The sequence below is a fragment of the Gobio gobio genome (genome assembly GCF_949357685.1).
Source record: "Gobio gobio genome assembly, chromosome: 10".
NCBI classification, from domain to species: domain Eukaryota; kingdom Metazoa; phylum Chordata; class Actinopteri; order Cypriniformes; family Gobionidae; genus Gobio; species Gobio gobio.
The window spans coordinates 30590889-30879246 of record NC_137116.1 but is presented as its reverse complement, the minus strand read 5'-3'; the positions used below and the strand labels follow the sequence as shown (position 1 = coordinate 30879246).

At 41.7% G+C, this 288358-nt stretch overlaps 1 protein-coding gene across 3 annotated transcripts; it reads left to right on the top strand.

Annotated features, from left to right (window-relative positions):
• Positions 1–119629: 119629 nt before the first annotated feature.
• Positions 119630–239107, top strand: gfra2a (GDNF family receptor alpha 2a). 3 transcript variants are annotated; one of them, XM_079827057.1, is made up of 9 exons: positions 119630–120174; positions 121850–122155; positions 156283–156369; positions 180564–180975; positions 215583–215692; positions 216691–216831; positions 221296–221459; positions 237088–237135; positions 237940–239107. In XM_079827057.1, exons 1-9 carry the CDS (start codon positions 120081–120083, stop codon positions 238060–238062), a joined length of 1485 nt encoding a protein of 494 aa, XP_079683183.1. In that variant the 5' UTR covers positions 119630–120080; the 3' UTR covers positions 238063–239107. The 3 variants fall into 3 exon arrangements, with proteins under 3 accessions (XP_079683183.1, XP_079683182.1, XP_079683184.1); XM_079827056.1 differs by having other exon boundaries at positions 237088–237168; XM_079827058.1 differs by lacking the exon at positions 237088–237135.
• Positions 239108–288358: the final 49251 nt, after the last annotated feature.

The window sequence follows — 288358 nt, the reverse complement described above, 5'->3', positions numbered from 1 at the left end:
AGGTTTGGTGATATTGACAGTAGAATAAGTTGACATGTTCTTGCAAAGTTACTTATAATCAATATAATATCTGTTGGGAGAGCATCAAAATTAAGTGTTGGCAAATATTAAGCAGACAGTCTATTAATACTCTATTAACTGGTAGTTGACATGTAGTTGAAATGTTACTCATAGTTAGTAGAATGTCTAAAGTTGTCTGTGTTGTCCTTGTTTAATGTTTCTATGCTTGTGTTGTGTCTAAGCACATGGCTCTGTCTTTGTTTGAGTTTGCCATGTGTTCCTCTTGTCCCGCCTCCTTGTTTCCAGTTACCATGCCCCCTTGTTTAGTCCTTGTCTAGTCCTCGTTTTACTAATTGTGCTCACCTGATCCGCATGTGCTAATCCCTTTATATTGAGCTCCTTTCCCTCTTGTCTTTGCTGGTTTGTTTTATGTATGTATTCAGTGTTTGCTCACATATCTTGTCATGTCCTTTGAAGATTTAGTGTCTCTGTCAGTTCTAGATTTGTATTTCATTATTTTCATTAAAGGACGATTTGGTATCGGTTCAGTAATAGACCATAACCGATTATAATATACTGATTCTTTTCTGACGTAATTTGTCATGCACGTGCTTTGTCACGGTAGCATACAATGGCAGAGGGAGGCAAGACGCGAGTGCGAGTTATTAAAATGCTCCAACTACTTTAAAAGCCGGTATCTGGGCACATTTTGGCTTTTTATGAACAACCTGGTAAGCACGACCTGGAGAACACGCACGCTGTGTGTAAATCAAAGCTATCTGATTTATCAAAACGATTTCATTTACACTTGGGCATATAAATGTATCTCCGCAAAACGGATATAAATCCGATCTTCATTTGCCGCACTATATGTAGTTCATGTCACTGAAAACAACAGATATGAGCTGTATTTTATTGATCACCAGCTACTTTCAAAATCAAAGACCGCAATAGGAGAGCATGCTGCAACAACACTGGTAAGATCATTTAGTTTCTTTACTTTTAATGAAGATGATCATGTTGAGCACCTGCGACATACTTTCGGTTTAATTTGCAGTAGTTTGTGCGTTGGCTGAATGAAGAGATAACATTGCTCTGCTGCTCGTCTGTGGCGATGCGTACTGTGCATAGCGCTGTCATATCTGGCTATAACATGTCATATAGCCTAGCCCATAACACTCACACGTTTATTCTTTAGCATTGTTGGGAGGAGTAAAATTCACATATGTGGTTTCAACAACCAGATGCATTTAGACCTGTTCAGTTTCATCTGAAATGCGGCCCAGACCACCTCCTGAAGTGGCTTTTAGTATTTTGTGTATTTGTTAAATGCTCCTGTTGTCTTCTGTGCCCAGACTTGAGTTTTGTTTGATACTTTCAAGAAGCGTGTTTTCTTTGAGCAAGTAAAATTAAAGGTTCAGTTCATATATCTGACTGACAAAATTGTATACATGAGGATGCAGTGCATTGTCAATGCATTGTGATATTCGTAATCGAACCGAACCATGAGACCAGTATAGGTTCACACCCTTAATTTTTAGTCTAGTCTAGTCTTTCTTTATTTTGCTCTTCATTTATTTCTTCTTATTTGTTAGCTACTCTTTTATGTTTCCCCTTTTCTAGCTTCAGTTATTCAGTTTCTTATTTATTTTCTAGTTTTGCCAGTTTTTTGTGTTTTGCTTTTCTCTCTTTGTCTTGAGTGTAGTCTTGTGTTGGTTCCTGCTTACTCCCTGGAATTCTCTGTCTGCTGGTTCCGTCTGCCTGGCAGCTAGATTGGGCCTGAGTCTGTGAGCAGCAAACTCCTGACCTCTGCTTCATTGCGCCCGGCCCTGTTTTCACCACTACCATATGCCTGGCCTGGTCAAGTCCTCAGTGGTTCTTCGCCCCGGAAGTTTCCTGGAGCTGGTTCCCCTTCCGTTTGGACTGTCACTCCTCCACTACCTTCTTGTGCCTTGTTAACTGTCATGTCAATAAAAGTGTCTTGTTCACTCTGCTTGTTCCTCCGTTTCAGAAGTCCTGACAGAACGAACCAGCCATCAACAGACCCAGCAGAATGAGCTTCTGCATTGTTCCTCCTTCGACTGCTCAGGAGAGGTTGATGCTGCAGCGGGGGTGGCATCTCTTCGCCAACAGGGCCGGGAGGTGCGGTTCTTCTGGACTATGGCTAAGGGCCTTGAGTATGATGATGTAGCCCTCAAGGATGTTTTTAACATCTGTCTGGATGAGCCCCTGCCACAGTGGGAGATGGAACAAATTAGGGTCCAGGAATTCTGGAACTTCTCCGATTACCTTCATCACCGCAGGGATTGGCAAATCCTGACACCATCAGAGCCTGTCTGTAGTGACCACCTCACCCTTCCTCCTTCATCGAGTCAAGCTATCAATCCTCCTTTGAATCCTATTGAGAAACGAAGGTTGAGAAGGAGGAGGACCGGTTCAGATTGCTGCATCAGTCTCTGTTTCCACTAAGTCAGTTCCAGTTGTTCCTGCCAGTCCAGAGCCTGTCAAGCCCGCTCCTGCCAGTCCAGAGCCAGTCAAGTCCACTCCTGCCAGTCAAGTCCGCTCTTGCCAATCCAGAGCCAGACGAGCACAAATTGTCATGCCCTTGGAAGCAGAGGAAAAAGAGGGCTCTTATTGGCAAGTCAGATGCCCTTCTAGAGGCCCCTAGCCCGTTGGTCTGGGAGGGCCTGAATCAAGAGGCTCCAGCCCCTGAGCGCAGTCCAGTGTTGGCTCCGTCTCCTGTTCCAAGTCCAGAGAGGGCTTAGTCTCTTGTCCCAGAATCCGTTTCAGAGGAAGCTCAGAGTTATGTCCAGTGTCTATCCCTGCAGCCACGGAGCACGGTTCTGAGTCAGTGCCTAAGACTGTCCATGTCTCTCCCAAACTGATTCTCCTGACACACACCCTTCCTGCCAGTATGGCCATGGCCCCTGAGTTCATTCCCAAGTCCTTTCCCAATCAAAGATTCGTCCCCAAGACTGTTCCTGACACCAAGGCCATTTTCAAGCCCCGATAATTGGAGCAAACCTATGTTCCCAAGAAGGCCCCTAATTTGGTCCCTACCCCTCCCATCCCTCCCCTCCCTGTTACCTGGTTCTTGTGGCTTCCCGAAGTTGCCACCTCTCTGTTCAGCCCCTAACTACTCCCCTGGATTTTCCTCCCTCCCAGTTCTGCCCCCCATGTTTCTTGGCTGCCCTGGAACTCCCAGTTGTGTTCCCCACCCTCCCATTTGTTGCCGCCTCTGTTTCCTTTGCCCAGTTTGGACGCCAGGAGGCATCTGTTGGGGGGAGGGTACCGTCAGGGTTCTGCCCTGGCAGCCTTGTCTGTGTTGTCCTTGTTTAATGTTTCTATGTTTGTGTTGTGTCTAAGCACATGGCTCTGTCTTTGTTTGTGTTTGCCATGTGTTCCTCTTGTCCCGCCTCCTTGTTTCCTGTTACCACACCTCCTTTTTTAGTTCTTGTCTAGTCCTCGTTTCACGGAACACATTTTTTTTTAAAACAAGAGCCAGAGCAAACTATTGACATTGTATTGTAATCAATTAAATGCAAAGAAACTAGGTCGGTGGCACCTACATTTTCTGTGGAGGAGTTACGGAGTTGTTTGCCTCCACACAAGATGGTTGTAGTCATCAAAGACAGCACTACCTTTTCTTGGCTTAGCTCTGGGGCTTGAACAGCCTCCTGGCCAAGCTCTGGGGCTGGAGCGGACTCCAGTGCAGTCTCATGGACTGGAGCTGACTCTGGGGTGTGCGTCAGAAGAAATGTGTGTGGTCTAGATACACATAGTAGCGGCTGAATTTCAGCCTCTGGAACAGGCTCGGGAATTTCACTCACTGGAACAGTTTCAGAGATTTCACTCACTGGAATGGACTCAGGAATTTCACCCACTGGAATGGACTCAGTATTTCACTCACTGGAACAGACTCTGTGATTTCACGCTCCTGGAACAGACTCAGGAATATCACTCACTGGAACCGTGGAGGTCCGTGGAGGATCAGGGTTAGCTGAAGTGCCCAAATGTTTTTGGGATGGGACTGGATTACGTCAGGTAATGTCCTCATTAATTTCCTCAATAATGAAATCTGAACCATTCAACCAGAGGACATAGTAATAATCAACCAAGGAAGTACTGCATTTACAGGGAGAAAGAAACTGATATAATTCATCATCCAGTCCCTCCCGAAAGCAGGCCTTGTGCATTTGAGTACTCCAGCTCACCAGATGGTAACATTGCACAAATTCCTCTACACTACTGCTCCAGAGGCCGACCATCTCTATGACGCAGGATAGTATAACAAAACCGTCTTTAATTATTAATCCATTAAGGATAACGCAGAAGAAAACAGAAATCCACTAGGAAACATAACCACGTCACACTTAGATGATACAGGACAATGAACTAACTCAAACTGAGGGCTTAAGAACACAGCAGCAAACAAAGGAACTAATAAGTTAATCAACAAGATGACAGGTTAATGGGATGAATCAATTAAACACAAGGAAACTAGGTAAAAGAGGAAAACTTTATAAAAGTGTACTTAAAGGTAGGTGTACTTGCTTTGTCTACACTATTGATACAGAAATAAATCTGAAGATGTCAGGTGGTACAAGTAAGAGCTTTGTATGCAATTTGTATGAATTTGTTTATGTTCATTATTATTCTAATGTTATGTGCTAATGTGGTAATTTAACGCTGTCTCGTGTGATGCTTTGCAGACTCTGCTGTGCATGTTCATGTGTTTTGAAGGAGGCGTGGCTTTTGGACAGCGCTTTCAAAGCTAGCTTGCTATTGCTAGCCTCTCCAAAACTGCCATGAAAGTGTATTTTCTTTAAGTACATTTAAGTGGACTTTCAATTAAAAATAAATTATATCCAAGTATATTTAAAAAATAGACTTAAGATTTGAAGTAAAATACAAGTGCACATTTACAATACAATTAAGCACACTTTTTTTTCAAGGGTATGTTCTTGTATTCACATTTCTGACATGTCTATATTATGATCAATTAGAGGGATCTGAAGGTTAGAAGGTCTGTCTAATGGGTTTTGGTCAAAGGAACTTAGTAAAAGTATTTGAAGGAAAAAATTATGGTTTACTTTTGCACATACACCATCTCTGGGGAACTCAAAAGTAAAGTCGCAGTACAGTCACTCTCAACAGAACATGAGGTTTAGCACAGCCGCGAATTTGGAAAACAGCACAGTTTGTAGTTGATAGACAAGTGTGAGTTCTGTTTAACAAAATGTATGTATAACAAAATATGATGTTTTTATAAACCCAGTAGCTTGGCAAAAGATAATTTGGGTCATGGAGCAATGCCACATTTGTTTGGCTGATGACAATCGGTGCACTTCAGATTGCATCACCAGCATAGTTCAATATGTAATTAATCCCCAGGCTATATATTACCACACTGAATTGGGTTCATGTACCCTGTGAGGACACAACGACATAACAACAACCCCCTCCAAACATGGTAGAAGGATAAAATGGAAAGAAAACACATTCAAGGCAATGTTTACAGTAATGTGTTTGGACGGGATAAACAGTATCCCTTGCAGTAGATTACAGTGGCATTTCCCAGGGCTAACTCACTCTACACCCGTTCCCCCTGTTTCTTCCTACAAACTAATTTCCATTTAGAAGATAACATGCTCAGTATGTGTGTACATGTCAGTGTTAGTAAGTCTGAATGTTCACATATGTTGTGTATGTGTGTGAAGAGTTGTGTAATGTCTAAAATATTTTTATTATTGCTTTATTTTACATGTCACTTGCCAAGGAACCAATGAACTAATTAATCAATGCCATTGATGGAGGGAATATAAACCCAATATGAAACTATGAACCAAACTGAATGAAGCGATGTCAGCATGTATTTCTCACAGGAAAGACAAGATATTAAGCAAAACAAAAGCTGAAATATTTACAACGTAATTTTAAAGAAGTTGTATCACACACACACACACACACACACACACACACACACACACACACACACACACACACACACACACACACACACACACACACACACACACACACACACACACACACACACACACACACACACACACACACACACACACACACACACACACACACACACACACACACACACACACACACACACACACACACACACACACACACACAGAGTTTAGCTGTTTGTTTGATTGAATGTAGTCATTTGGTGGGCTATGTTAGCCTGACTTCGTCATACTCAGATTCTAGTCAGAATATGAGTCTGATACTGTTCCATTGAGCAGTGATTATGGGGCGTGTTTCAACCGAACATGGAAAGAAAATCAATTGGATAGACCTACAACCAATCAGAGCAACAGAGTAAGTGACGTATGTTGAGCGACGCATAGTTGTCAATAACTCAACTGCATGCACGCTGGAAGAAGTAGAAGGAGAAGATGAGTGTAAACGATCTTTGCCGGTATTGTAGTAAGAGTTTAGGGATACACAGGGTACTTACCAACATGATCATAATTTTTGAGAGAAATAGTAAAGGTGAATACACATACGAACAAGTTCTCCGTTTAGGATTAGAACAAATTCAACCCAAGCGCTCTTTGGTGACGTGGATGATTACATTACGTTATCTGTCCATCATCGTATAAAGGCCGCCCTGACAATTTGATTGGTCCGAACAGATTTGGTTCGAGCATAGTTGCTCCACAGCGGATTAAGTCCAGACCGAAATTCCTGACCTCAAATGTTGTGGGTGGGACTAAGTTCGGCTGGCATTCAGGTTAGGGCTATAGTCTTTAAGTTGGATTTAGGGCAGTGTAACCTTGGACACCTGTTTTTCAAGATAAAAATATAATTAGATAAAATATGTACAATATATTCTTAAATGAAAAGGTAAGTACAGCCTTTGCTCACAGACATTGACTGGGCTATAACAAAATTTAATTAGGCTTCATCGTTGATACTTTTGGCTTTTGGATAATTGAAGTCCCCATTAGTGCCTCATTTTATAATCATGTTAAAAACTTCCCCAGTGGCACCATTAAAATGAAAGAGGAAAGGCAAAAAGCTGTATTTAGAACTCTTCAAATGTACAAAAAAAATCTGTCATTTACTTCGACGTGGTGTTGATGAATGACACTAGAGGTACCTCGGGAAAAACGTCACAACAGCTGAACCACTTTATGAGGTTTTGGCTGTGCAGTTGTCAGCAAGCCCCGCATGCTGGGTAACAAGTTCACTCTCAACACTGTATCCTGCAAAAACACAGGTTTACCGTAGAGAAACCGTATCATGGACAATACATCATATGGGATTACCATCAGTGAATCATTACATATGGAGGCTGGAGCACCTAGCAAAATTATACGGGCTGACCTGAAAAGGGTATGCATCACGAGGATGGTCGAAGTATAAGTCTGGACGCATCAGAGGTGCTCACGCTCTTTGAAACTCATAATAAATCAGCAAATGATCTATCCAAAAATGACGCTGATCGACAGAACAAGTTTGTTTTTAGAATACATTACATTCACTCCAAAATAGATGATGGCAACTCACTTATGGAGGCCCTAGGCATCCATGGGCATGCCCAAGGCCCTAGGCATTTGCCTACTCTGCCTATAGGTAGTGCGGGCTCAGCATGGAGGTATGTATCCTTCAGGTTTATCGGCACAAACAAATCCTGTTGACGCATGTCAATGCATTTCTGTGCTAACCCATTGAGGTCGAGGATCACGCCGGTGCAATGGCCTAAATTTTTTTTCTTATCAGTGCCAAAGAGACTCAAACAACTCGATTCAACTAAAAAAAAAAATAGATTTGTATCATTCAGGCAAGTCTTATACATCATTATAATCTGTTAAGTGTCTACTTTTATTTGTGTTCACTCACAATAAAAACAAAATGTTGTGCTTTTTGCTAAATAAAGAAAACAAACTAAAGAAACATTGAAATGTCAGGTTTTAAATAATGTAAATCAAATCGAAAACAAATTCTATGTTTATGTAATCTGTTTGAAATCTGCGTTTTTTTCAAATACTTTAATACAAAAGTCAAATACTGACGCAATCCATGCGAACAGAGTCAACACCCACATCAACTCAAATAAACACATCAAGATTATTGCATGTACTATACCTCGTTTTGAGACGCGGTGAGGAATAATCCTGGAATAATTTACCTCAGAAGAAAACCTGTTTATTTCTAAGAGCAACTGATCCAGTCGATGATTGTGAGGTACGTTTATTCTGTTAGGGTGGGTTGCACCAACAAGGATTAAATTAAACTCAGTTTAGAGCTAATCTAGGATTTGTTGATCTAGGCTTTATTTTAAATCGAGTTGTGTTGCACCACTTAATTTTAAACCCAGATTAACAAATCAGGGATTAGAATTTAACCTGCGATTAAAACCTCCATTTACAATTCATTTTCGCCGCCATGATGGATTCGCCATTGACAGCAACATTACTAATATTCAATTTCCTTCTTTATTGACCTCCAGAAACTCTCCCTCTCTCTCTAACATAAGTATACAGCACTTGTCAATAAATTAAATAAACTTGTGGCAGCGTGCTGATTTCATAAGCCTGGAAATATATTTATAGTATCAATTAATGGAGTATATTGTGGCAGTGTAACTTATGACAAAACAACTGTCATGATTGGCGGAGTGACTATCACCGCTCTTGACAGCGCCGCCTTGTCCGTTTGATCGCCGCCCATTCCGTTTGATCGAGTGGAGCGGGCATGAGAATTGTGAGGCGTGGCCGCGATCACTGGCGCTCACCTCATCATTCCCGCTGCTGATAAATGCTAAATATTCTCCTCTTCTATTCTTTGTCCGACACCGAGGCGAGATGTACCAAGATGAGTGACGGATCTGCAATGTCACAATATTACAGACTTATTTCAAAAACAAATTTAAAATATAAAAGGCCTTAGTATTGTGCCTTTGGCTCTCACTTTATATTGTTAACTATATTCTAAATAAACTACAACAAAATATATTTCTCTTGTCTTGTTTCTTAGCTCCCTCTCAGTCACATACCTGACTCAAAGGCTCATTCATTATGCGGCTGATTATATGGTTCTTTGTCCTCTCAGGTGTAAATCACAGTATTATTCATGATCATTCACACCCCTTCGCATACGGCCTTTGTAAAGAAAATGGTCTTACAAAATTTAAATCAATATATTGTTTTATGTGAATGAGTAGGCACAATGATTCTCACATCAGTTTGAAGCAAAAACTCAAGGCAACACCACCCATTTGACAAAAGTCTTGTGGACATATATCTATTTCAAAAACCATGCACAAACGTTATTCTCTCAAAAATACAAGCATGTACATACATTTTGCTAACATTTTATGGTAGCCCAGTTTGTGCTGAATACAGTGTAATGACATTTTTGCCAATAATATGTTTATAAGCAACTGAAAAAAGCACAAATGTCAGAGCATGTCAAAACTTCTAAAGGGCCCCAAAACTGTGCAGACTTCTAGGGGTTAACATCTTGTACGGGAGCTTGTGCATGGCCTGATTCAAAAGCCGCAGGTCTAAGGTTGTTTGCAACCCACCACTTTTTTTTGGTTTCTTTGGGCTGTAAAAACCCTTCTTCATATCAGCTGGAGGGACAGGCTCTATTGTGTCCTTCACCAATAGGATTGCAATATACACACGCAGGACAGGGGCGTCTTTGCCTGCCACCAAGGTAAGGCGAACACCCCTGAACTTGGGCGGGCGCCTGGTGAACTGAATTGCATAGACAAGTCTGACTGTCCTGATGAGCCAGCGCGACAGGTTGGGAAGTAGTTACCAGGCCTTCAAACTCTGCATGAGTGGCACTAAAGGAACAACAGTTTTTTTTATATACCTGCGGTGGGGCAATGAAACGGAGCGCATCGGGTGAAGGTTCACCACCTGGGAAAGAGCAGCTCCTCTCATCCCTGGGTTGCCTCAAAGCCTTCTTGGGGTTACCTCGAGCAGGTTGGGTCGCCTTCCTGCATCAATCAATACCGGCTCAGAACTACCTCTTTTAGAGCTTTGGCCTGATAGACCTGCAGGATGACCATGGCATGCAAGGCAGAGATGGCCTGTCCAGCAGCACTGTATGCCTTCGCCATTAGAGACAAAGTGAACTTACAGGCCCTGAATGGGAGTCTGGGACAATTCCACCAGGTGGCTGCATTTTGTGGGCATAAATGCATCGCAGCCACAAGCTCCATCTGTGGGATGTCCGTATACCCTCTGGCCATCCCACCCCAAGGGTAGTGAGGGTGAAAGAGCTTGCTTGTGAAGTGGGACTTGGAAGTGAAAGGTGCCCTCCATGACTTTGTCAGCTCTTCATGCACTTCTGGAAAGAAAGGCAGTGTGGCTGTGAGTCGTGTTCTAAGCCTAGTTACCAATCATCTAGCCGCGAATGCTCGGGACAGGGTGGAAGATTCCATTCCAGCCCTATGTTCGCTGCAGCCTGGGCAAGCATGGCTGCCAACTACCACACCCGAGGGTAGGAGTCCAGCCGAGTCCTCAGCGTTGGAGGCATAAGCCCTGTCGATAGGTTGTCCTCATCCAGAGCCTTGAATGATAAAATCATGTGCGTCATGTGACGCACATTCAAAGTCATCTGGAAACTCCACTGTGCAATATATTCAAATAAAGATATTTAAAGCAATATATTGTATAAAGTGCTATATAAATAAACATGGCATGACTGGAGTGCCAAATTGCAGAGCTGATGCAAAAATATCCAAGCCTCTATGATCAGATACTTTCTTATCTGCTGTTTTCTCAGCGCTGTCATTTTTTCTATGTATTTATGTTGTTATTGAGAGTGTTGTTATTAAGGTATGTTCATCTAAAAGTCGCTCCCAGCAGTGTAGGTGGCATCGTGTATTTGCTAACAGTATACTCGCAACAAGGGTATTTCAAACAACTTTTTACCTCTAATCGAAAAACAAAAAAGAACTTGTGAGTATATCAGGCCTGTACTCCATATATACATCAAACAACACTCTTCTGGTCTTTAAAATAGAGGTGAGTAGAGATCAAAATTACTTTAAAAGGCCTAAGAAACACTGCTGTTGATGTTCTTTAAAACCATTTCAAGCAACCTGTAGTCAATCATGCTGATTATTCACAAGTGGGGAGAATTTGAAACTGCTCGCAATATGCAGGTCAAGTCATCTCAGCAACTGTAGCCGAAGAGCTGACTGAATATAGCTGTAGGAAGTCTCCCCAGGATAACATCATAACATCAAAAGGATTTACACGCAACGATTGCCTCAGTGTCATTGAATATGAGTTAACAGTGGAGAAGTAACTGCATAACTCTGCAATACAGTCAGGAAGAAGCATCTACTCTCAAAAAGGAACATAACCTGCAATTTGTTATCTCAAAGATTTATTTCTACTTGATCTAAGCAAAAATACAACAAAAGTACTTTTGTTGGTGTAGCTAAAATTGTCAGGTTAATTTTTGTTAAATAAAATGTTATGCTTTAATTAAAATACATAGATGTTACCATATTAAGCACATCTTTTAGGTTACCTGAAAAAAATGTTTTACAGTCTAAATGCAATTCTGCATGAAATAAAGTTGTGATGAATATCTGAGTGAAACAAGTTCTGTTCTGTATCTGTTTATGAAACAAGAAAAATGTTGGGCAGGACTTGATTTTGTCCATCGAGAATTGATTAGATCATGATGTGAGTGACAGGTTGTCCCATCTTGTTTTTCAACATATAGACAAGATAAGTGCTGTAATGCAATGCAAGAAATCATGTTGAAATTGATAAAGTTTTCATACCAATTGTTATGTATTGTGCAAGCGTTATGGTTTGGGTCTGCTTTTCTGCCTCAGGGTCTGCCCTGCCATCATGGAGTCAATCATGAATTTCACATTGTACCACTTGAGGAGAATGTGAGGTAGCTGAGGCTGAATTATAAGTAGACCCTTCAATAACACAATGCCTCAAAACACTGAAGGACACTATAGGAATGATCAAAACATGCAATGAATCAATGCAGCATGCTAATAAACATTTTGATTTAGGGAGAACAAAAGCTAAAGCTGTAGGCTGGAGTTATTTTTGTAAATTTGCTGGCAGTTTTTATATCATTATTATCAATTATGTAACATTTTAAATATCTCTCTCTCTCTCTCTCTCTCTCTCTCTCTCTCTCTCTCTCTATCTATCTATCTAAATATCTATCTATCTATCTATACACACACACACACACACACACACACTATTTTTACCCATCGAAATTCAATTAAATGCTTTATTTTATGCATGAGAAAATGAAGTGTGCCAATACACACCTAGTGCACTTAATTTCAAATCACTTTATGTTACTGTTTGTGTTGCTTAGAGACAAATAAAAGCTTTAAAGTGCTAGCTAAACAAGGACAGTGTTCTCACATTATAAGAAAAAATTAGAAAATCATTGGAAAAGAAAAGTTTAAGGGCCTTGAACATAAAAAGGCTTCTACTTCTTATTGTCCTTCTTTGGGGCTCAGAGTAACTATCTTGTTTCTCACTTTCATGTTTCCCCCAGACAGCTCCGGGATTTTCTGTCTCCAATTAAAAACATTCAGAATAAATAATAGTGTGAACTTACCCAGCCTGGTGTTCAAACATTAAAGCAGGACTGATGGAAAATTATGTCAACGGCAGCACAATGGCAATGTAATTATGATTGAATAGTAATAGTAATTAATTTTTTTAGAGACTTTTGATGTTTTAATGAATTTGAGTATGGAAGTGTTGTGGGAAATTCGTATTTAATTTGATAAACATGCAGAGGATTTGAGGAGACGTCATTGTTAAAGGTGTGATAGTGTGTGTGTGTGCGCCTACAACTGCAGGAAACACTTTTTGACAAGACCTGGCAGCTGCATTGTTGGAGTACTGCAAGTATTCCCAACCATTTCATATGGATGTATTACTATCGTGCGTCATACCTATTAACATATTGACTGGATTTGAATAAGAACGTTTCCGTCCGAGCAGAAAATCCCCATCTGCTGAGATTATATCTGCAATGAAAACCACAGATACAGAATCAGTTTACAGTGCAGTGCTGTTCGGTCTAAAGTAATTAACAACAGCTGATGGATCTTGTATTGGGATCAGGCAGCAGGAGCTGATGCAGCATGAAAAAAGCAGACAAAATGTATTGTGCCAAATGCTACTGCTAATGTTATCATTCTTTAAAAAATATATGAATTATTTTGTTATTTGTATTATATTATATTATATTATATTATATTATATTATATTATATTATATTATATTATATTATATTATATTAATTATATTATATTATATTATATTATATTATATTATATTATATTATATTATATTATATTATATCACACCAATCAGGCATAACATTATGAATAACACTGATTATCTCTTCATCATGACACCTGTTAGTGGGTGGGATATATTAGACAGCAAGTGTTAGAAGTTGGAAAAATGGGCAAGCAATGGGATTTGAGCAAGTTTGACAAGAGCTAAATTGTGATGGCTAGACGACTGGGTCAGAGCATCTTCAAAACTGCAGCTCTTGTGGGGTGTTCCCGTTCTGCAGTGGTCAGTATTTATCAAAAGTGGTCCAAGGAAGGAACAGTGGTGAACTGGCGACAGGGTCATGGGCGGCCAAGGCTCATTGATGCACTTGGGGAGTGAAGGCTGGCTCGTGTGGTCCGATCAAACAGACAATGCACTATGGGAAGAAGGCAAGCCGGCGGAGGTAGTGTGATGCTTTGGGCAATGTTCTGCTGGGAAACCTTGGGTCCTGCCATCCATGTGGATGTTACTTTGACACGTACCACCTACCTAAGCTTTGTTGCATACCATGTAAACCCTTCCATAGAAACAGTATTCCCTGGTGGCCGTGGCCTCTTTCAGCAGGATAATGCGCACTGCCACAAAGCAAAAATGGTGCAGGAATGGTTTGAGGAGCACAACTACAAGTTTGAGGTGTTGACTTGGCCTCCAAATTCCCCAGATCTCAATCAATCGAGCATCTGTGGGATGTGCTGAACAAACAAGTCCGATCCATGGAGGACCCAACTCGTAACTTACAGGACATAAAGGATCTGCTGCTAACATATTGGTGCCAGATACCACAGCACACCTTCAGGGGTCTAGTGGAGTCCATGCCTTGATGGGTCAGGGCTGTTTTGGCAGCAAAGAGGGGACCAACACAATATTAGGCAGTGGTCAAAATGTTATGCCTGATCGGAGTATAACTACCATTACAAGATTAGTTAGGTGTCTTAATTTTTCCAATTTAAAGAAACACTATTTGTTTAAAATATTTTGGGTAAATTTTGTCAATCTGGGTCTTTTTTTCTCTACCAAACATTATTTTAAATTGAGTGCCCCAAACTATTACCAAGAAACTTAATTATTTTATAGAAGATTTTGCCATTGTAGTATTCATAACATTCTATATTTACAGAAACCCTTTCCATCCATCCATCCATTCATCCATCCACTGTTTTTGTTTTTTGTTTTGCTTGTATACTCCAATTAATCTCTTTGCGGACTTTTACACTTTAGAGAGGTTTAATGCTTGATGTGCCTTTTCTAAACATTTTCACCTATGACTTCTACCTTGTTTGGTGTCAGTGCAATGAAATAATCACTGTGAAATGTCCCTCCATCATGGTCAGAGTGTTTCTTTCCTCTGCGTTCATATGTTTAATTGCCAGCATTTAGGAGAGTGAGCTCTTGAGATTCTCTTGGTGATTTAATATGATCAATAGCGTCAAAGAGGATAAAGGGAAATCCAATGAAACAGTCATTACCTTTATCTCATTATTCATCCCTTCTCTGCCCATCGTTAGTCATTTAAGCTCATGCACAGAGGCGTCCTGACTTAATGAAAGCTGTGAATCTCTTCTTTTCCAGAAGCAAACTGAATAAAATAAATAAATAAAAAAAACATACTGTGGGGGTTTATTTTACCATCTGTGCATGTACTTCAAGTTGAAGAGCAATTTAAATGTGTCCTTTAGGTGTTTTCTGTCATGAGGACATTATGTTTATAAAATAAAATCAGTAACATATGGCTAAATATACGATATTTTTCTATGGAATGCAAATACATTTTTTGGGTCTGTGAAATGTGCACAAGGGTGTTTCACCAACTACTGCCACTTTTATATCTCAGAGGTTGATTTATATTTAAATATATTTGCCATGACTTATGATTGCCATGATTTCGACATTCTAACTATAAGTAGGTTTTATGAGTAACTTTGAAAATACATGTCAACTAACTCTCATTAGACTATTAGTTAGCTGTTAGGGTTAGTATAATAAGTTGACATGTACTTGCAAAGTTACTTATATGTTAACAGATACAGTCTACTCACTCTAATGATTATGAGAATGTCTAATGTTAGTAGAATGTCTAAAGTGGACCATCAAAATAAAGTGTAACCTGACTTGCCAGTGCCGGTCCTAGACTTCTGGGGGCCCTAAGCAAAATTTTGTAAGAGTAGTCAACGCAATCATTAAAAACTCCCAAAATGATCCCCATCCCCTTAATCTGTTCTTTCAGAGCAGTTTCACAGTCAACAAACAACAGTGAGTTGAAACAATCAGTATAATACCCTAAAAAATGTAATGACAAATAATAGGACAAATATAATCAAATAAAGATACAAATTAAATAAACATTTTAGCATATAATAATAGCCTACTATACAGGAATTGAAAAAAAGTAATCAAAGGTAAAAAATAAATAATTAAATAAATAAAGTCTTAATTGTATATATATATACATATATATACATGGATTCTTATCAATAAGATAAGCGATAAGTGAGTTCTATTAAAAACATCCAAAATCTTACTTTTGGACGATAGTGTTAGACTATATAAACCATTGAGAGCTTGGAGGAAAAATGTGTTTTAAGAGAGTTAATTTCATAAACGCTGAAACAAAAGTGCCTATAGTCAAATAAACACCCATGTCCACCTGCAGATAGAAATAAATGAATTACATGCACAGCTGCTGAATAAATAAACCGTGGATGAGTTAGAAGGGCCTGGTTTCATTTAAATGCCATTACAATGGATCTGTACACGATCTTATCATTAAACAGAAAGCACATATTAAATACAATTGGTTCAATATGCCCTTTGCAGAGGACCGTGAGCTATTCGATTCCTGTCCTCTGATGCTCTGCTGATACTGCTGCTCCTCACAGAGCATTCAATACCTGCCAATCATTTTGTCCAATACAGTAGGTGCTGATTCGTGGCATCAGACAATCAGGGGTGCGTTTCCCGAAAGCATCGTTGGCCAACTATGGTCGCAAGTTCCGTCGTTATCAGCATAGTTCAACGATTTGGTGTTTCCCGAAACCATCGTTCCAACGAACGTTCGCAAACTGCATCGCAAACTTGTGTGGTTGGAACGACAGCTCTTGACCTGTGGTTAGAAGTATATATATTTTTTTTTATTTTTTTTTTTTTTTATTGCAAGACAAAATTTTACAAAACATAACAAATTACAAAGACAATATAACATAAAAGTAACAAACACTAGGGGGAAGGTTTAAACAAGACCTACAAAAAGACATTGAAAAGTTTGCAAACTTTTAACATTTTAACTGCTTTTTGCTTGATAGAAAATTGGATTGATTCAATATAATGCTCCATTTCTTTCTTGAATGATATAAAACAGGGTTTTTTACATGAAAATTTACATTTGTGAACATGGAATTTTGCCATTAAAATAATAAAATTTATTATATAGACCTGAGTGCGCTTGTCTTTATAGTTCTCCAAAAGCCCAAATAATAAATGTCTCCAGAATAACACAAATTTGTTATCAATGTTCTTTGTGATAAAATCACAAACATTTTGCCAAAACTGTCTCACATATGGGCAGTGCCAAAATAAATGAACCACAGTTTCAGGGCTACTGTCACAAAAGGTGCAATTAAAATCAATATCACCTTTAAATTTTACAAAGTAATGTTTCACTGGGTAAATTCTATGTATAATTTTAAATGATACCTCTTTGACTTTGTTTGTAATTAAATATTGATTAGGTATAAGCCAGACCTTTTTCCATACAATAGAGTCTATAAAGCGATTCCAATGTGAGTAAATATAAGGCAAAGACACAATGTTTCTTTGAAATAACTCTCTTATGGATCTGTTTTGTGAGTTAAAGGAAAAACAAATATTACCTACATAAGAACTCACTATAGTAGGTGGGGACCATTGTTGAATGTTAAGTCTTTCTTTATATCTAAACAACATACATATTTTAGGGGATATAGCACCAAAAACTTTTGCATAGTCCCCTGGTGTTACAGGAATCTTATAATGTGCCAAAAACTCATTGTAAGTGAAAAGAAAGCCATTTGTATTAAATAACTGATCCACCAATATAATGCCATTATCAAACCAATGTTTCAAAAATAATGATTTGCGTTTATATAATATATCCCTATTGTTCCATATATAATACTTATGTGGTGAAAAATTATGTTTGTAGATCAAGGACCATGATAAAAAGGCCTGACGATGAAATTCAGATAGTTTCATAGGTATTTTGTCAATACTATAATTACATCCAAGAAGAAAATCGATATTACCAAAGTATGAAAAAATATGGGAGGGGATAAAATTCCAAATAGAATTAGGATTTCTAACAATTTGACTAAGCCAATTAACTTTAAATGTATTATTCAACGTTTCAAAATCCAAAACATTTAGGCCGCCATTTTCATATGAATTCATAATAACTGTTTTTTTTATGTAATGAATTTTGTTTTTCCATATAAAGTCAAACAGTATTTTATCGATCTCTTTACATATTTTTTTATTAAGATGTAAAGCCATTGCTGCATAAGTTAGTCTAGAGATACCCTCAGCTTTTGTAATTAAAATTCTGCCCCTTAAAGAAAGATCTCTCATAAGCCATTGATTTAATTTCCTTTTAGTTTTTTCAACAATAGGATTAAAATTTAGTAAACATCTTGTGTGCTGATCTTTTGTAATGGTTATTCCCAAATACTGAACCTCATTTTTTAATTTAATGCCGTAGTAAGATGAAACGAAACTTTCCTTAATGGCCATAAGATCACATTTAGCCAAATTTAAATATACACCAGATGCCTTTGAAAATTCACTAATTAATTCAATAGCCACAGAAATTTGATTTTCATTCTGTATGAAGAGGGTTGTGTCATCGGCTAACTGGGTTATTTTTACCTCTCTATCAACAATAGTGATTCCTTTCATTGGACTTGATTTGATATGAGAAGAAAGAAGCTGACTCACTAATAAAAAGAGGTATGGAGAGACAGGACACCCCTGCCTAATTCCTCTAGTAATATTGAATCTAGGGGAAGTTCCATTTAATAACTTAATAGAACAGTTGCCATTTTTATAGAGTGTTTTAATTGCTGCAGAAAAATAAAACCCAAAATCAAATTTCTTAAGTGTGTCAAAGATGAACTGATGCTCTACTGAATCGAAAGCTTTATAAAAGTCTAGAAACAGTATAAACCCACTATCCCTAATCAATTCTGAGTAATCTAGGACATCTAAAACTAATCTTATATTATTTGTTATATGCCGATTTTTCATGAATCCGGATTGTGATTCATCAATTATGTCATCCAGTACTGTTTTCAATCTTCTAGCTAAAATTAGGGCCAGCAATTTATAATCATTGTTTAATAAACAGATAGGGCGCCAATTATCAATATACAATGTATCTTTTTTTGGTTTGGGAAGCAATGTAATTAAACCTTGTGTTAAAGTGGGTGGAAGATACTGTCTCTCAATGCTTTCATCAAATACCTTAACAAGAAAAGGAGCCAATTCTTTAGAAAATAACTTGTAGAATTCTGATGTCAAACCATCAGTACCTGGTGACTTCAGATTTTTAAGATGGTTAATTGCCTCCGTCAATTCAGAAATTGTAATAGGTTTATCACAAGTGTCCTTTTCAGGTTTATCAATGGGTTTAATTTGCAACGAATTCAAAAAGGCATCAGCTGTCACCTGAGAGTAACTAGAGGTATACAATTTTTTATAAAATTCACTACAATACTGAGAAATTATTGTATGATCATCTGTCATAACCCCATCAATGTTTAACTTATTAATGGTGTTACTAACAAAATTACGCCTTTCTAAATTGAAAAAATAATGCGAGTTTTGTTCCCCTTCCTCAAGCCACTTCCTTTTTGAACGAATAAAAGCACCTTCAACTTTTTTCTTATACATATCATCTAATTTACTCATTAACTCAATCATTTCCAATTTTTCATCCTCTAGGAGAGAGTCTGGATTTTTCTGAGACAAATTTGTTATTCTTATTATTATTTTTGTTTCTTCAGCTCTTTTACTTTTGGCCATAGAGGAACCGTATTTTCTCATATATTTGCCAATTTCAAACTTTAGTAGTTCCCAATTTGTACTAAATGCATTTTCCATATTGGCTTTAATCCAATAACTAGAAATCAAATCTTTAACTTTCTTTTGGACCTCCTTATGCAGCAGAAGGGAATTGTTGAGTTTCCAATATGAAGATTGCACATTGTTTTTTTTGTGGAACAGCTTCACATTTATATAAATAGCTCTGTGATCTGTTAAGGGAGTGGGTAAAATATCTACCTCAATCCCATCTTTGTCAAGACTTTCCGAAATTAACCAATAGTCTATTCTAGACATATTTGAGCCTGATTTGTTACTCCATGTAAAGACTGTACTATTTGGACATTTAGTTCTCCATATATCTATAAGATTAAATTTATCCATAAAATTTTTGAGATTAGTGTTTGTCGAGTTTATTCTACCTGGTGGCCATTTATCTACAGCATAGTCCTGAACCATATTAAAATCCCCTCCCATTATAATATAAGCATTTGGATATTTGTCTAACCAACCTTTAAATGCATTTTCCATGATCCCCAAAAAATTGTCATTTTCTGATTTCCTATTGTACCCGTAAACATTAGCTGTAATAATAAACATATCATTATAATTTAGTAGTAAACAAACAAAGTGACCTTCAGTATCACATAAAGATTGCACAACTTCACCACTAAACCTATTCTTAAGTGTCATTACCCCCGCTGAATGTTCAGAACCATGGGAGAACCATATTGAAGTCCCCCATTGAGAATTCCAGAATTTGGCATCATCATTAACTGAATGTGCTTCTTGTATATAACAGAAATCAGCCCTGAATTGTCTAGCAAATAGAAATAATGCTTTCCTTTTAATATTATTACGCAACCCCCTAGCGTTAAAAGATATAAGAGATAAATCCAGCAGGTTTAACAGAACAAATTGAACATACAACGTATTTAAAGAAAACCTTTAGATGAATATAATGAATTAAGAATCAAGATCAGCACCCATTATAAACAAATAAAACTAGGATAATTGCCCATTATCCATTCTGTTAGGCCAATTCTTCACTTTCATAAAAGCATAACTAGTGGCCATTTCTCTAAGATGCAGACCAAGTCTCAAATTGCAACACAAATCCATTGCTTATGTGATTTCCACGCCATCGACAAAGCCTCGACCGCCCACAAAGTATGCAGATTTTCCCTCTTCTCTTGCCTTTTTAATCACTGGCCACAATTTCTGCCTTGATTCCCTGTCCTCCTTTGTTAAATCTTCAGTAAAGTGCAAGCCATGATCTCGAAGGAACGGGTTGTTTTTTGCAGCTTTCCACACAGTTTCCCTGTATCGCCTCACAACGAAGCGAATGATGACAGCTCGAGGCCTCGACTCGTTCGGACGCTTGGTTCCCACGCGGTGCGCGACATCTATCACCGCTGGCAGCTGATCTCTTTCTTGCGGTAACACTTCTTGACAGATGCGAATCACCTCTTCACGAACATTCTCCTTCGCTGCTTCTGGGATACCGTGTAGTTTCAGGTTCCATCTTCTGCCATAACGCTCCAAATCAGTCACACGATTCATGCAAGTCAGAGTAGATTGTTCACTTTTGTCTACACGTCGTTCAATACCGCTCATTTTTTCTTTCAGATCCTTGATTTCTGCGCGCGTAGCTTTGACCATCTCTTCTAGGGCGTCACTTCTGTTGTTAATGAGATTAGCCAGTTTGGCAACAATCTCGTCAGACTTCAAGTTTTCGGTACTGGTTTGGGAGAGCGTAGGTTTTTTTGCTATTGGAGGCTTACTGGGTGTTATGGGAAGTGGGGGAAATTCTTCTTCGTTCCCCAGGTCGTGAATTCCGTCTTCATACTCATGGTCAATGTTAACCGGCATGCCATCACTGTTCACTGTTTTGCTAACAGAATTTGGACGTTTTTGCGCAGATTTGGGCATTTTACATCGATTTTATAATGCAAATAATTGCGCCAAAATGCTTTAAACTTTTGCTAAAATCGATAGATCTTTCAAAATTCTATTTTATCCTACTTAACTGAGTTTGGTGCTGAGAGCTCGAAAATTCTGTCCGTTCACACCGCCATCTTGGTCGGCTCCCCTGGTTAGAAGTATAGTTCCTTGTTAGTTTGTCGTATCGACGTCATTGATTTCGCAGCAGCTGGGATGTGTTCTATTCAGAGCTATCGACCCTATAGCCTATTTCTTTCGAAGGTTTTACCATCTACTTTAAGTAATTTGGATGACTTAAAGTCGAGGTGCCTAGGTTTTACACAATTTGCTTTCTTCATTACAAATTATTTGAAACGATATAATAGCGTGACGATTGCAATTATTCTCCCTTCGATGTGCCCTCCGAAAGGATAATTTATGCTGGTTGGGACGCAGTCTTGGTTTTGTTTGTGCGAAAAAACGTGTGCAAGTGAGTAACTTTGTTAAATTCCCAAAGACAAATTGTCATATAACAATATTTTACAAAAAGGGGTTTACCCTTAAATATTAAATTGTATATGTAGGCTACTGTAGCATTACACATATATGCAACACATGCAGTGCTTAGCGCTAAGGAAACGTAGGCAGATTCAGATTTGTTTTATTCTGACATTTAAACATTTAACAAATGATGACATAAATCAACATAAAGTCTGAAAAGGAATAGGCAGAAGCATTTATTTTTTGGGTGATTTCTGCCCAGGATTTTTTTTTATCAGCATTTGTTACACAATTTTTCAGCTTTGAAAATAGCAGTTTTTTTTAATTCTCCACCTCCTCCAAAAGAACTGTAACTTCATTTTTTGAAAATGGTGGTTTTCGCGTCATTTTCATAGGTCATATGAACACATAGCTGTATGGCAAGGGGACTTAAATAGGTAGGCTAATGATCTTAAGCAAAATATGCAACAGGTGTACACAATAGTATAACAATCACAGTGATCATTGATCAACAGTAAAACCCATCATTTATTTTCATTTTAATTGTGCTGATCTATCAATATTCAATAAGTAATTAATAAATATGAAATTGTGAAATTAATAGTTATAGATTTTTGGGATCAGAGAAGACAACATTGTGTTTATATTTTATTGTGCAAAGAATGAATGTTGAGTTGTTAACGTAATTACTCCACATCGTCACTAAGAAAGCGCAGTCGAAAAGAGAAAAGAACCAAATTTACAGCAGGTGGCGATATGTGCTCATAGCACCAGTCCGCCATTAGATCGAAGAAGAAGAAGAAGAACGTCATAACGACAGCTCCAACCAATGTGGTTCAAATCATGGTTTTGCGACACAGGTACCATGGTTTCGGGAAACAGTAGTGACTAGCTAGTTGATTTCTTTAAAGATGCATCGTACTATGGTAGTTAAACCAGCGAGTTGCATCGTTGTACGGGAAACGCACCCCAGATCAGAGGTATGCTGAACACGTTACATGATGAAATATTCTTTAAAATGCATATTATAAAACGTTTAGTTCCAGTCCTTGATTCTGATTGGTCAATAGCTGTGTTTTATTCATGATAAAACATGGCTATGACCGCTTCACCCAACTGTTCTCTGTATCACTGCACAACACCCTTAGCAACCACTCTTAGCAATGTAAACGTTTGTTCTCATTGATTTTGTTCATTGAAGCTTCTATTATTGTGTGAGAGAGATTGAGTGACTGAGTGTATTACCTGCATTCAGATTGATAATATTCCTTAAAGGGTTACTTCAGTGATTTAGCATTAAGCTTTGTATTTAAACTGGGTCATTTATGCAGTAGAAATGTGAAATTATTTTTGAATTTGGTGCCTTCTAGACAGAGAAAAGACAGAAAATGTATTTTTGTCTCATGTGGATGAAAGACAACAACTCCCAGAATGCACTTGCTTTGCTGCCCTACGAGGCCACTCTGTACACCGTCGTTTTGATCTTCATAGTAATACAAAAATTCCGTTCAGTTAGTGAATAAACGCTACAATTAAAAACTGAATGTGTCTTTTCAATAAAGTGTGAGTGAGCCGAACGAAAGTCACGGCACAGACGCAGCAGTGTCAGATTTCATTCGAGCTGAGCAGAGCTGAGGTAACGTTAAGCACCAGTCTGGCACGTTTTCAGATCACATATAGAAGCTAAACTATCACAGGAATTCACTGAAAAGTTGAAACACTCAGTTTACTCTGCACCGCACTCCGTTATAATTGCCCGTGCGGCCGTCTGTGTCTTACATTCTGTGCGTGAGATCTCTCCCCTATGGGCGGGTTGATAACATGCGGAACAGCTCTATCTAGTGGCTGTAGTCTTTAGCCTCTGGCCAAAAAATCCTCAGATGACGCAAAATGAAGATATTTGCGTCATCTGAGAATTTTTTCCAGAAATAAATGCATAATTCTCTCATCTCAGGGGGATATAAGGGGGGAAAGTACCATAATTTGAATATACTACCAGGTTTCTACACTGTAAAAAATGTATAATCTTCCCAACTCAAAATTTTCTAGTGACTGGTCACATCTAAAATTTTCAATTGGCCAAATTGAATTTCTGTGAATTGAATTTTATCCATTGTGGCAACAGCCAGTTAACATGGGCTCAATTAGAAATAATATGTTGAGCCAATGGAAAAATGTAATTTACCAACACTGTAAAAAATGTAAGGCCTCTCCAATTTAAAATTTTCTAGTGACCGATCACATCTAAATGTTTCAATTTGGCCAACTAAAACATTTAGATGTGATCAGTCACTAGAAAATTTTGAATTGGAGAAATGTTTTACAGTGAAACTGTGTGGTTGGTCCAATTAAATATTTAAAATTGTAGTAACAATTATTTATTTCTCACTGTCCCAAAAGACAAAAATGACTAAAAACAATATGAGAACTACAGAATACAAAAAAATACAGAACACAGACAACAGGGTTGACATTTTATCACATTACTTTATTAACAAGTAAATTCCAACACAGGATATTTGGGTGAAAATACCTTATTTTCAATAAGGAAAAACTCTGAATACATTCAAGAAGTCTTCTGCATAACAGGATGCCTTAAAGTGGTGAAGAAAACACGGCACTGCAAGCTAAAAACCTGCAAATAAAAATAAAAACTAACATTAATGACAAAGCTCCCCTGCATCACATCTGGCAAGAGACAGAACAGAAGTTTCTTCATTATATAATGAGGATGAGACGAATGAAAGGACATAAGAAAATCACAAGCTTGACGTGTTTGATATTAAAAGGCAATAACTCAAGCCCTGAAAGAGGCCGACGCCAAACGCACCGTGTTCAACAGTCGCATGCCGCACATATCACACAAATGACTTAATTTCCTTTTTACCTATTGTTTTAGACATATAAGACATGAGGAAAATAAAACTATTGGCTACAGGCTACCATTAGATAATATGTGGTAAACGAGAACACGTGCATGAAAACAATGAATGCATGAACTCGTGATTCTACAAAATGTCTTTTAAACTTCATACCCGGTCATAAAGCAAAACTCTGGAGAATAATTTCAGTGCTAAATACTCACCAACGTCTTTGTGAGATGAATATCTCTATTCTCTTGGGAATGTCTGTTTCGGTCTTCAGCACCTGCTGGTTCGGCTCCGCTCGCGCTGCCGCTCCCGCGATCCGCATTTGAAATCTCCACACAAACGGTTTTCTTCAAGTGCATTTTGCGCATGCGTATACCGTTTTTCGGACATAGGACTTGTTCAGCCAACATGGATTTTTCACTTCGACTTCATAGATTGACTGAGCACAATTAAATATGTTCGGTGAATATACAATTTTAATTTTGAGTGAAGACCTTAAGCTATGATTAGTACAATGCATCTTTTTGCATGGCGATAATTATTTGGAAGTCATTTATTGGGCCAATATGTAATGATCAATTTGCACAAATTTTCCCCCTAATTTTTTTTTACAGTGTACTGATACAAAGCCTAATGCTAAATTACTGAAGTTACCCTTTAAGGTCAGTCCTTAAAGTCCTGTTCATGATAAAAAAAATCAGTTGAATGTCGTTGCGATATCTTGTCCTTTTAACAGTAAAGGGGTTTTCCCGTGTCCTGTGAGAGTACTCATTTGTCAGTTGCGTGTTCACACAACAAGTTTTAGTCATTTCAATATAAAAGTCTTCGCTATTAAGTGACTCACTCATTAAGACTTTGCCGCCATCTAATGGCGTAATAATGAAAATTCTTTTGCTGTCACTGATCTACACTATTGCCAAAAGTATTGGGACACCCCACCAAATAATTGAATTCAGGTGTTCCAATCACTTCCATGTGTATAAAATCAAGCACCTAGGCATGCAGACTGCTTCTACAAACATTTGTGAAAGAATGGGTCGCTCTCAGCTCTCAATTATAGTGTGGGGTTGTTTTTCAAGGGTTGGGCTTGGCCCCTTAGTTCCAGTGAAAGGAACTCTTAATGCTTCAGCATACCTAGACATTTTGGACAATTTCATGCTCCCAAATTTGTTCCAACATGACTGCACACAAGTGCAAAAAGCAAGGTCCATAAAAACATGGATGAGCGAGTTTGGTGTGGAGGAACTTGACTGGCCTGCACAGAGTCCTGACCTCAACCCGATAGAACACCTTTGGGAAGAATTAGAGCGGAGACGACGAGCCAGGCCTTCTCGTCCCAACATCAGTGCCTGATCTCACAAATGTGCTTTTAGAATAATGGTAAAAATTCCCATTAACACACTTCTAAACCTTGTGGAAAGCCTTCCCAGAAGACTTGAAGCTGTTGTAGCTGCAAAGGGTGGGACAACCCCAAAATAAACCCTACGGATTAAGAATGGGATGTCATTAAAGTTTAAGTGCATATAAAGGCAGGTGTCCCAAAACTTTTGGGAATATAGTGTATATAGAGAAAATGTATATAGATCAGTGGTTGCTGTTCACGGTCAGGGACAATTTTTTCCAGCGGAAGGAAGGCTTTTAGTTATTTTACTTCATGGAAGTTGCATTGATATATATATAATATTTGTATTGTGTGGTAACCATTTTATAAAAGCCCTGTGAAGCCGTGGTTTACAGTGAATTTATACCAGCTAAGGGGGGTTTAGGCACTCTGTTCTGTAAACGACGGCTTAATGGAGCTTATTGCTTTATCACACCACCCTGTCTGAGAAACTTTTGAGAACTTTTGCAAAAGTGAAAAATTGTACAGAGTGACGGGGACTTTTACATAAACACAAGTGTTTTGTAAGCCTCTGTATTGAGTGTGACAGAAGTGCAAAGCAGTGCTTTTTGTTGATGTTTTGATAATGTGGCTCTATGTCATTTATGATGCTTTTATCCTACTTAGGAAAGCATAACACATCTATTATCATATTTAATACATGCTCTCATGTTGACGTTACGAGTCCAATTTTGAACGAGCTCTAAAATATTATATATAATTTATACGTTAAAAACGCAGACCCAGTAAAAACTCTTCAAACAGCTTGTCCTCGGCTCCGTCCAAGCAATCATTCATGGCCTGGATCCATAGTGTCAGATGTTCACACATTGTCTTACTGTTGCCCAGCACTGTCCTTCAAATCGATGCCTTGCTGACAGTTTAATGGCCCTCTGGCATGTATAGTCTCAATGGTGTTCTAGTGTTTCAGAACGAGATTTGATTATGCTGACCACAAGTGTAAGCATTAATGCCCTCACCTTCTCATAAGTGCTGGTCACGAGCTGGCCATCCTTTCACCATCCATTAGCGCTTTTTCTGAGAAGACCAGCAGATGCCACGGTGGACGTGTTATTGCACGGTATTGGATAAAAGTCATTTGAAGGCAGCAGGGAATGATTTGTGGGAAATGCAGTACACTTTACGCACTAATGTGAGTAATTCAGAAGCAGGAATTGATCTGCAATGACAATGCAAATCATTGTGCTTTTTCTCCCCCCACAGCAGAAGACTTTATCAAAAGGATATCCATCTCTAAGTTAGAGTTTTGAAAGTCGGAAAGCATTGTAGAGATGGTGTTAACGTTTACTCAGACAAGCTCTGATCTTTTCAGCATCTGCGTTTAGTTTAAACTGATCAAATTCACGTGAAAAAGCCATTTGAAGTGCAGGTGAGGTGGAGAGAATTGCAACATCCAAAATGAAAGCAAATGCCTTTGAGAAGAATTCGGCTGCATAGCAAACTACATACTAACTACTCAGAGGAGAAAGAAAACCACTGTGATGCTCATGCTGTGCTTGGGGGATACTATGCCCCGTGGCTCTGTTTCTATTTCTCAGAATCATTTCTGTGCCTAGAAAGATCTCATGCACTGTTTTTCACAACAGAATCGAGACCAGAGATGACTTTTTATGATGGAATCATTCAGCACATTGCCAGAATATAAATTATTTTTTTCACCACCTAAAAAGAAGAGAGGAAATTAGCTCCATCAAAAGACCCACTGCTATTTTTTTTAGGTTTATCCGTGCTGGAAAATCCAGCTTCAGCTTAACATAGTTCAATTGAGAAAAGCTGTGGGCACTTTTGGCCCTGTGAACTTTGAGAAAATAAACTCCCTCAAACACACTTCACACTCTCATCGGTTTATTTAACTTCTCCACTAGAATCCATTATGCAGATAAACATAAATCACTGGAAAATTCTTCAACCACCATAAAACGGTGTCATTTCCACCACATCTCAAATGATTATGTGGAGGGAATGACATTTGTTAAATTTTGGGTTAAACTGTCATACGAGCATTCACGCAGGTGTAGCGTAAGTTCCCGTGACGAACGCAGAAGAGTAGAGGATAAAGCAAAACCAAACTTGGTTCTCGCGAGAACTACATATTCCCACCAGAGCGTCCTACATCATACGCTGAAACGCCAGTCTCTCTCGTGAACATGCGTACGACAGTTAGCGGAAGATTACAGTTTGTACATGGATTAAATATGGATATTTCTCTCAAACAAACGCACTGCTTCACTTCAGAAGGCCTTTATTAACCCCCAGAGCCGTGTGGAAAACTTTTAGGATGGATAGATGCACTTTTATGGACTTCAAAACAGAAACAGCCATTCACTGCCATTATAAAGGTTGGATTAATATAACTCCGATTGTATTTGTCTGAAAGAAGAATGTCATATAGACAATTTCAAGGACGTAAACAATAACAAACACGTTGGAATGTTACTGCGCATGTCTGGGGCCCGTTTCAATAAGGAGGTTCAACCAACTCTGAGTTTAAACCTGAACTCTGAGTTGACTTAAGCCCTATTCGCACGGGATTAGTATTATCTGGGGACCTTGTGTGATTTAGAAATTACCCACCCACATCTGAATTTTGCATGGCGCATTCGCACGGGATAAGCAAGCCTATGATTTTACTTGAATTTACTGACTCATCTGGGGCCCGTTTCAGTAAGGAGGTTCAACCAACTCTGAGTTTAAACCTGAACTCTGAGTTGACTTACTCTGAGATGGGAAACTCTGAGTTTTGGGTTTCAGAACAGCTGAATTGAGGTAGTTCAATCAACTCTGAGTAGACTGACTGAGTTAAGCACATGCACTCCAACTATGAAAAGCCACGATCAGTTGAGCTCAGAAATTACGATTCACGATGGCAACAGCACCCAACAAAAAGATGTCTGCATACTTCCGGGTCAATACGTAAGTTTAATTCTTAATTATTTTAATTAAGTTTAATTTTCATGGTATCCAAAAGGCAAAAAAAGATTGTGGCAGCAGCTAAAAATGAAAAATAAAAACTTAATTCAATCAGGTAAAGCTTTAAGCATAAAATGTTCATGGGTGTAGGTTTAATGACTTTACAAACATTTGACATATTAAATAAATATCATTCAGTGTCCAATGTGCAGCAGCTTTTCCCACATAGACCCTTTTCACAGACTGCGATGACCGGTTATCAATATCGTAAATCCTGCAACATTTTTTTTTTATTTTTTTTTTATGTATGTACATTTATAACACTAATACTTTGTATTATATTACTTTTGCATCAAATTACAAAAAACAAGTGACCACTTCTGTGAGGGTGTTTCTAATAAAGCGTCTATGGTAGTGATGGTGAAAAATATCTTTCTCTCTTTTCACTTCCGTTATCAATCTCACTCTATTTTCCCCTCTTTTTGAAAGTTGTGAAATCACTATTGTTGAGTTTTTATTTTGCTGTTTGAGCAAATGGGGACACAAATATATATTTAATGTATTCTCTCATTCACTGCTATAAAAGTTAACCCAACTATGACGACTTCAGCTTCAAAGAAACCCGGAAACGTGAAAAGGGTCTATGCTCTTTACACATAATGAAATGTTCTCTAATCCCACCTGTTACATTTATTAATTAGGGTAATGACATTAACATTTGACTTCTACTCAGGCCAGCCAAACACCAGCACCACTGACAGATGAAGAGGAGATGGAGGAAGAATATTAACATCCAACAGGAAAAAGAATAAAGTATTTGTAGGAAAAAAAGATGACCATAAAAATTTTAAATAAATGTATTTAACTGCTGGGGTGGTGGTTATAGCATATTTCTCATACTACCATCTGGCAGCATCCTTCCATCCCATACAGTAATCCGTTTTCAGAAAGTGTGATGATGGGAATATGAGTGTTATCTATGCGTCCAACCACTGGAAATCCTAAAGGAAATTCTAATTATTAGGTTACTTCTAGGTTCATCAAGTGAACGTCAGGATCCTGTATAAAAGGACATTTTTTTCACTTTGACAGTGTCCTCATGATGAAAATATGAGCAATGAATGAATGTTCCTGCACTGCAAAAAATGCTGTTCTTACTATGTATTTTTGTCAAGTGGCAGATAATTAAATTTGTATTAAGTGAACTTCGCTTACTTTAGATTTAGATTAAAATTATAATTTTTTGATATTTGTACTTGAAATACGATCAAAATACTCAGTATGAAAAGCATTTGTGGCGTTTTAATGAATGAATTAATTATTTAAACACCGCTGGCGCTTTAAAAAGGGGAGGAGACTGAAAGAAACTCTGGGTTTACCAAAGAAAACCTGCTCCTGACCAGGTTAGGTTCACAGAGTAAGTTACCCTGGTAACTGACACTGAGTATAAGTTACCTCTCTTTTAGAAACAGGCTTGACTTATCCTGCTTTCTCAGGTTTGACATACCTCCCATTCTGAAACAGAAAACCCAGAGTTTCCCTTATTTCAGGGTTAACATACTCAAAGTTTTCACTTAACCTCCTTTCTGAAACAGGCCCCTGGGGTCTCATTTATAAAGCGTGCGTACGCACAAAACGGGGCTGGAAACGTACGTACGCCAGTTTTCACGCAAAGGTTGTGGTCTATAAAAAACAAACTTGACGGGAGAATGTGCGCACCTTTAAGCAAACTTTGAGCCGTGCGTACGCACATTCTGAAGACAAAGAGGAATTGGCGACACAAATGGTTAGGTCGTAAACTGAAGTTAGATTGTAGAAAATAAATGTGAGAAGAACGATTAAGAATTAAAGACATTTAATTTTCACTCCATTTCATACGTTTTATCCACATTATCATGACGATTAAATCCAACAGTGTTATTTGTGCCTATTGTTCCCTTTCGTTCAGTCACTACGACGTAACGTTAGTGACTAACGAATGGGGGTTTCGCTTAGAAGCCTATCAACTTCGAGTTTTGAGAAAACGCCCAATGGCGTGCCAATGCCATGGGCATGCGGAATTTGCATACGTAACTCCGCCTCACTGCGTGAGTATATAAGGAAGTACGAGGCAATATCGCATTATGTTCTGCTTTCGGAGCCAAGAGTACCTACCTCTTCACTCCTACAGCCTTCTGAGACTCTGTCAGCTTCTTCGAGACGAGCAGCTTTCCAGTCGGTGTTGGTGTGACGGCGCGTTCCAGTGATCGCATACTTCCTGCCTGCTGATCTGCGCAGTGGTCCGTTTGACAGCTGGTGTGTGTTTCCCTGGGCGCTTCGGCATCGACTGCGAGGCTTTCCTCTCACAAAAAGAGCTTGCGCGTGGCACGTCTTTTTCAAGACGGCTCGCCCGTGCACTTCCGGGTGCGATCGATTTTCCGCTGCTGTCTGTGGACGCATTCACTGCTCGAGCGTGTTTGGGCTTCAGCACGTTCGGGCAGTGTTTGCGGATGTGTCACGTTTCCATTGCGGGGGCGTGACCATCGCGATGTCGCGGTCGAGACTCAATGATCTCCGTGAGGAGAGAGAGTCCCCTCTGCCACACCCCAATCTACCGTCCCCGAGTGAGATGGTACTTTGGCTGGTGGCCAGGGTGACCTGAGGGCGGTGCTGTGGTATTAAGAACCCCGACGTTCATTCCTCGGGCCACGCCCCCTTCTTATACATCGCTTCCGTGAGTGTTGGATTGAATCTACGGCCCGTCTCTGACGCCCCGTTCGTTCAGTTCACGCTCCGGATAGCAGTGAGATGTCGATCGCCGCATCCCAAGGTGGGCTGGAGTCCTTTGGGGATGACGATTAGGTTGTGCTCCGCCTCCGGGTGTGTTAGCACTGCCTGATCTGACCTAAAGTTGACAGCCATGTTATCTCGGGCAGCCGCGGGTCTCGCGCTGGTGTGGAACTCCGCCCAGTCGCGGGTGCTCGTGGTTGCGCGATTGGTTTTTGGGGGCGGCACCCGACAGCTGTTGGGCCCCGCCCCCAATGCCTTTCGCTCCCGAGGTGCATGAGGAGATCACGCGGTCCCGGAAGTCCCCGTGCTTCCCGTGACCGTTTGGTGGCCTCCTCCGCCTTCTCTGCCCTTGATGGGGCCGCGGCCTAGGGTACACTGGGGCCCCCTCCCCCCCACTGTTGAACTCTCTGTTGCGCACTACGGTGTCCACAGAGGGCTTTGACGTGGCGTGGTGTGGCTGTCCTAAGCACCCCCCCCCCAAAGCCTGTGGGCTCGTCTACTTCGGTGGCGTGGTCCCGCAGAGCTACGGGCAGGCCGCCGCCCCTTTGCACATGCACAAGGGTGGAGCCGACCCAGGGCTCTTCATTGAGCTGCGTGCCGCAACTGACCCCGCCCCCGGGCGGTGAAGGTGGCCACACGCTCCCTGGGTCGGGCGATGTCCACAGCTGTGGTCCGGGAGAACACCGGGCCTTACCTGGTGATGTGGAGGACGTTGAGCGGGCCCGCCTCCTCAACTCACCCATATCCCAGGCTGGCCTCTTCGGCGGCGCGGCTGAGAACTGCGCCCAACAGTTCTCGGCCGCCCCAGAGCAGACTGAGGCTGTAACACGTACTGCCCCGGCGGCCAGCTGCTGCACCAGCCGCCGGCCCAGTCGCCTCAGTCCGCTCGCCGCCGAGGGCGCCCTCCCTCTTCCCGCCCGGCCCCAGCAGCAGCCTTCACCTGGGCCGCGCCGTGGAGGTGGTTGAGGATGTCGCCCAGTCCGCTCCCCAGACTGGTTAAACGCCAGGATGGAGGTGGACAACTCAGAGATGGGTTCCAGTTCTTCCCAGGGGATGGTAGCAGGGCCTCTCCTTCCCCCGGTGGAGGGCCAGGGGAAAATCCTTCCGCTGCTGGCCCCCGGGCTAGCAGCGCTTGGGAAGAACTCATGTTCCTGTCTCTGAGCACCCAGAGACCGGTGATGACAGTGCGCGCCACCCTCGGGTCTCGCCACTCGCATCCCTCTCTGTCGCCAGCCCCCTGGCAGAGCAGACCCCAGTGGAACGCGAGTCCTTCCCTGGTCTCCTCTGTCAGGGCGCAGCCGTTAACCGTGCTCCGACCCCGGGACGCCCAACAGCCTCCCTTGTCCGCGCCGGTAACGCTGCCTCGCTGCCCCACCCAGGGTACGTCTGTCGTCCGTATGACCCCGTTGGTGCAGTCTCTGGAAGCCTGGCTTCAGCTTCCGGGGCTGTCCCGCTGGGTTGCCCGGACCGTCAGGCTCGGCTACGCGATTCAGTTCGCGCAGGCTCCTCCCCGTTACTGGGGAGTCCGCTATACCGTGACCGGGGCCCATGCCCCCGTCATGCGTGCGGAGATTGCCACTCTACTGGCGAAGGGTGCGTTCGAGCCTGTCCCTCCAGCCGAAATGAGGTCGGGGTTCTACAGCCCCTACTTCATTGTACCCAAGAAAACCGGTGGGTTACGACCAATCCTGGACCTTCGCATCTTGAACCGATCCCTTCACCGGCTTCCGTTCAAGATATTGACTGCGAAACGCCTTTTCGAATGCGTTCGTCCGTACGATTGGTTTGCAGCGATCGACCTGAAGGACGCCTACTTCCATGTCTCCATCCTTCCTCGACACAGACCGTTCCTACGGTTTGCTTTCGAGGGGCGGGCATACCAGTACGCGGTTCTCCCATTCGGGTTATCTCTGTCCCCTCGCATCTTCACGAAGATCGCCGAGGCAGCCCTTGCGCCCCTTCGGCAGCACGGGGTCCGCATCCTGAACTACCTCGACGACTGGCTTATACTAGGCCACTCTCGAGAGAAGGTTTGCGGACACAGAGATCTGGTTCTCCACCACTTAGCCCGTCTGGGCCTTCGGGTCAACTTGGAGAAGAGCAAACTTTGCCCCGTGCAGAGGATCTCTTTTCTCGGTATGGAGATCGACTCGGTCGCCATGTACGCGCAGCTTTCGAGCGAGCGCGCGCAGTCTCTGCTGACTTGCCTCCGACAAATCGAGAGCAAGAGTGCGGTTCCACTGAAACTATTTCAGAGGCTCCTGGGGCATATGGCATCTGCAGCCGCGGTAACGCCGCTCGGATTGCTTCATATGAGACCGCTTCAGCACTGGCTTCGCGATCGAGTCCCGAGATGGGCATGGCAGTCTGGCACGCTCCGGGTCCAAGTGACTCGGGCCTGCTTACAGACGCTCACCCCATGGTCGAACCTCAGTTTTCTACGGGCCGGTGTGCCCTTAGAACGAGTTTCCAGGCATGTTGTCGTATCGACGGATGCCTCTGCCACGGGCTGGGGTGCCATGTGCAATGGACAAGCAGCCGCGGGCTCCGTGACAGGACCCCAGCGCCTCCTGCATGTCTATTGCCTCGAGTTGCTGGCAGTACGGTTCGCCCTGCACCGCTTCCGAGCGCTGCTGAAGGGTCAACATGTGCTTGTCCGGACAGACAACACGGCCGTAGTAGCGTACATCAACCACCAGGGCGGTCTACGCTCCCGCCGTATGTCTCAGCTCGCCCGCCATCTCATCCTATGGAGTCAGAAGCGCCTGAGGTCCCTTCGTGCTGTCCATATTCCGGGAGTCCTGAACCACGCAGCCGATGAGCTCTCGCGGTTTCAGCCTCTCCCGGGAGAATGGAGACTCCATCCCCGGACGGTTCAGCTGATTTGGGAACAGTTCGGCGACGCACAGGTAGATCTGTTTGCCTCCCACGACTCTTCCCACTGCAGCCTGTATTATTCCCTGACCGAGGGCACGCTCGGCACGGATGCACTGGCGCACAGCTGGCCGCGGGGCCTACGCAAATATGCGTTCCCCCCAGTGAGCCTACTCGCACAGCTCCTGTGCAAGATCAGGGAGGGCAAGGAGCAGGTCCTTTTGGTCGCCCCGTACTGGCACGGCCGGACCTGGTTCCCCGAACTCATACTCCTTGCGACAGCCCCTCCCTGGCCTATTCCTCTGAGACCGGACCTCCTTACTCAGAGACGGGGCACCCTTTGGCACCCGCGTCCCGACCTCTGGAGCCTCCACGTGTGGCTCCTAGACGGGACGCGGCAGGTTTGAGTGGCCTACCACCTACGGTGGTCGCTACCATCACTTCCGCTAGGGCAGAGTCCACTCGGCATGCCTATGCGTTGAAGTGGAACCTCTTCGTCACCTGGTGCTCTTCCCGCCAAGAAGACCCCTGGAAATGCCCGATCAGGTCCGTGCTTGAGTTTGTCCAAGAGGGGCTGGAGCGAAGGCTGTCTCCCTCCACCCTCAAAGTATATGTGGCCGCAATATCTGCCCACCACGATCTCTTGGAGAACAAGAAGGTAAGTCAGCACGACCTGGTCATCAGGTTTCTGAGGGGAGCCAGGAGACTGAATCCTCCTCGCTCTCCTCTCGTACCCTCTTGGGACCTCGCAGTAGTGTTAACTGCTCTGCAGAGACCTCCCTTTGAGCCTTTGCGGTCGGTTGATATTAAGTTTCTGTCTATGAAGACGGCTCTGCTGACCGCATTGGCCTCAGTCTAGAGGGTCGGGGACCTGCAGGCATTTTCGGTTGACGAAGCGTGCCTGGAATTCGGGCCGGCTAACTCTCACGTGATCCTGAGACCCCGGCTTGGATATGTGCCCAAGGTTCCCACCACTCCGTTTAAGGACCAGGTGGTGAACCTGCAAGCGCTGCCTTTGGAGGAGGCAGACCCAGCCTTGGCATTGCTCTGTCCAGTACGCGCCCTCCGCGCCTACGTAGACATGACGCAGTGTTTCAGGACCTCAGACCAGCTCTTTGTCTGTTATGGTGGAGAGCGGAAGGGAAGTGCTCTCTCAAAGCAAAGGCTGTCTCACTGGATAGTGGACACCATTGCTTTGGCTTACCAGCAGCAAGGCCGACCATGTCCCCTTGGTGTGAGGGCACACTTCCGGAGTGTGGCCTCCTCTCGGGCTCTAGGCATGGCGCCTCGCTAGCAGACATCTGCAGAGCTGCAGGCTGGGCGACACCCAACACATTCGCCAGATTCTACAATCTCCGAGTGGAGCCAGTGTCCGACTATGTACTCGCCCCCCCGAGGGGCCGGTGATGGGCCAGGCTCAGGTGTCTTCGCTTGCTCGCCACTCCACTCCACGGACTGGATACGTGCGATATTTTCCTCAGGTGAGCTCCCCGAGAGCCCTGAGCTCCTCCAGCACTGTCGACGCCGACATCAGTTCAGTCTGCCCTTTCGAGCCCAGACCCTCATGTCCGGCCAGGTGCCCCATGTGCATGGTTCCCTCCGGCGACCCCCACATGTGTATTTCACCGTAAGTCTCCGCAGTGAGCGGGTTTCTTCCCTTGGCGTGTCCCCGCCACCCCTAGGGTTAAAAATCCACCTTCGGCTGGTACCCTAGAGATCTTCCATATGCAACCCTCAGCGGGTCATATGTGTCTCTTAAGTCCTCCCCACGGGTAGGCATTTTTGGCATTCCCTCACTGGGATATGCTTCCCAGTGTACCTTGGTATTCCTGTGTTAAGTGGGAGTCCTTCGTCCGTACTAGTCTTACGACAGGGTACTCACACTTACGCAGGGCGCTGGAAGACAGCTGAGTGGCGGGATTATATTGGGACCCCCATTCGTTAGTCACTAACGTTACGTCGTAGTGACTGAACGAAAGGGAACGTCTCGGTTACGGATGTAACCCTCGTTCCCTGAGGAGGGAACGGAGACGTAACGTCCCCTTGCCACATCAGCTGTGCTACCTGGAACGCAGGAGTTCAGTCTTGGCTCCTCAAGCAGGTAACATAATGCGATATTGCCTCGTACTTCCTTATATACTCACGCAGTGAGGCGGAGTTACGTATGCAAATTCCGCATGCCCATGGCATTGGCACGCCATTGGGCGTTTTCTCAAAACTCGAAGTTGATAGGCTTCTAAGCGAAACCCCCATTCGTTAGTCACTAACGTTACGTCTCCGTTCCCTCCTCAGGGAACGAGGGTTACATCCGTAACCGAGACGTTTTAGGCTATATCTAGTAAAATCCAAACGTAATTCAAAATGTATTAAAAAAAATGCGCACAAACTCTTTTACTAGAGTGAGAAAAGTAATGAAGTAAGAACAGTTTAAAACTGTTTTCATATTGATATACACATTTACATTAATGTTCGTTTCATTAATGGCGATATGCACTGAAATTACATAAAGTCAATACTCAGAATTTAAACAAAAATTATATGAATTTAGATAGACATGTGCGACTTTTGATCACTATTCCTGTGACACACTGTTTTAATGACAGCAAGGATTAAATATAGGCTAATTCCAATAATTCGTCTTTAAACTAAACTGCAGATCTCATGTTATGACAAAATATGTTTTAGCGAGAACGATGATCAGCAGTGTTGGGCACGTTACTTTAAAAAAGTAATTAGTTATAGTTACTAGTTACTTCTTACAAATAGTAACTGAGTTAGTAACTGAGTTACATCATTATAAAAGTAACTAATTACCAGGGAAAGTAATTACTGCGTTACTTTTTTTTTTTCCCCAAATGTTCAAATATGTCAAATAACTTGGATGCCCCCAATATTAGATATGTTAAATGAATGAATTGGACACTAAATAGAATAAATTATTATTATAAAACATTGTACATTAATGTACACTATTGTAATGTTGCTGTGGGACAATGTGAGAGACACCTATCAAATTCAATACATTATTGTAAATATTATCAGTAGGCCTACTATAGTGTAAATATTGTGTAAATATTATCAGTACTATACTTTCCTTTGGTGGTGGAGCTCACGTTATCACCTGGGTTTTTAGCCACTAATTTTCTGGCATATGATGATGTGAGGCGCTTCAGAATCACTTGCCACCGGCGTGGAGAGACTCTTTCTTCCTGGGCATAAGTTGCACGTTACATAAATATTCTGACCTTTCACCTCAATGAGGGGAAAGTAGCGTTTATACTTCCAGTTTGCGAAAGCTACCTTTGAAGTCGTTGGACCATCGCTGAATGTGCATATGCGTGTGCGTCATAGGTGTGTGTGTGAACCATAGACCGTGAAAAAAATAGGTGTAAACCAGTGTTGCCAACTCTCGCGAGACAAATAAGCAACCGCAGCTTCAAAAACAAGCCCAAAACAAGCCCAATATTATTATATTATTTAATTGATTATTTTTTTTATCAATAAATGAGCAACATATGAAACTGAAACCTCTCAGAGTGTGAAAAGCAAAAACAGATGTGATTTTACAAAAATCATCAAATTGCAATAAAGGACACACAATATCCTCTGATCAGATGTGAACAGAAGAGGTTTGGAGATGGAAAAAGAGAAAAAGTGACATGAAGGCCAATTATGGTAACCCATAGTCGGAGTTAGTGCACACATATTAGGGGCAGTAATGTGAACACACACACTGCAAACCGTGAAAAAGACAAGCCCTGCGTCTCATTGTGCACACTATCTGCCCTAAATAGTAGGCTACTGAAAATTACTAATGTCACACTATTTAGGATGGATAGTACATTGGGACACAAGCACTAAGGGAGCGCTGCAATATAGCCACATATTTAAAATAAAATAAATTCGAACCATACCTACTGTTATTATTAGTAGACTTGTTTTTTTATAATAGCCTGTAATTTTAAATACATTACAAAAATATTTGTTTAATTAAATTATAGGTGCCTCTCCTCCCTGTTTCCTCTCCATCTCTGTACACTGCTGGTGGTATTGTTTGTAAAAATGTATACGTCTATTTAAGTCTACTAACTATCATTACGTGCATTTATAACATCACATACCTGCACGTTGAATGTAATTTTTCTTCAATGAAGGGGAGAAGGAAGCGGGATATTTGAGGACGGATTATTACAGCACTTGTATCGTTGCACTGAATGCCTATTAGCTGTGAGAAGACAGTGTCAGTCAATGTATTGGACAAAACAGCGACCATAAATGTAAAGAAACGAAGTTGCTTATTATATTTTCCTAACAAGCAACCACATTTTTTAAATAAGCCCAAAAAACCGCAACCCGCGACTCGTGATTTCTTAACGCGACTTGCCAAAAAAAGAAGCCCAAAGTCGCGTGTTATACGCGGACTTGGCAACTATGGTGTAAACTCAACCTATCAACTTCAACCTTGTCTCCCACCCACCAATCATCATCAGTTATGTGCACCACCGCACCCACCCCCAACACGCATGGCTGGTGCGCGCACACACACACACACACACACACACACACGTTACAGGTCCGACTGACAGAGAGCCTGTTCGGATGAAAACCGCTTCAGTGAACTCAATAGTAACGCGACTAACGCCGCATTTTTTTACCTCAGTAACGCTAACGGCATTGTAACGGGAGAAACAGTAATTCGTTTGATTACTCGTTACTGAAAAAAATAATTCCGTTAGTAACGCCGTTTATCTGTAACGCCGTTATTCCCATCAGTGATGATCAGTGACGCACACTTAATTCAATATCACAGACACTGCAGGATTCGGTGGTTGAACGGTCCATTATCCGGTTTGAATAGGGCTCGGGCGTATGACGTCATTACTTTGCGTGGCGGCCATGTTGATGGCCTCATTTGCTGCTACTCGGACTACTGCGCACTGTTTATAGACGTGCTCCCTCTCAGTCGTGTGTCTTAATTTGGCGTTATTATTGGAAACCATGGTAAACCGTTGCTGCATTGTGGGGTGTAACACTAGATCACATAATCGCCATGGGAAAAAGTTCGAAAATGGATTAACTTTCCACCGCTTTCCTGCTTGGAGACGCAACCACGGAGACCAAGTAACGTTATCCGAGGTAACAAAGAGTCGTCGGCTCGCTTGGATCGCGCTTGTAAGACAAACTGTTACCTGGGGATATGGTGTTGGCTGATCGCGGCTTTGACATAAAGGACAGTGTGGGACTTATGTGTGCCGAGGTAAAGATCCCTGCTTTCACAAAAGAACGCTGTCAGCTGGATGCAAGAGATGTGGGGAGCACAAGAAAAAATGCCCACCTCCGAATTCACGTGGAAAGGGTGATTGTAACCGTCCGCAACAAGTACACTATTTTGTCAGATAAAGTACCGATTCACATGGTGTTGCCAAGCAAGGACGAAGACATGACATTCCTCTATAAGATTGTGTATGTATGTTGTGCTCTGACAAACATGAGCCCTAGCGTTGAAATAAAATAAATGTGCATTAAATACAGCCATAAGTGTCTGTTGCATCCATACCCACAATCTTCAAAATAAATATACTTAAATCAATATAATGTGCAAAAGCAAGAAGTGTCACACAATCGCAATAACCGTATAATGTGCAAAAGCAAGAAGTGTCACACAATCAGATATTTTTCAGTGTTTATTTGCAAGTAGTGCAACCCGAGAACACAGAACGGTGCAGAATGCTTCAAGGTAAAAGGTTAACGTTACATAGGCTTCATGGTCTGCAGCTCCTGAACCCATCCATTTGTGAACTGCTAATTTCATATGAATCCAAACCGTTAATAGTTCCAATTTTGTCCATATACCGGTCCCTGGCTTCCCTATTTAACGTATCCCGGTAAATTCCACATCCTTTTCGGGATTTTAACATAGTTTTTCTTTCTCCCAACTCTGCTTCTCCTCGTTCGATTTGCTGTTTGTTTACATTCGCGAGGCCATCAACATGGCCGCCACGTCCCAGAATGCAACGCAGCGCAGCGCCCGAGCCCTATAGGTCCAATGATAACAGCTTTAATCTACAACCACAGCTGTACGGACACGGAGTGTAAAGACATCTTCACACAATTATGAAAAATACCACTGTATTTGAAGGATACAACTTGAAGAAAAAATTCAAATTTGCATGTTTCCTTTTTTTAAATACATTGTCAGTGACGCCAGAAGATGTCAAAAGATTGTATTAACGCTGCAATAAATAAGTAGGCCTATCTGTTTAAATTAAAATAGCCTAAACATCCTATGTTCACATTATCAGCAAAACTGCATGAATTTGAGTTGAAGGGTTTAAAATTAACATAATATTTAAAATTAAAAGAACAGTTGGCCCGTGAAAATTAATGAATAAACGTTATTAAAAAAATATATATATATATCTGAGAAGTATTTTATAAAATTTAGTTTTTATGGATATTTTGATATTTATTCTAAAACATAAAAAAGATATTGGATGATTGTCAGCAATGTACTGTGTAAGGCACAAATGGCATTTATAGGCTAGTCCATATCTAATATTTGTCTATGTCTTGTTCCTTTGACAGTGTTAAACATGGGCTGTGTTCATCCCCGACAAAACGTTGCAAAACGTTTTTTAAACGGAAACGGTGCTGCGTTGAACACCCTGTTCTGATGACGCAAGAGTTGTAACTACGGCAGCTGAGAAGGCCATTCTTTGTCTTCTTTTTGAGGAATTTTCGGATCCTGATGAAATCGATATAATACGTGTTTAATACTGCAAAATACATGCAATCACTGCCCTTGCTGTCCAGAATAAAAGAAAATATCCCAAATCCCATTTATTTAACTTTATTATCTCCTGGTAATCAATTCTAATTTAAATCATTTTATTTCTAGTTCTTACTTTTTTAATAGCTTGTATTTTCTTTCTCACTTTATGTCAAGCAATTACCATATTTGAAATTTGGTATATAAATAAACGTCTCGGGTTATGACTATAACCCTTGTTCCCCGAGAAGGGAACGAGACACTGCGTCGTCGAGTGACGACACTCTGGGAACGCCCACAGCGTTACGCATCTGAAGTATGAATGAAATCAAGCCAATCTGATTGGTGGTGCGTCGTGACGTAGTAGATGACGCCATACCCGGAAGATACAAAAAGGAAGCTGATGCAAACACACACTAGCTCTTTTGCGATGAAGCAAGCGCTCTAGCCGTGATAGGTGTGGCGACGAAACGCAGTGTCTCGTTCCCTTCTCGGGGAACAAGGGTTATAGTCATAACCCGAGACGTTCCCCTTCGAGGGAACTCGCACTGCGTCGTCGAGTGACGACACTCTGGGAACGTTAATACCCACTAGGCCACACCGAAATCACCCCACGTCCCAGTGTGAAGCTGGAAACCCAGGCACACTTAGGACGCAAGAACTCGAGCACCAGGCGTCACCGGGAGGTGCAGACTGTAAAAACGTATGAAGGTGTGCGGGGTGGCCCACCCGGCCGCCTCGCATACCTCTTGAAGCGAGACGCCAGAAAGGAGGGCCACTGAGGAAACCATGCTCCTGGTGTAATGGGCCCTCACGGCCATGGGTGAAGGCAAATTGCGCACCCTATAAGCCGTGGCTATAGCCTGGACGATCCAGTTACTGATCGTCTGAGTTAACGCAGGCAGCCCCTTCTTGGGTGAGCCAAAGCACACCAACAATTGGTCTGACCTTCTCCAATGGGAAGACTTCTCTAGATAAATACTCAGAGCTCTGACCGGGCAGAGCAGATGAAGTCTCCCCTCTTCCACCGTCAGGTGGGGAGGGGGATGGAAAGCCTGAAGAACCAGAGACCGGGCTCCCCCGGGAATGTAACCCGGTCTAGGGTGAAGGATGGCCCCTACTCTGCCGGGGGCAAACTCCAGGCAGGTTGGCGTGACCGCCAAGGCCTGGAGATCTCCCACTCTCCTCAGAGAGGTAATGGCGAGGAGAAAGGCCACCTTCAGGGTCAGGTTCTTAGGCTCAGCCAGCTCCAGTGGCTCGAAGGGGGCCTCAGCCAGCCCTTCCAGAACCACCGCCAGGTCCCAGGTTGGGACTCTGGAGCGAGCTACCGGACTCATCCTCCGAGCCCCACAGAGGAACTGTACAACCAGGTGGTGCTTCCTCAAAGGTCCATCACCTAGAGGTGCGTGGAAATCCCCAAGGGCAGCCACGTACACCTTCAGGGTGGACGGGGTAAGACCAGCGGAGAAGCGATCTTGGAGGAACTCCAGCACTGAAGCCACTGGGCAGTTAACTGGATCCACCTCATGCTCTCTACACCAAGTGGAAAATACATTCCACTTGAGGCTGTACAGTCTCCTGGTAGAAGGAGCCCTGGAGCTGAGTAAGGTCTCGACCACCTCTGCTGACAGGCCCGCCTCTAGGTACCGAGCCCCCTCAGGGGCCAGACCCAGAGGCTCCACAACTCTGGCCGGGGGTGAAATATTGTGGCCCCTGCCTGAGAGAGCAGATCCCTCCTCAGAGGAACCTGCCACGGAGAGCCGTCTAGCAGAGCTATGATGTCCGAGAACCATACTCGAGTGGGCCACCGGGGTGCTACTAAGAGCAGGCTGATGCCCTCCCGGCGGACCCGCTCCAGAACTCCCGGGAGCAGAGCGATCGGGGGAAATGCGTACAGACGCAGCCTCGGCCACGTCTGCATCATGGCGTCCAGCCCCAATGGAGGGAGGCATCCAGTGAGGGAGGCATCTGTTGAAACGGCTCTCTGGCAACATGATGCTCCCAGCACTGGCCCCTGGGACAGGAACCAAGGTTTCCGCCATATGACGAGGGAACGAAGGCATCTGCGCGTTACCCTGATCATACGAAACGGATTTCCCCGCGGGGAAAACCCCCCGGCTCTCAGCAACCACTGTAGGGGTCTCATGTGCAGCAGGCCTAAAGGTATCACGTTGGACGCTGCTGCCATGAGCCCCAGCAGTCTCTGGAACTGCTTCACAGTGAGGCTACGGCCTGGCTTCACTCTGGAGACCGTCGCCAGTATGGATTCCACGCGCGCGGGAGACATACGTGCCCGCATCGACGTGGAATCCCATATGACTCCCAGGAACGTGGTCCTCTGGGAGGGCGTCAACACGCTCTTCTTCGTGTTGAGTCTCAGCCCCAAGCACCTTATGTGAGCCAGAACGACATCTCGATGCCGAACCGCCACCTCGCGCGACTTGGCCAGAATGAGCCAGTCGTCGATGTAATTTAGTATACGGATGCCCTGGAGTCTCAGCGGAGCCAGTGCTGCATCCATACACTTGGTGAAGGTGCGAGGGGAGAGTGCCAGGCCGAAGGGAAGAACCCGATATTGGTACGCTTCGCCCCTGAAAGCGAACCTCAGGAACTTCCTGTGGGTTGGAAGGATGGAAATACGGAAGTATGCGTCCTTTAGATCTATCGTGACGAACCAGTCCTCGGACTGGATCTGACTCACGATGGCTGGAATTGTGAGCATCCTGAACCTGAATCTCCTCAGAGACCGATTCAGGAGCCTGAGATCTATTATCGGACGCAACCCACCATCCTTCTTGGGAACTATGAAGTACCGGCTGTAGAACCCGGAGTCCCTGTCCGCCAACGTAACCCGCTCTATGGCTTCCTTGGCTAACAGGGCCTGTACTTCTTGTTCCATAACCCGAACCTGCTCTGGGCCGACCACAGTCCGGACCACCCCGTTGAACTTCGGGGGAGGAGAACCGAACTGCAGTCTGTAACCCAGCTCTACAGTCTGCAGGACCCATGTAGATACACTCGGAAGGCATGTCCATGCGCCAAGATAATCTACTAAGAGAACCAGCCTCTCGAGGCTGGCCTCGGGTGTCAACCGAGCCTCGTTCGGTGGGTGCACACGTTTGCTGTCCAGCCGCAAGTCCTGTTGGAGGCGACGAAGACAGCACGCGTGTGTGGGAGATCAGTGAGGCCCGAAGCGTCTCTGACCGCAGGAACACAGCACTGATCTCCCGAGAGCTCCGGGGGGAAAACGACCTCGGTCGTTCCGTCCCGGGGGGGGGGGCAGCTCTCAGCGATCCAGCCGCAGCTAGGACCGCTTGGTGGCAGCCTTCTTCGCCTGAAGGACGGTCCTCAGATCGACCTTAGGCTCGGAAGGCTTGCCACCTCGCCGCCTCTTTTGCCAAGCTCCCTCAGGAGGGGCACGAGAAGCAACGCTCTCTTTCTGCACCTGCCGGTGCGAGGAGCTAGTAGACGGCCGAGGCTGTCCCTTTGAGACAGCCTTCCCCGAGGAGCTGGATCGACGAGGGAGATACTGTTGGAAGGCTGCCGCCTGCTTTCTCACCTCCTGGAACCTCTCGACGACGGTGTTAACCGCGCCGCCGAAAAGCCCAGAAGGCGAGACCGGGGAATCTAGGAGAAAGTGTTTCTCTCTCTCCTTCATCCCCGACAGGTTTAACCACAAATGTCTCTCCACACACACCATGCCCGCCATGGAGCGGCCGATGGAACGGGCCGTCTCCTTGGCGATGCGGAGAGACAAATCGGTGGCCTTCCTAAGCTCGAGGACATCGTCCGGAGACGGGCCCCCGCCCTCGTCGAGCTCCTTGAGGAGGTCGGCCTGGTAGGCCTGCAACACCGCCATAGTGTGCAGGCAACTACCAGCCCGCCCAGCCACCATATATGCCCTACCTACCAGCGCTGATGTATCGCGCGCTGGTTTGGTGGGCAATACCGGGGCCTTAAGGGACGAAGCGGCCTCGGGAGAGAGGTAGCTCGCGAGAGCTTCCTCTACCCTCGGCAGTGTCCCATAACCCTGTTCGGCCGCCCCCAGTACGTTCCCGAAGTTGAGTACTGGAGGGCTGGTGAGTCTGGCCGAATAGGGTTTATCCCAGGACCTACACAACTCATTGTGTAGGTCCGGGAAAAAAGGCAGACCCCGGCGTGGAGGTTGAGGCCTGCGCCTGAAGAACCGTTCATCCAGCTTACTGGGCGGCTGGATTTCCGGTTCTTCCTGTGGCCAATCGATGTTCAACTTGGCCACGGCGCGGGTCAAAACCTCCACTAGCTCCTCTGGAGCGTGTGCGTGAAGCGATGGCTCAGGCTCCATCACACCCGCCTCGACACTCAGCACATCCGTCTCCTCGGAGCCAGATAGCTGAAATGTCGGGTACTCCGCCCCGCGGGAAAAAGCCGCATCGCGGGCTTCCACACGGGCCGGGAGAACATCGGACTCCTCGGACGAGGATAGGGAAAGTGCCTCAGCAGTCCCATATCCTGTCACGAGGTCCCGCTGCGAGCCCCATGATCTACGGTGCCGCTGTGCCTCAGCAACAGCAGGCCCAGAACCCTGGGGCTCGCGGGCTTGGCCGGCCTCATTGAACACGGCCAGCCGTGAGCGCAATACCTTGAGCGGCAGCTTTTCACACTCGCTACAGGCGGCTCCCTCGAGAGCCGCCCTAGCGTGCTGCACGCCCAGACATTGCACACACAAAAGGTGTGTATCCGTGCCCGAAAGGAATCGCGGACACGGGTGCACACACCTCGTGAACTGTTGCTCACTAGCCATCTTTTTGGATATAATATATATAGACAAACAACACCAAATAGACAGACAATTTCACATATAGCGCTTCACTGAAGAGCAAAAAAGCTAGTGTGTGTTTGCATCAGCTTCCTTTTTGTATCTTCCGGGTATGCCGTCATCTACTACGTCACGACGCACCACCAATCAGATTGGCTTGATTTCATTCATACTTCAGATGCGTAACGCTGTGGGCGTTCCCAGAGTGTGGTCACTCGACGACGCAGTGTCTCGTTCCCTCGAAGGGGAACTTGCCTTGCAATGAAGCTAAAGATATAAATAGATACATCATCATGTTGATTATATATATATATATATTATATTACATTTACATTTACATTTACATTTATGCATTTAGCAGACGCTTTTATCCAAAGCGACTTACAACTTGGGGGAACAATAAGCGATTGGTCGTGAAGAGTCGAGTGAGCGCAACAAGTGCCTGAAATACTTGGTCCGTGTACATTTCTCAGTGTAGCACAGGTTAGAGTAGGGAGGGAAAGAGGAGGAAAAGAGGAAAGGAATTTTTTTTTTTTTTTTTTTTTTTTTTTAGGAGGTTAAGTGCTCACGGAAGAGATGAGTTTTTAGTTGACTTTTGAATGTTGTCAATGAATCCGCATTTCGGATGGCGGTGGGCAGATCGTTCCACCAGCTGGGAACGTTGAATGAAAATGTTCTGGAGAGAGGGATTTTTTGCCTCTCTGTGATGGTACCACAAGCCTTCGCTCCTTAGCTGAACGAAGGCTTCTGGTGGGGGTGTGGCGACGTAGAATCGAGTCAAAGTATGCAGGAGCTGAGCGCGTGGTGGCTCTGTAGGCAAGCGTCAGCGACTTAAACTTGATGCGAGCAGCGAGTGGTAGCCAGTGCAGAGAGATGAAGAGTGGTGTGACGTGGGTCCTTTTGGGCTCGTTGAAGACCAGACGTGCCGCTGCATTCTGGATCATTCGAAGTGTTTGGATCGCACAAGAGGGGAGTCCAGCCAGAAGCGCATTGCAGTAGTCAAGTCTAGAAATAACCAGGGCCTGGACAAGAAGCTGTGTTGCGTGTTCTGTTAGGAACGGTCTGATCTTCCTGATGTTGTAGAGCGTAAACCTGCAAGAGCGAGCTGTCTTAGCAATGTATATTATATATATATGAGTTTTATACTAATATATATATATATATATATATATATATATATATATATATATATATATATATATATATATATATATATATATATATATATATATATATATATATATATATATATATATATATATATATATATATATACACAGGCCTATATATATATATATATGTATGTATATGTATTACTATAAAACTCTTACAACAATCATGTCTTCTAATACCTTCAATTGTTGTGTATACCGAGCTGCAGCAGACACATTTGTAAACATCTTTACTTGGACCCATTGTGTGAGCTGTCTCTTTAATACCGCGTGGTTTATATACATGTTGCTGCTGATTGGGCTGACATATTTGACACACCCACCAAACGAGAAAAAATGCATCTCAAACCCGTTGCACATCGTTACACACCGTTTCCAGGAAACATGACGTTCAACCGGAAACCGTAGCAAAACATTGCGCACCGGTTTGAGCTTTGAACGTGCCCATGGTGTCATGTGCATGGGAATATGCATGCAAATTATATGCAAATGAGGTCATGCATAGTAAAACTAGGCATTGTAAGCTCCATATATGGTGATTTCAGGGAGGAGACAGGGTGGAGATGCACTTACGCACAATCTTCTGCTGGCTGTGATTTATAAAGGGATTTTTACGCAGCGTACGTACACTTTTAGTAAGTTTTATACACAAAGTTTTATAAATGAGACCCCTGGTCCTGAAGCATTTCCGGTGGCACCATTGTTGCAATACATATCTGTATCTGAACAATATATATACACTTGTAAGGGTGGTTCGCCAGCCGGTTCAGGCGACAATCACGCTATCTTGGTTTTATCTTTTGGAGTTTTAATACATCATGATCAAGGTAAGTTGATTCTTTTTTAATATCTCAACTAGATTTTAGTCTGTAATCTACAGCGCAGTAGCCTACTAGATTGGCTTTTTGTGTGTGCAGTTACTATGGTTGGATTTTATTTGTTTTAATGTTAGAGGTGCTAGAATTATTCTCAGCCCCCATTTACAGTGCTTAATGGAAAATATGTTGTCTTACAGTGAGCGAAGTAACACAAGAAAAACGGCTGTTAAAAGAGTTTGAATCTTTGGAAAAAGATATTATTTCTCAGCATGAAAACTAGCCCAAGATAGCCCAAGATGGCGTTGAAGCAAGTACTAGTGTTGATTGTTTTAGTGTTTTGACTTAATAGTGATGGCATGTTTTTAGAATATTTCCGGTACTTAAACTGGGATAGCTGGGTGGACACGGTCTGGCGAATTATGAAGCAAGCCATCAAAAATGACTTTGCCAAAGTGGCGAACTGGAGAGGTGTACACGGGAAAGTACCGTGCAGCTTAAAAAAAAACAAATTGTTATTTTTAAGTGCATTTTTATTGTGTCTCAGTCTTTCTGGAACTTCATGACTATTCCCTCATGTCATGAATGAATGTTGAAAGTTTTAAGTATTAGACTTAATGTCTTGTAATACAAATGCTTTATGTCTCTATTGTTCATTTTATTTAAATGTATTTTTAACTCTGTATTTGTATGCTCCTATTCTAGAGGCTGTATGAAGAAATCCTGTGTGTGCACAGACAACTGAGCTGGAGGTCAAAAAGATTATTAAAATGTGGTTTCATCTACACTCTAAAAAAAAGTTTCTATATGGCACCAAAAATGGTTCTTTGCTCGTAATCATAGGGGAACCTTTTTTGTGCTATATAGCACCAATTTTGGTGCTTCAGTGGTTCTTCACCGGTTCTTCACCGGTTCTTTGATTAAGGTGCTATATAGCACCTCTGAAGAACCGCTGAAGAACCACTGAAGCACCAAAATTGGTGCTATATAGAACCTTTTTTTTTAAGAGTGTAGCTGGGGACCGTGAGGGTGACAGAAAAACAACCACACCTTTGCAAAATGTTAATGTGAACCACACATTTGTAGCTTTTTTGCACATCTGTAAATGAAAATTTTATTTTATTTAGTCTTTTATAACCAGATTTAATATTTATGCATGAGACACAGTTTTGCTTTTACACTTGCTTTTTTTGTTTGTATCAAATGAATGTATTGCTTTGTTTCTGTTGCTTTTTGGTACGGTGGCTGAGAGGGCTCAACACGCTGCAACAGAAGAAAATGCATGCAAATAGAAAAAACACCAGCAAATTAAGAAAACATCTTCATCAGTTTGACAGCACATGTGCTGCAAATACGCAAAACACAACCAAATACAGAAATGCGCTGCAAATGGAACAACAATGCAAATATCTACTCGACAGTGGTGTTTTTATTATTATTATTATTATTATTATTATTATTATTATTATTATTATTATTATTTATTGGTTGCATTGTATTGGCAGCATGTGTGTTGTGAAACTAATGTTTTCTTCACTTGCTGGTGGATTTGCATGTGTTTTCTTCTGTTGCAGGACGGCAAGTCTCTTGCCGTTTGCAGAGAGTTTCTGTATTTGTTTGTGTTGTGACTTGTCAGTATTTGCAGCATGTGTTGTCAAACTGATGAAGATGTTTTTTTTTTTAATTTACTGGTATTTTTTTCTGTTTGCATGTGTTTTCTTCTGTTTCAGTGCATTGAGATCCCTTGGCCACTGTATTTTGATCTCTTTCTGTATTTCATTATTTAAGCATGACATACTTTTTTTAATTGCATAATTGGATTGTTTTGTAACATACATTTTAATTTATTGCTCTTTTTACTATTCTTGTATAGTGATTATTTGTTGCTTTTGTTTTGCTTTCTACTATTGGTTTATCTTTTTCACATTTTTTCCTTGTTTCTGGCTGAGATTTTCTTCCCTTCTTAATAAAATGCTGTACTTTACATTTGTGTAGTGTCATTCTTTTATTATTCCTTGCACAATATAATTATTACACAGGGATAATTTCTGGTTCAGTTTTGGGGACTCAGGCATAATATTGTCTCAGTTATGGCTGTTTTCTGGAGCTTCTGGATAAGTTGTGGCTGAGTTCTGGGGTAAAGGTGGTGGCAGTTTGGCTCTTGTTTGGCTTACATCTGGGATTACAGTGTTGTTGTGGGCCAGTTCTGGATTATTATGACTTCCGGCAAACAATTAACTTGGACCAACCTTGGACCGTAATTCCATGCGGTATGTGGGTCAAAATCTCAGCAGAAATTTAGCCAGATCCGGCCCAAAGCCATTTTGCTATCTGGGATGATATCTGAGAACCATACTCGGGCCAGCCAGTACAGGGCTACTAGGAGTAAACTGACCCCGTCCTGCCAGACCCTCTCCAGAACTCCCGGGAACAGAGCTATCGGGGGAAATGCATACATATCCAGCCTCAGCCACGTGTGCACCATGGTATCCAACCCCAGTGGGGAACCCGATATTGAAACCCTTCACCCCCGAAGGCGAACCTCAAGAACTTCCTGTGAGAAGGACTGATGGAAACATGGAAGTATGCGTCCTTTAGATCTATAGTGACAAACCAACTGCCCACCATCGCAGATGTATATCTACATGGCTTGGTGGGCAGCACCGGGGTTTTTTAGGGAAGACACAGCATCAGAAGAGAGGTAGCTGGCTAAAGCCTCCTAGCCATTCTCTCCCACCCCCAAAATATTGCTATAATCCAACACTGTTGGATTAGAGAGGCGGGAAGAGTGTGGTTTATTCCATGATTTGCTCAACTCATTGTGCAAATCAGGAAAAAAAGACAAACCCCGGTGTTGAGGTCGAGACCTGTACTGCAGGATGCGCTCATCAAGTTTTTTATACTGTCGCTTCCTGCACTTGCGATGGCCAGCTGATGTTTAGTCTGGCCACCGCATGAGTCACAACCTCCACAAGCTCCTCATAAGCGGGCACGTGAGGTGATGAGTGAGCCTCGACGTCACCCGCCTCGATGCTGAGTGCATCCGCATCCTCAGATGCAGACAGCTCAAACACCGGACCCTCTCCACGAGTAGAATAAGCCGCATCGCGGGCTTCTGCACGGGGAGGAAGGGCATCATAACTGTCTGATGATGACTGGGAAAGTGCCTCGGCAGTCGCAATCCCATCAGCCAGCTCTCTTTGCAATCCCCACAATCTAAGTCTTGGTAGACGCCGGACCTGAACCGCGGGGAGCGCGAGCCTGGCTGGCCTCCTCAAACACGGCCAAGCGGGAGCGCAGCACACTTATTGACAGTGTTTCACAGTGCTCGCAGTCAGCTCCCTCGAGAGCTGACCAAGCATAATCCGCTCCCAAGCAGCTCACACACAACAAATGCGTGTCGCCACCCGTGCATACATTTTCTGAACTGCTCACTCATCATCTGTTCACTCTTTCACGCAGATTTAACTTAAACACAGTCTTTCACACAAACACACAGCGCATTTCTGAAGAGCGAAAAAGCTAGTGCTGTTGTGAACCGGGGTCCCTTTATACTTCCTGGTATGCCGTCACATACTACGTCATGACGTAGCACCAATCAAGATCGGTCTTAGTTTCATTCATGTTTCAGATGCGCAACGCTAAAGGAGTGTCCCCAAAGAGTCGTTCTTACGACGCAGTGAGAGCTCCCTTGAAAGAGAACTGTACATTTCTCGTCTATTACCATCCACTGCAACTTATACTAACGACGGAAATAAGCGCAGTTACAATAGCAAAATATGTGTGAGAGTGTTGCTATAATGTGACAATATTATATTGCAATAGGTAGCACTTCAAAGTCAATACTGAATCAAAACTAGTTAGCACAGTATTTGTAATAGAAATAATTTAATGATCAAATCTGGTTATGGTTACACGTAAAATAGTTATAAAATAGATGTATGAGATGATTAAACTTATACCATTAATCGTACCCAGCATGTATAAAATGTTACCTGAGGGATATATATATATATATATATATATATATATATATATATATATATATATATATAGAGAGAGAGAGAGAGAGAGAGAGAGAGAGAGAGAGAGAGAGAGAGAGAGAGAGAGAGAGAGAAGAAGAGCAAAGATATTTTTATACAACAAATATTGAAATGATTTTACATTGCATGTTCATTTCACTTCTTGTTTAGACTGTTGTCGTTTTAAATGTAATAATTCATATATTGTATGATGGATTTTCATACAGTAGCTTAAGACTGAAAGTCTCAGGTAAGGGTACAACAATGCAATCTACATAAAGACCCAGACATTACATTTGAAAAGAAGCAAAAATAAATTATAAAAGTATTGTAAAAAGTTTTAAAGACCATTTTTATGTGACCTTGACACAACAAAAAGAAACATTTTCTGTAGTAAAAAGATTTAAAAATAAACCCCTGGGACATGAAAGTGCCTCTAAAACTATTAAAGAAACTATTAATTCCATTAATTACACTTAAGTCCATTAATGACATTTTGTGTAATTAAACATTTTAATAAAATGACAGCCCCAGTATAAACATGTTGTGACCAAGTAGAAACATTTTAGGACTGTTGATGGAGATTGTGGATTCAACAGAAGAGTGATACAATAATGGTTATTGTTGAAATGTCTCTCAATGTACAGCTAAAGTATCAATTACCATGGTATTGAAACCAGACTTTAGGTTGGCTAAAATGTTTTAAATTTGATTTATCCACTTGGACAAAACGATTTGTTTTGTCCAAAACCCATTAGCCTTCCTTCAAATAAAAACAAGCAATAACATGGCAAACTTTTCCATTTTTCTGCCTTTCCAAGCCCAGCATTAAGTGGTGGGTGGATGAGTATGGAGTTTGCTGTGTATTAATTCTTCTCAGACTTTGAGGCATTTCAAAAATACGCCCTATTTCAGCTGATGGTGATGGTCTGTTTTTTCCATGTGCATCAGTGGTGACAACTGGTGGGTTGCAACTAAAAATGGGTCACAGATAAGGTCATGCACACAAGAAAAAATACACTTCAACTAACCATACAATACTTTGTTTGACTCTTATTTGATTAACCATATAATTGTTGATAAAAAAAAAATTGTATTTGCTGTGAATGAGTTTGCTGTTTTTTGTTTAAATTTATAGTCAGCAATGACAACATTCAAGTTCCTAGTGGACAAATAAGTTCACAGTTATAGCAAAAGAAATGTCAAAATATATTTAAATATAAACTTTTAAAATGGAGGTGAAAACATCTCGGTTACGTATGTAACCCTCGTTCCCTGAAGGAGGGAACGGAGACGTACGCCGTAACTGATCGACAAATTGGAATCTGATCTCAGAGACCAATCTACTTCGAGTGTGTTAAAAACGAGCCAGTGGAGATTGGCATGCGATCCACGCATTCCACGCTCCGCCCCGCGGTGCGGGTATAAATAAGGAAGTGGAAGGCTTGATCATTGCTTTTTTTTGCTGAGGAGCTGAACTTGTGACTAGCGGAAGTTAGGGAACGAGGGTTACATACGTAACTGAGACGTTCCCTTTCAGTCGGTCACGTTCGACGTACGTAGGAACTGACCGACGAATTGGGATCCCTACCAAAACGCCAGGAGGCTGGCCCTTCCAGCGTCCTGCTTGAGCGCACTGGACCATCTTAGATTGTATGGAAGTCAGGGCTCCAAGCAGGGAGGTCAGTCACTGCTGTTTCTGCAAGACCCACTCAGTGTGACTATTGGATAACGCTGGGAAAGCGTGCCCGTCTCGGGAGATGGTACGCTGCGGAGCCACGTCCTACAGTGGAAGGATTGGTGGCGGAATACACATAAGGACTAACCTGGCAGGGTAATGCAACATATGGCAGTCTCTGGGGTGGTTCCAGCCTGGTTCCAGGGGGGAAAGAATACGCCCAGAGACGACAGACCGGGCTCTGTCAAGGGAAACATACGGGGCTAGTCAAGTAGGACAGCAGGTACTGTGGAAGAATACACATATAGGGTTGCCGTGAGGGAACCGCTACATATGGAACCCAGCCTACACACACATTTCACAAGCATACGGGTGCAGGCCTGGCGTCAGACGGCCGCAACGTCTGGCACCGAAGGGGTGACGGAGGAGCTCAACAGGGTTAGCCGTTTCAGGGGAACACAAGTGGAGACAATAGACGCACGTATCCAGCCCAGAGGGCGGGAGTGGCGTTGCAAGCCGACACTTAGAACGGGCACTTATCGCTCCTGGCCCCTGGGGCCGAAGATGCGGGAAGATACCGGCTCTACTCGGAGGCTGTAGAATCTAGCGAACGTGTTAGGTGTCGTCCAGCCTGCAGCTCTTCATATTTCTGTCAGCGAGGCGCCTTGAGCCAGCGCCTAGGAAGAAGCAACACTCCTTGTTGAGTGTGCTCGCAACCCGAAAGGGCAAGGCACGTCTTGGGACTGGTAAGCCAAGACGATAGCATCCACTATCCAGTGGGCTAACCTCTGCTTGGAGACAGCCTTTCCCTTCTTCTGGCCTCCGTAACAGACGAAGAGTTGCTCTGAGGTCCAAAAGCTTTGAGTCCAGTCAACATAAGCGCGAAGAACGCGGACAGGACATAACAAAGTTAGGGTTGGGTCTGCCTCCTCCGAAGGCAGCGCTTGCAGGTTCACTACCTGGTCCCGGAAGGGAGTGGTAGGAACCTTGGGCACGTATCCAGGCTGGGGTCTCAGGACAACGTGAGAGTTGTCCGGCCTTAATTCTAGGCACGATTCGTTGACCGAAAGTGCATGCAGGTCCCCTACTCTCTTGATGGAGGCCAATGCCGTCAGAAGCACTGTCTTCATTGACATGATTTTAAGCTCCACAGACTGCAAAGGCTCAAAGGGAGGGCTCTGAAGTGCTCTGAGCACTAGAGCCAAGTCCCAAGAGGGTAACGAGTTTGGACGAGGAGGATTTAGCCTCCTCGCACCTCTGAGGAACCTGACGATTAGGTCATTCTTCCCCAAGGACTTACCTTCGACTGCGTCGTGATACACCGCTATTGCTGCGACGTACACTTTGAGGGTGGAGGGAGACAGCCTTCGCTCCAGCCCATCTTGCAGGAAGAAAGCACGACACTAACGGAACACCTTCGGGGGTCTTCCCGGTGGGAAGAGCACCATTCAACGAACAGGTTCCACTTCAAAGCGTAGAGGTGCCTCGTAGAGAGGGCTCTAACAGAAGAGATGGTGTCTACCACTGCCTGTGGTAGCCCACCTAGAACCTCCGCGTCCCATCCAGGGACCAGACATGGAGTTTCCAGAGGTCTGGACGTGGGTGCCATAGAGTTCCCCGTCCCTGAGAAAGAAGGTCCCTCCTAAGGGGAATCGGCTAAGGAGGGGCTGACGCGAGGAGAGTTAGTTCTGATAACCAGGTCTGGTTGGGCCAGTAGGGCGCAACTAACAAGACCTGCTCCTCGTCCTCCCTGACCTTGCACAGGGTCTGTGCAAGAAGGCTCACTGGGGGAAACGCATATTTGCGCAGGTCCTGGGGCCAGCTGTGCACCAGTGTATCCGTGCCGAGGGTGCCCTGGTCAGGGAATAGTACCACTGGCAATAGATCGAGTCCGGAGAGGCAAACAGGTCTACCTGTGCGGCTCCGAAGAGGTCCCATATCAGCTGGACCGCCTGGGGATGGAGTCGCCACTCTCCTGGAGGTGTCGGCTGCCGTGAGAGCTCGTCGGCTGTCCGGTTGAGCGCACCTGGGATGTGAATGGCACAAAGCAACCTCAGATGCTTCTGACTCCAAAGGATGAGGTGGCGGGCGAGTTGGAACATGCAACGGGAGCGTAGACCACCCTGACGGTTGATGTATGCAACGGCCGCAATGTTGTCCGTACGGACCAGTACATGCTTGCCCCGTAGCGGCCCCTTGAGGCGGCGCAGTGCCAAGTGTACTGCTAACAACTCGAGGCAATTGATATGCCAATGCAATTGAGGTCCCGTCCACAGACCTGAAACTGCATGCCCATTGTACGTGGCCCCCCAGCCCGTGGAGGAGGCATCCGTGAAGAGCACAGCATGCCTGGACACTTGTTCTAAGGGCGCCCGGCCCGGAGAAACGAAGCGTTGGACCACGGGCTGAAAGTTTGGCGGCAGTAAGGAGTCACTGGGACCCAGTACTGGCCGCTCTGCCATGCCCACCTCGGGACTCGGCCATGAAGCCAGTGTTGAAGCGGTCTCATATGTAGCAATCCGAGCAGCGTTACGTGGCTGCAGATGCCATATGCCCCAGGAGCCTCTGAAAAAAATTCAGTGGGACCGCTGTCCTGCCTTTGAACGAATTCAAGCAGTTCAACACCGACCGAACCCGCTCTTCCATGAGGCACGCAGTCTGGCTGACTGAATCCAGCTCCATACCGAGATAAGAGATCCTCACCATGTCCCTGTGTTCGCACAACTACTCCCGAGACTGGGTGAATATGAGCCAGTTGTCAAGATAGTTGAGGATGCGGACGCCGCGTTCTATGAGTGGAACAATGGCTGCCCCTGCGACTTTCGTGAAGACGCGAGGCAACAGGGACAGCCCGAAGGGCAGGACTTTGTACTCATATGGGCAGCAAGGCGGAATAGACAGACCGACTCGGGAGGCCCGGAGGCGGCCCGGAGTGTTGTCTGAGTATTCCAGGGTGGGGCAGAGTGTGGGTGAGAAGGCCCGGGGGCGTTCTCAGTGCCCACATTGCTGTCCCCTGGCGAGGGGAGGGGAGGAAAGAACTGACAAGGCCCGGAGGTGTTGCACACTGCCAACCTGGCTCTCTTGGGGCCCAGGGAGAGAGGAAACTGCTCTTTTATTGAAAATGTGGGTACCGCTGGACTCCGGAGAGCCAGCGGCAGAGATATTTTGATACCAGTCGGGGCCCCCCGGTCCTCCTAGGGGTGCGGACACCATCTCCCTGAGAGCAGCTCCTGTTCTCCCTGGGCTGCCCGTCTCAGGGCCGCTTGCCCATTCGCTTGCCTGCCGACTTAGCTGGGCCCTGAGCGGGTTGGGAGCCACCCTTACATCCGGCACCCTGCTTCCCCAAGGGAGGCTGCTGCTTGGGTTTCGCAGGAGCGGAGGCAGATGCAGGGGGACGCCCTCGGCGACGAGCAGGCGGAGGTCCTGCTGGCAACGACTGGGTGGAGGCAGCAGCGGGTCGTCAGGGCAGGATATTTTTGATGGCCTCCGTCTGCTTCTGGGCCACCGAGAACTGCTGGGCGAAGCTCTCGATGGCGTCGCCGAAGAGGCTGGCCTGACAGACAGGGGCGTTGAGAAACAGGGACCTTGTCGGAATCACGCATGTCTGCCAGGTTCAGCCACAGATGGCATTCCTGGACCACTAAGGTGGACATTGCCCGACCCAGGGAGTGTGCAGTGACTTTCGTCGCCCGGAGAGCGAGGTCCGTCGCCGCACGCAGTTCCTGCATAACGCCCAGGTCGGAACTACCCATGTGCAATTCCTTAAGCGGCTTGGCCTGGTGGACCTGCAGGAGCGCCATGGCATGCAGAGATGATGCGGCTTCCCCACAGGCGGTGTAAGCCTTGCCCGTTAGTGCGGACGAGAACTTACACACCGGGGAGGGGAGACGCGGGGCACCCCACCAGTCCGCAGCGGTCTTGGGAAACAGCTGCATCGCCACAGACCGCTCGACTGGGGGGATTCCTACATAACCCTTCGCCGCACCATCATCGAGGGTAGTGAGGACGGAGGCAGGGCCGGCGTTTGCTATAGGCGAGCTAGACGGTTGCCTAGGGCGACAAATGTGTTGGGGGCGCGCGCAGGCGCCCTCTAGTGGCGCCCTTAAACTTACTTCCCATTAAGCATAGAATTAAAACAAGCGAAATAAAACATACTGTTTATTAAACATGATCATCCTTGGGGGCCCCCTCAGCCGCACGTTTAATTACTTAACCTGATTATTAGATTGAATTGATAGTGAGTATTGTCGAGCACAGGCGTTCAGGCGTTAGGTCAGGCAAGAGCTCATCAATGGCGCGTTCTTCAAAAATGAAGCGGTCTAACGTTAAACCCTCGAGTGCACAGGGACGGAAAAAGAGAAAGGCAGACGATCAAAAGAAAGCCCAGTATAGAGGTAAGTCTTCTCATCTCAGCCATAAAGCTGTCAAACAAAATAAATTTACTTCGTATTATCGATATTATCAACTAATATTGGACGGCATTGGACGTTTTATTGCTGTCACTAAGCTATAACTAGCTAGCTAGTTATCTACATATTACTACGCATTTCACTGACAATAAGGAAATCCAGACGAGCCAAATTTTAATGCTGCGTCAATTTTGAAGGTGAATAGAAATGCCAGAAACAACTGTTCATCTTTTATTATTTAAGATAGGTATAGAGCTACAAGAACTTATATATTTTAATTTTGTAGTGGTAAGTACAGTGTATCCATAACAGCACTTTTGTTTGTAGAGGGTATAGGTGCTTAAGAGAGTTGTTGCACAGTTTATGGAGTTAATATTTGGTAAATATCCTTGAACATTCTTTCTAGCATTTGTGTATGACCAATTTATTGCAGTTGATCCTTCAAGTCTTAATTTTCTTGATTTTCTTGAAGTGTTGGAGTGACTATAAAGTCATAATTAGCTTTTTAAGTCTTGGAGTAACTATAGGAGCATTTTTGTTTATATAGTTTTTATAAATACTTAACCCATTTGTGCCCAATTTTTTCTGAATGGCTTGTTCTGCATTTGTTTTCCCCAGGTTTTTGTATTTTTTCTTGAAAATCGTATTTGAATCTGTGGCAACCATAGTTGCCGGTGGGCAAATATGTTGTAGCCTATGCACCCCTTCAATGTCAAATATGTATAAGAGGAGAACATTTAGCATCTAACTCAAAATAACTGCTTTCAACAGATCTTTATTCATAATCAAATTTATTATGTTTGACTAAGTATACTAAAAACTATAGATCTGTTGTAAGATTTGTTTTGTTTGGATGATTCTAGAGACCTTCATGATTATGTTGATAATATATATGTCAACAAAAAATACTTATTAGTAACATGAAAATATCCTTTCTTTGGGAGGGTTTGCCTTCGTTGTGCTCCCTGGAAGTAGGGGTAGGAAGTCGGCAGTCTCATGTGACAGGAAGGAAGTTAATACTTTTTTTTTTCCTTGAAATCCTTTATTTGGTTGTCTGCTTGTGTGTCATTAAGATATAAAACATGGATAATATCTAGAAAAATACTTACAGAAGGAGCCGGTGGGCTTAACAATTAAGGGGGGGGGGGGGGGGTGGTAAAACTCAATCTCGCCTAGGGCAACCAAAGAGCTAGAGCCGGCCCTGGACGGAGGAGTCAGTCGATCGGTTTCGAGCGTTGTAAGGCGCTGTCCACGACTTTGTGATCTCCTGATGCACTTCCGGGAAGAAGGGCACTGGGGCGGGGTGCTGAGAACCAGCACGGGCCGTCCCGAGATACCAATCATCCAACCGCGAGGGTTCGGGTAACGGTGGAGGGTTCCACTCGAGCCCGACACTCGCGGCAGCCCGGGAAAGCATAGCCGTAAGCTCTGGGTCGGACTCGGGCAACGCTGTCACACCCGAAGGGGGCAGCGCAGCCGAATCTTCTTCCTCAGAGCCCATTACCTCGTCCCCAGATGCTGCAACCGACATCATATCCTCAGCCGGAGCCCCGAAAGTAACGACTGGAACCCCTCAAGAGGGGCCAGCGCGCTCTTCCGGAAACTCCACCGGTGCAGCGGAGGGGGGAGGGGCCCGAGGAGCCATTTGACACATCTGGGATGCCCTCACAGTAACCCTCAGGTCGCCACCAAAGTTATCAGCCAAAGTAGCAGCCCTCTGCTTTGCAGCGGGAGGGCCACTAGATCGGGGGATACGCAATGGCACTCCACCCCTTTCGAGGTATTGGAGTCTGGACCGTAGAATTGCGATGGTCATGTTCCTGCAGTGGGAACATGAGTCATTCATGAACGCTGCCTCAGCGTTTTGAACGCCCAAACACGTGAGACAACGAACGTGACCGTCAACTGGGGACAGAAATCGACCGCATCCAGAAACACACGGTTTGAATGACATCTTGAAAAAGACGCAGGGTCAAACCGTGTTGCTCTTTCAGAAAGGAAACTGCTCTTTTTATGTGCTGAAGCACTCAGGGAGATGACGAGGCACCACACAGTACAATGGTGCAAGCCTGTGTGTGCACTCAAAATGGAAACGCCCAGCGAACCAACTCTTGATCTCCGTTGAAGCGGCCACCCACTGAGACGCGCCGTCACACCCGCACTGGAAGCAGCAGTCGTTCCTCTCACGAGACTCGTAGTCACACTCTTCATAGAAACAGGAAACATTCACTGTTCGGCTCCAAAGTAGAAAGCAATGATCAAGCATTCCACTTCCTCATTTATACCCGCACCGCGGGGCGGAGCGTGGAATGCGTGGATCGCATGCCAATCTCCGTTGGCTCATTTTTAACACACTCAAAGTAGATTGCTCACTGAGATCAGATCCCAATTCGTCTGTCAGTTCAGACGTACGTCGAACGTAACCGACTGAAAGGGAACATTTCACATAGATGTTGTTTGAGTTTATTTCCAATCAAACTCTATAGGCTATATGCATCTTGGTAGCCCAAACTGATGGCATCATGAACAGGTTGAATGACATGCCCTCACCTTCGAGGACATAAAAAAAAAAAATAAATAAATAAATAAAATAAAGGGACAAAAGTATTTGAGGTACTGACCTAAACGCCATTAAATATGGGTTTACCTGAAACAAGGATACAATTGTGCCCACTAAAACCTGTTTTGTATGGTGAATTAGTGGTTGCTAAGAGCATGAAACAATGAAAATAAAAAATAAAAATACATTTCCAAACCAAATGTGTAATTTTTTTATTCAGCTGACTGTGTAAAATGCAGCTGTTACCTCATCTAACCCTTAAAAATGACTTTTGTTCAAGTAACTAATGTACTCAAATTGATTTAGTAATATTAAATCATATTTTTAATTTAAAAAAAAGATATTTTAGGTTACCTGACAAAATAAAATATCTCTGCAAGTTAAACAATTTTTCATATCATTGGGTTTATTAATAAAACACTGGGTATTATTATTATTATTAATAATATTATTAAATATAAATATTTTGATGTCCTATGTAAAAGCTGGGTCTAAACCAAACTAGTTTTGCACTATTTTGGGAACCCTGTTCTTTACCCTTTTTTCCCCTCAGCTGTCGTCTTTTCTCTCTCCTCACTCTGTCTTTGTGCTTCTCTCCCTCCTTCCCTTCTCTGATGAGTGGAAAATTACCTCAGATACTTTACGTTCCTCTGTCCCCTCTATTTGGAGGCTGGGGGATGAAAGTGGAAGAGGGAGAAGAAGGTGTGAGATGAGAATTCATACGTTAGATCACAAGATCTGCCTGATAAACGGCAGCAGACATGTCATTTATCACCGGGCCCACAAGGGAATAGAGACTCTCTAACTACTATGGGAAGAAACGGATACTTTTTTCCATAAGGGCAGATAAAGAAAAAGAGAAGAGAAAAAACTGCCAATCAGTTGAGCAAATTAGCTGCAGAAAATGTCTGGCGGAAGTGAAATGTAAGTAATGTGATGTTGGTGTTACAATGTCACACTGATTCATTGCCTGGACCTGTATTCATGAATATTATAGAGAGAGTATGTGGAGTTTCCCACTTTCTGACGCAGAGACGACACCTGCAACCTCTTGGCTTGTGGCCTGTTTGGATTGAGAAAATGTTTGAAATGGATAGGATAATGGGTAAGATATGATGAGAGATGCTGATGAGACCGGGGATATTTGTTATGCTTTGTGCTTCAAATATATTTTCAGGGTAGTATATTTTGGCGCATGTTTGGGGAATTACACAGTATATTCTTTTCAGTAAAATTATAAAAAGTTATAAAACACAAAACAATTGACAAAACAGTAATTTTACACATATACCAATGAGCCAAAACATTATAACGATACACATATGCCACTGTTCGGTTCATGTCACGGTTTTGGAGCCATGGTTCGGTTCGGTTCGATTTGCTGTGGAGTCATGGTTCATGGCGGGCACCAGCAATAATAACACTAGATTCACTTTTAACTTAATAATAACAACAGCAATAATTTAGTTGACGGATAACCTAGTTGATAATCTAGTTGACGGTCACGATCTCTGTCTCACTTGTTTGGGCGTTCAGCAAGGCGGCATTTGTGAATGACTCATGTTCCCACTGGGGAAACATGACCATCGCAATCTAGGCTTGAATACATCAGATGAGGTGGAGTCCCACTGCGCATCCCCCGATCTAGTGGTCCTCCTGCTGCAAAACAGAGGGCTGCTACTTTGGCTGATGACTTTGCTGGAGACCTGAGGGTTACTGAAAGGGCTTCCCCGACGGGTCAACAGGCTCCTTGGGCCCCTCTGCTGCGCTGGTGGAGTTCCCGGAAGAGCGGCCCGGTCCTTCCCATGGGGGGCCGCCCGTCACTTTCGGGGCTCCGGCTGAGGACATGATCTCAATAGCTGCATCGGGGGACGAGCTAATGGGCTCTGGAGATGAGGATTCGGCTGCGTTGCCCCCTTCGGGTGTGGTAGCGTTGCCCGAGTCATATCCAGAGCTTACGGCTATGCTTTCCCGGGCCGCCGCAAGTGTCGGGCTCGAGTGGTTCTTCGACGCCCCTGTATGTCAGGTCCGGCCTATTTGGCGATGCCATCGAGAACTTTGCCCAGCAGTTCTCGGTGGCCCAGAAGCAGACAGAGGCAATCAGGAACATCCTGCCCCGGCGACCAGCACTGCCTCCACCCCGTTGCCGGCTGCAGCGCCTCTGCCTGCTCACCTGACACCTAACACATTCGCTAGATTTTATAGCCTCTGTGTGGAGCCGGTGTCTTCCCGCATACTCGCCCCCAGTGGCCTGTAAGCGCGAAGTGCCCGTTATTGTGTTTATTGTCTCCGGCTGTGTTCCCCAAAACTGGTGAACCCTGTCGAGCTCCTCCGTCACCCCTTCGGTGTCAGACGTTGCGGCCGTCTTTCCCAGTGTTATCCAATAGTCACGCTGAGTGGCTCTTGCAGAAACAGCAGTGACGGACCTTTCCTGCTTGCAGCCCTGACTTAAGGGCCAGCATCCCTGGCGCGCTGGTAGGGATCCCCAATTCATCGATCAGTTCCGACGTAAGTTGAACATGACCGACTGAAAGGGAACGTCTCGGTTACATATGTAACCCTCGTTCCCTGAAGGAGGGAACGGAGACGTACATCCCATCGCCAGGTGCTGTGCTTCCGTTGAAGGGCAGAGTAATTTTTTCGGCTCCTCAGTTGGAAAAGCGAGGATGCAGTATTCCACTTCCATATTTATACCCGCGCTGCGGGGCGGTGCATGGACCACATGCCAATGTTTATTGCCTCATCTCTATATACTCGAATATTGGTAGATTGGTCTCTGAAAATTATCCCCGTTTGGTAGTTCCGACGTGTGTCTCCGTTCCCTCCTTCAGAGAACGAGGGTTACATATGTAACCGAGACGTTACCATGGCGAATACACAATACTTCAGGAACTTTTAATGAAACATGAAAACTGCTCCTGATAAAAAGAATGCACATCATAACTGCATGCAAATCCTTCCCAACTCACACACGTCACACACGTCCCAGCTCAAAATGACGATGTTGCTGAGACTCCAAGGTAGCATTTTGGGGAAACTGACTCTTTGTCCTTCCACAATGCTGCAACTTGTGCAAGTGACATGACATGCACTTGGAAGACAAAGTTTAGTGTATACTTAGTAAATAATATTATTGTAATAATATTTTGTAAAAATACAGCTCTTATTAGTTGTTAAAAGTGTACTAATTACTATTTAATCTGATGTCAAGGAAGAAAAAAAATATTTTGTGGCATAAGGTGAATGAGAGCTGGGCTGAGGCAGCAGGGGGCGGGGCGGGGCGTGTTCGGTTCGACATGAGAGTATCGCGGTTCGAACCGTGGGTGGTGTATCGTGGTTTTTCGGTTCGGTTTGAATATCGTTACACCCATAATTATGACTATGTCTATTATGCTGTTGGTTTTCCAGGTGCTGCCAAAACAGTGCCAACCCACCAAGGCATGCACTCTACAAGACCCCTGAAGGTGTCCTGTCGTATCTGGCACCAAGACATTAGCAGCAGATCCTTCTTCAAGTCCTGTAGGTTTCAAAGTAGAGCTGCCGTGGATCAAACTTGTTGGTCCAGCACATCCCGCTTAGATGCTCAGTCAGATGCTCTTTCAGATGGTTAAATGAATCTTTTCTATAGCTGCATTCCCTGTTTCTGTTTCCGGTTGAATTTACTTTCACTTTCCATTTTATCCATGAGTGCATGACTGTGTGCATGTGTTTGTTTAGATTAGTTTGTGATTTAGTTAAATAAAACTTTTGTGTACATTCTTGAGAGTTGATTTTGGTCCCTGCTTGTAAATGAATGTCACTGTAACGATACGATCACAGCTCTGTGGCCACGAAAAATACCTGTCTCATTGGTGGTAGAAGAATTTAAAGCCACCAAGGAGCAGTCAGCACACTGCTACTGTCTAAGGATAAGAAAGTTCGACATCAAAACTGTCAAGAGTGGCAGGAAGTGGAAGCCACAGGAGGAAGTGAGGGAAGTGGAATCGTACTGGAAACATCAGGAAGTCATTGCCGTGGTCTGCCAAGGATGATTGGGACTGGAAAACTATAGAGCCAAGAATTGGAGTAAGGCCAGTGCCAAAGGTAGGATGACACTTGTGGTGCAGAGGGTCCAAGAGGCTGCAAAAGAAGAGGGCTCAACCCTCAAGGCAGTGGATGCAATGGGATCAGGCAGTGCATCCTGAACCACATCTTGACAGAATTTCCCAAGGCACTTGGAGAAGGACACTACAGATGGAGACATGGCAAGATCCTTGTTGAAATTGCCAAATGGACAGACTTCCAGAGGGTTAAAGACAATAAATATCAGGCACCATCACCCAGAGACAAAGGCAAGGAGACAAAGTTCCCAAGTTAAGAAGAACTGACAGCACCCCGCCCTCAATTTTATTTCAAGCTTCTGACTGGGAGATGTAAGTTGACCTTAAAAAGAAGCTTGTCTTCCCAGAAGAGGTGGCTTAAACTACACTTCGACCAGACATGACTCTTCTGTCCAGGAGCAAAAAAAACATCTTGGTAGTTGAGCTGTCTGTGCCCTGGAAGGACAGGCTAGCCATCACTCATGAGTTGAAGAAGGCTAAGTATCAAGATCTGATAGACACAGCTTCTATTAAATGGTGGAATGGAGCCTCGTTTCCTATCGAAGTCGGCTGCTGTGACTTCCCTGCTATATCTGTCCGCCATTTCTTACAGAAGCTTGGGATGGAACCTAAACAACTGAGGAAGGCCACCGGGAATATAGTAGTGGCAGCAGAGACTAGCTCAAGGTGGTTGTGATTAATGAGAGATTGCAGTTGGAATCCTTCTGCAGGTGAAAGCTGATCTGGTCTTTGCTGCCCGCTCATGTGAAACATACAGGTTGAGGGGCGAAACGCTCGTGACCCTGAGATATCTGCTGAAGATGCAGAAGGATTTCCAACAATACCAGCGCTTGACCACGCTGCCACCAATGGCTACCATAAACAGAACATATTGCATCCGTAGTTAATCCTGCAGTACCTGCTTGTGGCAAAGCATCTCACCTGCAAATTGTTCTCCTGCATTCAACCCTGTTGATTACTAGAACTAATTGTTTGCATACCATCTAATCTACCCAGACCTTAACATGTGGCCTTGTTAGAAGATGATCAATATTCACCTCATCTGTGACTGGACATAATGTTTTGGCTCATTAGTATATATATATATATATATATATAATTGTAGACCTTAGTCAGGTTAGACAGCATATTAAATTTAACATATGAAAATGATGCTGTAAGGAATATACTTGCAGTCTTTACAATGGCAAGCACTGAATAAAGCTCCTAGATCACATAATTTCCACATTTCCATGTCCACTACATGTCAGTAACCACAATAGCATATTCACAAGATTCAGCTAGTTATAGCTAGTTATATATATATATATATATATATATATATATATATATATATATATATATATATATATATATATATATATATATATATATATATATATATATATATATATATATAGGTTCAATTCTAACTAGCTGAATCTTGTGAATATGCTATTGTGGTTACTGACATGTAGTGGACATGGAAATGTGGAAATTATGTGATCTAGGAGCTTTATTCAGTGCTTGCCATTGTAAAGACTGCAAGTATATTCCTTACAGCATCATTTTCATATGTTAAATTTAATATGCTGTCTAACCTGACTAAGGTCTACAATTCTTGTGATATCGATCTCTGGTCTCCTCTGCATATTAACACTGTGAACCTGTTGTCTTTTTCAAAATCTTTTTTCCAAATTTTTACAAATTCTAAAAATCAAGTGATGAAAGTAAAGGTAAGAATGTTCAAACGCAACGACAAATGGCAATTTGTCCTTACTGACAAGTTTCTTATTATATAAACATTAGAAGGTGCACTTTCGGAATCTGTTCAGCTGTCAGTTGTGGCCAAGAAATGATAAAGCTTTTCATTCTATTGAGTTTAGCTTGTACTGTGAACATTCAGATCAATGACAGGATCGATGGGAGGCCTCTTTTGAGCAGAACAGATGCAATGATGTGTAATCATGAAGCTTTTGATATTTCAGTAGTTAAAAATCAATAATCCTGTGTTATGGGCTACTTACAGGAAAAAAAGTGTGATGACTGTAGAAGAAGGCCATTAGAGATTCACAGGAGAGTAAGCTTTGCATTTAGCTTGCATGAGAGCTCCTTTGGTGCAAATTTTACTTTTAAGTTTTAACTAACTAAAAGATTCTTGAGGGAAGCATATGAACGACATTTATTAACTGAATGCACGGAGCACATTAAAATATAGATATTTTCTGTCATACACATCTCAAATGCATGTATAGGAATTCAGAAAAAAAACGATGTTTAACATTCAAAGTTATTTAAGTGGGCTGAGATCCATTTCCACTCTGTTCACGTTTGGGTAGTTTGAAAGTCTCACCCTGTTGAAAAAAACAGCGCATGCTGGTTAGGTATGTTTTGAAGCATGGCAGCTGGTTTGAGATGGTTTAAGCTGGTCCTTAGCTGGTCCTAAGAAACTAGCTCCAGCTTAGGACTAGCTGATAACCAGCTCATGACCAACAAAGGACCAGCATAAACTAGCTCAAACCAGCTGCCATGTTTCAAAACATACTAACCAGCATATGTTTTTTTTTTCTTCAACAGGACTAGTTTCACAATATTTGTCATAATCACTAACTGTGTCTAAATAATGAAGCCTTACTTATGTGCATCATGCTGAGACATCAGAACAGTAACAGTTACACAAATACATTAACAAAAAAACAGAGGCACAAACATGTTTGTGTCATCCGCTGGCTTCACTTGATTATCCACAACAATGAGGCTTGATGTAGTTGAACAATGAAATAACATTCAATAAGCACTAAGAACCAAACAGCGTTATACATACCAGCACAAAACATTAACATAAAACCAAGAACAGACGAAGACTGAGAGTTTAAATACACAAGATGACAAAGGGGCTAAATGAAGGACAGGTGTAGATAATTTGCTGTCATGGTAAAAAACAAAGGTACTATGGAAACAAATAAAATAACAATGGAAACAGGACTAATGCTGCATTTCAGACAGATGGTATTAGGATTTGTCCTACCTCCTTCTTGGAAATAATGTCTGGAAAGCAACACAACATTCAACTTCTTAACTCGGGATACCTCAGCGAGTCGCGTCATTTGACATCAATTCCAAAATGTCGACAAATCCTGCTTCTAATGAGCATAAACATAAAAACAAACTTTAACATTAGACATTAAGTTTATGTAATGATACCTTCGTTTTTGTTTTTCTTCAGCTATTTTCAAAGCAATTATGTTAGTTTTATTCTTCTTTTCCCATGCTTGACCCCACAATACGATAAGCCTCCTTATTGTGTCATAGCAACATCTCATCGTCAACATGTGAACATGACGTGTGATTGACTGGAACACACTGAGATCTAAAGTGGGACATTTAATTTGGAAAATTCCCACATCCAAACTCGTTTGGAACGCACCATAAATCACTGAAATGTAACAAGAAACATCAAGACAAAAGAACATCAAAATAAAAGTCAGCTTGTGTGTGTACATTTTTCTCCTAATATTTTAATTACTAGCCCTGTTGCACATATGTGTTTATCTATTTCTATGTTAAGAGCATTTATTTGATTACTGCACATGAAAAATGAACTGGTAACACTTTACAATAAGGTTTTATTAGTTAACACTAGTTTACTTTATTAATGTTAATGTTCATTTCAACATTTACTAATACATTATTAAAATCAAAAGTTGTATTTGTTAACATTAGTTTTCCTTCATATGCTTATAATAATGATCCTTCATCTAAACACAGTGGAATGATGACTGGTGCTCATGTGCATGACAATAAAATGTCAAAATTATGCGCATTCACTGAGCTACAAAAATTCTCCTGATAGCACAGCTTTTTTTTTCTGAATTTGTCAGGCTGTATAGTCTATCCGTAGCCAGGTCGTATGCCTCTCACATAATGGGGCCTAATTGCAAGCAATTACAGGCTCCATTATAGAAAATAATGGTCACAATTTATCATCTTCACAGACAGAGAGGAGTAAAAGGAGTTTCATATGGTTAAAATGTTAGATTGGCCAGCCTGGTTTTTTTTTTTTAGTTGTGATGAAAGAAGAGGTATTTACAAGAGCCATCAATTAATGTTTTCATTTTGACATGAATGGATTTAGGACAATCCACACAGCCGAATTGTGCCATCAGCCCATTTCATGGTGCAGTTTCTCGGCCATCACAGAGGATGCGTTAAAGTGGACAGAAGGCTGTGATATTAGAGGTGAACTGCCCTAACGAAAGCCAAATTTTGACCAAATAGATCTTTATAATTTCATGCACATCCATACTCTAGTTTTATACCTAGTAAAATGGCAGTGATGGCCATTTTTAACGGGCGAGCATGCAAAATATCCTGTGCACACATGAAACATTTCTTGTGCATGCAAAAGTTTATCGTGCCCATGCGAGTCTGTATATATTATTTTTTTGCAAAGGTCCCTTAAGGGGCTCCGTACACACGTACACACACATACACTCACACTCCATAATTGAAAAAAAAAATTCAATAGAGCACATAATTAGCCAGAGCCCTGCAAACTCTGTTGATTTGTCTTTTGTTGTGACAAATTATCTCTCACACTTCTTTCCATGTGACATACGGCACATTGAAAGTCAATAGGACCCTGGGGGCAAATGTCCCCCCTCTGCTGCCTTCACACTGTCATGTTTGTGTAAGCTGTGTAGATGCGGAGATGGAGTGACTCGCTATCACCATCATAATCACTGTGCTTTTTTATTAACTGCTATCATGTCTTCATGTCCTGACATGATGGGTCTTGCTGCTCAGATTTTGCTGAGGTCAGGTGTGAGGGAAGGAGTTGAAAAGTATTTTCAAAAAGTATTATGTTCAATGATTCTCAAACGACCTGGCGGATGATTCAGTCTCTCTTAATCCCTCCTCTCCGTGAGCTACTCTGCTCTGATTGGCCAGATGGCCCACTCTGTTATAATTGGTCTACCACGTAGAGCGTGTTTTGGAAGCTAAATGCTCATTACCATAACTGAACTTCAGCTGAGGCTTCCTCAGTTACACACTGCAATGACGTTGATTTTACCATATCAATCCGAGCGCGAGTCCGATAATGAAACAGTTGTTATACTATGAATAACATAGTTATTCAACGCAAACCTCCATTACAAGGTCAACTTGAGCAGGACGTTTCTAAGTGATGCGCTACTTGTTTTGAGGTACATTATGAGATGTTGCAACTGTAATTCACCATCAGCATTATGGTATCTCCATCAACAAACCCATGTGTATATTTCTAATTTATTGCGGTGTATCAATGACAGTATCAATAACTGTATCAATGACAGTGCATAGCCGAGCACTAACGTGAATGAATGATGTAACAGAAGCATTTGTAAAACCAATCTTGCTCCATCTTTTATCTTTACTCAAGTAGTAAGAACATCAGACAATCTGTATTAATTGACTCAGTTTTAGGTAATAGTGTCCCTCAGCTGATTTCCAAAACTATTTCAGTAAGACAGTAATAATATGAGTTAGCCGGTTAGCCGGAAACTTACACAATATGAAACACAAAACTTTGTATTTTAAACACCTGGTAGAAAATATATTCATCAATAAGTATTCATACTTACAGGTTGTCATTCTGAGGAGTTAGCTGGTCTAAATAAACTGAGTACGGACCCATCTTTTAAGAGCAAGCGTTTTGCGAATCCCGCGTTGAACTCCGAGATTTGAGAAGCAGTTGTCAGTAAAATAACGTTTGAGGGCAGGTCAAGTAGTTTGCGGGCGGACAACGTACAACATAGGCGGGCATTATGCAAAAAAAAAGTTGTGATGAAAGAAGAGGTATTTACAAGAGCCATCAATTAATGTGTTTATTTTGACATGAATGGATTTAGGTGGGATTTTTTTTTTTTTTTTTTTTTTTTACTTTGTGTCCTATTTGCCTTGCAATAGTTTCTGGTGAGCATAGAAAAAGTTTAGCATGCATACGCGAAAGTCTGTATATTTAAATATCCCACACACTCACACACACACACACCACTCGTTGGAAAATTTCCATAGAGCACATACAGTGGGGAGAACAAGTATTTGATACACTGCTGATTTTTCAGGTTTGCCCACTTACAAAGCATGTTCTACATGTGTCTGTAATTTTTATCATAGGTACTCTTCAAATGTGAGTTACGGAATCTAAAACAAAAATCCAGAAAATCACATTGTATGATTTTTAAGTAATTAATTTGCATTGTATTGCATGCAATAAGTATTTGATACATCAGAAAAACAGAACTTAATATTTGGTACAGAAACCTTTGTTTGCAATTACAGAGATCATACGTTTCCTGTAGTTCTTGACCAGGTTTGCACACACTGCAGCAGGGATTTTGGCCCACTCCTCCATACAGACCTTCTCCAGATCATTCAGGTTCCGGGACCGTCACTGGGCAATACGGACTTTCAGCTCCCTCCAAAGATTTTCTATTGGGTTCAGGTCTGGAGACTGGCTAGGCCACTCCAGGACCTTGAGATGCTTCTTACGGAGACACTCCTTAGTTGCCCTGGTTGTGTGATTCGGATCGTTGTCATGCTGGAAGACCCAGCCACGACCCATCTTCAGTGCTCTTACTGAGGGAAGGAGGTTGTTGGCCAAGAGCTCGCGATACATGGCCCCATCCATCCTCCCCTCAATACGGTGTAGTCGTCCTCCAAACACGGCGAGTGGAGTTTAGACCAAAAAGCTCTATTTTTGCCTCTGGATCCTCCAGATGGTCATTGGCAAACTTCAGATGGGCCTGGACATGTGCTGGCTTGAGCAGGGGGACCTTGTGTTCACTGCAGGATTTTAATCCATGACGGCGTAGTGTGTTACTAATGGTTTTCTTTGAGACTGTGGTCCCAGCTCTCTTCAGGTCATTGACCAGGTCCTGCCATGTAGTTCTGGGCTGATCCCTCACTTTCCTCATGATCATTGATGCCCCACGAGGTGAGATCTTGCATGGTGCCCCAGACCGAGGGAGATTGACCGTCATCTTGAACTTCTTCCATTTTCTAATAATTGCACCAACAGTTGTTGCCTTCTCACCAAGCTGCTTGCCTATTGTCCTGTAGGCCATCCCAGCCTTGTGCAGGTCTACAATTTTATCGCTGATGTCCTTACACAGCTCTCTGGTCTTGGCCATTGTGGAGAGGTTGGAGTCTGTTTGTTTGATTGAGTGTGTGGACAGGTGTCTTTTATACAGGTAACAAGTTCAAACAGGTGCAGTTAATACAGGTAATGAGTGGAGAATAGGAGGGCTTCTTAAAGAAAAACGTACAGGTCTGTGAGAGCCGGAATTCTTACTGGTTGGTAGGTGATCAAATACTTATGTCATGCAATAAAATGCAAATTAATTATTTAAAAATCATACAATGTGATTTTCTGGATTTTTTAGATTCCGTCTCTCACAGTTGAAGTGTACATGATAAAAATTACAGACATCTACATGCTTTGTAAGTAGGAAAACCAGCAAAATCGGCAGTGTATCAAATACTTGTTCTCCCCGCTGTAATTAGCCAGAGCCCAGCAAACTCCATTGATTTGTCTTTTGTTGTGATAAATTATCTTTCACACTTCTTTCCATGTGACATACGGCACATTGAAAGTCAATAGGACCCTGGGGGCAAATGTCCCCCCTCAGCTGCCTTTACACTGTCATGCTTGTATAAGCTGTGCACATGTGGAGATGGAGTGATGAGCTCCATTCTATCACCCCCATAATCACTGTGCTTTTGTTGATGTTTTGTTAACTGCTATAATGTCTTTGTGTCCTGACATGATGGTCTTGCTTCTCAGATATTTCTGAGATCAGGTGTGTGGGAACGGGTTGAAAAGTATTTTTATTGAAAAGCAATTGCCATGTGTATTGATTATCTCCTAAAAAGTATGTGGGCGTGCATGAGAGAGACAGATCCTTTTTTTGTGTTTGTTTGAGGTTACTACTACCATTAAAGATGACTTATTGGAAATTTAGCAATTGTGACTCCAGATTATATATAATGCAACAACCCACAATGACCATAAGGCAAGATTGTATTTGTTTCTCTCTAAAAAAAATAAAATAATAATCTTGTAATTGCAACTTTGTTTCTGGTAACTGTAATTTTATAACTTACAATGTGAATGTACAGTATATCACACAATATGACTTTAAATCTTGTAGCCCATTTACTACTTTTTTATTGCAATTACAACTTTATATCTGAGTGACTATCTTGTGGTGTAATTTTATATCTCGTAATGTGACTGTTTATCATACTACCATTCAAAAGTTGGTAAGATTTTTTTAAATTCCTCACCAAGGTTTCTTTTTTTAATTAAAAATACAGTAAAATCAGTAATATTGTGAAATGTTTTTTTTTTATTGTTATTACAATTACAATTGGTATTATTAATACAAAGATAACCATTGCCTGTTTTAATATATTTTAAAGTCTAATTTATTCCTGTGATGACAAAGCTGTAGTGTCAGCGTCATTACTCCAGTCTTCAGTGTCACATGATCCTTCAGAAATCATTCTAATATGAAGATTTACGGTTAAAAAAAACATGTCTTATTATTATCAATGTTAATAAAAGTTGAGCTGTGGAACTGATATATGCTATTTTTTTTTTTCAGGATTCGTTGATGAATAGAACATTCAAAAGAACAGCATTTATTTGAAATAGTTTTTTTTTTGTTTGTTATTGCAACATTATAAATATCTTTACTGTCACTTTTGATCAAATGAATGTGTCTTTTTTTTAATATAGTTTAAAGCATTGAGGCATAAAGGCTACAATCATGGGAAATTAATTTCTTATGAGCCACCTGAAAAAAAAAAATCTAGTTTATCTTCTTTATGTTTGAGCTTGAAATGTGTTAAGTGAATCTCATTCACACTGTAAGTAAAATTAAATGCTAGACTATGCTTAGCTCACATGTGTGCCCTAAACCATACATAATTTGACAGGTGCCTTCCTTTATCATCTTAAGCATATGCTTAATGTGAAAAAAGGGAACTTTATGAGATAAAAAGCCTCCTCCTGTGATCTGAAATATGTTTAACTCAGATTTGGTGGTCCAAAAGTCTACATTCCTTTCCTTTAAAGGAACAGTTCATATTCATAGAGTCATATTTACTCACCCTCATATTGTTTAAAACACATGTGCTATTTTTTTCTTCATATGTAGAACACAAAAACAGAAAAGACATGAAACATAAATTTGATGATTTTTTATTTTTTATTTGGAAGGAAGTGAACATTTTACCCTTTAAAAAAGGTAAATGTTCTGCCTCCTGTATGTCACAGAGGTCAAACATCTGTTTCGCATGATGGGTGTAGGTGTTTGGATGAACATTCGCTATCAGATCACGCAGCACCAACCTTTAGATCATTAATCAAAGGGCTGTTGATTCTGATAGTGTTTTATTAATGGCTTATCTGAGTAATATAGATCCATGGGAGGTGGAGGGGGTGCTGGTTTCTGCAGAGAGATGGGCTTTGATCAGCTGCCTGATATGAGGCAACTCAAATGTGACCTGGGACCAAGTCATTGTGTGGCATGACAGACACAGGGGAGAGAGAGAGAGACCACCTGCTGCTGGCCTCAACATCACACTGGATCTGTACAACACCGGTGATATTAAAGAAATCATTATAACATTGACATGCAAAGAAACACCCTGACTGTCCAATGAGAGAAGAGTGTTGTTGAATGCTAAAATTAATATTCTGCTGAATTATGGATTTGACATTATACAGAAATGTTGGGATACAGTACAGTCGCTAGCTGGAAACATTTCTCTGCACTGAATATTTGAGTATTTGGAGTGTTCACTCAAAAATGAATATTCTTTCATTATCTATTCAGCCTCACGTTGTTTAAAATGTGTTTTTTTTTTGCATCTGTGGCACACAAAAGGAGATATTTAGCAGAATGTCTAAGCTGCTTCTTTCCAATGGACCCTTTAAAATAGACCATATACTCTATATGACTTTTTTGTTCTTGGTCACCAGCTAGTAAGTATAAATTAGCTTAAACATTCTGCTAAAAATGTTTTGTGTACAATGGAAGAAAAAGGGGTGAGTTCAAAGATATGAGGATGTGTAGATTTTCCCATCCAGTTATTATGTGTCCTGGCTGTGAGTGTCTTCAAAAATGTTCCTGTCTTTTACTTTGAGTTCGAAACAACCTGCAAAGTAAAATACTATCTGTGGCGAGAAAGGTTAAGCAGCAGAGTTTGAGCACCTGCATTGGATGAACAGTGGTGGTGTTTGATTACTACAAAAGTACCACCTGGCTAATATTGTGTTGGTCCCCCTTTTGCTGCCAAAACAGCCCTGACAAGGCCCCCGTCGAGGCATGGACTCCACTAGACTCCTGAAGGTGTACCGTTCTGGCACCAAGGTGTAGTGAATGAGACAAATCAGACACAATTATTTGTCCAATTTAGCAAATAATCTTTAGAACTCACTCTGAAGGTCTATGGACCCATCCCCCCAAAAGGCCCATAAGAGCAAGGAAGAGGCCTCTGATTACAGGACACAAAGGAACTGATAAGGTTTACGACTAGAAAGAATGTGCAGAGAGCTGTGACACTCAATTATTTTTACAAATAAACCATCTTAAACCCAAATTTCCTATATATAACCACTTGAGAAATATATAAACATATATCCATCTCATTATTTTTCTTTTATAAGGTTTGGTCTGAGTATTAATTCAATCTCTGTTGGATTTATGTTTCAGAATTGCATACTATTGTTAACGAAAATCATGTGTATGGCATGTTTGGTGTCTACGAAGTTGTATTTTTAAGATCTGAATGATTGTGCATATGATATGTCGTCACCTGTGCAACATATTAGTATTACAAGAATCTTTAATATTTCCTTCATCATCAACCAATCTGTAAACGATATGCTTGAGACAAAGGATCGTAAAACTTTCCCTCCAAGAGCCTGAATACGATTGGCTCACTCATCCTGGTGGTGGTAACTTCTCCCAAAACTTTTAAAGAGAGACGCACATATCTCTCTCTCTCTGGCTGAACCGACACGTCATCTTGGCTGGCTCTCAGCCAGGCTGATAAGGCCTACAAACACATCAAGCCATGTGTGTGTGTGTGTGGGACAGGAAACCCGATGCCAGCACATTGCCGGTGGGCCAGTAGGCCCAACACCATAAGCCATTTGCTACTTCCTCAACCTCGACGGAGTCGAAATAACCGTGCAAGCTCATAATTTCTTCTTCATTCGACTCAGAAGAAATCGACTGCCACTTCAATGCCATCGGATCGAACTATCAAAACTTTCTCCTGCGATGTCTTCTACAGCTCAGGCTAAATGCAAGTAACACATGATATACAAATCGGTGTGTAGTTAGTAAAACTGTAAACCCCTTTGTTGCTAAAAGCATTCTTTAGAAATGTTGGCCCATATTGATAGGATAGCATCTTGCAGTTGATGGAGATTTGTGGGATGGACATCCAGGGCGCGAAGCTCCCGTTCCTCCACATCCCAAAGATGCTCTATTGGGTTGAGATCTGGTGACTGTGGGGGCCATTTTAGTACAGTTAACTCATTGTCATGTTCAAGACACTAACTTGAAATGATTCGAGCTTTGTGACATGGTGCATTATCCTGCTGGAAGTAGCCATCAGAGGATGGGTACATGGTGGTCATAAAGGGATGGACATGGTCATAAACAATGCTCAGGTAGGCTGTGGCATTTAAACGATGCCCAATTGGCACAAAGGGGCCTAAAGTGTGCCAAGAAAACATCCCCCACACATTACACCACCACCAGCAGCCTGCACAGTGGTAACAAGGCATGATGGATCGGACCTCTAGCATCAACAAGGTATTTTTGCCAACAGGACTGCCGCATACTGGATGTTTTTCCTTTTTCACACCATTCTTTGTAAACCCTAGAAATGGTTGTGCGTGAAAATCCCAGTAACTGAGCAGATTGTGAAATACTAAGACCGGCCCGTCTGGCACCAACAACCATGCCACACTCAAAATTGCTTAAATCACCTTTCTTTCCCATTCTGACATTCAGTTTGGAGTTCAGGAGATTGGCTTGACCAGGACCACACCCCTAAATGCATTGAAGCAACTGCCATGTGATTGGTTGATTAGATAATTGCATTAATGAGAAATTGAACAGGTGTTCCTAATGATCCTTTAGGTGAGTGTATCATTTCATCATAACAATGAAAAACAGTTAAAAGGTCACAGAAGTCCCTGAGCGACACATCACGTATGATTATATTTTGTTTAGTTTCTTCTCGTTTTTTTATTAGCAATGCATATTAGTTTTATAGTACACATTTAGCTAACTTTTATTGCATTATTTGCATATATACCCTGATTAACAAACTCTCCATGTTTTATGGACAGGCCACTAGTAATTAATTATGATTCATCAGATGGCTTTCTATTGTGCCACCTGTATTATTATGGTGGTTATCAGAACATGTTAAGGTAAAAAGCATAAATGGGTAGTTAAAGTGTATTGGTTTATTAGCATTATATAATTTGACGAAATATATATGGTTATTATTTAAAAAAAAATTAAAAGCAGGCATCAAATGCCATCACGTAATATTTGAAAAACTGTAACAATAATTTTACCGCCAATTTCTTTTTTTTCTTTTTTCTTTTATTTATTGTAAATTGAACAGGACCTTTTTTTATAGTGCATTTGAAATATATTTTTTGGCCATATGACCAGAAATGTGGCGGGTTCTCATTTCAGAAATTTCTGAAATCTGGTCAACTTTCTTATTCTACATGACTGTGTTTCCTCATTTGGTGGCATGTCAGACCTGAGATGATAGTAGACGATGAACTGAGGCTTTGTAATACAAAATATACACTGACCCATTCAACTGTTAATTTCTGTATTACTGTAAAGATGATAGATACATTTGAAAGGACTGACGGACGGACGGACGGACGGACGGACGGACGAGGGAAACAGTTTCCCAGTGCATTGTTCATGCATCTCATGATCTATAATAACACTCTATTCCCATCTCACACATGCAAACACACACATACCCACACAGCAAATGTCAGTTTATCTGGGAGTATAGCATCAGCTCAGACCTTCTGCTTGTGCCAGTAATATATGACATTATACACAGCCCCAACCATCTGCTGGCGGTGACTATTTCCCCCTAAACTTGCTCTCTCTCTCTCTCTCTCTCTCTCTCTCTCTCTCTCTCTCTCTCTCTCTCTCTCTCTCTCTCTCTCTCTCTCTCTCTCTCTCTCTCTCTCTCTCTCTCTCTCTCTCTCTCTCTCTCTCTCTCTCTCTCTCTCTCTCTCTCTCACCTGAACCAACATCTCATCATCTCAGCCAAACAACCTATTTAAAGTGACATGTAATTCCGAGCAAGGATGGCTTCGAAAAATGAAAGTGTTCTCTCCCGCATGAGGGACATCATAGCTGTGGAGATGTACTATCTGGCTCATTTGGGAAGATAGATGACTTTTGTTTACTTTTGAGACTGTTCAGGTGAAAGTCCTCATACCCGCATAGACTGAATTTGCTGAAGTGCATTTTTTGGTAATAGATAATGTCTGTGGGTAATGTGATAGCAAACATAACCCCTTTTAACACTCTGTTATACAGTTAGAAATTGATCAATGTACTTCAATGGAGAACATGAAAGCCAAATTGCCTCATGCTTTAATATTATCTGAATCACATCTGGATTTCTAACAGAGGCAAATCAACTATATGGCATAGGAAAATAGGAAAATGTAGGCTACTTTTTGCACAAATATGCTGAAACATTTAAATATTAAATATGCTGAAACAGTCGCCACTTTGACTGAGAAATAACACAGTGGGTCATTTGAGGTTCATCTGAACAAACACATAAATGTAAAGATAAAACTAATGTAGCTGTCTGAGATGCCACAAATGGAGTTGACATAAGTTATGCATGCATGTATACAACTGGAACCATCCAGCTAAATCTAGTTTTAAATTCAAGCAGGAATGTCTACATCACCAAATCTTTTCTGAAGCTGCAGTTCCACACATTTGATATATTTGATTTTAAAGCTTTTTTTTTTAAGTCTTTCAAACAAAGCTGAAAGTTTGCCTTGACAATCTATACATTCCAGTATAAAAACTATATGAATCTATATGAACTATATGTTCAAATTATATGACTTTCTTTCAATTGCATTGTCAATTCACTTCTGAATGGTGCAGAACCCTGACATTGAAAACTATTACTGGGATTCGAGACTCATGTGAAAAGACTTGGACTTGGACTTGGCATTTACAGATTTGAGACATGCACAGTACATGTCTGCTTTCTGTGCAATAGACAGTATTTTGTATTAGTTGTAAATTCATAGACATTCACTGCCGTACCGTAACCTCAAAGTGCAAAATGTGAAATTGTGACCCTGGTTAAAGCAATATCACTATCGCCAATCTACCTTTAATTGGTAGACCAATTGCACCTATTTTACTTGTACATTCAAGCTCTCACTTACCTTACTGTGGCTAGTTATGTTGTGTGTGTGCGTATATGTGTTTGTAATGTAACCTGAGGTTGTGGACAGAATTAGACCCTGGCTGCTTTTTTAACTCTAGATTTGAGGACATTGGCTCGGCTGCAGCTGGACCAAGAACAAAGGCCCTGAGCTTACGCATCCATCATACAAGCAAGGGAATTGTGTGCTTTTCCTCATGACACTTTATGTTCACACTGTATTTATGTTTTGCCCTATTTAACACATTATTCGAGAAAGTGACATATTACATTTTTAATCAAAGTGGATTTTGAATGCAACTTAGATTTTATTTTTCAATATTTGATTGTATCTGTGTATCTATCAGTCCAATTTGTCATATTTCTTTGCTTCTCTGATATGTGAGTTTGAGCAGAACTCAAATAACATTTGATATTCCAGTAACATCTTTTAAGAATGTTTATGTACAAAATTAATCGGAAACAAAAACAAAGCATGTGTCTCTACCTACATTTTTGTGTTTACATCATAGACTTAAAAAAAATATGGACGTAGTGTCTGTGACGTCACCCATAGGATTCTGATGAGCAGTTTTGAAGCGCAAAGTATGGACGAGATGGCTGTTGCCATCTTGGCAGTGCATCATCGCGCTTGTTGCGGCAATTTTCTAATCAACTCTGAATAAGAGACAAATCTTAATAATTTAATAAAATGGTTTATTCTTCAAAAGAAGAGTCAACAGTCTTACAGCCATCTGAATGTCTGCAGAGCATTGCCTGCAAGTCATAACAAAAGTGCAGCTCTTATAGTTATTTTCAAACAAGGTCACACACAGCCCTCCTCCTGTAAATTTCCACACACACTCAAATAACCCCATATGTCTTTCATCCCACATTTAGGTGGACAGTAACCCCTAAGGTCACTTTGCTGGTCCCACCGTCTTGCTGATATTAACTCGCAGTCCCGCATAGCAAAACATTTTCTTATGTATATAATATTCTTTGATATATGAATATAATTATTAATATCCTTCGTTGATTACATTTTCCATAAAACGCGTCACTCCCGAATAACAGAAAATGGGCAAAAAGGTGGGACTATCCACCTGTCACTCGGAGGCCACGCCCTTAATTATGCAGAACTTTAATGCTTTATATAATATAAACGAATGAGTTCGAAAAAAAATCACCCCCCTCACAGTTGTCATGAATGGCAAAATTAGCCGTATAGACCAAAACCACAATTTGTACCAGGCTGTAAACATGTTTTAATCTGCTGTAAAGTTGGGCATTTTAACATTGGGCTCAATGAGATTCTGCTCCCTACTGGAGCCTGTCCCTTGGGGCCAGTCGATGAATTGCAGTATATGTCACTTCCGTATTGGCTTCAAGAGAAACTGCGGGAGGTTGCCGCTTGGTTTACATGCAATTCACTGCAGTTGCAACCTTTAAGGCAGTAAAACACCAACATCTTATATTCCTTTTAGTAGTCTATTAAATACTTTTTTTCCTCATAGATTTGCATACTGTCTTATAAACGTACTGTACATTGTTTGAAAATATTGATTTCTAAAGAAAACAGATATGTTCCTTATTCTGAGTATCTATTTTTTGTGTAGGCTAGTAGTTCACTGGTAGTGTACATTTTCTTTAAATCTACTTCACTCATTCCCCACCACTGACTGAATTTTCCAGATTTGCATGTTTTCACTGTTATACGGTAGAGCACTATTACGTATCTTATAGTACAGAATCTCCAGATCAAAACACAGAAGAAGCATAAACAAGTGAAAGAAGCTTTCTCACGCAAATCTAAAACAACGCGATCATCCAACATTAAACAGCATATAAATCAAAACTGCCTCATGAATGAAATGTTGAACCCATGAAGAGGAAACGACTGTGAAGCTTTGGAGGTGTTGATGGACTCCATTTACTGCATCTGTTTTGAAAATCATTCTGAATCCGTTCCGGATGTAGTCTCTGCCAAAAATTTGAATTTCTCAGCTTTTTGTTTAAAAAAAAAAACAGGAAAAAAAAACCAGACACTTACCCACATTAAAGTGTTGATAAAATGGATGCATGAAGCTAGAATAAAATGTGTTTTAAAATGGAAAGAGTTAAAGTAGGCTACAGTTAAAGGTATATTTCAGCATCTCCAGCACCGGAAAATAAGTTGAAGAATGGCTGAAGAAGATTGACAAGTCTGGCCTGCCTGGGAAATACAAGTGCTGGATCTACCAACATGGCCTGCTCCTGAGACTCATGTGGCTTCTCACTGTTTATGAGGTGCTCCTATCAACTGTTGAAGAAATGCAGAGGAAGTTCAACAAGCACCTGAGAAGATGGTTGGGAATACCCCCGAACTTTAAATCCTTGGGGCTCTACATAAGGTCAGGCCAGCTCCAGTTCCAGCTCCAGCTTCCCATGTCATCAGTGGTGGAGGAGTTTAAAGACGCCAAATGCAGACTGTCCCTGACATATAGGGACTCTCAAGACCAACTCACCAGGGAAGCAGGAGTTAGAACAAGATCTGGCCGTAAGTGAGCCGCCAGCACGACAATTAACCAGGCAGAATGTTCTCTTAGGACCAAAGATATCATCAAAGAAACCCTTGCACTGGACAGCACATTTCCAGCAGTGGTCAAAGTCCACCCCTACACTCTAAAAAAAAAAAGGTTCTATATGGCACCAAAAATAGTTCTTGGCTCGTAATCATAGGGGAACCTTTTTTAGTACTATATAGCACCATTTTTGGTGCTTCAGTGGTTCTCCAGCGGTTCTTCAGAGGTTCTTCACCGGTTCTTCAGAGGTTCTTCAGAGGTTCTTTGACTAAGGTGCTATATAGCACCTCTGAAGAACCACTGAAGCACCAAAATTGGTGCTATATAGCACTAAAAAAGGTTCCCTTATGATTACGAGACTTTTTTTTTAGAGTGTAGGGAGAAGAGAACCATGATCCAGGATGAAGTCCAAAACCTTGAGGATGAAGGGAGAAGAGCAAAATCCATCGAGCTCGCAACTCAAGGCACCTGGAAGGGTGGAACCTCCCCAAGAGAACAATCACATGGACTGAACTGTGGAGGCTGGAGCCCTTCTGTATGTCCTTTCTACTCTGAGCAGTGTATGGCACCTTACCAACCCCAGTCAATTTGCACAGGTGAGGGAGGAGGGAAGACCCACTGTGCAGGTTGTGTGGCGGGAAAGGAACAATGGCACACATTCTGTCAGGGTGTAAGATTGCATTGACACAGAGGAGATACAGGTGGCGCCATGACAAGGTGTTGGCAGTGCTCGCAGACACCCTGGAGCTAGAAAGGAGGAAGAAACATACAGCCAAAGTAAGACCACTGCTGATGACCATTGCCTTTGTGAAAGAGGGCCAAAGACCTGTTGTCCACAGCCAAGCCAGGCAGAATCTCCTGCAGTCAGCCCAGGGATGGGAAATGGAGGTTGACTTCGAGAGGAAACTCCACTTCCCCAAGGCAGTAATGTCCACAACTCTAAGGCCCGATATCATCATGTGGTCTCCAGAGGAAAAGAAGATCATCCTGGTGGAGTTGACGGTGCCGTGGGAGGAGGGCTGTGAGGAAGCTGCAGAGAGGAAAAGAGCCAAATACCAGCAACTTGTCCAACACTGCCGAGACAAGGGGTGGACAACATGGCTGATGACAATTGAAGTTGGATGTCAAGGATTCCCAGCTCAACCTTTGTGGAATCTATTGACAAAGGTTGGACTGAGAGGCCACTAGAGGAAAGCAGCCGTTCGTAGGCAGGAAGAAGCGTCAGAAGCTGGAAGCCTGGAGGAGAGAGGCAGTGACCTGGCCAGTCACTGCTGACCCGCCAACTGGAGGGTGTTGTAGTTAAGGGTCGAAACACCCAGTGAAGGTTGGAGACCGTCTAAGGTTACGTATGTAACCTCTGTTCCCTGAGAACAGGGAACGAGCGCTGCGTCTAGCTGACGCTATGGGGAACGCCCTCGGCGTGACTGGTGTCTGAAGCTACTATCGAATCACGGCAAAGTCTTTGACCGACGTCAGCCCATGACGTCATCAACGTGCGACCCGGAAGTATAAAAGGGCGCCGTGCCAACACATACACATCTTCTCGTCTGAAGGGACTGTATGGCAGATAGGCCCTGAAGCATGGCAACGCGACGCAGCGCTCGTTCCCTGTTCTCAGGGAACAGAGGTTACATACGTAACCTTAGACGTTCCCTTTCGAAAGGGAACTCTCGCTGCGTCTAGCTGACGCTATGGGGAACGATATACCAACGCCGCCATGCTGAGGGGAGTGTCTGCCCATTGGCAGTGACAACTGTCAACTCAAGTAATTCATAGAAAAACCTGAGCGATTCCCCCTCAGGTCCTGGGCTGACAGTGACAGCACTCCCTACGGTCATAGCCCAAGCTATACAACTAAACGGAACCCTAACGCACTGCGTGGAGTTCCATCTAGACAGCTCGAAGGCCCGGGACCACTACTTCCAAAGAAGGGGTCCCTTCAAGGGAATGTGGCTAGGGGACCCGAAGGAACCCCAGCCAGTCACTACTCGGGAAATGTTCTCCCGAGTGCCACCAGGGAGGCCTGACCTGGTGCCCTAAGTGTTATGGACACTTCGGTTTAGCCAACCCTGTCTGTTCAACAGAGCCTCTGGATGGTGCCCAAGGGGCGTCCAAGCTAAGGGACTGAAACACAGGCAGTCTTACTTAGCCCGGAACTCAGAGACGGGTTATCCAAGAGAGCAACACTCAGCGTAGTGCTTTTCAACCCTTGCTATCGAGGGGAGTCTGCCTGCTCAAATCAAGGATCTACCAGGTGCTTGTGTTTCAAAGCAGTAGGGAGGCCGAAAGGGCCTTAATGACTGATCTAACAGGGAGGCCTCATGAGAGGCCTACGACCGTCTGACCAGGCTCAGGCGGCTGAGCACTCATAGACGACCCTCATTGAGGGGAGCAGCTGAGCCTGCCTGGCGAGTAACCTCCAGCTGTAGGCCCAACTACCACAATTTCTCACAGAGAACTGGTAATCAAAGTGCCTAGCTCAGGAACTTCAACTTCAAGGAGGCCCTGTGGGCCTACTACTTGATAGCGGGTATTCCAGGGAGGCCTATAGAGGCCTACTACCTAACCGCAAGCCATGCTGGAAACCCAAGCATCCAGGCTCGGGACTCCGTCCTCAGGGAGGCCTTAGTGAGGCCTACTACCTGACAGCAATACCGCCTGCTGAGGTTACCCTTGTTTTCTCAAGGAGGCCTATGGAGGCCTACGACTTGACAGTCAAGCTACGCAGGCTAGTCGGGCATCCTGTTTAAGGAACCCGTCCTCAAGGGAGGCCTATTTAAGGCCTACTACCTGATAACCAGCCTTTAGGGAGGCCTGGAGAGGCCTACTACCTGATTGCAATACGTGCTAAATGACTGGGTCCCAGGAACACCTCAGGGAGGCCTGATGGGGCCTACTACCTCGTTCGAGTGACCACCGTCTGGGACTCGACAGTCAAGCTACGCAGGCTTTTCGAGCATCCTGATTAAGGAACTCGCCCTCAAGGGAGGCCTATTAAGGCCTACTACCTGATAAGCAGCCTTCAGGGAGGCCTGGAGAGGCCTACTACCTGTTTGCAATACGTGCTAACTGTTTCAAATGACTGGGTCCCAGGAACACATTAGGGAGGCCTGATGGGGCCTACTACCTTGTTCGAGTGACCACAATCGGGGAGCTCACCCTCCGGGAGGCCTATTGAGGCCTACTACCCGACAGTCAAGCTACGCAGGCTTTTCGAGCATCCTGATTAAGGAACTCGCCCTCAAGGGAGGCCTATTAAGGCCTACTACCTGATAACCAGCCTTTAGGGAGGCCTGGAGAGGCCTGCTACCTGTTTGCAATGCGTGCTAACTGTATCAGATGACTGGATGCCAGGAACACCTTAGGGAGGCCTGATGGGGCCTACTACCTTGTTCGAGTGACCACAATCGGGGAGCTCACCCTCCGGGAGGCCTATTGAGGCCTACTACCCGACAGTCAAGCTACGCAGGCTTTTCGAGCATCCTGATTAAGGAACTCGCCCTCAAGGGAGGCCTATTAAGGCCTACTACCTGATAACCAGCCTTTAGGGAGGCCTGGAGAGGCCTGCTACCTGTTTGCAATGCGTGCTAACTGTATCAAATGACTGGATCCCAGGAACGCCTTAGGGAGGCCTGATGGGGCCTACTACCTCGTTCGAGTGACCACAACCTGGGAGCTCACCCTCAGGGAGGCCTATTGAGGCCTACTAGTCGACAGTCAAGCTACGCAGGCTATCCGAGCATCCTGATTAAGGAACTCGCCCTCAAGGGAGGCCTATTAAGGCCTACTACCTGATAATCAGCCTTTAGGGAGGCCTGGAGAGGCCTGCTACCTGTTTGCAATTCGTGCTTAACTGTTTTTGATGACTGGATCCCAGGAACACCTTAGGGAGGCCTGATGGGGCCTACTACCTTAGAATTTAACAGCAGGTCTTCAGGGAGGCCTGATGAGGCCTACAACCTGCCTCTGGGAGTGTCACCCTCATAAAGGCCTAGTAAGGTCTTAGAGTTAACAGCAGGCCTTCAGGGAGGCCTGATGAGGCCTACAACCTGCCTCTGGTAGTGATCACAACCTGAGAGCTCACCCTCAGGGAGGCCTAATAAGGCCTTACAACTAACAGCGGGCCTTCAGGGAGGCCTGATGAGGCCTACAACCTGATAGCCGCCAGGCTAGCTGTCCCGATGCGCACATCGGTACATACCTCCAGTGAGGCCTGGTTGAGGCCTTCCAACTGAAAACGCGCCTTGTTCAAGAGGCCTACTGAGGCCTACAATTGACAGCCGACCTTCAGGAGAGCGTATTTGCCCCTTTTTAACCTGATAGCCAGCTAGGCTAGCAGTACCTTGATGCCTCAGCATTGGCACCTGCCTTACTAGAGCCTCCGATCTAAGTGGTACATATTACCAACGGTGGCGGTGCCTCAGCAACGCGCCTCCTTCATCCACATCCCAACTGACGCCTCAGCGTTCAGTCGTTGATGAATACCCAACTCTATACAGGAAACCTGGGGTCTGTAAGAAATACATATTTTTAGTGTAATACACAAAAATGACCACTCTCACCTGCGGCATGCTGAGCGAAGACTCATTGTGCGGTTCTCACCACCATGTTCTACCGCCCTTGAATGCCTGAAAGGGGCGTTCTCACTGAGCAGGTCCGGGCGGGCCGTCAGAACATAGTTCTACTCATCATGGGCCCGCCTCAGGCCTGATGTAAGAAGTGCCTGGGTAAAAAATCATTAAAAGACATTAAAAAGGAAAGAGGAGAGGGCTAGGATGTAACCGCCCTCAAGGGAAGTGATCCATCACCAACGCCGAGAGCGTTGGTCCTGGATCACCTCCCTCAGATCCTTTTTCCCCCCGGGAATCCCGTCTCCTCTGTGCCCTGCCCCTCCACGGAGGGGGGGGGGGGACGAGAGGAGACGCTAGCCCTCTGGTCCTGCCTACGGTCCTCAGACCGTGAAGGACCAGGTCCCGCCTGCCTGGGTGGGGGCGCGGATCTCAGCGGTATGCATGTCTTAAATGCCGCTGAACGCGCCTTCGCCTCCCCGAACTTTCCAACCCCCGCCTCAACGGAGGTGCCGAAAAATTCAGACGGCGAAACCGGCGAATCGAGGAGAAAGCCTTTCTCTTTCTCCCCGATATCAGCCAGGCTCAGCCACAGATGCCTCTCCGCGACCACCATAGCCGCCATAGAGCGGCCGATGGCAGCAGCAGTCTGCTTGGTGGCCCGGAGAGCAAGATCTGTGGTGCGGCGCAGCTCAGCAACCGCCTCAGGGGACAGCCCGGCCCCCTGGTCGAGATCCTCCAGCAGGTCCGCCTGGTACGCCTGAAACACCGCCATGGTGTGAAAAGCAGCACCAGCCTGACCCGCTGCCGTGTATGCCCCTGCCATTAAAGCACAGTTTGAGCTCTCAGTGTTGATGCCCACGAAACGCGAGAAAAGTCCACAAACTTTCCTCGCCAGTCGGTAGCCTCAACACATATCCATATTCCCCTATCCCCTCGACATCAGCGAAGTTAAACGCTGATGCTGATGAATATTGGGTCGAATATGGATTCTTCCATGCCCTCTCGATCTCTGTAAGAAGATCAAGAAGGAATGGAAGGCTCATCTGAGCTGATGGTTTATGGCCAAGGAGAAAACGATCGTACAATCTACCACGAGCGATCTCTCCTCTAACGCGCCAACATGGCAGCCGCAGCCTGCCTGCAGTACGTTCCATAACATTCATCAGCTCAGCATACACGGTCAGGGTGGCTGAGAGGATTCATACCACTCTCACCAGCCATCCCTAAGAGCACTTGCTATTTAGTCTCGTTAGCCGCCAGATCGTCGCGACGATCGGCGAGCTGCATCTGAGAACCCATGATGTATGCCAACGCTCAGCCTCAGCTTGAACGGGACAGCATCATCCAGTCCCAGATGCCAAACTTTCTTCCCTCAGGAAAAAAAAAAACCAGACTAGAGTGGAGCGATCTCAGATTGAAAACCGCTCACACTCACACACAAACAACTTCAAATGAACTTGACTGTGCATGCTCTTGATCCCAGGCAGTAAATACACACTCGTGTGTATTAATAATTGAATTTGTTTTACCTTAACTCGTATAGCAGTTCAAACAGACAGTCCCTGAAGACGAGAAAGATGTGTATGTGTTGGCACGGCGCCCTTTTATACTTCCGGGTCGCACGTTGATGACGTCATGGGCTGACGTCGGTCAAAGACTTTGCCGTGATTCGATAGTAGCTTCAGACACCAGTCACGCCGAGGGCGTTCCCCATAGCGTCAGCTAGACGCAGCGAGAGTTCCCTTTCGAAAGGGAACACCTGATGACCTCTCTTCCAGGCCAAGTGTAACCCAGGTCACTGACAAGGTCACTAGTAATTATTTTATTGAAAATTATTTTTTTTGATTAATATCTGTTTAGCATTATAACAAAAGAAAGCAGATTTAAGTTAATTTATATTATATTATAAATATAAATCTAGAAAAAGAAATTGGCCAAAGGAAGTTTTGATTGGATGAGGTCGGAGGTTAGTCCCGCCTCCTGGAAGTGAGTTCGGAGACAGAACGAGAACAGCTGAGAGTGTAACGAGTGTAAACGCAAATTGACGCGAGAGAGTGCATTCGCGTTTTCATAGTTCTCAAAAGAGAATTTAAATAATCTAAAAATAGATTATTTTAGTGGAAGAAATCCTCAAAAGTAACGCTTTAATGGTGATAGAAGCAGACGGAAAGAGAGAACAAGACTAACATATAAAGTTAGAGATACACGTGAAAGAAGAAGATAACCATCTGGATTAAGGCCAAAGCACAAGAATACTTTATTTAAATGTTCTCTTTCACTTACCTTTTCCTTGGCCGGGTTTTTATTTTGTTGTTTTCTTTGTTTTCTTCCATTTCATATTGCATCTGAGTATTGCCCAACCGAATCCTGATCTGTCCCTGCTGTGGATGCTCTGTCTGTGGTTTGGACATGGCGAGCCAATCATCTAATTGACCGTACCTGGAAGTAAATAGAACGATCATTTTGCTGAACTGGTAGGACAAATAATATTCACCTCGAACTGTTTATTTAGTGTTTTTGCCTTTGGATTTCCCCTGGATCACTCGTTGGGATTTTTTTTTTCCTCTGTTGAAGTGAAACTGAGCCAAAACATTCAGTGACATCTGGACATTGAATCTGGTTATTGAACATATTTTTCTTTTTTTTCTCTGGACACATTCAACTGAAGTGTGAATTGTGAACTGAACTGTTTATTATTGCTGTTTATTTGGGTTTATTTCTATTATTTATTTGTCAAAAGATTTATTTTATTTTATTTAATTCAGCAACAATACATTCAATTTCTTAGTACTTAACAGTTGCCGAAGAGTCTGAGTGTTTTCTTTCTTTAATTTCTGTTATCAATTCCCTATACTCCAGTGAGTCGACCCCACCCCTTCTGTAAGCTGGTCCTAGACATAAATAGATCACATGTACCAAAGTTATCACGCCATAAGCGAGTAGCTGCGGGTTACACAAGACTTCATACATTAGAAATGGGTGTATGTTAGCATTGCAGATGTATTATACAAGAAATATAAAAAAAAATATTATTTGAATAGCAACATAGTGCAAATATAATATATAAATAGTAAACTATAAGTATGATATTATTTTCACTTAAGAAAACAAGTATACTTGCGGTATAAAACTACTAAACTAGTTTACTGAGAGTATACTTCAAAGTGTACTTTCATAAACAAACAAAAATTACTAGAAGTATTAAAATAGTAAACTACCAGTAAACTTATAAGTTCACTTGTAGTACAGATGCAGTACAAATGATAAACGTAGTTGTGAATCAGTTGTGCACTTAAAGATTACTACTGTTACACTTATAGTACACTTAAACATATACTTTTATATACAAAAAAGTGGGCTAGTTTAGACCTAAGCAGTGTTGAAATAGTACACTTACAAGTTTACTACTAGTACATTGATATTAGTATACTTACTACATAAAGTATACTTAAAGAATATACTTTAACTTTACTTCATAAAATTTACTTGAAGTATACTTATTTTTCATAAGGGTTGGCTGAACAAAATGTTACTCGGTCAAAAAAAAAAAAAAATCTACATTTTGAAAACTAGAAATATTTGCAAGATTTGTTTCAATATTATATTACACTTCACACACATGCTCTTACAGTATCATTAATAAATTATTGGAAGGATTAATGTAGATAAAAATGCTGTCAAACATGTGTAAACTTGTATTTGTAATGCTATGTGGTTGCACAGAAGCTAACAACGATAGAGAATCACCCCAAAAAAAAGTTTAAATCACCATGGAATTGTTACGGGTGTTGGATGCAGCAGGGAAGAGTCTGAATCGGACTTCCAACAGTAGATGTGTTTATTCAACGAGGGGATTAAATAGTAACAAAACATGCAACACCAACCACAAGGAATATAACATTAACAACGGAAAAGGAGTGCTGGGAAGTGAGATCAATATAAGGGTGTGAATGACGAAGACGACCAGCTGCAAGGAATCCAGGGAGAGCGGGAGAGATAATGGGGAAGTGAGTTCAGGTGTGAGACAGGGAGGATCTTGGAAAATGGAGTCCGGGACAGGCGTGGATTGTGGGAGGGCACACTGGAGACCTACACGGAGGTGCGGGGAGGTGCAGACGGGGACGGAGGTCTCCAGTGAGGGACTAGGACGTCAGGCAGCCATGGCGGATCAGGAGCCGTGGGTGGCCTTGGCAGATCAGGAGCCATGGGCGGCCATGGCGGATCAGGAGCCGTGGGGGGCCATGGCGGATCAGGAGTCTCTGACGGCCTTGACAGATCAGGAGTCTCTGGCGGCCTTGGCGAATCCGGCGTCTCTGGCGGCCTTGGTGGATCCGGAGTCCCCACCCACATGTTCCCCACCCACTATCCCCCCCCCCCCCCCCCCCCCCCCCCCCCAAAAAAAATGTCTATGGAGAATTCAGGGGTGGAATGGAGTGGAACCACGTTATACTCAGACAATACAAGGCAAAGAACTAGGGAGAACTCTGGGCTTATATATAAACCAATTAGCAACCATAGAAACAAACTAGAAGTGGGGGAAAATAACAAAGGAAACAGGAACTAGAATTAAACCAAAATGGAACATACACATAACAGTATTCATGTGTAAATTTGGTTAAACTAATTAATCCACACCTTAAGCTGCTTTTATCTATGCATCAAAAATGCATGGTGATACTAATATTGGTATGTATCTATTAGTCTCCTTGTTCTCGAATTGAAAACTGCCACTAGACAAACATATCTTACATGTATATGATATATTACTATAATTTTTTAAACATTTGGTCATGTCTTATCTTGCCAAAGGCACCAAATGAGTCTAATTGCTTCCGGTGGGCCCTTCAAATAGTAAGTAGGGGCATGACGCACATGTGTGTGTGTTTGTATATATATAAAACCAACTCATGCCTGCATGCCTGTCTGATTCAGTAACCCGTCATAAATTTGTTCGGCTGTTGCTGAACAAATGACAGTGACAACCACACTGGAATAAAGTCATATAATCAGGCAAAAACAGTTAGGTTTCCAAGGTTTGGGCTGTGTGGGCTTCTGCGGAGATTAAGCAAACTGACAGGGTCAGGATTGGGAGGTATGTGATGGGTCTTTGTGCGGGGGAATTCATGCTTGTCACAAACTATTTGGAGCACTTGAACTGTGCTGATGTGGACTGAACTAAAGGCACAGTAGAAGATATCATTATCTGTGTAGGGAGCCACTCTGAGTGCCTCAGATGGTCTATTCGGTTTATGCCATGATGTGGATTCAACCAGGAAAGAGGCTGTGAGTCACAGACAGGCTGTGTAAACTGCAGCAGACAGAATATAGACAGCGAACACCTGTGAAGGTGTGATATGTGTAAAAAAAGGTATGCATCCAAAAAAAGACAGCATTTCTGCTCTGCTACATCCTGTCAGATGCTTTGACTATGGCTTGCATAGTTTTGACAGTATATTAACAAGCATCTGAATGTGTTTATCTCTCTAGCTTCTGATCAAGAGGCTGCGGTTAGCTGAACACACCTGCTTCAATTTACAATAATTGTCATGCACAAAGTTGTTTCTTGTTTATTTTGTTAGCTTCTCTTTGTTCTCAGTTTAACATTTCACATGTTGTCTGTTAATCTCTAAATACAAACATTTTTACTTGTCTTGAGACGTGTGTAAGTGACTATTTAGATTCAGGATCTGCACTGTTCAGAGCATCAAAGTGGTTCACTATCAAAATCACTGTTTCACAAAATTTTTGCTTTAATGCTTCAGAGATCAAACCTTCTCTGTAGGTAAAACCCAGTCCAGTTTGAGTGTGATTTGTCAACATGGAGACGGAAACGTGTTGTGAGTATCTGAGAGTTTATTCACATCATAGCAAGCTCCATCAAAAGGTCCTCTAATATTACAGTGTAAAAGTGGTAATAGGCCATTTTTAGAGCTTATAAAGAAGCCATTTATACCTATTTATAATTATTACAAATATTTTTTGTTTGTATAACCTTAAGTCAGCAATATTGAATCACATTTATACAGTAATTGATGTAAATTTAACCAGTTCTTTTTTCAGGTTTTTACAGTGTACATTTCTATAGAATCAAACTTCCTGCCTTACATAAAGTGTCATTTTATTTCATTTGGATTGCCTTTGACAATTCCTACCCAGATAGTATACATATCCGGGCCTCATCTGGGCCAACTATGGCACTTATGGCTCAGCTCTGGCAGCGGCAAAGGTCACATGGGCCACATCTTGGCCACACACATCAAGCCAGTTTTAGTGTGAGTTGTGGCTTGCTGTGGGTGGCCAAGATGTGGCCCATGTGACCTTTGCCACTGCCAGAATTGAGCCATATGTGCTATATTTGAACCAGATGAGGCCTGGATATGTGCTATTGCCAGCCACACTCAGATTGAGTCCATTCCATCATTCCATGCGGTATGTGGGCCAGAAGAATGTGGGAGATGTGAGCCGCAACTTTGCCAGATGTCATTTGCTATCTGGGTATATATTTTTAACAGGTTTAAAAATTAAAAATAAATAATATTGCATCATTTAATTAAAATGTTTATTTCCATTAATTAAAATTGTAGTCATTTTAATTTCTATTTTTACTTGATGCCAAGTACTAATTTCAATGTGTTAAACATTAAAGTACACCTATTATGCTATTTTTGCTCCTGATTTAGTTTTGGAGGTCTCCTACAACAGATTTAAATGCATCAGAGGTCAAAAAACACTTTAATTTTCTCATAATATACATTGTACATCACCACATTTCTCAAACAACTCTACAGATGAATGAGTCTCTCTAAATCCCTCCTTTCCGTGCGCTACTCTGCTCTGATTGGTCAGATGGCCCAGTCTGTTGTGATTGGTCTACCGCTTACAGCGCACGTCGGAAACAAATGCCTATTTCCGGAGCAGTGCGGAGGCTTCCTAAAGATCAGCGATTGTACACACTGTAAAGACAGTTAATATGGTGTCAATTTTACCATATCATTCCAAGCGCGAGTCTGATGATGAAACATTGGAAGAACTATTTATTCAATCTGAACCTCTATCACAAGGACAACTTGAACAGGACGTTTCTCAGTGATACGCTGCTCATTTTGAGGTACATTGATTGTAACTGTAATTCCTCACCATCAGCATTAACAAGAGTATGTACATCAACAAACACTGTATATTCTAATTTGTTGCGGTGCACGTACGCATAGCGGCTCATACATGATTCTGAGGAGCAAGCTGTTACAAATAAACGGTGTACTGACCCATCAGAGCAAGTGTTTTGCGAATCCCGCATTGAACTCCGAGATTTGAGAAGCAGTCGTCAGTAAAATTACGTGTTTGAGGGCAGGACAAGTTCATGGGCAGACAACATACAACATAGGTGGACATTATGCAAATATAATTTCTAGTGACGTAGCACTGTAAGATTCAAACAGAAAATGACTCGTTTAGGCGGTTCAGAGTCGATTTTTTCTTTTGGGAGACAATAACTTTATTTATCGTGCACTTTCGACTTTAGAACTTTGCAGAACGTTTACATTCACAAACAGTTAAATTACACACTACATGAAAGTGAATATTAAAAAATTCATAATAGGGGCACTTTAAAATAGTGAATTTCACAATCAGATAAATTAGAGTCTTTTCTGGTGGATAGAGGACAATAAAAAAAACACATAAAAGTATATTACATGTATCTCAGGCTCAATTTAGTGTACTTTATTTTTTAGTACTTTATTTAAGTACTTTATTTTTGCTGTCTGAATACGTAATTTAGATCATTTAATTTATATACGTATAGTCCATTGCTACCCAGCATTGATCTGCACAGCATCTTTCACCCTGTGCTTTTATTAACAACAGAAATTATTTGACTCAAGAAAGTATAAGATCAAACAACGTTTGTTGCTGTCCATTTTCCTCCTCTGGCTGTCAGATGAACTGTGCATTCATTTTACTCCCAGAGATAATAAGAAGGTCAGAGACTGTAAATTGGAATTCATCAGAGTCCTTCCCATACACAAAGAGAGATAGGTAGGATCACAGAGGTCCTCCATGTAGGAGCACATACAGCAGCAACTGTGTACCTGACATGACCTTGTCTGTATCGTCTCTGACCGTGTGCAGTCCTGCAGAGGAGGATAGTTCAAGAGCGGACAACAATTCTCTATCAGTCTGCGTCTGAGGAGAGAGAGAGGGTGTTGCATAGGTTACATGATTATGACTCTTAAAAGGAGCCTAAGGTCCCTATTTTAACGATCTGAGTGCATGGTCTGAAGCGCATGGGGTAGGTGACCTTAGAGCGTGTCTGAATCCACTTTTGCTTGTTTAACAATTGAAAAAACGGTCTGTGTGGTCCAAAAGAGTTGTACATAGTCTCTTAACCCTTAAATGCATGACTGTTTCGCCAATCATACTTACATATTCGGGTCTTTAGCGACCCGGATCTATATCTAACATGGATAGATCTCTACCTGTCGCGATAATAAATAAAACTCCTGATATTTGAGTAACAATTACAGAATAATAAAATAAAGCTTATTTCGTTACCTTTTTGAGCTTGGAAGGGTTCAGTTTGAGCAGATGTTTTACACCATTTATATCATCACTGTCCTCATTAGAGCCCATTTGCCAGTATATTCAGCATCTGGCTCATATTCACGATCTCACGCATATTCTCAAAACTCATTTTCAGCATCTTCTAAATCAATATTTTGATTGCTGACAGCTTCTTGACCAGGGGCCTATACCATGAAGCCGGTTTAGTTGGCTAGCCAGATATATTTAAGCTTAGTTTGTGCCAATCCTGGGTTTTAGGTACCATTAATGTGGTTTGGCTTTTAGAAGTGTTCATCTCCATAGTAACTTACGCTCCATGGCTAACATACTCCAGGGCAGGTTATGTTCTGGATAATAAATCTCAAACTGAAATTGGACCAATCAGCTGTGAGCAAAGTGACACACCTTTGGTGCAATAAAGCCACTCCCCCTGTTTCTACTCCAAATTAAAGGTCACTACTTAGCAAATTGTTTTTAAAGACTAAAGCGTCTGGCTTTTAACAATTCTTATTTATAATAATAATAATTTTGAATGATTTAGATATAATTGATGTAATTATACCCTTGTATGTATCAATTACACGTATCATTTTAGTTAATCAATCATTAATAGGCACTTAGTTCAAATTAATATAAATATCCTATTTAAGGTCATACAAATAAGCTTTAAAATCAATAAATAAAGCTATAAAAAATTACTAAATGTCAAGTCAAGTCAAGTCACCTTTATTTATATAGCGCTTGGTGTTGGTCATGTCTGGGTGCAGGTCCACTATCTGATCTGTATACGGCCCGGATCTGGCTGACTGCAGTAAACCTCGGGATAAACTGAAAGACTGACATTAGTATAGATGCCATTCTTTTTATGATGTAACGAGTACATCAGGTGTTATGGGAAGTGTTCCCGATTCCGGCTGACCTAGTTAATCCAGCCTAAAACAATAATTTAACTGATTTGAATAATATTAATTAAAAAAATTTTATGTGTATGCCATAGTAAAGATATGTGTTTTTAGTCTAGATTTAAACTGACATAGTGTTTCTGCTTCCCGAACAATGCTAGGAAGACTGTTCCAGAGTGTAGGTGCTAAATAGGAAAAGGATCGACCACCTGTAGTTGATTTTGATATTCTAGTGATTATCATCTGGCCAGAGTTATGAGACCGCAATAGACGTGATGGAGTATAATGCGTTAAGAGCTCGCTCAAGTACTGGGGAGCTAAACCATTTAGTGCTTTGTAAGTAATAAGCAAGATTTTAAAATGTATGTGATGTTTGATAGGGAGCCAGTGCAGTGTTGACAGAACCGGGCTAATATGGTCACATTTCTTGTTTCTAGTAAGACATCGAGTCCCTCTAGGCTATCTGAGATGCTGAGGAGATGAAACTGATGAGGAAGATTATTTACAAAGCAATCTTTAGTGGCGGCAGTGATAGTTCTGCCATATTTGAAGCGAGGAGACGGCTTTGCAGCATTAGCTAAATTAAGTATACCTGATACTAGGTAATGATCTGAGATGTCATCCCTCTGCTGCAGAATTTCAACGGTATAAACATTTATTGCATGTGACAATATCAGGTCTAAAGTATGATTACGGCGATGAGTGGTTCCTGACACGTGTTGCCTAACTCCAATAGAGTTTAGAATGTCTCTAAATGCTAATCCCAATGCGAATCACAATATGTGTGAGCTTAAATGTTCAATTCTCTCTATTTATCAACTAAATTAACTTCACGACTTTTACTTTCATTGACGTATACGATTTTTCTTTAAATTGCCCTCTTTCATAGACAGCTATTTTCTTCTTGCTATGTAATTTGTTTAAATTCTCAATATTTTTCAATCATGTAATATTCTGCAAAAGAGAGAAATTAATCTCACTGCTTCTCTCGCAAGAAGTGAATCTCAGTTTCACTGTTCCACAGCATATGATTGGCTGTTCACTACTGATGTCACAGCTAAACTCAGGATCAAAGCCTGAGTTGACAGAGAGAGCTGATGATCAGCATCATGGGACCAACAAAGCCTGAATAGATTGGTTTGATTTTGTCAACTCGAAACTAATCCTGTAACCCTGAGTTTGTTAAACTACCATCATGGTACAGGCCCCTGATCCATCATCAAGTGACAGTGACACTAATATTTGAATGTGTTCAGTACTTGCTCTGCAGTAAATCGCTGAGCCATTTCAAGTTTTGCAGATTATAATTATTATTGTTTCGTTTTCTGTCTAAGGTAACTATGAGTGAAACGTCACTTCATCATTGCGTATAAGACATTGCCACCTTGTGAAATAAAGGTGAATTGCACTTATTTCGTCATTATAGGTTCATTTATTGTTGTGCAAAAAAAAATATACAGTACGTACAATCTTACACACCTCGGGTCGTTAGCAACCCTATACAATTTTTACAAAAGAACTAGTGGAAAAACAGGCATTCAATTATAATTTTCTTTTTTTTCTTGATATATTGTTTATAATGGATTGATTGAGGAATACTAAGAAGGTTGACGTCTAACTTTAAAAAAAATGAATGAGGAGGAGGGTAGTGAATGACGTCCCGGGTCGCTAAAGACCTGAGGTATGCATTTAAGGGTTAATGAGTCATGGGTGTGTTTTGGGCATAACGTGCAAAAAAAACTAAACAATCAGAGTCTCATCTACCATTCCCTTTAAAAGCCAGTTGTGCTTGCACCATGGCGGATTCACTATTTACATGGCGGAATTTTCACTGAATGAATGAAATGTTTGTGTGCTGCTGCGCGTCCCTATGTGTGTAACAAGCAGAGTGTACGCGCGTTGTGCACTCATCTAGAGGCATATTACTAACGCACCCTTTAAATAACACAAAAAATACTGCGTTGAAAGTGTTTTTTGTTAGTTTCAGCCTGGCGCAATTATCATTTTCATGTCCAGCTCCACGTTGTTTACATAGCAAATGCACTCACGCCCATCTGCAATGGCGTTGCTATTTTGAGGCGACTCAAAACGACTGCGAGTTGATTTTGAGTCAACAAATTTGAGTCAAAATGGCAAAGAGCCAACAATGCAGATGGGCGCGAGTGCATTTATTTAAACAACGTGGAGCTGGAAGTGAAAATGATAACTGCGCCAGGCTGAAACTAGCAAAAAACACTTTAGTTGCGCCACATTGCGCTGGGTGTATGATAGGGCCCTTAAGGTTTAAATGGCTGAAAAAAAATGTGAGAGCAGCACTTATAAATTAGGGAGAAGTGTACAAGCTTAATAAACATGAGAAAGTGTTGCAGAAGTGTTACTGAGTTTCCTCAGTTTCTCAATTTGATATTGACTACTTCTTTGCTTTTCTCCAGTATAGAAATGAACATTAAACCCAGATCTCTTTCTGAAAAGGCTTAGCACAGCTTAAGGACATCTGCTCTCTCCTCTAGTTACACTGCTGCCTGATGTTCACATTAGATCATTTACAGTAGCAGGACCTGGTTTAAACCACCATCATGTCTTTTGCCAAATCGAATTCCTCTTATTTAAGAGAACCTGATTGCATTTTGCTGATATGAAATTACAAAGGGATTATATTGGTCTGGTGCAGGAAGAGGGCTTCATTCTGAAGAGGGCTTCATTCTGGAGAGAAAACAAGTGAAACAAGATCAGCTTGTGGCTCATGTAATTTATCCAATAACTTTTTTAAAAATGTTTTTCAAAGAAGTCTCTTATGCTCACCAACGCTGCATTTGTTTGATTAAAAAAACAAAACAAAACAGCAATATTTTTAATTTAACATTTAAAAAACATCTATTTGAATAGATTATAAAATGTAATTTATTCCTGTGTGATGGCAAAGATTTTCAGAAATTATTATAATATACTAAACATTTTATTATTATCAATGTTTAAAAAAAATTTGTACAATTGTTAAGGATTCTTTGATGATTAGAAAGTTCAAAAGCATTTATTTGAAATAGAATCTTTTGTAACATTATAAATGTCTTTACTGTCCCTATTTATCAATTTAATGCATCTTTGCTGAATAAAAGTATTAATTTCTTTCATTTCATCTTTCACAACTGTTTTCAGTTATTTTACATTATAATAATACTTCACAATATTACTGGGTTTTTTTGTTTTTTGAGCGTAAGATACTTTAAAAAAATATATTTAAAAAATCTTACTAATCCCAAAGTTTTTTAGTTTTTTTTTGAGAATATAATGACATCAGAGGGCCTCTGCAGACCCTCATAAGTCAAGGTCAATAAGTCTCTTAAGATCAGAAAAAAAAATTTCAATGCATTTTCAAACATTTGGAAATAATGTTAAACTACACAAGTTTGGTGTAGTTTTTTTTTTATGTTCCCCTTCGAGGGAACGAGACACTGCGTCGTCGAGTGACGACACTCTGGGAACGCCCACAGCGTTACGCATCTGAAGTATGAATGAAATCAAGCCAATCTGATTGGTGGTGCGTCGTGACGTAGTAGATGACGGCATACCCGGAAGATACAAAAAGGAAGCTGATGCAAACACACACTAGCTTTTTTGCTCTTCAGCGAAGCGCTATATGTGAAATTGTCTGTCTATTTGGTGTTGTTTTGTCTATATATATTTATTAAAAGATGGCTAGTGAGCAACAGTTCACGAGGTGTGTGCACCCGTGTCCGCGATTCCTTTCGGGCACGGACACACACCTTTTGTGTGTGCAATGTCTGGGCGTGCAGCACGCTAGGGCGGCTCTCGAGGGAGCCGCCTGTAGCGAGTGTGAAAAGCTGCCGCTCAAGGTATTGCGCTCACGGCTGGCCGTGTTCAATGAAGCCGGCCAAGCCCGCGAGCCCCAGGGTTCTAGGCCCGCTGTTGCTGAGGCACAGCGGCGCCGTAGATCATGGGGCTCGCAGCGGGACCTTGTGACAGGATATGGGACTGCTGAGGCACTTTCCCTATCCTCGTCCGAGGAGTCCGATGTTCTCCCGGCCCGTGTGGAAGCCCGCGATGCGGCTTCTTCCCGCGGGGCGGAGAACCCGATGCTTCAGCTATCTGGCTCCGAGGAGTCGGATGTGCTGAGCGTCGAGGCGGGTGCGGTGGAGCCTGAGCCATCGCTTCACGCACCCGCTCCAGAGGAGCTAGTGGAGGTTTTGACGGTTTTTCAGGCGCAGGCCTCAACCTCCACGCCGGGGTCTGCCTTTTTTCCCGGACCTACACAATGAGTTGTGTAGGTCCTGGGATAAACCCTATTCGGCCAGACTCACCAGCCCTCCAGTACTCGACTTCGGTAACTTCGGTAACGAAGTTACTCGACTTCGGTAACGTACTCGACTTCGGTAACGTACTGGGGGCGGCCGAACAGGGTTATGGGACACTGCCGAGGGTAGAGGAAGCTCTCGCGAGCTACCTCTCTCCCGAGGCCGCTTCGTCCCTTAAGGCCCCGGTATTGCCCACCAAGCCAGCGTGCGATACCTCAGCGCTGGTAGGTAGGGCATATATGGCGGCTGGGCGGGCTGGTAGTTGCCTGCACACTTTGGCGGTGTTGCAGGCCTACCAGGCCGACCTCCTCAAGGAGCTCAACGAGGGCGGGGGCCCGTCTCCGGACGATGTCCTCGAGCTTAGGAAGGCCACCGATTTGTCTCTCCGCATCGCCAAGGAGACGGCCCGTTCCATCGGCCGCTCCATGGCGGGCATGGTATGTGTGGAGAGACATTTGTGGTTAAACCTGTCGGGGATGAAGGAGAGAGAGAAACACTTTCTCCTAGATTCCCCGGTCTCGCCTTCTGGACTTTTCGGCGGCGCGGTTAACACCGTCGTCGAGAGGTTCCAGGAGGTGAGAAAGCAGGCGGCGGCCTTCCAGCAGTATCTCCCTCGTCGGTCCAGCTCCTCGGGGAAGGCTGTCTCATAGGGACAGCCTCGGCCGTCTACTAGCTCCTCGCACCGGCAGGTGCAGAAAGAGAGCGTTGCTTCTTGCGCCCCTCCTGAGGGAGCCTGGCAAAAGAGGCGGCGCTCTCGTGGCAAGCCTTCCGAGCCTAAGGTCGATCTGAGGACCGTCCTTCAGGCGAAGAAGGCTGCCACCAAGCGGTCCTAGCTGCGGCCCCCCGTTTTCCCCCCGGAGCTCTCGGGAGATCAGTGCTGTGTTCCCGCCGTCACAGACGCTTCGGGCCTCAGTGATCTCCCGCACATGCTTCGTTCCCTCGTCATATGGCGGAAACCTTGGTTCCTGTCCCAGGGGCCAGTGCTGGGAGCATCATGTTGCCGGAGAGCCGTTTCAACAGATGCTTCCCTCACTGGTTGGGGCGCGGTCATGGAAGGCCGCTTTGCGAGAGGTCTGTGGGAGACCCGGCATTCTTCATGGCACATCAACTGCCTGGAGATGCTGGCGGTCTACAAAGCTCTGAGGAGCTTTTACCCGGACCTCCGCGGCCACCATGTCCTGATACGCTCAGACAACACTTCGGTTGTCGCGTATCTCAATCACCAGGGGGGTTTGAGGTCGCGCCCTCTATGCAGACTGGTGCATCAAATCCTCCTGTGGTCCCAGGGGAAGTTATCGTCCCTCAGGGAGATGTACATTCCCGGGGACCAAAACCAGGGAGCAGACATCCTGTCGAGGCAGGGGTTGAGGCCCGGGGAGTGGCGACTCCACCCAGAGGTGGTGGAGGCCATGTGCGAGAGATTCGGCCCAGTGGAAGTGGACCTGTTCGCGTCTCGAGAGACGTCCCACTGTCCACTGTGGTTCTCTCTCAGGCATCCAGCTCCGTTAGGGTTGGACGCCATGATGCAGACGTGGCCGAGGCTGCGTCTGTACGCATTTCCCCCGATCGCTCTGTTCCCGGGAGTTCTGGAGCGGGTCCGCCGGGAGAGCATCAGCCTGCTCTTAGTAGCACCCCAGTGGCCCACTCGAGTATGGTTCTCGGACATCATAGCTCTGCTAGACGGTTCTCCGTGGCAGGTTCCTCTGAGGAGGGATCTGCTCTCTCAGACAGGGGGCACAATATTTCACCCCCGGCCAGAGTTATGGAGCCTCTGGGTCTGGCCCCTGAGGGGGCTCGGTACCTAGATGGCGGGCCTGTCAGCAGAGGTGGTCGAGACCTTACTCAGCTCCAGGGCTCCTTCTACCAGGAGACTGTACAGCCTCAAGTGGAATGTATTTTCCACTTGGTGTAGAGAGCGTGAGGTGGATCCAGTTAACTGCCCAGTGGCTTCAGTGCTGGAGTTCCTCCAAGATCGCTTCTCCGCTGGTCTTACCCCGTCCACCCTGAAGGTGTACGTGGCTGCCCTTGGGGCTTTCCACGCACCTCTAGGTGATGGACCTTTGGGGAAGCACCACCTGGTTGTACAGTTCCTCCGTGGGGCTCGGAGGATGAGGCCGGTAGCTCGCTCCAGAGTCCCAACCTGGGACCTGGCGGTGGTTCTGGAAGGGCTGGCTGAGGCCCCCTTCGAGCCACTGGAGCTGGCTGAGCCTAAGAAGCCTTTCTCCTCGCCATTACCTCTCTGAGGAGAGTGGGAGATCTCCAGGCCTTGGCGGTCACGCCAACCTGCCTGGAGTTTGCCCCAGGCAGAGTAAGGGCCATCCTTCACCCTAGACTGGGTTACATTCCCAAGGTTCCATCTCGGGGAGCCCGGTCTCTGGTTCTTCAGGCTTTCCATCCCCCTCCCCACCTGACGGCGGAAGAGGGGAGACTTAATCTGCTCTGCCCGGTCAGAGCTCTGAGTATTTATCTAGAGAAGTCTTCCCATTGGAGAAGGTCAGACCAATTGTTGGTGTGCTTTGGCTCACCCAAGAAGGGGCTGCCTGCGTCAACTCAGACGATCAGTAACTGGATCGTCCAGGCTATAGCCACGGCTTATAGGGTGCGCAATTTGCCTTCACCCATGGCCGTGAGGGCCCATTCCACCAGGAGCATGGCTTCCTCAGTGGCCCTCCTTTCTGGCGTCTCGCTTCAAGAGGTATGCGAGGCGGCCGGGTGGGCCACCCCGCACACCTTCATACATTTTTACAGTCTGCACCTCCCGGTGACGCCTGGTGCTCGAGTTCTTGCGTCCTAAGTGTGCCTGGGTTCCCAGCTTCACACTGGGACATGGGGTGATTTCGGTGTGGCCTAGTGGGTATTAACGTTCCCAGAGTGTCGTCACTCGACGCCGCAGTGCGAGTTCCCTCGAAGGGGAACGTCTCGGGTTATGACTATATCCCTTGTTCCCCGAGAAGGGAACGAGACACTGCGTCTCGTCGCCACACCTATCACGGCTAGAGCGCTTGCTTCATCGCAAAAGAGCTAGTGTGTGTTTGCATCAGCTTCCTTTTTGTATCTTCCGGGTATGCCGTCATCTACTACGTCACGACGCACCACCAATCAGATTGGCTTGATTTCATTCATACTTCAGATGCGTAACGCTGTGGGCGTTCCCAGAATGTCGTCACTCGACGACGCAGTGCGAGTTCCCTTCTCGGGGAACAAGGGTTATAGTCATAACCCGAGACGTTTTTGACTTCTTTGAATACAAACTGCCTGATCGATTGCTCTCCTGCCTGATCGATTGCTCCTGTCTGCCTGCTGTGTCTGTTGCTCTGTAGCTCAAGTCTGTAGCTCTGTAGAGCCTTGCTTACGTTTGAATCTTTATTTTGATATTTCCTCTTTCTTCTACTGCTAAATATAACTTACTCATCACCATACATTGTTTAAAAATTGCCTATCACGTTAAATTTGACATCGCTAGCTTTTAATCTAAATCACCATCACACGTTAGCATTTTGCTAGCCTGTTAGCTTGTTATCTCTGCACCCGGGCCTCCCTTTTTCTGAGTTCATAACTTGGATTAGTAAATGGTGTCCAGCAAACGATTGTGGTAAGTGGTAAATTGGATTAATCAACAAACACGGTAAGTCATGTCTTCTCCTGTCATTATCACCTGCAGTGCATGTCGCATGTTTAGTGTAGGCTTCTCCGCTGGCGAACAGGGCTTCACATGTGATAAATGTAAGGAGATAGTTAGGCTGACGGAGAAGATTTCAGAATTAGAAACACGCATCCATACTTTATCTGAGAGTAGTGAGGATGTAACAGCTTTAGACACTGATTTGGATGCGAATAGCTTAGTGAACTCTGTACATTCTTCGGTTCCGGCTGCAGGGCCCTCGCAGCAGGGAAACTGGGTAACAGTGAGGCAGCATAGTCGCAGACCAAAGAACCGCTTTTCCGTTCCGGTTAGAACATCAAACAGGTTCTCCCCTCTCAGTGAAGCACCCACTGAGTATCCTGTTGAAAGTGCCCTAGTCATTGGCGATTCTATTACACGGAACGTGAAGATAGAGACACCAGCCACCATAGTCACTTGTTTACCAGGAGCCAGAGCACCTGACATCAAAGCAAATTTAAAAGTGCTGGCTAAAGCTAATCGTAAATTCTCTAAGATTATTATTCACGTCGGCACTAATGATGTTCGACTTCGCCAGTCGGAGATCACCAAAATTAACATTAAAGAGGTGTGTGAACTCGCTAGTACGATGTCTGAGGCTGTTTTTTGTTCTGGACCGCTCCCGGCAAAAAGGAGTGATGAGATAGTTAGCAGACTATCATCACTCAATGGCTGGTTGTCTAAGTGGTGTCTGCAAAATAACATAGGGTTCATAGACAATTGGAAAAGTTTTTGGGGCAGACCTTACCTGTTGAAGAAGGATGGCATCCATCCCTCTTGGGGTGGTGCCGCTCTTCTCTCTAGTAATCTGGCACATAGTCTTAGAGCTAAACCTTGACTCACTAGGGCCCAGGTCAGGAAGCAGACAAACTGGCTAAACCGACCGTCTGCTAGCTGTCTCACGTTACCGGAGTCAGATAAATCCCAGCACATAGAGACTCTTTCACCTAGATATTATCATATAGAGACTGTGTCTGTTCCCCGAATTAGTAAATACAAAAAAACATCAAAACCATTCAACAGTAAAAATTTAATTGACGTCCAACAAATAAACAAAATATATAATACAGATGAACAATTGATAAAGCTTGGGTTGCTGAATATTAGATCCCTTTCCCCAAAAGCGCTTATTGTTAATGATATTATTACAGATAATAATCTAGATGTGCTCTGTTTGACAGAAACCTGGCTAAAACCTGACGACTACATTACCTTAAATGAGTCCACCCCCCAAGATTATTGTTATAAACATGAGCCGCGTCTGAAAGGTAAAGGGGGAGGGGTTGCTGTAATTTATAATAATATCTTCAGTATTACTCAGAAGTCTAGTTTCAAATATAATTCCTTCGAAGTTTTGGTGCTTTATGTAACGCTATGTAGTGTACATGATAAAACCCGTTCAACATTTGTGTTAGCTACTGTATACAGGCCACCTGGGCATAATACAGACTTTATCAAAGAATTTGCTGATTTTCTATCAGAGTTAGTACTGGCCGTAGATAAAGTACTAATTGTTGGTGATTTTAATATCCATGTTGACAACGGAAAAGACGTATTGGGATTAGCATTTAAAGACACACTAAACTCTATTGGAGTTAGGCAACACGTGTCAGGAGCCACTCATCGCCATAATCATACTTTAGACCTAATATTGTCACATGGAATAAATGTTGATACCATTGAAATTCTGCAGCAGAGCGATGACATCTCAGATCATTACTTAGTATCATGTATACTTAATTTAGCTAAGGTTGCAAAGCCGCCCCCTCGCTTTAAAAATGGCAGGACAATCACTGCCGCTACTAAAGATTGCTTTTTAAATAATCTCCCTCATCAGTATCATCTGCTCAGCATCCCAGATAGTATAGAAGAACTCGATGTTGCAACAGAAACTATTGACTCTCTCTTTTGCAGTACTTTAGACACAGTTGCTCCTCTGTGCTTAAAGAAGATTAAAGAAAATAGTCCAACGCCGTGGTACAACGAGCACACCCGGGCCCTTAAAACAGCAGCCAGAAAAATGGAGCGCAGCTGGAAGAAAACAAAATTAGAGGTATTTCGTAATTCGTGGAAAGAGCACATGATCACATACAGAAAGGCTGTAAAAACTGCTAGATCTGCTTATTTCTCAACTCTCTTGGAAGAAAACAAACACAACCCAAGGTATTTATTCGATACAGTGGCTAAATTAACCAAAAATAAAGCTTCAACTTCTGATGATTGTAAACAGCACAGCAGTAATGACTTTATGAACTTCTTCACATGTAAGATTGATAATATTAGGAAAAAATTTTTAACCTTGCAGCCATCTAATACAGCATCACATCAGACAGAGCATTGTAGTGTCACTGAGGAAAAATTACACTCATTCACTGCTATAGGAGAAGAAGAATTGGCTAAACTCGTTAAATCATCAAAATCGACAACATGTATGCTCGACCCTATACCAACTAGGCTATTAAAAGAGATGCTACCAGAGGTCATAGATCCTCTTCTTAATATCATTAATTCATCTTTGTCATTAGGATATGTACCGAAAACTTTTAAGTTGGCTATTATTAAACCACTTATTAAAAAACCGCAACTTGATCCTACAGATTTAGTCAATTATAGACCAATCTCAAATCTACCCTTTCTGTCAAAAATACTTGAAAAGGCAGTGTCTTCACAATTATGTTCCTTTTTAGAAAGAAATGGTATCTGTGAGGATTTCCAGTCAGGATTTAGACCGTATCATAGCACTGAGACTGCTCTCGTCAGAGTTACAAATGATTTGCTCTTATCATCCGATCGTGGCTGTATCTCTCTATTAGTGTTACTCGATCTTAGCGCTGCATTTGATACTATCGACCACAACATTCTTTTGAATAGACTCGAAAATTATGTAGGTATTAGTGGAATTGCATTATCATGGTTTAAATCATACCTATGCGACCGTTATCAGTTTGTAGTAGTAAATGAAGATATGTCACACCGATCGCAAGTTCAGTATGGAGTACCACAAGGCTCAGTGCTAGGACCGCTACTCTTCACCCTGTACATGCTACCACTGGGAGATATCATTAGGAAGCATGGCGTTAGATTTCATTGTTATGCTGACGATACTCAGCTCTATATTTCTTCACGCCCTAAAGAAACTTACCAATTCACAAGATTAACGGAATGCATAGCTGATATAAAACATTGGATGACTGGTAATTTCCTGCAACTCAATTCAGAAAAAACTGAATTTTTAATTATTGGACAAAAAAGCTCCACAAGTAGTAACCTAGAATACTGTCTAACACTTGATGGCTGTTCTGTCAAGTCCTCGTCGTCAGTGAGGAACCTGGGTGTGCTCTTTGATACCAATCTTTCGTTTGAAAGCCACGTTTCTAGCATCTGTAAAACTGCTTTCTACCATCTTAAAAATATATCTAAATTACGGCACATGCTCTCAATGCAAAATGCTGAACAGTTAGTTCATGCGTTCATGACCTCAAGGTTAGATTATTGTAATGCTCTACTGGGTGGTTGCCCTGCTCGCTTAATAAATAAACTCCAGCTGGTCCAAAACGCAGCAGCTCGAGTTCTTACTAGAACCAGGAAGTATGACCATATTAGCCCAGTTCTGTCAACACTGCACTGGCTGCCTATTAAACATCGCATAAATTTTAAAATCTTACTTATTACTTACAAAGCACTAAATGGTTTAGCTCCCCAATACTTGAGCGAGCTCTTAACATATTATACTCCATCACGTCTACTGCGGTCTCAAAATTCTGGCCAGTTGATCATACCGAGAATATCCAAATCAACTGCAGGCGGTCGATCGTTTTCCTATTTAGCACCTAAACTCTGGAACAGTCTTCCTAACATTGTTCGGGAAGCAGACACACTCTGTCAGTTTAAATCTAGACTAAAAACACATCTCTTTACTGTGGCATACACATAAAACACTTTTTCAATGAAATGATTGTTAGGCTGCATTAACTAGGTCAGCCGGAACCGGGAACACTTCCCATAACACCTGATGTACTCGTTACATCATCAGAAGAATGGCATCTACGCTAATGTTAGTCTCTCTGTTTTATCCCGAGGTTTACTGCAGTCAGCCGGATCCGGGCCGTATCCAGATCAGATGGTGGACCTGCGCCCAGAGAAGACCAACACAGGACCCCGAAGTGTCTGGGAGACCGTGATTAGACTCCCCCTGAAACTGCCTCATCGACACGGCATCTCAATAAACCCGTCTCCAGCGTGTTGCCTCCGATCATTCGAATATTGCACTTTAATAATTATTTAATCAACATCATCCTCAATAAACCCGTCTCCAGCATGTTGCCCCCGGTCCCTCGAATATTCTGATCTATTATGACCTCCGAGCTGTAAAACTGCCAGAATAATAATAATAATACGCTGTTTGTTAATTGGCCAGAGGAGAACTGGCACCCCGACTGAGCCTGGTTTCTCCCAAGGTTTATTTTTCTCCATTAGGTCACCTAATGGGGTTTTGGTTTCCTTGCCACTGTTGCCTCTGGCTTGGCGTGCTCAGTTGGGGACACTAAATTTTTCAACTAAACATCGAAATACATCTAAATAATAAACTAAATTAACCATTTAAACTAAATTACTGATCAAATTATTGATCTAAAGCCCACACTGTCACTGTATGATACTTGAAATTTTTCCAGAATGGCTATACAGCTGAATAAAATTATGCTGCATTATTTTCCTGTTTAACACTGTAAAGCTGCTTTGAAACAATCTACATTGTTAAAAGCGCTATATAAATAAAGTTGACTTGACTTGACTTGACGTTTTTGAACAAAGTTTCTTTAGCTCACCAAGGCTGTATATTTGAATTTTTTTAATGTAAATAATTCCATTGATGGCAAAGCTGAATTTTCAGCATAATTTCTCCAGTCTTCAGTGTCTCATGATCCTTCAGAAGTCATTCTAATATGCTGATTTGCTATTATCAATGTTGAAAACAATTGTGCTGCTTAATATTTTGTGGAAACATAGTGATACTTTTTTCAGAATTGAATAGAAAGTTGGAAAAAAAATAAAAGTGTACATTTCTTGCTTTTGTTTATAATTGACACCCTTACTGACCCATACTGTATACAAATTAGTTGACAAAGACATCTATAAATGACTTTGGGATGATGGCATGTCTACTGCTTAGACATGATAATATTTCTAAGAAATATAATACACATAGGAATAAGGGTGTCTGTTTACACTGTCTCTATTTTTATCTGCTTTCAAAAGCTTGTGTAACTCACAGATTTGATATCTAAACCAAAGGCATTTAGAAAACATTCCTACTTATCTGCAGATTAAACTAACCCACTGACTGGGTTGCCGCTAGCATCACTAACATTTCTGGACCGCTAGCAGCTGTCCCTACATTAATATACAACAGATAATTCCCAGTGCCCTGACTACATTTTGGGAAATTCTCAGTGAGCGTGTCTGCTTGTAAACAAGCTTTGCCATTAAGCTGAAAGTCCATTCACACCCAAAAACACACCATAGAAATATAATAAAACTGATTCCCGACACAAAAAAAACTGCAATACAGCCAGAAGGTGTTTTCTACAACATCAAAGAACATCTACTTTCCCTCTTGGCGGTGTGTAATCCCCTTGTGAGTCTGCTGGCGTGGTCTAAATTTGGCTCGGTGGCTCACTAGACCCAACAGAGGCTTAATGGCACCAAATCTGTGGGATTCTTACCATGCTGAAATGAAGGACATTGGCCTAACCAAGGACACAGCTAGCTTGACAGATTAGACACCAGAGGGATCGGAAAGAGACATTAATTAACATAAAAAAAACAGATGAAGGATCGTGTAGGTCCAAACCCAGAGCTGGCCATGCCAGTTTTAGCTTCTCATCGCTAGTATCTGTGAAAAAAGGACAAAATCCCAGGGTGACAGCAGGCCCATCAGTCAGACCCAACTCATGGCAATTTTGTGACTGAACTCGGAAGACAACTTGAGTATTAGAAGAAAAGACTTGACAGCTACATGTACATGTCTTCATCACTAACTTATAGTCGGGTCATTTTTCACCAGTCCGTTGTCTTGTCTTTCAATAGAGCTGCTCTGTGATTAATGAGTGGTCTGTAATGTGTTCAGGAAGTGACATACAGTGAGACTATTATGCCAAGTGATCTATACAGCCTTTGATGAGCCACAACACTGGGAAATTCCATCTTCTTTCAAAGAAATTTGAGGACATTAGGAGGGTATTTTAGCAGTATTAACTAATCCTTTAGCCAGTGTTTGTTTGTGTGAATTTTTCTCCACTGTGTCGGGAGTAACTGAACAGGCAATGAGAGATAACTTTAACAGTAGCCTACACCACATTTGCTGCCTGCTGATGGAGAGGTTAATAAAGAAACAGCACATTAAAACCACTAAAACATCACCCTTGTTCCCTATTCAAACCTGTCTAAGTAGATTCAGAGGCTAAAAGTTTAAATGTTCAAATTAATTGAATGGCAATTCTGTCATAATTTGCTCATGAATTAATCATGTTCCTTTTGTTATCTTTAGTGGAGTTAAATGTCCGCTGAAATGACAAGAGCACATCAAAAGTATCCTATACATATATATTAGAGGTGTAACGGTACACATATTCGTACTGAACTGTATGAATACGTGTACATATTTTGTACAGGGCTTTCAGTACGGTGCACGCACGTGTGTACCGAACGGTTCCGAATGCACCCCCAATCTTTAACAGTTAACAGTAGCCTTGTTTTACGGTCAGAACATACTTCAATCCGAGTTCCCACACGAACATATCAAGTATTCCGTTCATTTTATCATGTAATTCAAACGATCAATGTCGTTTTGACGCTCTTTAATGTGGTGTGACAGATCACTGTATAGGCGCGGGAGTGAATACGATCATATCTTCCTAGTCAAAGAATAAACATGAATCAATATCTGAAGTTAAGGATATATTACAACTTACTGAAACGTATTATATGTCATGTAATCACTCAATCATTGTTTCAATGGTGGAAAGACGTCAATAAAACAGCTTGTAAACAATGTCACATAGCATTACATTTCAAGTCATTCAGTGTCCACAGCTGTATAGTTCACTAGAAAATTGAACTTTTTCGCTAAATATGTGCACTTTATTACACTATTATATTCTACTTAACCTGTTAGAAATGTCTCGATTATTTAACATATGTTTAAATAAATGTGTCATGTAAATGACAGCCTCTGAGTATACATGATTATATTTCAACAACGAATTGGAGTAAAAACACAATTTTATAATTAAATTTAGAAGTTAATGCAAAAACTGCCTTATGTGAAGTTTACATTTTTGGCATAAAATGTGTTATTTGAGTGTTGATTATTATATCTGAAAATAATTAGCAACTGAATTTAGGCTAATTTGGGCACTTTTGTTATATTATAGTAATGTGTAAGTAAGGGCTCCCTATATAGTTTACACTTTACAGCATTAGCAGAGCTAATTTGTATATCTTTAAGAAACTTCTATTTATAATTGAATTAATTTAAGGACAGACACAATTTGTTCAGTAGGTAACCAGTGTTTAATACATTTAAAAAAAGCAATTTTATATTTAGTTCCCTTTCGAGGGAACTCGCACTGCGTCGGAACGACACTTTGGGGACGCTCTCTTAGCGTTGCGCGTCTGAAGCATGAATGAAACTAAGACCGATCTTGATTGGTGCTACGTCATGACGTAGTAAGTGACGGCATACCCGGAAGTATAAAGGGACACCGGTTCACGATAGCGCTAGCTTTTTCGCTCTTCAGGAATTGCGCTGTGTGTTTGTGTGTGTGAGACTGTGTTTCTAGTTCAGTAAAGTAACTGTTTGAAAGAGAAACTGTGAAAAGGACAAGTTCAAGAAATGTGGGCACCCCTGCCCTCGCTACATCAGTTGTTTGACGAGGCCGGCCAGGCTCGCGTTCCCCCGCGGTTTAGGTCCTGCGTCCGCCAATGCGACTGAGATCATGGGGATCACAAAGAGAGCTGGCTGATGAGATTAGGACTGCCGAGGCACTTTCCCTTCCTCCCCGTGCAGAAGACCACGCTGCGGCTTCTTCTCGTCACCTCACGTGCCCGCTTATGAAGAGCTCATAGAGGTTGTGACTTGTGCGGTGGGTCAGACTAAACATCAACTGGCCATCAGAAGTACAGGAAGCGACAGTAATAAAGAGTAAGCTTGATGAGCGCTTCCTGCAGCACAGGTCTCAACCTCAATGCCGGGGTTTGCCATTCTTTCCTGATTTGCACAATAAGTTGTGCAAATCATGGAACAAACCACCTCTAGAGCCCCTCCTCAGGCAACAGAGGTGGTGCTCTCGCCCGAGGCCAACTGAATGGAAGGTTGAACTGAGGACCGTCCTTCAGGCGAAGAAGGCTTTGGGAAAGAGGTCCTAGCCGTGGTAGGACCTCTCAGGGCAGCCCCCACGGGAAGAAGCAGTTCAGACTGTTTTCTTCACCGAGCCCTCTGGAAATCGATGCGGTAATCCCGCCATCTATGACGTCTATGCCACATCGGTTTCCAGCGCACGCAAGCTACCTCGTCCGCCCAAGGGGTTTTGGGTAGGCAGCGATGGCGTCCGCACACCGAAAATCATCCACGACCTCTCCCTGCCGTTCAGCACTTCAGAGGGTCGAGAACGGTATGCAAAAAATAATAGAGGTCAGTCTCGAGAAACTGATTCCTTTGGTAGATTTTTTCCAGGCGTAACGCCTGTCAAATGTGTCGCCATGGGTCCTGCAGACTGTAGAAAAAGGGTACAGACTGCAGTTCGGCCACAGCTCACCAAAATTCAATGGGGTGGCCTGGACTGCAGTGGTCCCAGAGCGGGCTGGGGTAATGGAACAGGAACTACACTCCAGACAGGGAGTCGGGGTTCTATAGCTGGTACTTTATAGTTCCCAAAAAGGATGGAGGTTTGTGTCCAATTTTAGATCTGAGGAACTTGAAATGGTCTCTGAGGAGGTTCAGGTTCAAGATGCTCACAATACCTTTTATCGTGAATCAAATTCGGTCCTGGTTTGTCACGATAGATCTGAAGGACGCATATTTCCACGTTTCCATCAATCCTTCTCACAGGAAGTTCCTGAGGTTCGCCTTCGGGGGGCGAAGCATTCCAATAGTGAGTTCTTCCGTTCGCCCTAGCTCTTTCCCCTCGCACGTTCACCAAGTGCATGGATGCAGCTCTGGCTCCACTGAGACTTCAGGGTATCAGTGTGCTGAACTATATCGACGACTGGCTCATATTGGCTCAGTCGCGAGAAATGGCAGTTCGGCACCAAGATGTCGTTCTTGGCCATATTCAAAGCTTGGGGTTGAGACTCAACAACGAAGAAGAGCGTGTTGACGCCCTTCCTGAGGACCACGTTCCTGGGAGTAGTATGGGACTCGACGACGATGTGGGCACAAATGTCTCCCACACGCGTCCATACGGGCAACGGTCTCCAGCATGAAGCCGCAAAATCACATAGGCCGCAACATCACTGTAAAGCAGTATTAAAGACTGCTGGAGCTCATGACAGCTGCGTCCAACGTAATACCTGTTCGGCTTAGTGGAAGGGGATCTATTTGCGTCTCGAGAGACGTCCCACTGTCCTCTGTGGTTCTCTCTCAGGCAACCCCGCTGGGGTTGGATGCCATGGTGCAGACGTTGCCGAGGCTGCGTCTGAATGCATTTCCCCTGATAGCTCTGCTCCCGGGAGTTCAGTCTACTAGTAGCCCCATACTGGCTGGCCCGAGTATGGTTCTCAGACATCATAGCACTGCTGGCAGGTCCTCCATGGCAGATCCCATGGGACCTGCTGTCTCAGGCAGGGGGCACAATATTTCACCCCCAGCTAGGGCTGCACAATTTGGGGAATATATCTAATTGCGATTATTCTGGTTAAAATTGCGATTGGGATTTAAAAAAAAAAAATTACAAATGAAAAGTGTGTATATAACATTTTGTGTTTATATATTAATATGGCTAATGCTAATTATTAGGATTATTATTATTGCTTAATAAAAATAAGAAATATTACTATTGCAATAACATTTTCATTATTAAAAATTTAAAATAGCATTTAAGAATAAATATAACAGTATAATAATAATAATAATAATAATAATAATAATAATAATAATAATAATAATAATAATAATAATAATTATAATTATAATTATAATTATATTTGACTAGAAAACTTATTTTACAAAAAAATTATGGGTTACCTGTTATTAGAAAGGTCTAAGGATTTATTGTAAAAATATATTATTATAAAAATCTGTGCTTTTTATCTGTGATATCAATTTCTTAAAGTCTATGTCTTTAATATGAAATATGAGCCTCTTATGCATCCACTGTGGGGATTAAAACTCCTGTACATTGAAGAAAAACGTATGGATTGTCAAACTTTTGGGTAGAAAATAATAAGAAGAAATACTTCTACGTTTTCAGGAAATCCCTTCCCTATGGGAAATCCCTAAAGTGAAGCTTGCGCTGTAGGCTGAATAAAACGAAGATAGAAACACTTTGACTGATTAATAATAAACATGAAGATAATACTTCTGCTTCAAGATATGGTGTATTTGAGTTCTTCAAGCCTTCTATTTTCATAATAATAAAGTATGCAGTGTTGATTGACATTATGTGATAAGAAGCCACATCAGCTCGACTGACTATATGAAGTGAGTTAAAACGTGTTATTAAAAGTATTTTGTTGGACAACAGGTTTATGAACACTTCACACTGCTAGTTTGTGAAGATGTTTGACACGTGTTGCTTTTTCAAACGCACGTTATAAGCGACTCAAACTCGCAGTCTTTCAGACGGAGCAGCGTTTACTGATCACAGAGCCGCTCTTCACTGACACGCTGGGCATTTATTTATTTTATAAAAATCGCAGCCTTTGCGCTTTCATAATCGAACATAACCCAAATCGCGATTGCGGTTCGATTTCAATTAATCGTGCAGCCCTACCCCCAGCCATAGCTGTAGCTGTAGAAGCTTTGGGTCTGGCCCCTGAGGGGACCATACTCAGTTCCACGACTCCATCCACGAGAAGGTTGTACAGCTTAAAGTGTAACATGTTTTCCACTTGGTGCAGGGAGCGTGAGGTGGACCCAGTTAACTGCCCAGTGGCTTCAGTGCGGGAGTTCCTCCAAGATCGCTTCTCTGCAGGGCTTACCCCATCCACACTTAAGGTGTACGTGGCTTCCATTACGACTTTCCACGCTCCTGTAGGTGATGGGCCTCTGGGCACCCTTTAGTCATAGGTTTCCTCTGTGGTACTTGGAGGATGAGGCCTGTGACTCGCTCCAGAGTTCCAACATGGGATCTGGCAGTGGTTCTTGAGGGACAAGCTTTGGCCCCCTTCAAACCGCTCGAGTCTGTGACCGATCGAGTTCTGTCGCTTAAAGGTGGCGCTGCTCCTTGCTATCACTTCTCTGAGGAGAGTGGGGGACCTTCAGGCCTTGGCGATTACGCTGACTTGCCTGGAGTTTGCCCCTGGCGGAGTTAAAGCCATCCTTCATCTGAGGCCAGGCTATGTGCCTAAAGTGCCATCAAATGCGGCACGGTCTACGGTCCTGTAGGCCTGAGGCTTTTCATCCTCCACCTCATGTGTCGGGTGAAGAGGGGATATTTCATCTGCTCTGCCCGGTCAGAGCACTGCAAATTTATCTGCTGAAGTCTTTGCAGTGGAGAAGATTAGACCAACTGTTAGTGTGCTTTGGGTCTCCTAAGAAGGGGCTGCCCGCGTCCAAGCAGACGGTCAGTAACTGTTCAAGTGATTGCCTTGGCCTATCAGGTGCGTGGTTTGCCTTCATCTTTGGCCTTGAGGGCGCATTCCACTAGGGGCATGGCCTGTTCTCGGGCCCTTCACATGGGGGTCCCGCTTCAGGAGATTTGTGAGGCACCCGGCTGGGCTACCCCACACACATTTATCAGGTTCTATAGTCTGCAAGTCTGCATCTCCCTGCGATGCCACGCGCTAGGGTGCTCTCTTCCTAAGTGTCCCTGGGTTCCAGCTTCACACTAGGGCAGGCTTGGTTCTTGGTGGCATAGTGGGCATTTCGTTCTCCATTGTGTCGTTCCGACGCAGTGCGAGTTCCCTCAAAAGGGAACGTCTCGGGTTATGACTAGAACCCTTGTTCCCTGAGAAGGGAACGAGACACTGCATCGCTTTGCCACGCCTCTCCATGCCTGGGAGCGAATTGCTTCATCGCAAAAAAGCTAGCGCTGTTGTGAACCGGCGTCCCTTTATACTTCTGGGTATGCCATCACTTACTACGTCATGACGTAGCACCAATCAAGATCAGTCTTAGTTTCATTCATGCTTCAGACGCGCAACGCTAAGGGAGTGTCCCCAAAGTGTTGTTCCGATGCAGTGTCTCATTCTCTTCTCAGGGAACAAGGGTTAGTCATAACCGGAGAGTTTTTTTCTCCACTGCTGTACCGAACCCGTACCAAACTGTGACTTCAAAACCGAGGTACATACCGAACTGTCAGTTTTGTGTACCGTTACACCCTTAATATATATATATATATATACACCAATCAGGCATAACATTATGACCACTTAATATTGAGTTGGTCCTCGTTTTGCTTCCAAAACAGCCCTGACCCGTCGAGGCATGGACTCCCCTGAAGATGTGCTGTGGTAGCTGGCACCAAGATGTTAGCAGCATATCCTTTATGTCTTGTAAGTTGCGAGGTGGGGCCTCCATGCATCGGACTTGTTTGTTCAGTACAACCCACAGATTGGATTGAGATATGGGGAATTTGGAGGCCAAGTCTACACCTCAAACTCATTGTTGTGCTCCTCCAACAATTCATGAACCATTTTTGCTTTGTGGCAGGGTGCATTATCCTGCTGAAAGAGCCACCAGTGAATACAGTTTCCATGAAAGGGTGTACATGGTCTGCAATAATGCTTAGGTAGGTGGTATGTGTCAAAGTAACATCCTCATGGATGGCAGGACCCAAGGTTTCCCAGCAGAACATTGCCCAAAGCTTGCCTTCTTCCCATAGTGCATCCTGGTGCCATGTGTTCCCCAGGTAAGCGACGCACACGCACCCGGCCATCCACGTGATGTAAAAGAAAACGTGATTCATCAGATCAGGCCACCTTCTTCCATATTTCCGTGGTCCATTTCTGATGCTCATGTACCCACTGTTGGCGCTTTCAGGGGTGGACAGGGGTCAGCATGGGCACCCTGACTGGTCTGAGGCTATGCAGTGTTAATCACTTCACCTGTCAGTGGTCGGTGTATGTATGTGTGTATGTGTGTGTGTGTGTGTGTGTGTGTGTGTGTGTGTGTGTGTGTGTGTGTGTGTGTGTGTGTGTGTGTGTGTGTGTGTGTGTGTGTGTGTGTGTGTGTGTGTGTGTGTGCATAAAATACTACTTAAAGTCTCATAAAGTTAGAAATGAATAGACCCAGTTTGTATCTTTAAGTCTTCAAAATTTATAGAGAATTTTTACGACGTTGTGTGCCTTGGATATCCTTGGATATCATGCAGGAAGTTTTTTTCAAACAAAGATATTGTATGCCTTCTGATGACTTGACATATAGCACAGCTATGATGTTCTTTTCAAATACTCATGATTTCCCCAAAAATATTAAGCAACATGATGATATATATACAAGATAAAACATTGAGACTAAACACACTCCTGCATTTTGTCTCATTCAAACACAAGATTTTCCAGGCTTTAATGGAATCCTCTGAAGGTGAAAATGTCACAACATTGAAATTTTGGTAGCACAGGATTAAAGTTGCTAGAGTGACACTTGCCTTATAAGATTGCCCTGATCAGAGAGACGAAAATGGGATTTTCACTTTAAATAGCCATTTGTGTGTGTTATAGCTGCAAAATAAAATGCATTACAATATAACTTTTAAAGACATCGGGAAGTTATCTTAAGCTTGGGTGTCAGTACTACTTTACACATGCAGAATGCCATTAATGAACAGGCAATGGTTTGTTGCCAAAATGCTGTGACTGAAGGTGTCACAGAATCAACACAGATTATTACTATTTAGAGAGGTATGCAACAAAATGTGCTTTAGGCTTTAATTGGCAATAAGTGCATAGAAAAAAACACCATTTATTTGGACGTTTAGACTAAAACTCAACCTCTAGACCTTTCTCCACTACTCTCACTTCTTTCATCTTTGTTTACCCAGCCTTAAATGTCATAGAAAGAATCGGAAAAATGTTGAAAGCTCTTGTGACTTATAACCCAAAGAGGTCAGTTATACCTGTTGAAAGTTATGCATTAACATTCCATTCATCTCCATGGCCCTTTGGACCGTTTATGTACCATCTTTCCTCATAGGCGTTCACCCGAAAGCCAAAAGAATGTCCCAAACCCTTCACTAGAGACTATAATTAGCTGTGAAGTCAAAGGCAGCAGACGGAAAATATAAGTCCATTACACACTTTCAAAGAGCCATCCAATAAAGGGCATTTAAAGTAAAATCATATTTTTTAATGGAATATTGCAGTATTTATTATAAACGATTCATCAGTGCACATAATTCTTTTTTTAATCAATGTGCCCCTGCAATCTTTAATCAAAATTCCCCTCCCTCTTGCAGCGACTTCTCTTCTCTTCTCTTCTCTTCTCTTCTCTTCTCTTCTCTTCTCTTCTCTTCTCTTCTCTTCTCTTCTCTTCTCTTCTCTTCTCTTGAGATCACTGTAATAGCAAATCGCAACCATCCAATCCACTCCTGATAAAAAATCAAGTCCCGCCCTACTGTACATTTTTTCTTGATCAAGGAGCCATTTTACTCAGATGTACAGTAGGCTACCTCATAATATGAAAAAAAAAGACTACCGCAACGTCTGTTTCATGCTGACTTTAACCAGAAAAGCTTTGAATCCTTAGTAGGTATAACTATACATAAATTATATTTGTCTTTGGCGAGGATTCATTGACTTGTGAAATCCTTATAAGTGATAATCAATTGACCACATCCAGTGCACACTATTATTTCAGCCACCTGTTTCTAGAAATTCAGGCACTTGATGTCAGATTTGTGTCTCCCTGCAATATTTACATAGTCTTGCAAACAGCCTAATTATGATGTTTTCACAGTGTGTGGCTTATTATATCTGATGATTCTGTGCATTAACCAGTGCCAGATATGATGATGATGATGATGATGATATCTCATACAGAGGTAGCAGTGAGTCCTCAAAATGGCAAGCAGCCTATATATTCCTCTGTAACTCAAATGCTCAAAGCATGACACATCATAAACCAGCCTGAATAGCTCAAAAGTGTCCAAAACCCTGGTCAGACAGAGCTAGAGCCCATTTAACTAAGTCCTTCTTGAATGCTTACTGTTATATGCTTCCATTTGTATTTTAGTTACACAAGAGCAGTAGGCTACTGACCTCTTGTCAAAAGTTGAATTCTTCCTTTGTCCTAAAACCTATTAGTTAAGTATGGTGAGTCAGCTTGACTCCTTGTTTGTTCGCGCTTTGATTAACTCACCCGTCTCCGGATCATTTACCATGTGGGTTGGAGCGCGTAACGGGGGCACGTGCGTTCGCTTATGCCTCGCTCCTCAGGAGCTCACTGCCTCCGCCAGAGACAGTTGTCTGTTCGCAGAGCTCTGCCATCTGAAGTTTCTCACTGCCTTTGCTTGGGAATTTCGTTTCGGACATAAACAGGAGCAGGGATATCATATATAGGAGCATTGCTTTAGTAAGCCGGACGTTTCAATTCTGCGTCCTTTTAGTAGAGCATCAGCATTGGGAATATGCGTCTGTCCACCCGAAACCACCACGAGTAAACGGTTCCTACGGAAACCTGGGCTTTAGTTCCCCTCCTGAGCGGAATAGAGAACTTTTCCCTCTGTATATGAGGCTTTGGATTATTTAGACGGGAAAAAGAGAATCATGGTCCGACAAACGCTGGATACAATTTGGGATTTTTAAGGTCATAGAGCGTTTAGAGCAGCATCGGTATTTTAAGAGGACTGAGCAGAATACTGTAATTTGGAGGGAACGTATGACAGCACGAGCGGCACCCTTTAACACACGCGGACTCCCTATCAGAAACAGAAACATGTATATCTATATCTACGGATTTCTGCTCTTTTTAGGTAAGTTTTTTGTTTAAATTGTCACCCTTTGTGAGATTTTGCCTTTTTTCTTTAGTCGAAGTGAATCTCCTCAGGCAATTTAATTCAATTTATATTATTTAGTTGTAGTGTATGCCTATTTATATCCACTTTCATCCAGTAACAACGTTAATGATGTGGCGGAATTACATTTGAATGCCATAATAGTTTATGAAGTTACGTGAAATTAAGGTGAGGTCAAGTTCGATAACGAGCAGAAAAGCAACGATATGCGTTAGGCTACATTTCAGTTTTGATTTATGGAATTAAAGACACAAGAACTTCTCAGTTCATGGTAATCGCGTATTTGTATTTATGATGATGCAAGTTATATGCGCTACGTTTCATTCCTTCTGAAGATAACTGATCACATCTTATAATTTTACATGGCATCTTAGTTCCCACTATATATATATATATATATATATATATATATATATATATATATATATATATATATATATATATATATATATATATATATATATATATATATATATATATATAATAAGTAAATGTTTCAAAAAAGCTGAGAATTATCAAGGTCACTTTGTGGATTTATCACTGGCCATTTCACACTGACGAGACTTGATCCTTTCTGCGCACCATATATGATGAAAATTAGGCTAAATTTTGAAAATGTTTGCATAACATATTTACACATTTACACATTTTGAAATAGATATTCAACCTCCAGTTAGGCTTTACACGAGTTTTGACGTTGCAGTGTACAAATATAAGCACTGATGTGGAACTGTCTGGGATTATTACTACAGTAGCCTAAGTAATATTAATATCCATAATAAAATGTAATGTTAAATGCTACTTTCCTGATTTTTTTTTCTTTCCACTCATCTTAGAGCATCTCAGTCTTTCTCAGTCTTTTCTTTTTTATTTTTTAATATGCAAAGCATTCATCAGTGATTCGCTTTCCAAGGGTGTGTCTGGGTCTTTCATTCTGGTTCTTCTCACTGATATGCTCTGAAACAGTTTTAAGATTTTTTTTAAAAATGAGATTGGTAAGTATTCTGATGTATTTACACCTGCAGGTGTCACTGGTGGGTTGCACCTCTGTTATAATGACCCTATGATAAAAAAATAAATTTACATACATGTATTTGCATCGCTCTCAAACACATAGGAAGATGTAGAATTGAGTAAAGGCAATTTTTAGTAGCAAAAAATAAAAATAAAAATAAAATAATAGGGAATTATAAAGCTACTAATTAAGCCACTAATTAAATCTATTTTTCACAAAACTAAAAAAAAAGACTGTCAGTCACTGGTGACTCATGTCTTGCTAATTAGAGGTCTTTTGTGTGGTGCATATGATATTTTACTCTTCGAGGCATGTATTTCGTACTTTGACACCATTCTGAGCTGTCAAGCGATCCTTGTGAGTCATTAAAATGTTCTCACAATCATCTGGTCATTGCCCCTGGCTTGGTGGTCTCTAAATTGCACTCTTTTGCTGTATTAGTCATTGACTAAAATGGGAAAAAATGAGTGGATGCATGTATAGATTGATTTGTCATAAATAGATTTGTTTAACTCCAATCCTGTTATCTTGTCAAAGAATTGTGTTAGTTGGACATTTCTCAGTCCATATGTAAAAACATATACCTGAACCTCCATTCCTCTCCACCTTCCTTCATAGATGAGCTAGTGTTCTCCATGTCTGGCTCTTCCGCTCTCTCCGAGTCCGGGCACCAAGACTCAATGGATTGTTTAAGAGCCACCGAGAAGTGTAACCAGGACCAAAAATGCAGCCATCGCTTTAGGGTCATGAGGCAGTGTCTGGCAGGCAAGGACAGGAACACCATGTTGGCCAATAGGGATTGCCAGGTAGCCCTGGAAGTGTTGCAGGAGATGGATCTGTTCGACTGCCGCTGCAAGAGGGGAATGAAGAAGGAAATGCAGTGTCTGCAGAGTTACTGGAGCATCAACATAGGCCTGACTGAAGGTAAGAGCTCTCTGGGATTATGGATCAATGATGAGATAGTTGGATAGATACACACGATTGATCCCAGAAAGGCAGTAGGGGAGATTGAGGCTAGTAGTCACACATTTAACCCCAGTTCATAGATTTATTTTATGGTCATGTTCTGTAGACATCACATTCTTGTTTAAAACAAAACTACGGAACATTGAACTGAACACATTTGTGAAGTTACTATAACATCCCCACGTGAAAACTAGCCCCAGTCTCTCTCCTCTGTCACAGAGTGCACCAAGTACGTCACAATTTATTTATACAGTGCAAGAAGAGTCCAATGGCAGTAGATGGGATGTGCATTAGCTGGTGCTGTCAGGCCCATGAATGAGAGAAAACTGCCCTTGTGTACTGACATTACTCCTCACTAGGGTAACAGCCAGAAGTAATGTGGTGGGGGCGGACGCTGGAGGAGGGTGAGGACGCGCCATTGTGGTGTCATGTTGGCATGAGCTGAATATATATGACTTGATCAGCTTTGGCCAAACACCTCAATGTGATGCTGCCATGCAGCGCGTCTGTTTTGTTCCTGCAGCTGCTCTAAAGTAAACACAATCCAGTTTACATATTTTTATTTTGTTTGTTTCACTTAACATTCTTTTTTCTGCTGGAATGTAATTTCTGATTTGTAGTCAAGTGTCTTCAATATTTTCTCATCACTAATGCAACCCGATCACCATTTATATATGGTTTCATATATTCAAAATGTTTTCCACTAAATTAGAAAGCACTGTGATAAGCCTAGTTGGGAATCATTTTGGGCCTGAACAGAGGAGTCATTCAATGCCAGGATGTAGCAATCTGACTCAACTCAGTTAACGGAGCACACATTCACTGTGATGAACGCACAATGCATCGTTCGCTCTGGTTATGTGAAATGTGACTCCACTAAATGATCCTTGCATCTGATCTAATGCTGCACTGCAAGAAGCATTAGAGCCTCTCTGAGCAGTTATACAGCAGTGACCAGTGTTGTTCTGTGTAGGCCCTGGCCCCTGTGGTTATGGAATATTCTTTATGTCTGCCCTGATCAAGCAGATGCAAACTGAACCGTGTGGAGTCAAACCAATTGATTGACCTTCATTTGAGCGGTCATGCATACAGTACAACCCTATGTGAACAGAGTGTTCACTGCTTATTGGCTGTACTCCCTAAATACTGTTAACAGGATGTTGTTATAAATTGTTTATGAGATGAAGATGCATCCCTTATTGCCTTGTTGTGCACTGCTCTTGTCGTATTTCATTACATTAGAAATCATATCCCAATGCAAGTTAAATCTTTTCAATCGAGATCGTGATTGTTTTCGATTGTGTTCATTAATGAAAAAAGAAAAAAAAGTTTGTCAAGCAAACCAAATGTGTTCTATATGGCAACATTTGTTTTAATAATGTTTTCTTCAAATTGTTTACATTTTTTAAAATATAATTTAATATATGAATATTTAGGGTCAATAAGATTTTTTTGAATGCTTTTGAAAGATGTCTCGGGTCAATGCACACCAACGATGCATTTACTTGATCCAAAATACCATAAAAAACTGCATTATTGTGAAATAGTATTAGAATTTAAAAGCAAGCAAACTGTATTTATATAGCACTTTTCCAAACAAAGCAACACAGTTTAAAGTGCTTTATAGGCAAGAAAGAAACATTAGATACAATAGTTAGCACTGTAAACCCAAATAATTTGGCAATCGGTTAGTTACATTTTTTTTTTTTAATTTAAGAAATTTAAAGTAAGCAGAACTTGCAGATTTATTTTGTACTCATAAAAAAACCCCACTACTATTAAACACTACTAAATCGCCACCTTAACATTAATCTTGCACAAAAAACATTAAATAACACTTTATTTTAGCCTTTACTCTCCCTTTGAGTGTCATTGCAAAGCATGCTGGGCCTATTTTCAGTTAAATCTAAGTTTATCTAAATAATGTGTTTAATTTGATTTGGCTCTACTCAAACCAATTAATTATTTTGAGCGTTAGGGTTCACAGTGAGCATAAACATTTTATAAAAATATACCCATTAAAATACAAGATAAGAATAAAGTTTATGAGGATTGAAATATAAAATAAATAAATAAAAATTAAGAAAATACATTTTTATTTATATATATATATATATATATATATATATATATATATATATATATATATATATATATATATATATATATATATATATATATATATATATATATATATAGCGTTATAAGACATTACAGGAAGGCCAGACAAAACAAAAAACATTTAAATTAATATATTCAATATTTCACATCTTACTTCCACCTGAAGATTATTCCAGAGGCGAACAAGTCAAGTCACCTTTATTTATATAGTGCTTTTTTACAATGCCGATTGTTTCCAAGTAGCTTCACAGAGTTAAACAGGAAAATAATGCAACATAATTTGATTCGGCTGTACAGCCGCTCTGGAGAAAACAGTGATGTCATCCAGCTCATTTCAATTATCATATAGTGACAAAGCGGGCAGATCAGTAATTTAGTTGAAAATGTATTTGAATATGTAGTGAACATCATAACGGCTAAAAGCAGCATCACCAAATCTTTTAGTTCCACTTTGTGGTATAGTTAAAAGAAAAGAATCTGAGGATCTGAGAGTCCTTCTCTGTTCATATACTTTAAGCATTTTTGAGAGATAGTCCGGAGCAAATCCATGCAATGCCTTATAAACTAATAAAAGGTTTGTAAAATCAATACGAAAACTAACAGGTAACCAGTGTAATGACTTTAATATAGGTGTAATGTGCTCTCTCTTCTTGGTCTTTGTCAATACTTCAGCAGCAGTATGTTGAATTATTTGTAGTCTTTGGTAGACCAAAAGGAGGGCATTACAATAGTCAAGCCTGTTAGTTAGAAATGCATTCATTTTTTATTTTAGCAATGTTCTTAAGATGATAAAATGCTGTTTTGGTAAATTTACATACATAAGCTTTAAAAGTAAGATCGTAGGAGTCAAAGACAACTCCTACGTTTTTCGCCACTTGGCTTGGATTTAATCCCAGTATATTTAGTTTAGGGGTATATTTAGGGGTCAAGTTCTCTCTCTGTACTTTTGATCCAATAATAACAATTTCTGTTTTATCTTGGTTGTGTCATTTATGTCTTGGATGCATTTTGCAAGTGAATCAATTTGCCCAATGTCATCTGGAGGCTACATATAACTGTGTATCATCAGCATAGCTATGAAAAGAGATACCATGCCTCCCGATGACATGACCGAGAGGTAACATACTGTATATAGGTTAAAAAGTAGTGGTCCTAAAATGGATCCCTGAGGAACCCCACATGTTACCTTATAGTGTTCAGACATGGTATTATTAATAGATACTACAAATGTTCTTCCGCTAAGATATGATTAAAAAAAAACCCACCCAAAGAACTGTTTGCTATTTTTATATATTTTAAAAAGTATTTATACCTATGTTTTCAGCAGCATTACTCCAATCTTCAGTCACATGATATAAATAATTTTAATATGCTTGGTGCTCAAGAAACATTTCTTATGACTATGACTATGGCTACATTTAGACAGCAGCAGAATATAGTTTTCAGTCCTGAATTTGAGTCCTTAAATGGATAGTTCACCCAAAAATGTTAATTCTGTCATAATTTACTCACTCATGTTGTTCCAAACCTGTATGATTTTCTTACTTCTGTTGAACACATAAGAATAGATTTTGAAGAATGTTGGTAACCAGACAGTTGACCGTAACCATTGACTTGCATTCACACACAGACAGCCGCACTCTACAAGCGAACTCACACCAGTAAAAATTTTCAGGACTCACAACTGCATGTTTTCACAATGTCGAGCACATTAATCCAGTCTTATTATTGGTTTGTTGTGTTAGATTTCCCATTTTAGATTGGAATTATTTAGACACACAGTTTTGTTGTCCCAAGATTTTTGTATTACCATATCGGTTACATTTTATTTCGATAGTCCACTTTAAACATTCTACTAACTATAAGTAACTTTGCAACTACATGTCAACTAACTGTCATTAGAGTATTAGTTGACTGTCAGTAGACTGGTAGGTTATGGTTAGGTGTTAGGGTTCGGGTTAGTAGAATAAGTTGAATTGTGTTAGGGTTCGGGTTAGTAGAATAAGTTGAATTGTATACAATTCAACTTATTCTACTTACCCGAACCCTAACACCTAACCATAACCTACCAGTCTACTGAACCCTAGTCTAGAACCCTAACACCTTCTCACTAGTTGCCAAGTTACTTATAGTCAGTAGAATGTCTGTTGGGGGACCAACAAAATAAAGTTAAATAAAGTAAATATTAATCAGACAGTCTACAAATACTCTAATGACAGTCAGTTGACATGTAGTTGCAAAGTTACTTATAGTTAGTAGAATGTCTAAAGTGGACTATCAAAATAAAGTGTAACCAAAATATCCAATAACCATTAGAACACTTGTATATATTTTGTTGACTTGTGTACTTACATTATCCCAAATGTTTCCAAGAACATTTAAATCCAGATAAATAAGCAATTTTAACCAGGACATGGACCATGTCCGTGCATCGCCTATCAATGACGAGAAATCATGGAAAAACCAAAGACGCTTTAATATATTATGTGTTTTTTAGACAGGTGAACAACTGATACATTCATCGACAGAAAACGAATCATTGTTTTATAGCTCAACACAGTTAGTCTTATTGTTTAAACCTTTCTTGATTAACCGTGAATACCATATTTTACCATGCCTTATGATACTAGCTTACTGCAGTGTGCAAGAATTGTCTCATAGTAGCCGCTGAGCGAACGCATAGAGTAGCATTATGAAATAATCAAGGTGTCATCAAGCTACGCCTTTGTTTTGAATAAGCGACCTCTAATGGTGAAAATTACATATTGTGCTTTTAAGAACTTAGTAGCTGAGTGTTATCATTAAAGCACCTGATTTTCTGCTGAATGTATTTTATAAATATTATTTTTGCCATTGCTTTAGAGACACATTTCCCAGCAGGGCAAAGCATTGGAAAGCAGTCAGGTGCAGCATTATGTACAGAGGTGGATAAATGTAGTCTAAACCAGAGACATTATAAGGGGGAGGAGACTGTCCAATTGTAGAAAAAGTTGTGGGAGAAATAATTTTTCATGTTTTTAATTTTTTTTTATGATACCGCTGTTGTTGTCAAATTTAATTGCTGAATTCAAATATGATATTCTACTGATATTCTATTGTACTATTGTACATGTTTGCATGTTCCTGGTATTGAAAATAGTTAGTTGCCTGTTACCTTACATTAAGGTTTAGTGCTGAAATGAATATATGCACACATTTTTTTCACATTTCACTTTTTTTTTTTTCTCACTCTCCATCTGATCTTCTTTATAGCCATCCATCCATTCATCCATCATTGTATCTGCCAAGCCTAAATAAGCCCGGGAACACTCCGTGCCGGAGTATAGGGTGTATACTGTTTACCTTTGGGTCCTGAGAGCTGAATTCATTCGATTCTCTACCAACATCATAACAATAGATTAGATAGTTGACAAAGAGTAATTGCTTTCTGCGGTATGTGTGCAACGGTGAGGTGGAAAAGCAGTACAGAGGCATGACCAGATATGGGAATAGTATTAGATTTCATTTAAAGGTTCCAGTGTTTCAAGGCTGTGTATCCTCTGTAGGATGAATATATGTGTGCAGTTCAATGGTACTGGTGAAAAGCCCCCTGTTGCTATGTAAGGTTATGCAAGCTCTTTTCAGCCTGTCTGCGGTTTATTATGAATACCTTGACTTTAAACACAAGGGAAAATTATGTTTGCATACAGAACAAACTGGTCTAACTATCTCCAAATGGCCACACATAACTACTTCACGGAGTGAATGAAAAGTAAACTTGAATTTGAATCTCTGCACATAAGCATGCATTTTATGATATTAAGTCTATTTAATATCTGCTAACACTTTACTGTGATGGTCCCCCAATAGACATTCTACTGACTATAAGTTACTCAACTAATACTCTAATGAGAGTTAGTTGACACGTAGGTGCAACATTACTTATAGTCAACCAAATGTGTAGGGGAGTATCAAAATAAAGTGTTACCTAAGTTTCTTGTAAATAGTTTTATTTTATCATGAATACATAGGACATCAATGAAGAAAGATGTTTTTTACCCCAGTATGTTTAGCTATAGCATTTTCTCATCCATGTTAACCACAAATTCCATGGGTTTTCCATGACTTTTCAAGGGATTTGTGATGGATAAGGACTTTTAATAAGCATTTAACAGGGACTGCACTCACAATCTGAGTGATATATAGCCTATTAATATGTATGTTCATTATCGAGATTTCCAATCATTTTCTATTACTTGTACAGGCTTGGAAATTACCATTTTCAAATGACTTGATTTTTAAACATCCTTAATAGAGACAAATTTACTTGAGAAGCTAAATAGAGAAGCTAAATGGCATATTTTTGTAGGCCAAAACCCGGAAATGAGTTTTTAAGTGGTTCCACTGTCCCAAAGTCATTGTTTATTTTTGAATCAGTTATTGGTGAAATGCCTGAAGTTTTATTCATGCATTTCAAGTTTTCAAGGTTTATGAGATAGGGGAGAGCGGGACTTTCTCAGTTTGTGTAAATCCACTTGGGGTTCAGAGTATTTATTGTTTCCCACATTAATTGCACACATGTCTAGTACAATTATGTGGTTTTGTTTCATTAATACAGTGTATACTTTTTTCTTGATTTATCCCGAAAGAATGGAAGTGAAATGTGACAACATGCCCCATAGGTGGGGTACATTGTAACATGTGGTGGGGCACAATGTAACATGACCAAATAATAGCTTAAAATTGTACCTGATATAATCAAAAAAATATACAAGACAAACTAAAATATTTTGTCAACAAAATACAATTATTAACTTTTTAAAATAAAATGATGGCATATAAGCATTTTTTTGTTTGACTACAAAGACATCCTAAATACAGCTATACATCATAGTTCAAAACATGATAATAATTAATAATTTCTGAACATTAACTCTCAGTCATTATTCACCCTTTTCTCATGGTTTCTCAAAAGAATTAAAAAAAGTGTAGAATATAATGGCATATTTCTAATAGGGGCTCATTGTAACGCAGTGTTACAACACACACCATCTGTGCAACTGGGATTTAAACCGCGGCTCGTGTCTTCTGGTGGTTAGATCAGCATTAAAGAACAATCTCCACTGTTAAATAACAGATATAAGATTAAAATAATATCGGATTTGTCTTATTTTAAATAAACACAAAAAACAGAGATGAAAACTAAACTTAAGTAAGAAAATGAATGTACTTTTGCTATGGTTAAATACATGTTAAATACATGTTAAATACTATTTAGGCTTCAAAATTAATAAAAGTTGCTTTGTATTTAAACTGGGTCATTTATGTAGTAGAAATGTGATTTTTTTTTTTTGAATTTGGTGCCTTCTAGACTGAGAAAAAGACAGAAAATGTATTTTTGTCTCATGTGGATGAAAGACAACAACTCCCAGAATGCACTTGCTTCGCTGCCCTACGAGGCCACTCCGTACACCGTCGTTTTGATCTTCATAGTAATACAATTATTTTGTTCAGTTAGAGAATAAACAATACAATTAAAAACTGAACGTATCTTTTGAATAAAGTGTGAGTGAGCCGAACGAAAGTCACGGCACAGATGCAGCAGTGTCAGATTTCATTCATCGCAGAGCTGAGGTAATGTTAAGTGCCAGTCTGGCACGTTTTCAGATCGCATATGGAAGCTAAACTATCACAGGAATTCATTGACAAGTTGAAACACTCACTTTGCTCTGCATCGCCCCGTTATGAATATTCGTGCGGCTGCCTGTGTCTTACATTCTGTGCGTGAGATCTCTCCCCTTTGGGCGAGTTGATAACACGCGGAACAGCTCCATCTAGTGGCTATAGTCTTTAGCCTCTGGCCAAAAAATCCTCTGATGGCGCAAAATGACGATATTTGCGTCATCAGAGGATTTTTTCCAGAAATAAAATGCATAATTCTCTCGTCTCGGGGGGATATGAGGGGGGAAAGTACCATAATTTGAATATACTACCGGGTTTCTACTGATACAAAGCCTAATGCTAAATCACTGAAGTTAGCCTTTAAAAAAAAAAAAAACGAATCCTATTTTTTTTTTTTTTTTTGGAACCAGGGTGATACTAATAGTGTTGGGCAGTAATGAGTTACTAGTAATAATATTTGTTACAATAAAATTTTGTACTTTTTCCAGTAACAAGTAGTGTAACAAGTAGTTGTTTGTTACAATGTTATTTTTGTTGTCACAACTTCTAATGATTTGAAATCAAACAAAATTAAATTCCTAGATCCATTATCGTAATCTTTATCACGTGTACATGACGTCAACATTGCAGCAAGCTAGCTTGGAATGTGGAAAAGCCAACCTGATCAGACAGCAATTTGGACGTATTTTACAAGGTGGCTAATTCGTATGAATTAGTATGATTTTTGCTAAATCATACTTATTTGACGAGTTGGTCAATTCATATGATTTTTATATCAAAAGGATTAACAATGCAGATTTATTTTTTACAGGCTTCTTTGTTTATATTTACCAAGGGGAACAATAATTCTGAGAAAATACAAAATTAATTCTTGCGGGATGTAACAGAAAAGTAATATAACAAGTAGTGTAACAAATTGCTGTTGACAGGATGTAAAGTAATAATATTACTTTTGAAAGGAGTAACGAGTAAATAAATAAAAAAAAATTGAGTAACAAGGCCACCACTGCATCTGGGTTGGCCTACAAAAAATATGTCATCACTGCAGCACTCCATTGTGTAAGACAATTAGACTTGTACAAAGTAGAATAATGCAAAGTGCACTACTGTGATCAACATAGCATGCATTATGTGGTCTTTTAATTAAGAATGAATGTTGATTGAGTACTCCCTGAACTGCAGTACTTTACTAACACAGCATTAGTGACGCTTTATCACCCGCCGTAGCTTGAGCTGTGCACTTGTGGACACTGTGAGTATGGCACAGAATCAGTCGTAATTAATTTTGAACCACTGTGCAGTGAACCAGGTTTAACTTAACATGAGGCTAATTGATTTTGACACAAGCTCCTCCAGTTGTCTTACCAAAGACAAACACTTTATAAGTAACTTTACCTTAGGGAAAACTATAGAGAAAGCTACTGAGCAGTAGGAAAGGCTTGTGATCTGATCTTATACCTGAAGGAGGTTCTGTCTTAAGATACAGACGAATAGGGTTTGGGGAGTTATTGAGATCACAGAACTGTTCTTCAAAGTTGAGAACTTGAGAGAGACTATGCTAAATTGTACATCAAATTATTAAATAAGTGCTGCTAATCGTGACAAATGTACAGATGGAAGAAACCTATAGAGAATTCAAGAAACAAAGTAAAAATGTTCAAGTTTATTTGAATAGCGATTTTCACAAAATTGTTTCAAAGCAGCTTTACAGAAAATGAAGGTGTATGTGTTACAATTAAAATAAGTGTCATTGTTACATATGTTAAATGTAGTTACTAGTAATAACTATAAATTATGCATAATTACATGCGTCTAACCCTAAACCAAAACAAATAAAATTAGGAACCTTAGGAACTATTCTGTTATCAGTCAGATGAGTGTGTCAAAGTAATAAGTAATGGATCCAGAGAGTGAAATTCAAGGGGGGACAGAGTTCCAGTTCAAAATGTAGAGGATGTCCATCTTTTATCCAAGTAATAACCTCCAAATGCTATGCAAATTTTATAATTAAATATAGTGTGAAAAACTAATAAAATGACAAACGCACATACAAATAAAATAAATAATTAAAAGTAACATTAAAAATATAAAAATAAAGCTAATTCAAAATATGAATAAAACTGTAATACAACTAAAATAACACTCTTTGTATGTCTTCCATGGTGGACAAACAGATAAAAAATGTATATAATTTATAAAGAAAGAAATACACAATTCAGTTTTAAGGGATTCATTGGTGAAAAAGATGAAGCTAAAAATATATTTTGCACGATGTGATTCCAGAGGGGCCTCAAAGGCTAAAATCTATAATATGAACATGCTTCATTTGAATTACATGTTCTGGAAGAATTCCATAATCATGCTCTAATTCCATAATCATGTTCCTTTGATCTTTTGTTTTTGTTTTATGGAAGTTGACTTCTGTTCAATTTAAATGTCAGCCTTAGCCTTCATCATATTCTGGTTCCCATGGATACTCTGGGATCTCTACATATGCAATAAATACCTGAGGAGACGGATTCACATCTTGTAAATTAAATGTCTGTAATTCCCTATAACCTGCTGGTCCACAGTAATAGATCCATCGCCACAGGGGACGTCCAAGACTAGATGGAATGACATCTCATGTCTTCCTAAATTTTGTTTATGAGACTTACAATCTAGTTCATTTTACATTTCAATTTGAAAGCCAAAGATGGATGACTTTTGCGTCAAGGTCACATGGACCTGAGCAGCTGAATAAGCCGAACAAAATCAGAGTGAATTCAGCAGTATTAAGAGCACCTTCAAGGTCAAGGTTATCAGGACCAGCGATGGAAATGTTACACCATAGGGTTCTTACAGTCACACTGAAATTTTTTTCAGCATTATTTGTCTTGTTTTCAGTAAAAATATTAATACATAATTTAAATAAAATTTAAATTTAAATTTAAATTTTAAGCAGAGATGCCCAGACTTTCCTCTCCCTAGACACTTCCTCTAGCTCTTCCGGGGGGACACGAGGCGTTCCAAGGCCAGCCGGGAGACATAGTCCCTCCAGCGTGTCCTTGGTCTTCCCCGGGGCCTCCTCCCAGTTGGACATGCCCGAAACACCTTCCCGGGAAGGCGTTCAGGAGGCATCCGGAACAGATGCCCGAGCCACCTCAGCTGTCCCCTCTCGATGTGGAGGAGCAGCGGCTCTACTCCGAGTTCCTCCCGAGTGACTGAGCTTCTCACCCTATCTCTAAGGGAGCGCCCAGCCACCCTGCGGAGAAAGCTCATTTCGGCCGCCTGTATCCGGGATCTTGTCCTTTCGGTCATGACCCAAAGCTCATGACCATAGGTGAGAGTAGGAACGTAGATTGACCGGTAAATCGAGAGCTTCGCCTTACGGCTTAGCTCTTTCTTCACCACGACAGACCGGTACATCGACCGCATTACTGCAGAAGCTGCACCGATCCGTCTGTCAATCTCCCGTTCCATCCTCCCCTCACTCGTGAACAAGACCCCTAGATACTTGAACTCATCCACTTGGGGCAGGAACTCTCCACCAACCTGAAGTGGGCAAGCCACCCTTTTCCGACTGAGGACCATGGCCTCGGATTTGGGGGTGCTGATCCCCATCCCAGCCGCTTCACACTCGGCTGCAAACCGTCCCAGTGCATGCTGAAGGTCCTGGTTAGAAGGGGCCAACACGACAACGTCATCCGCAAAGAGCAGAGACGAAACCGTGTGGTCCCCAAACCTGACACCCTCCGGCCCTTGGCTGCGCCTAGAAATTCTGTCCACAAAAATTATGAACAGAACCGGCGACAAAGGGCAGCCCTGCCGGAGTCCAACATGCACCGGGAACAAGTCTGACTTACTGCCGGCAATGCGGACCAAACTCCTGCTTCGGTCATACAGGGACCGGACAGCCCTCAGCAAAGGACCCCGGACCCCATATTCCCCCAGCACCCTCCACAGGACACCGCGAGGGACACAGTCGAATGCCTTCTCCAAATCCACAAATCAAATGTGGACTGGTTGGGCAAACTCCCATGAACCCTCCAGCACCCTGTAGAGGGTATAGAGCTGGTCCAGTGTTCCACGACCAGGACAAAAACCACACTGTTCCTTCTGAATCCGAGGTTCCACTATCGGCCGAATACTCCTCTCCAGTACCCTGGCATAGACTTTCCCGGGGAGGCTGAGAAGTGTGATCCCCCTATAGTTGGAACACACCCTCCGGTCCCCCTTCTTAAAAAGAGGGACCACCACCCCAGTTTGCCATCCCAGAGGCACTGTCCCCGACCGCCACGCGATGCTGCAGAGGCCACTGTAAACAGCATTGGTAGGGCACTGCTTCCCCCTCGTGAGGCGCCGGACGGTTTGCCAGAATCTCTTCAAGGCCAGCCGATAGTCCTTTTCCATGGCCTCACCGAACTCCTCCCAGGCCCGAGTTTTTGCCTCCACAACCACCCGGGCTGCAGTCCGTTTAGCCTGCCGGTACCTGTCAGCTGCCTCAGGAGTCCCACAAGCCAGCCAGGCCCGATAGGACTCCTTCTTCAGCTTGACGGCATCCCTTACTTCCGGTGTCCACCACCGGGTTTGGGGATTGCCGCCTTGACAGGCACCGGAGACCTTGCGTCCACAGCTCCGAGCAGCCGCTTTGACAATGGAGGTGGAGAACATGGTCCACTCGGACTCAATATCTCCAGCCTCCCTCGGGATCCGGTCGAAGTTCTGCCGGAGGCAGGAGTTGAAGATCTCTCTGACAGGAGACTCGGCCAAACGTTCCCAGCAGATCCTCACAGTACGTTTGGGTCTACCGAGTCTATCCAGCTTCCTCCCCCGCCATCGGATCCAACTCACCACCAGGTGGTGATCAGTTGACAGCTCCGCCCCTCTCTTCACCCGAGTGTCCAAGACATACGGCCGCAGGTCAGATGAAACGACCACAAAGTCGATCATTGACCTACGACCTAGGGTGTCCTGGTGCCATGTGCACTGATGGACACCCTTATGCTTGAACATGGTGTTCGTTATGGACAAACTGTAACTACCACAGAAGTCCAATAACTGAACACCACTCGGGTTCAGATCAGGGGGGCCGTTCCTCCCAATCACGCCCCTCCAGGTTTCACTGTCATTGCCCACGTGGGCGTTGAAGTCCCCCAGTAGAACGACGGAGTCCCCAGTCGGAGCACTCTCCAGCACCCCTCCCAGGGACACCAAGAAGGCCGGGTACTCTGCACTGCTGTTTGGCCCGTAGGCACACACAACAGTGAGAGACCTATCCCCGAGCCGAAGCCGCAGGGAAACGACCCTCTCGTTCACCGGGGTAAACTCCAACACATGGCGGCAGAGCTGGGGGGCTATAAGCAAACCCACACCAGCCCGCCGCCTCTCACCATGGGCAACTCCAGAGTGGTGAAGAGTCCATCCCCTCTCGAGGAGTGTGGTTCCAGAGCCCAAGCCGTGCGTGGAGGTGATTCCGACTATCTCTAGTTGGAACCTCTCAACCTCACGCACAATCTCAGGCTCTTTCCCCGCCAGCGAGGTGACATTCCATGTCCCAAGAGCCAGTTTCCGTGTCCAGGGATCGGGTCGTCTAGGCCCCCGCCTTCGACTGTTGCCCGATTCGCTTTGCACCGGCCCCTTACGGTCCCTCCCGTGAGTGGTGAGCCCACGGTAAGGTGTCCCCACGTCGCTCCTTTGGGCTGAGCCCGGCCGGACCCCGTGGGGGAAGGCCCGGCCACCAGGCGCTCGCATACGAGCCCCAACCCCAGGCCTGGCTCCAGGGTGGGGCCCCGGCTGCGCCGTACCGGGCGACGTCACGGTCCTTGTTTTTGTTTTCTTCATAAGGGGATTTTGAACTGCTCTTAGTCTGACCCGTCACCTAGGACCTGTTTGCCTTGGGAGACCCTACCAGGGGCATATAGCCCCGGACAACGTAGCTCCTAGGGTCATTCGGGTACTCAAACCCCTCCACCACGTTAAGGTGGCAGTTCATGGAGGAGATTTTAAAGTGGAAGAAGCGGGTAAGCGGAAGAAGATGGATGGATGGATGGATTAAATAAAATCAGTATATATTAAAATTAAGATAAAATTAAGACCTGTTTACAGAAAATAGATCTTGACATATTACCATAAATATTTTCCTTTATTGAACATTATGCTATGTTTAAATACAAGAAATACTTAAACATTATAGCAAGGTTTAATATGATACTGTATATATTATATATTATATTATAAGATATTTTACTCCATTGGTGGATTACTATATTATGGCTTGAGCATACATCTATTAAAATGAGGTCGATGCAGAATAAGACAAAAAATGCCAGTAGGGTTTACATAAAAACTCCTTTAACATCCATGGAACCTTTCCATTGCACAAATGATTCTGTATAATGGAAAAAGTTTCTTAAAATGTTCTTCATACTAAGAAAATTGTTCTTTTAAGAACTGTATTTTTATATATATACAGTTGAGGTCAGAATTATTTGCCCCCCAAATATGATCAAAGGTATTAAAAATAAATCTAAATTGTTTATCCTTTTGATCTTTCATTTAAAAAAATCATACAAATCTAACCTTTCATTGAAGTAAACGAAAATCACACTTTGAAATAATTGTTTTTCTCCCAAACACATTGGACACAATTTTTGGCACCACAGTAAAATATCTCTAAAGTACATTCCCATTCATTTTTTAGCACACCAGGGTGACTAGGAACATGAAATTGTCCAGCCATGACTTCCTGTTTCACAAGAGTATATATATTTATGAGGAAATACAAAGGCCAAATTCCCTTGATCATCCATCACAATGAGTAAAACCAAAGAATATAGTTCTGATGTGCAGCAAAAGATTGTTGAGCTTAACAAAATAGAAAGTGGCTGCATAAAATAGCTAAATAATTGAAATTCCCATTTCCACCATCAGGGAAATAATTAAGAAGTTCCAATCAACTAAAGATGTTATGAATCTGCCTGGAAGAGGTCTATAGCGTCCTAATACACGACAAGGAGGAGAGTTTGAGTGACCAAAGACTCTTCAAGGATCACAGATGGAGAATTGGAGAGATTAGTTGAGTTTTGCGGTCAGAAAGACATAAAAAAGTATCAAACAGCACAACACCACAAGTTGTTCGGGAGGGTTTCAAGAAAAATCCTTCTCGCTCATCCAGAAACAAACTCCAGCATTGAGTGGTCAGACCACGGATGGAATTTCAAACGGGACCTGCTTCTATGGTCAGATGAATAAAAAAAAAAAAAGCACCCATCAGACTGGTTTGGTGCAAACAGGGATAAAAAGTACCCCATGCCCATGATTAAATATACTGCTTGATCTGTGAAATTTTGGGCCTGTTTTTTTGCTGGAGGTGAGATGGCATCATGGATTCTAGTAAATACCAGCAGATAAAAAAAATTCCAAAATAAAATCCAACCCATGGTTAGATCTTCCATCAGGTCAATGTTCCAAAACAAACATCAAAATCAACACAAAAATGTGTCACTGAGCACAAAATGAAGCTTCTGCCATGGCCGTCCCAGTCCCTGACCTAAACCCTATAGAAAATGAGTGGGGTGAACTGAAGAGAAGAAGCACCAACAAAGAGCTGGGAGTCTGAAGGATGTGGAGAGAATCCGTGTGGAGGAATGTCTCTCTTATAGGAGAAGACTCCGAGCTGTTATCTTGGCAAAAGGAGGTTGAAAAAGTATTTAATAAAAGGGTGCAAATAATTATGTCCAACATGTTTTGGAGAAAAACATTTATTTCATAAAGAGATAATTTTCCCCACATTTTCAATTCTTTTACTTCAATGAAAGGTTCGATTTTTGTGATAATTTTTTATCAAAAGGATTAACAATGCAGATTTATTTTTTACATGCAGGCTTCTTTGTTCATATTTACCAAGGGGGCAATAATTCTGAATTCTGTCCACAACTGTATGTATGTGTATATATATATATATATACATTTATTAATTTATTTATTTTTTAATTGACGGCAAGTCTTACCTTAAACTATTCCATTTCTGCAAATAATACTGGTAGACTTTAAATATCACAGAATTTGAAAAATGCCATTTCCAGGCCTGGAAATGAATAGTTTTTAAGTCAAAAAATAAATAAATAAAAATAAAAAGTTAGGGAAATCACTATAATGGACATACATTTTTCTAGTTATGCTGAGCTCTAAAATTTTTAATGGAGAAATTGGTCTTTGTGATTGCTGCCTCTATAAAATGATTGTTAAAAATCTGTATCCGTCACGAAACACTGGAAAATCATAGAAATTCATTGATTAAAATTTATGGGAACCCTGACGGCTGGAGACTTGTGAGTTCAAACCCTGGAGGGTCTGTGGTTTTCCCAATGGTACCATAGCAAGTAAAAAAATAAAGAAAGAAATAAAGAAAACACACAGTACTATGTATTGCTCTCTGGCATTTTTTTCTCTCTCCGTGTGCAAGCTCTCTCTTGAGCTATGATACTAACGCCAAGCACAAAGTATCTTTCCCCAGAATCTAGCTATTAACTCTATGACCGATAGCAGCAGTCAAAGTCTATTACCTCAGTCATCCACTTTCATAAGGACAGGCTGGCCACAGGGAGGCGATAGGACGCCTCACCCCCACCTGCTCTATTTGTCCTCTGCTCCTTCCCTTTTGCCCCGACCCAACCCGCACACCCACCCCCCACCCTCCACCACTCGTCCACAGCCACTAAATCATCAGCGCTGGCCCTAGGGCAGCTCAATAGCTCTACACTGGATCACAGACGGTTTCTAAAACTGCCAACCAGCCGGGTGGACCCACATCCACACACACACACACACACACACTACCACATTTTCCCTTGAAACATTTCGGTGCATGTGTTTATGTGTACAGTGGTGAAGAAATACGATGACAGGCACAGCACTTGTATCTCCTTGTGAATCCCTTTTTAATGATTTCCATTACTGTAAGTGGAGATGCAGCGAGACAGTAGTGTAAGATTGATGAGGCTCTAGGTGTAATGTTAAAACAGTCTGGGCGCTGTGCTGGAACTCTGAGCAGGCAGAGTGAAAATGCCAGGGTTTAAACTGCATGGGGAAATACCTTATGACTGTATCGCACTGTGTATCCAGACCCAGCAGCCACTGCAAAACTACATTCAAATATAAAACAGCACAAGATTCCCTTCCCTGAAAAGGCCAGCTTAGACCAGCGTCATTACCCAGACTGGTTTATGTTGTCTAGTGCTTATTATGTGCTGGTCTACTTGGTGGACCATCACAACCATGTTATGTTGTTCACCTAACTTGCTGGTAATCTAGTATATCTATGCAATAATAGTATATATTAGCATTGATAATAGACAAAGACCATTTACTTTTTACTATTTTACAAAATACATTTTTAATCAAATAATTTTAGCAGTGGCATAAGAGACTTCTTTCAAAAATATTAATATATATTTATTTGAAGATATTTTAAAATGTAGTTTATTCCTGTGATGGTAAAGCTGAATTTTCAGCATCATTACTCCAGTCTTCCGTGTTACATGATCCATCAGAAATCATTCTAATATGCTGATTTGGTGCTCAAGAAACATTTCTTACTATTATCAATGTTGAACACTGCAAAAAAAAAAAAATCTTATTTGAGTATATTTTTCTTGTTTCCAGTCTAAATATATATAAAAAAAATCTTAAATCAAGATGCATTTACTAGATAAGTAAAATTACATAAGATATTTTAAGATATTAAGATATGAAATTAGTTTTTGCTTAAAACAATGAAAATGTTTGGTACAGAAACAAGATAATGTTTCTTGCCCCATTGGCAGATGATGTTGCTTGTTTTAAGCAAAAATGCACTTAATTTGTAACATTATAAATGTCTTTACTTTTCTTTAATACAATCAATAAATCAATCATCTTTGACTCCAAATCCCCAAAAAAATCTGTAACTCAATCTGCAATATGTTATATCATAAGAACAGGACCCTAGTCTTTATTAGCAGGGTGGACAGAGACAACTCGCACATAATGCTTACGAACTGTTATGCTGTTTGGCATAAAGTGATTTTACCGCAAAACAAAGGTTAAGGAATGTAAGCTATTTGTGTATTCAATGACTGAGACAATTGGAAGAACTTCATCCATCAGATCACCCAGAGTCACATTACTGAATGGATAAAACAACAACAATGAAGGTGTGAACAACCCATGCCCTCATCATAGAGATGAGATGGGAGCGATTCTTGTTTGCCAGTTAAGATTTTCTATTTCAGTTATGCCTTTTGGCACTTTCCATTTCAGAGAATCTCCCTCCTGCTGTTCAATAGTCCCACTCATCTGGAATGATGTAGTTTGAGGAACAAATGCCACCACAACACTAGTGAACATGGTTGCCAGGGAAAAAGGACAAGCAATCTTGCTGGGAGGAATATAGGCTCACAGGTAGAGGATTGTTTTAGCTCGATTAAACTGGAAATGGATGTTCTCTTAGAAAATGTAATGAAAGAAAAAGGCAATTATTCTGCAATACACTGAGGGTTATTCTTCACCTCACTATGCAACTCCCTTATGAGCAAGCTTTTCCAAAAAAGAGTGTGGAAAAAATGTTTAGTAAACAAAGAGAAATCAACATATTAACATGCTGCTCTGAAAGAAGAATTGAAACCCAACTGAATTATACCTGCTGGCCAAATGTAGATGTTAGTAGGTGGCCTAATTATGTTTTTGAAAAGCTGAATTGTTTATTTTTACGCTTTTTTTATTTATATGGCCCCATTATGAAAGTCTCAATCACATAGTTATGCAGTTGTGGTGTATTTTGCCAGGTAACATAATGTTAAATACTTGCTCTCAATCATGTCAAAGATCAGAAAAATCTTAGTCTCACAGAGCAACAACTGTTTTCAATTAAAACACACACACACACAAACAGAAAATGCATCAAAATCCATTATTTACTCTTTCCAAAAGAAGCATGTAAAAATCAATTGCACATTGCGTGTCTTGTCTTGTCTTGTTTTGGACTTTATTTTAGAAGTAACATGCTGTACTCACTGAAGAAATACCTGCAAAGCAGGTAGGCCAATATTGTAGGCCAATATTACATGATGTAAACTGTACCTACAACCATCGCTGAAGTAAAAATCTTTATTGAAAATAGTTGTTTTGATATTTATGAGCCTAGGGAGTTTTTCCTTAATAACCGTTTGAGTGCGTTTTACAATATTATTCCTTTTATATAGAGCATGCAAATATGGCCCAGAGTTGTACACTATAAACTCTTCTTTTTTTTTCAGCTACATTTCTTTTTCCATTAAGTTTATCTTGTTTACAAAAATAACCATAGGCAGTGACTATTTGCACTATAGCAACAAAAAGTACTTTCTTTGCTACAAGTTTAAATAGTTGTTAGATACATAGAGTAAATAGTGGCAGATACTAGGCTTATTTGCACCTCAGTATATTGTAGTATATCATAAAACAATATGCAATAATAACAACATATTCAGTGTTTATGATTATATTTATCAAAATCATAAATGGAAGCCATCTTATTGGGACATTGCTTGTTCCTGTCCTTAAATCCTTCCCCTACACCTATCCCTAAACCTACCCATTAAATTCTTTATTCCCATTAGGCACTTTAGATCTGGGCTGCGTTCAGCCCGAAAAAGGTTGCAAAACGTCCCCAAAAAAAGGTTTCAAAAAGTTTTTTTAACAGAAACGGTGCTGCATTGAACACCCTGTTCTGATGACGCAGGAGTTGCAAATATGGCAGCTGAGAAGGCCATTCTCTGGATTAATTTTGAAGAATTATCGGAGGCTGATGAAATCGATAAATCGGCAAAATACGCTCGATGCAATTACTGCCCTTGCCGTCCAGAATAAAAGAGAACATCCCCATCCCATTTGATTAACTTTTTTATCTCCTTGTAATCAATTCTAATATAAATCATTTTATTTCTAGTTCTTACTTTTTTCTAATTATTATTATTATTATTTTTTTACTATTAAACTCTTACGACAATCATGTCTTCTACAATCTGCAATTGTTGCGTATACTGAGCTGCAGCAGACTTGGACCCATTGTGCAAGCTGTCTCTTTAATGCTGCATGGTTTATATACATGTTGCTGCTGATTGGGCTGACATATTTGACACACCCACCAAACACAAGAAAACGTATCTCAAACCCCGTTGCACACCCTTTCCTGGAAACATGTCGTTCAACCCGGAAACCATAGCAAAACGTTGCGCACCGGTTTGAACTTGAACGTGCCCCAGGTTTATGTTCATGGGCCGTTTACATGACACCGTTTTCAACTAAAAACGGAAAACTTTTTATGCAATCTGGCCATTCATTTACACGACACCAGCATTTTGGGAGCCAGAAAGCACAAAAAAAAATCATGCGCATGCGTTTTACGTGTTCAGTCTATGGCCACATAGTGTTTCTTTACAAAGTGACCTCGGCAACTACTGGCCTGGCATTCATAATACAGTGTTTTTAATAGTTTTCTCGGACACTGAACTGTTTATAGTAGCAATGGTGTAGGGGTAAGGTGAGTGGCATGAAGTTTTGATGCAAATCGATCTGAGGTTCGAATCCGCCTTTTTCCGAACTCGCTCTACTCCCTTCACATCACATATCAGATCGAAAAGGCATTTATTTTTTTAATAAAAATTAAGAAAATATTTAAAAAGTGGATATAAAGTGTCCAACTTGAGTTTAATAATAAAGTGTAAATCGGTTAAGGGTAGGTTTAAGGAGGACTTTATTGTCCCAATAAGGTATCAATTTATTAATTTTAATAAATATAATAATTTACACTGTTATTAACTGCATATTCATTTCAATTAAATGAAGATGTGTTATAGTTTAAATGTATATTAAATGCAAGTTTGACCCACATCTTTACAGTGTACTGTCGAATGTACTGACAAGCATTTATGGTACAGTATACAACATTTTCTGCAAGTTCCATATCCTTAAAATATATATTTTGGGTTAGAAGTACTCTACAAGTGCACATCAACCACACTTCTTATTCACAAGTGTTGAGAGGTCCCAATACCATGAAAATCCATTGGAGGAATTATGTAAAAGTTATATCACTGCTACTGTTTGCCATTCAGATGTCCCAAAACGGTGTAATCTGCATATTAAACTGAACCCAGTGAAGTGAAACTATTTCATTTTACTAGCTGTTCTGTGGATACTTATTGTCAAAGGAAGCTTTGTGACTCTTGAACTTAGTCGGGGAGACAGTAAAACACTCAGCCATGAGTGTGTGAAGCTTGTGCCTGTCAGAATTAAAAATTAGCCAGCCTTTGCCTGCAGTACTTCCTTCTGACAGTCTCTCGGGAGCTTTAATCCACGATTCAAAATTCACAATCATTCCATGTAATTCACACACCTGCATACTAGCAGGGGGCACTCAGGTCCTCTTTCCTGTTGGGGAATGCGGATCATTGGAGTATTTAAGCTGTGTCAGTCTCATTTTATCATACCGCGAGCTCCACTGTCACAGAGCGCTTTCTAAAGCGGATGGGCTACATGTGAATGTGTGCACATGTAGAGATGTGATGAAAGATGGCATATGTCTTCAGACGATTCCTTAACTCACATTAGATCACTATCATGGAACAGTGCGTATTAAACATCACTCTACATTCTGACAGAGTGTCAAGTATTCACTCTGCAGTTAGACAGACAGATATAATTGGATGAATCTGAAAACAGAATGACTTGATAATACATTTAAAGACATTTTAAATGTATTTGGAAACTTTTTCATTACAGTCATTTAAAAATCACAAGAAAAAGTACTGCAGATAAACTAGAAATATGAAATATTAAAAGGCCAAATAAAAAATACAAATGTTTTTTTAGAAATGTTTTCTTTGTATTCAAGTTGATTTCATAAAACAGTTTCAAAAAGGAAAAAAAAAATCATTACACCTTACATATTAATACGTTTTAAATATTTTAAATATATTTTCTATGGTATATATATACACCAATCAGGCATAACATTATGACCACTTATAGGTGAAGCGAATAACACTTCGTTAGTGGGTGGGATATATTAGGCAGCAAGTGAACATTTTGTCCTCAAAGTTGATGTGTTAGAAGCAGTAAAAATGGGCAAACGTAAGGAGTGAGTTTGATAAGGACCAAATTGTGATGGCTAGACGACTGGGTCAGAGCATCTCCAAAACTGCAGCTCTTGTGGGGTGTTCCCGGTCTGCAGTGGTCAGTATTTATCAAAAGTTGTCCAAGGAAGGAACAGTGGTGAACCGGTGACAGGGTCATGGGCGGCGAAGGCTGGCCCGTGTGGTCCGATCAAGCAGACAAGTTACTGTAGCTCAAATTGCTCAAGAAATTAATGCTGGTTCTGATAGAACAAACAAGTCCAATCCATGGAGGCCCCACCTCGCAACTTACAGGACTTAAAGGATATGCTGCTAACATATTGGTGCCAGATACCACAGCACAAATTCAGGGGTCTAGTGGAGTCCATGCCTCGACAGGTCAGCTAAGATTAGGAAGGTGGTCATAATTTTATGCCTGATATATATATATATATATATATATATATATATATATATATATATATATATATATATATATATATATATATATATATAGAATAAAATTAATCCATGAAACAGTGTCTGCAGGGCCTGTCTCATAACATTATTTAAAAATGTTGTCTGGAGATGGAAAGTCCAGTTACTTTTAGCCAAATTATAATAGACATAAAAGGTCATAAAAAGTCAGCAGAGCATTGATGTGAACGACAGATGACCTTTTATGATGTGTTTCAGGTACGCTAATAATGATTTTAACATTCCAGAAAACCACCGGAGTAAACAACATCCCAAGGGAATGAAAAATCAGAAATGAGATCTCTTCAATATTTCAATTGTTTCCCATATATTGACAATAAGATCAAATGGAAAACAAACTGAGACATTTGCTTCCTTAGATGTTTCTCCTGAAAGCAAAAACAGAAATCTTTAACCAAAAGTTAGACCTCAAAATTTGTATTTTATCAGAGTTATCTCTATACTTTTACTGGATGTTGTTATGGTTATTTTGGTGTCTATTTCTATTTCTCCTAAGCAATTTTATGAATCAGCATCAGAAAAGTTGATACTTCAATGGAAATTCTTCATTACATTTCCTGAGCTATGACAAAGCAACCTCTGAGTGATCAGCTTTTCCTCCTATTGTTTTCTTTTTGTTGTGACTGAATAGTTATGTTTGAACTTGACAACACAAAGCACAGTGTGAAGCTGTTTTAAATAGCACTTACTAAATGCACAGAACATAGAATTAGCATATGTCCTTTCCCGAGTGACATTTCAATCTGAATAAGAGCTCCAACTTTCAGTCACTCTCCCTTTGCCGTTCCTTCACCTGCAATCATCGCAATGTGAAGTGAACTCTGATGGTCATTTGGAGAGACAGCCTATTACCTGAGTCCACAGGGAGGCTGTCTCTGTTTTTTCCCATGTGTCTTTCTCCCTCTCGATCTTTCTTGTGTTCTGTCTCTTTGTCTCTGTTATGTGTCTGTCTCTTTTTGTCAGTAAGCCCAGCTCAGGAGTGCCGAGGTGACAGCTGAACAGACAAACGTTGTCTGACGGCTTTCTACTAGAGAACACTCACCGGCTCATTGTAGCGTCAGGTGAGAGATGCCAAACGGCTTTCACAGCTGCACGCGGACAGGATTTTTAAAATGCATTCCACTACAGGTTTGGATTTTGTCTTCAGCACTGGGTTTTACAGTGAGTGGACACAAAAGAGTGAATGGGGCAAATATAGCACTAGTTTCTCAAGTAGACAAGCTAATCCTTAGTTAATCATTCTGCAATCCTAGAATCAAATGTCTTGATACTTAGAAGACATTGTTTTTACAATTTATCATAATGTATCATTGCGCTTGGTTGCAGATACATATAAGTGGCATTTTAGCTTCCCTTAAAAAAAGACATTTATTTAAGTGTGCTATTAGTATACGTCTTCTAAGTCTAATTTTTATGTACTTCTCAGAAATATACTTAAAATTACACTTAAGTATACTTGACTTATACTGACAGAAAAGTCTAAGTATATTCGGCCGATACTTTCAATATTTTGATCGAGATATACTTAAGAGTATAATTAAGTATTGCCGGGTTCAGACTACACAAGATCAGTGTTTTGGCACAATCCGCTTGATGTAGTGTGTCGAGGTGATTCGTATACGACAATGGGTGTCGGGACACACAAACCGATTGTTTCATCTTGTGTAGTGTGTCATAGTGGACGAAAACTGATGCTGTGCCTGCGCCGCTTCACAATGTCATGACAGAAAGACTAGCATGTTTAATTTCTTTCGGCCCTCCATGACCAGTTCTGTCACATCTGTGAAGTTGACCAAAAGGAGCAGAAGTTATTTCGTACACGGTTTTAAACATGGTGAAATGAGAGAGACTATGGTATTGGTGCTGCTAGGTGGAATTATGCAATGGAGGAGGTTTGTGGAGTTATGGCAACAATACTCCTGCCTTTATGTAAAAGGCAGTGAAAAAATATAAATGCTGGCTAACGAAAGCGGAGGCACTTCAGAAGCTCAGTGAGTACTGGAATTAGCATTAAGCTAACATGCCACTTCGGTAGTTTGTTTACGCTCTTGTTTCCGGACGCTAGTCGGTGAAATGACAACTGATGCTAAATAACTACATTCTCGCTTAAAAAACTCTTAAAACTATTTCATGACAAATACCAGTAGTATTTGTAAAATAATATTTTTTGTCCTGCCTGTTTACATTTACTTCAGATACAACTGGTATCCAATATCTATGTTTGCATTAATCCCTGCCCATCACTTTACTATGCAACATGGTTGACTCTCGGGTTTTGAATGGACGTACTACATTTATTTATATAATTCACCTATTGGACAAGATTATTTGCCAGCTTGGCTAAGTTAAAAGCCGTCATGGGTGTTTGCAGCTAAAATCTGACTGAACGGATACATAAACCGGAAAATTACCATTATTACCGTTTGTTATTTTATGGCAGCCTGGATAAGTTATAAGCTGTCATGGATGTTTGCAGCCAAAATCTGACTGAACAAATATAGATGGGACAATAACGGTTATTTCCGTTTGCTATTTTATCTACGGCTCATTAGATCTAGAATTCTTAAGTGTGAATAAAGTAGCATGGTCAGATTTATTTTGATAGCGAATGAGATTGTGAGGGTGAATTACCTGTGTATGTCTGTATGTAATAGTGAAGCTTGTTAGTTTAACTACAAAAAAAAATGTTGTTGAGAAATTTAACTTTCAGTAATGAAGATGTTTTATTTATAAAATTCACGGGTCAGATATTGATAACCAGTTTCTATGCTCCTGAATGTTTCTATGCATGTGCAATTTCTTAACTATATATAAAGTTTCCGTCTCACAAAAAAAAAAGCTGTGAGTTTTGGTGTGTGTGCATACAGATAAGTCGGCCTTATAATTCGAAAAAAAAAAAGCAATCTTTGTGGGCAAATGTGTCTTCCGCATCCTTGTGGTGGCTTGGAATTCCAAGGGGAATCTGATATACGTTTAGACGCAGGTCAGATGTTCAGATATCAGATATGTATCTGATTTATGGGACCCAGAAAAATAAGTTTTTTTTAATTTAGTATTTTTTCATGCCATTACATTGTTTAGAGCATAAGAAACCAATGGGGAAAAACAACTGTTTTGAAAAATTATATTTTATTCATATGTTATGATATGTCCTCTGTAGTTGACACCAGGACTCTGGAAAAAATATAATGACATGAAATTGCATGTACAGTATAGGCAAAAACAATGGGGAAATACAGTTAGAGCAGTACTTTTCTGAAATATTATTAGAATTCAAAATGACTATTTTCTATTGTAATATATTTTAAAATGTAATTTATCCCTGTGATGGCAAATCTGAATTTTGGTCAAAAATTGGTATGACCTGATGGAAAGAGCGATCTATAGTACAAAATAAACTGCATTCAAACACAGATTTAAAACACTATACAGGTGAGACTCATCGTGTGCTTTCATTTCCCCTCACTGTTTTGCCATTCCTTGCTTCAGGATATGTAAACCATTAAAAAAGAGCTCAAATCCTGAGGTGATGAAGATGAATATATAAAATCTCTCCTGCGCAGGGAGCAACCACTTTGATGGATGTTTGTTGGAAGACCATAACCGTAAAGAATCACCCCTCCACACTTTCCACCCCAGTCTGTTCACTGTGAAAAATAAACACATAATCGATGAGCACAGTATAATGGAGGAAGTAAGCTCAAAAATCGCTGAAAGACGACTTATCACAAAAAAATTAACATTTGAAGTCAGGCTTAAACTGCGGGATAATTCGCCTGTGTAGTTAGTTGTAAAAATACAGAGAGAGAATTTTTTTGAACGGAACAAAATGATGATAGCAACAGAGATCCCAATCTGCAGCTAAATCACAGTCTGCTACGCTTCACTGATGCATGCTGGATAATTGCTTTTGTATAATTGTTTGTGAAGGACCAGAGAACGAGGAGGCCGCACCATTATCCTTAGACATTCAAAACATGTCTGACCTCTACGACATCTCCTGACAACATTTTCAAATAATGTCACATCATTAGGCTCTGCAGACACTTTTCATACTTTTACTGTAATGAGTTTGTACTAAAACAACAGATTTGCTGGTACAACATTTTATGTTTATCTGTAATTTCTTTCTTTTTTCAACTTCATTGGCATAAGAATAGCAGAAAGTAGTTACCAATCCAATAGCAGTCCTTAAACGAGACCTTTCTCTTCAATGCTGTCACCACAGCTTTTGTTCGTAACATTGATGTTTGGGACACAAACTGTGTCTAATAAGCCCCAGCTCCCCTGTTAATACTCCATTAGGTCAGCAGGAAACAAGTAATTCAAGCAAAGCAAGCACTAACATCCCTAAAGCATTAGCCAAGACATTCAATATCCACCTGACTGAGCAGGCCCTTTGATCGTGTTCCAAATAGACACGGGATATAGAAACAGACTGTGATTCAATCCACAACATCCAATAGTTTATTTTAGAGACATCCTGTTAAGAGACTTAAAGAGCATGAATATGCATAACCTGTGTGTGTGTGTGGCTCAGGTAAACCCCACACAAAACGTCCCTACACAAGCCCCGTTTCCACCAAAATTACCCGGAACAATTTGTCCCAGGAACTTTTTTCCCCAAGAACTCTTTTTCCCAAGAACTCTTTTTCTCCTAGACCTGCTGCTGTCTGCGTTTCCATCGCGGCCTAAAGTACTGTGAAGATTAGTCCGGTGACGTGGGACTGCGCACGACTTTCCAGAGTCCACTGGATTTCGTCCTCTGCAAACAAACTTAATAAAGCCTGAACCTCGTCGTCGGTCCATCGTTGACTTGAATAGCAAACGACTCTTACTGCACGCACCACAGCAGACTTTTAGGTTGAAATAAAATGCTGCGTGAGCTCAGCCAATCAGCATGTTCAGTGCCCAAGTCCCACCCCCAAAAGTTCCTGAACTTTGACAAAGTACTACCTCGCAAGCAGGGCCGTTTTGAGGGGGAAATCTTTATTTATTATTTAGACCCTGGTTCCTGCGGTCGAAACACACCGAGTACCACCCCAAAGCCCCTAGTTCCTGGCGAAAGTTCCCGCGGTGGAAACGCGGCTAAAGATGGCAATATCAAACATCCTTTACCTTGTGGGAACATTATTTGGTCCTGCACGGGCCTCAAATCTAGGCCCTAGCCCGGCCCTGGCCCCATATGCTGAAGCCCTAGCCCGGCCCGTGTCCGACAGCTTATCAAAAACCTTGGCCCGAGTCCGACTGGAATCCGTGTTTTTTTTGTTTTTTTATCCTCCCTATTACACATTGTTACAGCCATTAAAATAGTTTAGTTTTGTGTTAAATGTCAAAGTAGTTATATTTTGTTTCGTTTCTTTATTGAGTAAATTTAGAAAAAAAACAGTTTGGAGCATTTTTGGTTTGTTAAATTAAAGTTTTTGTTTTTTAAAGTGACGACCAAGCGGCCAGAGGCCGACAGTGAGTTAACCCAATGCTTTAGCCTCTCAAATCAACACTTGACTTGTCTTGCCCATAATAAAACCCACAGATATAAAACACTTCAAGCATCCCAATGTTAGTTTAAACGTTAAGTCTACTATCACCACCACCACCACAGTAAAAAGGCATTTTTGACAAGTTGAGGCAGGCTGATGCTGCTTGCAACGGCACTCGCAAACGAAACGGGCTAATCTAAACAAATAAAAAAATACAAATACAAAACATGCAGGTTGTCTTACCTTATACCTCTCCTCAAAATGAATATAAATCCGAACTTCAATTCCCACGCTATATTCACATTTAACGGAGTTCACATCAACGAAAGCAACCGATATGAGCTGCATTTTATTTATCATCAGCTCATTTCAAGATCAAAGACCTCAATATGAGAAAGAGCGAGCTAAAAACTGGTAAGATCATTTAGTGTCATTAGTTTTAATGAAGATGATTATGTTTTTGATCATTACATTTTTGAGACTTACTTTCAGTTTCACTTGCGGCATTTTGCGTGGTGGCTTGCTTTAGGCTACTCATTTGCGGCGAAGCGTGTTGCAGTAGCGCCGTCATATCTGACTACAGCATGTCATATAGCCTATAACACGCTCTCAAGTTTATTTTTTTAATTTGTCATGAACTGGCTTTTTTTATTTTATTATATTGTTGTCTGAGGTCTACTTGTGACGTTTGTGTGGTTTTTACATTCAAAAACATCATAATGAATAAGAAATAGGCTATTTTCTACCCTGGTTTTGAGCTTCTCTCAAGACACGCTTGGTTTTTATGGGTTTATGGTTTTACTGCTATGATTGGATAAGCTTTGTATATTTAATGAGCTTTGGCTCCCCCATGAGTATGCCTGAGGCATTGTTTTGAAAGTGTGTGGGGAAACGGCAACCGGAATGAATCGTCCCTAGGGGTTCCAATCATCCTGAATTCACCCCTACACAATTTAACATTGTATTTGATCTGTAACAGTAACAGTAAAAACATTTTTTACTCATATTAGTGTGTTGCTTCATTCATTCATGTAATCTCATCATGTCTGCAAATCCAGTCTCTTGTTTGCAAACGAATCCAGTGAAATGAACATACGTGCAATGTCTTCCCCACGTGAGCTGGATATTCATTAAAAATAAAGTTCAACTACACATTTCCAATATTAGAATCCGAAGGAAGCTTGCAGCGACTGTGTTCTTCCACAACCAGGCACAGTGCAATATCTCTCTATCTTCAGCATGTTTATTGCTCGGTAGCGTGATCAGTTTAGGTCCACGAGTCGGTGGGCGGGGCTATAGAAGCAGGCGTACATATTTATCTGTTGAGGCGGCGTTTCAGCATACGATGACGTCAAGGGTCGACATATTCTGTGATCGAGCGTTTGCTGGGCCTGGTGTCAATAAAAGCTTTTCTTTGACTAACAAGGAAGTTTTTATCTCCAAAACTTACAGGATATTCTTATATCAAGGTGAAATTTTATATATCAAAGGCTCAAGGGAAAGTTGATTACTCAATTCATCACCCCTTTAACAATTTGCCAGGAGTAAAATTTACATATGTGGTTTAAACAACCAGATGCATTTACACTTGTCCAGTTTCATCTGAAATGTGTCCCAGACCACGTTCTGAATTGGTTTGTTTGAGTGATCGGATAGATATCTGATAAGAGAAATTTAATGAAGTGACCAGATGTAAAAACTGCCGTAACTCTTGCAGCTGCGCTGAAGGAATGCTCACTGCTGCTGGAGCGGCCGCAGACTCTAAACATTGTGCGAGCCAGTCTTGACAGTCGCGGTATCATTGTCTCATGTTGTTTCCACCAGTGCAGCACATCTCATTGTTTCTTTTAATTAATGAATGTCTAAAATATAAAAAGAGGGAGAAGCCTAAAAAAGCCCCGAAGCCCGGCCCGCGTTTGAGGTATGACGTGAAAATTGGCCCGAAGCCCGGCCCCAGGGGTGTAAAGAAGTCGGGCAGAAATGCAGGGCTCTAATCAGCTAGTGTGTGGTGGACGGTCTGGCACACTATGGCTGCCGTTGCATCATCCAGGTGGATGCTGCACATTGGTGGTGTTTGAGGAGATTCCCCCCTCCATGTAAAGCGCTTTGAGTGCCTAGAAAAGCACTATATAAATGTAACAAATTATTATTATTAACTATATGCATAATTTATAGTTATTACTATAACAGCATGTAACAATGACACTATAAAATAAAGTGTTTTTACCCAAAAATTGCATAACTCTAAACCAAACCCTAATCCTAACCCAACCCTATAGTAAGTACATGCTGTTAATTAATATTACTCAGTACTTAAATGTATAATTACACTGTAACAAAGACACCTTAAAACCATATTGCATGGCATTCTCTCTTTCTTGATTCTAATGTATTGTTATATATTGTTTAAAAAACTATACTATACAGATTGTAGGTAAAATCTGTAGCAAAACCAGTCAATAACCACTGAGCTGACTAAACGTGAAACTAGGGGAAATTTTCTCTATAAAGCACTTGTAAGGAACTAGTATGTTTATATTAATACAGATTTCACCAAAGTCCTGTGAGACGACAGCTGCCTTAATACATATTGTGTGTTTTAAAATTCTGTACATTAATTAAAGAAACAAGCTTGTGTTTATCTAGAGCATTTGGCACTTCAGCCAAGACACCTCTAGGGAAATCAAGATGGTAATTAGGAGTAAAGATCAGAGTTCTTAAGGAATAGTGCAGCCACAACATTTACACTGCAATATACAGAGATACACAAAAACCTGCATCAATAAACACAGCTGAAAATACTTTAAAATAATTTTTTTGGCCAACCAATGAAGTCACAGACCCATCAGTTATCCAACATCAAATCAGAAATGTGTTCTTTTTGAAACACTTACAGTATATACTGTATCTAAAAAAAAAAAAAGGAATTACAAAAATATTATACTGCATATGATTAAACATTGCCATTATTACACACACAATTGCATTGATGATTTTTAATAGTTACGAGAGTTTTGTTGTACTGTACATGAAAACACTATATAGGTTAATATAGCATATTAATGAATTACTGTGTAGAAGTTTTCTAAAACTGTATTAGTCAAACCAAGGTCAAAATAGATTTTTTAGTACTGTGCCAAAAAATTATATGCATCAAGAAAGCAACTTCATCATATTCAATTATAAATTTGAGATTGATGATGAATTACCCCAACAATACCAGGGCCATTACATTTTCCCAGAGAGATGTGGATTAAATTGGAATCTCACCACATTGTCTTTTTTCCGTTTGCAGCAAATGGAGGCAAATGAAAGATTTGTGAGAGGGCTGAGGACAATAATCAGTCTCTGAACGGCTGACATGTTTGAGTTAATTTAATTTCACTGGGCCGCTCCTCCTGTTCGACCAAGTGATCATTTACTCCACCCTGATTCATTCATAGCTGGGGTATTAATCAGGCTCAAGTCTGGATTTATCTGCGATATGTGCCTTAGCTTAATCAGGCACAAGTCTGGATTTGCCTGAGATATGCCTTAGCTCAATGTAGACCTAAAAATTCTCTAATTGAGATCCTCATTGTTTTGTGCCTTTCTTGTCCTGTCTTCCTTTCAAAATGTCATGCACAGTACAGTAGGCAAATATGCCGTTCTCTTAATTTGTGGTCCATTTTAGATCTATTCTCCAGTGGGACTGTGTGTGCACATTTTGTACAGTGCATTCTTTCATTTTAAATCCTTAAAATCCATTTTAAAAGAGCAGGCTATAAGTAAAATACCATTTTTGTATTATTTGAGATTAGAGAGGTGTCATATGGGTTTCAACCTACATGTTGTAGCAAGTTTACACTGACAATAATTTGGATTAGTGTAATTTTACTATAGTTGATTCACTAGAGTAGAATATATATATATATATATATATATATATATATATATATATATATATATATATATATATATATATATATATATATATATATATATATATATATATATATATATATATATATATATATATATATATATATATATATATATATAGGCAGCAGCTATTTACACTAAGTTTAAATAGCAATAGTTTCTATTTACACTAAGTGAAAATAGCAGCATTTCTTAGCGATCTGCTATTTACACCAAGTGAAAATAGCAGTATTTTCTTTGCAATAAGTGTAATAGTTAGATATTTATACTTATAAATTGTGGCACATACTATCTGCACCTCAGTGTTGTTGAACAGTATGCAGTAATAACTGATTAAGTGTCTGAAAACATTACATTCAGTTAACACTTAAAGTGATACTTCACCCAAAAATGAACATTCTGTCATCATTTACTCACCCTCAAGTTGTTCTCAACCTGTATGAATTTCTTCTGCTGAACACAAAATATATTAGGAAGAATATGGGTTACCAAATATTGACTTCCGTAGTATGAAAAAATGGAAACTCACCCTCAAGTTGTTCTCAACCTGAATGAATTTCTTCTGCTGAACACAAAATATATTAGGAAGAATATGGGTTACCAAATATTGACTTCCATAGTGTGAAAAAATGGTAACACTTAATTTTGATGGTCCTCCAACAGACATTTTACTGAATATAAGCAACTTTGCAACTACATGTAAATTTATTCTAACCCTAACCAACACTCTACTAACACTCTAATGAGAGTTAGTAGACATGTAGGTGCAATGTTACTTATAGTCAACAGAATTTAAAGTGAACCATCAAAATAAAGTGAAATACTATGGAAGTCAATGGGGCCCATCAATTGTTTGGTTACTTATTTTCTTCCAAATATCTTCTTTTGTGTTCAGCAGAAGAACGCAAGTCATACAGGTTTGGAACAACTTGAGGGTGAGTAAATAATGACAGAACTTTCATTTTTGGGTGAACTATTCCTTTAAGTATATTGGTTTAAAGTAATTATTACCACAATAAGTACTCAATATGTACTTTTTCAGAAGGAAAGTTGTATGGCTACATTCAGGATAGCATACAACAACACTAATTTAACTATTTTAACTGTATGCAGCATGTTTTGTGCACATACATGCAATACCATAGGTGGGTCCTATTTCACATACATTTGCACTATTGTACACCATTTTGTACTATAGTAATCAAGCGTAGCGTTAGTTCTGGCAGGTCACGTTAGACATGCTCGCATCAGCTGACACTCAGCTGATTCACTCCTACCTATAGAAATATGACGCCTTTCACAGCAAATCTATAGGGTCCATTCAGTATTATTAGCAGCTTTATCGCGTTGCTCAGGAGCTTATTACTCTCCTCCATCCCCAGCTCCTCCTCTCGTCCAGTCAGGATTTGGCTTCTGAAATTCCTTTTCAAATCAGACTCATTTCTCGAATGATGTTGCTACATTAAATTATTGTCATTAAGAACATTTATGATATCACAATACCTTATATTGGTTCTGTTCTGTTTACCCTAAGGGGGGTTTTCCATGCTAGGCTGAATGGATGGGCAGGGAGTTCTTGCCCAGAACAGAACCATACCGCCAATCCAAACTGTATGCTTATTGTCAATCATCTTTGACGATAGTGGTCCTGACAGATACACAGCAAGACAGTGTACATGGATGATGTACTTATTCAACGAAAAAAGGGGGGAAAGTTGTACACTTATAGCGGTTCCTGCGTAATGCAGCTAAACATTCTAAAGCTAAGAGCAACACATAAGGGTGCCTTTGAAATATCTTTTCCTTCTAAATGGAATAGGGAAAATGCTTCTGTGTTGCCAAAATAAATAAATAAAAATGCAAGTGCTTGATTTGGTACCACAATATCCTTATTCATACTATGGCTAAATACATAGTGTATAGTGTAAGTACACAGTGTATACTACTACTAAAGATTACAATGTATCAAATGTGCAGTATACAAAGGTTCTACTTGACCTTCCATTTACAGTGTGATGAATGAACTGTCAGTAATATTAGCCGACATTTATCATTGCTTTTGGCTCATTATTTTATCGGACAACATTTTTAACACAAAGTTGGATTCTCAGAAAATAATTGGATGCCACTCATTGAAATAAACATACAACATAATAAGGTCATGTGACAACAATGTAGCATATAAATGTTTTACACGCTATGTTTTAAAAAGAGGTCAGAGGTCATACAGTGGGTATTTACAGTGCTAAAATTTATATTTTAATAGTCTATAATTGTGTCTTTTTTTTAGGTGAGGATTTTTATGAGCCTTCTCCTTATGAACCCATGACGCCTCACCGACATTCGGATGCATTTCGCCTGGCGTCAATCATCTCAGGTAATTATCAATATTTTGTTATTATGTATGCCTTCTGGCAATGTACTGTACTGTTCGTTGTTGATATTGGCTTCTTTTTATTGTCATATCTTATATGAAACTCAGAAAATCCAGCACTAAATTAATTATTATTATGTTCCAATACAAACCATTTAAAGTTTAAAAAGTTTCTTCTTCCTAAATGTTTCTTTTAGCACATTCCGAATATTATAGAAGGAGAAATTAAGATAAGTTAGTCATTTTCCTTTCTTGGAAAAATAGAAATGAGTTGGCATGAGTTAAGTCTAATGTTTAATTCACTGACAGCAGTCATTACAGACAGTAGAGGCCAGAAATATTGCATCCAATCCATTATCGCAGCCTCACAGATCCTGGAACAAACAGAAAAACTATTTTTTATTCTGATCTTGAAAAAAAAAATAGCCAGAGAATGACAAATCTCCTGCGCACTATAGAAAATAGTGAATTCAGCAGGGTTGTCAGATCCATCTTCTTGCCAGTTTGTTGAATAATACCATTTTTGTGACTTGAAAGGCCTGCTGTGTGTAGCAGCTGAGGTTTGGAGTTTGCATATTTTCTTTCTTTCTTTATACAAAATTGCAAAAGGGAAATGTGGACACAGCCTCCATTAGCTGATCGTGTAAACATTAGTTGATCATGTCATTTCACAGAGAGGTGCGTTAACTAGGGTTTGAGGTTTTTGTTGAATAACTGTATGCATTGTTATGGTTATCACATCTTCAGCTGATTATATGACAACATAAAAGGGGAGTTTGGAGACTAAGTGAGATTTAAAGGGATAGTTCACCCAAAAGTGAACATTCTATTATCATTTACTCACTGTCATTTTTTCCAAACTATTTTTGAATTTACTATTTCTTCAAATCAAAGAATCATTCTTACAGCGGACCAAAGGCTGTAATTTCTCACTAAATAAACGTTTAAAATTCTTCCAGACAAAAGAGAGGCCTGAGATACGTCTCATTGTGTCTCACTCACAACCCTCACAGATTGAGATGACGTCTTTTGATTTGAAGTGACAGCCCGAGTCATTATTCTAGACCGCCTGTGCCTGTTCATTTACTACAGAGGGTGAGAGGAACAAGTGGACCGCAGCACTAACACTGACATATTGAGGGTAAAGCTGGCGGACCCGCTCAGCCCGTATCCACTCCCTGGCGTGAATCTCTCCCAATCTGGAAGTGGAACAGCCCTGTGTGCCATATTTAGGATCAGGCAACATTAATTGTGATTCCTTAGTGCTCCAGCTGCTATGATGCACAACCCTGGATTTATATATCACTGGAAGCACCATTGTTTCTATTCACGCATTAAGTGGATACTATTAGCAAAGTAAAATCCTAAAACTCACACAGGGGAATTCAATAAAAAATTAAATGCTTATTCATTTGTTAAAAGCCACATTGTAACATATGAAGTTACATACACCAATCAGGCATAACATTATGACCGGTGAAGTGAATAACACTGATTATCTCTTCAACACGTCATCTGTTAGTGGGTGGGATATATTAGGCAGCCAGTGGTCAGTATATATCAAAAGTGGTCCAAGGCAGGAACAGTGGTGAATCAGCGACAGTGTCATGGGCAGCCAAGGTTCATTGATGCACGTGGGGAGTGAAGGCTGGCCCGTGTGGTCCGATCAAACAGACGAGCTACTGAAGCTCAAATTTCTCAAGAAGTTAATGCTGGTTCTGATAGAAAGGTATCAGAATACGCAGTGAATCGCAATTGCGTATGGGGCTGCATAGCCGCAGACCAGTCAGGGTGCCCCTGCTGACCCCTGTACACCTCCGAAAGCAGCAACAGTGGGCATGTGAGTAACTGAATAAGCAGAAGATTCAAACGCTTTGATTGATTTAACATGACTAATAAACACACGACTACGAAAATATATATGGTTTATCTGAGCTCTTCAATCCATCTCGGTTATTTTCATGATAATAAAGTATATTTAGACTTCAGTGCTAATTGACATAGCCTTTATCACTTTATAGAATACTATGAAATATGCTGTGTGCTTTATTCTGTGTAAGAAGCAACATCATCTCACAGAAGGATAACCAACTGACATTATGAAGTGAGTTTGAAGTAAATGTTGTCTTTTCTTGGACAAGAGGTTTGTAAATGTGTCTCATGTTTGACGCGTGTTGCTTTTTCAAATGCACGCTATAAGCGACTCAAACCCAGTGCTTTCAGATGGAGCAGCATTTACTACTGATCAGAGTCGTGCTTCACTGACAAGCTATGCATAAAAATAATCGCAGCCTTTGCAAGCTCATAATTGCAAAAAGCCAAATCGGTTTAAACACGATTTCGAGTTAATTGCGAATAATCGTGCAGCCCGAAAACAAAATGGACAATTGTGAGATAGAAATTCACATTGAAATTTGGCACATTGGTCAAATTACAAGAAACAAAGTCACAATTGCAATATTTAAACTTACACTGTGAAAGTGTCACGCTCATAAACAAGAGAAACTGGTGCGAGGACTCAAGTGCAGATAAATGAAGATTTATTAACAAAATAAAACAAACACAAAACAAAACCCACAATGGGGCAAAACACATATAAACTCAAAATATACCAATGCGGGGACAACAGGAATCACAGGGGGAAACAGGAGACGTAGACAATACAACGTGCCAACAAAGACTGTGAACACATGAGAACCATATAAAGGGGAAGAAATCAGGAGGGAACAGGTGGGAGAAATCAAACACTAATCAGATTACAAGGGGGAGGGATCAGACAGAGACACGAGCATAGCCCAAAACGTCTCGGTTACGGATGTAACCCTCGTTCCCTGAGGAGGGAACGGAGACGTAACGTTAGTGACTAACGAATGGGGGTTTCGCTTAGAAGCCTATCATCTTCGAGCTTAGAGAAAACGCCCAATGGCGTGCCAATGCCATGGGGCATGCGGAATTTGCATACGTAACTCCGCCTCACCGCGTGAGTATATAAGGAAGTACGTGGCAATATCACATTATGTTACCTGCTTGAGGAGCCAAGACTGAACTCCTGTGTTCCAGGTAGCACAGCTGAATTGGCAACGGGACGTTACGTCTCCGTTCCCTCCTCAGGGAACGAGGGTTACATCTGTAACCAAGACGTTCCCTTTCGTTCAGTCACTACGACGTAACGTTAGTGACTAACGAATGGGGGTCCCAATATAATCCCGCCACTCAGCTGTCTTCCAGCGCCCTGCGTAAGTCTGAGTACCCTGTCATAAGACTAATACGGACGAAGGACTCCCACTTAACACAGGAATACCAAGGTACACTGGGAAGCATATCCCAGTGAGGGAATGCCAAGATGCCTACCCGTGGGGAGGACTTAAGAGACACATATGACCCGCTAAGGGCTGCATATGGAAGATCTCTAGGGTACCAGCCGAAGGTGGATTTTTAACCCTAGGGGTGGCGGGGACACGCCAAGGGAAGAAACCCGCTCACTGCGGAGGCTTACGGTGAAATACACATGTGGGGGTCGCCGGAGGGGAACCATGCACATGGGGCACCTGGCCGGACATGAGGGTCTGGGCTCGAAAGGGCAGACTGAACTGATGTCGGCGTCGACAGTGCTGGAGGAGCTCAGGGCTCTCGGGGAGCTCACCTGAGGAAAAATCGCACGTATCCAGTCCGAGGAGTGGAACGGCGAGCAAGCGAAGACACCTGAGCCTGGTCCATTACCTGCCCCTCGGGGGGGCGAGTACATAGTCGGAGACTGGCTCCACTCGGAGATTGTAGAATCTGGCGAATGTGTTGGGTGTCGCCCAGCCTGCAGCTCTGCAGATGTCTGCTAGCGAGGCGCCATGCGCTAAAGCCCAAGAGGAGGCCACACTCCTAGTGGAGTGTGCCCTCATACCAAGGGGACATGGACGACCTTGCTGCTGGTAAGCCAAAACAATGGTGTCCACTATCCAGTGAGACAGCCTTTGCTTTGAGAGAGCACTTCCCTTCCGCTCTCCACCATAACAGACAAAGAGCTGGTCTGAGGTCCTGAAACACTGCGTCATGTCTACGTAGGCGCGGAGGGCGCGTACTGGAAAGAGCAATGCCAAGGCTGGGTCTGCCTCCTCCAAAGGCAGCGCTTGCAGGTTCACCACCTGGTCCTTAAATGGAGTGGTGGGAACCTTGGGCACATATCCAGGCCGGGGTCTCAGGATCACGTGAGAGTTAGCCGGCCCGAACTCCAGGCACGCTTCATCAACCGAAAATGCCTGCAGGTCCCCGACCCTCTTAACTGAGGCCAATGCGGTCAGCAGGGCCGTCTTCATAGACAGGAACTTAATATCAACCGACCGCAAAGGCTCAAAGGGAGGTCTCTGCAGAGCACTTAACACTACTGCGAGGTCCCAAGAGGGTACGAGAGGAGAGCGAGGAGGATTCAGTCTCCTCGCTCCCCTCAGGAACCTGATGACCAGGTCGTGCTGACTTACCTTCTTGTTCTCCAAGAGATCGTGGTGGGCAGATATTGCGGCCACATATACTTTGAGGGTGGAGGGAGACAGCCTTCGCTCCAGCCCCTCTTGGAGAAACTCAAGCACGGACCCGATCGGGCATTTCCAGGGGTCTTCTTGGCGGGAAGAGCACCAGGTGACGAAGAGGTTCCACTTCAACGCATAGGCATGCCGAGTGGACTCTGCCCTAGTGGAAGTGATGGTGGCGACCACCGTAGGTGGCAGGCCACTCAAACCTGCCGCATCCCGTCTAGGAGCCACACGTGGAGGCTCCAGAGGTCGGGACGCGGGTGCCATAGGGTGCCCCGTCTCTGAGTAAGGAGGTCCTGTCTCAGAGGAATAGGCCAGGGAGGGGCTGTCGCAAGGAGTATGAGTTCGGGGAACCAGGTCCGGCAGTGCCAGTACGGGGCGACCAAAAGGACCTGCTCCTTGTCCTCCCTGATCTTGCACAAGAGCTGTGCGAGTAGGCTCACTGGGGGGAACGCATATTTGCGTAGGCCCCGCGGCCAGCTGTGCGCCAGTGCATCCGTGCCGAGCGTGCCCTCGGTCAGGGAATAGTACAGGCTGCAGTGGGAAGAGTCGTGGGAGGCAAACAGATCTACCTGTGCGTCGCAGAACTGTTCCCAAATCAGCTGAACCTTCTGGGGATGGAGTCTCCATTCTCCCGGGAGAGGCTGAAACCGCGAGAGCTCGTCGGCTGCGTGGTTCAGGACTCCCGGAATATGGACAGCACGAAGGGACCTCAGGCGCTTCTGACTCCATAGGATGAGATGGCGGGCGAGTTGAGACATACGGCGGGAGCGTAGACCGCCCTGGTGGTTGATGTACACTACTACGGCCATGTTGTCTGACCGGACAAGCACATGTTGACCCTTTAGGAGCGCTCGGAAGCGGTGCAGGGCGAACCATACTGCCAGCAACTCGAGGCAATTGACATGCAGGAGGCGCTGGGGTCCGGTCTAGGAGCCCGCGGCTGCTTGTCCATTGCACATGGCACCCCAGCCCGTGGCAGAGGCATCCGTCGATACGACAACATGCCTGGAAACTCGTTCTAAGGGCACACCGGCCCGTAGAAAACTGAGGTTCGACCACGGGGTGAGCGTCTGTAAGCAGGCCCGAGTCACTTGGACCCGGAGCGTGCCAGACTGCCATGCCCATCTCGGGACTCGATCGCGAAGCCAGTGCTGAAGCGGTCTCATATGAAGCAATCCGAGCGGCGTTACCGCGGCTGCAGATGCCATATGCCCCAGGAGCCTCTGAAATAGTTTCAGTGGAACCGCACTCTTGCTCTCGATTTGACGGAGGCAAGTCAGCAGAGACTGCGCGCGCTCGCTCGTAAGCTGCGCGCACATGGCGACCGAGTCGATCTCCATACCGAGAAAAGAGACCCTCTGCACGGGGCAAAGTTTGCTCTTTTCCCAGTTGACCCGAAGGCCCAGACGGGCTAAGTGGTGGAGAACCAGATCTCTGTGTCCGCACACCTGCTCTCGAGAGTGGCCCAGTATGAGCCAGTCGTCGAGGTAGTTCAGGATGCGGACCCCGTGCTGCCGAAGGGGCGCAAGGGCTGCCTCGGCAATCTTCGTGAAGACGCGAGGGGACAGAGATAGCCCGAATGGGAGAACCGCGTACTGATATGCCCGCCCCTCGAAAGCAAACCGTAGGAACGGTCTGTGTCGAGGAAGGATGGAGACATGGAAGTAGGCGTCCTTCAGGTCGATCGCTGCAAACCAATCGTGAGGACGAACGCATTCGAAAAGGCGTTTCGCAGTCAACATCTTGAACGGAAGCCGGTGAAGGGATCGGTTCAAGATACGAAGGTCCAGGATTGGTCGTAACCCACCGGTTTTCTTGGGTACAATGAAGTAGGGGCTGTAGAACCCCGACTTCATTTCGGCCGGAGGGACAGGCTCGATCGCACCCTTCGCCAGTAGAGTGGCAATCTCCGCACGCATGACGGGGGCATGGACCCCGGTCACGGTATAGCGGACTCCCCTGTAACGGGGAGGAGCCTGCGCGAACTGAATCGCGTAGCCGAGCCTGACGGTCCACGCAACCCAGCGGGACAGCCCCGGAAGCTGAAGCCACGCTTCCAGAGACTGCACCAACGGGGTCATACGGACGGCAGACGTACCCAGGGTGGGGCAGCGAGGCAGCGTTACCGGCCCGGACAGGGGAGGCTGTTGGGCGTCCCGGGGTCGGGGCACGGTTAACGGCTGCGCCCTGACAGAGGAGACCAGGGAAGGACGCACGTTCCACTGGGGTCTGCTCTGCCAGTGGGCTGGCGACAGAGAGGGACGAGAGTGGCGAGACCCGAGGGTGGCGCGGACTGCTGTCACCGATCTCTGGGGGCTCAGGGATGGGGTTGTCAGTTCTTTCTTTAACCACATTAGGGTGCTGCTGACCCGGGGGCCAGCAGCTGAACAAAAGATTCTCCCCCGGCCCTCCACCGGGGGAAGGAGCGGCCCTGCTGCCGTCTCCTGGAAAGAACTGCCCATCCCTGAGCCGTCCGCATCAGGAGCGCCACTTAGCCTGGCGTTTTTTCGCGGGCTGCGGGGCTGGAGCGGACTGGGACGCCTTCCTGCGGCTGCCTCTGCGCGGCCCGGGTGGAGGCTGCTGCTTGGGTGGCGCAGAGGTAGAGGGAGCCGCAGGAGGGCGCCCTCGGCGGCGAGCAGGCTGAGGCAACTGCGCGGGTGGTGGGGTGGAGGCAGCAGCTGACCGTCGGGGCAGTATGTATTTTATAGCCTCAGTCTGCTTCTGAGCGGCCGAGAACTGTTGGGCGAAGCTCTCGACCGCTCCGCCGAATAGCCCATCCTGGGATATGGGGCCGTTGAGGAAACGGGTTCGCTCAGCGTCACGCATATCGGCCAGGGTGAGCCATAGGTGTCGCTCCTGGACCACATTTGTGGACATCACCTGACCCAGGGAGCGTGCGGTCACCTTCGTCGCCCGGAGAGCGAGGTCGGTGGCGGCACGCAACTCATTGCTGAGTACTGGGTCAGCCCCCCCCTCGTGCATATCACACAGCAACTTGGCTTGGAAAGCCTGAAGAGTCGCCATGGTATGCAAAGAAGCAGCGGCCTGCCCCGCAGCTCTATAGGACTTCGCCACCAGGGATGACAAAAACCTACAGGCTTTGGAGGGGTGCTTTGGGTCACCACGCCAGGACGAAGCGCTCTGAGGACACAGTTGCATTGCAACAGAACGTTCGACTGGGGGGACCCCAGTGTACCCATGAGCCGCGGCTCCATCGAGGGAGGTGAAGGCGGAAGAGTTCGCCAAACGTTCGCGGGAAGACAACGGGGACTTCCAGGAACGCGCGATCTCTTCATGCACCTCGGGGAAGAAAGGATTTGGAGGAGCGGTCGGACGGGTGTCCGAGCGCGCCGCCCCCAAAAACCAATCGTCCAACCGCGAACGCTCAGGCTGAGGCGGAGGGTTCCACTCCAACCCAAGCGCTGCGGCGGCCCGAGACAGCCTGGCTGTCAATTCTGGGTCCGACTCGGGCAATGCTGGCGCACCCGAGGGTGGCAGCACAGCCGAATCATCATCCTCAGATGACTCCAGCCCACCTTGTGATGCGGCGATAGACATCTCTTCGTCCTCCGCCGCGCCAAACGCCACAGTCGGGACAGCAGGAGCCGGCCCCGATGTAGACACTTGAGCACGGGCCGGGTCAGGTGCATGAGAGGGGGGTGTGGGCCGAGGGACTAGCGTCTGAGCTTTGTTCCACACCATCACCCTCAGATCACCCTGGCCACCAGCCAAAGTGCCGCCTCCTGGGGAGACCGCAGATTGGGGGGTGGCAGAGGGGACTCTCATTCCGGCATCAGCACGGAATTCACGGAGTCTTGATCGTAGCACCGAGATGGCCAGGTTCCCGCAGAGAGAACATGAGTCATCCACGAGTGCTGCCTGAGCGTGCTGAAAGCCCAAACACGTCACGCAGCGCTCGTGCCCGTCGAAAGATAGAAGAGATCTACCGCACCCAGAAGTGCACGGACGAAACATCCTGAAAAGGACGTGTCACGTGCAAGCTCTTTTGTGAGAGGAAACTTTGCAGTCGATGCCGAAGCGCCCAGGGAAACACACACCAGCTGTCAGACAGACCACTGCGCAGATCAGCAGGCAGGAAGTATGCGATCACTGGAACGCGCCGTCACACCAACACCGACTGGAAAGCTGCTCGTCTCGAAGAAGCTGACAAGTCTCAGAAGGCTGTAGGAGTGAAGAGGTCCTCTTGGCTCCGAAAGCAGAAACATAATGCGATATTGCCACGTACTTCCTTTTATACTCACGCGGTGAGGCGGAGTTACGTATGCAAATTCTGCATGCCCCATGGCATTGGCACACCATTGGGCGTTTTCTCTAAGCTCGAAGATGATAGGCTTCTAAGCGAAACCCCCATTCGTTAGTCACTAACGTTACGTCGTAGTGACTGAACGAAAGGGAACAACAATACACCACATGTGCTCCACAAGACAGGACAGGCATGTGACAGAAAGTTAGAACTATGATAAATAAATCCAAAACTGTAATTTATAAAGTCACAATTACAAGAAACAAATTTACAATTGTGAGATGTAAAATTAGATCAAATACATTATTTTTTGCATTTGTTAAGTCACATTCTGATGTAGGAAGTCAAATTACAAGAAATAGTCGCAATTGCAAGATATCAAATTTAATTATGATTTATAATTTCACAACTATGAGGAACAAATTCACAATTGTGAGAAATAATAGAATTTAAATTTTACACAGTTACGTCACATTCTGATGTATGAATTAAATGATAAGAAACAAAGTCACTATTTCAAGATACAAAGTCGCAGTTGCAATTAAAGTTCGGTCAGATTTAAAGTCCCAATGACTGGAACTAAATTAGCAATTACCTTTTTATTTGTGTATTTAAGCATTTATGTATGTATGTATTTATGTATTTATTTTATCTGAGGGCGAACAAACTTCCATAAAAAAAACTCACTATGAATTACTATTAAAAACATCTAGATAAGGAGATTAATTTTCAACTTTATGTCCCATAATGCTTTCAATTACACATGGTTGTTATGTGGAAAAACCTCTGTAAACCTTCCCCTTGCAAAGGTCAACAGTTCAGGATCTTCAGAGCACCACTTTATGTTGTGGTTCACACTCTGTGTTCAATTTGATAGATATCAGGCCAGGGCAAAAATATTTGTCTGCCTGAAATATGACAGAGCGTTTTATGACATGACATAAGACTCTCTTCATGGGTCATTTCAGGTGCCCGTGAAGAGTCTATTAACAGGAGAATCTTCTCTCCTGCTCGTTCGCATTCTTTTTCATTTCTTTTGACAATCCCTCAAGCCTGGAGAGAAGAAACACTTCCCAACAGAATAAGCCACTAGAAAAAGAAAGATAAATAGAAGAATATAAAAGGTAGAATATAAATTAGATGAACCCTTTCAGGCACAGTGGTCTGTGAGAAACACCTTTTATTTTCTCGCTTTTCAATTTGCATTAAGGAAGGAATCTTTCCGTTTTGTGACATTTTGTGTCCCTCTAATGTTGGGTGTGCAGTCTCTTCGAGCTTCTGAGAAAAGCTAGTTTTTGCAACTCTTCCTGTAAGTGGTATTGATGCTAACATGTTGCATAGAATTGATAAAAAAAAAAAATCCTGCTACAAAGATAAAGGGCCCTATCTTGCACCCAGCGCAATTGACTTTGTACACCGACGCATGTGTCATTCCTATTTTGCACCCGCGCAAAGCGCGCTTTTCCCTCCACAGAAGCACGTCGCTAAACTAGTGAATGCACTTGCGCTCCCTGGGCGGTTCAGCGCAAAAAAGGAGGCGTGTTCCGGCGCAAACAATCCCTGGTGCTATTTTGCTGTTTCATTAAACAATTGCGCCACTGACCAGAAAAAACCTAGTCTAAAGTCAGTGGCGCGTTGCGCGTTGTTCATTATGCTATTTTAAGGGCGCATGCTTGACCATAATGTATAGCGTGCACAACGCGCATACACTTTGCTCATGTAATCTACACAGATGCAAGTTATTTTTGCAAATCATAAATTGTTACACTAAAAAAAATATTAACACATGAGATATCTTCATCTTCATCCGTCATATGACGGAAATCATTGTGGTGTGCCACGAAGATGTGAAAAAATAGGCATAAATCTAGCTTACAAATGATTCAGGCTAATTGTAATAATTAAGGATAAGACCTGTTTGCCCAATAGTGGCAAGACATATATGTATATAAGGACATCTGACAAATTGGTTTGTCCGTCAAGAACCAGGAACAAAAATCGACTGAAAAACTGAAAAAACTGAAAGACTGAAAAAAAAAAAAGACTGTGAAATCACCTTTACCATAATGTACAACATTACAACTTCACTTCTCTGTCTTTCACTGCTCTTAAAAGAACATCAGTCTCCTCGGCTGTGAACCGCTCCTGGCGTGCGCCTGGTAAATACGCCATAATAATAGCAATCCATAATGGAACTTGCGCACCTGCTTTTAAAGGGAATGTTGGATGACGCTCGGATTGGTTTATTCACGTTACGCCCAAACCACACCTATGAATAATGAAGCTACTTCAGACCAACCCATTTTAGATTTGCGCCGGGCGCAAGAGCCATTTATCCCGCCGGGAAAATAGCAACAGCGCCGAGACCCGCCCACAAAGTTACTTGCGCTTCGCGTTTTGACACTTGCGTTTCAGATCGTTAAAATAGGGCCCAAAATATAATTGTTTTTATATAGGAAATTGGGTGGTTTTGCACAGCAACCTGGATATACAGGAAACAAGAAAATCACAAAATGGTGGTAAGCTTTCTGTGTTTGATCAAAATGAGCCATCTTTATAATACACATTGACCAAAAAAGGTTGAAAGATATTTCAGTCAAAATAAATGTACACTCTTTGAGTGAGAAGCCACCTCACAAATGCCTGCATAATCACAGATTTCAGTTTGATGGTTTGCTACCCATTCATCCTGCTTAAAAGAAATGCAGTGACTGTGTCTGAAACGGTTCGAAAAGAGATTATGGTAGCATGAGACCATAATCTCTGCAGGTTACGAATCATATGGTCATGCAATTTTATTATACTGACAGTGGCTTCCAGATTTAAATTTTTTTGCAACAATAAAACAGCATTCAGACTGACAGTTTGAACGATGGCGGTGGTCTCTTTCATAATAATTTCCTTGCGTTTACTATCTCCGTGTAGCATTTATTTGTTGCTCTTCGCTGTAATGGAGGTCCACTCTTACAGTCATGGCCAAAATTACTGTCACAACAGGCCGATGAAGAAGTTAATAATAGTGTGAGTAATAAAAGCAAGACTTTATGAGCTATCTGCTCATATTCAGAACATGAAGTGCACACATGCACACAAATATATGTGTGCAAAGGGAAATGGGCCAATATATGAGTGAGATTGACGATTTTATGATAATTCACCTTACTTCATGCATAATGTAAATAAAACATTTGAAATATTGCTGTTTATCATTAAAGTCGAGTTAAGATTAGATGAGTTATGCAATTCACCTGTTAAAAACACCTTAATCTTTGTGATTCACTTTGTCTTTATTGCCTCAAACATTTTTCTATTCTGAGTTCAGCATTTTGGAAATGATTGGGTATATTTGCCAGGCTAAGTCCTTAGGGGAGATGAAGCGATAGCTACATGCAGTGATGCTCTGACAGCATGCAGAGCCAATGATAGTGAGTTCCTCACACCTGGCATTGAAAACTTTCTAGAGATTTCTGGCTGAAATTAGCAAAGACTACTGAATATGTTCAGTTCTTGTAGCTCATGTTGATTTTTCTTAGCAGTTTCTTGACATTATTAGCAGTTATAATGGGCAACTTGACTTTATATTATTATTGTTCTTTTTATTTTATTGAACAAATTGAGAAAGTTGTAAGACTATTTCACCAGTAAAATATTCTCATAATATATAGTTCAGGGGTAGGCTATTCAATTAAAGTTTCAAGAGGTCCGGTCTCTATATTTCCTTCCCAGCGGACGTCCGGACAATACTTTTTTTAAACAGTTATACATTTCCATCGAGGCAGCCGTAGTACTTTAAAAGGGTCATGAACTGGCTTCTACATTCAAAAACATCATAATGAATAAATAATAGGCTATTTTCTACCCTGGTTTTGAGCCTAGCTCCTGGAACTCTCTGTTTTTATGGGTGTGCCACATTGAAGACTTGGAAGTAAACGCCCACTGCTATGATTGGATAACAGTTTTGCATATTATAATGAGCTTCGGCTCCCCCGTCAGTACATGTGGGAATTGTTTTGAAAACCTTTGGAAAAACGGCAACCGGAATGATTTGCCCACAGGGCTCACAAAATGTCTTTATCAAACAAACACAATGATTTATCTCTCATCCACCTGCGATTGATTGGAATCTTACTTTTTATTACTTGGCCCACCTGATCGGTGGATATAACTGCAAACCGCATCACTAACACACACACACAAGCATCTGCAAAACTTCACTGAAGACAAATCAGCATGTTCAAAACTTCTGCGATTGTATTTTTCCTTCAAATATCAAGTCAAGAGAGTGAACAACGCACATCAAGAAAGGAATGTTATTTCACTATTTAGGATAGCCCGTCGGGCAGGCCAGTGATACATTTTGGAAGCCCGACTGGAAAACACATTAGCCCTGGGACGTGTACATGTTTGATTCTGATCCCAAATCGCAGGACAATGAACCAACAACACCTCAAATACAAAGGATCCTCCAGCCTGTGACAAGTTATGTTTAGTTAGATGCGTACTTGAATCAGTAGATATCAAACTATCTGTAGCAATGCAATACTATCACATATTAAAAAAAAGTTTTTTACTCACAAAAGTGTTGCATCATTCCTGTCAGATCCAATATAGAAGGCAGAGCATTGTGCTCATCCTCATGCAAATCCATCAAATCATCTCATCCTGTCTGCAAATCCAGTCTCTTGTTTACAAACGAATCCACAGTGAAATGAAGCGAACAAACATGCAATGTGTTACTCATGTGAGATTCAACCATGCATTCCTAATATTTGAATTAATCTGAATGAAGTTTATGCGGCATGCTTATTGCTTGGAAGTGCGATCCGGTTTAGCTCCACATAGGCCTATGTTATTGATCTATAACCTGTCATGCGCGAATCGGTGGGCAGGGCTACAGAATTAGGCATTTTATCTTCTTCGGTTAAGGCAGCATTTCACTGCACTCTGACTAAAAGTGGACTAAAAGTGATTCTAAAAATATCACACTTCTAATTTTCAATTTCACAGCATGCATATATTGCTACAGAACATTATGTTTTATGGGAATGCAAACATTCTGACAAACTTGTGCAAAACTGTAAAGATTTTTACAAGTTACAGTGTAAAACATAACCTTCAGCCACTGAGACCAATTCCCTCTTTCTCAGCCCCCTTCATTCCCTTCAAAGGAAAAACACTGTTAAACACACCCAACACAACCTTAGTTCAAGACATTGTTATCTTCTCTCTTCTTCCTATTACCTTGCGCATATATTGTTTCTTTCCCCTTTACTGCTGGCTATATTAACTGTAAAAGCACATTTGAAATTCATACTTCACTGTTGCCTTTGTGCCCCTTCAAGGGAGAAATGTAATGAGACTTTGTTTACCATGTGGCATCCCTGTCAGTAGGGAATGAGATATGGTCGGCGTTATACAAACAAGCCTGGGTCATAGCCACTGATTATTAAACCAACATCAAGATGCTGGCTTTGTGGTCTCTGCTTATGCTAAAAGTTTGAAAGTAAACAGATTTTAGACTTCAGAAATGTCCACACAAAATCTAATGAGTCATATAATGAGGAGTCAAATTTTCCTGGATGTTGAGATAAAAGAGATTATTACTGTAACTTTCAGCAGTCAAAATCTCCTCTCAGTAAAACAAAAAGAAAAACAAAACATAACAAAAAAACAAGGCATTTTACTGAAATTCACAGCAAAAACTCACTCCGTTCTTCTGTAATGCACAACTGCCTACATATACACATCAACAACACCTATTCTGTATTTCGAATTTCTGACCGCACCATCCCATATATGACTCATTTGTGAGGCAATAAGGAGGAAGTAGGATAGGTATTACAGGGCTCCAGACTAACATTTAAGAGCAGTGGCACCAGCATGGCGCTGGAGGAAAATTCATCATAAAGTTAATTTAATAATAAAATTACTATTGTTTTGCATTGTTTTGTTAATACAGTAATTGCAGTGGTTTGTTTAATGGAAATTTAACTGTGAATCACTGAGCTTGAATTGATTTGCAGATAAAATTAACTTTTATTAACAACAATCAAACACCTAATTTTTAACCATGATCCATTATTGACTTCCTACTTTTTTCCATATATAAGGGCTGAGTTCCACTTTAAGACACACACTTGGAAACTTCCCTGACCACTTCCCCTCGGGTGAATCCCTGCCGCCATTTTGAAGTGGACGAGGGAAGTTTATATGGATGGACCCTCGCTCCCTCGATTTTGACAGATGGAGAGAGTCTACTTCATATGTACACTTCAGGCAGCTCCATATACCACAATGCAACACGATTAGGACGTCACCGCATATCGTGTTTAATGTACCCCACCACAAACAACTCTATGATATATTAATAATTTTTTAAAACATTTAAAACAACCCAAACACACCAATATACATATAGAATGCTGCATTAAACAATAAAAAAAATTATAAATCCAGAGTGGATTCCAAGTGATCAAGGGCTTAGTAGTTACAATTCAGCCCATTACAAATGTTCCACCAATATTGGGCACTCATGCAAGGTAAGCAATGACGTATATCCGAGTGAACGAGACGGAGGGAAGTTAGCGAGTAAAGGGCATAATAAAAACAAACTGGAACGCAGCCTAGGAAACGGGAGTGGAAATTACTTTTATATTTAGTTTATATCTTGCAATTCTGACTTTATATCACGCAATTCTGACGTTATAACTCCCAATTCTGACTTTTCTCAGAATTGTGAGATGTAAACTCGCAATTGTGAGTTATAAAGTCCAATTCTGAGGGGGCAAAAGACTGACATTTTTCTCAGAATTGCGAGTTTATATCTCACAATTCTGACTTTATAACTCGCAATTGCGACTTTATATCATGCAATTCTGACTTTATAACTCGCAGTTGCTACTCTATATCATGCAATTCTGTGAGAAAAAAAGTCAGAATTGTGAGAAAAGTCACAATTACCTTTTTTTTTATTCTGTGGCGGAAACAAGCTTCTATTTGAATGGGACCTTATTTTAAAGTGGAACAGATGTGGTAACACTTTATAATAACTACACGCTATGAAGCATTAGTTAAGCATTAGTAAATAGTTAATTCATCATTTATAAAGCATTAATATACATTACTAAGCAGTTTATAAATACAGCTATAAATCCTTTATTCTTGATTTATAAGCATATCTATACTGTGTTTAATAATTGTATTTTCATACTTTATAAATTATCATACAAAATTATTTACAAACCAGTTATTTAGGAGTTGTCAGTGGTTCATAAGATCATTTAGAAAGTGTAAGTAAATGATTAATGATCTATTTAAATATACATTTATACATCTTTTTATTTAGACATATAGTAATAGTTACTCAGTGTGTTAATAAATGCTTTATTAACATGTATTTCCACTGTAAGTCCTGATTAATTCAGGTAGTTATAAAACATTTAGTAGTCAGTTAACTATTTCAGTGAGCTCATCTAAAGTGAGGACTATTTATGCCTCGTAAAGCTTTTACAAAGGAGATATAAAGGCTCTGTTCTCTTCTGCACTGCTGTTCTCTGGTACTGTTTTGACACTGCAAAATATTTTAATATATTATTATTGTTTTATCTTATTTTTATTTGTTGTATTTTGGCACTCCTGTAATCCAGTGTGATCCACTGGTACATTTTTATTCAGCAATGTTTACACTTTACAGAAATGTATTTTTATATCAGATTGCAGAGGCTTAGTTTCATTTGACTGCATGTTTTCTGGCGGTCTACAGGAATATTATTATTTGATATGACATTGAAGAGGTTTAATTTTAATTTTATATTAAGTTACTAGTTGTACAGTCTCCATTTTTGCATTTTGAAATAAATACTTCTATGTGCTATATTCCTCCTGTGTTGTGTTTTTCTTTTTTCTGTTCAGAAGAGAACTAAGCCTTTATATTTCCTTTGTAAAAGCTTTACGAGGCATAAATAGTCCTCACTTTAGATGAGCTCACAAAAAAAGTTAACTGACAACTACTAAATGTTACTACTACCTGAATTAATCATGAATTACAGTAGGAATACATGTTAATAAAGCATTTATTAACACACTGAGTAACTATTACTACATGTCTAAATAATAAGATGTATAAATGTACGTTTAAATAGTTCATTAATCATTTACTTACACTTTATAAATGATCTGATGAACCACTGACAACTCATAAATAACTGGTTTGTAAATAATGTAATACTTAATTTAGAAATGATAAATTGATCATTTATAAAGTATGAAAATACAATTATTAAACACATTATAGATATGCTTATAAATCAAGAATAAAGCATTTATAGCTGTATTTATAAACTGCCTATTAATGTATATTAATGCTTTATAAATGATTAATTAACTATTTACTAATGCTTAACTAATGCTGCATAACGTGTGGTTATTATAAAGTGTTACCAGAGGATTGAACATGGCAATAAAAAGTATATTATAAGGTTTCACTAATAATCCCGAGACCCCCGCACAACCCCTTCTTCCCACAACCTCGAACATGATTTCACCAAAGGGGGAACCCCTCCCCCGGTACGTAATTTTGGCCATGCCCCTGCTGAGGTCTATGCATGCCACTGTTTATAAGTGAACCTCAGGGACCCATTCTGTGCAGCCGACTGAAAAGGTTTGGATCTCTCTTTCCATCGCTGCTCTTCTCTCTCTTCCTCACTCTCCCAAATACGTATTATAATAGAAGGAGATAATGAGTAATGAGAAGTAAAGAAAGGCTTCCCATTCTCCTCGCAGCAACAGTAGAAGCTAAAGACTTTCTAACGAGCTCACGCACCTCAGAGGAGATTACATCTAAACTGTGGCACTTCTCCTAATTGCAATCAACCTAGGCAGTGCCAAGAGCTGTGAATAACCCAGACTGAACCTGCTGTCCCTTTAGCCGTCCACTTCACAAATTGTGCATTATTTACACATTATATGCCTGTGAGTGATCTGCATAGTATGTAGCCTATGCTTAGTACAAGTATATAAATAAACCCAAAGGCTTTATAAACTCAAACTAATTTATCAAATTATTCTGGTTATCAGACAGTATTTGTGACCTGTGGTCTACCGGCAGGTCATTTTTGGTCACAATTTGTTTTTACAGGTTACAGAATTACAGGGTGCTCTCCAGCATTCTTGCTGAGAGGAAGAAAAGAAATAAAAAACTGTAAATCCTTTTTATTCCTTTGTCACTTTCACTTTTTTTATCTGGCTATGGAGTTTTTTTGTGACCCAAATGGTCCTCTCTAGAGGAGGTTTACAGTTTTCTATTTCTCTCTGATGTCAAATAAAATTCCATGTGTCATTTGTTGCCATGACTTGAATGTAAGAAACTTTTGCACCACTTTTGTCATTGACTTCATTGATTGGCTACTGCGAATTCCTGTCTATTTGATATTTGCAGGATATCTGAACATCTCTCAATATGTTGTCCCATTTCCTTCTGTTTGGTTCCTATCCCTTCTTTAACCAGGCAAATGTTTGTGCATGCTGAACGCAGTCTGTGCTGCGGCATCCTCTGACCTCCAGACGCTGGACGCTTTTTTTATGTACATTCTCACCAACCAATTTCATACCTCATTTACGGCTTCTTTCTCCACTGTGAGACACACCTAAAATTGCTCTCTCACAAACACACACACACACGACAAGAGAGTGAGGACTGCTGAATCAAATTTAGAAACACTCTAAAACCACACAGTATTTTTAGATCCGAGTAACCTTTGCTTGCCGCACATTTAGATCGTTGCAAATGGCTTTTGTCGATTGAGTGAAAGAACTTTTAAAGGGTTATTATTATTATGGAAACACAAGATTGCACCAATTACAGGATACTTTTTCGACCTTGTGATGCGTCAGTCTAAATAGCTGTCGATTGTGTTGCAAAATAATGTTCTTGTTCAGTGTTTTGTCATGTTTTTTCAGGAAAAATATATACATAAAAAAACTAGGGCTGGGCAAATTAATGCGTTAACGCGGGTGATTAATTTTTTCAGCTTAACGCATTAAAATTATTTAACGCAAATAACGCAGCGTCCGTTTTTATATCCATTTTTGCCCAGCGTTACATTATCACGCTCCTATTCATGTAAATGCTTCCAAGCGCGACAAGACACAAGAGAACGCGCTGTATATCAATGTCCTGTCTCTGTGTGTGTGTGTCAGTGTCGTGTCTGTGTGGCTGCGTCTCATGTCAGCTAATCGAGGGACACACACACACACACACACACACACACACACACTTGACGCAGTCTCCTGCTCCCATCGAGTTCTCTTTTGCTCTTGAACAAACAATAACAACAACACAGAGAATTTTGAGTATTCTCATATTAGGAGTCTTAAAATAGTTAAATAACGTCTTAAATGAACTTAAAGAGTTGTGAGGAAATGAGATGTGCAGGACTGCGTGAGATCTGCGTCATTTTCGTCAGCAGCCTTTCTTAAAGTGACAGGAGCATTGATGATACCTGTCATTAATGTTCATCACAGAACAACGGGAATAGAGAAAATTGTAGCTTTAATGATGATTAATCTATATTTCATTTATTATTTATGCAGTTAAGAAAGCTGTTTGATAACTATTACATTTCTGTATGTCTAACAGGGAAGGCCATGGGTAAATATAACATTTATTATTTTGGGTTTATGTAAAGATTGTTTTAAGTTCACTTAAATTAAAAGTAGTTTTTTTAAAGCCTAATAAATGTTGAAATTGGGAGCTTTCAGTTATACTGTAATGTAACGTCATTAATGTTTCATAGAGACATCAGTATCAGTGATACTGGCATTCATTCATAAAAACATGACAATACAACACATGTTTAAAATATGCTGTCTTTAAATTGTTTCTACATTAATTTGGAGAGTAACTGAAATTTATTACAATATCAAAATATTAAAAACTTAAAATATTAAAAACTTGCGATTAATCGCAATTAATTACAGAAAACAATGCGATTAATTAGTTAAAAAAATGTAATCGATTCCCAGCACTAAAAAAAACATCTAAACAATATACATTTAAAACAATGTTGATATTATTGTTAATATATATTTCGTCGCTGCCCGATTGAAACTCACGCATGTCCAAAACGGTTACTTTTCCGGAAAAAAACACCGTATTTCAAAAGCAGTTGAATGTAGCGTTGTCATACGTGGTACGGCATCTTTACATGTAACCATATTCTTGCCAGTGTAATGATATAATCCACATTTGACCAAAATTGAGTTTAAATGGACATACGTGCATATTTTACAGTAACGGTGGTCGATACGCGTTCTTCCGATCATTAATTAGAATGGCCAAGTCGCGTTTCATATTGACAGAGGAATACGTGCTGGACATTCTCAGCCTCTGGCAAGCGGTGATAGCAGTATGAGTGAGGCATGTTCTAGTGACAATCATGACAGTAGCATTACAGGCTATAATTTGATCAGTTTGACTAAGAAAAAAAAGGCTGAATCTTATCAATGAGACCGAGTTTATTTACATACTAGCAAGCAAACTAATCTGTGAAGAACTAGATTAGAACTAAACTGTGGAGAGTTTCAATGTCGTACTTTCGGCTATCCAGTGCTGAGCTTCGATGAAACTTCACGAGACCGGCGAGACCGGCGAGATGCTTCCACAGGGCGGGAGATACGCGGCGTGATTGACAGCTTTGACACCAAATGGATATACGTGAAAATCAGATGACATGATTTCACAGCTTTTCATTGGCCATTTAGATATGTCAAGCATACTGTATACGGAAATGAACCTGGACATTCAATCCTTCGAAAAATCTCAAAATCTGCAAAATGGACATACGTGGTTTTCATCGGACAGCGACGATTTAATATATAGTTTGCTGATAGGTCCTTTACATAAAATCTGCAAGCCATCACATCATTACCACATGGCACAAGCTGATTGGAACTGTTTGCTGTAAAATAATCCTGTAGGGCACTATAAGAGTTCCTCTGAAACCCTCCACCTTCCCCATCTCCACCTGCCTAGATCTGCTACAAGAGGGGTCGGGAACCTTTTTTGACCAAAGAACCCTTTTTGGTTAATGCATTTTTCCAAAAGAGCCACAGTAAAACATGATATGATAATAATATTATTATTAAAAATCATGTTTTTTTTTCAATAAGAGTTCAACAGTAGTAATTATTTTATCCATAGACAACTTGTTTGTTTTTGTGATTTATGAGGACACAAATTTGTATATAATCCTGGACGCTGTGTTAATTGCGTTAAATATTTTGAATGCGTTAAACTGAAAAAATGAATCGCCCGTGTTAACGAGTTAATTTGCCCAGCACTATTATTTATGCAGCGGCAGTATATCTTACATGCTCACAGTAGCGTGTCTGAGTATCTATTAGCAGTACCAAATCCATATTTGCTTTGCAGCAGCAGCGTAACAGATCTAGTCTTCCAAGACCAAATACATTAACATTGCCATATTCAATAACATGCTAAAACTATTCAGAGGGTACGGCGCGCAGCTGTCGCTCATTATCAATCACACCACCGGCCTCGCGGCCTCACGGTCCCTTGGCCTTGTCTTGCCACAATAACAAAAATAACAATTGATATGAAAACATGTCAATATGGTTACATTTTCAAATTCAGAGAGGATCATTAAATGTACTTCTGGTGTTTTTTGTCCTTGGGGAATGAATCTTTTTAAGCCTAAAAAAGCTTGGGGATTAAGGGTTACGGGGAAGGCTTCACGCATTGATTGCACTTGCTTTAAATTGTATTGATTGCATGCAGGAGTCCCTCCTGTATTTAACTGTAGTGATACTTGAGCTCGGAGGCAATCTGTGTTATTTCATGATTAAATATCTGACAAATGCTTGTATTTGCTTCTAGCAGGGATGCCGATGGTAACATCTCCAGATCTCCATAAAATGTATAAATCTGTAACACAGATGAGGCTTGTCTTTAATAAGTAAGGATATGTGTGATGTAAACATTCCCATGTCTTATTAATGTCAGGCTTCCGAACATGCGTTATTAATCGTTACTTTGTAAATACAAGACCTCTGAGCTATGATGTCTACAAGATGTCTGAAACCAAGACAACTCCCTGCAAACATCCAGATAGTTATTAATATCAATCAGTTTCAAAATATCTTCAAAGGACTTCATGAAAATCCCTAATGTTTCTCTGAGTTCTTTGCTGCCATAACACATGGCAATTTATATGCCTACTCCCTTTTTATTTACATAAATATTATATTTCCACTCATTTAGAGTAAACAGTTCAGACATTTAGATCATTAGCACTTTATTCATAAGTAACAAAAACCCGTTCGGAATGAAATTCATCTTTTACTCTCCACAAGGGGTCTGATAAACCATCTGTTCTCAAAGTTATACCAACACCCACTGGGTTTTATTAGTTTCTCTCTCCCTCTCTCCAATCACTATAGCTGCCGTCAAGGCTGGAGACACCATTAGGGCAACATATCAATGCCGACCTTCATACACTTTTAGAGGTCCAGAACTTCCCCACAGTCTCCAGCTGATAGTTCCCCAATCCCCTGAATGCTTCATTCAGCTGCCTCCAACTGAACACTTACAGACGTCGCACAGCTGCATACATGTCCTTGTTTCCCTTTTCCCACTTTTTCTTTATCTTGAATGTACTTCGGAGTGTGCACAGTATATACACCACTTGAGGTTTCAATAATGGAAAGGTTTCAGTAGGGTTTTAGATCACTCAAACATATTTTGATTTCAGCTAGGGTACAGCTAATGTTTCATAACCATTCTTTTGTCAGGACCTTGTTCAGCGAAAGGTCGGGATTACATGGAATTATCCACAGCGAAAGTGCTCTGCCTATTCAAACTCAGGGTGCATGTACAAATGTTTGATCCAGAGGTATTTTGAGTGCAATATTATGTATTTAATGAATTACATACAGTGTATACATACCATATACATATATACAAAACAAAATTTTGGGTTGACTATAGCTGGGTTTCCATCCAAAGATCGCAAAAAAGAAAAAACAAACAAATGTGAATTAGGTGGGTTTCCATAAAGTTGTTAGAAGGGATGATAGTGGTACTGATAACAGTAAATAAAACAGTAAGTAAAAGTTTTCACCTTAACGTGAAAAACACTTAACATGCCTTAAGAAATTGGTATTAAAAGATCAAACTCGGTAAACCGCAAACTAATAAAGCATACTATGTACAGAAAAACAGAGGAGAACAGAATATGTTTAATTACGCTAAGCGTTTTCCTCCCATAGAAAACCAAGAAACCGCTTATAATGAGGCTTGATGGACCAACAGTTATAAAAAAGACAAAATACATGATACATAATTAATAAAAAACAGGCAGGTTTAGTGATTTACAAAAAAACAAATCTGTGAATTGTCATAAACACAGAGGGAGAACAATTCTAACACAAAAAGCTCTCTCACCCTGAACACAAATTTGTATTATTTCGCCATATTCTGGGCTCATCTGCTTTTCTGCGCATAGTATGCTTTACTAGTATTGTTTACTGAGTTTGGTCTTTTAATATCATGTTCTTAGGCTTTTTAGAATGTCTCCATCAGGAGAAACAGATGATTAGTTACGTGGGTTTAATGTTCGCTACGTCAGAATTTATTTGGCAAATGCGTTACCATCTCACATTATTCACATTAACTCTTTTTCGCAGTCAAAAACCACCTCAAGCGTGCAAATTAATGGGTTTTTTGGGCGGGGGGTTTGCGAAATTTGGCATTTCCATCACTCGTTTCTAATGCGATACTTCAAAATCAAACTAAAAACAGGGTGATGGAAACATAACAAGATATGTTTCTTGAGCACCAAATCAGCATATTAGAATGGACACTAAAGTAAAGATGCTGAAAATACAGCTTTGCCATCACATAACATATATATTGACACACATGTACACAGAACTCATAATGTATTGTGGGTTCAGGGTTCAGGCCACTTCCCGTTCATTATGAAGACACCCAGCTGTCCAAATAATTCAAATCACTAAATAAACATTTTTTTATTATTATTATTATTATAAATGTAGGATTATAAATGCAGGATTATGTTTAAGGGTGGGGTTATGGTTAGGGGATAGACAAAGCCCAGTATAAAAAAGTATACAGTATGTCTATGGAATGTCCTCATAATGATAGGTGTGTATGTGTTCTGAAAGCTTTCCAATCGGGACACTGAGTTGGAATCAGATCAAAGAGGTTGTGCTGGAGTTGTCCAAATCATCTGACAAGGAGTGTATGTGGGACAGTGCAACTCATGGTCTTTTTTTCTCTTATGAACACCCACTCTCAATTCCCCTCTCGCTCTCTTTATATTACTCTCACAAACACAGTCTCACTAATCTTTCCTGCTCTCCTCTCCTAGGCATACATTCTGGCACAAGTAAAGGCCAGCCACACTGCTCAGATCCCAGCCGCCCATGCAACCCTTGTCTGGACGCCACCAAAGCCTGCAACCTCAATGAAAACTGCAAGCGTCAGCGCTCCAACTATATCTCCACCTGCACCCGTGCGCAGACGCAGGGCCAGCAACCCTCACAGTCTCAGTCACAGTCACAGGACAGCTGCAAAAGAAAGAGCTGCCATAAGGCCTTGCGTCAGTTCTTTGAGCGCGTTGACACGCAATACAGCTACGGGCTGCTCTTCTGCTCCTGCAAGGACCAGGCCTGTGCTGAGAGGAGGAGACAGACCATTGTACCCTCTTGCTCATACCAGGACAAGAGCAAACCCAACTGCCTTCAGTTGCGCAACACCTGCCGCCTGGACGTATACTGCAGGTAGGCAATTCAATGTGTTTTATAATGTAGCCCTTAAATGAACTGACATTTATTTATTTAGCATATGCTTTTATCTAAAACCACTCACCATTGCTACAAAACAAGTGATTCATCCAAAGAGGCCCGTAATGTAAAAAAAAAATACAGTTTCCATAAATCTGTAACCCTTAAATCTTTATTTATAACCACAGCTTTCCCACAATGTCGCCATGGAACAGTTACCGCAAACTTATTACAGGGAAAATCCTCTTGGATCTGGGGCTACAGAGATAGTTCATCCAAAAAATGAAAATTCTGTCATTATTTGCCCTTCCTAATGTCATTTCAGATCTGTATGTTGTTTTCTTCTTCCATGGAACACAAAAAGGGACATTTTAATAATGTGCTCTTTGCATGCACATGCAATTACAATCAATTGAGACTTCAAAAAGGATATAAAAGCAACGTCTCGGTTACGGATGTAACCCTCGTTCCCTGAGGAGGGAACGGAGACGTAACGTTAGTGACTAACGAATGGGGGTTTCGCTTAGAAGCCTATCAACTTCGAGTTTAGAGAAAACGCCCAATGGCGTGCCAATGCCATGGGGCATGCGGAATTTGCATACGTAACTCCGCCTCACCGCGTGAGTATATAAGGAAGTACGTGGCAATATCGCATTATGTTACCTGCTTGAGGAGCCAAGACTGAACTCCTGCGTTCCAGGTAGCACAGCTGATGTGGCAACGGGACGTTACGTCTCCATTCCCTCCTCAGGGAACGAGGGTTACATCCGTAACCGAGACGTTCCCTTTTGTTCAGTCACTACGACGTAACGTTAGTGACTAACGAATGGGGGTCCCAATATAATCCCGCCACTCAGCTGTGTTCCAGTGCCCTGCCTAAGTGTGAGTACCCTGTCGTAAGACTAGTACGGACGAAGGACTCCCAGTTATCACAGGATTACCAAGGTACACTGGGAAGCATATCCCAGTGAGGGAATGCCAAGGATGCCTACCCGTGGGGAGGACTTAAGAGACATATATGAGCCGGCTAGGGGCTGCATATGGAGATCTCTAGGGTACCAGCCGAAGGTGGATTTTTAACCCTAGGGTTGGCGGGGACACGTCAAGGGAAGAAACCCGCTCACTGCGGAGACTTACGGTGAAATACTGAGTGGTAGGAACCTTGGGCACATATCCAGGCCGGGGTCTCAGGATCACGTGAGAGTTAGCCGGCCCGAATTCCAGGCACGCTTCGTCAACCGAAAAAGCCTGCAGGTCCCCGACCCTCTTAAGAGAGGCCAACGCGGTCAGCAGAGCCGTCTTCATCGACAGGAACTTAATATCAACCGACCGCAAAGGCTCAAAGGGAGGCCTCTGCAGAGCACTTAAAACTACTGAGAGATCCCAAGAGGGTACGAGAGGAGAGCGAGGAGTCTCCTCGCCCCCCTCAGGAACCTGATGATCAGGTCGTGCTGACTTACCTTTTTGTTCTCCAAGAGATATAGCAGATATAGCGGCCACATAAACTTTGAGGGTGGAGGGAGACAGCCCACGCTCCAACCCTTCTTGGAGAAACTCAAGCACGGACCTGATCGGGCATTTCCAGGGGTCTTCTGGCGGGAAGAGCACCAGGTGACGAAGAGGTTCCACTTCAACGCATAGGCATGCAGAGTGGACTCTGCCCTAGCGGAAGTGATGGTGGCGACCACCGTAGGTGGCAGGCCACTCAAACCTGCCGCGTCCCGTCTAGGAGCCACACGTGGAGGTTCCAGAGGTCGGGACGCGGGTGCCATAGGGTGCCCCGTCTCTGAGTAAGGAGGTCCGGTCTCAGAGGAATAGGCCAGGGAGGGGCTGTCGCAAGGAGTATGAGTTCGGGGAACCAGGTCCGGCCGTGCCAGTACGGGGCGACCAAAAGGACCTGCTCCTTGTCCTCCCTGATCTTGCACAGGAGCTGTGCGAGTAGGCTCATTGGGGGGAACGCATATTTGCGTAGGCCCCGTGGCCAGCTATGCGCCAGTGCATCCGTGCCGAGCGTGCCCTCGGTCAGGGAAAAGAACAGGCTGCAGTGGGAAGAGTCGTGGGAGGCAAACAGATCTACCTGTGCGTCGCCGAACTGTTCCCAAATCAGCTGGACCGTCTGGGGATGGAGTCTCCATTCTCCCGGGAGAGGCTGAAACCGCGAGAGCTCGTCGGCTGCGTGGTTCAGGACCCCCGGAATATGGACAGCACGAAGGGACCTCAGGCGCTTCTGACTCCATAAAACGAGATGGCGGGCGAGTTGAGACATACGGCGGGAGCGTAGACCGCCCTGGTGGTTGATGTACGCTACTACGACCGTGTTGTCTGACCGGACAAGCACATGTTGACCCTTCAGCAGCGCTCGGAAGAGGTGCAGGGCGAACCGTACTGCCAGCAACTCGAGGCAATTGACATGCAGGAGGCGCTGGGGTCCTGTCCAGGAGCCCGCGGCTGCTTGTCCATTGCACATGGCACCCCAGCCCATGGCAGAGGCATCCGTCGATACGACAACATGCCTGGAAACTCGTTCTAAGGGCACACCGGCCCGTAGAAAACTGAGGTTCGACCACGGGGTGAGCGTCTGTAAGCAGGCCCGAGTCACTTGGATCCGGGGCGTGCCAGACAGCCATGCCCATCTCGGGACTCGATCGCGAAGCCAGTGCTGAAGCGGTCTCATATGAAGCAATCCGAGCGGCGTTACCGCGGCTGCAGATGCCATATGCCCCAGGAGCCTCTGAAATAGTTTCAGGGGAACCGCACTCTTGCTCTCGATTTGACGGAGGCAAGCCAGCAGAGACTGCGCGCGCTCGCTCGTAAGCTGCGCGCACATGGCGATTGAGTCGATCTCCATACCGAGAAAAGAGATCCTCTGCACGGGGCAAAGTTTGCTCTTTTCCCAGTTGACCTGAAGGCCCAGACGGGCTAAGTGGTGGAGAACCAGATCTCTGTGTCCGCAAACCTGCTCTCGAGAGTGGCCCAGTATGAGCCAGTCGTCGAGGTAGTTCAGGATGCGGACCCCGTGCTGCCGAAGGGGCGCAAGGGCTGCCTCGGCAATTCTCTTGGCTCCGAAAGCAGAACATAATGCGATATTGCCACGTACTTCCTTATATACTCACGCGGTGAGGCGGAGTTACGTATGCAAATTACGCATGCCCCATGGCATTGGCACGCCATTGGGCGTTTTCTCTAAACTCGAAGTTGATAGGCTTCTAAGCGAAACCCCCATTCGTTAGTCACTAACGTTACGTCGTAGTGACTGAACGAAAGGGAACATTGAAGCATCATAAAAGTAGGCCATACCACTTGTGTGCTTTATTTGATATACCTGAAATTTAAGTCATTATTCACTGAAAATCTTAATAAATAAATAAGTTATTGTATGATATGGCTTCATAAGTATTATGTATGGCTTCAAAATATGATTTTCTTTACTGATTCTTTACACTGTAAAAAAAATTCAGGTCTCCAATTGAAAATTTTCTAGTGACTGATCACATCAAAATTTTTCAGTTGGCCAAATTGAATTTTCTGTGAATTGATGCAATTTAATTCAAGAAATTCAATTTGGCCAACTAAAAAATTTAGATGTGATCGGTCCCTAGAAAATTTTCAATTGGAGACCTGATTTTTTTTACAGTGTACTAACAAATATATATGTTCTTTATCAATCATTTTGACTTGAGAAGATTAGGGGCCTTATTTTAACGATCTAAGCGCATAGTCTGATGCTCATGGCATAGGTTCACTTACTGTAGGGCGTTTCCGAATCCACTTTTGCTAGTTTAACAAAAAAAGAAATGGCGCATGGTCCAGAAGGATTGTACCTAGTCTCTTAATGAGTCGTGGATGTGTTTTGGTGCGATTAGTCAAATAATTAGCCAATTTCATTCATCATTTCTGCAAATAAGTCATTCTGATACATGCAATGACTATCCATTATGACATGTAGGCATTTTTATCTTTATGTACACAATAATAATCTTTTACATTGTAATCCTTTTATTTTTTATATTTGACATGTCTGTGTGCTGCTGCGCATCCGTGTGTAACAAGCATAACAAAAACCTGACTATAGACCAGGGCCCGTATTCATAAAGATTCTAAGAGTCCTCTCAGAAAACTCCTAATTTAGCTAAAAACTTTTACGTAGGAGTCTTAGCTTAAGAGCTATTCGGGACCGATCTGAGAGCAACTCTGAGCAAGGAAAATACTAAAACTTTTATCTTAGTGAAGAGGCGGGGCTGACCCCGTTGCTACGTATGACACAGTCTTTTGAAGACTGTGATTGGTTGGTTGTCCAAAAAGGGGAAAAAATGAGCACTTTTAAGTATAGGGTCTATTCTAAGCCTTCACTTTGAAATTGCAAGCGCAAATTGTTCTATTTTACCGTTCTCTCTCACTCACACACACACACACACACACACACACACACACACACACACACACACACACACACGCACACATTATATATATGTATCTAAAACCTATTTACCATGCTGTTAATTTCCTATAAGGTATTTGATTGGCTTAGAATTATAAATATTGTTCCACTCTTTCCAATTACACTGATCGCTGGCATGTCTATTTAATTGGTGGTTTGAAAGTTGGGTTTAATGCAACAAACATGATCCCTGCACGATATATAGCGTCTTATTAAGTCACTGTCATCCATTGTCTGCAACACATTTCTTCTCCCTCTCTGTCTTTCTGCCATTTTCTCCGCTGCTAAAGAAACTCTTAAGCCTCTTAAAAGTCCTTGTCCGTGCTCCTAACAAATTTGACCTTAAAGCTACACTGTGTAACTTTTTTAGTCTATTCTTAGCTAAAAACACTTAGTTCTTTCAAAAATATATGTGCTCATTAATGTATATTTACTTCTTTCAAGTAATAAAGTATTCTCGTAAGTTTATAATATGCCATTGAAAATACATAAGGTAATGGGATCTAACGGTGGTCGCCATGTTGCCCCTCCATCTTGAAAGTACATTAGCCAAAGAGGGACATACCCGTAAATTCAAGCTTCGCTTTTCGCGTTTTAACCGGTTTTAATACTCGATGGCACTGTACAAAATTCTCTGCCTCGCGCATGTGCGCGTCAACTTGTTCAGACTTGTCTGGTGCATGTGCAGAGAGTTTTCATCTCAGCAGCGTCCAGTAACAGAGTTATACGGAGTTTTCCTGGCTTGTTTATTCCTCAAAAGTCTGTTTTTCCTTGTGTGGTATTTCTGTGCGTTAATAACTCCGTAAGTAATAATAGTTATTGTCATTGTAGATGTGTTTCAGAGTGTGTCATCGTGTAATTCAGTTGATGTCACCTCAGAAGTATTTTTGTGTCAACATACAATAGCGTAATGCTCACCTATTTGAATAATCAGTCAGTTATTTTGTTATCAACAATGTTTATTCGTTTATAGAAAATATTTGCTTGTAATGTATGTTGATGGAAATATGTATCAGGTCTGATCGGCATATTAACAATTGTTATACAGAGCGCACTGCAGTGCTAACGTTAAAGCGCCGCACACACTTTTGTAACCGGACACCGCTTGTTAGCAGCGGCAGCTCCGCTCCTTTTAATGCAGCTGCCTTTAGCGCCTATATATGGTACAATAAGCTCTGGTTTACGGTTACATTATACAAATGTAACTTATAAGTATAGTTATACAGTTCTTAACTGTGTATGTATATTTACCATCCTTATTTGTTCTCTCACAGAAACCACATTTATGTACATATCCACGCAAACCTGTTTATGCCTTGCAATTGGATGACTGAATAAACATTACTATCATCAAAGTTCACTCTGGATTAGCTGCAGTTCTTTCTAGCTGAATAATTAGGCCAGTTGAGTTCCAACCATCCTACTGCACACAGAATATCCCACAGGCACCGTGTCGAATGTGGACGAGGTCGAACTGGAAGCCATGTTAATCTTGGACTAAATCGGCCACCGTAGGAGTTGAAACGAAATCGGAATTGAGAGGAACAGAAACTAAAATTCACTGTATGGTCATATACCTTTTCACCAGTAGATGGGGGAAAATATCAAACAGTGAAGCTTTAAGACCTCTTTTAAGGGTTAAGATTCTTTCTGAATTACTTTTTTCTTTACTAGGATTTTTTAGATAATTTTAAGAGTAAACGCCCACATTTCTAAGAATTTTCTTAGAATTTTGTCACTAGGAGCTACTTTTTGCATTAAGATTCTTTATGAATACGGGCCCAGGTTTTTGCCCTAGGAGTAAAGACATTTTAGAGACATTCCCAGTCCTTATTTATTTTAATTACACACACAAAAAACCTGTCCAAGATATTCTACAAAAACTCCACTCTTAGGTTGAAAATTATGAAAGAAAATCATATGGGTTTGGAACATCTTTTTGGATGAACTGTTCCTTGCTCAAGGGTCTTATGTGCGTTGTTCTCAAGGGCTCAATGGTGTTGGCTCATGACTCACTCTTTGCTGAGCCAGCATCCTTACAGTTAACTGCTCTGGTTCTTTAACCACTACAGCAAACCAGAAAACAGATGCTACATTTAAAATACCTGTTAAATTGAATGTAAAATAAATATTTTGATATTTACATAAGCATACCTTGCACTAATTTACTATTTATTTTTTTATGTTATACGCAAAGCGTTTAATGTTCCTTTAAAATTAAAGTATGCTCTTTCCCTGCACCATATTCTATTAGTGCCTTGAGCCTTCGCCAGGAAAGTAATTGCAGACATTTTAAGAAGAAACGGAAGAGACTTTCTGCTTAATTGACAAGACAGTGTTCAATTAGGCTGAACTGAGCATTAGTACATCACTTTTATGGTGTTTCCCTGTGATTTAACAGCCAACCGTTTTATTAACACAAGCTTATCAACTACCACTTACCAGAGGACCATTGCTGGATCACTTTATCAATATCTGTCAAGAAATCAGGCCTCTGTAAAATAAGAAGGTTTGTATTTACACACAGATTATTATAGTTTTAAGTTTCTGTGTTTACTGTACTAGAGTTACTTGTCTTGGCAAGACACCCCAGGTGAATAGGGTAAAAAAACAACTACATATCACCATACTTCCGCAGTTGATTGATTACATTAAGAATTGCAAACATAATTTGCATTAAGTTTTGTTATGTTATGTCTAAATATGCAAATTAGGCATTATCTAATTAAATATGTACTAATTAGCATACATTTCGCATTTTACATATACATATTTTTTGTATCTTTTTATCACTCCATAAACGAAAAAAAGAAACTGCCTACAGCCAGAAAAAAAATAATGTTCACCATTTTTGTTTAGAAATAAAATCAGGCAAATTATACTCTCTAAAAAAATTCTATATGGTTCTATATGGCACCAAAAATGGTTCTTGGCTTGTAATCATAGGGGAACCTTTTTAAGCGCTATATAGCACCAATTTTGGTGCTTCAGTGGTTCTTCAGTGGCTCTTCAGAGGTTCTTCACTGCTTCTTTGACTAAGGTGCTATATAGCACTGCTAACTATGGTGCTATATAGCACCGCTACCATATACAGAACATGTTAAGATATGGTGCTGTATAGCACCAAAAGTGGTTCCTCTATGATTACGACGAAGAACCATTTTTGGTGCCATATAGAACCTTTTATTTTTATAGTGTACACTATATTACCAAGAGGTTTGGGCGCCTGCCTTTACATGCACATGAACTTTCCTATTCTTAATCTGTAGGGTTTAAATTGGAGTTGTCCCACGCTTTGCTGCTATAACAGCTTCAACTCTTCTGGGAAGGCTTTCCACAAGGTTTAAGACTGTGTTTATGGGAATTTTGACCATTCTTCTAGAAGCACATTTGTGAGGTCAGACACTGATGTTCGATGACAAGGTCTGGCTCGCAGTATCCACTATAATTCATCCCAAAGGTTTTCTATCGGGTTATGGTCAGGACTCTGTGTGTCATGTTGAAAGGGGCCATCCCCAAACTGTTCCCACAAAGTTGGGAAATTAATGGTATGCTGAAGCATTAAGAGTTCCTTTCACTGGAACTAAGAGGCCAAGCCCAACCCCTGAAAAACAACCCCCACACCATAATCCCCCCTCCACCAAACTTTACACTTGGCACAATGCAGTCAGGCAAGTACCGTTCTCCTGGCAACCGCCAATCCCAGACTCGTCCATCGGATTGCCAGTTAGAGAAGCGTGATTAGTCACTCCAGAGAACATGTCTCCACTGCTCTAGAGTCCAGTGGCGGCGTGTTTTATACCACTGCATCCAACACTTTGCATTGCACTTGGTGATGAAAGGTTTTGGTGCAGCTGCTTGGCCATGTAAACCCATTCCATGAAGCTCTCTACGCACTGTTCTTGAGCTAATGTGAAGGCCACATGAAGTTTGGAGGTCTGAAGTGATTGACTCTCCAGAAAGATGGCGACCCCGCTCAGTGATTTTGCGTGGCCTACCACTTCATGGCTCAGTTGCTGTTTTTCCCAATTGCTTCCACTTTGTTATAATACCACTAACAGTTGACCGTGGAATATTTATTAGTGAGGAAATTTTAGAAATAGACTTATTGCACAGGTGGCAACCTCTCACGGTACCACGCTTGAATTCACGGAGCTCTGGAGAGCGACTCATTCTTTCACAAATGTTTGTAGAAGCAGTCTGCATGCCTAGGTGCTTGATTTTATACACCTTTGGCCATGGAAGTGATTGGAACATGTGAATTCAGTGATTTGGAGGGGTGTCCCAATCCCAAAAGTGTATGTGAACAAACCCCTCTGTAAAACTTTAAAAATAAATATTTCAGCACAGTCTGTGTCATTGCTATCTATTGGAATTTTCTTGTTCAATGCAGGTGGATTGTTTTCATTTTCTATTCATACATCAACAACTAAAATGTATTTGTTTTAGTTAGTTTTGTATTGCAGTTTTATTTTATTTTAGTTTAAATTTGTTTAGTTCAACATTTGGTGCTGATACACCAAAGGAACAGAAGCCTGATCATTCACAAGTCTGAAAGGGTCATGCTTATTATATGCAAATTACAGAAGTGGCATCGAATGTGGATTTCACTTTAGTCCACAGATACCATGAAGCATCCCAACGCTTAATCCGTGGCTGTGCTAGAAGATGTGGGTAGATGAACAGTTATCTGTAATTCTCGGCAATGTAGCAGAAATAGCCACATAGTGTGAACAGCTGATATGTCAGAATATTGTATTTCAAAGAAAACCATTCATTCGATTAGCTACACGTTAATGTCTTTTACAGACTCAGACGATTTGGTCTTGTAATGTTAACATGGCCTTTGGTAGTAATGTGCATTTAGCAATGACTGATAGGATCATTGAACACATATGCATAACCAAATAATCGCTGGAGCGTTAATGGCGACAAATCATATGAACACTCCCTCGAACGATTGAAAATAAATAATCATGCAAGGACACGCATTACTAGAACAGAACACACTGTTCCTGTTGTTGCTTTTAAATAAGTGACGCGTAGTTCAAGTGCTCAATCTGGGAATCATCTGTACAGCAGGTTTCCCTGCTGATTTTTGACTTTGAAGCTGTATGAAAGCACTTTGAAGGAGAGATCAGAGATATAAGTTAACTAAGGATATGAAGCAGCATTTATGAGGATTTTTAAGAAGACTGATTTGTTCTTGTTTGTCATGGATGTGCTATGTTTAGCATTAATGCTCTGCTGCACCCGATGAATGCGAACAGTCATAGAGTCAAGACTGCAGAGGATGGACATAAATCTCTTCATTGCTCTGTGTTTTTGTGTGGAGGCACGTCTGCGGAGGTGTCTATGTGGGTGTGTGTTTATGTGAAATAGAAATACAGATAATGTAGGCAAAAAGGCATCTCTTCCCTCTTGTTGACTGCTTCATGTTTAGGATCAATGAATCGCGACAGGAATTACTTTTTCACACTGGCTCGCAAACCAATAGTGCTGTCAATTATGTGTATTAATATTTATAATTAAATTAATAAATGTCAGGATTTTACAAATCATAAATTATTGTAAAAATTAATACATATTGGGTTGCATTATGTGATCATAGTGTAAATAGCTGGATATATATACATAGTAGCTATACGTTTACATGGACACCTTTTGCTTCAATCTGAATAAATTAATTCCAATTGATGAATCTGAATGTAGTGTTTACATAAACACTAAATAAAGTGATCGAGTTGATGTAAATGTTTATATGTCACAAGCTTCTGGTCGGATTTAATCTTTTGACATGCGCACACTGCATGGATATAAGTGTTCTTATTGAATTCAGAAGTTTAAAAAATGTCAAATAAATTAAACTGAAAACGAATGTGCATTTATTTTTAAAATAGTAATTCAAATATCAATAAGTAAATAAAGTAATGAGTTACTTGTTACATCAAAAAAGTAATCTGATTATGTAATATGTGTAAAACCCCCAACACTATATTCACATATGATTTCCTCTGCATTCACATTTTCCATTTTTATCAATTCGCTTATCTTGAATGACAGATCGCTGTTTGGATTGGCGTTATTAAATATGAATGTCACAGTCAGCTTAATCCAGTACTTCAACTGTACCGGGCCGACTAACAATAAGCCTTCCTCCCCATCCGTCTCCACAACCCCCATCTGTCCTCGCCTCATGGCTTGAATCCATTGCAGTGGAAATTGGCCTCACATCATCTCTCATTGGCCGCGCTGCGATCGGAGATATGAGGGATGGCTTTGTCTGTGCAGAGGAATACATGATGAACTTGGTAATGAATGACACTGCGGGCTCATACAGGGCTTGACTATTTAAAGCCACAGTTGGCGGCCCCCACGACCACACTGATTCAACACTGTTTGGGTCAATATCCTCAATAGCCTTATTCACTGTCTGTATCCCCTCCCTTTAAATGTCACTAGGTCAGTGACTTGGGGTCTTGGCAGGGAGCATCTGAAATGTGTGTACATTGTGTTAGGGGGACATGAGATTGAATCCTGGCTTGCAACATTTTCTGATCTTTTTTCTTCCTCTCATTTCCTGTCCTTTCTCCGGGGCTTAATTTGTGCCGGAACAAGCCAGATCTAGATTTTAGTTGATACCACTGGATGCCTCAGAAGGAAATTTAAGCAATGACTTACACATATGTTTTATGAAAAATTAAGTATAATTATAATAAATGTTGTCAATAATTTGCAATATACCCATAAAAATGGGTATAAAAGGGATAGTTCACCCAAAAATGTATATTGCGTCATCTTTTGTCATACAGTTTGCAAAGTACAGTATAGTGCTTATATGTGTAATACACAGCTGCAAATAAATAAATAATATATTGATTTAATATAAAAAGTTTAACCATGTAAAGCCAGACTTATAAAATAATAGGGAGAAAAAAACAAGGAAGACAATTTAAATGAACTGTTTACTGAACCATTAGACAAAATACTTGTGTACATTACGATCAAGTGTACACACAATCGATACATTACGTTGTAACTTGTGACATATGTATTTTTTCTTGCGTATTTGTATTTGATACATCCGGCTTTTATGGCCCATATACAGTATGATATAGTGAGAATATAGATCTCATACTCAAGGAGAAAAAAACCCACCTCAACTTTACTCATACCGTGCAAAAATATGCAAGTTGGTGCAATTGATGATATTTATATGGCCAATGGCTTGTAATGTAATTCAATGAGATCGTTATAACAGTATAGCAAACTACTTAGACAAAATGCATATTAATAACAGTTGTCACTCCATGGTCAGGTTTCACAGAAAGGGCTTAGATTAAGCCTGGATTAGGCCTTAGTTCAATTAGGACATTTAAGTAGCTTTTATAAACGCGCCTTGGAAAAAAACATTGCTGGTGTGCATCTTGAGACAAAACAATGCCACAGACATATTTTCAGATACTGTATAAGATTTAACGTTTCTCAAAAGCCTGATGTATAATATTAGATACTTTCATTTTAACATGATTTTGTTTAAAAATGATGAATGGATGATAGGGTTAATGGCATTTCATGTTTCCCCTCTCTTTTTTATGTAGTCTGTATTCCTGCTTTCATAAAGCATGTTTAGCTTGAGTAACTTCCCCTAACCATGCCCTATTTATGTCAATATGACACAACAAATTAATTCATTTGTTTTTTAGCCCAAATCCTAGTTCTAGTATTATTCATGTTATGTAATAGTTTCAGCAGTGGAATAACTGAGCTTTTTAGCAAAACTCCTTCTTCGTTTGGAGTTGTATTTTGAGCAGAGTGAAAGTTCATGGCATATTTAATTTTTCAGAGGCTGAATAAGCAGCATGACTCCTGATATAATTTGTTTATTAAGTTCTAATGTTCACATATGCCTAAAGGCTACTTGACTTATCTAGAGTTTGTCTATGAAGTATTTGATGATTTTTTAATTTTTATGATTTTATTAAATACAAATCCACCTGACTTTAAAGAACTTAAAGGGGACATTACACACACAGGCCCTGTCCCAAATGGTACACTTCATGTGCACTTTCGGTCTTGTGGACTTACAATGGTCGCTGTGTGCGCGTGTCCGTTAAGTCCATGAGACTGTAGGGCAGGGGTCTCCACACTCGGTCCTGGAGGGCCGCTGTCCTGCAGAGTTTAGCTCCAACCTCAAATAAACACACCCAAACTAGCTAATCAGTGTCTTACAAGGCCCTAGTTAGACACTGATTAGCTGGTTCAGGTGTGTTTAATTGGGGTTGGAGCTAAACTCTGCAGGATAGCGGCCCTCCAGGACCGAGTGTGGAGACCCCTGCTGTAGGGTGTCCCATTTGTCATTTTAGGTCTCAGAATGGTGCTCGCGAGCGTCCCCTTTGAGGTTGATATGCGCCCTCGACGGGCACCTCTGCCGAGCCCGCACTGGTGCGAGCTACGCAGTGGACTTCTTCCCGGCAGTCAAAGCAGCATTACGTCATGAAAGTGCGGACTCAGAGGAAGACCGTGAGGGTTTAGGGTGCCATTTGGGACAGGGCCACAGTTTCTGCCAATCTCATGAAAATCTTGAGTACCTACAGTATAGAGTAGTATTGCATCCTTCATATCTCAGAACAGTCTTTGCATCCACTGTTTCCTTAATGCTGGGTTATTTGGGAAGCCGAACAAGGTTATCTTTCCCTCAAAACCAAAAACACACTTCTTTAGTGACATTGTTGATTTCGTGGTCTAAAAACAAAATGACAGTGCTGCCGAACGAAGCTCGTTGATGGGCGTGCTCTTGCTCTCGCTCTGGTTGATGTGTGCACGCGCTCAGCCAGGAGAAGCGCCCATACAAGCAATTCCGCCCTTTATGACGAAAATACAGGGCCATACTAGAAAAAAACTTTCCGAAACAAATCCTAAACTAAAGGAGTGTACATGGCACAGAAATACACAGAAATGGTTTTGGCCATGTTTAGCATGAGAATCCAACTCTTTATGTTAATAAGTCAGAATAAGCATTTAAAGTGCCATAAACCTTAACGGCACCTTATATTTTTATTGTTGTTTCGTGTGGACACTATAATGTTATCTTTCTTGGTGTGAGCAGAACTTTAATATGAGGCCATATCAACATAATTATATTTGTGAAGGTATAAACGGAATTGTATATGGTAGTTTCATTGAGATCACATTTCTCTTATTGTTATGTTTGTTTTATACTGTCATTTTTGTGATTAATGTTACTATTATTATCCTCAGGTGTAGTACATAGATGATGGCTTTTTAATTGATTTTTAAGTAGGCGAATGGCTGTGAATTGCAGGCCAAATGGTCTAAAAAATTGTCATACAGTCCTGTTAAAGGGGGGGAAAAACGTTTTATCCAGCTAAGATGGCTGGTCTTAACTGATTTGAACTGGTCTAGCTGGTTTTCAGCTCATTTAGCTGATCAGTCAGCTGGACTCCCAGCCTGACAAAATAACAAGTACCCTAAACCCCTCTAAAACCTGTAAACCAGAGCAGTCTGACAAGCATAGCTTTGCTCAAGTCGTTCTGTCAGATCAGATGTTTCAGTATCTCCAGCTGTGATGCATTCAGAGGTCTGTTTTAGGATGATTGTTGTTGTAGCTTGTACTCTTTACAGTTGTGATTGGGAACATTTCAAGCCTGCCATTTTCATTTCATATTCGAATCTGCATCTATTGTGACACTACACTGCTGACGGCCGTGACAAGCTAAATCTGAGACTGGTTGTGATTTTCTTTCTTTTTTCTCAGAATGAAGAATGTAGTTTAAGAATATCCATCTAGCACTCTGGGCGTCCATTTGCACTGTATCTGAAGCAGTTGCTTGAGTGTTTGAGTTTTTTCTCCCAAATACATGCAAAAAAAATGTTTAGCCCTGATTTATAGTACAGGAATGTTGTTTTTCTGTTTTGATGGGGACTGGTTGGAGGCCAAATATAGGAGCAGTCAAGACTGGTTTTGAGCATACAGTCCAGGCAAATAAAGACTGACAGGGTTTGCTATCGATCCTTCCACAATAGGAGCCGGGTCATGGTTCTGCTGGAGAAGTATGGATCTGACAGGCTTTCGTGCAGTAGGATGTGGTGTGTTTTCCAAATACGGGTAACATGCCAAATGAGCAGTCTGTCCCACTGCTGAGTTTATTTATCTTTGCACAGTAATGCCAGATGTGAGAGAAAAGCTTAGATATGCATGTGTTGCAGCAACTGAGGTAAGTGAATAACAGAGATATCAACACATTTTCAAAGTCAATTTTCTGTGTTGACCCTTGGCATTACAAGACACTCTAAAATGCAACGACTCACAAAAAAAGTGCGTAGTGCAGCTTGATGTATGCTGCCTGCATAAGGAGCTGTTCACTAAGAATGTGTTCTTGTGTTTATAAAGGTGAGATGCAGCACCAAGGACGTAACCATGTCTTGAACATTGAAATAGAACAGTGACCAAAATTATAGGTCTAATTCTAGTTGGGAAATAATAATTTTGGGACTATTTGCAAATAATATTTGCATTAATTAGCATCAAATACATTATTATTAGTCCTGAGATTCTTCACATTAGTGAATAAATGTATAGATTAGCCATTAACATTTGTATTTCCTGCTGGTCTGGTGGTAGAATTTTTGTTAACCATCTCAAAGGGTCCGGGTTCTAATCCACCCTATAGTTTTTTTCTTCTTCATTAAAATCAAAGATGTTCATCAATGATTGTATATTAAGAGCAAGGACACGTTTGTGTGTATTTTGTTTTGTGATTTCACCAGAAAGAATAGAGTCTCCGCAATGGCATTAAGCGATAGATTGACTTGCTCGTCTGTGTGAAGACTGTGCACGAGCCAAAAGAGAACATAAACCCCACCTACTTTGATTTGATTGGCCATCTCAATAATTTTGACATTGATGAAGTAAATTTTCATCAATAAATAAATAAACACATTTTTCCATATACATGATTTTATTGTCAATAAATCAATATATGTTAAGGACAACATTAACATATTCAAAGGATTACCATGAAGGAAAAAAAACTTGACAGAAAAAAACACAGAAGCAACTTTTTAACTGTTAGACCGCTGAGGCAGATCAGACTAAACATTTAATTTAAAAAAAATTTGTCATCCTAACATATAGAGTGCTGCATAATGAAGTGCAGGAGAGCAGCATCAATAATATCAAATATTGTGGGGGACAATTTGGCCATTTCTAATTATTGGGCGGAAATTGGCTATAAATGATCCGCCACCTGCAGCATCCTCACATGTGACACTACTACTAGCCGGACTCCTTCTTTATGTATACAGACGTGACGTAATGACGCAAAGACGAGCGGCGAAATGCTCAAATTTTCTGTGGAAAGCTACCAGTACCACTCAAATTATAAGGAGAAAGTTTTGAATACTGGCTGGTTATGTACTTTGTTAAAAATATATAATGGATAATTTTTTACCAAAAAAAGTTACAGACTGCAGCTTTATGGTAAACTAAAATATAATTTAATCTAATTTCTATTTAAACTTGTATTTCATGTAATTAAATATATTTGCAATTGCATATTTGTAATGATGAAGTTGCAATGTAGTACATTAATAATATATTACTTTTACATGCCTTACCGAATAACACACTACAGTTCAAACACCAAAATAAGTATACTACGAAAAACTTTTAAAACAATTATTTAAAATTTTCATTTTAAACTATAATTTGGCAAACTGCACTTTTTAAAGGTGTACTCAAGAGTTAAGAAACCCTCTTTAAGTACACTTAAGTGTCCTCTCATTTCATTAGTATTATATTATCTAAACAAAAATTAAAATTACTTTTAAGATTTAAAGTACACAAGTGCACATTCAATATAATTAAGTGCTTCTTTTTCATAAGGGGAGACTAAAAGCAATGAAAATACAGAGCAGTTGACAAAGATGTCTGTGTTACGTAAGTTTACATAGAAAAATAAAAAGCTGTGCAGTAGCTGAGCTAATAGAATATGATGACAAACAAATATGAATACATAATATGGAATAAATATTTTTTTTCAGAATTGAACATATAAGGCTTTTCAGTATTGAACATATACAACTATATAATCAACTTGCGTATTCCACTGATTTATATTTCTACTAAGCTCATCACAGTGCATTCTGCTGAAATATGGAAAGATTTCTTGACCTGGCCAAGTGGAATGGCTTTATGTGGAGTGATAGGGAAGCAAGATGTCCAAATTGGATGTAGCCAGTCACATTAGTCTGAGTGTGGTGTATGGTTAGGTAATGGATTGCAGGTAGCAGGGCGCCAAGCCAGTGACTGACTGCATTGGCTAGAAACAGTGTTATGAATATGATTCTGGCAGCAACTTTCAGAGCAGAAACTCAAGTAAAGATGTAATGTGAAAATAATTGGAGGTTATTAAGTCAAACAAAGTCAAGGGTTTTGGATGCACTTGATGGATTGTGTAGTATACAGTTTTGTTGGCAATGAATGAGTTGCATTAACCCACTCGTAGAATAATAAAAGCCTGGACAAGGAGCTGAATTAAAATGGTGTCATTGAAGGACCTGGCTGTATTTCTGTTGTGTAAGCAACATAATTCCGCAGTTGTCATAATGTGCTCTACAAAACCAGGTCACCTGTAATAATGCAGGGGTTTTACATACCTGGAGGCTGCTACTGTGTACCTTTAACTAAAACGATAAGACATTTGCTATGTCCCAATTTGCCTGCTTATAATACACCCTAAAAGTTTGTACTCATTGTGTGAAGAAAAAGTAGATACTTTTGAGTGTGTAGCAGAAGAGTAAGCATACTATCACATCTTACTTGCTAATAAAATCATTCTTCCAACTATATTTGGAGGGAAAACAAGTAGCACGTTGATCTGCAAATGTTTTTTGCATAATGACGCATTAATTGGTTTATGGCCAAACATATCTGCTATAAATATATGATATAATATAAATGTATATCTTCTATATATAAAGTTCACAGTGTTGTTGCAGATTGAATATATAACAGATGTCTCTAAGGGTTAGTTCACCAGAAAAAAAAAAGAAAAAATCCCATAATTTACTCACCTTCAAGCTATCCTAGATGTATATGACTTTCTTCTTTCAGCCAAACACAACCAGAGTTATATTAAACATATCCTGACTCTTCCAAGCTTTATAATCGGAGTGAATGGGATTTACCAGAGATTTTGAAGGCCAAAAAACCGCATTCATCCATTATAAAAGTAATCCACGTGGATCCAAGGGGTTAATAAAGGCCTTCTGAAGCAAAGCAATGCATTTTTGTAAGAAAAATATCCATAATTATAACTTTATTAAGTATAACAGACGTATGTGAGTTTAGTTCTGGCCGAAGAGTTAACTTTTTTATAGTTGACTATAGAGTGATCTTTATTATAATTTATTATAATTTTAACAATATAATTGGAATTATACATTTAACTATGCAGCATGATTTTTTCATTGACTAAAACTTGACTAAAAACAAGGTTGACTAAATATGATAAAAACTAAAATGTAACTATGTTTTTTTAATGTAACTCCAATTGTTTGGCTGAAAGAAGAAAGTCATATACACCTAGGATGGCTTGAGGGTGAGTAAATTATGGGATAATTTTCGTTTTTGGTTGAACTATACCTTTAACCATCAGTCTCATGCGCATCTGCCATGTTTGTAGTTCTTTTTATTTGTGTTTGTAGTTCTGAACCGAATCCTTCTCCAAAGTGCAATGGGTTGTGGGCAATATTAGCCGTCAGAATGATCCACACTTCGAAAATCTACCAGAAATAGTAGACCATCTGGAGACTTTTGGCATACTCAACATACTATGCTTTGGGACACACTTATTGTGTGATATTACGTGATACTTCTTGCATAGTATGTCTTATGCTGCGTTCACACCAAACGCGAATAGAGAGTCTGGAGCGAGTGATTTCAATGTTAAGTCAATGTAAAGACGCGTTGATGCGAGTCTGGAGGTCCTGCAGTGTGATAGACGCGATTCGCGTGGTGCGATGGACGCGATTCCGCCTCATTCGCGCGTCCAGTTCGCGCGAATCAACCGTCTTACATGATACGTGCGAGTAATTTTATTTGGTGCTTTTTGTGAATTTGCGCGTTTGAAGCGAATTCGCGTCTGCCTTTGGTGCACCGCGTTAACCAATCAGGAGCCTGCTTGCTGCTGTCACGTGGTAAAATGACGTGATGAGAAACCCAGCTTAATTTAAAAATACTAATGTTATTGTGTCACAAAAGTTTTTAGTTTTAAGACTTTTTCTGGTGAGAATGTAGTTATTTAAAAAACCTCAAGTCTGTGGTTTATTTATAAAGAGAGCGCCTATTTAAAAAAAAAAATTGAGATCCAGGCGATCACCGGGCGCTCAGCGTTCATTACCCCGGCGAGAGCAGCCTTTCCTCGGCCAGTTCTTCTGACATTTGCCGCTGGCTCGGATGCCTCTGTAGTGGTTAAACATGAGATAGAATTCGTCTTGTGTAGATCTAACGGGCAATCTTTGGTGTCATGAATCTATAATTTGTTGTCTGCCAAATCGTTTTGACTGAGGGCAAAGAGAAGTTTCATAACTTTATTTTTTAGGATATTTAAATATACATGCAGTGAAGATAATGTATGTAGTGCGCAGTGTTGGGGGTAACGAGTTACAAAATAACGTATTACAGTAACGATATTACTTTTTTGGGTAACGAAGTAAAGTAACGCATTACACTAAAAATATTGGTAACTACACTACTTTACTAGACTATAGGAACGTGCTTTCCTGCGTTACTCAAGCCGTGTTTGCCTGTGAGTAAAGATCTGATATGTTTAAGTGCTGCGTGCACCGTTGCCATAGAGCAGTGTTTCCCAACCGAGGTGCCGTCTGACAAGAGCAGGGGTGCCGTGTAAAAGTCCTTCAAATTCTCTCTTTGTAAACTTTGTTCAATTCATGCGAGTGCTGCCGTATGTTTGAATAAGACCACTCATTTTCGCCGTCATCACAAATGAGAAGTCACGCGCGCTGTGAGAAGATTTTGTGTCTGTGCACTCATCCGAAAGCGCGCACACGTCTCACAGTGTGCAAATATTGAGTTCTCTTTCAAGTTTTGCTCTTGAACGGACAAACTCACACAAAAACTATGTTAACATGCCCATCATGATGAGTATCTTAGCAGACATATTCTGTATATGCCTTAAAACGACGACATATTTCTCCTGGAGCGCCGTGAACGTGCGTCTATTTAGCTTCAAACGCACAATTTATACGCACGTCCAATTCGCTGAATAGATTCAAAATGTTCAAGCATCCAACTAGACGCGGTAGACACGATTTTGACGCTCTATTTGCGTTTGGTGTGAACGCAGCATTAGAAGGCAGCATTAAACTTAATTTGATGACGTTGCTTATCTTTCATCAAGCAACCTCAAATCGCAATTTCAATATGCTGTTTGAAATCAACATGTAGCATGTAGCTAATCTAACATCATGATATTCTATATATTTACCTATAAAATGTGTTAAAATTAAAGCTATTTATTGACTCCCACCTCGTCTGCCATCTTGGATTTATAGTTTCACTGTCAGTTCAGGCCCTTTTACATAACTATAATAATAACTATCATCCACACCAACGGATTATAACCTGCTGTTTATTATAAGGCAGCGTTTTATTATTATAGGCTAAGTATAAAGAAAAAAAAAGTATTGTCTTTGTACTAAATGATACATTATATTTACACTAAGTGTGAACAGAAAATACTGCAATTGTCACAGTGTAAATAGCATTTATCGCTTTGCACTACGTGTAAATAGTTGCTACTTATTGTTCTTGGTTTAGATGAGCCTTTACAATGCATTTTGGGATTTTTACCACAAAGGGTATTTGTGATTATACCTTAAAATGTTGAATTCTAAAATTCTAAATTAGATATCTTCCATAGGCAACATAATTTAGATGACTAGAACAGCCTTTGTGTTGGGAGCGTTCCAATAATGACTTAAAATGCCTCTGTAGGCAGCTCACTAGGTTTTGGAACAGAGCGCATGTGATGACAGAGGCAGGTGATTTGTTGTAAATAAAGAATAATGGAGTGAGAGTAGACAAACCATGAAAAATACCTCTGCCATCGTGGAGATCAACAGTGGTTGACCAGAACAGACATCTCCAGAACAATGGAACATTTAAGAATCATTCTTCATTACTTAAGAGGGGATTACCTAAATTATTTAACTAGAACCTCTGTTTAGGGATACAGCTGTGTGAAAATGCCACAACAGATGAGGAAGAAAATCTATAAAAGACACAAAAGGCATAGGAGGCATTTGGGCATCAAATCATTTGGCTTGTTCAGCTCAGAAGCTCTTTCATGCATAGATGTGAAGCTGGGTCGATGCGACACATCAAAATGTTTGAAGTCTCCACTCTGTTGTTTTTCCTCAACTGCATCTGATTTGTCTGAGAGATTTGGATAGGCTCTCAGAGGGAGAAAGCAAAGAACAGATCGATTTTAACACCGGCACCCTGACCCACTTCTCTGCACTAATATAACCCTGACTATGATGAGCATGATATTTGCAAGGACTTCAGATGGAGAGAGAAAATATTAAGTTAACTAATGTGTTAGTGGACTGGATGTATTTGGTGATAGAGCAAAACACTTTTTTTGTGGCTTTTAACTCTTTCCCCACCAGCATTTTTTTTTTTTTTAAGTGGCCAGACACCGCCAGCATTTTTGGTAATTTTCACAAAAAATTCATGACCCCCAGAGTATTTTGTTGTATTAATATGAACATGCAATATATCAAAAGAAAGAACACAGCCTCTGCTTTTAAACAAACAGCTTTTTTCTTAATTTTTTATCAGCACCTGAATGTGGGTAGTTTCAATATAAAAGCAACATTGTGAGCAAATACTTTTTTTTTCAAAGACTACGTCTGGATCAGATTCAGAACGATGATCAAAACACAGATGGAGTAGATCAAGTCCACAACACCCCCAAAGCTTCAAAGTCCTAACCACTTCCTGGGTCGACATTTCCTTTGATTTATATGCTGTTAAATGTTGATGAGATGCTTTGGCTTCACTTTTCAAGACTCATGTGGCAGGTGCACATGAAAAATAATCGCATTTGCTCATTTAATCATTCGTTTCTGCTTCTTCTTTCCTGTGTTTTGATCTGGAGCAAGTGTGCCACACTAGTCCTGAAAAGTGATGCCAAAGCATCTCAATCGCCCCCAGGTGGCTGGATGCAGTATAGGTCATAAACCCCACCCTCACCATGAAATGTAATGGGACATTTACAAACTAAACAATCAAATTACACTTCAAATACATTTTTTCCAAAGATGATTTCTGTCATTTGAGGCAGTTTTTATCTGCTGATTCAAGTGTTCGTTCTTTAAAAAAGTTTGGTTTTAGTTAGTTATTTGAGGTGTGACGTTATGATTGACAGCTGAGATTGACAGCTTCTCAGAGCAAAGTAGTCACTGAGGCACTAACGGACATTTTTTGGGGAAGCTTTAACTTTAATCTCTACATTTCCATAACTGTGTATTTCACAAAAAGTTGATTAGGCGGGACCTTGATATCGTGGCTCCACTTTGCGCTCACTACTGCGCAGACTCTGGCTCCAAGTTGCTACTGCGCAGATTCTAGATCCAAGATGTCAGCGCGATATTTGAACACTGGCGGCTTCACTTACGCCAACGGAAGAGAATGAAGGTGCGTTGTCCATCTTAATTTACAGTCTATGATCTGGAGGTACTGTACTCGTTCAGGAGATTCATAATAGCGGCCCCTATCGCATAACAGTGATAACATGGAAAGCCGTAAAAACTTGTCAATGGCAGGGAGGCGTTTTCTCATAAAAGACGAGATAACTCATCAATGGCGGGGAAAGAGTTAATATAAGTTTTGTGACTTTTAATTTAATGTGTCATCATTCATTCAAACAATTATTTTTGTAATCATTTTATGAAAGAAGTGACTGGCTGTATCTAAAATCACATACTTGCCTTCTATATAGTGTAATTGCAAAAAAACTGTGTGAAAAAAACAGTAGGCAAAAAAATCTTGGATGACTTCCGGTGAGATTCTAAAGTGCGCATACAATGGACACTTTGCTACTCCATGAAGCCACGGGAGAGGATTTGCGAATGGCAGTGAAGCGATGCATGTTGGTAGGTCACATGACAATGTGATGAATGTAGTATGAATCTGAATTACATTCATACTCATTCACTCAATGTAATTGTTAATGGTCGCTAAGTAATTACTAAGAAGTAGCTGTTCAAAGTGCATGTGATTTTGTTCGCAGCGCCTTATTTACGAGTGAGAGACCAGTTTCATTGCTCAGAGATGTGCAACAGTTGATTTTATTGTTGTTTTGAAATATTTTCATGCTATTTCCCTTGTAATCGTGCTATGGACAAAAACATCTGAAACATCCCCCGAAATATCTTCTTTTGTGCAGGAGAACGAAACAGTCCATACAAATGTATGCGTCAGTACAACCTATTGAACAGACTTGTAAGTCTATCGCTCATTGCCTCTTTTTCGTTTTTGTGTTAAATTAAACATGATGTCTATTTTAGAACAGAATCTTAAGCGCACAATCATCTGGACTGCAAATGCAGCAGTCTCCTTTTAAGTAAAAAATATTTCAAGTTTACTATATACTGAGGAGAAATGTTTCTCTCTGGGTTGGATCAATAAATCTGAACATGGCCCCCTCGCTGTTGGAAGATGAATCTAACGTAATAAGGCCCAGTAATGGGCCTCAACATCGATAAGTCTGAAATTCAATAGAGATTGGACCATTTCAATTGCTTTCTTGGCGAAAGGTGCAGAGCCCTTTTGTTTTTCAGTGTCAATCATTAGTCTCAAAGTGGCTCAGTACTTTGTCCTTCAAGCCAGCATCAGGATAGCTCTTTCATTCTCAAGTATAGGGTGACTCCATCATTTGTCAATTGAGAGGCATAGATTCTGGTGGCCCATGTGCAATGAAAACAGATTTTAATCTTTAGTCGCAAAGCAACTTCAAAATGTTTGAAGAAAACCTGGCCTCTGTGGCATCAGATTATGGCTTTTCTTCTCACTGTTAGTACCATTTGACCCCATAAGGGATAGACATGCAGTCTGTTCAATAGGTTGTGTACCTTTGTTTTGATTGTTTCTGATTGTTTTGTCTGCCCCTCACAGCCTCGTTTTATGCTTCATGCTAAATTAAATATGCTGTCTGACTATGGGTCTATGGTCCATCAAAAGTAAAGCAAATTAACCCATACATATTCTTGACATTTCTGATGACCCAGAAATATCTGATGATAAATAGTCACAAAGTACCACTGTACACTTTGAATCCTAAGATAAATGCTAACTGCCTGTCTGGTTCAGTGCCGTCTAGAATTCTGGATAAATTGAAAATCACGTTTTTTTTTTTCATTTCAAATAGAGATCTCGGTGTTCCCACAATTCTGAACAGACAACTAAACAAAATGTAGCATTTAATTTACTAGATACTCTGACAAAAGTTGAATTGCTTTAGTCTAATTGAAATGTTTAATTAATTTGAATTATTTAAAAAAAAATTTTTTTTGAATGAACGATTCAATGACTTACTCATAAATAACGTACTTCACTTGTTTCATTACTGAATGAATCAGTGCTTTTAACCAAATCTCTTGAATGAAGGATTCAATGACAAATGACAAAAAGTTGCTTTCAAAAGGTTATTTGCTCTATTTTTATCACTTCCGTAGACATCAGCATTTACTGTATATCTGAACTATAAACTTTTATCCTAGTACTAATATGATAATGTGATCATTTGTACCATGGAAATAACGATACTGTGTGGTGGAAAAGATTATTTGTGAAGCTGTTACATAGCTATAGCTAGTCTAACTGCTTTCTCTGGGTCAGCGGCAGCGCAAATGAAGATTTTAATGTTCCAGTGTAATTTTGTCAAAGGTTTATTTGACATAGCCGAATCGTTGTCATTTAGGAATGAGATTGTGTAGGTGTTTGAATCAAGATCGCGATCTTCTAACGATTAATCATGCAGCTCTAGTGCCGTCCATAGCAAAGAGAGGCATTGTTTAAAAGATATGAATTCCCCACAGGTCTGAAGAGCATCGGACTGAGATTCATTACCACACAATCTGACTTTTAAGATATATATATATTATTCATTACCACATATATATGTGGTAATGAATTTCAGTCCAATGCTTTTTGTGTGTGTAAATGAAAAAAAACTGTTAGCGGTGCTCATTTGGGGTTCCCATTCAGTCGGTCACGTTCGACGTACGTCGGACGTACCGACGAATTGGGATCACTTCTGGGAGCCCCTATCAGCTTCGAGCTATCTAGAACCGGCCAATGAACAATTGGCGTGCGAGATTTGCATCTCGCGCTCCGCCCCGCGCCGCGGGTATAAACAGGAAGCGAGAGCGAATGCACGCTGTCATTCACTTCGGAGCCACACAGGTGTATGAAGGACTCACTCTCTTCATTCAAGACGAGTATTTTTCGCTGCTATCAGCAAGACTGTCTACAGACACCGGAAAGCCAGAGGAGGACGCGTGTTGGAGAAACGGCACCTTTCAGTGGGATCGCGCTGAACTCATCGAGCTGCCTCTGAGTGCAGAAAAACTGCTGTTATCACAGCAACCTGTTGGTCTGGGTAGAGCGTTTTCCTGCTGAGTACAGGCACGGGCTGCACTAACAATCCCGTGCGCTGTCGCGTTTCCCCCTGAGTGCTTCAGCACAGAGCGTTTTCCTCACAAAAGAGCTTCACGGGTGACGTGCCGTCTTTTTCAAGATGTCTTACCACTCGTGCGTTTCTGGATGCGGTTGTTTCCTGTCCTGACGGCCACGATCCATCTCGCATAAACATGTTGAGACTGTGTCGTGGGTGATCCATGTTCTCCCAGGGGAACGGGATCACGTCGACGCGCTGGTCATCTCACCTTCCGCGTGAGGGTTTGAGTGTTCAGCGCGCCGTGTGCCGTCTGGCTGCCGGGTGACAGCGCGGGTTGCCACGGCAACTCTGCGCGCGTCACTCGGCGCCTCCGATGCGCGGTCGAGACTATGATGCCTCAAACGGGGTTGAGTCCCTTCGCTTATACCCCGATCTAGTCTCTTTTCTGGTGCACCAGAGGGGGGACTATTTTGGCTGATAAGCCTGGGTGGCCTGAGGATTACAGTGAGGCTTCCCCGCCGCGTACATCTCTGTGGGCCCCTCACTCCTCTATCGCATCGCAAGCATGTTGAGACTGTGTTCGTGGGTGGTCTATGCTCTCTCACGAGAGCATGGCCACGTCGGCGCGCTGTTCCTCTTGCCTTTTTCATAAGGGCTTGAGTGTTCAGCGCGCCGTGTGCCGTCTCACGGCCACGCCCACTGTCTCACGTGTCTGCTGGTAGCTTACAGATGGGATTGCTGGTCCTTGAAAGGGGACCTAGCATTTCATTTGGGGCTCTAGCAGAGGACAGATGTCAATCGCTGCATCGGAGAGAGGGCTGTTATGTGTTGAAAATGAAGATGATGCTGAGATTCCCACCGTAATAGTGGGCGCTCGTGCTGAATCAGATTCATACTTGACAGCCATGCTTTCCCGGATGGCTGAGGCATAGTGCAACGCGTAAATCGCCTTGCCTGCCCCTTGCCTTTTTTCGGATGTGCATTGGAAGGCTTTGGCATTGTGGAACTATTGGTGCCAAAATATGGAACACCAATAGGGCCATAATCTGTATAAAGTTTTCCTCTCTCTCACTACCCTCATCGGTGGGGTGGCAGTGCCACTGGCAGGCCACCTCCGCCCTGCTTAGTGCACAAGGGTAGTTCTGAGCTGAGGTTGAGCTGCGCACAGCGCTGGCCCTTGGCTAGACGATGTCCACCCTGGTCCAGAAGCTCAATTGACCCGGATTTGGTCTGGAACTGTTCTTCCCCGGAGGAGGGCCGGGTGGAAAACTATTAGTAATTCTGTTCCGCCACTGATGTTAAAAACAGCCAGTGGTACCAAAAAAAAAAAAAAAAAAAAAAAAAAAAAAGAGCAGTTCCAATACCTCTGGGTCTCGGGAGTTCAGGAATGGCAGCGTATGACGCTACAGAGCCTCGCCGCTTTCATTCCCCTCCCCACAAGAGGGCGAGAATGGCAGTGTGTGTGACGCTACAAAGCCTCGCCACTCTCATTCCCCTCTTCTCAGCGGTGCGTGGACAACAGTGCGTGACGCTATGCCTCGCCACTCTTGTTCCCCGCTGAGGAAGGAGGTGAGGCAGACCGTGTGCAACGCCACAAAGCCTTGCCACGCTCAGCCCCTCCTTCATTTGGGAGCGCGCTTGGCGGTGGTCGACGCTCCCATGCCTCGCCACCCTCAGACGCCTCTCCCTTCGCCAGCAGGGGGCGCCGGCTGTGGGAACGCACTCAAGCGGCCTCCCCACACTCGCACGCCCCCTCCGCGGACGCAGGTAAGTGTTGCACAGCACACTCAGATCCCACTTCGGGCCGCTCCATGCCGTCCGAGTCGGATCCCTGCATTCCGCGTCGCTGCCCCGCTGCGGGTACGTCTGTGGTTAATCCCCTTGCTCGGTGTCTGGAAGCCTGGCTAGAGCTTCCCAGCCCGTCTCGGGGCCGTACCATCAGACTCGGCTATGCGATTCAGTTCGCCAGGCGTCCCCCTAAGTTTGGGGGCGTTCACTTTCCAGTAGCGAAGGAGAACGCCCCCGTGCTCCGGGCGGAGATCGCAGTCCTACTGGCGAAGGACGCGATGGAGCCGGTCCCTCCAGCCGATATGAGGTCCGGGTTCTACAGCCCGTACTTCATTGTACCCAAGAAAGGCGGCGGGTTATGGCCGGTCTTGGACCTGCGGTTCTTGAACCGGTCCCTTCACAGGCTGCCGTTCAGAATGCTAACGCAGAAGCACATCTTCAGGTGCGTCCGTCCCCAAGATTGGTTTGCAGCGATCGACCTGAAGGACGCGTACTTTCATTCTCGTTTCCCCTCGACCGGCCCTTTCTGCGCTTCGCGTTCGAGGGACGGGTATGTCAGTACCGCGTCTTACCCTTCGGCCTGTCCCTCTCGCCCCGCGTCTTTACGAAGGTTGCGGAGGCGGCCATTGCTCCCATGAGAGAGCATGGTGTTCGCATCCTCAACTACCTCGACGACTGGCTGATTCTTGCCCAGTCGCGAGGGCAGTTGTGCGAACACAGGGACAAGGTGCTCAGTCACCTCAGCCAGTTGGGACTTCGGGTCAACTGGGAGAAGAGCAAACTCTGCCCCACGCAGAGGATCTCTTTTCTCGGTATGGAGATAGACTCGGTCGCCATGACTGCGCGCCTCACCGAGGAGCGCGTCCAGTCGGTGTTGAACTGCCTGAATTCGTTCAAAGGCAGGACAGCGGTTCCACTGAAACATTTTCAGAGGCTCCTGGGGCATATGGCATCCGCAGCTGCAGTAACGCCGCTCGGATTGCTTCATATGAGACCGCTTCAACGCTGGCTACTCGATCGAGTCCCGAGATGGGCGTGGCACAGCGGTTCCCTCCGCGTCCAAGTGACTCCGAGGTGCCGCCAAACCTTCGGCCCGTGGTCGGACCCCTTGTTTCTCCAGGCGGGAATCCCCCTAGAACAAGTGTCCAGGCACTCCGTTGTCTCCACGGATGCCTCATCCACGGGTTGGGGTGCCACGTACAACGGGCTTGCAGCTTCGGGCCTGTGGACGGGGCCTCAGCTGCAATGGCATATCAATTGCCTCGAGTTGTTAGCAGTTCGTCTTGCACTCAGCCGCTTCAAAGTGCCGCTCGGAGGCAAGCGCGTTCTGGTCCGGACGGACAACACTGCGGCCGTAGCGTACATCAACAAACAGGGTGGTCTACGCTCCCGTCGCATGTCGCAACTCGCCCGCCATCTCCTCTTATGGAGTCAGAAGCATCTGAGGTCGCTTCGTGCTATTCACATTCCGGGCCTGCTCAATCGTGCGGCCGACGAGCTGTCACGTCAGCAGGTACGTCCGCGAGAATGGCGACTCCATCCCCAGGCGGTCCAGCTAATCTGGAGTCGTTTCGGGGCCGCACAGGTAGACCTGTTTGCCTCCCCAGAGACGACCCACTGTCAGTGGTTTTATTCCTTGACCGAGGGGACCCTCTGGTCGGATGCCCTGGCCCACAGCTGGCCCCGGGAAGAACGCAAGTATGCGTTTCCCCCAGTGAGCCTTCTTGCGCAGACACTGTGCAAAGTCAGGGAGGACGAGGAGCAGGTCCTGTTGGTCGCTCCGTATTGGCCCAACCGGACTTGGTTCCTGGAACTAGTGCTCCTTGCGACAGCACCTCCCTGGCCCATTCCTCTGAGGCAGGACCTCCTGACTCAGAGACGGGGCACCCTGGCACCCGCGTCCAGACCTCTGGAAACTCCATGTCTGGTCCCTGGACGGGACGCGGAGGTTCTAGGTGACCTACCGCGAGCGGTAGTTGACACCATCACTTCCGCTAGAGCCCGCTCTACGAGGCGCCTCTATGCGTTGAAGTGGAACCTGTTCGTCGATTGGTGCTCTTCTCGCCGAGAAGACCCCCGAAGATGTTCGATCGCATCTGTGCTTACCTTTCTACAGGATGGGTTGGAGCGAAGGCTGTCTCCCTCCACCCTCAAGGTCTATGTCGCCGCTAATCATGAGCTCGTAGATGGGAAATCTCTAGGTAAGCACGATCTGATCGTCAGGTTCCTTAGGGGAGCGAGGAGATTAAATCCGCCTCGTCCTCCCTCTATACCCTCTTGGGACTTAGCTCTGGTGCTTACTGCACTACAGAGAGAACCCTTTGAGCCTCTGCAGTCAGCTGAGTTAAAAATCCTGTCGTTAAAGACTATACTCCTGATTGCGTTGGCCTCCATCAAGAGGGTAGGGGACCTGCAGGCATTTTCGGTCGACGAATCGTGCCTGGAATTCGGGCCCGGTAACTCTCATGTGATCATGAGACCCCGGCCTGGATACGTGCCCAAGGTTCCCGCTACTCCCTTCCGGGACCAAGTGGTGAGCCTGCAAGCGCTGCCTTCGGAGGAGGCAGACCCAGCCCTAGCTTTTCTCTGTCCCGTCCGTGCTCTCCGGACTTACGTGGACAGAACGCAAAGCTTCAGGACCTCAGAGCAGCTCTTCGTCTGTTACGGAGGACAGCAGAAGGGAAAGGCTGTCTCCAAGCAGAGGATGGCCCACTGGATAGTGGATGCCATCGTCTTGGCTTATCAGTCCCAAGACGTGCCCTGCCCGCTCGGGTTAAGAGCCCACTCCACTAGGGGTGTTGCCTCTTCCTGGGCGCTGGCTCGTGGCGCCTCGCTGACAGATATTGTAGAGCTGCGGGCTGGGCGACACCTAACACGTTCGCTAGATTCTATAGCCTCCGTGTAGAGCCGGTTTCTTCCTGCGTGCTCACTTCCCATAGTCAGTAACACCGAAGTGCCCGTTCTAGTGTCGGCTTGCTGCGCCATTCCCTCCCCTATGGTAGACGGATGCGTGCGCTTATTCTGCTCCAGTCGAGTTCCCCGGATCGGCGAACCCTGTTGAGTCCTCCGCAACCCGCGGCAGTCAGACGTGGCGGAGCGTTCGACGCCAGGTCTAACACTCGTATGCATTGGTGGAACTTGTGTTAGGCTGGGTTCCGTATGTAGTGACCCCCACGGCGGTCCCATATGTGTATTCTTCCACGGTACGGCTCCCTACGGCGAGCCCGTGTCTTTCCCTCGGCAGAGTTCCTCGCCGTCCCAGGTACGTGTTGTTCCCCCTCCACGAATTGGCCGGGGCCACCCCTGGGACTTCCGTATGTTGTGCTGCCCACGGCCAGCCCATACGTGTATTCTCCACATGTTAACTCCCTCTGGGCATGATGTGGCTTCCGCAGCTGCCTTCACAGGCACGCTTTCCCAGCGTTATCCAATACAGTCAGCTGAGTGGGTCTTGCGGAACAGCAGCTTTGACTCTCCCTGCGTGAACCTACCCGCCCGCATCAGATCGGGGTCTGTGGGGCTCATCGCTGGGCGCTGGAAGTGGTAGTAACTATGGCGTTTTCCATAGGGGATCCCAATTCGTCGGTACGTCCGACGTACGTCGAACGTGACCGACTGAATGGGAACGTCTCGGTTACGTATGGTAACCCTCGTTCCCTGAAGGAGGGAACGGAGACGTACGTCCCGTCGCCACAGTTGCTGTACCATCACTGCAGGTCGAGCCACTACGTGTGGCTCCTCAGTGAAAAACAGCGTGCATTCGCTCTCGCTTCCTGTTTATACCCGCGGCGCGGGGCGGAGCGCGAGATGCAAATCTCGCACGCCAATTGTTCATTGGCCGGTTCTAGATAGCTCGAAGCTGATAGGGGCTCCCAGAAGTGATCCCAATTCGTCGGTACGTCCGACGTACGTCTCCGTTCCCTCCTTCAGGGAACGAGGGTTACCATACGTAACCGAGACGTTCTCTCTGAGAATAGAGAATCTAAAAGGACCTTTCTAACCCTTCGAAGGCAGACAGGCTGTAATTTGAGCAGTGAGTGGTCCGCTCAGGTATAATAGAGGAGTCCTGGCGAGAACTGAAATGTGCTTTATCTTGATGCCAGAGCACTTTCTGCCCAAACAATCCTAGACAGCCTTTTCTAAACTTCAAGTGAACAGTAAATTATAGCAGTTATATTGTCCTCACCTGAAAGGCAAAACCTGCCGCTAAAATCTGGGTCTATCTTGTCTCGTTCTCCCCTCTCTGCCATGAAAACAACTGTTTGGTAGGTCCTTGCATCTCCTCTAATAAGATACATTTCAGTTGCCAGCTCCCTTAAGACATATAAAAACACAAAACAACCCTATCCTTTTGGTTTAAACACATTAGCAGACTGAGTACTTCATTTGACCAATAAGGAAGATGGAGAAAAGGCTGTCTAAAATTAGAAGGGAAAAAAAGAAAAGGAAAAAAACTCATTATAATGAAACAAAAAGGAAGAGCGCAATGTGCTCGGAGATTACAACTAATACCGTAAGAGAGAGTGAACAAATAAGACGTAGAACAAATAAGACAAGCATTATTTGCTTCATTAGCTGGTTAATGCAGCAGAAAGAGAAGGAGGCCCAGTTTTAGAGTCTTTCGTCCTTGGATAAAGTGGTAGCTGTAGGTGAGGGAATAAGAGATATTACTATTGATTGAGTCAATAGTAATTCAATTCCTGATCACATGGGGTGTCCATCACTTGTCACTATGACCATGGAGGATGAAGCTGAAGAACATGAAACAAGAGGAAATGGCAGGAAAGTAATCACCAATATAAAAATAAACCCACATAAGTTGGCAAAACTCAAAGATTTTTTAAGTTTAAGTAAGCAGAACTTGCAGATTTTTATTTTGTACTCATACATTTGAATTGCTCTTAACTTCAAATGTTTGAGTAAGCTAATTCATACATTTAAATGTACATTTAAATGAACAACTTAAATATTTTATTATTGGAAACTTGACTAGCTAATTCAATAAATTGCAAATTGGTAACAGCATTAGTACAGCACTTGCTGAATAAGTATAGCAATATAGAACAATTAACATATATCTGTTCTCAAACTAAGCTCATACTCCACTCGTCTACCATGATGGTAAATCATGTGGTAACCCCCCCCCCAAAAAAAAATCATAAAACTCAAAACAACGAAACAATTCTGATTATTTGAAAATGTGTCAATTTTGTGAACTCAAAAGAAAGTTGTAAATACTCAAAAAAGTTAATTTGATTGAACTAATTTGTTTAATTTGAGTTGGCTCTACTCAAGCCAATTAATGAATTGTTTCCGAGGGAGGCTATGTCTCTTTTGCCTCCCTTGAGCTCATTGTTTTCTCATTGAGAAAATATCAAATGTAACTGTGAATGTATTCACATTGGACTGAAGATAAAACAAACACTGAGAGGGAACTTTGCCTCTGCATTTCCACACGCCGTTGCTGAGCAATGAGTTTCAACTTACAAGTTCATTCACAACAGACTGTAGGACTGTTTTTGTTTTGTTTAGTTTTTTCTCAGGGCAAAGAGTAATCCTTGATTTTTCACAGAAACACAAAGAATAATTTATGTATGATTGGAGCTTTTGCATTATTTATAAGTACTGTAAATGCTTTGGAATAAACTTTGCTTTTGCCAAACTTTTGGTGGTTTTGCAAAACAAAAAACATGATACATGCATTACAGAATATAAAACATATTGCCTGTTCGTCATATTGTGCAATAGTTAAGAAAGTAAGAACAGGGAGCTTGGAAAGTTTTATGACTTACAACCTCTATTCTTTCAACTATTAATATCATGTTTGGAACCCAACTGGTACATCAATATTTTTTGCACCTCTCCATTTGATTCCAGCAGCGTGAACAGATGTAATTAGACATGTAAATCACAGCAGGGTCTTTAGCGGTATGCTAATTAAAAGGTGAATTTACAAAGAAGGGAGGGTGAATGAATTAAATACACTCTGGATGCTGCTGGGACTGTATCTAGTACTACATTCCACAGAGACCCACTTCTAAGTGTACTTTCTGTCTGACTCAAACTTTAGAGTGCTCTAAAGGGCACTTGAACAACCGTGTTTGCCAAGTGGCTTTTAAAGGGAAAGATTTTAATACTTGATATAATGTCTGAAAAATACAAAAATGATGATAGGGATGAAAGCCAACTTTTGTAATCAGGTTTAATAGTAGGGTTCTTCTATGGAGCTACCTTAATATGAATGGTTCAATTGCAAGGCTTATAAATCATATGTATATATGCATCTGTCGATATGAACTCTTTTTCACATCTTCTGAAAGAGGACAGAATCTCTGTATTAAAACACAGGTGAAAAAGATGCAGAAACAAGCAATAGCATATTTAAGCAGATGCATGTGTAAAATAACGCGATCATCAGCATATAAATCAAAATTGCCTAACATTACCGAATGAAATGTCGACTCAGGACAAGCTATAAGGCTGTGAAGCTTTGGGGGTGTTGATGGACTCGATCTAGTCCATCTATGTTTTGATCATCGTTCTGAATCCGATCTGGATTATAGTCTTTGATAAAAACTTGATTTTCTCAGCTTTTTGCTATTTTTTTTTTTTTTTATGAAATTTACTCACATTCAAGTGAAATAGGCTCTGTTCTTTCTTTTGATTATATTACATGTTCAGATATTCATACAAAAAATTACAAAATATTACAAAAATGTTTTGTAATATTCAAAGTAGAGTGGCTGCCTTTTTTAACGCTGGCTGGGAAAGAGTTAATATATCTGTATATATATCATTTTTGAGGTCATTAATCTGACTAAATACAATAAAATCAACCTAAAATCAGTTGTTCATAAGTGTTTTGGATGCTGTCAATATGTTAATAATGTATGCGTTAGTATCTATGCAAATGTATGAAAATATATGTGTGCTGGAACCAACAACTACTAATGAGATCATGCACAGCTCTGTTATAGACTGTTCAAAATAAGATAACCAATCAAACAGTAAGGAAATGACTATAAATGAAAAGGACAGAGGACTATGTGTGTGGTTGGACTGGTGATGTTTGTGGGTGTCAAGAAACGGCCACTGTGTCTGTTCACTTCTTGGGCCACTGCTCCCAGATCTCCTGTAAACTTGTCCGACAATGTTCCAAACAAAATCTCTGCAACAACAAATTGCTCACACAAACAGAGAATGAAAGGCTAAGATATAGGGAGATGACTATAAGAAGACATTTCAAGTGTTTGTGGAAGCTCTTATGCTCAGAGAGGATGTCCTGTCTGCTGCCTGACCCCCAGGATGCCTCTGAACCACAAACATGCTGTGGTCACGGTCAGCAACGATGACTAACTAATGGACAAGAGAGAGAAAGAATGAAAGACAGCAAAAGAAAGAGAGATGGTCATGATTTCCCCTTATCTTGAAGAAAAAGCAGTGATGTGTAAAGCTGAAGATGCCTCTAAACATGCACAGACTCAAAATATGTCCTTTGTGTATTGCAGCTGGCCTCTTCAGGCATAAACACACATGCACAAACTTTCCCCAATGTTTCACCCCTAGGCAAAACTATAGACTGACTGCATTTCATTTTTCCATGTAGTTTCATGTTTGGCTTGTTGCTGTTGTGTTTTTCTGCCTAGGTCACGACTGGCTGATTTCCACACAAACTGTCAGATGACCCCTCACTCCATCAGCAGCTGCCTCAACGATGACTACCAGGCCTGTCTTGCGTCTTACATCAGACTCATCGGTGAGCTAAAGAATGTTTTTCATAATTCTGTTTGCTATATATAAATAAACGCAGTGAATTTTCATAGGCTATTTTTCAAGATTGTGTTTGACACCAAACAAAATCAACGTAACTTTCTGAATTGCTTTCCTGTAAACAGCATAGCTAAAAATAGAATTAAGTAGACATAGCTACAAACTTACCAGCAAACGTCACTTCATTCAAACGCTTGGGGTCAGTTAAAGGTGCACTGTGTAAACTGTGTATCTAGCAGTGAGGTTGTGAATTGCAACTGCCCACTACACATGTGTATGTAGATAGAAATGGCTATGAGGATAGGGGGAAAAATATATATATATATATATTTTTTTTTTAGATGAGATTAAGTGCTCACGGAAGAGATGAGTTTTCAGCTTTCCTTTGAATGTTGTCAGTGATTCTTCCGTCATGTTACTTGAGTAGAAAATCACCATTTTAGAGTGATTTCTGAAGGATGAAGACTGGAGTAACTACTGAAAATTACATTTTAAAATATATTAAAATAGAGATAGAATAATTTCTCACAATATTACAGTTTTTACAGTATTTTCTGATCAAATAAATGCAGCTTTGGAGAGCAAAAGAGACTTCAAAAACATAAAAAAATCATACCAACACTACATACTTTTGAACTGTAGTGTATAAGCGTAATATACACAAAAAAAGTAAATATCAAGAGAACATTAAAAAGGGTTAAAAGCACTATTATTATTTTATCAAACATTGTACACCCTAAAAAAAAATCTTTAGAAACCACTAAGTGCACAAAACAAATAGCTTAACTGAACACATATTTGGTTTCAATGTTTGGCTAATGTTTGATCAAGATGATAAATAACAGAAATATTCTTTTTTTTTTCTTCTAAATTTTACCTCTGAAAATGAAGTAGTTAATGCCTGTGTTTATTTCCTAGTTCAATGTGAAATACATTATTAGTTACTTAGAATTACATATTTTGTTTGATTTGTTCTCCCTATAGGTACAGACATGACTCCTAACTACATGGACTCAGGTCACTCAAACTTCACAATCTCCCCATGGTGCAGCTGCAGAGGCAGCGGGAATCAGGAAGAGGAGTGTGAGAAGTTTCTACAGGACTTCATGGAAAACACCTGTCTCCGTAAGTCTTCCCTCTTTTGTTATTAAAGTCTTCCGCCTGTTTGAAAGCTGCCATCTTTTGTGTTTACTTTCCCTTACAAAACTCCCATGTGTGGAAGCTCCCCACCTCATGAATCATAAAGTCTGATTGTTTTGTAACTGATGTCAGGCTTGTTAGCAGAAAGTAAACAGGTAGGCTGAGGCTAAATAAGGTTCCACCCTGGCTTGTTATCGTGTGCTGCTACAGGACTCCTTTTTTGGTTTCATGGTGATATTGTGTGAGTTGTTTGGCTTATTTTGAAATGATATTATAATTAAATTCCTGTGGACATATGTTTAGATTTACATATTTTAGATTTAGTTGAACATGTTTATTCTTTAGCATTAAAGTTAGCATAAAACAGAATTTGCAATAGTCTTTTCTTTAGACTATAGACTTTAAATATTCAAAATAGTTATAGCCTTTAAATATTCCAAAAATTTAAAATTGTTTTGTGGCTTTTTGTCTGTCAAATAGAATACTTCCCTATATAGTTTACAGAAAGCAGTATGCCAACAGAGTAGTGATGACCTACTACATTCGCAGATATTCTGAAGTGCACATCTAATGGACACTTTACTTTCCCATGAGGCCACAGGAGAGGATTGTGAATGCAGATGAAGCGACGCAACTGGTCACATGACAGTAGCTGGGTTTCCATCCAAACGCGAAGCGAATCCTTTCAAAGTTCGCAAAAAAGAAACAAATGTGAATTAGGTGCGTTTCCATCAAGTTTTTTCGAGCGGATGATGGTGGTACTGGTAACCTAGTAACCAACAGTAAATAAAAGGCTGCTGAGGCAACGCGGCAGCGCAAATGGAAGTGGATCTATTCGCATCTCGAGAGACACCCCACTGTCCACTGTGGTTTTCTCTCATGCATCCAGCCCCAATGGGGTTGGATGCCATGGTGCAGATGTGGCCGAGGCTGCGTCTGTATGCATTTCCCCAGCTCGCTCTGCTCCCGGGAGTCTTGGAGAGGGTTAAGTCTACTTCTAGTAGCCTCCTATTGGCCGGCCCGAGTATGGTTCTCAGACATCATGACAGTGCTAGCAGGGCCTAAGAAGGCCATTCCCTTTGAGGAGGGACCTGCTGTCTCAGGCAGGGGGCACAATATATCACCCACGGACAGAGTTGTGGAAGCTGTGGGTCTGGACCCTGAGGGGACCCAGTACCTAGAGGCTGGCCTATCGGCAGTTTTAGTCGAGACCATACTTACCTCCAGGGCTCCATCCACAAGGAGATTGCGCAGCCTTAAGGGGAATGTGTTTTCCACTTGGTGTAGAGAGCGTGAGTTGGACCCAGTTAACTGCCCGGTGGCTTCAGTGCTGGAGTTCCTTCAAGATCGCTTCTCTACTGGTCTTACCCCATCTACACTTAAGGTGTAAGTGGCTGCCATTACGGCTTTCCACGCTCCTGTAAGTGATGGGCTTCAAGGGAAGTATCAATTGGTTGTACGTTTCCTCCGCAGTACTCAGTGGATGAGGCCTGCGACTCATTCCAGAGTCCCAACCTGGGATCTGGCAGTGGTTCTTGAAGGGCTGTCTATGGCTCCCTTCGAACCGCTCGATTCAGCTGAGGCAAAGAAACCTGACCCTGAAGATGGCCTTTCTCCTTGCTATCACTTCTCTCAAGAGTGTGGGGGACCTTCAGGCCTTGGCTATCTTTGCCACTGGCGGAGTTAAGGCCATCCTTCATCCTAGACCTGGCTATGTGCCTAAGATGCCATCCAGTGTGGCACGGTCAGTGGTTCTTCAGACCTTCCATCCTCCACCACATGTGTCGGCGGACGAACAGAAGCTTTATCTGCTCTGCCCTGTCAGAGCACTGAACATCTAAATGCAGAAGTCTTCTCAGACCAGTTGTTGGTGTGCTTTTACTCATCCAAGAAAGGGCTGCCTGCATCTAACCAGACAATCAGTAATTGGATTGTCCAGGCTATAGCCTCAGCCTATCAGGTGCTCAATCTGCCTTCACCTTTGGCCGTGAGGGCTCACTATACTAGAGGCATGGCGTCCTCTGGGGCCCTCCTTTCTGGAGTCCCGCTACAGGAGGTCTGTGATGCGGCTGGGTGGGCCACCCCGCACACCTTAGGTTTTATAATCTGCACCTCCCTGCGACGCCAGGCGCTAGGGTGCTCTCCTCCTAAGTGTGCCTGGTCTCCAGCTTCACACCAGGGCAGGCATGAAGTGCGTTACGAATCAGTTTGAGGAACGTCTCGGGTTACAAGGTTTACAGACGTAACCTGAGACGTTTTCCTCCCATAGAAAACCAAGAAAACGCTTATACGAGGCTTAATGGACTAACAGTTATTAAAAAAGACCAAAAAAATACGTTATACAATATTAATAAAATACAGGCAGGTTTAGTGATTAGATTGTCTAATCACTTAGATTGTCATAAATGCAGAGGAAACTATTCCAACAAGATCTCTCACCCTGAACACAAATTTGCGCTTTTCTTTCGTTATATTCTATTCTGGGCTCATCTCAAATTCAGTTTTTACTGAGTTTGATCTTTTAATATCACTTTCTTAGTACATTAAGCCACATTAAGTGTTTTAAAATGTCCCCATCAGGGGAAACAGGTGATTAGGTACGTTGGTTTAATGTTCGCTACATCAGAATTTATTCGGCAAATGCGTTTCCATCTCCCATTGTTCGCTTTTCCGCAAAAGTCAAAACCACCTCACGCGGTTTGGGGTTTCCAGCACTCGTTTCTGATGCGATACTTCAAAATGCACATAAAAACAGGATGATGGAAACATTGCTAATGACAACTTGGCAGTTGTGGCCTAATGGTTAGAGAGTTGGACTTGTAACCCGCAGGTTGCGTGTTTGAGGGTACCCATATTCATACTAAATGGAAGATACTTTTTTAATGGTTGTGAAGTTTCAAACCAAATGTAGTATCTAGTATGCAGTTTGTGATTTTGGTTTGCTTCTGTATATAAGCTGTGCTTTATACAATGATACACAACTGACAATAAAAAAAATTCTCTAATGTGACTAATATATATGCTAGTTTATTCCTAAACAGTGACTAAATTAACCTTCAACAATCAAATGCTCTCCACATTAAGAATCGGCCACACTCATCTACCACTTGCACAGGTAACTGACTAGCAATAGCATATAGCACATCATATTTCATAGCTATTGGCGAAAACATCTTGTTTATGCTGGTAAGTAGGCTACATGATTCGTTGTCTGGGTTTTGCTCAAGGAAAATACGAATAGATCACACTGAAGTGGTCTCCTGCTAAGTTGACAAGAAAATGCCAGCATTTGGGAAATTGTGTTAATATTATTCTGTTCCTCTGACTATCTGGAGACATATATATTTGAGAGCTGAGAAGAGAAAGGACAGACAGACAGACAGACAGAAGGATTATTCTCGTTTGACAAGTATAGTCGTTTCTGGGAGAAAGGATTTTTGGTAAAGAAAGCTGTTTTGAGGAAGAGAAGAAATACAGTAAAACAGATATTTACAACCCCTCAACAAATTTTGTTTATCAATGACCATAAAAATGCATTATTAGAGATACAATTAGGAAGCAAATAAAAGAGAATCTAAGATGAAGAATTTCCTATAACTGCTTGGTAGGAATATCTTCCACAGTGAAAGAAATAACAGAGCGAAACGAAAACATAAGATAATAAGCTACGGAGCTTCAGGCATTAGCACAGGAGACATTTCATCCGATATCCCACTGTGAGATAGGCTGAGAGAGATTTTTAAAGTCAAAACTAGCAAAGATACAGTACAATTTGCATAAATTGTATTTAAATTGTGTCTCTATTACCAAAACTAGCGAACTGTTTTCGTAGACTGCATTTTAAGGAATTGTAGGCACACTTCTGATGTGAGGGCTGTACCTCATTTGAAATGAACTGTAAGGCAGCATCACATATATCCCTTTTGGGGATTGAATGAAATGTTATAAATATACAAACCGAAAAGCAGTAAACAGTATTTGTGTCCTGCTCTTTGATGTTAGCGAACTCTTTTGAAATTAATTGTGAGTCAAATCTCCTGTCCGCTTTGCATTAGCAGCATTATTCTTATGGTGTAGTTGTTGCCTGTTAAGAGTGTTTTGAACCCATGCATGAAGGCATTAGACAGCAAGTCAGCTCACTAAATTGTGAGACAGCCTGTGTATGTGTGTGTGGTGAGTAGATGTGTGTCCTGGTTTGTTTTTCTAGCAATTAACTGATCCAAAATCTGCTAGCGTTGCAGAATTAGCATTTAGCTGAACTGCTGACCCCCAGATACAGCTAACTAATGCCTCATTCCTCACAAACTTGGAGAGGAAGACACATATTACTTTTCTCCTCAAGGGATCTGGCAATTTAAAGTCTCTCTGACTTTCTGACTTCCTACAGAAAATTTATCCTACGAAAATGTGCTTTGAACCTATTATTTATTTATTTTTCTTTTCTTGCAGGAAATGCCATCCAGGCTTTTGGCTATGGGTCGCTACCCAAGCCTGATCCTCAGCCTACTACAGGCTCAGTGAAACCTGATCTTGAGCCCACTGCCAGCATCCCTAAAACAACCATGGAAACTGGGGAGGAGCCCTGCATCATATCGCCCTGTGCGAATTTAAACGTAAGTCAAATTTGATGGGGTCAGGAAGTTTTAGAATTGTATATTGCATCGTATAACAGATAACTTCACTGCAATGTACTTATTTTACTTATTTTTATTGTTTATCTAATTTATTTCACCTAATTCAATTGCACCAAATTGTATTGATACATGTGCACTTGTAGTGTACTTAATATATTACAAAAAAACTGTACTTGCAGATAATATAATATTAATTAAATAAAAGGCCACTTAAGTGTACTTAAAGGCACAGTATATAATTTTCGCCACTAGAAGTCGCTTATTCAAAACAGATGCGTAGCTTGATGACGCCGTGAATATGCGTGGAATCATGGGAATTGTAGTCTTGACTCTTCACCTCCACAGCCGATGGAAAGGAAGCCAACAAACTCGGACAGAAATCATGTTTATGAATGAGAGAATGAATTAAAGTTTTATTAACATTACGGTATACAACCAGGATGCACCGAGAGCCCTTGGGAGCAAATGCTAATGATAGAGACCTGTACGAAACAACGGTCTCTGAGCTTTTATTATGCTTATGCTGCAGTCGGCCGCTTCCGCTCTTTTCGTTGCGTATGTGGGGTAACGCAGTACTGTTTTAAAACATACTAAATACATTTGAGTGTGTTGAAAGTTATGTTATAACGTTACTCTGTGTTTGCATGGTGGCTGGTATGGGAGACTTGTTACACTTTGCAGTAATCTAGATCGATATTAGAATATCATATTAATAAAAATAGGATGAATAAAGGACTGTTGCTAAATGACATGCAATTCATTTTTAAATATATTGTTTGATGGAGAAAGCTCTCTCTGATTTTGACAAAATAGTATTGTCTCTGAGGCATGGTAAAAACGTTACTCGCGGTGGATCAAGAAAACATGCGATTCAAACAATGACTAATCGTTTATATCCAAACAGTTGCTCGCCTGTCTAATAAAATACATACTATATAAAAGCATATTTGGTGTTTCCATGGTTTCTACGGAAATTATGGGTAGCGCGGTTAGGATGTCATTGACAGACGACGCAAGGACACGACCCGTAACACTGATTAAAATAGCTGATTTCTCTGGATTTAAACACTGTTGGAAACGTTTGGGATAATGCAAGCACATAGGTCAACAAAATATATAGCACTGTTCTTGTGCTTTTTGGATATTTTAATTAAAAAAATCTTACAATTGTGCCTTTAAAGAGAGTACACTTTCATGACTTTGTTTCTTAACGCACTTAAGTCCACTTTGTAATAATGTAAAATTCAAAGATTTACTTTAAAGTACATTTTAAATCATTATGTTTTAATAATCTTTTGTCATGCTGCTTTTGTCACGTACACTTATCCGATGTTGACTAATATACTAGAGCAGTGGTTCCCAACCACGTTCCTGGAGGACCCCCAACAGTGCACATTTTGTATGTCTCCTCAATCAAACACACCTGATTCAGGTCATCAGCTCATTAGTAGCTACTCCAAGACCTGATGTGGGTGTGTCAGACAAAGGAGACATGCAAAATGTGCACTGTTGGGGGTCCTCCAGGAACGTGGTTGGGAACCACTGTACTAGAGCATGTGTAAAATATTTTAACTGTAATGTGTTATTCAATATTATATTTAAAAGTTAATATATTTTAAATGTACTAAACTTCATAACAAGTATATAATTTCAAATATATTTAAATACATGACATTTCAATTTCAATAGAAACTAAATTAAAAAATATCTTAGTTTACCATAAATGCTTGCTAGTACATTCTATAGTACACTTGTACCATATTTTCTATTATTTATAAATTACATATAACGAAGCACTTAAGTCCTACTCAAGTGAGTCAAAAAAGCACTATAGCTAATAGCTAACTGCATTTAATATAAATTTAAACTGTAATATACTTTCAATTAATGGCAATTAATATGTAATTAAATGTCTGAAAATATCTCATTATGTCCGCACTTAAGTGTAGTCAATTTAAAAGAAGTGTACTACTTTTTCACAAGGTTAAGCCTAGTAAGAAATTAATGTCTTAGTCACTGATGCAGAAAGAGAAAGAAGCAACTGTGTGAATTAATTAAAATACAGAACATGTTGCTAGTAAATATTTAGATCTCACCACTAACAAAGCTGCATTTACAGAACATCAATTAAACACTTTACTCATTTATTTCAGTCATACATGCTGTAGTGGGGAAAAAACCCAATGGCAAAATATTTACACATAGGAATATGTATCTGCTACTTTGCATTGAATTAGCAGTGATTGGACTAGTTGATGATAGTCAAGCTATGAACAGCTTTAGAATAAACAACTGACAAGATATAAATTAGTTGACATTTGCACCTTTGTTTGGTTAATTGCACACAAACACACACATGTTGCTTTGCAGAGTTTTTCACCTGAGTGCAAAATACTCTCCAGAGATGTTGACGAGCTCGTAATTAATTAACATATTAAAGTTGAAAATGTAAAATGATTGAGTGTGCCCATGGAAACAGCACAAATAGACAGGACAGAAAACTGTGTTTCCACAATTTCCCAGAGGAGCCACAAAACTGCATGTCACTATTTACACTGCATGATGTGTTTGCGTGTGTGTGTGTGCGACTGTACGTGCTGGGCCAGTAGAGCAATGTTTAATTTATTGTAAAAATTATAATTAGTGCATTACCCAAGCAGGAAGTTTATAATTAGAGACTGCCTGAGGGGATTGAAACATTGTCAAACTTTACCATTCTCCAGCAATTCAAAACGTGTCAGATGCGCATCACAGATTCACCCCCATTGCTGAAACTCATATTTTTCTTCTGGTCCCACTCAAATGAAAGATGAATAGTTTGCCATGGGCCATTTTTCTCATTCTGACAGGTAGAGAGAAAATGGGCAAAGTCTCGCTCTGTTTACTGTGTTTTAATTCCGGGCAGGGTTTGGCATCACAGTGATTTTTGGAGGTGAAATTCAAAGGGAGCGCTTTGCTCTATCTAGCAGGTCCAATAGCACTTAAAGTTTGCCTGAGGCAGAAAGGATGTTCCCTCACAGAATCTACATGTAGAAGTGGCATGTCTCGCTCATGGGCACAACTGAGGGAACGATTTGATTCGATTCTACCCGGCACTATAAATTCTCTCTATGTGCTCCATTGGTATGAATTATCAGATATTCATCAAGTTATTTATACTGTTACTACTGCTAGAAAAAAAGAATTGAATATTAGCAATATTGTTTATACAAAATGAACACAAGGAAAAATTGCATTTAATGTCTTTCATTTACATGCACCAATCTAACACTACACTCTAAAAAAAAAAGGTTCTATATGGCACCAAAAATGGTTCTTCGTCATAATCATAGAGGAACCACTTTTGGTGCTATATAGCACCATATCTTAACATGTTCTGTACATGGTAGCGGTGCTATATATCGCACCTTAGTCAAAGAACCAGTGAAGAACCTCTGAAGAACCGCTGAAGAACCACTGAAGCACCAAAATTGGTGCTGTATAGCACTTAAAAAGGTTCCCATATGATTACGAGCCAAATACCATTTTTGGTGCCATATAGAACCTTTTTTTTTAGAGTGTACATGCTAATAAACAGCAATATTTACCTAATTATAGTTTTGCTAAAACACTTTATTTGTGGAAATACTACACAGTCCAATGACGTATAGGAATCAGTGGCATTGAATCAAATTGAAAATGACAGTTGGAACTTATTCACATAAGCAAATTGGTTTTCCCAATGTACACCAGACCAGTTAATTTACCCAAAGGATGGAATTCTTAAATGGTTACTGACATCGGGGACAATCCTCCATTGATACTGACATATCTGTGGCAATTTCCCCCTTTAATAAGAAAATGTCTGATTTAAATCAGGGATGCTAAAAAGAATGTTTCATTGATGCTAAACTGACAGAAAAGAACAGAAAAGTGCACATGGGTACTTCCATGTTGGGCATTCATCGTTATCACTACATGTCCCACATTTAAGTCATAAAATTATGTTATTTCCACCTCCACTTGAAGTCCTGATCAGGAAATTTGATCATGATATAAGTTTATCACATCTTTATTTAATTAATTTTACCTTTATTTTTAGTATGTTTGTCCTCTCCATCTCTAACTATATAGTGAGTCGGAATAATTACCGTAATGACTCTTAACAACAGGAACCGGACAATTCATAGACATGCAACGTGTAGCCTGAACTCAGTTTCCTTTTCCAATAGCTTTTATGTTAGTTAGTTTCTGTTTCCCTGTATACTGATCAGGCATAACATTATGACAGGTGAAGTGAATAACACTGATTATCTCTTCATCACGCCACCTGTTAGTAAGTGGGATATATTGGGCAACAAGTGAACATTTTGTCCTCAAAGTTAGTGTGTTAGAAGCAGGAAAAATGGGCAAGCCTAAGGATATGAGCGAGTTTGACAAGGGCCAAATTGTGATGGCTAGACGACTGGGTCAGAGCATCTCCAAAACTGTAGCACTGTGGAGTGTCTGCAGTGGTCAGTATCTATCAAAAGTGGCCAAAGGAAGGAACAGTGGTGAACCGCGACAGGGTCATGGGCGGCCAAGGCTCATTGATGCACGTCGGGAGCAAACTCTGGCCCGTGTGGTCCGATCAAACAGACGAGCTACTGTAGCTCAAATTGCTCAAGAAGTTAATGCTGGTTCTGATAGAACAGTGCCAGAATTCACAGTGCATTGCAGTTTGTTGCAGATGGGGCTGCATAGCTGCAGACCAGTCAGGGTGCCCATGCTGGGGAACCTGGGGAACACATGGCACCAGGATGCACTATGGGAAGACGGCAAGCCGGCGGAGGCAGTGTGATGCTTTGGGCAATGTTCTGCTGGGGAACTTGCCATTCCTGCCATCCATGTGGATGTTACTTTGAAACGTACCACCTACCTCAGCATTGTTGCAGACCATGTACACTCTTTCATGGAAACTGTTTCCCCTGGTGGCTGTGGCCTCTTTCAGCAGAATAATACACCCTGCCACAAAGCAAAAATGGTTCAGGAATGGTTTGAGCACAACAACGAGTTTGAGGTGTTGACTTGGCCTCCAAATTGCCCCGATCTCAATCCAATCGAGCATTCATGGAGGCCCCACTTCGCAACTTACATGACTTAAAGGATCTTCTGCTAACATCTTGGTGCCAGATACCACAGCACACCTTCAGGTGTGGTAGTGCCAGATCAGGGCTGTTTTGGCAGCATAATGTTATGCCTGATCGGTGTAAATCACATACTCTTTCTTGTTGGATTATCTGCTTTATTAATTAATAAAGTAAACGGCTGCAATTAGATCCACCTCTCATTCCCCTCTTCCATTGCCTGCCAAGTAACAACACATTTACTATTTATATATTTAAAAAAAGGCATAATTACCTGAATTACAGTTCGATTGCCGATCACAGGAGAATAACAGAAGAATATCGGCCAATTAAAACAATGACTGATCTCTCTGTGCACCCCTATTATGTTAATGTTTTCTTTCATAATGTTTAAACAAAATTAAATTCTGAAACAACTTTTATGTTGATGTAACCATGGCTGCAGGTGGTAATAATATTATCCAGTAATATATATATATATATATATATATATATATATATATATATATATATATATATATATATATATATATATATATATATATATATATAATCCCTGACTTTTCATGATCAAATCTTGATGGATGAAATCTAGCCTCACCCTACTGCAAGAGTTAATGCTAATTCCTGCTGAATGTTCTGCTTTGCTAAAGAAAATTATTATTGGAGTGTGTTTTACAGTCTTTATACTTCAAACTGTCACGTTTAATTCAATGTGTTAATTGCCAGTTCAGTGTAATTATTTGTGAAATGCACTAGCAATTGTGAGGGAAAATTGTTTACAAGGAAATCCAACACCACTTTTTTCAGTGAACTAAATGTCTTGTGAGTGTTGTTTTCCATTGTCATGGCCTGCTGATCTGTGTACCTACATACGGTTTTATGTGAAGTGTGGTTTGTTCTCATGAAGATGAATGTCCTGTGTACCAGGATGAATGATTTTGCGAGTTGTCTGTTGGCTTGTTTGAGCAGGGTTGTATGTAGCGGTGCAAGATTACGCATCTGTGTGTTTCTGTGTGTTTCTGTGTAAACAATCAGGACAAGTGTGAGAGTTCTAATGCAAAGAGATGAGATGTGAATGAGTGGAAGAGAAATGAAGGGAGATGTTGAAAAGCGAAGGGGAGAGAGGGGGCATTAGCTGAGCTGTGAACAGAGATCTGGGCTGATGTCAACAGGCAGCTGACACACATCACCGCTCTCGCTAATTAATTGGCTTTTAGTCACTGTCCTCTGTTTCTCTCACCCCCACCAACATCCCCGCCTGTCAACACACAATTTCTGTCCCTCCCTCTGTCTCTCTCTCGCTCTCTTTGCCAGCTGCAGTTCTGGCAGTTCTGGCTTTTGCCTAAGCCTGCATCTAATTATGCATGTTTACACAGGAGACGCTGAAAGTTCACTGCATGAGCTAACGCTAATTCAACACAATCACTACATTCATACATCAGGTGAAATGACACATAAAACTAAAAAAAGAGACATAACATAAACAAACACAGATAAATAATTAGATATTGGTAACTGCAGTCGTATTTCCTTCACCGAAATTCCCTTTTTATCTGATTTGCGCCTATGGGCATGGACAGAAAGATATAAACATAATGGGGCGAATTTACTAAGATTGAATTGCACTTTACCGATAGTGTTGTTTATTTGCACAGGATTTTTAGCACCCATTCACTTAATGAATTATGCAAATCAGGCAATGGTGCAAAACAGCAAAAACACCTCTGTGCTGAACACAATTCCATGTCATGAAATCTTGCAAGCTGGTTCTGAGTGATATGAAATAAACTAAAATAGGCAATGTGTTTTCCACATTTTTTCCACAAAATTAACTAAATGAGGAATTATATAAAATCTAAATAAATAAAATAATAATAATTACACTTTATAATAAGTACACAGTAATAAAGTACTTACAAATCATTAACAAAATCGTTTATAGTGAATTCATAGTTAATTGTAGTTAATATATTGTAGTCTCTGCACAGTTAATATATGAATAGGCTATAAATAGTGAATTCTTCATTCGCTGTCTCTAATTAACCAAATTATCATTGTTTAATTTGCGCATACGTAAAGAGTTAAATAACGTGTGTGTGTGTGTGTGTGTGTGTGTGGTTGTGTGTGGTGTGTGTGTGTGTGTGTGTGTGTGTGTGTGTTTCGGTTTAATGTATTTGAAAAGATTTTAAGGAACACTGAATGCAATTAATGTCCAATAAAGGTTGGTTAAAAGCTCTTAATTAATTACATTTTCCCATTTTGACCTAATCTAAAGGGAGAAGTATTTACTCCTAACCAATTAACAATTCCTTTACTACGAGCTATTTAAACAATAATAATTGTGTTAATTACGGTGACCATTAAGATCACACTATTTGTATAGCCTAGTAGAGACTATAATATATGTGACCCTAGACCACAAAACCAGTCATACGGGTCATTTTCATAAACAATCACATAAACTATGAATAAACTATAAATGAATAGTTTGTTAATAGATTTGAAAGTACTTTTTTATTAAAAAAAGTGTTAACTTTTTCCACAGTTTTTCTCCAAATTAACTCAAGGAAGAATGATATTAAATCATTTTAAGTAACATGAAACAATTTAACACTTAATAAACAACAAATACATGAAAAGTGAAAAAAAATTTAAATGATGACACAAAGGAATCGGTAACACTATACAATAAGGTCCATTAGTTAACATTAGATAATTAATTAACTAACATTCATTCATTTGTTAATACAAATGTCAGGGTTGGTGAAGGGAAAGGAGCGAGGACTCAATGATGCAGGTGAAAATGGGCTTTTTAATGATAATAATAAAACAAAAAAAAACAAGACAAAACAAACTACCCCGAGGGGGAAAAACAGACTTGACTAGGCTTGGCTTGACTTGAAGGGAGCAGGGAAACAGGAGGTACATACGACGACGATTCAGCACTGGACTGCAAACACAAGGAGATTAAATAGGGAACAAACAAAAGAGGGTAACGAGGGAAGACAGGTGGGGCAAATGAACCAATAATCAGGAAACAAGGTGGGCGGGGTTAGACAATGGACACGAGCACATGGCACAAAGAAACACTTAACAAGACATGTGCTCACACCAAACATGACATGAACATGCAGCTAATGAGAACTCACCAGCTGCATGTTCACACAAAACATGACAACATGACGTAGCCAGTGAAAAACACCAACCACGTGCTACACAACATAAGACAAAACATGAAAGCACACGGCCGATGTAAACATGAACCGTGTGCTACACAGAACACAACACAGACAGAAGAGCACACGCTCACATGACAAAACAAACACGCGGAGCATGAATGTCCGAATCCCAACACAAAACTGAAACCCAAACTAGACCGAAGTGCTGGGATCCGAACACCACGCCCGCACACAAAACACAAGGACAGAAGAGCACGCAGCTTGAGCATGCTCAAAGGCGCGCTCACACAAGACTAGACAAACAATACAGGAGTGTCAGGGCTCTGTCACAAAACCATGAATAAACTAGACAGAAGTGACAGAACCCTGACACTACCCCCCATCAAAAGGGACGCCACCTGGCGTCCCTAACGAGGGACACCAAAAACAAGACAGGAACAAGATAACACGACAGATACACAGACGAAACAAGACAGGAAAATCAAAACACAGAGACAAAGAGGGGAGGGAGGGGAGCCAAGTCAGAGCCAGCAGGACAGCGAAGAACATCACTAGCATAGACCAGGGAGGGACGGGAGGGTTGAGCCAGGGAGGCTCAGGCGAGTCTGGAGTCCCGGCAGAAGGCCAGGGCGGAGCAGGAGGGACGCACCAGGGTGACTCCAGCCAGTCAGGGACCCCGGCAGATGACCAGGGCGGTGCTGGAGGGACAGTCCAGGCGGGCTCCAGCGGATCTGGAGTCCCGGCAGAGGGCCAGGGCGGTGCCGGAGGGATGGACCAGGGTGGCTTCGGCTGATCAGGAACCCCGGAAGACAACCAGGGCGGGACCGGAGGGATGGACCAGGCGGGCTCCAGCGGGTCAGGAGTCCTGGCTGAAGGCCAGGGTGGTGCTGGAGGGATGGACCAGGCAGGCTCCGGCGGGTCAGGAGTCTTGGCTGAAGGCCAGGGTGGATCAGGTGGGTCTGGATGCTTGACTGGGGCTGGCTGGGCAGGAGGCTTGAGCGGGACCAGCAGAGCAGAAAGCTTGAGTGGAACTAGCAGAGCATGAGACTTGAGTGAGGTCGGCAGGACAGGCAGATCAGACTCTGACAGGACTGGACTCAGGGTGAAAAATGGGAACAAAATGGTGATGGTCCGAATGGGAGTTTGGCTGCCAGTGTAGTGGGCATGGGTCTGGCCAACCTTCAGGTAGGGAACAAGGGTCATGGTGGAACAGTTCCAAGGCTTAAGAGGGGGCTCAGGAATGGCCTCCGGGCAGACAATGGGCTCTGGGAGAGTCTCCGGGCAGGCAGCGGGCTCTGGGAGAGGCTCCTGGCAGGCAGCGGGCTCTGGGAGAGTCTCCTGGCAGGCAGCGGGCTCTGGGAGAGTCTCCTGGCAGGCAGCGGGCTCTGGGAGAGTCTCCTGGTAGGCAGCGGGCTCTGGGATGGCCTCTGGGCCACGTAGGATGGAGGAAGCCTTCTTCCTCCTCCTCCTCCTTCGAGAATGAGGCAGTGGTCGGGTGCTTACCGCCTCCGGGGGTGCTGCAGCCTTTACGGCCGCCTCCGGGGAAGCTGCAGCCTCTTCGGCTGCCTCCGGGGGCGCTGCAGCGTCTACAGCCGCCTCTGTGGATGCTGCAGAGTCTTCGGCCAACTCTTGCAAACCTGCAGCGGACACACACAACATGGGCAAACCTGCAGGGTGTGTTGCCCCCACTGGATTGGAGACAGTTGAGTCGGGCCGGTTCTTTTTCCTCCTCCTACCCCGTTTCCGGGTCATCGGAGGGCTGGGGCTTCCACTGACTGCCGCCTCTGGAGGAGCTAGAGTGCTGACAGCCGCCGCTGGAGGAGCTGCAGCATCAATGGCTGACTTAGTCACCTGGTGAAAGAGAAACTCCACAAATTCCCCAAATGTCAGGTGATCCAGCGCTCTCATAACCCACCAGTCACGGGGCTCATCAAGGGCGTAGTTGAAAAGGTCCTTGAGAGCAGCATCGTTGAACCCCAGACCCTCAGCAGCGCTGCTGAATTCCAGGGCAAACCTTCTTAGATCAGCCCCCTCTTGGTGAAGGGAGCTCAAGGCCCTGAACTGGAGCATGCGCTGGTAGAGAGGGCTGGAGACAGTGGAGGCTGGTGGATGGGGTGAGCCCTTCTTCTGCTGAGTCCTCATTTTGGCTGAATCGTTCTGTCAGGGTTGGTGAAGGGAAAGGAGCGAGGACTCAATGATGCAGGTGAAAATGGGCTTTTTAATGATAATAATAAAACAAAAAAAAACAAGACAAAACAAACTACCCCGAGGGGGAAAAACAGACTTGACTAGGCTTGGCTTGACTTGAAGGGAGCAGGGAAACTGGAGGTACATACGACGACGATTCAGCACTGGACTGCAAACACAAGGAGATTAAATAGGGAACAAACAAAAGAGGGTAACGAGGGAAGACAGGTGGGGCAAATGAACCAATAATCAGGAAACAAGGTGGGCGGGGTTAGACAATGGACACGAGCACATGGCACAAAGAAACACTTAACAAGACATGTGCTCACACCAAACATGACATGAACATGCAGCTAATGAGAACTCACCAGCTGCATGTTCACACAAAACATGACAACATGACGTAGCACGTAGCCAGTGAAAAACACCAACCACGTGCTACACAACATAAGACAAAACATGAAAGCACACGGCCGATGTAAACATGAACCGTGTGCTACACAGAACACAACACAGACAGAAGAGCACACGCTCACATGACAAAACAAACACGCGGAGCATGAATGTCCGAATCCCAACACAAAACTGAAACCCAAACTAGACCGAAGTGCTGGGATCCGAACACCACGCCCGCACACAAAACACAAGGACAGAAGAGCACGCAGCTTGAGCATGCTCAAAGCTGCGCGCTCACACAAGACTAGACAAACAATACAGGAGTGTCAGGGCTCTGTCACAAAACCATGAATAAACTAGACAGAAGTGACAGAACCCTGACAACAAATACAAATACAGTTCATGTCAACTCATTAAATAATATGAACAGATACAACTTTTGATTTTATGCATTCGTACATGTTGAAATTAACATTAACTAAGATTAATAAATGCTTTAGAACAATTTTTCATTGTTAGTTCATGTTAACTAATGAATTTTAACAAATACTGAAAGTGCACTCCACTATACCAGTGTCTGCACATACTTGTAAAGAAAGAGGTGTGCCTATATTGAAAAGAATTAAAATGACTTAATTAAAATAATCACACAGCAATCATCACACTTGCTTAAACTGGTTACGGGTTGTTTATGAAAAAGATGCAGGGGTTTGCGGTGAAATTCCACACACACTTTTAACAGCTCATATAGTGCACTTACTTTCAAAACATCTTAAAACCACTCATTCTAATAGTGCTTCATGCTCTACCTTTTAATCAGAGGAGGGGAGATTAAGATCGATTGAGTCTCGGGTAAATAGCATTGTGTGGAGAGAAGGCTGACTAAGGAAGCAGCACACAGTGGACACAAATTGAGGCACTAAATCCCTATGGGATACAGTCTCTGCCTCCTGGCCATTGTATGTGTCATGTGGCTGTTCGGTTTTCTGGACTGCAGCTCCTGATTAAACCAACAGCTTTGTGAGAGGCAAACATATACAGGATGTTGCTGCAAGAATGTGATTTTAATTACAAATCACTGAGTGGTGTTCTTGATATCTCTAGAAACAATTCAACACCGAGACCAGGCATTATCATTGTCCACGCGCTATATTTCTGTCCTATCTTGAAGGTGTCAGGAGATGATTACATCTCCTCTAAGCCTCAGTGGTCTTATTGCAAATGCCAACCTGGCCGCGCGGATGTACTCCAAGCCCGGCTGAAAGGTCTCAGTCTTTATTCTAACATAATTGAAAACAGATTTATTGGATTAGGGCGAGTCTGTGTCTGTGTGAGTGCACTAGTTCAATTCCATCCTTCTTTGTCATAAACAATACCGCGGCAACGTCTTGATAAACAAGCTTTGATGACCTTGTTTGGGGAGCAGAATTTTACAACGTTAGATGCAGGAGTAAATGTATGGTTATATGATTGAATAGGAAAGAATGATTTGCACCTCCTTGCAAAGACCTTCAGAAGTACAAGGCCTTTTGAGAATTCAACCAATTAAAAGAAGATGGCCAAAAGCGGTGGCTTAAAATAAACAGTAGAATGGGACAATACAGTATGTCTGCCTATATTGTACTAGTTTATTTAACAGAACTTTTATCATAATTGCAGGCCATGTAAATGTCAAATTTCTAGGTCTCCTTGAAAAGCACTGAAAAAAATACAGAAATTGTGGTCCCACTTTAACTACTATGTACTTACATAAAAAAATAAGTACAATGTACTTATTGGTTTCATATTGTATTGCAAAACACTTTTGCAGATATTGAGTTGGGAAACGGGCCAAGTTAGGGACAGATGTGGTGGTATGGGTAAGTTTAAGAGTAGGGTTAGGTGTAAGGGAAGTGTCAACAGAGTAATTATAAATGTAGGGGAGAGCGGGGCACAACCTAATGCTTTTTGACTGTCTCAGTTTGTGTAAATCCACTTGGGGTTCAGAGTATTTATTTTCTCCCCAAATTAATTTCACACATGTGTAGTACAATTATGTGGTTTTGTTTCATTAATACAGTGTATACTTTTTTCTTGATTTCCCCCGAAAGAATGGAAGTGAAGTGTGACAACATGCCCCATAGGTGGGGTACATTGTAACATGTGAGGGGCACAATGTAACATGACCAAATGACAGATTACAATTTTATCTGATATAATCCAAAAAATATCCAAGACAAACTAAAATATTTTGTCAATAAAATACAATTATTAACTTTTTCAAATAAAATAATGGCATTTTTTTTATCGTTTAATATATTAAAAACAATTGAGTTTGACAACAAACACATCGCTAAATACAACTATACAGCATAATTCAAAACATAATAATAATGAATAATTTCTGAACATTGACTCTCAGTCATTATTCACCCTTTTCTCATTGTTTCTCAAAAGAATTCATAAAAGTATAGAATATAATAGCATAGTTCTAATAGGGGCTCCTTGTAACGCAGTGTTACAACTCACCCCATCTGTGCAACTGGGATTTAAACCCGGCTCGTGTCTTCTGCTGGTTAGATCAGCATTAAAGGACTATATCAACTGTTAAATAACAGATATAAGATTGAAATAATATCAGATTTGTCTTATTTTAAATAAACAAAAAACAGAGATGAAAAATAAACTTAAGTAAGAAATTTACTTTTGCTATGGTTAAATAAATGCTCAGTAATATCTTCCAAAGATTTTTTAATCTTGCCGCAATTTTTTCTCTAAATAATATTGATATGGCAACTAGTAAATACACTAAGTTTCGTCATCCTGACATGTGTGGAAAGGGTTAAAACATGCGTGTTACAACTAACCCCGCGTTAGGTTGTGCCCCACGCTCCCCTAACTACAGAAATGAATTACAAATGTAATTACATGCAGTTAATTTTTGTAAAAATATGTATGTACACAATAAGTGCATTGTATCAAATTATTAATTTAAATGTTAGTACAAAGTGTAACAGTGTGTTTTGGTATTGTCATGTTCTTCGGTCTGTCATGTTCTCTGACATGTTTTCCTGGTTTGTCATGTGATTCCCTTGCCCTCTTGTGATGCCCTCTTGTGATCCTGCCATGTGCTCTCTTGTCATTTGTTCTGTTGTCATGTTTTCATTGGTTCATTGGTTGATTATTGTTCACCGGTGTGTCTTGTCTAATCATTAGTCCTTGGCTGAATCCGAAATCGCGCCCCTGTGCACTATTTGAGGGGACAGCCATTTGTAGTAGTGTCCGAAACCATAGTGGACGTTATCGAGTGCATTCATTCTATCCCACAATGCAGAGCAATAACGAGTGTACAGCCGATGTACACACAGCGGCTGTCCAAATTCGCTCACTTGTTTTCATTCACTCCTTCAAGTGAACTATATTAGTGGACTAAAGTAGGGAATAGTGAATGAGGGTTTAGGGGGCGATTTCGGATTCAGCCCTTGTGTATTAAAGCCCTCATGTTTGCCATGTGTCCTTGTTTGGTATTGATGTTATAACCTGTTGTTGGTGAGTGTTCCTAGTCAAGTCTGTTCATGTGTCAAGTCGAGTCTTAGTTTGTTTTTGCCAAGTCTTTGTTTTATGTTTTGGATCCTTTTGAATAAACTGCACTTGGGTTCTGCACACTTGCCTCCAGTGGACTCATATGTTACACAAAGTAGTTAAGGCCACCTAATGTAAAGTGAATCCGAAGTTGCTAGTAAATAGCAAGTAATACACTGAATACAGTAAAAAGACTGATAGTATTTTCTTGTAAAACTTGCCCCAATGATTGCTTTATTTATTTATTTATTTAAATAAAGTCTGAAAGCTGTTATTAAAGGGATAGTTCACTTAAAAATTAAACTGTCATTATTTACTCAGTATTCAACATATGGACTACATTAATGTCATCCTATACATTCCTGAAAACTCCCCTTTGATAAAAAAAAAATGCATAAAATTGCAGTATACTAGTTTGACATTAAATGAAAGTGAGTAAATAAACAATTTTCATTTGGAATAAACTACCCTTTAAGCATTATGAAAGGAAACATGTAAATCAGTGGTTCTCAAACTTTTGAAGGCAGGTACCACCTTGAAGCAAATCAAAATGTACAAGTACCAGCTAGTTACAACAATATTCCCTCTATATTTTTCAGCACTGCACAGAATGACATCTCTTTGAGTGCAAGCTTAAGGACTGAGTGACATAATGACATATTTTGATTGATATCTCTGTAGTTCAGATAAATCATGTTTCTGCAAGAGCCTCATCAATCCCTTTATTACCCTTTACAGATCTGTGGAAGAGCACCATCAGAGCAGCCACACACACATACACACACACACACACACACACACACATTTAGAAGGTTACAGTGTATTTGCATGTGTTAATATGCACATTTTGGAGTCTAACTCAAACATTTTAGAATTATATTTTGGAATTTGTTCTTAAAACATCTCCTAGAAACACTTTGAACTCTCCTGTCAGGCTGGTTATTGAACTGGACTGCTATATGCTGGGGCTGTTAACCCCCCCCCCCCCCCCCCAAACCCCCACCCCCACAAAAAAAAAAAAAACGATTAAAAGAAAGATACATAAGAGAGTCTTGTGGCACTTTACATATGATTCATTGTCAGATGATAGATATGCATAACAGACATATACAGTAGATCTCTCAAACAAGACACCGTGGTATTCCATATTTTAAGGATAACCTTATTTCCTTGCAGGAACTTGATTGCTATCAAGCAAAAGACTACATCTGCATACCAAGTGAGGTAAGAAGTGCAGAGATGAAACTTTCCAAGCCAGTGAGTTCAAGCATTATCTATAAGCATCTGTTGCTTGTGCATGAGGAAAAAAAGGCTTGATGACTATATCGTGTGTCCAGAGCACCATTGCACCAGAAGCATGCATTGTGGCTTTATCGTAAAGCGTTATTGTCTTGTCACTTGCATGTGCTGCCAAAGATATAGAGGGTTTGGGTTTGTAAATCTCACAAAAGCTGTCAAGAACTTGTCCGGGTCATATTATACAGCAAATTAAGCCATTTTTAGGAGCATTTATGCATTGTGACATTAATTTCATGAATGTAATTGATAAATGTCTGTAATATATTAATGAAGAATGAGAATTAAATAATCAAATGGAATGACAATCGAATGAAATGACCATTGAAAATATGCAAACGAGACCGGACAAACACTGAGTGAACGTGAGGAACTAAAATACACAAGGTGATGAACTAAATGACGAAACTGATGATTGGTGGGAAACTCAAACAAAGGAACACGTGTGACTAAAGAAAACCAACAAAAAGTCCATGAAAACAAAACTAAGAATAAACACAACTGAATAAGTGTGACAATGGAATCGTAATGAGAACGAATGGCAATCACCACTGAAAATAATGTAAAATATAAAATAACGAGTTATTCTAATAGTCTATAAAAGTTATTGAATAATGAACATTACAAACACAAATTGTTGTAAAATGTGACCTGGACTTATTTCCATGATATTCACCAGTTTGAACAATGCCTGGGGTTCCATATGATATGATTTTCTTTGTTTGTTCACAGGTTCCTGGCAGCCCACCTAACACAAGAGTAGAGCACCCCAAAAATTCAAGTCCAGGCACAAAAGCCCTAACAGATGTTTTGATGCTCGGCCTGTTGTTTGCTCTTGGAAACCTCACTATGTAGAACTACCTGAGCTTCATAAGCCAGCACAGTGAGGCCAAAGCTGATGGAAACACCCTCATGATCATCTTCAGACAAACTCACGCCTCTCTCCTCTACTGCAGCTTTTTTTCTTTCTTTCAAATGAACACCAAACGGAAAGAACACAGAGACACATATTGAAAAGTCTGCTGCATCTTTGACATGGCCGAATGAGCATTGCATAGCAAATGAGCAAACGGCCAAGATATTGTGTACTTAGCCGCTTGATTCCAAAGTCGAAGACTTGTAAGGTGCCTGATTGGTGGACTTGCAACTATAGACCCAGGCACAAAGCTTTTCAGTCTACTGTACTACTTCCTGCCACCCACACCTCCCATAAAAGGGCGTCTCGCAGTACCCATCAGGCCTGAATTACCCGTTGTCTGGCACTGTATTAAACCATCTCTGAGAGGCGTTCTCCATCCCAGCCCACTGCCCATTTATTGGATTTGCCACGCACTTCTTTGACAGCTGCTTTAGCTTTCTCATTGTGATTATTCCTTTTCAGTTCCGTCTTTTTTCCTTCTTTTGTCCACCAGTCGAGCAGGAGTAATTACTTTCCAGTGGTTCTTTTAAACGTGAAGTGTTTGAAGTTTAAATCTGTACCCTGTCGACACGGCGCGAGGTGGATGTCACGGGCGACAGCTCTCTTAGTCACATTCTGTACTTAGTTTGACAGATTTGAAAAAGAAAAGGAATGAAGTTGATGAAAACGTACCAGTGGATCAACAGGAGAAGTAGATCTTTGCAAACGGCTTCCGTGTGGGTTCACTATGTCGATGAGCTGCCCACACATGTATAATTTTGTCTGTGAATATGAATGTTTTTCTTTCCGAAAGTACAGCTGTTAATTATTATATGTTGTCTTTAAGTGAAAGATAATGGGACTCTCGAGAAAGTTCTAAAGAGCAGTGGGAGTGACGAACTGCATGACAGAGAAAAACCTGGAGGTGCTCATACCACTAACCATTAATAGTCATGGCAAAATCTGTCTCTGGTTAAATGGAGTTCTACACTAGAAAAAACCCTGACAAAAGAAGGCCAGCGTTTTGGGACATTCAACGTCATATGAATCATTGTGTGCAATTTCTGATGTGGCCTTACTCTTTGTTTTTCCTCCTCATTATTTTCTAGCCGCTGTGTGGAGAAGGTCGATGCCGAGTTTTTGATGTTCGGAATGTTTCTAAAAATGTACTCACCCCAATTCACAGGTTCAGTAAATGCACTAGATACGGATGACTCTTTTATCAACATTCCAAACACTGAAGTTATGAACAAACAGACATCGATATATATATAAATGTAAAGTTCAAAACTAAAAAGATTTATATATTGTGTCCTAGGCTTGTTATATACGTACAATTGCAAAGCAAATGATAAATATGAACATTCTTTGTGTAAATATGACACCAATGCAATGGAAACACATTAAAGATATGTCATATCAGTGGGGATCCATCTGTCAAAACAGATTAAAACATAAACAGGCAAACCTTTTTTCATTAATAGATTCAACACTTACCAAAAGCTTTATGAGAATTCTAGGATGACATTGTTTCTAAAAGGATGCAGTGATGTAATAATCAGCTCTATTTTACCAGATGCTAAAAAAAAGAATAATCTTTTCTCATTTTGTGTGAATGTTACTAGACTTACTTTTTTGTTGAAACATCTGGACAATATAGAAATATGAACAGTATATTTTTGAAGTATGCTGCCTTTTTGAGAGAAAATATATATATATTTTAAGGGAGCTATTAAGTCAAAAGGCAGGTTTGTCATTGTTGAGTGAGAACAAGAACAAATTCAACTGATAAGAAAAATTATCCTGTCACCAGACACTGACATTGCAATCCTTGCTTTAAAATTATTTTCAAAACTCTGCTGTCATATTCAGTGGAATCAAAAGTAGCGGCCAATGAAATACAAAAAAACACAATGTGAATTCTCTGAAAGGTGTCAGTTCACATTTAGTCATACAACCTTTTAACAAAAATAATCTCAATGTACCGGAGATGAAAATCATCTGCCACATACTCTCCAAAACAGTGTTAATACTGTACTGTATATCAAAAAAGGCCTACTGGGGTTTGGATAATGTTGTGACTGGTGGATACAGAAGTGTGTGATTGTTGAGTGTGTGTGTGTGTGTGTGTGTGTGTGTAGCCTACATGTACAGTGCATTTGTGTTTAAGATTTTTAGCTATGGTCAGGCGGGGATTTGGTATCAGGGAGAGACCATTTGACGAATGTAAACTTCCGATGCAAAGAAATGAACTATGGAAAAAGTAGCATTTCACAGAGACATTCAATTGAGCTTTTGCTGTGTCACATGACTTTGATAAACCATTGTGATTTGATCACCTCTGGAATTAGCAGAGTTCTACGTCATCTCATCACTGCTTTGATGTAAGGGTCACCTCCCTTTGTAGACTGCTGTGAGGTCCAGATATGCTAATGCTGTGCTTGTTTCCTGACCAATAAAGCCACTTCAATTTTTACTGCTTTTCACATTTGTTATGTGTTGAGGACACAAATAAAAAGCATGTTGCAAATGTGCTCCTTAAGATTATGGACAAAAAACATCTGCGATAGATGATACAGATTTACCAACCCAGAATCACTGAAAAAACGCACATATGATGAGATTTCTGTACGATGCATTGCTCCTTATCCAATAAGTGGCTCTAAAAGCATGTTAAGATTCATCAAAAACAGATGAATGTGAATCTGGCAAGGTTTTATGTTGGTTGTTGTAGGTATCACGGCAGTCTGAAAAATTAAATGTTTGGTGAGTTACACCAAAAGGTTATTGCTCTATTGAGTTTGAAAATAATGTACCATCTACATTAAACCATACACTAAACTTAACCAATAATGTTAAAGGTGTCATGTTCCGTCATTTGGATGAGACGTTAAACCGAGGTCCTGACTCTCTGTGGTCATAAAAAAATCCCAGGATGTCCTTCGGAGTAGGGGTGTAACCCCGGCATCCTGGCCAAATTTGCTCATTGGCCTCTGTCCATCATCATGGCCTCCTAATCATCCCCATATACTGACTGGCTTCATCACTCTGTCTCCTCTCCACCAACAAAGCTTGTGTGTGGTGGGCGTTCTGGCGCAATATGGCTGCCGTCGCATCATCCAGGTGGATGCTGCACATTGTTAGTGGTTGAGGAGATTCCCCCCTTCTATTTGTAAAGTGCTTTGAGTACCCAGAAAAGCGCTATATAAATGTTACAAATTATTTATTAATTATTATTATGTCAAAGGTCCTTATACTTCAAGAATACCTGTAAGTTCAAAAACAGCGTTTATTGAAACCAAGCCCAGAGAATGACTTGTGGAATGTGCCTATCCTACTTCATCATTGCAACTTTGGCCCCGCCCACTGGTGTGTTAGTGAGATGATGAGGAGAGAAGAGCGAGACAGGATCACTGGACTAAAAATAACATTACCTTCCAAAGGATCCTAATGCTAGGAATGTGGTTATTTTTTTTCAACAATTTGAACGTCTCAGTTGAACATTATTTGTTTGTTCGGTACATTTCACAGTGAATTATTTGGTAAATCAGTCGCAAATTCGACTTTTACGATACGGCTTCGAACAGTAATGCAACAACATGTGAGTAACTGTGTTAATTCTAATGCCTGTCTGTGACCAGTGATTTCTGATATGTAATGTTTCATGTAGCTACAGTCAGATGGTCTTTACGTCTCAGTAAATCAAACCAGTGACTTCTCTTAGTAGGATGAAATATCTTAGTATCTTATTTAAACTGTGATTAAATTATATATAGAGAGCGATCAAAGAACTCTCCCATTGCAATCGCTGGAGCTGTCAATCAAACAGCATGAGTTTATCAGTGACTGAGCTCTTGCCAAAACTTCCGTTATAGTCAACATATCTCTCATTTACATCATTTTTGCACTGTTAGTTATGATGAAAGCATTCATGAGTGTGCAGAAATCATGTTGCAATGATGAGATCACTGCATTCATGCGCCCAACATGTCTGTGGTCGACTACAATGCAACAACATGCAACCTTTCATGCCAAAATCAAAATATAATGCTATAATCAACACTTTTCATGATTATTTAACCTTGAAAGCTGTAATAGTAAAATCGTGCTAAAAGTTTTCGAGAGAGTTCTACATGTAATACTTGCTATTTCATTAGCAAAGATGTTAGCCAATCACAGCAGTGGGCGTTTACACTGAAGTCTCACAGCAGACACGCCCCTTCAAACAGAGCATTCAAATCAGAGGGCTAAATCAGGATAGGAAAAATGCATTTTATTTCTAAATTATGATCATTGTTGATGGAAAAAAAACAACATTATAAATGCACACCAGGAAATATAAAACAATAAAACAATGCATTTCATAATCCCATGCCATTTCAACTTGCTTCTACAATTCTTTGAGCTCTTTTATCAAGTGTTGCGGCCTGAGCGCTCTGCATCATAAGTGCAACACTGTACCAGGTGAGCTACTAAGCATGTTTACTCTACAGTAAGTATGTGAGTATGTGATGCAAACAACAAAATGTATTTATTTACAAATCATGAACAATGAGAAGTGTTTTGAGGTCATAACCATGCAGGAACCATAAAAAATATCATTGTACGGAAGGTACAACACTTTTTATTTCTGCATATTAAGCTGGAATAAGTGTATTTTAAGTTTAACATGTGAGCTACAATTTTATCTTTAATACACAATAGTTTTAAAATAGTATAATAACCCTAAACATAATGAATACATAATTCCTCATCAGTATTCCTGTTTTCGGTCTTATTATTGGAATTGACTGATAGGATGTGCGTAATTGTTCATGATAGATTCCAGTTTTGTCAACGTCTACCACCAGTTCTGAATTATGCCACTTTATGACAGCTGGTCTCAGCTTTTTATATTGTACTGATATAGAGTAATATATGACTTTGAGACGTTCATATCTAGTTAAACAAAGAACCGATTGCATCCCACTTTCCTTTATATCCGCCAGCTCAATAAGCTTTATCGCACAATGTTAAGATGTTATCAGGTCATTTTGTCCAAACTTCATCTCAAGAGACATTTTCATTTGTGAGCAATTTCTTCACTGGCCATTTTATCTTCGCACACACTGTTGAAACAAGATTTGACATAGCTTTGAGGATTCATTTGGGATCCACCTTCATTATACAGAATTTGGTTCTATATTTGAAGCTGCATCTCAGTAATTATGTCTAAAAATGGATAGCTTGTGCTGTATGTTATGGATATATATATCTTTTGTCATTTAATTTTACCATTTTAGCCACGAAATAAAATACATCTGCAAGGAAAAACACTGCGAGGAGGCTCATACACATCTCGAATATCAACAAAGCACTTTTATTTTCCTGCAGAAATAGGGCCTTTTAATAAATGAGAGGCTAATTAGTTTCTACCGCATACAAAGTGTATTCATACACTCGTTTCACCCATTATACGTGACACTCCTATAAAGCAGCCTGTTGATAATCCAAACAGCAAAAGTGAGGAAGAGATAACACTCTTTTATCTAGACTTTTATTTATTTTATCAATCAAATCTAAATACGTCTTGGAGAGAGGAGACGAGAGGCGTTTGATGCAGAACTTCCAATCTGAATACGAGTCAAGATTTTTTTAATGGCATTGTCAAATGTGATAAAACAAGAGACAAAGCAATCCAGACCCCCCTGCTGTTCAGGCTGTCTATGGTTCAGCGTGTGACAGCTGCATTTTTCACTTTGAGTTTCATTCCATTTCTATCCAACATGTCTGTGCATTTGCCACGTCTGATCTTAAAGCGCACAGAATATGTTTGAAGACATTTCAAAACATATCTGAAAATATTTCAGCATTGCAAAGTTACTAATTCTTGTTGAAGAAGTGAAAGGGTAAATACTTTGCATGCACCTTCGCCTCTGATATTGGTAAGCAGTCGGTGACAATCTTTAAGCATTTGACTTCCCTAAGATGTCATACCATCTAAGCCAAGCTCTGCATGTCTCTGCCTCTGCTTTGCGCCAGCTTATAGACTTTACAAACTCTATCATTTATATGTCTGTTCCATCTTCTCTCAGACCTACAGAGCCTCTCTGGAGCAAGAGCAATTTATTTTGAAATCATTGTGTAAACCACAGGTCATTTACTTGGATATGGATTTCTATGTTAACCAGTGTTTATTAGATTTTCACTATTTTATTTTAATGAAGCAGATACAAACAATCTTTGTTGTGATGTAGAATTACAGATGAAGATTATGGCTGAGCTGAAGTGGAATTGTGTCTCTGTTCAAGTGTAATTGCTTGGAAAATGTTAACCATTTCTTTTAGAATCCATGTTTTGTTCCTCCTAGAATAATTTGACGGTCTCTATTTGAACATTACTAGTCAATTTGTCCTTCCAAATAGACTTTTTTTTTAACAATCTCCTGAAAAGCCTCTGGTTCAATCTTTGAGGTAATTTGTTCCACTGGCAAAGTCCCATAACAACCTTCAACATGCTCCAGAAAACACATTATCTTCAAAATAGAGATATTTCTTCGTGATTCATATGTTATATTTGAATTATGTTATATGGAATTCCCCCCCTCTGGTCTAAATATCCCTGCTTCTGCTAGATTATTTGTATCCCCCCTCAAAGGTAATCAATGCTACTTCATCAATTGATGATATAAAATAGTACATAAACAAAAATAAAATCAACAATAAAAATCTTCCGCTTCTGTGATGAGAGATGACACATGCAGTTACGATCCTAGCTTCAGTGGCCTTAATCCATGCACGGCTTTTCAAAGTGTCACAACGTATTTTGTGATTGTTTTGTATGAAATATTAAAGTTTATAAATAAATAAATAAATAAGTGCCACCAGGCCGAGTGGCGCAACGCATTGTTCTAAAATCAGGTTTTAATCTGTAGGCATGTTGAATTAGCATTCAACGAACGCGTCGGCGTGTTCACTTGGATTTTTTTTCTCATAACAGCTGAAAGAACTTAAAATACTCTGTTTTGTGTCATACAGATAGGAATACATCATTCGAACCTGTAAAAGACCTAATTTTATTCATGTACACTCACAATAACAACAAAACTTTGTGCAAAACTGCCTGTCACTAAAATTTACCGAAAATCTATAGGCTACTTGCCTCAGTTACAATAAGAAATATGTCTATAGAAAGCTTGAAATGTGAACACATATTCTCTGATTATGTAATCTGTATGAAACCAACGAGAGGTACAGAGGTAATCAGCTCAAACGTAGATGTTTATAATGTGTATGAGCGCTTCCCAATGAAGAAAGGACAAGTTATAAGAGTGAAAATCTAAATAAATGTATATCTCTTTGAATAAAAATGTAAAATGGATAAAAAAATTATTTGTCAAAATGTTCTGATGTTGTTTCATTAAAGTTCATAATTATTCTATAAATGTTCCTTTAGTTTAACAGCTGCACGAAATACCCATGGTTTGTGATTTATTTTCATGAATAATTTTATTTTTTCAAAGACAAATGGCACAAATACGCTAATGATAGTCTCTCTGTTTTATCCCGAGGTTTACTGCAGTCAGCCGGATCCGGGCCGTATCCAGTTCAGATGGTAGACCAGCGCTCAGAGAAGACCAACACAGGACCCCGAAGTTTCTGCAGAGACCGTGATTAGACTCCCCCTGCAACTGCCTCATCGACACGGCATCTCAATAAACCCGTCTCTGGCGTGTTGACTCCGATTGTTCGAATATTACAATTAAATAATACTTAAATCGATATATCATTCTCAATAAACCCGTCTCCAGCGTGTTTCCTCCGATCATTCGAATATTGCACTTTAATAATTATTTAATCAACATCATCCTCAATAAACCCGTCTCCAGCATGTTGCCTCCGGTCCCTCGAATATTCCGATCTATTATGACCTCTGACCTGTAAAGCTGCCAGAATAATAATAATAATAATAATACGCTGTTTGTTAATTGGCCAGAGGATAACTGGCACCCCGACTGAGCCTGGCTTCTCCCAAGGTTTATTTTTCTCCATTAGGTCACCTAATGGGGTTTTGGTTTCCTTGCCACTGTTGCCTCTGGCTTGGCGTGCTCAGTTGGGGACACTACATCTTTCAACTATACATCGAAATAAATCTAATTAATAAACTAAATTACTGATCTAAACTAAATTACTGATCTAATTATTGATCTAAAGCCCACACTGTCACTGTATGATAATTGAAATGAACTGATGACATCAGCGTTTTCTCCAGAATGGCTATACAGCTGAATAAAATTATGCTGCATTATTTTCCTGTTTAACACTGTAAAGCTGCTTTGAAACAATCTACATTGTTAAAAGCGTTATATAAATAAAGTTGACTTGACTTGACAAATGGCACCCCCCTTTCACAAATGGCACCCTGTATATATATTTGTATATTAAAAATGTTAACTTAGGTTTACATTTTCGTTTCTGCTTACCAATCTGTTTTGTATTTATCTTTGAGGGACATTCATAATAATGATTTATGACGATACTCTAAAATCTGCTCTATTATGGTTTAGAACTGATAATCATGACTTTAAAATAGCTGGAGTTCATCAGACAATATATCATTTCTTAGATGACTACACTTTTGGAAATGTTCAGTTGTGTTCAGAAATCTGTGTCTAGCGTTGACAGGGAGTAGTGTTGTGTGAAGAAGTGCAATGTTGTGGCTTTAATGAGTGTTTACGAATATGTGCTGACGCACGTGATTAATGCAGTGGTATTCTGGGTAGTGAATGGTGCGGACTAGGCATGTTTTATCCAGTACATATCTGAACTAATTAGCACTTCATCTGCCCTCTGAAACCATTGAGCTGAGTCAGACAGATACACACAGTCAAGATATAATGTGGTGATACACACACACAATCACACAAGCTACACTGACACACATGTGCAAAAATCAGCAATTCTCTATCAGGCCAATCCACTATTTAAAATACTGCTGACCAAAAGTTCTGTAGCCCATTTCAATTTCATTACAAGTCAAGTAAAATAGTATGAAAGCTCATTTTTGACCATTAAATAAACATAAAAAGGTAATTGCGACTTTTTGTCTCACAGTTAGTTTATATCTCACAATTTGAACTTTTTTCTCACAACTGCAAGTTAATATCTCGCATTTGCAAGTTATAAACTCTGAGGCTATGTTCAGATTGCAGGCAAATTGGATTTTTTTTCTCAAATCAGATCTTTTCAGACAGACTGTCCGCACTATTGCAAGAGATCAAATAAGATTTGTGTGTCCAGACATAACCCTGCATGGTTTGCTTTGGTAAAGACATACAGTAGGTACCCATGTATGTTACACGACTTACAAACGGATGCAGGAAAAATGGAGGTGCATCATCTCGCGCTCCAAATACATTAGTGCCCTGTCGAGTTGCGGTGCACAACTCCTCCGTCGCACAAGACAAACTCTGCAACAGGGAAGACTTGTATATATTTTGATGTTCCATGCTGTAGTCATGGCAGGCTTTGCTGTGCCAAGGTGTGGTGTTTCTGTCACCGGTTTTGACGTTATCGTTGTGTGTCGGATTAAGAGTGATGCAAAAGACAATTTGAAATCCGATTTGAGCAACCAGTCTCCAGACTGAGATGCATCTTTAAAATCTGATTTGAATCGCATTTCAAACCACCTCCAAAATGTGGTTTGAATAAGGTTTGAAAAATTGATTTCATGTGTTTTTTGCTGTCCATGTTTTCAAAAACAAAGATACAATCTGAATATGCAAAAAATCTGATTTTAGCTGGAAGTCTGAACATGGCCATGGTCTGAACAATGCAATGAGCTATTCTATTCCATATACAAGTTGTTAAAATAATTCACATAAGGTCCCAAGAATAAGCTTTTTTTGTTTGTTTGTTTAAAAAGACTTCGTTAATAGGTGGATTAATGTATAGTGGGTTCAAAGGAATGTGGATGAGAAAGCCATAATGCCAGAAAAAGACTAATAATGGCTGAATAAAAAAAAGATAAAAGAATAATGAAGATTCAGTCTCATTGGCATAGGTGTGAAAGGTTAGTCGAGTGAGAACAATAGAAACATAAATGGAGCAATTCACCTCCCCAGACATTGGACAATAGACAGAAAGTAGGTGTTTACAGGGCAAAACATTGTATTAGTATCTAATCAGCTTTCTCTAAAGACTCACATGACATGGTCTTAGAAAATGTTTAATAAAATTCATAGTTTTAGAGATAACTTCTATAGATTTTAAATGAAGCATGAGCGACTTGTGGCTTCAGCTTCATTGTGTTTCTAAGTTTCTACAACACAGAGACTTCATATTTTATATATATATATATATATATATATATATATATATATATATATATATATATATATATATATATATATATATATATGTGTGTGTGTGTGTGTGTGTGTGTGTGTGTGTGTGTATGAACTTCAATATATGTTTTTATGTTTGATCTTAAATAACTCCATATTAATAATAGTCTGAGTAATTCTGAGTCTGAGTCTTCGGTTCTTGAACTGTAAACTCTCAAGTATTGGTTTTTTAAAGTCCCTGTAAAGGCAATTATGAGATTTGTTTATAAACACTTTTTAAATGTTAGAAATGTATTGTTGAACCATGTAACAAAGACTGTGAACTGTGTAGTACCGAATTGTGGAGCTAAACTGTGTTCAGGATTTTTGGGTGGGGCTAAAATGGTGGCTCGCACTGGAGCCCCTGAGCATGGCCCCTCCCCTAACACTATAATAACTAGAGCACATTCGCATTAGTTCGCCTGCTCAATCGCGAGTTACTGTCAGTTAGTTACTACAGCCTACAGTTTGCTAGCTAGTTATGCCTTCGTCACATAAATGCATACCTGATAACTTACAAAACAGCTTCGTGTCCTTATTTACATTTTCCGAGAAACGATGATATTGCATTCATTCTGTGAGTCACCTTGATGGAGAGCTCAGGATCACTACCAACACCTGCCTCTGCAGTGACCATTTTACACCAGATAGTTTATAAACTTTCATCGGAGACAACTGGGATTCACTGATAATCCGCTGCAGAATGGGGCAGAACCGACTACCTCCCGCCCCGGCCTTCATCTTCCCGTCCCGCCGACAACTTGTGCCATCGTGTGCAGTGCTTGCCCACCAATGAGTGTGCGTGCCCACCAATTAGTGTTGTCTTGTGTGCTTACGGCAGCTTTCCCGCGAGTGGGTGTGGTTTCAACGCCGACAGCAGACACGCCCCCAGCATTTGAGGGCAGATAATTATTATTACTTCACCAAATGATTTCAGTTATTTCAAAGGTCCTTAAAGCCTACAGCAGCAAAATAACCTAAACCCACATTGACAATAAGCATACAAATAAAGATTAAAAAAAACAATATGATAAAAATGTCAAACTATTTCCTTGTTTTTCCCACAAAATAACGTTGTATCTATGGAAAGCACAATTTCTCTCTCCCGCTCCCCTCCCATACATACGCACACACATACAGTACAGACAAAGACGAGAACATTCAAACTTTTTGTCAGCAGTGCCCTTCGATTTTATCAATAAAATAGTTTTGCATCTGCAAAACTACATGACATTTCTCAGTATTGTTGTTTTTGAAAGAGTTAAACTTATAACTTCACTTCAGACACACTTTTTTTTTATTTATTTTTTTATTTTATTTTTTTATAGATGCTCAAAACAATACACGTTGTAACAAAACAAAAAAAACAGAATACGGACAAAACAAAATAAACAAAACAAAAACAATTACATTACAAAGTTGCATCAAGCTGCAATGGTCCAAAACCTCTGGGAGAAGGGGAGAAAGAAAAGGAAAAAAAAAAAAAAAGAGGATGGATAACAAAAGACAAAAACAATAGAAAGAGAATAGAAATAGAGTTGTAGTAGTAGTAGTAATCATAATAGTAACAATAATTATAACAACAATAATAATAGTAGCAGTAGTGGTAGTAACAACAATAATATTCATGATAATATTAGTAATAGTAGTGGTAATATTTCTAATTTATAATAACAATAATGGTATTAATAATAATAATAGTAGTAATAGTATTAGAAGTAGTAATAATAATATTCATGATAATAATAAGAGTGATTGTGGTAGAAACATTTGTGATGTATAATAATAATAATAGTAGTGGTGGTAGTTACAACAATAATGTTCATAGTAATAATAGTAGTAGTGGTGGTAGCATTAGTAATTTATAATAATAGTAACAATAATAATAACAATAATAATAATTCTACATTTAGACTAGTCAAAAAGGTTGCTGTGGATACTGTTCTCTAGGTCTGAGCGCCTCTCCACGACCGTCAGTGAGCACAACCAACAGAAACTGCCGACATGGACACCACCCTTCGTCCCTCCGTTCCGTGCCCCCTCCTCCCCGACCGCCAGTGACGCTCAACCCCAAAAGTTAACCCTCTGTGCTTTGTTGAGTCATAACAGGCACCTCCAGACCAAGCTCGATTAGTTTGGTTGTGACCCGTAAAAATAGAAGGGTTATTATTTTTATTTTTTTTATCTGTGGCTTGGACCATGGTGTGCACCAGTTAGCTCCCCAGCCAGAGACACCATATCCAACTCAGATATTAGTCAAACAGTATAGTATTACATGTGAGGAGGGGTTGGGACAAAGGCGGTGAGAGGGAGGGGCCAGTCAACCCAACCACCGGTTCTGTGATGACCATGTCTACAGGACAAGCCAGTCGCGCCCACCGACACCACCTAGAACGGCGCATGACCCAGATTATTTTATAAAGTAAAATATAAAAATTATGTTTATAAATCAATATTTATATATAATGTTATCTGAAATATTATTTATTTAGAATAAGCAAACGAAAAGGGGAGAAAAATAAATAGAAGAATAAAATGAGTTCTATTTTAATGTCAATACCAATACCACCACCCCTTCTACCACCATCATCAACAAATAAATAGCAATTGCAATATTATGCATATTTCACATATTGGTAATAAATTAAAGAAGTATAGAAATATATATTAACATATACCAAATACACATACATTTACATAAAAAAGACATATAGCAGTAAACAATTGTGGAATGATGTATTCAATAATGCTCAGAGGTTATTTATTATAAGTTTGTGAACCTGTGGTTGGGAGAGTGCGGGGGGTCTGGGTCCACGTAATTTATATGAAGATGAATTAGGAATGGTTTCCAAATATCAAGAAATGTAGGTATATTATTCTTGTTAATGTATGTTATTTTTTTCTAATGTGATGTATTCTGTAAGAAGATTGGTCCAGTGATTGATATGTATACAATTTTTGGATTTCCAATTTAGTAAAATTACTTTCTTGGCGATAGTTAGTGATATGAGTAGTGGGTTTTTATATTTGGCTGGGAGATTATCAACTTCTATGCTGTTATTGAGTAAACAGAGTGAAGGGGATGGGGGGATTCTACAGCCCATGATATTGGTGAGTTTTGTGGTTACTGATAGCCAAAATAAGTGAACTGGTTGACAGGTCCATGTGGCATGAAGGTAGTTGTCTGTGCTCCTCAATGTGCATTGTGAACAACTATCCGTGTCCCTCAAGCCCATTATAAACTTCTTTCTTTCAGTGATGTGAGTCCTGTGAATAACCTTGAACTGTAAGAGTTGGAGGTTTGTGTTGTTAGTCATAGAAAATGTGTTGTTACAGATTTCTTTCCAGAGGTCGGTGTTGGGGGAGAGGGTTAAATCCTGTTCCCATTTTGCCATGGGTATTATAATTGTTGCATCATTATTTGATATAAGTTTATTTTTTGGAGTTAGGGATTTTCATTATGTCTTCCATTAGCTTTGAGGGATGAAGTGGATTATTTATTATATTTATCTTGGATTTAATTATAGATTTAATTTGTTGATATTGGAGAAACTGCTCTCCCCCAAGACCGTATCTCTGGACTAGTGTTTTGAATGATGCAAATCCGTTATTTGGAAACAAATGATGAAGGTGAGTAATTCCTTTGTGTTGCCATGATGGAAAATTGACCGGTTTATTACACAATTGGAAATCAGGGTTGGACCAGATGGGGGTGTATCTACATGGTGTAAGTGGTGAATTAGTAATTTTGGTTACTTTCCACCAGGCTGTCAGAGTTGATGCAATTGTAATATTATTGAAATGGTGCATTTTCTTTATTGATTTAGGTAGGAAGGCGAGGTCTGAAACTGAAGTATTTTTGCATTGATTTTGTTCCAGTTCCATCCATAAATTATTGTGATTGTTTTTGTGAGTCCATTTATATAAATATTGTAGCTGGTTTGCTAAAAAGTAATAGTGAAAATTTGGAGCTTCTAGGCCGCCTTGTGACTTAGCTTTTTGCAATTTTTCCAGAGATATTTTTGGTGTTTTATTCTTCCAATAGAAGTGAGAGGTTAATGAATTGAGTGATTTGAACCATTTATCGGTGGGTGTTGTTGGGAGCATTGAGAACAGATAGTTGACTTGTGGTAGAGTTTTCATTTTAACTGTAGCAATGCGGCCGATAAGTGATAGTGGTAGGTTAGTCCAGCGTTTTAAATCATCTTCAATCTTTCTTAAAAGTGGGGTATAGTTGAGATTAAACAACTCTGACAGTCTGGGGGAAATGTTGATACCCAGGTATGTAATGTTGCCAGTATGGAGTGGAAGAGAAGAAATATATGCTGTAGAATCCCAGGCATCCTCAGAAAGTGGTAATATAGTTGATTTATTCCAGTTTATGGTGTAATCTGAAATTTTGGAAAAATTATTAATAATTTTAAAGGTTTCTTCTTGTGACTTGTAGGGGTTTTGTAAACATAAAAATAAATCATCTGCATAGAGACAAATCTTATTCTGTGTATTGATGTCTTGAATACCTTGGATATTATTGTTTTGTCGTATTGCTGCTGCGAGTGGTTCTATAAATATGGCAAATAAAGAAGGAGAGAGTGGGCATCCTTGTCTGGTCCCTCTGTGAAGTGTGAAATTTTGTGATGTGATCCCGTTAGTGATTACTGTGGCCCTCTGTGAAGTATACAATATTTTTATCCAATTGATGAATGACTCTCCAAAGCCGAATCTGTGTAAAGTGCTGAGAAGAAATGTCCAGTTAACTTTGTCAAATGCTTTTTCTGCGTCAAGTGATACAATTATAGTTTTGGTTTGTTTTTGTTGAGCGAGGTTAATTAGGTTGAATAGTCGACGTATATTATCGGAAGCATTTCTGTGTTTAATAAAACCTGTTTGATCATGGTGAATTAACATCGGGATAACTGTTTCTATTCTTGTAGCTAAGGCTTTGGTAATGATTTTTAAATCTGTGTTTATTAATGAGAGAGGGCGGTAACTGGAAGGGAGCATTGGGTCCTTGTTTGGTTTTAGCAATAGTGTCATAACAGCTGTATTCATATGTGTGGGTATTGTGGATGTAGCTTTGACTTCTGTGATTACTCTGAGGAATAATGGAGATAAAGTTGGCCAGAAGTGATAGAATTCGGCTGGTAGTCCATCAGGTCCAGGTGATTTGTTATTTGGCATTTTATCTAGTGCTTTATGGAGTTCATCATGAGTGAGGGGAGTATCTAATGCATTTGCCTGTTCTTTTGATATTGTTGGTAGTTTTAGTTTGTTTAGAAAATTTTCTATTTGTGTTACATCTGAATTATGATTTAAAGAATATAATTTTTGGTAAAAAGTTCGGAATACATTATTATTTTCTTGTGGGTTCTGGGTTATTTTGCCTGTTTCATTGAGTATTGATGGAATGATTGCCTTTTCTTGCTTAACCCTTAATCGTCCCTTGGGGTCCAGCTGACCCCACTGGACTTTTCCTCCATTTTTTAAAAGTGTTCCCTTCATCTCAGGGCCATGAGACTCGGTGACTTTTCCTAAATAATCTATCTAAACATGCACAAAAAATCTGGGCTTGATTTGGTTGTTCTAAAGGTGTGTAAAAAAAATTTACCGTTTGAGTCCCTCGGGGTCAGATTGACCCCACATTGAAAATGAATGGGAAAGTGTAAAAAATAAAAAAAATTCACTTTTTTTGTCAATTTTTTTTTACTAAATCCAGTATAAATCTGAAAATTTCCTCATTTATATCAAGGTCTGGTCCTAGAGCATAAACACAAAGTAGAACGAACTTTCTGTCTCATACACACACGCACACACACACACACACAAACACACACATGTGTGTGACTGCAACAGAGAGCATTTTTATAGAAACTGGAAAATAAAATCAACAAAACTGGCATAAATCTGAAAGATTTTCATACATAAATGAAGTACTAATACTAGAGCACAAATGCAATATGGAACAAGCATGTTCACTCACACGCGCACACACACACAAACACAAACACAGGTGTCTGGAGCATTTTTTTGGATTTTGGCAATGAATGGGAAAATGTAAAAAATGCTTTTTTTTTCACTTTGTTTGTAAAAAAAATCAACTAAATCCAGTATAAATCTGAAAATGTCTACATTTATATCAAGATCTGGTCCTAGAGCATAAACACAAAGTGGAACGAACTTTCTGTCTCATACACACACGCACACAAACACACACATGTGTGACTGCAACAGAGAGCATTTTTATAGAAACTGGCAAATAAAATCAACAAAACTGGCATAAATCTGAAAAAATTCCATACATAAATGAAGGACAAATACTAGAGCACAAATGCAACATGGAACAATCATGAGAAAGAGAGGGAAAAGGGCAAATAAAAGAAAGATGAAAGGCAGCTTAACTTTTGCATAACTTCCCTATGGACCTCTATTGGATAATGTGGTCATTGCACTCTCTTTCTCTTTAACTATAATTCCTAAAGTTTTTCCACAAACCTACAGATGGCGGTATTCTATCCCTAACACATAGAGCAATGTCCAAAAACTATTTATATTTATTTAAGATCATCATTCAAGTGATTTTTTCATAAAAAAAAGATTTTTAATGAGCCAATTTATGACATAGTTAAGTATTTGTGCAGTAAATAGGTAAAAAACTACCAAATACCCACAAAAACACAGCATAAATGTATAGTTGAGAAGTAAATAAAAAAAATTATATATAGTTTTCCATGTAAAAAAATTATATTTCCTTATGCAATCGCTCTGTAAAAGTTTGGGGTCTATCTGACCCCAAGGGACTCAAACGTAAACCCTACTTGAGGGGCGATTAAGGGTTAAGTTTTAGTTGATTTGCTAGATATTTGCCCATCTTGTTGCAATATTGGTATTGTTTGTATTTGAGTTGTTGGATAATGAACTGTGTTTTTTGGTTTATGATGCCATCGAGTTCAGCTTTAAGGTGGTTTAGTTCTCTTTGTATTTGTTCACTGGGGTTGGTAGTGTAGGTATCTGTAAGGTGTTTAATTCTCTGTTCTAAGTTATTTTCTAATTGTTGTTGTTGTTGTTTTCTCCTATATGATGAATATGATATTATTTTCCCTGTAATTACTGCTTTACCTGTTTCCCATAATAATGATGGTGAAATCCCTGGCGAGACATTCATTTCAAGAAAGAATGCCCACTCTTTCTTGATAAAACTGTCAAAATCAGAGTCTTGAAGTAGTGAGGTATTGAAGCGCCATCTGTTGGGGGGTTTAACGGAGGATTTAATACTAAACTTGATTGAAATGGGAGCGTGATCGCTGATTATGATTGGATGAATTTAAGTTTCTGTTACATGCTGGGTTAGTGAGTTACTGATAAGAAAAAGGTCTATTCGAGAAAAAGATTGGTGAAAAGGAGAAAAATAAGTATATTTTCTGAGTGAGGGATTATTCATTCTCCAACTATCGCCAAGTCCAAAGGTAGTCATATATTGTTTTATTGTTTCTGTAGATTGCCATGTTCTTGTTGTATTGGATGAATTTGATCGGTCCATTTGTGGGTTAATAACAGTATTAAAGTCTCCAGCGATAATAATATTATTTGTGTCAGGTAATAGTGAGAAAAAACTATGAAAGAATGATGGGTCATCATTGTTTGGTCCATAGATATTAGCTAGTGTGTATGTTATATGGTTAATAGATACATTGATGATGATAAATCTCCCTTCTGGATCAATAACAGATGTGTTAAGTATTAGTGGGATATTTTTCTTGATTAATATTGAAACTCCTCGTTGTTTAGTATTGTATGGTGACGAGAATATGTATTCAAATTGATTAAATGTAAGAGTTCCAAGTTCTGATTTTGATAAGTGTGTTTCCTTCACGTTATTTCACGTGGGAATTGGTCGTTTAATCCGTAGTTGGTGCCTTTCAGTTCTTTTCCTTTGCTTTTGATGAGTTCTTTGTGTTTGTAATGTTCCAGTTTGGCGATGATCGGTCGAGGAGCTTTATTTGAACGTGCTCCGAGACGATGAACTCTGTGAAAGGTGATTTGGTTTATAGTGTCCGGTGGGAGTTTGAGTTGAGTTTTCATGAAGTCTCTGATAGATGCCTCGGGATCGTCAGACGGTGTTCAGGAATGCCAGAAAAAATCAGGTTGTCTCGCATGCTTCTAGTTTGAATGTCCAGAATGGTTTCTTTCATTATTTTGTTTTCTTTTATGACTGCGTCCATATTTTTGGTGAGTGATTCCACATTGGTTTGGAGGGAGCTATTAGATTGTTCTAGTTTTTCAATATGTGTGTATGCAAATTCCAGGCTTGATCGAAGTTCTTTTATTTCATTATGTAGCGTAACCAGTAAATCCAGTTTGCTGTTAATGGAAGCGAGTACACTGACCTCGATTTCTGTAGTTTGTAAATCGCTGGTGTCGGTAGATGACGTCTTCTTTCGTTTGTTTGGTTTCGGAGTTTGTTGCGTTTTGGTCGTATCCATTTTGTAGCGGTTGTAGTGGTGATCGATGTATTTCTCTAAGTCCGTTAGTTTATCCAGTGTACAAGGAGTGTGATGCCACGGTATCCGGTATTTTATCCAAAATACTGTTTATACAGTTGATACAGTAAGTGCAGTTAGTACAGTTCTCTCAGTGAGCGCGTGTCGCCATGTTGAATCTCACCCTCTCTGCTTGAAACCTCGCGTTACTCAGCGCCCATCCATTTCCCCTTCAGACACACTTAACCAATCTATAAATCTCTCTCCAATAACTGCATTATTCTGCTTTCAATGGCTCAAGCATCCCTTACTAGCTCTAAAATAATGCTTTGGAAATAGCAACGGAGGCTTGGGATGAGAATCGCAAGAAATTAGTCCTACACACAAGAGTGTTTTAAGGACAAAAACCTCACAATAGTTTGAAATAAAACATCAGAGCAATGTCTTGAGGCGTAGTAGCCATGGTATAAGTGAACTGGTATTAGAAAAATACCTATCCTTCAATACATCATGCATGTTTCCTGTACGGTCCCATACAGCTTCTTCCCCTGACCTACACTGCTGATATCAGCAGACAAGGAGGACATGTATCTCTTTTCACCCATTTCTGTCCGTAACAACCAGAGGAAGGAAGGAAAAGATCCCCTTGGTTCTCCACCTGTAATGTCACATAAATGTCTGATGACATCTGCAAAACAATAGTCCTCTTACTGAGGGCATTCCGGTCTCAGTTGTGAATAATTGATTTGCGTTTAACCCCCATGGGAGGAGTGTGTGTCATGATTTCTTTTAGCTCTGTGAGCTAGAAGAATGTACGATGCATCAGCGTGTAACTAGAGTCAGCCATCTAGTGCAGAAACAAGGAGATAAGCCCTATCATGTCCCGCTTACTAAACACATTTTCTCTTATTTACTTTATCTTTGTCTCCTTTATACCCCATACCTCTGATCCGCAACATACCACATCAGTGATGCTCTCTTGTCTCTGACAGTGCAGTGTGACCGTGTGTATGGGGGATGGGGGAGGGGGTTCTGCACCTTGTAAAAAATCTAATTCATTTTAAAAGATATAGTGCTACATATTTAAATGAATCAAAAAACAAATTTGCTATTTAAAATCTGACATCTTTGCCCAACTTTTTGAGCCAATTACCTGCACTGTAATTTAAATGACTAATCTATCTAGTTGCAAGAAAATCACTGTGAAATTTCATACATTTAGGAGCCTCCAAAAAAAAATCAATGGTAAAACCAACAGAAGCCTTAAAAAAAAGCACTCACACACACTAATCACATTAATTCCCTTCAAGATGTTTGAACGGAATAAATATAAATGTATAGTACTGTTTTTATTTTTGAAAGGAATTCATATTTTAATTCAGCAAGGACACCCTAAATTGTTCAAAAAGTGACAGTAAAGACTTTTTCATTGTTATAAAAGATTTCCATCTCAGATAAATGCAGCTTCCTTTCAGTCGGTCACGTTCGACATGGGGCTTTGTGTCAACTGAGAAAAGAGCAAACTCTCCCCCCTGCAGAGAATCTCTCTTCTCGGCATGGAGTTGGACTCTGTCAACCTAACAGCATGCCTCACAGGGGAACGTGTTCAGTCGGTGTTGAACTGCTTGAATCCGTTCAAAGGCAGGATAGCGGCCCCACTGAAACATTTTCAGAGGCTTCTGGGGCATATGGCATCCGCAGCTGCAGTAATACTGCTTGGATAACTTCATATGAGGCCGCTTCAACACTGGCTTCACAGCCGAGACCTAAGATGGACGTGGCAGAGCTGCATGCTCCGTGTGACCATCACCCACGGCGTGCCACCAAACCTTCAGCCCGTGGTCGGACCCTTCGTTTCTACGGGCTGGAGTTCCCCTATAACAAGTGTTCAGGCATGCTGTGGTACATAGACGCACTGGCCCACCGCACATTTCTCCCAGTGAGCCTTCTCGCACAGACACTGTTCAAAGTCAGGGAAGACGAAGAGCAGGTCTTGCTAATTGCCCCATATTGGCCCAACCGGACCGGTTTCCCAGAGCTTATGCTCTTCACGACAGCCCCTCCCTGGCCCATCCCTCTGAAAAAGGACCTGCTTTCTCAGAGATGGGACACCCTTCAGCTTGAGCCCCCTCTACGAGGCGCCTCTATGCATTTAAGAGGAACCTCTTTGTTGTTTGGTGCTCTTCTCACCAGGAAGACCCCCGGAGATGCCCGATCAGAACTGTGCTTTCCTTCCTGCAAGTTGACTTGGAGGGTCTCCTTCAACCCTAAAAGTGTATGTCACCACGATTGCCGCACATCACAATGCAGTTGATGGTAAATCTGTGGGTAAGCGCGACCTGATCGTCAGGTTCCTGAGGGGTGAGAGAAGGTTAAATCCTCCTTGGTCTCACCCTGTACCCTATTGGGTCTTGTCTCTGGCACTGCAGAGAGCGCCCTTTGAACATTTGCAGTCAGCTGAGTTGAAAATCCAGTCAATGAAGCCAGCATTCAGTACTAACTGCATTGCCTTCCATAAAGAGGGTCGGGACGTACATGCATTTTTGTTCGACGAATCGTGCCTGGAATTGCCCGGATATGTGCCCAAGGTTCTCACCACTCCCTTCAGGGACCAGGTGGTAAACCTGCAAGCACTGCCCCTGAAGGACCCAGCCCTAGCTTTTCTCTGTCCCGTCCGCACTTTGCGCCTGTACATGGACCGAACACAGACAGTGAGCCTGTGTCTTTCCCTCTGCAGAAATTGCTCTGCCTACTCTGATCAGTGTTTACTCCCTCCTTACTAGGCCGGAGCTACCCCAGAGACCTGGTTAGTCCACATGTGTAACTTCCACATGATACCTCCCTACGGGCAGGAAGTGGCCTCTGTAGCACTCCTTTCCCGCTAAAGGAAGGGCACGCCGCTTCCCCAGTGTTATCCAAAAAGTCTTGCTGATTGGGTCATGCAAAACAGCAGTAAATGACTTGCTTTGTGTAAGCCCTGTCCCATCTTCCACCCTAAGGTCCGGAGGGATTAGGAAGCTTACACAGGCCTCTGGAAGGGGCAGCATCCATAGGGACAGCATCCATAGTGTTTTTCAAAGGATCACAATACGTCGGTGACGATTCCTCCTTCAGGGAACGAGGGTTATATACGTAACCAAGACATTCTTTTGAACTTTCTATTTGTCAAATAATCATTTATCCTTAAAAAGGTATCACTGTTTTATTGGGTTTCCACAAAAATATTAAGCACAAGACAATATTTTCAACATTTATAATAATAAGAAATGTTTCTTAAGCAGCAAATCAGTATATTATAATGATTTCTGAAGGAACATGTGACACTGAAGACTGGAGTAATGATGCTGAAAATCCAGCTTTGCCATCAAAGGAATAAATTGCATTTTAAAATATTTTCAAATAGAATTTTTTTTTTAAATCGCAATATTTGTTTTTACAATATTATGTTTTTTTACTGCATGTTTTATCAAATAAATTGAGCTTAAAAAATATAATGACCCCTTTTTGAACAGTGGTTTAATAAGTACATAAATTACATAGTTGAATAGTAATTCAAAACTAATTTTAATTATTTTATATAAATAAATACTTAAATAATAAACTTCTTTACCAAAACAGAAAGAGCTCTCATAAATAAGTCAACACCGGAAATAAAACTGCACACATCAACTGATTTTGTAGGGTTTTTAAAATGTGCCCTGCTGTTAGACATTTTCCTGCTTAGTTAGTTTCACCTGTGAAACCTGTGGCCATTTTGTGTCTACAGCTGTCCATTATGTATACTGGATACCAGCATTAATGGCATTTTGGTGTGGGCATCATGCCAGAGTGTTTCGCTCTGACGGCACAAAGAGCTGTGCTGGATGCGTGTGTCAGCACAGAGCTGAATGGGGCAGACGTGCAAATTATTGAGCCGAGGCAGAGGAAAGGCTTCTAAAGCCTTAAGCTGGCACAGAGCATGAGCGGAGAAAGGCAGAGCCTGGCTGAGATGGTAAAACATCTCAGTGAAGTCAGATTCTTAAGAAGTGCCACCCACTGCTTGTCAGTATAAGAGACACAGGTGACAGCACAGTACTAGTCAACAATACACCTCTGCAATAAGAATTAGCACCTTGCAAAGACAAAGCCTCTCTTTTCTCATTTGACAGGCAAGGTTAGTTTTGCATTTTGGACCCTATTTAAATATATTTACAATATATTTAATTTATATATATGGCCCATATATATATATATATATATATATATATATATATATATATATATATATATATATATATATATATATATATATATATATATATATATATATATACAGTGTATTAATTATTTGTATAAATGAATAAATAAACAGAACCTTAGGTCTCACTTTATATTAAAGGTCCAGTAAGAGATTTCTGAGAAACGCTTTTGAAAGTGTATCAAAAACAGACATTTCTGCTCCATATGTGAGTAACATTAGTTTTAGCTATGTTTCCCAGAACCAAGATATGTTGTTATTGTAATGTTAGATATAGTAACAGGTCAGTTTTGAGTGTCATTGTTTGTCTGGAGCTGGTGTGCTGCTGGCAACTAACAACCAACTCCTGCTCGAATTCAGAGCTTGACATTAACACCTGCCAATCCGCCAAATGCGGGTGGATTTCAGTAGCGGCCTGTAATGTATTCACTCCTACTAGCCACTTTGGCGGGTTGAATTTTATGACATATACATTTTTCAATTGTAGTCTTTTAAAAAGGCATCTGAAATAATAAATTAAGTGCAATGTAGCGTTTTAAAAAACATAGCTTTTTTGATACATAGATTTTTCGATACATATCGATACTGAAATATCTGAAACACTTCCAATACTCACCACAGAATAGATACATGATACGGCTCTGTTCCCTCCTTCAGTGAATGAGGGTTAGATTTGTAACCGAGATGTTCTTTATCGCTGGTTAATGTAAATTGTAACAGATTGGTTGCAGGAAAATCAAACAAAGGAACACAGGAACTGTTTACAAACTAAAAGTCGATGAAAAGCTAAACTGAACATAATGGTGACAGAATGCCCCCCTCCGGCAAGGCGCAACCTCAGAGGGGTATATGGAGGTGGCTTAGGAGGTGGACGAAGGAGTGGCACAGGGATGGTAACAGGGGGTGGCGAAGGGATGGTGGTCAGTGGCAGGACGACAAAACCCCTGTGGCAAAAATGTAGAGTGTCTGATGGCACACACCCAGAACTTTCCAGTGCCAACAGTGCGCGGCGGAGTCAAGAGAGGGAGAAGCCAAGATGTAGATGGTGTGGCTGTCGACATCTGGGGGCTGACCGATGGAGACGAGGATAATAGATCCACAGGCAAAGTCTCCAGAGACCTGGGCGCAGCCGCAGCGATGAGTGCTGGAGGCGGAGCCAGAGTACCCTAGGACTGCGGCAATGCCGGTGTAACCGAGGATGACGGCGAGACTGAAGGGAAGGAGGAACCTGCTGCAGCTGAAGGGGTGGAGGGTTGGATCGCGGCAGACGAGCCGTAGGTCCGTGGTGGAAGTGGTGAGACAACTGACCAAGGGTGAGCCGGTGGGACGAGGGAACTGGGGCAGCCAATGATGGGAGAAGCCGACAGGTCGACGGGCCGAGATGGAGCGAAGTGATCAGAGGTCTCAGGCAGAGCCGTAGGATCTTTTTGCATGAATGCTGCTGGTGGAGAAACACACTTAATAGTGAACGGTGAAAGCGGTCGTACACGACAACAGTGTTTTGGGGGCCTGAAAAGGGGTTTCAAAGTGCAAGTTTTTGAAAACGAGACTGTTATCATATGTGTAAACTACAAAAGCGTGAATCTGTGAAAACGGTGACGTCATGCGCATGTCTCACCTTGTCATCTGTACAAAGAAAAAATATTTCAGTTTTTAGTACATCGTTGTTGTGTAAACATACCCTGAGGGTTAAATACACTGAGGAAGGAAATCAACAGAACAGGGTGACTCACTAATCAGGGACCATGGCAACTAATGAATGACTAGAACTAAGGCAAAACAGAGACAATAAACCGTGATTAGAACAAAATTTTGGAGAACAAAATTTTGGAAACTAAAACATGGAGATTATAATTTAAAGACAGAGAAACAGAACATAACTGTGATACTATACTTACACTGTCTACCCTTCCTATAACCTTACCCGTATCCCACCTCAATAGCAGCAATGCTTTGCAATGCGATACGAACACATTGAGTATATTATATATAGTTGTTAGCTACAATGTACTTATTGTGTTCATGTCGTAAGTACATAATACTTAAAGATACCTTATATAGGCTAAAGTGTGACCTACACGGTCTTGAACCAAAAAGCATTAGTCCACATTTACAATATATACACTCCCTTTCTCTCTCACTGTGAAAAAAAGTAACTTTTTTGTCAGACAATCTCTTTAACGGTTGAATGAGTCACCGAATGGAAAAAGCTAACATTGCTTAAAAAATTTAAAATACAGTCATATTTTGTAGGCCATTTCTATGAGTAACTCACAACATTAAGTTCAGGGCAGGGGTCAGGAACCTTTTTTGACCAAAGAGCCATTTTTTCATTTTTGGTTAATGCAATTTTCCAAAAGAGCCACAGTAAAAAAGAATATAATATTATTATTAAAAAACATGCTTTTTCCAATAACATTTCAACAGTAGTAATTATTAGGTACATAGACAACTAAAAACAAAAAAATATACAGCAAACAATAAATAAGTTGCAATATAGAATTAATTGTGCGAATACACACATTGCTTACATCTACTGTGAACACCAATTCTGAGTGTGTCTGTGTGCGAGTGCTTTTTTTTAAGGCTTCTGTTGGTTTTACCATTGATTCTTTTTTTGGAGGCTCCTAATTGTATGAAATTTACATACTGGACTTGGTATTTTGATATATTTCTGTGTTTATTTGGCCATTTAGGTGCACAACTGAAGACAAAGGCTACTTTGCTTCTCCACGTTGCGCTCAGAGCATGCGCACAACATCCTGTCAGTTCTCGTTTGCAACTTTTGATATAAAGCATATCTCGCTCTTTTTTTTATTAATTCATGTTTCGTTATTAATAACTTTAAACAGTATCATCTTCTGAAATCTGTGCGGATTATCATAAATACGACACATTTATAGGACATAAATGGTATCTGCGGCAAAAGCTTAAATACCAGCAGGTGAAATGTTTCGAAATGTCTCTTTGCATAGCAAAGCACCCATTTCAATAACAGGATATATTACATTTTATTTAGCCTACTTTTACATTTTAGCATTTTTAGCATAAATAACATTACCTCAAACAGTCTGCAGCTGCTTCAATCCCAGTGCAGGTGCTGTAGGTTTACCACAGAAACGTAAGTGGTTAGTTGATTCCTGTCGTGACTCGTGACACTCGTGAACAGCACTGAACGCGCACTTTGGCCAGTACAACTAAACATTATTATTATCATAAACTTTTCATAACTTCGGTAGGCTGTACAGCAAGGCAGAGAGCCGATCTCTGTTGATATGTCCAACATTTTGTTATCGATCATTTTTTGGTAAAGGGTGAGAGACCTTGCGAGTCACATGATTTTTTGTCAAAGAGCCAGGTGTGGCTCGTTAGCCATAGGTTCCCGACCACTGGTTTAGGGCAAGGGTCCAACAAACAGGCTGCTAAGCTGTTGATGCACTTGAATAATTGGTGTGTTTTTGTTTGGTTTTTGGTGAAAGAAATATTTCTTATTTAGGCTTAATTAATGTTTTAGTTCTATCTAGTGTCTTTAATAAAAACATAACTTTTACAAGAAATATAATCATTTATTAGTGTTCTCTTGTTATTAGTGCATATAACGTCACTGGTTACGTATGTAACCTAGGTTCCCTGAGAACAGGGAATGAGACGCTGCGTCAGCTTGACGCTACGGGGAACGCCTCCAGCGTGACAGGTGTCTGAACTACTATCGAATCACGGCAATCCTATTGACCGGCGACAGCCTATGATGTCATCAAGGTGCGACCAGGAAGTATAAAAGGGCGCCTTGCCAACATGACACCGACCTTTGTCTGAAGGGACTGTTTGGCAGGCAAGCCCTGAGGCATGGCAAAGCGACGCAGCGTCTCGTTCCCTGTTCTCAGGGAACCTAGGTTACATACGTAACCGGGGATGTTCCCTTTCGAAAGGGAACTCGCGCTGCGTCAGCTTGACGCTACGGGGAACGATATACCCACGCCGCCATGCTGAGGGGAGTGCATGCCTACTGGCAGTGACAACTGTCAGGACAAGCAAATTCAATTGAAATGCCTGAACCACCCCCCCCTCTGGTCACAGAGGCTGTCAGTGACAGCATTCCCTTCGGTCATAGCCGAAGCTATAAGCCTGAGTAGGAAGCTTCGAACACTTAGAGAAGTTCTACCCAGGCCGCTCAAAGGCCTGGATCCAACCCATTCAAAAGAAGGGGGCTCCTTTAAGGGAATGTGGCTAAGCCACTACCGCCACCAAGGAGGCCTAGCTTGGTGCCCCTTTTTTGTAACGGGCGCTTCAGCCGGGCCATCCCTGTCTGTTCGATAACAGAGCCTCTGGGTACTCGCCTCTTGGAGAGGCATCCAGTCCAAGGGACTGCAGAATGGCAATGTCCTCCTCAGACCGGATCTCAGAGACGGGATTCCAGGAGTGCAGTACTCAGCATAGTGCTTTCTACCCTTGCCAGCGAGGGGAGTTAATCTGCTCGATCCTAGGATCTACTGAGCTATTATCAGATAGAAACACTCAGGAGGACAGACTGGCCTAAAAGCTGATCTAATTGGGAGGCCACCCTAGGGGCCTACGACCACCCGATCAGGCCCATGCAGCTTCGGGCTCACATACGACCCTCCGAAAAGAGGGGAGCTTAAAGGGGGCTGCCCGGTAGGTAAACCAGGTTGCAGGCTGAAATCCCCTCCTTGAGGACCAAGTAGCAGAAGCGACACCAGTCGCGCCAGGGTAAGACCTTACTAGATGCTGCCGGCTAAGGGCCGGATCACTGATAGCAAGTCACCACTGGCTGTCAGCGTTACGCCAGTTAACAGTCCTCGCACTGAGAACAAAAAGACCCGTTAGGGAGGCCTAGTGAGGCCCATTGTATAATAGGAATATATGCCAGAGAAGCCTGAGAAATCATGCTCAGGAACTCGCTTAGAGGGAGGCCTGGTGAGGCCTACTACCTGATAGCCGTTGAAGCCGACTGTCAAAGTAGCTGAAAAACGGAAACTCGTTTTCTCAGGGAGGCCTAATGGAGGCCTACTACCTGACAGTCAAGCTACATCAGTTAACCGAGCATCCTGACTCGGGAAGTCACCCTCAAGGAGGCCTTGTGAGGCCTACTACCTGATAGCAAGCTTTGCTAACTGCCTGATCATCCTGACTCAGGAACTCACCCTCAGGGAGGCCTTGTGAGGCCTACTACCTGATAGCAAGCCTTTAGGGCCTGATAGCGAGCATTCAGGGAGACTTAGTGAGGCCTACCGTCTGGTAGCAAACTAAGATAGCTGCCCGAGCATCCTGACTCTGGAACTCACCCTCGGGGAGGCCTAGTGAGGCCTACCACCCGATAACAGGCTTTTTAGGGAGGCCTGGAGAGGCCTACTACCTGACAGCAAGCATTGCTAGCTACCCGAGCATCCTAACTCAGGAACTCGTCCTCAAGGGAGGCCTAGTGAGGCCTACTACCTGATACCGGGCCTGCAGGGAGGCCCCGCCTGCTACCTGCAGGCGACTCGTGCTAACTGTTTCTCAGGTGACTGGAGCCCAGGAACATGCCCTTAAGGAGGCTTTGTGAGGCCTACTACCTTATGACAAGAGTTGGATAGGCCTAGTAAGGCCTACAACCTGATAGCAGGCCTTTTTGGGAAGCCTAGTGAGGCCTACTACCGGATAGCAGGCCCTTAGGGAGGCCTAGTGAGGCCTACTACCTGTAGCGTGGCCTGCTGCCTGCTAGCGGCTCGTGCTAACTGTTTCTCCGGTGACTGTGGCCCAGGAACATGCCCTCCGGGAGGCCTGGTGGGGCCTACTACCTTATGAACAGCCTTACGACCAGTCTTCAGGGAGGCCTAATGCGGCCTACTACCCAGCAACAGACAAGCAGTTCCTGTGCTAGCTGACATGGTGACTGGCAAACAGGAGCCCTCCTTCAGGGAGGCCTGGCGAGGCCTACTACCTTGCGACCTGTTTTCAGGGAGGCCTAGTGCAGCCTACTACCCAGCAACAGCCTAGCAGTTTGTGTGCTAGCTGGCACGGCGACTGGCAAACAGGAGCCCTCCTTCAGGGAGGCCTGGTGAGGCCTACTACCTGCCAACGGTTCATCACAATCCACCAAGTGACTGAGCCCAAACCTGCGTCCTCAGGGGAGGCCTGGTGAGGCCTGCTACCTCATGCCGAGTCCTCAGGGAGGCCTGGTGCGGCCTACCACCCATCAACAGCTTAGCAGCCCATGCTAGCTGACACAGCGACTGGCGAATGGGAGCCTGCCTTCAGGGAGGCCTAATGGGGCCTACCACCTCACAGCAGGCCTGCAGGGACGGCTTCCTGGTGGCAGGAGTGAAAAACTGTGCTGTTATAACCTTGGGCTGACAGTAGCTTCTCTGCTGGCTGACAAAAATTAACATCCAACTGCTAACTAGGGTTATTAGTTGGGAAAATCTGCTACTTGAAGCCGACATCGTTGGGGAGCAATATATACCGCAATACACATGGGGCCGAAATTTGCAGAGGCCTACTAAGGCTGACTACCTATTTTCCAGGTTGCAGCTAGTAAATTGCCAACCTCCCCAAACTTCGGGACTCACTCGCAAGGAGGCCTATCTCTGAGGCCTACTACCTGACCTGGAGTCTACTGCCAAGACTGCCCCAGCTGGCTACTCACAGCCAGCTGGCCTACAATCCATCCCAGCCTAGCTGGGTGACCCATCCCGGAGGCCTCCAATTCCTTCTGGAGCCAACTGTATAATGGTGCAGTCTTATCGGCAGCGCCTACAAGCACTGGAACCTAATCACATTGTCCATAGCAGGGTACTTGGCAAACCAAACGCCCTGTACCCCCTAAGCGGGGGGAGTACCACATACGCCACCCACCTCATGAAGGTCCTAGCTTTAATAGCGGCCACCATACCGTGCGAGGGCGTCAGCCATGGCAATGCTCTGGCTACAAAGGAGCTCACGACCAAACCTACATAAATCAAAAAGGTTGCGAAGTGCTGCTCAACCCGAGCCATGGGTGAGGCAGAATGATACAGAGCTAGGAGTGGAGGTACTCAAATCTACCCTGCCTTGTCAGGGGAGTACTACCAACTGGCCAGGGCATATATAGGAAAGGCCAGCGCTGCCAAAAAACTGGCGGCTTCTAAAAGCTAGCTCTGGAGGGCCGGGCTGCAGCTTATGCATACGGAATTTTCGTACTTGCATGAAAAATGCCTTAACCCCGCCCCACGACTACTGGCTAAGTCGCTATCAGTTCTGCGCAGCACCAACCTGCATTACTAGAAAAAGCCCCAGAACGCAGGTAAGGGGGCGGGCCTTGGCCGGACTACTCTACATAAGAGGAGGCTACATTAGGGACAATAATAAAGCTAGATTCAAAAAAGAACAGCTACCCGGAGTGCAAACGCTTCTTGGCGTGCACCTCCGTAATCCCTAGAAAGCCTAGGCCAATCTAGATCTATACCCGAGGTCCAAGAGGGCCACTACTATTGCACCAAACAAAAAGGGCACTCGGGTGGAAGTGCCAGTCGTTATCTTAGATCTGGCTCTAGATCTAACTGTAGTTCTAGCGTAGTCTGATCCTGCATTCTCCAGAAAACTTATACTGAGAGAAGATACCGACTGCCTTACCCTGAGGCGGCTACCAGTTACCAGCTTAAAACTAGGAGAAATATACGGCCAGCCTTCCCTTTTTTTTTTTTTTTAGAGAAAAAACGCTACACACCCGCAGGAATGAGCGGCATTCCCAGCACTACTTCATTTTTAAAGGTCTGGGAGATATAAAGCTGTTCCACAACCACAGCACTTAACAGAACAGGTGTTCTAAATATATATTCCTTGCTGGCTCTGCCTCTGGCTAGGCAACTGGTGTATAATGTTTTATCGTTCTAGCCATCCTAGCAGGGGAACTACAGGCCCTGGGAAATATCCAACGATCCACAGCGATCCCCGAAGCCCTCTACAGGGAGCATAAGTCAGAAAATATATAAAATTTTTCCCTCTTATAGGGGACTTACCTGCTCGCCTGCGGCGCGCCATGATATCCACCCACTAGCTTAATTCACCACATGTATGCTTAGGTGTACCACTACCACGGGCCTGAGGGGGCGCACTCACAGACCAGCCAGGCGGGCCCTAGCACATCATTGCGGACCCACCTAGGCCGGATGTAAAAAGCGCCTGGGGAGATGATGAAGAAGAGGAGTGAGGGTCAATGTAATTTCCTTAGCTCCCCCTCAGGGAGGAGACCCATCATGAACGCTGACTGCGTTTTGTGAGACACAGCTCCTACTTCTCCCGGGAGTCCGCCTCTCTGTGCTCCACCCCTGACTGTGGGGGCGCACGAGAGGCGATGCTGGCCCTTGGGCCCTGTCTCCGGTCCTCGGACCGTGACGCCTCCCGCCTGCCTGGGACCCGGATCTCAGTGGCATGCAGGTCCTCAGACGCTGCCAAATTTTCACTATTCCTCGGCGATGCTGGCCCTCGGGCCCAGACTCTGCCTGTTGCGCAACCACCGCATCAGGGAAAACATCCCCTGATCGAGATCCCTCAGCAAACCGGCCTGATGCACACGAAACACCGCCATGGTGAAAAAAGTAGCACCGGGCTGACCCGCTGCTGTGTATGCCCTGCTATTAAAACGACACATCGTTTAGGTGGCAGGGTTGGAGCTCTCAGCTTCCCAGATGCGAGATAAAACATCCCATTAATCGGAGGCAACGACACATACCCATATTCTCCTATCCTCCCGATGTCATACCGCTGATGTCATACCGCTGATATCAGTGAACATGAACCGAACATAGATTATTCCATGCCCTCTCAATCTAATTAGGAAGATCAGGAAGGAATGAAAGCCCAACTTTTTTTTTCCAACACGAGCGATCTCTCCTCTAACGCGACAACACAGCGGCCGCAGCCCGCCTGCAGCGCGTTTCAAAACATTCATCGGCTCAGCATACACAGTCGGGATGGCTGAGAAGATTAATCCTCCTTCTCACAGCCATCCCTAGAGCACTTGCAAACAAGTCTCGTCAGCCGCCAGATCGTCAAAGGGAAGAATGCCTTCCCGTGACGATTCAGCGAGCTCTATCCGGGAAACCATGACGTGCGTCCGCGCTCAGCCTCGGCATGAGTGGGACCGCATCATCAGTCTCGGATGCCAAACCCTCTTCCCTCAGGAAGAGAATCAGACGAGAGCAGAGCGACAAACGCTCACATTATACAAACAAACAAACAACTCGATAAGAGCTGACTGTGCATGCTCTTGATCCCAGGCAGACACACACAGCTCGTGTGTATACAATAATGAATTTGGATTACCTTAACTCGAAGCAATTCAGACAAAACAGTCCCTGAAGACGAAGAAGCGGTGTCATGTTGGCAAGGCGCCCTTTTATACTTCCTGGTCGCACCTTGATGACATCATAGGCTGTCGCCGGTCAATAGGATTGCCGTGATTCGATAGTAGTTCAGACACCTGTCACGCTGGAGGCGTTCCCCGCTGCGTCAAGCTGACACAGCGCGAGTTCCCTTTCGAAAGGGAACTTGTTTTGGTGAATAGAAGTACAGTAACTATACAACATTTTCAGTTTGACTTAAAATGCAAGCTTATTCGGACCCACATGAAAAAAAAAAAAAACATGTTTAGTTTATAGAACTTGTTATATTATTTTTGTTTAAAGCACTGACCAACTTTGGGATAGTCCACCCAAAAATGAATGTTTCTAACCAAAAAGCTTCGGGTTCCCATTGACTTCCAATCAATAGAATTCAATGGGACCAAAACATTTTGGTTCATTCTCCAAAATGTGTTGCAACAGACAATTCAGTTCAGTTCAGCAATGTGTTCATACAGGTTTGGAACAACACAAGGGTGAATATTTTGAGTGGACTATCCCTTTAAGTTGATTAAAAAAAAATTATCTCCATAAGTTAAGTATACTTTTTTTAAAAATAAGTTTTAAGTTTTTACAATGCACATTGCTTCCTGTCAAGTCCAATACAATAAAGGCAACAAAAAAAAAAAGTTAATAAATAATGACAGAATATACATTTTTTGGTGAACTATTCCTTTAAGCCTTGTAGTGATGGTGAAGAAACAGATGCTTGAATGCAAAGTTGAGTGAAAGCCAGAGTGAAAAAATGCAGTCATCAAACACAGCCTGAACAGCAGGGGTGCTGGGATTGCCCTGAACTGTTTTATCAGTTTTGACAGCACCATTAAACTCCAGCAAAATCAAAATCACAACCCATATTCAGATTTGTTGCGTACGTGTGTGTTAGCATAAGACTGTCACTCACTGCAGTTTTAGAAGGGAGGGGAAGTGCTTAGTGTTCATTTCAGATACGAACTGGATAAAACATGCCTAGTCCGCACCATTCACAATACCTCTGCATTAATCACATGTGTCAGCACATTTCCATAAACACAGATTATGGTAGCAATATCGTACTTCTTCATGTAACACCATTCCTTGTCTTGCTGTGAGGAGAGTTTTGTAAAGCTTTGCTCGATTTGCATGATGAAAAATAAAGATGATGTTTAAATAAAATAAAAAATTACATTATATTGAATATTGCATGGATTTTTACATATTTACATAATCACAGATAGCATACTTGTTCCTGCAAAACATATATATATATATATATATATATATAGCCTAAACTATATTGCCAAAAGTATTGGGACGCCCCATCAAATCATTGAATTCAGGTGTTCCAATCACTTCCATGGCTACAGGTGTATAAAATCAAGCACATAGTAATGCAGACTGCGTCTACAAACATTTCTGGAAGAATGGGTTGCTCTCAGGAGCTCAGTGAATTCAAGCGTGGTACTCGTTGTTTAGGAACTCTTAATGCTTCAGCATACCAAGACATTTTGGACAATTTCATGCTCCCAACTTTGTGGGAACAGTGCACAAAGCAAGGTCCATAAAGACATGGATGAGCGAGTTTGGTGTGGAGGAACTTGACTAGCCTGCACAGAGTCCTGACCTCAACCCGATAGAACACCTTTGGGATGAATTAGAGCGGAGATTGCGAGCCAGGCCTTCTTGTCCAACCTCAGTGCCTGATCTCAAATGCGCTTCTACAACCCCAAATCAGAAGAAGTTGTGACAGTATGGAAAACGCAAAAAAAAAAAAAAAGAAGTGATTTCTAAATTTACTTTGACTTGTATTTCATTGCAGACAATATGAACACAAAATATTTCATGTTTTGTCTGGTCAACTTCACGTCATTTGTAAATATGCATCCTTTCCTGTCATTCAGACCTGCAACACATTTCAAAAAAAGTTGGGACAGGAGCAATTTAGGGCTAGTAATGAGGTAAAATGGTTAAATAATGATGTGATTTGAAACAGGTGATGTCAACAGGTGATTGTAATTATGATTTGGTACAAAAGCAGCATCCAAGAATGGTCTAATCCTTTAGGAGCAAAGATGGGCTGAGGATCGCCAGTTTGCCAACAAATACGTGAGAAAATTATTGAAATGTTTAAAAACAATGTTCCTCAAAGAAAGATAGGAAGATATTTGGATATTTCACATTCAACAGTGCATAACATAATTAAAAGATTCAAGGAATCTGGAGGAATTTCAGTGCGTAAAGGACAAGGGTGCAAGCCTAAGCTGAACAACCGTGATCTCCGATCCCTCAGGCGGCACTGCATCAAGAATCGCCATTCATCTATAAGCGATATCACCACATGGGCTCAGGACTACTTTGGCAAACCTTTCTCAAGTACCACAATACGTAGTTACATCCACAAATGCCAGTTAAAACTGTACTGTGCCAAAAGGAAGCCCTATGTTAACAGTGTCCAGAAGCGCTGTCGACTTCTCTGGGCTCGGAGGCATCTGGGATGGACCATCACACAGTGGAAACGTGTACTGTGGTCAGATGAATCAGTATTTCAGGTATTTTTTGGGAGGAATGGACGCCGTGTGCTCCGGACCAAAGAAGAAAAGGATCATCCAGACTGTTACCAGAAACAAGTCCAAAAGTCAGGGTCTGTCATGGTATGGGGTTGTGTCAGTGCCCTTGGCAAAGGTAACTTGCACTTCTGTGAAGGCACCATTAATGCTGAAAAGTACATAGAGATTTTGGAGCATAATATGCTGCCTTCAAGAAGACATCTTTTCCAGGGACGTCCATGCATATTTCAACAAGACAATGCAAAACCACATTCTGCACACATTACAAAGTCCTGGCTGCGGAGGAAGAGGGTACGGGTACTTGACTGGCCTGCCTGCAGTCCCGACCTGTCTCCAATAGAGAATGTGTGGCGCATTTTGAAGCGCAAAATGCGACAACGAAGACCCCGTACTGTTGCCCACCTTAAGACTTGTTTGCAGGAAGAATGGGACAAAATTACACCTGAAACACTTCATCACTTGGTGTCTTCAGTCCCTAAACGTCTGTGTGTTGTGAAAAGGAATGGCAACATTACAAAGTGGTAAATGCTTTACTGTCCCAACTTTTTTTGAAATGGGTTGCAGGTCTGAATGACAGGAAAGGATGCATATTTACAAATGACATGAAGTTGACCAGACAAAACATGAAATATTTTGTGTTCATATTGTCTGCAATGAAATACAAGTCAAAGTAAATTTAGAAATCACTTCTTTTTTTTTTTATTTGCGTTTTCCATACTGTCCCAACTTTTTCTGATTTGGGATTGTAGAATAATGCTAAAAAATTCCCATAAACACTATAAACCTTGTGGAAAGCCTTCCCAGAAGAGTTCAAGCTGTTATAGATGCAAAGGGTGGGCCAACTCCATAATAAACCCTACGGATTAAGAATGTGATTCCATTAAAGACAGACGTCCTAAAACTTTTGGCAATATAGTGTGTATGTATATATATATATATATAATTTCCAAAGAAATATTAAGTATAAAGATAATGAACTGAGGATTATTGAAGGTTGCTTTGGTGCTGTATGGAAAGTTTGCTTTACTGGAGAGGGAAAAACACTTCCAGATCAAGTCAAATAGTGTCTTTCAAGGCCTTTCTAAAGAATCGGGCACTAAAATGAACAATTTATTTGGAAGGGCAGAAACAAAACTACTCATTCCTGTGCTCACTTAAAGGGATCTAAAATGGAAAATCTAATTATTCTGCACAATGTACACAACTCATTTCCTTCTCCTTTTCTTTGCTCTTCTCCACCATTCTTGTATCTTATGTAGGCGGTGCAGCATAAGCTGTGTTCTGTCCTTTTGTGTAATTAAGTCTTTCAAAAAGATGTCTGCTTTTGACTTGGCAGACCCCTCAATGCAACAGAAGGCCAAGGAAGGACCAATTAATGAGACCCATTTGATCTGAAGCCACTAACTCCATCTATCACTTACCCATCCCTCCATTAAATATGTTTAGGTAATTAGGCTAAATTAATGAGCAAAGCTGGGGCGCAGCCTACCAGGAGTAATTGCCTGAACTAATTCACTGCCTCTACATCTGCAAAAAATGAAACACAGGAAAGGCATGGAGTGTCAATATTTGCTTCACATTCAAACATATATTTCATTTTCAAACAAAATAGTAAACATGATACTTCTTGTAACTTTTGATTTTATCCAATTTAAAAACTATTCTTCCATGGCCATTCTGATCTCTATTTTTACCCTTATTTTGTATTACAGTCATATATTTTCTATTATTCTAATATTAACAAGCATCTGTTTGTATTCTCAAAAACAACCCATCAACATGCCCTGCACAGTAATGACCTCATGAACCATGCAAGAATATAAAACCTACTTTACACTCCAGCACTTCCTCCCTCTGGGTAAGATGGAGCTGTTCCTCTGTGTTTTTCAAAGAAACTTCCCTCCACACCAATGAAGGGAAAAGCCCAGAGGGTCCTCATTAACTCTGGGTTAGAGGTACGGTACACCCAAATCCACTCCCCCACACTTAGAGTCAAGACCCACGAGGCTTATTCTACATGCTCAGCATGCAAGGAATAGCTCCAGGGCAGGACAGCACTAAAGGCCAAATTCAAACGAATGTTACTTTGTGCCTTTGTAGGTAATCTAAGCTCACAGGTAGAGCCGATAATGATGTAAATTAAAAGTGTTAACTGTTGTAAGATACTGTGGAGACACTGGGCTTCCAAGGAGGAAAGATATTATCTGCTCATGGGCAGAAAATCATAGCAATTTGCTTGTCTTCAAAGTCTCTAGGATTTGAATGTGTAGATTAATAATGTTTATATTTGCCTAATTAAATGTCATTATAATGCAAGTAGTTAGGCTAACATCGTATAGCGTACTGGTGTACGGCTGATTGTTTTCAAATGATCATTTAACTTCTCTAGTGGACTGATCAGCATTGACTTTTTATTGATTGTTGAATGATTGATTTATTTGGGGGAGTACAAGTGTAGTACCCTGTATATTTGTAAAATGTTAAAATCTAAAATTATATACTTTATATATATATATATATATATATATATTTGTTAAGATCCTGAGAGATTTTGTGTGTTCATATCAACTGTACTTGTGTGTATTCTCTCACTCTGTGTATGTGAAGATGTGCCTCATTGACTTTGTGCTTTATGCAATTGTGCTTCGTTTTCATACTGATTGATTGTTTCTCTTCACCTTTGTTCGTTTCATCATCGTTTGATTGAGAAAGAGTGCCATGCCAGCGAGTTTGTTAGCGTTTAGAGAAACTGTGTGTGTTTGTTTATGGTAATCCTACTTCTGATATTCTGGTTTGACTACGCCTTGGATGTCGATTCTGATTTGTGCTTGCCAAGAGACTTTGTAAATACATTTGTACATCTTTTTGTAAATACATTTTTGCCTAATTAAGGGATGTGGGGGGTTTGATCCCAGTTTATTTGTATCTCTTTTTCACTCTGCTTATGGTTAAGGGAGTTAGGGAAGTTAAAGGGGTGATGAATTGAGAAATCAACTTTCCTTTAAGCCTTTGATATATAAAAGTTAATTGTGATATAAGAATATCCTGTAAGTTTCGGAGCTGAAAACACCCTTGTTAGTCAAAGAAAAGCATTTATTGACACAGGGCCAGAAAACGCTCAATCTCAGAATATGTCGACCATTGATGTCATAGAATGCAGAAGCGCCGCCTCAAGCCCGCCCACCGACTCGTGGAGCTAAACGGCTCGCGCTACCGAGCAATAAACATGCCGGTTCCTGCACACGTGCGTAAGACATTGCGGGTTTGTTCGCTTCATTTCAACGCGGAATCGATTGTAAACAAGATACAGGTCGAGACTGGATTTGCAGACAATGCTGTGCCTATATTGGATCCGACAGGAATGGTTCAATACACTTATGTGAGTAAAACATGTTTTTTATATGTGTTAGTATTGCATTGTTACAGATCGTTTGATATCTATTGATTACATACCTTAGCAAGCTGTCACAGGCTGGAGAATCCTTTATTTTAGGTGTTATTGGTTCATTCGTGATCAGACTCGGACTTGTAACATTATGGGCCAGGGCTCACAAAGCCCAACATCCCGGGGCTATGTGTTTTTCAGACGGGCTACCAAAATATATCACCGGCCTGCCGACGGGCTATCTTAAATAGTGAAATAACATTCCTTTCTTGCACGCGTGTGTGTGTTTTGAAAGCATCTGGAGAAACGGTCACAGGACTCGCAAAATATCTTTATCAAACAAACACAATGATTTTATCTCGTCCACGCGTGTGTGTGTATGTGTGCGTGTGTGTGTGTGTGTGTATGGTTCGCGGTTATATTCACTGATCGGGCCGGCCAAGTAATACAAAAATAACATTCTAATCAATCGCGGGTGGATGGGATAAAATCATTGTGTTTGTTTGAGAAGATATTTTGCGAGTCCTGTGACTGTTTCTCCAGATGCTTTCAAAACAATTTCGGGTTTTTTCAAAACCGAGCCTTTCTTCAGAGAGCCTCAAAACCAAGGCAGAAAATAGCCTATTACTTATTCATTATGATGTTTTTGAATGTAAAAACCACGCGAATGTCATAAGTTCACCTCAGACAACAGTATAAAATAATTTTAAAAGCCAGTTCATGAGCCCTTTAAACTGTATTTTTGTTTTCTTTATTCTTCGTTTGAGGTAATTTAGTTTCTAAAAGAAGATTTTGTTTGTTATGTTGGCCTTGTCTCCTCCTGACGCTAAAGCCTTATTATAAATACAACTTGTTGTTCAACATCTCTCTGGTTGTGAGATTCTCTTCCTTTTTCCTGTTATGGCTGACCCCTAGCAGTCGTAACAAGTTTACAAAGTTTACACCCCTTGCGGAATCTGTGAATTTTCTTCTTTTTTTTTTAAACAAAATAAGAGGTCATACAAAATGCATATTATTATTTTATTTAGTACTGTCCTGAATAAGATATTGTACATAAAAGATGTTTACATATTAGATTATATTAAACTTTATTGTCATTACACAAGTACAGGTACAAGGCAACAAAATGCAGTTTCGGTCTAACATAATTCCATTGTATATCCTGCATAAGTGCAGGATATACAATGGATGAATAAGTGCAGGACATGGATATATACTGAATATATATATATATATATATATATATATATATATATATATATATATATATATATATATATATATATAGAGAGAGAGAGAGAGAGAGAGAGAGAGATGGTTATTACTATAAACAGAATTTACAGGTGAATATGCACAATGAATAAATATACAGATGGCTATTATTATAAACAGAATTTACAGGTGAATATGTACTATGAATCTAATATAATATACAGATGGCTATTACTATAAACAGAATTTTACTGTTTTATATAGTGTTATATAGTCCACAACACAAAAAAATAGCTGAATTTATAAAAATTACCCCGTTCAAAAGATTAAGTGCCCTTGATTCTTAATACCGTGTGTTGTTATCTGGATGATTCATGGCTGTTTTTTGTTTAGTTTTTTTGTGATGGTTGTTTATGAGTCCCTTGTTTGTCCTAAGCAGTTGAACTGCCCAATGTTCTTCAGAAAAACCCTCCAGGTCCTGCAAATTCTTCAGTTTTCCAGCATATTTTGCATATTTGAACCCTTTCCAGCAGTGACTGTATGATTTTGAGATCCATCTTTTCACACTGAGGACAATTGAGGGACTCAAACACAACTATTAAAAAAGGTTCAAACTTTCATTGATGCTCGAGAAGAAAACACGATGCATTAAGACTCGGGGGGTGAAAACTTTTGAACAGGATGAAGATGTCCAAATTTTTCTTATTTTGTTTAAATATCCTCTTTTTTTTCATTTAGTACCGCCCTTTGGAAGCAAGAGAAGATACTTATATGTTTTCCAGAAATAAATAAAGTATAATTCACCTTGATCTTCAAATTCAAGGTGAGTTCTACTTTGCTTGAAAATAATGAAACAACATGTGCAGGGTGCATTATTCTGCTGAAAGAGGCCACTTCCACCATTGTCATGAAGGGGTGTGCACGGATGTAACCCTCGTTCCCTGAGGAGGGAACGGAGACGTAACATTAGTGACTAACGAATGGGGGTTTCGCTTAGAAGCCTATCATCTTCGAGCTTTAAGAAAACGCCCAATGGCGTGCCAATGCCATGGGGCATGCGGAATTTGCATACGTAACTCCGCCTCACCACATGAGTATAAAAGGAAGTACGTGGCAATATCGCATTATGTTACCTGCTTGAGGAGCCAAGACTGAACTTCTGCGTTCCAGGTAGCACAGCTGATGTGGCAACGGGACGTTACGTCTCCGTTCCCTCCTCAGGGAACGAGGGTTACACACGGGGCACCTGGCTGGACACGAGGGTCTGGGCTCGCTTAGAGGGCAGACACACAGGTATTGGCGTAAGCAGTGCTGGAGGGACTCAGGGCTCTCGGGGAGCTCACCTGAGGAAGATATCGCACGTATCCAGTCCGAGGAGTGGAATGGCGAGCAAGCGAAGACACCTGAGCCTGGCCCATTACCGGCCCCTCGGGGGGGCGAGTACATAGTCGGACACTGGCTCCACTCGGAGATTGTAGAATCTGGCAAATGTGTTAGGTGTCGCCCAGCCTGCAGCTCTGCAGATGTCTGTTAGCGAGGCGCCATGCGCTAAAGCCCAAGAGGAGGTGACACTCCGAGTGGAGTGAGCCCGAACCCCAAGGGGACATGGTCGACCTTGCTGCTGGTAAGCCAAAACAATGGTGTCCACTATCCAGTGAGACAACCTTTGCTTTGAGAGAGCACTTCCCTTCCGCTCTCCACCATAACAGACAAAGAGCTGGTCTGAGGTCCTGAAACAATGCGTCATGTCTACGTAAGCGCGGAGAGCGCATACTGGACAGAGCAGTGCCAAGGCTGGGTCTGCCCCCTCCACGGGCAGCGCTTGCAGGTTCACCACCTGGTCTTTGAACGGAGTGGTGGGAACCTTGGGCACATATCCAGGCCGGGGTCTCAGGACCACGTGAGAGTTAGCCGGCCTGAATTCCAGGCACGCTTCGTCAACCGAAAATGCCTGCAGGTCCCGACCCTCTTAACGGAGGCCAATGCGGTCAGCAGAGCCGTCTTCATCGACAGGAACTTAATATCAACCAACCGCAAAGGCTCAAAGGGAGGCCTCTGCAGAGCACCTAAACTACTGAGAGGTCCCAAGAGGGTACAAGAGGAGAGCGAGGAAGATTCAGACTCCTCGCCCCCTCAGGAACCTGATTTTGTTCTCCAAAAGATCGTGGTGGGCAGATATTGCGGCCACATAAACTTTGAGGGTGGAGGGAGACAGCCTTCGCTCCAACCCCTCTTGGAGAAACGAAAGCACAGACCCGATCGGGCATTTCCAGGGTTCTTCTAGGCGAGAAGAGCACCAGGTGACGAAGAGGTTCCATTTCAACGCATAGGCATGCCGAGTGGACTCTGCCCTAGCGGAAGTGATGGTGGCGACCACCGTAGGTGGCAGACCACTCAACCTGCCGCGTCCCATCCAGGAGCCACACGTGGAGGTTCCACAGATCGGGACGCGGGTGCCATAGGGTGCCATAGGGTGCCCCGTCTCTGAGTGAGGACTCTCAGAGGAATAGGCCAGGGAGGGGCTGTCGCAAGGAGTATGAGTTCGGGGAACCAGGTCCGGCCGTGCCAGTACGGGGCGACCAGAAGGATCTGCTCCTTATCCTCCCTGATCTGCACAAGAGCTGTGCGAGTAGGCTCACTGGGGGGGACGCATATTTGCGTAGGCCCCGCGGCCAGCTGTGCGCCAGAGCATCCATGCCGAGCGTGCCCTTGGTCAGGGAATAGAACAGGCAGCAGTGGGAAGAGTCGTGGGAGGCAAACAGATCTACCTGCGCATCCCCGAACTGTTCCCAAATCAGCTGGACCGACTGGGGATGGAGTCTCCATTCTCCCGGGAGAGGCTGAAACCGCGAGAGCTCGTCGGCTGCGAGGTTCAGGACTCCCGGAATATGGACAGCACGAAGGGACCTCAGGCGCTTCTGACTCCATAAAACGAGATGGCGGGCGAGTTGATACATACGGAGTAAGCGTAAGCACATGTTGACCCTTCAGCAACGCTCGGAAGCGGTGCAGGGCGAACCGTACTGCCAGCAACTCGAGGCGATTGACATGCAGAAGGCGCTGGGGTCCTGACCAGGAGCCCGCGGCTGCTTGTCCATTGCACATGGCACCCCAGCCCGTGGCAGAGGCATCCGTCGATACGACAACATGCCTGGAAACTCGTTCTAAGGGCACACCGGCCCGTAGAAAACGGAGGTTCGACCACGGGGTGAGCGTCTGTAAGCAGGCCCGAGTCACTTGGACCCGGAGCGTGCCAGACTGCCATGCCCATCTCGGGACTCGATCGCGAAGCCAATGCTGAAGCGGTCTCATATGAAGCAATCCGAGCGGCGTCACCGCGGCTGCAGATGCCATATGCCCCAGGAGCCTCTGAAATAGTTTCAGTGGAACCGCACTCTTGCTCTCGATTTGACGGAGGCAAGTCAGCAGAGACTGCACGCGTGCGCTCGAAAGCTGCGCGCACATGGCGACCGAGTCGATGTCCATACCGAGAAAAGAGATCCTCTACACTGGGCAGAGTTTGCTCTTCTCCCAGTTGACCCGAAGGCCCAGACGGGCTAGGTGTTGGAGCACCCGATCTCTGTGTCCGCAAACCTGCTCTCGAGAGTGGCCCAGTATGAGCCAGTCGTCGAGGTAGTTCAGGATGCGAACCCCGTGCTGCCCCGTAGGGGCGCAAGGGTTGCCTTGGCAATCTTCGTAAAGACGCGAGGGGACAGATATAGCCCGAATTGGAGGACCGCGTACTGATATGCCCGCCCCTCGAAAGCAAACCGTAGGAACAGTCTGTGTCGAGGAAGGATGGAGACATGGAAGTAGGCGTCCTTCAGGTTGATCGCTGCAAACCAATCGTGAGGACGAACGCATTCGAAAAGGCGTTACGCAGTCAACATCTTGAACGGAAGCCGGTTAAGGGATCGGTTCAAGATGCGAAGGTCCAGGATTGGTCGTAACCCAACCTGTTTTCTTGGGTACAATGAAGTAGGGGCTGTAGAACCCCGACTTCATTTCGGCCGGAGGGACAGGCTCGATCGCACCCTTCGCCAGCAGGGTGGCAATCTCCGCACGCATGACGGGGGCGTTGGCCCCGATCACGGTTTGGCACGCAGCTCATAGAAGAGCCCTGGGTCGGCTCCACCCTTGTGCATGTGCAAAGGGGCGGCGGCCTGCCCCGTAGCTCTGCAGGACCACGCCACCGAAGTAGACGAGCCCACAGGCTTTGGGAGGGTGCTTAGGACAGCCACACCACGCCACGTCAAAGCCCTCTGTGGACACCGTAGTGCGCAACAGAGAGTTCAACAGTGGGGGGAGGGGGCCCCAGTGTACCCTAGGCCGCGGCCCCATCAAGGGCAGAGAAGGCGGAGGAGGCCACCAAACGGTTGCGGGAAGCACGGGGACTTCCGGGACCGCATGATCTCCTCATGCACCTCGGGAGTGAAAGGCATTGGGGGCGGGGCCCAACAGCTGTCGGGTGCCGCCCCCAAAAACCAATCGCGCAACCACAAGCACTCGTGACTGGGCGGAGTTCCACACCAGCGCGAGACTTGCGGCTGCCCGAGATAACATGGCTGTCAACTTTAGGTCGGATCAGGCAGCACTGACACACCCGGAGGCATAGCACAACCTAATCGTCATCCCCAAAAGACTCCAGCCCACCTTGGGATGCGGCGATCGACATCTCGTTGCTATCTGGAGTGTGAACGAAATGAACGAGGCGTCAGAGATGTGCCGCTGTTTCAGTCCAACACTCACGGGAAGCGATGTGCGAGAGGGGGGCGTGGCCCGAGGAATGATCGTCGGGGTTCTTAATACCACAGCATCGCCCTCAGGTCACCCTGGCCACCAGCCAAAACACCACCTCACTCAGAGACGGTAGATTGGGGGGTGTCAGAGGGGACTCTCTCCTCACAGAGATCATTGAGTCTCGACCGCGACATCGCGATGGTCACGTTCCCGCAGTGGGAACACATGACACATCCACAAACACTGCCCGAACGTGCTGAAGCCCAAACACGTCGAGCAGTGAATGTGCCCATTGACAGCAACGGAGATCGATCGCACACGGAAGTGCACGAGCGAACCGTCTTGAAAAAGACGTGCCACGCGCAAGCTCTTTTTGTGAGAGGAAGCCTCGCAGTCGATGCTGAAGCGCCCAGGGAAACACACACCAGACGTCTAGCAGACCACTGCGCAGATCAGCAGGCAGGATGTATGCGATCACTGGAACGCGCCGTAACACCAACACCGACTGGAAAGCCACTCGTCTCGAAGAGGCTGACAGAGTCTCAGAAGGCTTGTGAGGAGTGAAGAGGTAGGTACTCTTGGCTCCGATAGCAGAAACATAATGCGATATTGCCACGTACTTCCTTTTATACTCACGCGGTGAGGCGTAGTTACGTATGCAAATTCCGCATGCCCCATGGCATTGGCACGCCATTGTGTGTTTTCTTAAAGCTTGAAGATGATAGGCTTCTAAGCGAAACCCCCATTTGTTAGTCACTAACGTTACGTCGTAGTGACTGAACGAAAGGGAACATTGCCCAGAGCATCAGACTTCCTCCACCGGACTGTCGGTGCACACATGTACACGGCTGTCCACTTGATATTAGAAAACAGGGCTCATTGGACCAGGCAGAGTTCTACTTTGCTTGAAAATAATGGACATGTCAGGATACACCTACACCATGCAGCACATTTCCATCAAAATATATTTCTTCTTCACCGCACCCTGAATCTCTCAAAATAACTATGCTCACATTCATGCAAATACAATCACTAGAAAGGATGCAAGAAGATAGAACACAAGAATAAATTGAAGAATTAATGAGACCAATTTTTGTTTTTTTAATTTTCACTCTCATGCACTTCATATTCAAAAGATTCTGGCGGCCATTGTGGAGGGCAGAAAGGCGCAGAAAGTACTTTGCAGCAAACTTTAATTTTCTTTATATAAAGTTCTGCTTGGAAATGCAAGATGATTCAGCTTTTTCTTGAGTACATTTAAGGTAAATTATTTCTGCTGTGAAGTCTGCAGCGCCTAGAGCTTTCATTATCAGCTAGTTGACACTGTGGACACGTTGTGGTGGACTCAGCCCCATTGGTTTCTATAAACTGATTAGAAAAAAAAGTCCACGAATCAACTTCAAATATTACGTAAAACTATATTAAATACATGAAATGTTTTTACACCCATGACATGTCCACTTTAAAAATGAACCATAGAAATACTATAGCTTATGAATAAGGTAATCATTCAGTACCATGATACAGTACATATCAAAGTACCAACTGATATAATCACTCTACCACGGTGGTACCAACATAGTAATTTTTCTTAAGGTCTGTTGGAGTAGTTGGAGAAATAAATGAGAAAAAAAGATTAATGAACAAGAAAAATAATATACTGTAATCTTAATTCAATTCATTTACTAATTAAATTCACTGAGCCTCAAGAAGTCTGATAAATGTGTCTTTCCTGTGGGGATATAAAAAGACACAATCATCAATGGCTCGGAGGAATGAATGACACAGGGGAGGGGAAAGAGGGTACCATAAAACGCTCTTGTCAGCCCATTTACAGGTGACAGCAAAATACACACTAATAACTACCCAAATGTGACAAAACATTCACCGCCCTATGACAAAGGCTCTGCATTTTTACTCTTACAGAACAAGAAAGGTAGAAAAGTGGGAGGAATACATTACCTGTGTTATGCTTGTGAGGTAGATCGGAGGAAAATAGCTAGAACCATATCAGACAGGGTACTATATAAGCCTGATGAAAGGTGATGAAAGGGTACTTGAGTTGACTAAAATGATTTTAAAACGAATCAGTCATAATAGACCAGATATTATTAATTGAGACAAGCATTCTTCAGAAATTATAGTGTAGTGTTTATGATTGTGGAAGAAAAGAGGCTCCTAAACATGCTTTAGTCTTGCTTAAGTGTGGAAGCACAATAGGGTGTGATTGTCACAGACGAGTTCAATATCTAGTAATTAGAGTGTCAATGTTTCTATTCAGATTCAACAGCATTCTGTTAATGACTTTCTGTTTAAAGGACAGGTTTCCAATGAAACACACCATTTGTGCTTTAGGGGGCCTGACTTTAAAAATACTGTCATGTTTAAAGATTTGAGCACTTGATACTTTCAGTTCGAGGGCTCTGCAATAAATATGGCACACCTGATGTAGGAGGCTGTCAGAAAATTTCACATATCCAGCAAATCAAAATGTCACAATCACACCCAGGGGGAAAAAAAATTAAGGGATAACATCAGAAAATTACTTGAGAATCAGGTCATTTATATGTTTAAAGGGAAAGGGAAGTATATTTAAAGCAATAGTTCACCACAAAAGGAAAATTTGGTCATCATTTACATTTACTCACACTCATGTAGTTTCAAACCTGTGTAACTTCTTTTGAAGCCACACAACAACTTTTAACTCTGTTCCTCATTGATAATCTTCAAAAGAGCTTAGCAAATGAGTTGAATTTGAGAATGGTGTCAATTCATATGTGAATGAATGAATGAATCAGACCGATTCATTGAAAAGATCTGACCCAACAATTTGCTTACAAATCAGACATTGTTACGTCTCATGCATTTTCATGAAAGAGAACCAGGGCATCAGTGACACATGAAAATATTTCCAGTGAATAACAATTTAAAGGGGGTTCTAATGCTTTTTCATGCATTCTGACTTATTCACACTGTTAAAGAGTTGGATTCTCATGCTAAACATGGCCAAAATGTAAAAAAAAAAATTTGAGTATGGCCCTTTATGAAGTCATAAAGGGTGGAAAATAAAGGCGTTCCTTGTATGTGCACTTCTCCCAGATATGCGCGTGCGCACATCAAACAGAACTAGAGCAAGAGTGTGCCCATCAACAAGCTTTGTTTGGGTTACGGGAGTAGCGCTGTCATTTTATTTTTAGACCACGAAATTAACAATGTCACTAAATAAGTGTGTTTCTGTTTGTGAGGGAAAGATAACCTTGTTCATCTTCCCAAAAAATCGGTACATCTTATCTGTCTTTTATAAATATGATAAGACTATTCGGACATAATCGTTAGCCTCATAGCATAATTGCCTAAGTAATTTTTTGGCCAATCTGATCTGGACAATTATGCTATGAGGCTAACGATATGAAGGATACAATACTACTCTATAGGTAGGGTTGGGTTTAAGGGCACCGACCGAATTACGTCGGTACAACCGAGTACCGATTCACATTAAATCGATCGGTACCAAATTTCGGTACCTGAGAATGCATCTGGTGATATAGACTAGTGTCTGTGAATATTAAACCGCAAAAAGACTATTTAAATACGAATCCTGTGTGTCTCTGTGCGAATGAATGCACAGTTTACCACACACACACACTCACTCACTATCGCACTCACTATCACTATGACGGTCGCGTGTTTCCATCTCTGCCGTCTCATATGAGGACATGAACTCATGAATGTCATCTCCAGAGCCACTGAGAGTCACTTTATGAGCATTTTACCGTTTCATTTGAGAAAAACTACCATCATTTCATAAACACAGAAACTCAAAGGAACGACAACACGTCAAAATAAAAGTCTGGTTTATCTTGACAAATACATCACTGTTGTACAGTAGAATTTAAATACGTCTCAATTAATAATACTAACACAAATGTAATAATAATGATCAAAACTTTATTTTTTAAGTAATACATTTTTTTTTCTGTTTTAATGTGTTCATTTTAACTGTATAAAGCTCAGTTGTGTAGCACTTTGTTCGACAAAAAAAGTTTAATTAAATTAAAAAATAAATTAAATTAATGTCTTATGTCTTCATTTGATTACCAGAAAATACACAGCACATAATTTGAGGGAAATTAAAAAGAAAAAAATATTGTTGTTTTTATTAATTAAATTTAAGTACCTAGTAGCCTACTATCTAGTAAATATTACAGTATACAAACATCATAGACAATGGCAGACAGAGACCAGGGTAGCTCTGGCATAATGTCAATAACACTTAAATAAATGTCAATAAATGACTAGTTATTGATGTAAATCCATAAAGTACCGAAAAAAGGTACCGTTGGGTACCGGTGCCATGAACGGTACCCAACCCTATCTATAGGTATTCAAGATTAACATGAGATTGGCAGAAACTGTGTTTGTTATACTAGCCTGGTCCTACCAGACTCTCGTCCATTTCGGTTAAAATCTGGCCGGAGAAAACCAGCGAATATACTGCAAACCCAGATGACGTACTGAAGGAAAATTCTTTTCAGTTTTGAATGAAATACAAGTGTATTTATAATCTATATTTCTTATGTTTTGTCTGCAATGTTTTCTGGGATTTAATTTACCATGAAGGACCTATACCAGGGGTAGGCAAGTTCGGTCCTAGAGAGCCGCTGTCCTGCAGAGTTTGACTCCAACCCTGAAAAACCCTCACCTGCCTGTAGCTTTAGTAATCCTGAAGACACTGATGAGCTGGTTCAGGTGTGTTTAATTAGGGTTGGAGCTAAACTCTGCAGGACAGCGGCTCTCTAGGACTGAACTTGCCTACCCCTGACCTATACGATACTACCTTAGTGCTAAAAGTGCTATCTTAGAAAGCAGTATGATTAAGTTGCATAGCTTGCATGTTGGCAGCACCACAGCCACCACAGTCTCTGGTTATAGAGAACATGACACCATCCCTCGTCTATGCCCTGGCACCAGAGTAAGCCGGTTCTTCAACCTCCTGCACAGCATAAGCACCTCCAGAGGCTGGAGATTTTATGGAATCCTGCTGTCAGGCCAATCACTGTTGGTCTGTGCGACCATAATTACATCCTGTGGCTTAATAATAAACGTTGAGTCTCTAACCATGATCCCAGTTCATTTGCCCCCCTGCTGTTAAACTGCACTTTAAATGACTTTGTGTTACACAACGTTGCACTTGCTAAACACATGTCAGTGTGCACAGTGCAATTTCACAGTACAGCTGCATTCATTCTGCACAGGATTCAGATCTCCTATTCCTTGTGCATATATATATATATATATATATATATATATATATATATATATATATGTGTGTGTGAGTGTGTGTATGTGCGTATGTATGTATGTATGTATCCAGTGGTTAAAGTGGGATTTGGCAGGTGGGGGAACCCTCACATTTTGTGTAGGTGCAACAGGGAAAAATGACTCATGTGGGGCAACATATTGAGTATCGTGGTATATCAATACTTTTTGGGATAAGTATCACAATACTTATGTACTTGATATTTTAATGGTTTTATTGTGGTCCATCTACATCTACACTGATATGATGACGATACTATGTTAAAATTGCTGAGCACCACAATATGGAACACAACCTTGTTTTTCACAATGTAAATTCAAACATAAGTCCAAAACTGATTCAAAATGTAACACACCAAAATGGCTGAAGACACAACTACAACAGAAATAATTCACAACCTAGATAGAACTATTGCAGAGTCAATGTCAAAATGCAGAATCGAAAGTTTTTCTTTCACTCTTTCTTTTGCCCTGTCTCTTCCCCTCCAAAAGCTGAGCTCTGGCTGATAGTCTTTTCATTTTCGTTTGTGTCGGTGAAAAAAGTAAACATAGGGTTAACTGATATTTAGCCTATATTTTATTAAGCATTTTCTA

Excerpts from the sequence above, each read along its gene's own strand:
- gfra2a (XM_079827056.1), top strand. The coding sequence starts at position 120,081 with ATGACAGCACGAGCGGCACCCTTTAACACACGCGGACTCCCTATCAGA. Across the intron at positions 180,976-215,582 it reads CGCCTGGACGTATACTGCAG|GTCACGACTGGCTGATTTCC; the intron begins GTAGGCAATTCA and ends TTTTCTGCCTAG. Across the intron at positions 237,169-237,939 it reads AGATGAAACTTTCCAAGCCA|GTTCCTGGCAGCCCACCTAA; the intron begins GTGAGTTCAAGC and ends GTTTGTTCACAG.